The sequence below is a fragment of the Pezoporus occidentalis genome, unplaced genomic scaffold (assembly GCF_034315485.1).
Source record: "Pezoporus occidentalis ecotype Australia unplaced genomic scaffold, CSIRO_AGI_Poc_V1 ctg205, whole genome shotgun sequence".
In the NCBI taxonomy this organism is placed as follows: Eukaryota; Metazoa; Chordata; class Aves; order Psittaciformes; family Psittacidae; genus Pezoporus; species Pezoporus occidentalis.
In genome coordinates this window covers 4,111-290,244 of record NW_026913911.1, presented here as the reverse complement: position 1 = coordinate 290,244, position 286,134 = coordinate 4,111, and the positions used below count along the sequence as shown (strand labels likewise).

At 51.2% G+C, this 286,134-nt stretch overlaps 2 protein-coding genes and 1 long non-coding RNA gene across 16 annotated transcripts; all 3 read right to left on the bottom strand.

Annotated features, from left to right (window-relative positions):
• Positions 1-143,460: 143,460 nt before the first annotated feature.
• DYSF (dysferlin) lies at positions 143,461-232,014 on the bottom strand. 12 transcript variants are annotated; one of them, XM_062618870.1, is made up of 57 exons: positions 231,894-232,014; positions 225,799-225,854; positions 224,880-224,971; positions 222,324-222,429; positions 220,815-220,929; positions 219,899-220,092; positions 219,642-219,770; positions 219,326-219,388; positions 218,969-219,019; positions 218,844-218,874; positions 217,158-217,273; positions 216,848-216,974; positions 216,106-216,209; positions 215,304-215,372; positions 215,184-215,227; positions 214,992-215,074; positions 213,213-213,254; positions 212,375-212,490; positions 211,962-212,075; positions 210,447-210,624; positions 209,670-209,794; positions 209,038-209,144; positions 208,279-208,471; positions 207,158-207,313; positions 206,013-206,144; positions 205,478-205,644; positions 204,883-204,997; positions 204,668-204,773; positions 203,897-204,039; positions 202,557-202,730; positions 200,388-200,481; positions 199,838-199,915; positions 194,988-195,169; positions 194,134-194,274; positions 193,010-193,039; positions 192,431-192,457; positions 191,589-191,630; positions 188,756-188,857; positions 188,118-188,279; positions 187,262-187,427; positions 186,877-186,950; positions 183,457-183,519; positions 178,307-178,405; positions 177,594-177,722; positions 176,768-176,923; positions 174,809-174,900; positions 173,731-173,901; positions 172,962-173,104; positions 170,360-170,499; positions 169,497-169,585; positions 169,070-169,165; positions 164,623-164,764; positions 155,868-155,967; positions 154,361-154,539; positions 153,546-153,655; positions 152,951-153,098; positions 143,461-145,921 (listed from the first exon to the last, which is right to left on the bottom strand). In XM_062618870.1, exons 1-57 carry the CDS (start codon positions 231,979-231,981, stop codon positions 145,883-145,885), a joined length of 6,330 nt encoding a protein of 2,109 aa, XP_062474854.1. In that variant the 5' UTR covers positions 231,982-232,014; the 3' UTR covers positions 143,461-145,882. The 12 variants fall into 12 exon arrangements, with proteins under 12 accessions (XP_062474854.1, XP_062474853.1, XP_062474857.1 ...); XM_062618869.1 differs by lacking the exon at positions 231,894-232,014 and adding an exon at positions 228,483-228,688; XM_062618873.1 differs by lacking the exon at positions 191,589-191,630.
• Positions 232,015-233,992: 1,978 nt separating this feature from the next.
• Positions 233,993-276,204, bottom strand: ZNF638 (zinc finger protein 638). The gene is made up of 27 exons (XM_062618868.1): positions 276,197-276,204; positions 273,474-273,767; positions 271,234-272,851; positions 264,811-264,872; positions 264,526-264,564; positions 262,167-262,465; positions 261,065-261,396; positions 259,188-259,334; positions 257,393-257,524; positions 256,983-257,041; positions 256,774-256,811; positions 256,049-256,120; positions 255,682-255,849; positions 255,518-255,589; positions 254,154-254,206; positions 253,287-253,418; positions 253,014-253,142; positions 252,670-252,711; positions 251,489-251,629; positions 250,438-250,560; positions 247,699-247,745; positions 242,666-244,058; positions 242,031-242,096; positions 239,814-240,765; positions 238,636-238,728; positions 235,212-235,330; positions 233,993-234,090 (listed from the first exon to the last, which is right to left on the bottom strand). The coding sequence occupies exons 1-27, from the start codon at positions 276,202-276,204 to the stop codon at positions 234,043-234,045; spliced, it is 6,678 nt and encodes a 2,225-aa protein (XP_062474852.1). The 3' UTR covers positions 233,993-234,042.
• Positions 276,205-281,797: 5,593 nt separating this feature from the next.
• LOC134163744 (uncharacterized) lies at positions 281,798-284,986 on the bottom strand. 3 transcript variants are annotated; one of them, XR_009964824.1, is made up of 3 exons: positions 283,632-284,965; positions 282,473-282,650; positions 281,798-282,339 (listed from the first exon to the last, which is right to left on the bottom strand). It is a non-coding gene; the product is annotated as an uncharacterized LOC134163744 (long non-coding RNA). The 3 variants fall into 3 exon arrangements; XR_009964823.1 differs by having other exon boundaries at positions 281,798-282,650; positions 283,632-284,986; XR_009964825.1 differs by having other exon boundaries at positions 281,798-282,592; positions 283,632-284,986.
• Between the last annotated feature and the right edge of the window lie 1,148 nt (positions 284,987-286,134).

Here is a 286,134-nt window from a genome sequence, read left to right as displayed (position 1 = left end):
TCACCACGCGCACCCAAAGCTTGTGCTTACCCAGTCACTGCTGCAGTTAGCAGCTTCAGCAGAGAGGCAAAGTAGTGAATGGGCTAAGTGAATTGTCTGTCTGTGACTGTGTGGCTTCGGGGACATCCAAGGAGCAAGCAAACCAAGCATCAAGGAGCAATCTGAACCAGTGCTGCTGTGAACAAACCTCTTCTAGAGCTGACCTGATGTACCCACTTGAACCAGACCCTTACTCAGAGCATATCCATATTGTTGGCACAAAGTGATACCCTAGGATGAGTTTTAACCCTTGGATAGTGCTTGTGTTTCATCTCAGAAGGACCTGATGTGAATGCATTGATGAGATTTAGGGAGATACAACCTATGCACAACACCTGAGGTGGGCTGACTGACAGAGTAGGTATTCCCTCTTTTCCTAGGCCAAATGGGAATACCCTTGGAAACAGGGGAAGAGAAACATTTGCATCATGGCATCTGTACTGTCTGGAGGTAGTCAGATATCTCCACATCCTCAGACACCTTTCATCTAAGACATCAAAGTCAATGCTAATAAATAGACAATAATAATGATGCAATAAATGGAGGCATCTCAGTCCAAACGCCGAAGAGAATATTGCTGTGTGCTATCTCACTGGTTGGTACTATCAATGAATGATTTAACTTGACAGGTCACCCTCTAATGACCTGCTCTCCCATGGCTCTCCAAAACCCATATGTTAAGCAGGAACAACTTCTGGGCCAGTGCCCATTTAGCTTAAGAAATCTCCTTTGCTTGATTCCGTGTGGTGAAACGGAGTTAAATTGGGACCCATGCTGGGGAGCTGCCTAAGCACATCTCTAATAAGGAAGAACTGATTGTGAACCATGTTCCCATTGTGCTGGAGATGCTGTGGCATTGAGAGAGGTAAAATACCCTTTTGCTAACTCCACACCTATCTGAGACCTCATGGTAGGAGGTTTCTGGTTTCGGGGGGTTCCTGGCATGGTCAGAAATGGTGGCAGAGATGCACATTGTGAAGCCACCCTTGAGTAACATGCTAAGGACCCCTGAAGGAGCACTTGCTCCTCGGTGACTCTCTCTGACATCAGTTAAGAAGGAGGAAATGATAGATTATTAACTGGAATTCCACAAGCTGGAGGTCAGTTGTGGTTCAGTCCATGGCGGGCTGTGGATATCATAGGGCCGGTTTTCTCTCCTGCTTGCTCACTTCTGATGTGCATGTTTACTATTGAAACAAATGATGGTGGCTGAACCTTGACCCTTCATTATCCGATGGCTGAATCAGGACCTTGAGGAAAAGCCATTAGGACAGTAAAGTCTCTGAAGTCTCCTGCCATCCTCAGCTGAAATCATCAAAAAGGGAGAGATTTAAAGGGGGTTGAAGTTTGTGGTATGGGTGTTAACCATTTTCAATGCAAAGATCTAAAATACCTCCGAAAGAGCCTGAGCTACAGGGAATACTCAGGGAAAGCATCATCAAATGCTTGCCCTGCTTTTGTATTCCTTCCTAGGCATCTGCTATGGGCCACCAATAGCGAGAAGACATTGAGATGGACCATGGGTCTGAGCAGTCCAGTGTTGTTCTTATGATCAGTGAAGAGTGGAATGAGATTTCCAAACAAGCTCTTAAAAAACCATTGAGAACCAAATTCCAATTCCTTCCAGTAGCTGTTGTTTCACCGTGCTGGATGTGCTCCACTGGTCAGAACAAATGCTGGACCCCGAAAGTCCTCTGCAGCCCTTCTGATCCCTGGGCTGATGTGTGAAGTGATATGATTTGCAAACATGAAGATTAGATCATGCTCTGATATCTTTCAAGTGTACAGAAAAGCCAGCATTTCTCACCATCAGAAAGGGAGGGAGAAAGATCAAGGGAAAATAAGGCAAGAAAAGGCATCTCATGCAAAAGCCCAATAACAGGAATGTTCCCAACAGCTCATTTGCAGGGCTTTGCTCACCCTGATCCCGTCTTTTTCTCTCCAGACTGCTCCATAGCCTTAGAGAATTCATTGGAAAGTCTTGTTTCCTGAAATTCCTTCCCTGGTGCTCACCCTAAATTAGCTCTTTTCTCAATTGTCTCCCATTCCTTTTTTCCCCTTTCTCTCAGTCCTGATCCACTTCTTCTCTGCTGCCAACTCTTGCAATAGTGCCGTAAGTCTTGCAATATTTAGTGTTTTACTGTAATCCGCAGCATCTGGAAGCAAGTGGTTGTGCAAGGATTCCAGCTTTCATTAAAGCAGTCTTTAGCCCTTGGAGTTGCTTAGAAAAGCTTGAAAACTATGACCTGAGTGTAGTGTAAAGAGAAAAAATACAAAGGAGAAAGATAAAATCACCCCAAAAAGCCAAACTAGAAGGAAATGTATATACAGGAGTGAAAATAAAGAGGAGATTAATTTCAGGTTGAAGAGTAATTCACAAATGGGGATATATGGGATTGATGGTATTGGTGTTTGAAAAGAAGCCTATAGGGATATATTCCAGTCCACAACACAGAGAAACCAGACTGTTTTCCATATTCAGTGAGGGCAGAAGGAAAAGGCACCAGTCTAAATGGCATTAGACAGGTGAAATACAAGGTAAAACATCTTGTAACCATCAGAAAGGTTAAAACATTGGGAGTCTGGTCTGAGAGAGGGGGGACTTCCCTTCTCGGGAGATCCTTAAGAGCTGGTAGATACACCTCATAGAATCATAGAATAGTTAGGGTTGGAAAAGACCTTAAGATCATCAAGTTCCAACCCCCCTGCCGTGGGCAGGGACACCTCACACTAAACCATGGCACCCATAAGAGAACCTTAGGTGGATCAAGCTAGGAGCTGAGGGAAGATGGGAGAGCAGTGGCAGCATGAGCCCTGAAGGCCACTACCAGCCCTCTGCACTAGGATATTCCACTCTCCTCCCATCCACCTTTTTACGTAGCCTCTAACTTCACCCTCACCATGATGAACAGCCAGGGATGGGGAGGTGAGGCGGCGTGGTTGCAGAGATGCACTTAACTTCCAGACTCCTTCTAAGGACAAAGTCTCATGGCTTGAAGCCTGTATTGCTCACTGCTAACAACGACAATGATCCCTGGGCTCCTGGAATCCTGGCAAGAGAAAATAGATTCCATAGGGGAAGCAGAAGCTTCATGCAGGGATTCAAGTCAGCACATAGGTTTATAAAGGTCTGAAAGACTGAATGAGGTCCTGTCGTATTCTGAGAGCATCCAGAAACTCTCCAGTAGGGAAGTCAATGGGTACCTGCAGTCCGTGAACAAATAGGGTTACTGCTGTATTTACCTGTTTCTGCTGTAACTAAGATTTGGGAGGTGGGGTAGGGAGGATCTGTCCCAGGCCAGTGAATCTACCCCTTTATTTTGCAGAACCCTGTATCATGAAGTGATTTATAACAAACATGGGTTGCTCGCCCTTCACTCTACCCCAGCACGGAGGCTTTCAGCATCTCACCTCACTAGCACTTTAACCGTCTGATTTCCAGTGTGATTTTATCTGTGGCCAGTTTCCCATCCCTTTGTTCCTGTGCCAACACTGGCCTTTAGCTTTAATAGCTGTCTCCCCACGTTGGTCTATTACTCCCAGATGTATTTCTAGTCACCAGTTACATCACTTCTTAGCCTTGCTTTGCTAAGCTAACCAGGCCACGCAGCTCTAGATCCCTCTCATTGCACCAGCTCTCTGCTCCCTGGTTACCTCAGCAGCCTTTTTCTGCACCAGCTTCAGGAGCTGTCTCAGCAGCATTAGTTCCCTTGCTGCAGACATCAGGAATGAAACTATGATCTTGACTTTCTCCTCTGCATTGGGCTGTATCTTTCCTCTGACTGCAGTGGGAGCAGCTCAGTAATCCTCACATCTCAAAAGGACGTATTGTAGAAGTCCTAAGCAACAACAAAGACCATAAACTGAGTGTGCAAAGCCTGTCATCTTGACGGTGACTTCCATTTAAATAGGGCTCTTAAATGCTGCATATCTTAAGAGATGAGTTGTGTGATAATAGAGACTTGTATATTCATAGAATTATAGAACCCCAGACTGGTTTGGGTGGGAAGGGACCTTAAACTCATCCAGCTCCAACCCCTTGCCATGGGGAGGGACCCCTTTTCCACTAGAGCAGCTTGCTCCAAGCCCCTGTGTCCAGCCTGGCCTTGAGCACTGCCAGGGATGGGGCAGCCACAGTTTCTCTGGGCACCCTGTGCCATATTGTAATTAATCAGGAGCCACTTGAGTGCTGATACCATTCACCTAACTGTATCCATCCAACTGTTACTGATATTGTATAAACTAGTCATCTGCTGCCCCCAAAAGACACTGGAAAGAGGATGGCATCTCCAGAGAGTGGGTCAAAAAGATGATTTTCAACAGTATTTTAGAACAGGAGGAATCGCACCCTAAAGAGACAATCCTTTCTCCCTGGCTTCACAGGAGCTTGGGTGACCAGACACAACTCAACACCTCATTCTCCAGGGAGCTACCAAGCCTTAAGATAAATTCTGCCTTAAATCGTGATGGAGGGTTGGAGCCCTAAACTGGTATTGGATATTCTTGACTGCTGTTCACTAAATGTCTACTGAAACCTGGCAGGAAAAGCCAGCTGCAGATGTCGCAGGGTTTCATATTGCCTCTGGATGGGAGAAGCATCTTGGAAGTTCACAAAAGGATGCATTTCGGGGTCTGGTTTATAAGACTGAAATGAAACCAAGTAAAGTGAGCAATTAAGTAAAAGGTTTTAACAGTGTGTACTGTGTGTACTGACTTAAGTTTGTGTTTAAATGGGTCCTGGTCTACATCTAAGACTTCTTGGGGATATTAGGTAAAAACAGTTAATGAATGAATATGTATAGAATATGGACAAAGTTCTCTTGTGTCTTGTAAACTCTAGCTTCTGATTGACACAGTAGGTATTTTGTTACTAATTTCTATACTCTGCTTTCCCATAAAAGACAATGGCCACAGAGGAAAGCCCGCAACAATGACGACAACCCCCTAAAACTCTAAGAGGAGATGGGATTGTGCTGCTCTGCTCACAGGGATTAGCGGGTAAGGGAATTCTCTGGCCCTGACTTCATGCCAAGTAGTTCAGGACCTTTTTATCCACCTCATTGGATTATCCACAGGACGTCTTCTGACTCATTAACTCCATTGAGAAGGTCAAATAGGATTTGCAGCAACCTTAACCTCCTCTCAGCAAGCGGTTATGGGCTGCAGAGATCGCCTTGATTTCTGTCGCATCCAACAATCTCTGAAAAGACACTGGAAAACTCTCTGTTTTTACTTCATTTTATGAGTGCTTATCACAAAATGGCCAGTGAAGATAAGGACACAGAGGCCTGTGGATTTCCATCCTTTTTCAGGGATATTTTAGGACTCCAATGGCTCTTTCACTTTGAGCTCCAGTGTGACTTTACCTAGCGTGCGACTGTCAGGAGCATGGGAAACATGACTGAGATCTGGTCATAAGTCTGTAAAGAAAGGTGGGAGAGGTCAGGTTAAGAGAAGCACCTCAAAGAGTCAGAGATCCCTTTAAATCTGAGTAGGTCTAATTCATTTCCTTCATTTAATGAAAACGACTTAGCTTGAAGGATAAAGCTTCTGATCTATGCCTAGGGGAGCCTGGTAGTACTGCTGTTGCCTGCTGTAGGGGTAAGACCATAACCTGTGAGAAAATAGAGATAGAAACCCAGGTTAACCTTGAGGGTTGGGCTACAGCTGAGAAATGGGTCTGCTGAGATGGGCATGTCTGAGTGGTTGAGATGGGTAGAACCCCAGGACTCAGAGGAGACAGCAGCAGGATCTACATAAGGAGGAAAGGGCACTGGAAGGGAGCTCTTGTCCAGCTGAGCACTGTCAGACTGTGGACCGAGGAAGAAATGTCATTAACCCAATGGGTGGGTTCAGACCTGTGTCTGGGGCAGGCTTTGGACAATATGGTTATGTGTGAAGGGGTTTGATGGGAGCTCTGACTGCCCTGATCTATGATCATACATAAACTGGGAGATCGTAGAATCACAGAGCCATAGATTGCAGGTTGGCAGGGACCCCAAGGACCATCTGGTCCAACCTTTCCAGGCAAAACATGAGCTAGACTGGATGTCATAGAATCTTCATAGACTCCTAGAATGGTTTGGGTTGGGAGGGACCTCAAAGCTCCTCCAGCTCCAACCCCTGCCATGGGCAGGGACCCCTTCCACTGCAGCAGCTTGCTCCAAGCCCTTGTGTCCAACCTGGCCTTGAACACTGCCAGGGATGGGGCAGCCACAGCTTCTCTGGGCACCCTGTGCCAGCGCCTCAGCACCCTCACAGGGAAGAGCTTCTGCCTAAGAAAGAGCTCATCTCAGTCTCCCCTCGGGCAGGTTCAAGCCATTCCCCTTTTCCTGTCCCTACATCCCTTGTCCCAAGCCCCTCTCCAGCTTTCCTGCAGCCCCTTCAGGCACTGGAGCTGCTCTCAGGTCTCCCCTTCAGGAGCCTTCTCTTCTCCAAGTGGAATCAGCCCTGCTCTCTCAGCCTGAGAGAGATGTCTGTGTCCCAACACCCTGTCCAGCCAAATCCTAGCAGTGTCCAGCCCTGGGGAATCCACCGCATCCCTGCGGAGACTGTTCCAGCATCTGATTGTTCTTAGCGTGAAAAACTTTCCCCTTGTGTCCGGTTGGAATCTCCCCAAGCTGTAACGTGTGCCCATCACCCCAGACTCTGGCCTAAGCCCAGGACAGGCAGCGGACCAAAACTGCACAGCGTGGCCAGCACCCAGGCCCTGTTCTGGCTATGAGCGTGGCTGTAGCCCATGTGTGGGGGGCAGAAGGACACCCATCCTCTCCCCGATGAGCTTCTAAAGAGCTCAAGGAGCAGAGAAGGAGCATTTAGACCCAGTAACATCTTAAGCAGCTGTGGTTTGTTACTTGTTTCTGCGCTGTCTGGTTTGCGTTCACACCTTGGGAATTAGTGCCTATTTGCTGGTTCACATCAGACTGGGGAGCTTGAGCTCCACTATCACTTCATCAGATGTTTTGGTATCAGGTTCCTGCTAACCTTAAAGGAACATGGGGGTTGAGGATGGATTTTATGGTACTTCTGTGCTGTGGAAATCACCTTCTTAGCACCATGCTGCAGCTTAAGGGACAGTTCACAGAACACCCTTTGCATGCAGATGACCTTCAATATGTTCATTTAATGGAGCTTGGGAATTGCTTCAGCTCTGCTTTCAGTTAAGTCCTTTATGAATTGAGTTTAGTAGCAGCTTATACATAGAGAGAAGTTCATGAAGTGAGTCTCTGCCTACCAAAGGAGGAAAAAGGCTTCATGAGACCTATGAGGATATAAGCACAGCAGCAGCAAAGAAAAAGATGGTGCTTTACTTTATACCATATCAGTAATAAACACTAATGTTGTTGTGGTGATGTTTTAGAAGAGAAATGGGAGTGAGTGAGCATGCTAAAAACACCATGAGGGCAATTGAATCAGAAGAAACCCACCTTCAAAGGCAGAGACACAGACAGCTCATGCTGTGGTATCAAAAGGAAGGTGGGGGTGTTGTGCAAGATGCTTCCTATGAGGAAAATACAGGCATGGAAATGTTCTGTAACCTGGAAGGAAGAGGCAGGAGACACAAAACAGGGCACCTGAACTGGAAAAACTGTGAGAAGTGACAGCAGTTCCCTGTGGGAGCACTTTGCCAAAGGACAGGGATGGCATCTCTCTCTTGACACTATCCTGTCCTGCTCATTGAATCTGGATGTCTTTTTGCAGGGGAGTTCAGCTGTGCACACAGCTTGATGCAGGGGTATTGGGGTGAAACTGAGAGCAGAGGTCCATCTAAGTGATTAAATTGATCCTTTTTATCTTATTTCTAGCACTTTCTGTCTGTATGTAGCACCTTCATTGCGGAGGTGCTTGAATGCAAAGCCAGAGCCCAGAGGAGTCAGATGTGAGCTTATCTCTGGGGAAAGAGATCCTGAAGGCAGGAAAAGGTGTGTTTAAATGGACTTATTGATCAGTGCCCCTCTTCTCCTATGAGGGATTTATTTATCACTCCCTAGGGGATTAAGCTGATTGTTCTGACTATCCATATATGCCACCAAAACATGAAGTGAGGGATTCAGATGATGCAGAAGTTGCAGGAAAAGCATGGATGGGAACACAGCTCAAAGTACAGCAGCTAAACCCAGGCTGAAGATGCAAGAGCATCCTTGCTGGGTGGCAGGAGCCATCTGTGGCCAAGAACCAGGGGCCAGGAAGGGTCCATGCAAGCATCTGGCCACGGAGCAGGGACTTTGCAGGGGACTGCAATGAGTTTGAGGTTTGGATAAAAGAAAGGAGCTGTGTGGTCTTCCCAGGGGGTCTCTGTGGTAGCCGGCACACTGTAAACCTGCACTAACTCAGTGGTACCCTATGCAGAGACCTGAATAAAACCCAGATCAAAATGCGCCCAGGGAAGGCCTGTATTTAGCAGCATTTATCAGGCTTCTGCTTTTACTGAATTAAAAAGACAAATCAGTAATAGCCTCTGTTGGTTTTTGCATAACAAACTGGGGGAAATCTATGGCTTGAGCTGGAGGGACAAAACCCTGCTGCAGATAGAGAGCTGATGTCAGCTGTCATCCTCCTTTAGAAATACCCCACAATGGCTCTGAATTAGGACAAGCCTGAAAGACATCCCAGCCCTGGGAGCTTGGGTGTCCTGCCTGAAAGGGCCCGAGGGCCAGTTATTATCTGCAAAGTGAGGTCTCCTTTGTCAACCCTGTCACCACTCCTCCACCCACAGCGCCCGGCCCTATTCCTGGTGGCCAAGGAAACAAAACCCTCTCCGGGCGCACTGGGAGGAGAGCAAGGCAAGAAAAGATCATCTCAAATGCGCTATCAGATAAGGACTGTTGAAATAAGCCTTTTTTCCCTATTTTTCCCCCCCCTTTATTCTTTCCATAGCTCCCTCTGCAAGCAGCAGCAATGGGAGGAAATAGATAATTAAAGGGCCTTTTCAAATGGCCCCACTGTTGTCCCAGGGCTGAGAAGGTGCGCTGGCAGGACAAGTGAGATACCCAGCGAGCAGACCTTTATCTCTTCCTAATGACTCGCAATGAAAAGGGGTTTTTTTGTTCCTCAGGCCCTGGGCTCAGCCTCCTACCCTGGGAAGATTCCATTCTCAAGGCCAGGAGAATAAGTCCTCTTGTCCACTTGCAGGCTGCGGATAAATGGGCAGCACTGTTGTGCTTCCACCGCCCTGAACGTCCCCGAATGAAAGGGGAGAAGCTGGAGGAATTGATCTCGGATGTGAACACTTCCTCCTTTCACCTGCCCTGCACTTCCCACCCTGGCTTTGGAAGATTTCTCTCTCTTTTGGTTCTTGTGAAGCAAAGGGGTCCCAATCTTTTGCCCTCTCTGTCGTTGCTGCGGGGTGACCAGGGGTGTTCCCCAATCCCAACCAACCTTGGCATAGCTGAAGTGGGGTGCACCCAGTCCTACATCAGAACAGGTTCATACCTCATTGCTTGGCTCAGGTAATCAGAAACATCTCTGTCCACGCCACCCATTCCCTCCTGCACCCTGGACAAGTCGTTCTCCCCGTGACCCTCCGTGCTTGTTTCCTCAGTCATAGAAGGGGGGATAACTTCTTACCATAGAATCATAGAATCAATCCTAGAATGGTTTGGGTTGGAAAGGACCTTAAAATCATCCAGTTCTAACCCCCTGCCATGGGCAGGGACACCTCACACTGTCCTAAAGGCCTGTCCAGCCTAGCCCCTTGCCTGACCGCCATGGGGTGGTTTGATGCCCTGAGACAGAGCCAATGAGTAAAGTCTTCCTTTTCAGCCATTAAATAGCAGAAACCTGGGAAGGAATTCAGCTGTTCCCACCAGCAGGGACAGCCCATACCCCATGAAGGAGATGTCACCAACACTGCATCACAACGCACAGTGCTGGCTCCGCATGCAGAGCTCCACACACCTCGAAGCAGATGGGGTCTCAATTTACGGTGTAAATGAAACAACAGAGTCAGCTCTTTATGAGAGCACAGGTACGATTTTATCCCCCTATTGGCAGGGGCAGAGCTTCTTACTCTTGGGTTTTAATATCATTTCCTTGTTTTATTGGATAGTTGAGTGACTTCTGAAGGAGGACCAGCAGGCAGGCTGTCCTGCATTGCACTGCTACCTGGAGAAGAGGTGGGAAGTAGAAGCAGTTCTTATCTTTCTGCCAGGAATATTTTCTAGTGTTACAGATATTTTGCTGCTGCTGTTGTACTTACTAGGGGTTTGCTTCAGCCCAGGCACTGGTCAGGAGCTGATCCCTGAATTCATTTGCCAGCTTCATGGAAATGTCACCATGAAATGTTTGCAATGGTTTCTGCTGGTGGTTCTCTTGCTGCTCTGCATTAGGTCCTGCAGCAGCCTGACAGCCACAGGTTAAGCAACACCATGCTGGACTTCGCTTGCCAGTCACCCTGAAGTCCACAGCATCTGCAAACACTGCACCCCATCCCAAAGGATGTGCCAGGCAGCAAACAGGCTCTGATGAGAAACCTGGAGAGGGGCTTGGGACAGGGGCCTGGAGGGCCAGGCCAAGGGGAATGGCTTGAACCTGCCAGAGGGGAGACTGAGATGAGCTCTTAGGCAGAAGCTCTTCCCTGTGAGGGTGCTGAGGCGCTGGCACAGGGTGCCCAGAGAAGCTGTGGCTGCCCCATCCCTGGCAGTGTTCAAGGCCAGGTTGGACACAGGGGCTTGGAGCAAGCTGCTCCAGTGGAAGGGGTCCCTGCCTGTGGCAGGGGTTGGAGCTGGAGGAGCTTTAAGGTCCCTTCTAACACAAACCAGTCTGGATTCTGTGGTTCCATTCCTCATCCCACCTGTGCAAGTCTCTGCACAGCTTCCCCTTTCTCTTTGCCTGCGGTTTCTGCTCTGCCGTGGGGTGAAGTGAGAGCCCTACCTGAGCAAACAGGGTGTTAGCTTCATGGAAACAGCCTGTGCCTGGTGCAGCCTTTGGTGCCCTCATAAAGTGCCAGGAGGTTCCAGTGGCAAGTGCAGCACCTCTCCTTGCCCTGAGGTCAGTGATGTGAGCAGGGTCAGCACGGACTGAAGCATCTCTCAGTGGGAAGCCTCTGAAGACACTGAGGCAGAAAACAGGAAGGAGAAACAGGCAGAGAATGGGAAGAGAGCTCCTGAATCCTGCCAAACGTGAGGTAGAGCAGGGAAAGGATGAAGGGAATAAAGGGCAGTGTTGTCTAAGACTCTAATGAATGTAAAATCACAGTTCACTTGGGCAAAGACAGATCTTTTTACTGAGTGGAGACAGTTTTTATCTGCCCTTTGCAGCTCCGGCTATTCATCCCCTTGGCATCTGGTTACCTATTTAGCACACTGGTGTGTGCACACACTCACTCCCATCCCAGAGCCCAGCCTGCTGAAGGGAGCTGTGGGTTTGCTATGGTGTTAATTACCCTGCTCACAATGTCCAGTAGTTTCCTGGACGCCCTCAGGAGCCCCTGCACAGCAGCATTTCGTTTGCTAAAGCATCATCTGAAAATGGAGATAGACGTGGTAGCTTTGAGTTTGCATTCTGGATTATGTAGTCAGTGCTGCCCCGAACACCAGCAAGGCATGAGGGAGCTCAGAAGCAGGTTATGAATGAGGGAAGATGATCCTTAAGGCTCCTTCCAACCCAAATCATTGTGATTCTATGATATAAAGTCATAGAGTCATGGAACGGTTTGGGTTGGAAGGGACTTAAAACCCATCCAGCTCCAACCCCTGCCATGGGCAGGGACCCCTTCCACTGGAGCAGCTTGCTCCAAGCCCCTGTGTCCAACCTGGCCTTGAACACTGCCAGGGATGGGGCAGCCACAGCTTCTCTGGGCACCCTGTGCCAGCGCCTCAGCACCCTCACAGAGAAGAACTTCTTCCTTATCTCCAACCCAAACTTCCCCTGTTTCAGTTTGAACCCATCACCCCTTGTCCTGTCACTACAGCCCCTGATGAAGAGTCTGTCTCCAGCATCCCTGTAGCCTCCTTCCCATACTGGAAGGCTGCTATGATGTGATATGAAGAGATTATTTTCAGGCTCATTTAGTTTTAATGATTGGATTCAGTTGCCCAAGCAGAGAATTAACAGCAGAAGGCCACAGATCTCCTGCATATAGTTTATGTTGGTCCCATGCAAATCTCCCAGCTAACCCAGAGCATCTAAAACTAGACACCTTCATTTAGGCTTTTGCATTGCAGGATACATCTCTCAGAGGGGACAATCACCCCTCAGATTTCCTTTTTATTCCCTTAAAACCAAAGGGATTCCAAAGACTCCGCTGATCCGGTTACTTCAGCCTCATCCCGTGGGTCATTTTCAGCTCTGTGTGTCCTCTTTGATGGGCAGAGCATCACCGAACAGCTGATGTCTATCTCAGACATGTCCCACCGCAGCCTCAGTGCTGGGTGGTTTTGGAGGCTGGCTCAGGATGGTTTCTCCCCTATTACTGGTGGGTCCCTTGTGCTCTTGGATCACAAGTGAAGCCCTTTTGGTGGGCTCCATACTGCAGTTGTACCATTTTTGCCAGGCACAGGTATAAAATGAAAACTCCCTTCAAAACCTCCATATCTATTTATCATGAAGCAAAGCTGCAAAACTACCTGCAGATGCCTGTTCTACAGATTATCATTTTTCTTTTGCAAACCTCCCCATGTTCAGCTTGAATTGCCTTGTGTCTTGCTTCTCCTTACATGATCATCCTTTTATCACTTAATGCACTTCCTACCAAGCAAGGACCAGTCATCTTCTTTCTCTGTACCATTCTACTTAAAGTCAGAGGAGTTCTTCTCACCTTAGGTTTGCTTTTGAAGTTTACTGCTCCTGTTCCACACTGGAAACAGGATACAACTCAGGATTGACCTGCAAGCTCCTCACTGTCTTTCCAGTTGTTCCAGCTGTTCAAGCAGGAGTCACCTCCGCCTTCAGACTTTCCTTTGCCTCTATGAGTGAAGTGTGTGTGAAAGATGCTTTGCAGAAGGTCTGGGTTCTTCTGGACAGTGCATCAAGTGAAAACTTGTGTTTCAAGCAGTTCCTCTGAGCCTGGACCACTGTGTGATGCATGGAAATCCCATCCCATCCCATCCCATCCCTTCCCATCCCATCCCATCCCATCCCATCCCATCCCATCCCATCCCATTTCTTCTCTGCCCACACCTCCAGTTCTGTATATTCATCTTTTGTTAATCCCAGCTGCATGCCCTGATTCACACTGATGCTGACCATGGCTGGAGACTCAGGTTTACCATTGCGATTACAACAGGTAGTAGCTGATACTCCTTATATGTACCATGCATAGTGAGCAGGAAAGAATAGCAGTGCAGGAGGAATCTTTGTGTTGTATATGAAACTAAATCAGACACCCAAAATCTTCATGTTCACTACCTGCTTCTGTATTTGTTTCAGGCTCAGCAAATATAATGGCCACAACAGCAAATAAGTTGTCATCTGCATGGCTAGACAAGGTCAGGGGCACGTTATTGAAATGTTCTTCTCAGTCTTCTTTTTATTGCCATCAAAATGACTAAAAATAAGTGGAATGACATCCACACCGTTTTTATTTAGATGTAAATCACTGAAACACATGGATAAGAGCTCTGTGTTTTATTTCCTTTCATGTGGAATTCACTCTGCTTTCCAAACACAAAAAAAGTTGTGTGTGTGTATGTGTGTGTCTGAATATGCAACAGGCATATTTATATTCTGTGTTTTAGTTATTAAAAGCAAAGTTTCAGTCGAAACAAAACATGTGCTGGGCCAGCCAGTAATGGTTATTTATTCAGCCAGATGTCACCTCCTGGCGAATAGCTCTGTGCTTTGGGGTTTAGTCATAAAAATAATGCATTAAAACTGTGGAATGTTCCCCAAAGTGGAAACTCTGGATGGATGGACACTGCTGAGGAAGGGGGGCCAGGGAGGCTGCTCGAGCCCTGCATCCCTCCCTGTCCGTGCTGCTTCACCCGCGCCTCGCTGGCTTGGCTTCGGACCACCCCAACTTGCTCCCTTGGCGATGTGGGTTTGGGGATAACCCAGTCCTGTTACCCCACCCCATAGCCTGTAAGGGTGAGATTGCACCCAGATGGGCACTGATCACTCCGCGCACTGCTCCAAACCTGGTCTGGAAGGGTTTGCATCCTCAAACAGGCTTGCAACACACACGTCCATGCTATACCTGCATCGGATTGTAGCAGAGTTCACATTATCTCAGACACTTTGAATGGAAAAAAACCACATTAAATATGAGTCTGTGGTGGGGGGACTAAGAGGAGAGTCAGGTCTGCTGCTACCTGATGGAGATGTGGTCAACCTTCCTTTAGAGAGGACCAGAGCTGTGCAGCATGGATGCCAGCCTGCTGTGCCTCTTGGTCCTTGCTTTGTTTTGCTCTGCACTCATACCTTGAGTTGCTGCCCAGCTCTGTTCAATCCACTTGAACTTCTGCATCAGAAGATAAGTAACTCATTTGGTTGATGGAAGGCGGGGAAGTTTCTTCTCCCTTCTTTGTCCATCCCAAGGTCCCCTCAGTCATCTTTGGGGCTAGCGAGAGGGAGCCATAGAATCCTAGAATCAACCAGGTTGGGAAAGCCCTTTAAGCTCATCCAGTCCACCCCCAGCCCTGCCAAGGCCACCACTGCCCCATGGCACTGAGGCCTCATCTCCACGCTGTGTGAACACTTGGAGGGCCGGTGCCTGCAGCCCTGCCCTGGGCAGCCTGTTCCAATGCCTGAGCACCCTCTGGGGCAGGAATTGTTCCTCAGCTCCATCTAAACCTGCCCTGGGGCAGCTTGAGGCCGGTTCCTCTTGTCCCATCCCTTGTTCCTTAGGAGCAGAGACCAGCCCTCACCTAGCTACAACCTCCTTTCATGCAGGTAAAGAGCAATAAAGTCTTCCTATAAAGTATTCCATCTTCAGTCAGGAGCTGCACATACCTCTGGGTGAGGGTGGGGAATGGCAATAATGTGCAGGTACCCCTTAAATCTGAGAGGCCCTTACAGCTGAGAAGCTGAAAACAGCACGGGGATGCTCAGGACCAGATGTGAGCTCTGTCTGCAAAGGCCTGATGGGATGGGGCTTTTTTCCATCCCAACCGGTTTCCAGCTCAGAACTGATTATTTGGTTTAACCAAAGCTTTAAACAAAGTTCCTGCTTTATGTAGCAAATCTCAGTGGAAAAAACAAATCACGGTGCTAAAAACCATCCTTTTAGCTAAAACTGCTATAAAACTGAGGAAACCTTGATTTGGGGCAGAGATTTTGATAAATTCTTGAGAGACTGAAATTATGCACAGAACTGATTGGACCAAAGGAAAAAAAAAAATCTATATATTTCATTTTTAAATTCCTTTCATATATGCTGTATTGTTTGCTCCAATGTTCATTCATCAAGTTAAAGAAAAAGCCATGTTTTAAAACCTTGGAGTTTAAGACTTCAGTATAGTCATAGACAAGGTCTTTTCTTCCCGTTCCCATTTGTGATGCTACCTGTAAGGACGCTTCATGCAGCCCAATGCCTTCATAGCCTGGAAATCATGGTCTTGGCAATCATGTATTTGACTAAATCTGAAATCTCAGCTTCCACCTGAGAACTCTTCAACTTTGAGGCCCTGCCTGTTGTTAGATGCTTCTAAAGCCTCGCTAAGGACCTCCCTTTCTGTTGGAGGATATACCCTAAACCAGGCAAATCCTAAAGATTCTGACTCCCAGGAAAGCCTCATTGGGATTCCCAGATTGGGGTCTCAGCAGAGTTGCTGGTGGGGCTTCAGAGGAGAGGTAGGATGCTCTAACAGAAACCTGCAGTTCTTCCTGGTCCCATCTGCACTGTTGCAGGAGCTCTGGTGCTTACTGAACTCTCAGAAAACCACTGACCTTTCTTTTCTGGTTTAGTTCTGTGCCAAAGAAAGGAGCCAGAACAGGGGTTCAAAGAGTGCCAGAGTCAATGTGAGGGCAGGAGCAGGACCATGTGGCAAGGAGCCCTTCAGCAGCTGCGAGCCCAACCATCTCGTAAAGCCTCCCCTCCAACATGTCCCAGGAGCACCTCCCTGGGCTTCCACATGTCCCAACCACAGAAACCCTCTCACTATACCTACAAAGCCTGCAGTTAGAGTACAAATGCGTTTGACTCACCACCACCAGCATAACCCAGCCATTGACCTTTAAGACAGCCTGGACCAGCTTTTCACCACATGTTTAAGCTCTCTCACTTTGAATTAAGTATTTCAGCATTCATTGCTCGAAGGATGGGGACCCAGGCATGTGACACTTAGTCACAATGAATAGGAGACTAAGTCCCAAGCTAGGAACCGGGCTCCCAGTGCAGATCACAGCTCTGTTCTGCTCCAAATTACATTCGTCTGCTACTGTGGCATTAAAGAAAGCATCCAGAGGGGAGCAGGGAGATGATGTCTGCGAGAGCAGAGCTGGAGGTTGTACACGAACTTGGACGGGTCCCAAGGAATTTCACCAGCCTATTAAGGATGCATTTACATCAACCACAAGTTGCTTAATGTTTACTATGTCAAATAATCCAAATTCCACGGAACTCTTTGTTCCTATGCATTCAGGGAAGGGGGGAAAGCGATACCTATAAGCAGCACTCTCCAAGCTCTAATAGCTTTGGCCCTGTTTGCTCCCTGTGTTCTGGTGGCTTTTGTGCAGTTACCCCCCAAAGCATTGCTCCTTGCAAAGCACGCACCCCTGGGGAGACAGGTTGTGCTTTGGGATGCCAGACCACCGTGCCAGGACCCTTGTGGACCCGCCGAGGTGAGAGTGAAGCCTCTTTGCCTGAGAAGTGATGCTATCAGCTGTTTCTCTCAGAGAAACCCCATTATGCCTGAACAGAGCTGGAGCAGAGAGGAATATAAGCAAAGAGATGATAATGATTCCTCTTTTTTTTTTTGAAGCAACATAAAAGAGAGACAGGACTTCAGCAAGAAACCTGAGGAGCTAAGAGGCAGCGCTGAGGTCTCAATGGAGATGGGGTATTCTTCTTCCCCTCTCTGAGCCCTGGAGGTATTTTGGAGTGGTCAGAGCCAGAGGGGAGTTAGCAATTTGCCTGCTTGATAAAGGGATCATTGACTCTGGAAGGTGAGCATGGGAGGAGGGGTTTCACATTGGATTTGGGCCAGGGCCGATGGACTTAATCAGCTTGGCTCCCAGGCTGGCTCCCGGTAGCTCCATATCCTGCCCTTGTGGTGCTGGGAAAACATGAGTGAGGTCGGCAGGAACCCTCGTGGATGGAGGGATTTTCTGCTGGAGCCTGAAAAGAAGAGAGGGGGGATTCAAAGCCCCACGTCTCAGATGCCTTGGCTGGGCTGGAAGGCAAGCAGGGCTTTTCCTGCTGGCTCAGCATGATGGGGCTCAACCCATGAGGCCCTTCGTGCTCTTCTCCACTAGACAGAATGCCCTGCAATGACCCTCCCATGGGATAAACAAACCAGGGGCTTAGGGACAGGGCAGGATTAGCACAATGGCCTCTGTCTTCTTCACAACATTCCACATCCAGTCCCGTGGGTGATCCCGCTGGTTGGAGCTATGCAAAACACATAGATATGCCCCAGTGCTTCTCCAGCACTTGCACCATCCTGCCTATTGGAGATCTGGTATGGTGCCCAGACATAAGGCAATGGCAAAAAAGGATCTTCAAGCCCTTGGGCTCTGACAAGGTTTTTCCTCTGGTTTGGTGGCAGAGCACATGACAGCCCTTGTGTTGTGGGATCCAGATTTACAGCTGTGGTGGAAGCGGTTTCAGATTAGTACCCAAGTGACTCCACCAAGAAGCCTTCACATGGCAAACAACTCCTGCTGAAAATGGGGGAGAAGGAGGACAGGAAGTTCCCAAAGAGGTTAAGAAAGTCCTGTGTGGCTAGAGGAAAGAAAAGAAAGGCTCGGGGAGAAGGCAGGTGGATGAGGAAGGGACAGCAATCCTGCCTCTTGTGTGATCTTCACAGCTGGGTACCACCTCACAAGCTCCTTCTGTGTTCTCAGCTGTGGGCTTGCAGAGTTTCTATCTATAAAGGTGATGATGAAATGGATGTTGGTAATACTCAGTGATGAGAAGATTGGGCTGAGAACACTGGGGCTGTTCAGCCTGGAGAAGAGAAGCTGCATGGAGACCACAGAGCAGCTTCCAGTGTGTGAAAGGGGCTACAAGGATGCTGGGGAGGGACTCTTCATCACAGGCTGTAATGATAGGACAAGGGGGATAGTTCAAACTTAAACAGGGGAAGTTCAGGTTGGAGATAAGGCAGAAGTTCTCCCCTGTGAGGGTGCTGAGGCGCTGGCACAGGGTGCCCAGAGAAGCTGTGGCTGCCCCATCCCTGGCAGTGTTCAAGGCCAGGTTGGATACAGGGGCTTGGAGCAAGCTGCTCTAATGGAAGGCATCCCTCCCTGTGGCAGGGGGTTGGAACTGGATGATCTTAAGGTCGTTTCCAACCCAAACCATTCTACGATTCTGTATGTGTGGGACAAGTCTACTGGATGCACCAGGACATTGCTGAGGGATTGGGATATGTATGTTTGGAAATGCAGGAGAGCAAAAGGCTGAGTCATTGGAGCACTTCTTTACAAACACATGTCCTTGGTCAAGAGCAATGCAGGAAACATCTGATGAAGCATCAGAACAATGATCTGAGTCAAGAGCTTCCAGGAGATGTCTGCACTTCTGAAACCACGGGCAGAGCACGCAGGCTCTGCTTGAGTTTTTCTTCCAGCCCAGTTGGAGCAGCTTCTCTTGGGCTGGATGCTTCCCAGGCTCTCATGACAAGATCATACACCGTGCTTCACTTCCCATCTCATGCCTTGGGAATGAAAGGATGAAGCAATGCACATGTGCTTTGTCACCAAGGTTGTTAGTGCTGGCCCTCCAGAACGCGTTTTGTACATGTGGCAAGGCAAATCCACACTGCTTTCTTCCCTCTTTGATTTTTAAACAACAGCGACAACAAAAGGTCTGTTTAGCATTAATTAAACAGCTATGAGAACTATTCACTTAGGACAGCCCATGCTGTTTCAGGCAGCCATCGGGTCACAGTTGTCAACTGAAGTGAACATTAATTGCCTACATGTTCTTGTCTAATGAGCTGTCGGCTTCATTCTGAGCTGTGGTCGTCATGGAGTGATTATTGTGAGCCTTGAGTTCCAGTATGTTTGAGATGTGCACTTGAGGCACTGGCACAGGCTGCCCAAGGAAACTGTGCCTGCCCCATCCCTGGCAGTGCTCAAGGCCAGGTTGGACACAGGGGCTTGGAGCAAGCTGCTCCAGTGGAAGGGGTCCCTGCCCGTGGCAGGGGTTGGGGCTGGAGGAGCTTTAAGGTCCCTTCCAACCCAAATCAGGCTGTGAATCTATGATCACCAGTCCAGCATCCTTTGGTCCACATCTCCTCTGAGATAAGGTGAAATGATGACAAAGATCTATTAAGGCAGCATTCTCTAGTGTTTGGTGATGCCTGAATCTCAGCGCTGTGCTCTCATCACAGCCCTGCAGCTAAGAAACAAGACTGGTTTGCTGTAAGTAGGGTTAAACCTTCACTTTCCTCTTTCTGAGGCAGAACCATGAAACGGAGAAGGGCAAGGCATAGCTTCATCTATTCTGCCTTTGCTAGACCTACATTATTAAGGAAAACAAGCAAATCCTCATACCCTGATCTCAAAGTCTAAAGGCAAAGCACAGGTCGTGTACTCACTTCAGGAGACTCCCTGCCCCTCATCCTCCCTTCAGAGGGGTACAGAAAGGCACTTTGAGCTGAAAGTCTCCTAGGATTAAAGCGAAAGGAAGCTCAGCTCACCAGAGTTTGCCTTTTGGATCTGTCTGACAAGCAGCGTGACAGAAATACGACGCAGTCTCTCCTTTTTCATATCATGCTCAGCTTAGATTGCTTCAAGGGGAGTGCACAAGCATCCACGGCATGGAAAGGAGACGTAAATCATGGCTGTAAATCACACCCAGGCTGCCTGTACTAGGAAAGAGAGGCAAGATTGCAGCAGGTGCATAGATTAGATCCCATATTTTATTGCTCCCATCACCGCACCTTCTTCTGACTTAGCAAACAGTTCGTGGAGGGAAGAGTCATTTTCTTCCTTACCACTTGTGTCTGGAGTTTGATGCAGAAGCACAGGCCCAGCCAATGGGTCTGTGGGTCTGGGAGCATGGTTTTAAGTGAGAGCTGCATCTTCTAACACGTAAAGAGCTGCTGGCTGACGGGGAGGTCAACAGGGATCACAGGATCACCTGGTTGGAAGGCTTCCCTAACACTGTGTGAAGTCACATTATTTCTCCTGGCTTCAGGCTAAGTACACTGTTGATCCAAATGTTATATCCATTCAAGCTTGCTTTCCACCAGAACGGGGAGACTGAGCACTCTCCTTTGGGGTTCAGGCCAAACTTCTTTCCTCTCAAATAAATTTGTCTTTAATTTCTCTTTTGCTTATTTTTGGCTTCTGCATTGCCTCGACATGCTCATCTCTGCTGGCCAGGATGCTCTGTCATCACCCAGGCTCTGTAGAAACATCATACCTCTGCCACAATGCCAGCCAGGCAGCTTTCTTCTGCCTTTACAGACTTCAGCTCTCTAACCCACCTCAGAGAGCATTGATCTCACATCATCTTTAGGCATCAGGAGTCAGGAAAGGTGAACCCCAGCTTCATTAAAAGACATTTCCAACCAATACTCTGATTCTGGCACCGCATCTGAAGTTTGTCGGTCCTTTAAGCGCACTGTCTCGCCAGCCCTGTGCTCTCTGCTCTGAGCCATTGCTTTTAAGGATGCCATTAATCTGGGCTGTGATTTGGTTGCAACAGGAGCTTGTGTTGTGCTTCCAATCCTCTCTGAGCCTTCAATCCTCTAAAGAGCTGCTCTTTTCTTGGTCTGTCATTCCCTGGTTGTGGCCATCTTGCCTGTCTTACACTATACATGTGTGACTGCATCAGCACAGCAAGAAAATGCATTTTATTAACTCAGGCTCTGTTTGGTTGCCCAGTCCTCATCATGGCTTGACTTTATTTGTTCACTGAAGCTTTACCTGTAACTTTTTCAGGGTTTTTTTGGTATGTATTTGTAAATCCACATTCAAAACATTGAACAACAGCAGGAATTACATCTCTGCAAACTTCCTTTCAGAAATCCCTCAGCTTACAAATGATTTTCCAGTGATGTACGTGCCCTGAGACCTGTCAATCATTCTGCTCTTGGTACCATAAATACAGCATTATGGATCTCATTAGTTTAATAGGAACAAAAGGGAAAACCTTCAGCCATCAAGGAGCAGGATGTCTGCAAAGGTGCCTCCATCAACCATTCATAGCAACTCCATTAATATTTGAGCTGCTTTATTTTGCTCTGGGATTCACTTTTTCTCCCCTATTCCTTCTCTTGTACGCAGTTCTGATGCACAGGCAGGTCCCAGTACAGCAAAGGGGAAATTAATACAGTTTATAAAAGGATAAAGCAAATCTTGACTATAAAATGCTGAAGTAGTAGTGCCATTTCATGTACCCTTTGCTACTGACTGCACATAAAGGAAAGGCAGCTTCCTTTCATTCCTATGGCTGTCAAAAAGCCTTTGACTGTGTTTCCTCATCGCAGCATTCATGGAATTCTCTGAGACATGGCTCCCTTGGGAAGCTTTGGTATACGAGACAGTTGGGAGCAGCGAAGTGGGGACCTCTGAGCATTACACTGCAGGTCCTTTGAGGGTCAGAGAAATTCATCTTGTGGAGAAGGAGAAATTTCAGTGCGAGCCGGAAAGGTTAAGTTAAAGCCAGGATACTGTAATGGAGAATATTGTCATGACCTGGATTAAAGATCCGAGAGGCAGACCCTCAAAAATCCCTTTGTTACGTGTTACACAAGTGCATTTCTAAAAGGCAATTGAAAAAGAGCTATTTCGTCGAAACTGACCTTTCCCAAGAGCTGCATTTCCTCAGGATCAGCCTCTGGTGTAAGTTAAAGTCATCAGGATGAAGATTTATCCAGCAGCGAAAGAAATGCTCTGGCTCAAGCATGCATTTCTTGTTGTAGCGGAGGGCCATAGGGGGAAAAGACACCAAGAGGACTCTTGCTTGTTGTAGGCGATGCAAAGGGATGATGTACAGCAAGAATCCCCTGCCCTACCAGGACCTCTGATGGATAAGCTCCTCTTTGTGTGGATATTTTCAAGGTGTTCACATATTCAAGGCTAATGTGTTGGGCCACCCCCCTGGCTTCCGTATTTCATGGAAACATGGGAGCAGGAATGTTGTCCTGCATTTGAGTCTAGTAGAAGGATGATTTCCTGGGTAGCAGCACATTTCCAAAGGTCCCAGCTCCTGGCTGGTATTGTGGATTGCCTACGTGGTCTTTGCCAACCCATTTAGACCTGATCACCCCGAAGTAGCTGGAGCCTGAAATTAGAGGCTTTCTGTCTCTGAAGATGTGGTCGCAGTGTCTCGGTTCCTCTCAGCTGAGCGTGAAGAGCCTTTATCCAGTTATTTAAACCTGAATATTTCAAAGCTTGACAGGGACTGCAGTCCTGAAGTCCAGTCACTGTCTCCTTCACAAAACCAACCACACACAACCCTTCATGGGCAGACAAGTGTCCTTGTGTTGTCCCTGTGTTTCCTAATGAGAGGCTATTCCAGAGCTCCATTGCTGCAGTGATTGGTTCATGGCCAGTCAACCCCAGGTGTCCTTTTGTCTTTTAACCTGACACCTATCCTCCCGCTGAGGCTGCTCTCAGCAGTCACGTATAGAATAGATCACCTTCCTTCTTAGACTTGTTTGAACATTTAAACAAAGCTACTTTCTTCTCTTCTTTTGTGGCCAAGTCTCCACTTCCCAACCTCCCTCCTTACCTGCCCAGAGCTGGTTTTAAACACCAGGTTCAAGAGTCTATACACATTCTAGAGATGCCACCAGTGCTTTTTCTCAATGGCACTAAATCCCCCACTAAATGTGAAGTTTCCCTCTTGTGTCTCAGGTGTTTTCAGATCCTCTCAATGAAGAAGCGGTTCAGTCCAGCAAGAGACGTACACAAACTAGATGAGCCCTTTTGCCTTTGAAGGAAGCAGTAAAACACCTTTTGTGTAACTTGGAAGAAAAGATGAGGGTCCAGAAGGCTGCCATTTCTACCTCTTCAGTATGAAGTTGGCAGAAGGTCACCCCTGCAATCACAGGCTTACGACTACTGCCAGATGCTGACATATACATTATATGACATATGCATTAGACCTTAGGCAGAAGCTCTTCCCTGTGAGGGTGCTGAGGCGCTGGCACAGGGTGCCCAGAGAAGCTGTGGCTGCCCCATCCCTGGCAGTGCTCAAGGCCAGGTTGGACACAGGGGCTTGGAGCAAGCTGCTCTAGTGGAAGGGGTCCCTGCCCGTGGCAGGGGTTGGAGCTGGATGAGCTTTAAGGTCTCTTCCAACCTAAACCATTCTATGACTCTATATCATAGCTGGAGGCCTGACCTGTTATTTTATAGATTAGGATGAGCCAAAGCTCATGTTTGTTTTGTGGATCCCCAGACTCCTGCCTTATCCAAGAAAGTGTGGGAAGGACAAGGAAGAATCTCTTTAAAGTCAGCCTGAGGAGCTGCTGCAAGGTTGTTGGCTTTGCCTCTCTCCTTCCTTAGGTGAATTTCAATGAGGTGACCGCCTGCCTCGCGCGAGCTGCAGCTGCTGTAAATCCCAGCTCCAAATGTCAGAGTCGTAAACTATTTTGATGAAATGCCATCAAAGAAATCATATTTATCGGGATGATTTGTTGATACTGAATATCCAAACAGTTTGGAGTGCAGTAAAGTTCAGGGGGATGCAGGGATTTATGGCTCTCTGTTGCTGAGGTTGTTAATAACATTTCAGGAGACTAAACAAGAACGTTCCAGGGACGTGGATGGCTCAGGCAGGGGAGGGATGAAGAGTTTCTTAGTTCTGAAAAGAGCAAAGAGGTCACCGGTGTGTTTACAGAGGCAGATTATAGCTCCATTACGTTAGGAAGCTCTCTGGACCTGAGGAGTTACTCATCATGACCTTCATTTGGGGCTTTTTCGGTTCTTCTCGAAATCTGGTGCCTTGAGGTGGGTTATTGTGTTGGGAAATGCAGTCCAGCCTTCCCACATTCCCTGAGCAGTGGAGGGCAAGGACCTGTTACCTGTCCTCTGTTGCACTGAGCGCCATTTGACTTCATTTCTAAAGGAGTTTGGTCCTTCCAGAGCACTGGATTTCTTGTTGCTCGTGTGAGCACCCTCCCCATCCTGCTCTCCACCTGTGTACCCTCTCAGTTCCAGAGACAAGCATTCACTCTGAGTTGCACTGAGCAATTATATCATATTGAATGCAAGTAATTCCCTTCCCTATGTCCCTTTTATTGACTGACGTTTTCCCCCTTGCCACAAGGGAATAGTTTCTAGATGCCTTTCTCTACATCACTCATTATTTCATATTGCGCATCCTATTCTTCACCCACTCCGATCAGTGATGCCATTGAGTGCATGTCCATCAGGAAGGCCCACTGTAGTCTTGAACAGGTGATGTGTCATGTCTCAGCAGGACCTGACATGGCGTGGAGCATGGAGGAGGGAAGCAGGTTTGTCCCAAGGAGTAAATGTGATTTCCTGCCCAACTACTCAAGCCCTTAGCCACAAATAGGCAACACTGGGGCATGAAGGTGATGAGAAAGCTGAGATTTACCCCGGTATAAATGCTGTGAACTTCCAAATCATGGATTTGACCACGTGAGGAAACTCTTGAAAGCTTTTGCAGGAATGGAGGGCATTTTCCACTCAGCTTGAGCACTGGTTGCCCTTTTTATCCCTGTCTCCAAGGGGTGGTCACCAACAAACACAGAGGGAACCTATGTTATATTTGATCACAGGTTCTCAGGAAGGGGTCAATGGCCTCATTAAACATAGTAAATACGTTGGGGGAGCGTTAAGTTGATCACGTTTCCCATTCGATATGTTAATAGGTTCAAACAGAATGGGTTGTCTCATGGAATCAGGCAGTTTGTTGGCTCCCTTGTGTCTCATGGTGGGAAAACACAGTGTTGCTGTCAGAAAAACAAAAGCTTTCCTCTCCTTTCCTGACAGGTTTTGAACAACAAAGAGCTGAGGTTGTACAAGGGCAAAGACAAGACGCAGACACTTTCCAGCCAGCTGTAGCCTCCATTAGTGGTAGATGACAACGGGATTTCATGATGCTGATGGGAAAAGAATCCCCAAAGTTTTAATTTTATTTCTTTCCTTCTTTTTTGCCTTTCTTTCTTGTATTATTTCTCTCTTTTTCTAGTTTACAGTGAGACCTTCGTGGGTGGAAACAGTTGAAAGCCACTCAGCTAGATGAATTCTGAGAAACATCTGCCTTGGAATACTGGCTGCTCTTGTAAAAGGGAAATATTGACCATGGTTTTGGGGTGGTTTTTTGGATTTTTGGTTTTTAATAAATCCAAATAAGTGGCTATTAACAGGATACTGTCATTGCGCAAGAACAGGCAGCTGAACAGGGTTTTACTCCAAGAGTTTCTAATCCAGGATATAATAATTAAAGCAACATCGCATGGCTACTGTAAACCCTGAGGATACTTAGATGAGTAGGCTTAGTAGATCTAAAGCAGGACTCGTATACACCAGTGACAATCTGGGAGGGAGAGCCTGCAATTCAGCCGAGTGCAGGGATCATCTTTGCTCACGTCTGCAATGATAAAAGCAAAAGCTGGAGAAGCATTTACAGTAGGAACCAGGATGGTTTGGGTTGGAAGAGACCTTAAGATCATCCAGTCCCAACCCCTGCCACAGGCAGGGACCCCTTCCACTGGAGCAGCTTGCTCCAAGCCCCTGTGTCCAACCTGGCCTTGAGCACTGCCAGGGATGGGGCAGCCACAGCTTCTCTGGGCACCCTGTGCCAGTGCCTCAGCACCCTCACAGGGAAGAGCTCCTGCTTTATACCTAACCTGAACTTCCCTGTTTAAGTTTAAATGGCAAGGCCAAGGTCATGCAGTAGCTTGGAAGAAAATGGAAGAAATCACAGCTCTGGAATTTGGATCCAGTCTGCAGCATCCCCATTTGGGCTGGATATAAAATCTTACAGCATACACAGATTGTCTTTGCCACAAAAACCGATGCTGTTGGTGCGGTCTGGACCATGGTGTGTACATGGTGGGGCTGCTGTTTCTGTTGTTCCTTATGTGGTTTGGTTCTGGTTTGCATGGTGGGGTGGCCAGAGCAGGGCTGAGCAGACCCAAGGGTTACCTGCATTCCTCACTGGAGGAAACAGCAAGTCCTGGAACCGCTGGGGCCAGCTCATGGGAATAACCTGGACCATTGGTGTTCCACTATCACACTGGGAATGCCAGGATCTGTCACCTTCATCTGCCCAGGACCCTCATACCATCAACTCACCAGGGCTCCACTGTGTCCTAGTGCCATCTGAGGATGGTGGCATCTGGTTCATAATAAGATCAGGACTTTCCATCAAGGATTTCAGGGAAAAGCCACATAACAAAGGTAAAGATGGATTAGCGTTCATGGGGTCTGTGTGTGGTAAGGGAGATGGCAAAAATGAAGTGTGTAAGAGCATATTGGCTTCTTGACATTGATGTAAAGACATCAGCCCAGGAGGATCACTAAAAATTGCTAAACACTCTGGGAACATCGGGATAGAAATATGGTATAAAACAGAGGGAAATAAAGTTTGGATCTATTAGAACCACGTGAACCTGGCTTAGGATGCCAAATCTAGGCTGAAAAGTTTATTAAAGGATTTAATGGACCCAAGTATCTTTAGCATCCTGCAGGGATGCAGAGTTGATGTGAACGTACTGCTGTGTGTATGTGTATGTTATGTCTCTATCCCGGCCCTTAGTGACATGGTTTAGTGATGGGCTTGGCAGTGCTGGGGTAAGAGTTGGACTTGATCTTAAAGGTCTTTTCCAAGCTGGCTGATTCTATTATTCTATGATTGATTCTTCTCCGGCCTCATTCAGCTTTTTAGGGTGTCTCCAGGGCATGCTGATCATGTAAGCGTCATGAAAATCAGCCGTAAGTCAGGATAAAGATAACTTACTGCATCAGCTAATGGAAAAGGTTAAAACTTACTCTTTATGAAGCCTCAGAGAATCTAGACAAGATAAGTTCTGTTTTAAACCAGGCTGGGCACACAGGTGTTCTTTAACAGGCCTTCAGGCCCTGCTCAGCTCTCATGGAGGGACCTGGGCTCATAAACCCCAGCTCTGAGCAAAGGAAGTGTCCATGCTCCAGCTCATGAGTTACTCAAAGCCTCCTCCAGCCTGAATGCACAAAGCTGTATTAGTGGCAATGACAATGGGACTTGGCTTATCTCTGACTGCTGAGAAACTCCCTCCCCATCCAAAAGAAGTCACCCAGGGAGGACAGCTACAGACAGCCAATACCATTTGATAGGCTTCCTATTCAGGATCTAACAGCACTTTAATGGAAAACATCCTTTGGGGACCAATAAATCACTGTTTATCACTCTGGAGCCCCCCCCACCAGTCCCTGAGATAATGCACCAGTGTTATAACATTGATGGATGGGTATCTCCTCCCCGCCCTCAGCTCTATCAAGCAGGCTGCTCTCTCTTGCGTGTCAGGAATGAAATACCTTGGCACAGAAGATGGACTTTGGAAGCTGTCCATTCACAAGCTCTCAGCAAGTTGTCTGTTTTTAACCTGATTTTCAGAAGGTAATTTCCTGAGGAGTAATGCTTTTTTTTTCCCTGCCAGGCTCCTAATTGCACACAAACAATAAATAAAGGGCTTTGTTTGGGGCTTTTAACATTTTTATTTTATGAGGTTTTTATATGACTTCAGGACTGCTTCAGATGAGGCTGTAATCCTTGCTACCAGAGCCAGGACTGGATTAAGTATCTCCTGTAAGCATAGGCATGGTTCTCAGCTCCAGAATATCAAAGTCTTTCACATATTTCTTCTGCAAGGCAGAGAAATACCCACTTGCAAAAGGAAGCAGCAGCAAAAGAGGATAAGGAGCTTCACCATCATCACCCATCTAACACTGGGGTTTTCAACCACCGCCCTGGGCAAATTGAGGTGAATTCATCAGACCCCTGGAAGCACTTTGTTATTTCTGCCTTATTTTCCCAAATGGTGGGTGAGTTGAAATCACAGAATAGTTAGGGTTGGAAAGGACCTGAAGATCATCCAGTTCCAGCCCCCCTGCCATGGGCAGGGACACCTCACACTAAACCATGGCACCCAAGGCTCTGTCCAACCTGGCCTTGAACACTGCCAGGGATGGAGCATTCACAGCTTCCCTGGGCAACCCATTCCAGTGCCTCACCACCCTCACAGGAAAGAACTTCTTCCTTGTATCCAATCTAAACTTCCCCTGTTTCAGTTTGAACCCGTTACCCTTGTCCTGTCACTGCAGTCCCTAATGAAGAGTCCCTCCCCAGCATCCCTATAGGCCCCCTTCAGATACTGGAAACATGGGGAAGTGAACTGGCATGGTCAACAGCACTACAGCAAAGGAGCTGCTGCATTCCAGGGATCAGGAGCATCCAAAACCTGAGCAAACTTTGAGCTCTCCAAGCTTCCTCATAGGCATAAACAGCAAAACCAGTTTCCTTGGCCCTATGGATCTGACCCATACCCTTTCCTTCTGATGCAGTTTTTAAGTCCCTGCTAGTTCCTACGTCTCCTTCAAAGGACTCAGTGCAGACCCCTTGAGGACTTGGATGCTTTAACTCTCAGTAACAAGGCCCTACTTGGCACTGGTCTAGGAGCAGCTTCACTCACCAGCACATGGGGTTTGAGTTCCTAATCCACTGTGTGATTTACCCCAGTGGAAGGGTGGGCACCACTTTTGGGAGAGGCAGACAGAGCCATTCAGGAGCAGCAGCAACAAAACCCCCTCCCTTGGACTGATCTGGTGTTGGGCAAGTGTGGGTTTTGGGATGCGGAGCTTGCAGGACTGTCCGTCAGCTCCGTATTTAATGCTCTAAACTCACACATAAAATGCTTGGCTCGTTTTGAAGAGAACTGAAATCTGTGCAATTGCTTTGAAAAATGCTGGACACTGACATTTTACACCTGTAATTATGATAAAAGCTCTCAGCACAAGCACGTGCCTGTTCCCAGCACATAAATCATCCTAACCCCTTGCTTTTAGGAACGTAGGGATCAGCCCTGGGCTATAAATTAGCAGCAAGTGATAATAGCTCTGTTCACAGCTGCCGTCTCACGCTTTGGAGATGAAACACACCACGGAGGAAGTCCCACTGCTCCTGCTGTAAAGTTCACTCACATGAGCACAACTACTCCTAAACTACATCCGTGTCTGCAGCAGTGGGCATCTCCAGCTACATCATTGGAGTATCCAGTCCATTTTCAGTGTGCATTTGAAGGGCAGTAAAACTCTAATACCTGGATCATATTCTTAGAATCATGGAATGGTTTGGGTTGAAGGGACCTTAAAGCACACCCAGTTCCAGCCCCTGCCATGGGCAGGGATGCCTTCCACTAGAGCAGCTCGCTTCAAGCCCCATCCAACCTGGTACAGATGACACTACAAATGACACTATGTGCTTTGAATGTAGATGGATCCCATGTTCAGAGCCCCCCAACTTTACTAATTTTTACTATTATTTATTAGTTTAAATTATGTAGTTATTTAATGTTAGCATTATATTTATTATGAGTTATTTTATTTTCTACTGTTGTTGTCATCGTTGCTGTTGTTATTATTACTATGGGTTGCCCAGGGAGGCTGTGAATGCTCCATCCCTGGCAGTGTTCAAGACCAGGTTGGATGAGGTCTTGGGTGATACGGTTTAGTGTGAGGTGTCCCTGCCCATGGCAGGGGGTTGGGACTGGATGATCTTGAGGTCCTTTCCAACCCTAACTATCCTATGATTCTATGATTCTACTATTATTATTACTATTAGTGTTATTACCACCCACAAGAACAAACATTTTTCAAGAGCTCTGTGCACTGTCCACCCGCTGAAGCTGACATGTATGGGGCCATGTGGTGAGCCCCACTCTTGCACTGTTACCAGTGGGCTCGTGTCTGGTTGGGTCTGCAAAGCGGGGTTTGAAGCAGAGGAGAAGGACAAATAAAGTGAAATGAAGGATTCAGGGTGAGCACCAAGAGAGGAGGCCAGCCCTGGGCTCTCGATGAAGTGTGAGTAGCAGCATGGACAGGAGATGTGGGCACTGCAAGAAGATGGGATTTTGGTGTTGGGAACTGAGAAGCTTTTCACTAGTTCCTGCTGAGATGATGAGGAGAAGGGTGGGATCTCCCTGACCTCACTTGTCCAGAGCATGAACTCCTCAAGGAGATCCATTTGATCTCAGTGATGGAGAAGGCAATGCAATACCCCTCGGATAACACAGAAAACAAACCCTGCATGGTGCTTACCTCTGAGAGAAACCTCTCTGCTGTAGGTGTAAATGGGTGCTCAGACAAACTCTCCACTGATTAGGCTTCAAGTCCAAGCTGGGATCTTGTGGAGGAGCCTAGAAAACCAGTATGGATGAGCACCCGAATTTTCAAGGGCTAAAACCAGGAAGGTCAATCCCACGTGAAGGGTGGAGGCCAGGTCCTGGTGCTCTGATTTCTGGGGTTGGAAGTCCAGAGCTGCTGTCTCTGTTAAACCTACAGCACCCAGACCCGCAGCACAGTGCCTGTAGGACACCTTGTGGTCACTTTGGGACCAGGATGAAGGAAGGTGAAGATGCCCTTGGCTGCCTGGGGAAAAGACTGATTCCTTCAACATCCTCCCCAAATCTGGTAGGTGGGATCCGGTCCTGTTTCTCCTTTGGCAATTTGTGCATTTTGCTTTTGGGGGGCAGGAAAATGGGAACTTGAGGCTCCCTATCCCCACTGAAACACGGATGCTTGAGAATGATGGCATAGCAGGGGGAGAGGAATTCCCTCCCTTGTGAGTGGACTGAGAAGAGAGCCAGGAAAACGAGAACAGATGGCATTAAACTGTATGAAATAAGAGCCACATTGATGATTGAACAAGTTCCCACCCCATGCCAGCTTCTGCATGACATAAACCTGGTCAAACCCAGGCTGATAGCCAAAGGGAGAGGAGAAGGAGGCAGAAGACACATGGGAATGTGGTGATAGATGCAGGAGAGGGAAGGAGGAGAGCCACACACTTACCCTGGCCGGGGAGAAACCCCAGTGTACCAGAGTGATGGGATTCCCATGGAATGTGCTCCTGCCAGGATAATGTTCTGGGCTGTGTTTGTGCACAGTATTTGGAGCCATCTGACACCAGCGAGTGCTTAATAGTGGGTTAGCAGAATCCCAGACTCTTTGCGGTGCCAGGAGGTGGCAGGGGGAGATGGGGACCAGCGTCACGAGTTCCTTTAATCACAGGGAAGCAGCTTTTTCCTTGCAAAAGAAATTACCCCGGAGGACAAAGATCGATCTCAGGGAGGTTTTTTTGTTTCATTGGCTTTGAGGTTCACTTCAAGTTGGTTTTCATTGCCTGCAGTAAGTCAGAACCGCAAGGCACGGCAGGTAAGAGGCACATCATCCCATAGAGCTGAAAGAGGTTTAGTGATCAGAGCAAGAGAGTCTTCAGCTGGAAGAGTGAACAGTCCGTGTTGATAGAGCAGGGGATGAATTGACTTCCTGAGTGCCCTGAACACCGAACTCATCCTCTCTTAGTCTCACCTGAGATGGCAATGGTTACATCTCTCTCATAAACTCCATGAGGATGGAGCTCATAGAGCAGCAGCATTTCACTTGCTTCCCCCGTATGAAACTTCATTATTATAAAGTTTCCCATTCCCATTGGGAAAACGAGCAGAGGGAAACCAGGCAGCAAATTCACTTCCTCAACCCTGTGAAGTGCGTTGGTGGCTTTTCATCTTTTTGTTGTCCACAGCTTTAGAACTGTTTTCTGCTGGTGGCAGCTGAGCAAGGCAGAATATGGTGGAGGAAAAAAGTGTGATTTTTAAAGTGAATGATGACTTCCCTCCACTCAAAACACAATTTAATTACATTTTATACATTTCTGTAAAGCACAGCACAGATTTATTTTCCTTCCCTTTTAAAGGGAAAGGAGTTTTCGTCAGAAGCCAATTCCACACACTCTGCTTTTGACGCTGAATTCCACATCTGTAGTAGAATCATAGAATAGTCAGGGTTGGAAAGGACCTTAAGATCATCCAGTTCCAACCCCCCTGCCATGGGCAGGGACACCTCACACTAAACCATGGCACCCAAGGCTCTGTCCAACCTGGCCTTGAACACTGCCAGGGATGGAGCATTCATAACCTCCCTGGGCAACCCATTCCAGTGCCTCAGCACCCTCACAGTAAAGAACCTCTTCCTTATATCCAATCTAAACTTCCCCTGTTTCAGTTTGAGCCCGTTACCCCTTGTCCTGTCACTGCAGTCCCTAATGAAGAGTCCCTCCCCAGCATCCCTATAGGCCCCCTTCAGATACTGGAAGATGCTCTGAGGTCTCCACGCAGCTTCTCTTCTCCAGGCTGAACAGCCCCAACTTCCTCAGCCTGTCTCCATACAGGAGGTGCTCCAGTCCCTGACCATCCTTGTAGCCCTCATCCCAGCACATCCCTTCCTTCTTGTTCCCCAGAACAGCACCTGAGGAGAGGCACAGGCACTGGAATAACATCATCCCTCCATGAGGTGCTCCCTGAAGTTATTTTATCCTGTCTTGGCATAGTTGTAGTTTCCATAACAAGTAAATAATGGGAAAAAGTTCCCCCAAGAACAGACTGATGCATAACATGGTCCATACCACGTGGATGGGTGGTCATGGCTCTAACAGAATCCCAAGGTCGCAGCCCAGGGCTTTCCCCCCTACCTTGTGCAGAGCTGGCAGCTGAGGACCTGCCACCCCATAGACCTGCATTAGCACCAGACTGCCTTGTGGAACAGGGCAGAAATTCACCCAAACAGACGAATTTGGCCTTCAACGAATGAGGGCAGTGAGTGGAAAGCTGGAGGACAGCAGGCAGGCAGACAGATAAGTCCCCCCTCTCCCATTCTAGCTCTGGCTGAAGGTTTACAGCAGAGGAGGTGTGCTATTATGTTAACAGGACGAGTTTGCCAAATCCTAATTACAACCTGCTCTATTGACTCAAGCTAACACGTTAATTCACTGCTTTTTGTGGCTTTGGTACACCACAAGCCTAACTGTCCTCTTAGGTAATGCAAGAGTGGGTGTGATAAAGGAGTAGAGCCAGGGCTGCAAAGTCATTCCAGGGAATTTGGGGCTGGAGAGATTTTCACCACCTTTTCTGCCCCAGATCGACTGCCAAGTAAGTGTCAATAGCGTTAAGTCTGGTTGGGAAACAGTAAATTCCATCTAGATTTAAATAATAATAGGGAAAGCCATATTGCCCTGCAAGGAGCAGCAAGGCAGAACTGGAGCCTCTTTGCTGTGATATTGGGAAATATTGCATTAATACTTTACAGCATTACTTTTGCCCTGGATTCGGAGCTGGCTGCAGGTTTCCTTGCCCAAATCTCAGCACTCTGCAAGCTGTCCCCATCATCTCAGTCACTGCAGTGGGAGCATCCTGATGTTGCAAAGTAGTTGCTAAAGGGAAGTTTAAGCCTCTGAGAGTCTGTGATATAACCTGAAAAAGTCAAGGCTTGATAAGAGCACAGCAATTCAAGATGCTTTATATATAGCATAGAATAGTTTGGGTTGGAAAGGACCTTAAGATCATCCAGTTCCAATCCCCCTGCCATGGGCAGGGACACCTCACACTCAACCACGTCACCCATATCTACATATATACACATACATATTCATATACACACACACATATATATACAGGCATTTAACTCCAAGGCTGAAGGCAACAGGCAACCTGGGGTGCTCAGCCACGGTTATGTTCAGGCACTGGCACAGGGAGGTAATGGCTCTGAGGGGTCTGAGCAGTGGCTGTACACGCATGGCCACACTGTGCCATCCACCCCATTGCTCCATGAAGCAGTGTTACTTCTAGGCTAAGAAAAGGATGGCTTGTTTATTTATTAAGGCATTTGATGCCTTCTTGCTGCCTACAATCTCTTGATAACAGAAAACCACCAAAGGCTCTGAGAAACAGGCAGTGTCTGTAGGAGAGCGAACGTCTTCTGAGCGTCTAATACATAAATTGATGCCTAATATGAAGTAGGGTAAAGGCAGAGGTTCCTGTTTGGTGGGAAAGTCTTCAAGTTAAGAGCCTGATCGAAAGCAACGTAAACCAAGTGCACCTGCATTTTAGAAGCAACTAATTCCAGCAGGGATTCATGTTGCTGTGGATACAGAGGGAAGAACAGCTCAAAGATACTGGCAAAGCAGGGAGGGATTAGAGTCTCTAGGGAAATAAGTAAAAGGTATTGGGGTTTCATTGCACAGCTTTAGAGGAAAGCTACAAAAAGGGTTTAAACACCCTTGTCCTTGAAATAAAATGGCACAGGGTGCCCAGAGGAGCTGTGGCTGCCCCATCCCTGGCAGTGCTCAAGGCCAGGTTGGACACAGGGCTTGGAGCAAGCTGCTCCAGTGGAAGGGGTCCCTGCCCGTGGCAGGGGTTGGAGCTGGAGGAGCTTTAAGCTCCCTTCAACCCAAACCAGGCTGGGATTCTGTGAGTCTACGTAGCTCAAAGCATGCTTTGAAGGAGGTCACTGTCATCAGGCAGGGAAGTGGTTTCCCCAGGGGCTCCCAGCAAACCAAGGAAACCAGAATGGCCACACTGGGATGAACTAAGGGGTTTGCACAGCTGGGTACTTCTTCTCAAGCTCTGGTAAAGTCTAGTCTATTGCAGAAGCCTTCCTTACATCAACATGAGTGCATTAAATGATCCAGGTTGGATGCCACACATGAAATTGATGTCCACCCCAAGAGGCTGGCTGTGATAACTCCCAGTGGGAGCAGACCGTGGCTTTGGGTATCTCCTGACCTCAACCTGCTTTTCTTTTGATGGTGTTTGTTTGCTTGAGTCAAAACCATGGAGCATGCTGATACGTGGATAATTATGGGACAGTGCTCAGAGCCCTCTATAGACACCACCACTGCTCCTTGTGGCCCCTCATAAACCCAGCAGAAGGCAGTTATGAGAGGGAGGAAAGGACTGGGGATCCAACTCCTACCCTGTGCTATTGCAGTGTTTCACTCATTCAACCACACACCAGGGGATGCTGACTTTAAATCCTCAGTTCTGGGGCACCTGACTCCTACTGGAACCCATCCCGTTGAGCCATGTCCCTGCATACCCCATACCCCAGCAGCTCTCCTGCACCACGGGGCCTTCCAGCCCCACAGGTATTCCAAGGTCGAAAGGGGTGCAGAGCAGCCAGAGAACCATTCCACACCCGGAACCACTCACCTACAGCAGAGGGGCAGCAGAGCAACCCCTCAGAGGAGGTCCCCCCACGTTCCTGTGGCTTCCAGGAACACCCAGGCACACACACACCCCCCCAAACACATGCATCCCCCCCATCCCGCTGCCCTTTGGCACGAGGCATCGGGGCTGCAGCCCTCAGAGGCAGTGGAGACAGAGAGCAGGCTGTTTACAGGGAAACAATCCAGCCTTGTCTCCGGTCACGTTTGGCTCCGGCACACGGGTCTCCACGCGATGCCTGGGGAAGGTCACGGCGGAGGGGGGCAGACAGGAATATGCTGTGTTCTTCCAGCCAGGCTGGAGCAATGGGATGGCGGTGACCCCTCAAAGCTCAGTTTTAGCTTTACGAGAAACAGGTCATCAAGAGAGACCGCACAGCCCCGTGGAGGGCTGAAGGAAAGAGTTTCTTTGCTTGGCTTTCCCAGCATCAGTCCCAAACAAGTCTCTCCATCGCTGACTACCTCAGTGCAAAACAACCTGCAAAGCACAGGGGAGGAAGAGATGGGACTTTTGTGAGCCTAAGTGCACATGAAAGGGGACAGAACCCAGGGATTTGGCCTAGGTCTTGTAGCTGCTGTTAGCTCTGATTTTCTTCTTGATGCTATGGGAGCCTAAAAAGTGCTAAACCCTTCCTTAGGGCCAGGTCTCAGGCAGGAGCCTCAGAAATCAGTCCCTGGGTCTGATCAGGGGATGCAGATGTTTGCATCTGCACTGCTGGGGACAAGCATGGGGAGCTCCTGTCTGTGCTCTGCAAGATCCAGCCACAATTCCTGCAGAAAGAACGTTGTGTGTGTGGTGGCCATAAGATTTTCATGCACATGGACACCCCAATTCCCAGAGTACTTTACCTGCTGCATGTGTTAGATACCTCTTTGGCTACGTGCACCAAAATTAAGGGCAAACATAGCAGCATAGAATCATAGAATCACAGAATCGTTAGGGTTGGAAAGGACCTTAAGATCATCTAGTTCCAACCTATTTCTTAGTGCACACTGGGCAGCTTAACCAGCACAGAGGAGTTAGAGCAGAAGATTCAGTTGCTGAAAGCAGCAGTCTGCACTTGGCCAGGACTCATGCTAAAGCCATTCCTGTGGTTGCAGTGTGTGCTGGGAGACCTCTGATAGCGTTGATGAGAGCGGCAGGGGTGGGTAGTGGGAGAATGCAGCCTTTAGCTGCAGGATGGGTTAGGAAGGGGATATCCCTGTGCCTGGTGCACACAGACACAAGAGCTGGCAGAGCATCTTGCTTCAGTTAATATCAGGCCTGGTTTTCATCCCTGTGAATCTTAACCTTGCCCTGAGAGCATCCTTGTGGTGTGCTCGGTACCTCACATCTGCTGCTTCTGCGGCTATAGCACAAGCCAGGGGTTTGCAGTTGCTTCTGCCATAAACCCAGCTTGAACACATGTCCTGTGGACCAGGGGTGTGCACAGATCCTGCTGCTCTGCCCCACTGCACCTGCACACTGTCTATGGGGCACTGTGGGCATGGAGAGGGCCACCAGCCTTCCACTGAGGCTGTTAGACAGAAATCACTGCTTCTCCTATTCATTTACTGGCCACCAGGACTGGCAGGGGACGTGATTTCATCCACCCGTTCCTGCCCTTCCCTTTCCAAAGAGCCTTTCCAAGCCTCCATCCAGTTCCTTTTGTGAGATCCCATGGGCTCCCTGTGCATTTGCCTGTTCCCTCTTAAAATCCAAAACGCATCTTTTCTCATCAGGGACTTATGGCTGGAATTACTTAAGTTAATTGAGCAGTTAAGTAAGACAGTTCTGGCTGCACTATCCACAGGAAGGGCATGTTTTACTACCCTGGAGACACAGAATACAGTAGTGGCTTTCAGACCCTCAGACTCCTTCCTTGTACGTGGCTAAGAAAATCAGAGCAAGCCTGGTATCCTCCGATTTGTCTGTCCCAAAGCCTCAGCCGAGGTTTGATGCTGCCATCAGGGACTTCGGTCTCCCCAGCCAGCAGTGACAAAGGCACACGACAATACAGTGGCCAGGCAGGAATGTCAAGAGATCAGTTTGAGCAGAGCCCATTGCAGAACACGTGAGCTCTGGGAAGTCGCATTACCCCATCAGTCCTGCGTGGAAAACTGGGGAAAGCAGGAACTCTGCTAAGACAAAACAGATGCTGCTTCTGAGCAGGCTGCTCCCGGGGGCAGGGAGAGGTGTGGTGTCTGGGCCGTGGTACCATGGCTGTGGGGTGTTTTCAGAAGGGAAAACTACTATAGAGGGTACCTGGGTGTCAGCAGCAGAAAGGCTTGTGCTGGGCTGAAGGAATGGGCCAGCAGCATACCTGTGAGGAGATGGCAGTTTCTGAGCTGCAGGTGGTTCTATCATCAATTGAGCAGGGATGGATCATAGAATCACAGAGTGTTTGTGCTAGAAGGGACCTTAAAGCTCATCCAGTTCCACCCCTTCCAACACCTTCCACTAGGGCAGGTTGCTCCAAGCCCCATCCAACCTGGCCTTGATGAGGGGGCTCATCCTGAGTCCAGCCTATGTACTTAAGACCTGTTGTCTGAACTTCACAGGACCCATGAAGGTTCCTCCTCTCCCTTTTGCTCACAAGAAGAATGAAAGAGTTGAAAAAAGAGAGCCTTTTTATCTTTTCCATGCAGCAGTAAAACCCCATCTCTAGATTCAAATCCATTGGTAAAGGATGACTGTTTTCTCTGAGGAATCTGTTTAGATACTGATCCTCCTGGGCTGAAGGGTGCCTCTCTTTCCATCCCCATCCCTCAGTGTTTCTCAGCGGCCACCTGCAGATATGGTCCAGAGGCAGTTGGAGCGACCAGCTTGGATTCTGTGAGCAGTACCAGGCTGTGGTGGATCAGGTCTGGGCACTGTAACAGTCAGTAGGAGGACATCCCAAAAGGCTGGGAAGCATTCTGAGGCCCACCAGCGTGCATTTGCCATGTTAAGGACAGTGTTATCCTTTCAGCAGCATCCTGACTCTGCTCTCCTTGTTGCTTGTCTTTGTCCTAAGTGCAGAGAGGGAGCAGTGCAAGGTCCCAGCATGCAGGACACCCTAGAATCATAGAATCAGCTAGGTTGGCAAAGACCTTTAAGATCATCAAGTCTCACCTTTATATCAAGCAGTGCCTTTTCTTCTCTTTTCTTCTATGCTCTTAAGTTCAGCAATGATGACAGCACTGCATGGAGCCTCCCACCACATTGAGCTCCCATTGCACAGGGTCTTTGACAGGGCTTTTGCACTAGATTGTGTAGTATCTTGGCTCAAACAGGTAGACCTCCACTAGAGCACTGGTCAGCAGCAAGTCTGCCATGGTCTTCAGGACCATGGGCATCCAAACCAGCGTGGCCAAGTCACATAAAATAGACTCCAGAAAGGACCAGAGTAAGATGAAAGATCAATACCTTGATAAAATCAGATTCTTCCAGTCCCGAGTGTGTGCAGCACGATGCAGCCCAGGATGCTTTCAGATTTATAAGGTGTTGAATTGCTCCTGATTCCCAACATACTGATAATTCATAAAATACACTGAGACAACAAGGGAATAATGCAGTCTTCCCATATTGCTGCAGGCCAGATGGTTTCAGTGAAATACAAAGGTCTGTATGAAGACAAGAAGTTTTGTTCTGGATGGCGTTGCAGTGTCTGAGATGTGGTTTGGATACAAATAGGGGAAGAAAATAGAGACTTCTATAAATGCTTGCAAAGACAGGGGGGAAAAAAGGAAGATAAAAAACATGGGTTTGATTTGAGTGTTTTAAATGACCCATTTTCTTATTACTTCTTTTTGTAGGCCATGCATTTTAGATGTGGATCTAGATATCTAACGTCACAAAAATAGAATGTTTCTAAAGCTAAAATTAATAAATCCTATTCAGAAAACATGGGCAGGGGATGTTTCAGCATGGCCCGATCTTTCCTTAAGATGTTCTTCCAAAATGAAGTGTCTGTGAAACACATCTCAGTGCAAAGCCCTCCGGTTCCAGCAGCCTGCATCCTCATGGACTCTGCTTCTCTTGCAGCCTCTCCACCACTCTGCCATATGACTCCAACCATGGTGTGATGGCTTGCACTGCTCCAGCTCCAGGCTAAACAAAAGGCTTCCTGATATCCCAGTTCACTGGAGAAACTAAACCTCAGCTTTCTATTATGAGGTCTTGGAATGGACATGGAATGGATGAAGATGTTTCAGCCTAGGAAAGCGATGACTGGTCTGGGATAGAGATCTGTATATCCTGGCTGCAGCAGGGCAAGGAAAAGCTGTTTCTCCCACAAAGGTTTGGGGGTATGTAAGAAGCTGGGCATGAGGTTCATACAGACAGAAGAGAGCACCAAGCTAGGTCAGTCCTGGGGGTCAGAATCGTAGAATCATGGAATCCCAGCCTGGTTTGGGTTGGAGGGGACCTTAAAGCTCCTTCAGTTCCAACCCCTGCCATGGGCAGGGACCCCTTCCACTGGAGCAGCTTGCTCCAAGCCCCTGTGTCCAACCTGGCCTTGAGCACTGCCAGGGATGGGGCAGCCACAGCTTCTCTGGGCAATGTGTTCAGTGCCTCCATATCTCATCAGAGTGCCAATGTACCTCACCAGATTTCTTTCTTCTCCTCTCTGTTTTCCTCTCCTCTCCCCTCCAGCATTCCCCACTCCTTTTAAACCTTGATTTAAATGTGAGGTCAACCTGAAACTACTGCTCAGGTAGCCAGGCCTTTGCTGTTCTCCACGCAGGAGAAGCTCCAGTGACCCTCCCACTGTAGCCAGGTCCGGGACAAAGTCACTCCTGTGTTGGAAAAGCCCTTGTTCATACAAAGAAAAGCTCGTTTGCACATTATTAATCAGCTTTGACGTTGATGTTTATCCTCCTGCTTCACAGAGCAGCCAGAAAACCGCTTTGCTGAGCCCCGAGCAGCAATGCGGTGTTTAGTTTTGTGGGAGGTTGTCCTATGTTATTACCTAATGTAGGGTCTGGCTGCATTGCTTCTGACAGGGCAGGACTCCCAGGATACCTATGGCCCTGGTTCAGAAAAGCAGTTAAGCACATACCTAACCAGAACATGAGTCAGGGGAGGACATGCGTGTGTCCCATTGACGTATGTGGGAATTAGGCATGTGTTTAAGTGCTTTTCTGGCACACAGTAAGGTTAGGGATGCGATAGTATGACATGGGCTCCTGCACAAGCCAAGACATTCCTTCCAACCCTATATTCCTGACACATATCAGACAGGGATTTCCAAGCATGGGCTACCAAACATAGTTCTCCAAATTATTATGTTTAATCTCTAAGTAAATGTGATATAGTTGTTTAAGGGTGCTGAGTATGGGAAGATCCTTTTCACTTCAGTGTGGCAAGGACAGATGGGGGTACACCACCTCTGAAGATTAGACTGCATCTGTCTTGGGGCTGCAATACGGCTGTACAAGATCCTGGCTTTTTTCCCACAAAGCCTTTGACTTTGCCTACTGCTCTGAAATTCCCTGGAAGACCCAGGAAACTGTGCAGTGAATGAGGATGGGCGATGGATAGCAAAGTACTGGAAGACATTTTTCCCTTAAAACAGTTTAATTCCATCTGCCTGTGGGTTAAAAGGAAAAGTTCTCTGCTGAGTAATCCTGGACTGGGTTTCATCCTTCTCCTTCTCCAGTGGCATAGTGAGCCGTGGTAAGGGATCTGCCACTTGCAGGCAGTCATTCCCTTTTGGTTGCCAGTATGTTCAGAATGATGAGTGGCTTTAGAGTAGCTAGAGAAAGATGAAGACTTGAAAGAGCAGAAATGCATGCAGACATGCAAAGGTGAAGGGATAGATGCACGGGCATCAGGCAAATCAGCAGAGATGGGTAAACTGGGTCTGAGCAAGGTATGTGTTCCTCTATTTGGGCAGAGAAACATCAAGGTAAGAGGAGAGCAAAAAGTGGCTGCGTTGAGCTGCAGCACATAACCCAGTGCCTCATGCCCAGCAGTGACTCGCTTTGTGTCATAAAATCATAGAATCCTAGAATCAGTTGGGGTTGGAAGGGAAATTCAAATCTCATCCAGTCCAACCTTCCTGCAATGAGCAGGGACACCTTCAGCTGGACCAGGTTGCCCAGAACCACATGAGCCTGGCCTCGGATGTCCCCAAGGATGGTAACCCATCACCCGTCTGGGCAACCTGTACCATTGTTTCACCCTCCTCATTGTAAAGAGTTTTCCTCACATCCAGCCTGAATCTCCCCTCTTTTAGTTTAAAACCATCACCTCTCGTTGTGTCCTGTTAGTTATCACTGGGGTGACATCCTCCCTACGAGGGGCTCAGGGAGAACTGTGTTCATTGCACTTTTCTGCTCTCCATGCCCAGATGTTCTGCAGAACCCTTGCAGTAATGCTCACCAGCTTCCGCTTTTTACCTTCCCAGTGAATTATGGCCCCGTGATTTTTGCTCTATAAAGGCTGAAACCTCAGAGTTCACGGGGAGTTTAGTGTCTCCATACAGTGACATGCCATGGCAAATGCATTTGGCTTCAGCTGCGCTTATCGCACAAGGCAGGCTCAGTGCTGAGCTGAATCAAGTTAGCTCCTCAGGACAGAGAGCAATTTCTTCTGCAAAGAAGAAAGCAGAGCAACACCCAACACTAGGGCCATGCTTGCCTTTTTCCTCTTGGAATGATCATAAACTTCTGGCAGATCCCTCAGCTCCATGCAACACGATCAGAGCTAACCAGAAAAAAACAGCTCAGTCAATGGGGAAATAGTCCTCAAAGGGTTTCCTGGGGGTTTCAAATGCAGCAACTACATTTTCTTCTGTGCAGTTTGCACTTTGCTTTCAAGGTGGAAAAGCCACAGGTTTGGGGTGTCTGTGTGCGGGAGTGTGCATGGGCTTGGGAAAGGAAAATGCAGGATGGATCAGCCATGGGATGGTCCCACACAGTCCTTCCAAGATACTCTGGGGGGTCAAACACTTCTGAGATCTGTTTAACCTCAGTATCTCTTCTTTTAGTGCTGTTGGTTTCCAAGAGATGCCCAGTGGTTGAAATGCAGTCTCAGATCTCAAGGATGCTCAGGTACCTGATTCTCTACTTGTTTCCATGGGCAGTCCAGAAAGCAAGTATCTTTGAGCTCCTGGGAATCACTGTTGGCAGAAGAGCAGTATTGCTTCCCAGCAGGAGAGGTGCTAACCCCAGGATGCATTCCCCAGAAATCCGGGCTAGGATATCCTGGATTGGATACCTCTGATGGGTAGTGTGAGAACTGGAAATTAAACCACCAAGGCTGGTTTGAGGTGTGGACAAAGAGGCAGACAAATGACACTGTTTCTGCATGGATTTCCTATAGAAAAGCAATGAAAAGCTGTGATTTGTCTTCCTGTAGAGTCCTTAAAGCCCGTCTGAGAAGGGAACTAAGCAGACAAGAAGTGTGTGCCCAGTGGAGCAGCCACTCTCCAGAACACAAACCAAGCACACAAGAGGGTTCAGTAAAACCCACCCAAGCTTGAACCTCCCACTGTCTGATGGAAAACTACCACAGAGAAATAGAAATATCTTCTGCAAATTGAATGTGAGAGTTTAGGTTTGGGTTTTTTTATGTGAACATGGTCGTTGTGCATCACTATTATTTTACTGCAGTTGATTCAGACCCGCAGTTCTGGGACCAGGACAAACACAGAGCAAAATGAAATCCCCTGACCAAGAGTCACATTTCCCTGCCCACCTTCCCCCTTTACCTTGTGCATTAGCCTAATCTAAAGAAGAAGCCCTGAGGTTTTCTCTGTGACAGAGAAAATCAAAGACAGCAAATGCCTGACATGCATTGCTGGAAGGGCATTCCTCAACAACTTGGGGCTCAGGATTTCAGTAGCCTAAATTATTTTAAATATTTGTAAGGGAAAAGAGAATTTTTTTTTTCTCCAAAAGTTAAACCTGAGGTTAAAAAATTAAAACAAAAATATTAAACCTTCCAGCAAAAATTAAACCTGAGATTTTTGCATAATTGCATCACTCCAGCAATTGTGATTATAACCCCCCCATCCCGAAAACAAAGTGTGAGGTCATGCAGGAGCTGACTTGGCATTCAGCTTTCTCAGCTCTTCCACTGGCATCTCAGATCTTACTTTGGTTTTGTCTGCATCTCGATTGAAATTTCACTCACCAATAGACAACAGTTGAACTGTTGAACTGAAAAGGGAGTCACCAGCAAGGCGTAGCAAACTGTTCTCTCTTATCATGGTGGAAATCAAGACTAACTTCATTTGAATAACAGATAATAAAGCTGATGTATGGGAAAGAATTAGATGCTGGAGTTGTTTAATCCTTCTATAGACAACCTGATCCAAAGCCGGGGAGCTCTGGCCTTCTGATGCATTTGCACACTATACCTGGCATTCAGGAGCTGTGACTGGCAGGGATATTTCCCCCAGGAACAGGCATGTGACTGAGACAGAGATTGGTTTAGCCAACCTTGGGTATATAATAGGCACAGAATAGTCTGTTCCACTTTCAGCCCTTCCCCTTCTGCCGCCAGCAGAGAGAGGAACCCTTGCAGAAAGCCAATGATTCACCAAAAGCAGGAGGAATGACTCATTGCCAAGGATGCAGTGTGTCCTCATTGCATCTTAAGATCATCCAGTTCCATCCCCATTGTCATGGGCAGGGACACCTTCCACTAGACCAGGTTGCCCAAGGCAATGAGCAAATGCCCTTTTGTGCCTCAGTTTCCCTTCCCTTTCAGAAGAAGACTTGCACCGTTTCCCTTTGAACACTACAAGAAGACAAGGGACTTTGCTTTGGCAGAGCATGCTCATGTGGGTTTAACTTCTACTGTTCCCCCAAACCTCTTTGAGGTCCACATGAATTAAGTAGCCCTCAACCAACAACTCATTCATTCATGCTAAAAAAGTCCTCTGACAACCTGATGCATGTCCTCAAAGCCCAGGGCATCACTGCTCCTTCTGCATGTAAGGTGATTGATGGTGGCTCTGCTGATAGGGAATGGTTCCATCAGCCAGCACTGGCCACAAGGTCACAGACCAGAAGCTGGGCAATGAGCTCCTCTTGGTCTACCATCATTCCTCCAGAGCTGCAGTGTCCCAATGGGTTGCAGAGGATGGGGTGGGTCTCCAAAGGAGGTGAAGCTAATTCACGTCCACTCCCTCAGAACACACTGCTCTGGTGTTTGCAAACTCCCTCTGTTCTTTACTTACCCTTTGGGATCTCAGGGGATGCCCCATGACAAATTGGAGCTCCCTGGTGAACCGATTGCTTTTTTCTTCCTTTTTTGTTTTTTTCACTGCTAAAGATGAAAGATTTAAAATGCAATAATGTTTTGTCTAAATTCTTGTGGAAATAGCTTCTGACCTTTCATAGAGAAATGTGGTTTCAGCTTTCCGGTAAGAGAGCTCCCAGCTAATGATTTAGCTCTATTTTCTAATAAATAGTTGGCAAGAGACGACCACTCTTATACCCTTTGTCATTAGGGACCTATTATTTATGACTCAGAAATGAATCATTAGGCTTGGCAAACAGCAATTTCTTTGTGGCCAATGTATTTTTCCACTCGGTAGCAGAGTGTGCTTGTAAATTCTTCCTCAAAATTACCCTTAAAGTATCTCCAAACAGGCTCTCCCCCACACTGCCATAAATTCTCTCCACTTTGGTGACTATTGGTGGTCTTCCCACCTCGGGAAAAAGGCTTTCTTTTTTGTTCTTAACGCCTTTCACATTTCCTCCCAGCTAATTACACTTTTATTTAATCAGGTAAATGCATTCTGTTTTCCTTATGGTCCCCCCTCCCTTTTCAGGATGAAACGTTTCCTTCTGACGGAGCCTTCCTGTCTTCTGTATCCTGGCTAACTCAAGGCCTCCAAGCAATTAGAGCTGGAGAAGAGCTTTGCACTTACACTCACTTGGTAAAGTCCCCTTGCCATCGGCTCCAAAGAGTCCTTTTCATGGGAAGGCATCATGACACGTGCTGGACATGAGCCATCCGAGGGGAAAATATCCCCAAATTCGAAAAGCCTGCAGGAGAAATGGCAAGCCAGCAACTCATTTGCTCTCTCCCTCTCTTAAATCATTATTCACCTAGTTGAGAGACTTCTTGAATCCGTTCCTTCCTTGTGCTGTGAGCGTGACTCAGAGGACATAGAATGTACCAGCTAATCAGGGCAAGGGAATTTAAAACAACATTGAGGGGTATGCTTCAGGCTTCGTTCTGCATGCAGATTCTACCAGTCACTCACTCGTGTCCCAACCCAGGAGACTGCTTTTTGTTGAAGAATCAGCCTGATTGTAAGGATTTGATCCCAATCCCAACTTTTCGGACATTTGGGAAACTGCAGATCACAGGTGGGGCATCAGGTTATGGGGGATTTCCAAGCAGAAAGCAGAAGACAAGAAGATTTGAGACAAATCAGGGGGAAAAGTGCAACTGGAGGCTTGTGAGTGTTGCAACCCTGCAGTGACTATCCAGAACGGTGGAATAAACCACGTGTGTTTAGACTCACAGATTTTAACCACCAGATCACTTAATCTGACCTCCTCCAGAGTGATTTAATCTGTAGGTTGGGATCCCCTTAGTGTGTCTTGCTTACCTGTAACATCAAGCAAAGCCTTCTTTGCCTTGGCTATCAAGCAAAAGGAAGTTTTGGGGTAGGGGGCAAAGGAATGTTAAAGCTTGCCAGTGTAAAACACAAAATAATCACTGCGAATAGGTTTTGCTGGCCAACAGCAGCAGACCAGCTTGGTCCTGGCCCAAATAGAGAATAATGCTCTTTTCCCAGTCCGAATAGCAATTCTTACTTTAAATACGTTCAATTTAGTTTGTCTTCTTATTCATTTCCATTCATGGAAGGCCTGCAGGTAAAACATACATAATGTAAAGAAAAAATACCTTTTAACTGAAGCTTGCCTCTTGGCTTGTTAGGTTGGGGTTTGAGTTTGGTTTGGAAATAGAGCAGCATTTCATTCTTAAAAGGTGACTAAAAGTTAGTCCATAAGTCAAGTGAGAAAAGAGGGAAGTGAGGAGTAGAGCACTGAAACCTTTGGGGAATAGAAGAAGGAGCAAAAGGCTTGGATGAACCAAACAGACTTAGATTGTAACAGAGAAAACTATAAATTTTAGCATCAGAAATCTTTTACAAAGTAATTAAAATTGAAACACAGGTCTGAAAAGTGTAGACATGAGCATAGAAACACCTTAGATGCCTCCTGGATTTGTTGGAAAAGGAGAAGGGGTAGCTGAAGGTTGTCACTGGAATATCTTTGAGCTGGAATACAGAGAAAACAAGACACACACCCAAAAAATCAGTTTCTTTCTGAAATCTGGGATTTCATTTAAAAAAATACCACAAAGTTCTGGAATCTCCTGATTTTGATTTTTATTTTTAAAGATGAAAAAAAACAACCTCTTTCAATAAAAATCTGGACAAAAATAACTTATTGTGGTCCAGGATGTGTCTGAGCATCTGTCATATGGAGAAGATCACTGTGTTCCCTGTCGGATCAGATCAGAGAGTCATCTCATGGGACCGTCTGCTTGCAGAGATGCCCTGAGCAGACACTTTAAAGGCGGCTATGAAAACTTCTCCCCAGAAAATTACAGTTTCACCTGTTTATGGAGAACATTCCCATTTATTCCTTCTTCCCTCTCTCCCAGTTTCAATCACATGTCAGGGTGGTGCTCCAAGTTAAAAGGATTCTGCTTTCTTCCTAAACTGTTTCGTTTTTCTTTTGATGCTTAATGCTGGTTTTGTCTGGAATAGAGCTCATTTTCTTCCCAGTAGCTGGTATGGGGCTGTGATTTGGATTTGTGCTGCAGTCTTGATAACACAGGGGTGGTTTAGTTATCAATGAGCAGAGCTTACACAGAGCCAAGGCTTTTTCTGCTCCTCATCCCACCAGCGAGGAGGCTTGGGGAGGACACAGCCAGGACCCAAGGGATATCCCAGACCATCTTGTGCCACCCTCAGGATATAAAGCTGGGGGAGGAAGAAAGAAGGGGGGACATTGGGAGTGATGGGGTTTGTCTTCCCAATTCCCCTTACATGTGGTGGATCCCTGATGTCCTGAAGATGGGTGAAGTGATAACCTGACCACAATGGGAAGTAGTGAATGAATCCTTTGCTTTGCTTGTGTGAGCAGCTTTTGCTTTACCTGTTAAACTGACTTCATCTCAACCCATACGATTTCTTACTTTTACCCTTCCCGTTCTCTCCTCAGTGGGGGGGGACTGAGCAAGAGGCTGCATGGGGCTCAGTTGCCACTTGGGGTTAAACCATGACAGTCCTTTAACTCAATACCTTTCCTCCCCATATAGGTAACTAAGCTTTTGTTGACTCTTGCTGAGCTCTTCAGCCGTGGAGTAGTCTTCCAGAACCAGAAAGCTTTCTCCAGGTTGAGAACACAATCACCAGTGTCAGAACGATACCTTTGTGAACCACATCCAGCCCCTTCACAGCAGAATGCATCCAGAAGAGCCAAGGTTTTTCACTATAGAAGAAGCAGCATCTCTCTGCCAGACTCCAACCCTGGCAGTGTTCAAGGCCAGGTTGAACAACCTGGTCTAGTGGAAGGTGTCCCTGCCCATGGTAGGGGGTTGGAAATGGACGATCTTAAGGTCTTTTCCAACCCAAACCACTCTATGATCCTATGACTTGCATATAACGTGAAGTGAACCCATACTGAACCTTATTTGAGGTTTGTAAAAGTTTGAATAACCTTTTTCTGCTCAATATTTTCTTTGTGCCTCAATGTTTTCCAGTTCAGGACAGCATTGAGAGCATCTGTGCCAAAATTCAGGAGAATAAAACAAGGAAAGAAACCCAACCAAAAAAGAAACCACCCACAGAAGAGCCCTCTTCTCTCCTGGGCATTCCTGGACCAGCTGGAAGCTGAAAACACTGGCAATTTCACAGGGAATGAAAATCTACAGACCCAGGAGGTTAAATAAACAGCATCCAGGTTCTTGTTTGTCAAGTTGTTTGCCAAAGCCCAGAAAGAAATACAATGGAGGAGTTCATCTTTCCTTCTTTTTCTATCTGTTTACCTAAGTTTAATCCCGCTAAATTGTCCTTGTTCCTGGAAATATGTTATTTTGCTACATATTTAGTAAGAGTGAGCATGGATCTGGCTTGTAAGGAAAGACTCACCTTAGGGACCATGGCTGCTGATAAGGTGGGCATCTTGTCTAAGCCGTTTGTCTGGGCCTGTTAGTGGGAAAAGGTCACCTCCAAAGGGTGGTATTTCTAATGCATGGGTGCCCAGGTAGATGAGGTCAGAGAAGTTCATAGAATCATGGATTCATAGGATGGTTTGTGTTGGTGAGAACCTTAAGATCATCTGGTTCCAATCCCCTTGCCATAACCAGGGACATCTCCCACTAGATCAGGTTGCTCAAGGCCATGTCCAACCTGGCCTTGAATATCCAACCTACTGGACATACTGCAACTGGCCTTGAAGTTATCTGTAGATAAATTGGAAATTGCTATGGAGAGCAGCTTCCTTGATAGAGACAATGTTGGTGACATGACCCAAGAGCTTGTAAGATCAAGATCAGGTCCTCCCTATTTCAGGCATGAAACACACTGCTTAACATCTGATGGGTGTCCTTGGTGCACCGCAATTCATCCATGGCCAAAGCGTTGAATGCAGAGTTCAGTGCTAGGAGGAGCTCCTCAGAGAAGGAAATCCGGTGTGTGAACGATGCAGCAAACAGGGCAAAAGCTTCTAGTGACAGGCACAAGCAGGACAGCACCTTGGCAGTGACAAGCCACCCCACACTTGTCTTGAGAGCAGCAACTTCATGATGTCTTGGACTGGGTCAAGTATTGCCCAGTGTGCTGCTGCCATTCATAGAATCCCAGCATGGTTTGGGTTGGAAAGGACCTTAAAGCTCCTCCAGCCCCAACCCCTGCCACAGGCAGGGACCCCTTCCACTGGAGCAGCTTGCTCCAAGCCCCTGTGTCCAACCTGGCCTTGAGCACTGCCAGGGATGGGGCAGCCACAGCTTCTCTGGGCACCCTGTGCCAGCGCCTCAGCACCCTCACAGGGAAGAGCTTCTGCCTCAGAGCTCATCTCAGTCTCCCCTCTGGCAGGTTAAAGCCATCACCCCTTTCAAAGACACATCCTGCTCCTCCAGAAGTGGTGCTGGAGGCAGAAGGCCACTTTTTTTCCCCATATCCGACCACTTTCTAGTTTATGTTTCTTTTTCTTTCTCTTAATATGGCTTCCTTTGTTATTTTCCACCCATGTTTGTCTTCCCCCTGAGGAACAGCACCGCCTCTTCCCTACCCTGAAACACAGGCAAATTGGACACGCTGTTCCACAGCAAGCCCCCCAGGGGCAGTGGGACATTATTTTAGTCCTGTTTACACTTGCGATCATCAGGCCCAGCAAACACCCACAGGCTGGAAACCCATCCTGATTGTTGTGAGTTGTTCTGGGCTTTTTCCCCTGGTGGAAAAAGTCTGTTAGTGATTAATCATCACCAAAGCCTTGGTTTTCAGCAGCGCTGAGATGTCTATATTGCATCCAGGGAGTCACAGACAGTGTGAGAAGAGGCTGTATCACGGGGATGCAACGGAGAACCTGGCTCCAAGAGCTATTTAAGTAACTCAGCTTCTTAAAGTGCCCTGCCACGCAATCTCAATAGATAAAGTCACTCCTGGCCATAATGGTCCCAATGGGGATATTTGCTTCAAACGTTCCAACCCTCCAGAAAATTCCGAATTAGCATCTCCTCATCCTGCCAAAATCCAGTAAAACAAAGGTATTATTTATAACACAATATAAACTGGAGACTAAGTAATAAAGCATTACTCTAGCCTTTGATGCACTCAGATTCTGTCATCCTTTCTCATGAATGCCCCATCCCTGGCAGTGCTCAAGGCCAGGTTGGACACAGGGGCTTGGAGCAAGCTGCTCCAGTGGAAGGGGTCCCTGCTCGTGGCAGGGGGCTGGAACTGGATAATCTTAAGGTCCTTTCAATCCAAACCATTCTGTGATTCTATTTATCCCTTTATCTATTTATTCATCCATTTCTGTACACACATTATCTGTTATCATTGCGTATTTATCAGTCCAGGGCCATACATGGAAATGCACACACTGTTTATGTGTGTTCTGCCAGCCTTTGGAACAGCAATAGACCTCATTTGGTTCAATGCCATCTATCCCCACTGGAAATAACCAACAATGAAGAAAACAGTTGTTACACACTGACAGCACTGCCCAGGCTGCCTTGCTGTAGCATCTATGGAAAAGTGTAAGGATGTGGGACCTACGGTTGTTTTAAAGGCATCTCTAAATCACTGAACTGCAGAAGAAGCTGGTTTTCAGAAGGAGCTGCAGAAATAGTCTGCTCCTCCAGCTGCACAACTGGGCAAGCAGGGAAGGGAGGAAGATGCATTTAGTCCTAAGGACACACAAAGCCAGCACCAATGTATAGTCCTGAAGAGCTGAAGAACAGAGTATTGCTGGTGTGGGAAATGAGCTGTGGAGGTCACTTCAACAACCAATGGGTACAGCTGCTACCTGTGACCAGCAGCCTGCAAAGCAAGAGTGAACGCCCCATCCCCAGCAGTGTTCAAGGCCAGGGGCTTAGAGCAACCTGCTCCAATGGAAGATGTCCCTGTTCATGGCAGGGAGGGTGGAACTGTATGATCTTAAGGTCTTTTCCAACATAAACCATTCTATGATTCTGTGATCTGCAAAATATGCCTGCGTCCATCCTTGAATCATTTAAAAAAGCCATTCCTCCCTGTGGAGTACAAGTGGCCACTCTCTGGTGCTTCCAGCAGACACATCCTATCATCCTGAAGGGCCTCCAGCTGAAATATAGCTCTGTGTCTGAAAAAGGGCCCAAAGCCACACAGCTCTGTGCACTAAGCCCTGACACATTGCTGGAAAGGTCCCCCTCGCTACTCTTCCAAGAATAACAAACCTTTGCAATGTACTCTCATATATCATCAACAGTTAAGGACAGTAACAACCCAAACAGCCATCTCTCCAGGGATGGAGGGAGGGAAAGACAACTTATTAGGCCCTCGAAGAAATGTAAACCCAGCACCGTGCTGGCCTTGGAGCTTCTGCCTGGTTTTGAGAGGCTTTGTGTGATTGGGACTCCTGGTCTCCTCAGTGGCAGTGTGGCTTGAAGGGGATGGATGGTGCGCCCCAAAGCTGCCAAGAACGTCGCCTCCTTGGAGAGAGATGCTGAGACCCAAGTCTGTGGCACCTCATGCTTCCTCCCCTTCTATTTCTTGGACCTCAGGAGGCATTGATCTCCATCCAGCCCGTGTTGTGGACAAGGTGCAATCCGTGCACTAGGCAGCGGCATGGGGCTCTTTGGTGCACCCGCCTGTTGGGCTGCTCTTCCCAAAGCCCACGAGCCAGATTCAGGGGCCAAGCACGTCGTGCAATTACTTAAAAGCAGCTAATTGTGCCCCAGGACAGCTGAATGGGTGCAACAATGGTTTTCCAAGGCCTTGCCAGCCCTGCTGTCCTGTGATGTGGTTTAACGGGAACAAGAAGCCTACTGGGAACAGCTCTGTGGTGTTGGCCCATGGGCACTCCAGGAACGGAGCAGACAGACAGGCTCTAGTTTTCAGCCACGCCTGACGATCAGTCAGCTGCAAACAGGGCTGTCTGGATGGGGTTTTGGGTGGAATTGCTCCCATGGTTCTCCTGGAACAAGTGTTAAGTCCCCACTGCAGGGGCTGCAGCTTGCTCTCCTCCCTGTCCTAAGGACGGCTTGGCTGCTGCCATGTCATGTGTGAAGACATGGGACATCAGGGCCATAGCCTGAGGGGTGTGAGAACAGTGTCACACCTCCAAATCAGCCCTTCCATGTGGAAGTAAGTGCAGAAAGCTCATAGGAATGTCTTTTCCCATCCGGTGCCCCTGCTCCTTCTCCCTTCCCAAGCACCTTGGGGACTTTTCTGATCTACTTATAAGTCTTCAGAGCAAAGGTAAGTGTTGGAGGTGGTTGCTCTGCTCTTTCATGAGCCTATTAACCTACCCAGGCTCATGAGCTGGGAAATGTTTCACAACCCTTTCTTAATCTCCAAGGAAAACCATTGGATTTGGACCTCAAACACATAGGATAGAGCTCTGCTAAAGGCTAAACACCCACCACTTCAAGCAGCTCCCTAGATGAACCCTTTACCCATGTACCCTATTGCTCCAAGGTATGTTTTTGTTCATTATTGCACAAATCCTGCCCCATGCTGTGCTGTTGTGTGCCGTGGGACCATACCCACCATGATCACATCCATCAGGTAGTTGCTCGCCAACCCCAGCTTTGCAGCTCTGCTCCGCAATAAGCACTTGGGAAGAACAACCTCTGTTAACTTTGTGCTTTTTGGCACGGGTTGGTGGACCAAGTGGTTCCATATTAATCACACGTCTCTCTTAGGTCCCCGTTGGGCTTCCACGTGAGGCCAGGATCAGGCCCCAGGTTTCTTAAACCTGGCTCCTCGCCTACACGCGCTGCTGGGCCAAGGCACGTTCTGAGCTGGCCTGGTGGAACATTTTGGATGGGACAATTTTCCATTGGCAAAGGCTGCCTCAATGAAACCCAAATATTTTGCGGGTGTAGCTTAATTTCCATGAAATTCTTGACAAAAATTCCCCAACCCCTTTTCCCCCTCGCTCACCCCATCGCTGCAACTTTGAATTTGCCATTTCCACTTTCTCCTTTACTTTCTGGTTGCCAACGTGCTTCATCTGATAAGGCAAAGCCCGCTGTGCGCAGACATCGGCGCTTTGGAGGGCTTTGTTTTGACTTCTAGAAACTGCTTTTGGTAACAGCTTTACTATTTCATGGCACGCTGCGATTTTGATGTAAAGCATTTTTGTCTTGTTGAAACGAAATCTGCCACGATGTCAAAATGAGGCGGTCGTGTGCTATCAAATAGAAACAGCCCAACGATGCTGAAATGCAATGAGTCGATGCCATTGACAAGAAGCATTTTGGTATTTCCAACCAGAGCGTTTTTGGAAGTGCCATTTCACAAGAAGTTTCAGATTTTCACTTCAGTGTTCCAGTTTGGAACAGAAACAAAATATCAAAAAACTGGCATTTCCCTTGGGAAGGAAATTTGATTTTCCAAAAAGTTTTAGTAATAACCTGGGTTCGAGAGAGACATTTTAAAACCTGTTATTAAAAAATGATTGTTCAGCCAGTAAAAATGGTGTGAAAGGAATGGATTCAAATATAGATTTGCAGGTTTTTTATGTTTCCCCTCCGTAACTAACATATCTTTTTATAGCTATATTTCACCTTCCTAGCACTCCTTCTTTGTTACAAGTACCAGGCATTTTCACCCTTAGATTCTCCGACTGACCTGATCAACAACTGTGAATAATTGTTCTTATACTTTCATTTCCCTGAGACAATTGCAGCTTTGATTTCAAAACTGAAAAGGAATTTGTGTGTGAAAGCTTTGTATTTTCAAAATACACCATTAGATTCAATCAGAAGCATTACCTCTTCCTCCAAGCCTTGCATAATTGTTAATGCAAAACAACTGATGCAAGAAAAATGCCTGTTGTTCCCAGTGTGCGCAGAAGTTATGCTGAGGTTGCATCACGTCCAGCTACAGCACCGGTCTGACACCACGAGAACAGCCGCACCAAGTCAAACTGAGGGCTTACCCCATCTCTGACAGTGACCAGCCCCACATCCATAGGAAAAGTGCCTAAAGAAGAAAGTGAGATTAGAGCAATCCTCTGGGATTGTGCTACCCCAGGAGTAGGGAGTCAATGATTTTGGAATTTACCAAGATTAAATTTACATCTGGACTATCATGTTTAATAGCCACGGATGGATTTATTCCCCCTAATTTATCTGAGATATTTTCAATTCAGTGGACTGGGGTATGTTAAAATAATTCAATCTGAATTATAATTCCTGGTTCTTTTTGTTTTAAAAGTTCATGGGGGAAAATGTTGCTCACAGTCTCATTTTAACTTTTTCATATTTTAAATTACTTTCCTTTTATCCCTTCTATCACAGTCCAGTGAGCTGCATTTTATACCAGACAAGACTGTATATCCCATTTAGATAGACAGCTAATATTTGGATGCTTCTTTTAACTCTTTAATGCTTCATAATTGAGCTGGAAAGACCTCTTAGAGGCAGATGTTTTTTGGTCAGAATGCTGTTGTTTCTAACTCCCCTCAAATAATAGACTTTATTCACTTTGTATGCCATAAAAGTGTTTGGGGGGGGAATCCATTTTGGAGGAGCAATTTTCTATTACACTGATGTAGTGCACCTATCGCATCCTCCCTCATCAATATAGATAATGATGCAGGGAAGACAGCATGGAAAATACATTATGTCTTTATGGATAAATTGCTCTGTTATTATGTGTAGTCATAGGTAAGGCTGCAAATTTAGGTTCCCAATCCTAACTAAGGTGCTTAATTGAGAAGAGACCTGTTGGAAAGGAGACCAGGAAAAGTTTCATTGAAGAGATGAAGATAAGAAGCTGGTGGAGGGATTCTTGGTGAGGAAGTGGTATCTAATTCGTAATCCCATGAAACCTAAAGCAAAAAACTCCCATGAACTGCAATTTAGATGAAATTATTTTAGCATGTTACAGGCAGCCCCTGATGTTTTTCTCTCCTGTTCATAAAATCAAGAGCAGTCACCATAAAATATGGGGACGGCTCTTTATTAACTATATGTGAAAATGAGTGCACGTAATCTCTAAGGGAAACTCCTGAGTCTGGGCTAGCAGTCAAGCCTGGACCCTTAAATCTTAATAAACTAAGACATGACTTCTTCTGGACGGGGATCAGGAGGAATCAAAGCCAATTGCCTTCTTCCTGGCTTGGATCTTAAACACAGAGCCAGCCTTTGCTTGGGGTTAGCAAGCTGATCGTCAAGCCTTAAGTAAAATAACCCATAAAGTTAACCCTGCAACACGTACTCGTGTTGAGGGGAGGAGCAGGTTAATCGGCACCTTTGTTTGTTTGCTTCTTTTTAATGCAGACAGCCCCAGTAAGCCAAATGCATTCCAGATGTTGCTCAGTTGACCCCAGAGGGGTTATTTTGCATCGACTTTGATAGAGTCATGCTGGGGTGAATTCATTTGCAGACCTGCCACCTTCCATGAAACGCTTGCCAAGCCTCCCTGCCACAGGGAAATCTCCCTGCTTCGCTGGGCTGCCTGGCCCTTCCCACTGCTGCCTCCTCCCAGAAAGGCAACTTGTTCAAAGGCTCTCTGTGCTCCTGCACTCATGGAGTATCTCTACACAAACATGGGCTGCACCCCATCCCATGTCCATGCTCCTGCATGGCTCACACACAAGGTCACACTCGGGTCTGGAGCAGGTCCAAACACTCAGGAGAGGCAGAGACTGACCATGCTTGGAATAAAGCAGTGATTCTGAGTCCTGGACAGATCATGCATGAGCATCTCTTCGCACAGAGGTTAGACTACCTGGTTGTGTCTACACTAGTAAACAAGGAGCAATCAGGGTACAGTCTTGGGCACTAGCATATGAGACTCCAGACATCTTTTTTCATGCTCCCTCGTCACCACCGCTTTTCCAGGCATTCCCATGCACAGCTAAGAGGATAGTAATGTGTTAGAGAGTTCCTAACACATAGAATCACAGAATCATCTATGGCGGAAAAGATCCCTAAGATCCTTGATACCAACCATAAACCTAATGCTGCAAAGCCCATTACTAAATCATGTCCCTAAGTGCCACATCTACACATCATTTAAACACCTCCAGGGATGGTGACTCCACCACTTCCCTGGGCAACCTGTTCCCATGCTTGATGGGATGGATGAGGTCACCATTTTTGGAGGAACAGGAGTTTAGCCATGAGGACCTAATCCTGGCTGAGCAATTGCTTTGCACTGGAACCAAAAAGCCCAAAAGATTTTGTGTCTTGGTATCTCTATAGCTTTGGGACTGTGGCACCACCAAACTAGCAGCCTGGGCAGACATTCCATGGATGTGGGGCTCAGCACAGTTTGGTCTGACCTTGAACTTGCTCTTTCACCTGCAGTGTTGATATCTCCATGCACCCACTGGATGAGGAGTCAAGCTGGGAGTCATTCTCATAGAGTAAGAGAATACTCTATCTTTAAGGAGATAAAAGGTTTTCCGAAGCTGGACAGCTATTGCAGTCAGTGTGGGGCTGGGTGTAGTTGCATCCAGTCTGGGTTCAGATCCAGTTCAACCCATCACACAGATAAAACAAATGTTTCGTTACCAGAACAAACCAGTCAGGACCAACACCCATCAAACTCCAGCCTCGGTTCAAAACGGAGCGATGAAATGCAAAATTAAAGCTATTGTTTTGTGACCATTCGTTTATTTTCTGACTTTAACACCAAAAATTTCCCCAGTGCTTCTTTTTGTGTGTGTTGTCAAATAAACACAGGTTTTTTTAGGAGCACTTTGTTTGGTGAAATAAAGCAACATCTAATACATCCTCTGTCACGCTGCGTGTCTGCAACAGAATGATGAATGCGAGGGCTGAAAACGCTCTTTCAGCACACACTTGTGTTGCTGGAGCTGCCAGAACAACTTTTGCTCGTTGACACGGCTCTGGCATGGCATTTTTATGCTATTCCCAGTAGATTAATATGTCTTTTTTTCCCTCATTGAGACATAGCTCATCTGCAAATGAATCAAAACTTGGCCCAGTCCTTTGGGGAGCTTTCCTTCTTTCCTATATCTCTTCTCATTTAGAGATCTCACGAGCTCTAAGAAGACATTCCAGACCTTCATCTGATCTTTCAACTATAGACACAGTCAACACCAGTTCTGTGACGCTGTCTTCTGCTTCTGTGTGAAGTATTTCCATCTGCCTACTGATATTGAAAAAGATTTATGTAAAAGAGAGGTTTTTTTTCCCTTTTTTTTCCTCCTTGGTTGTAAGTAATTTTTCAAAGGCAAGCAGAAAAGTTTCACGTTTCCCATTGATACAAGAAAGCACCCAGCACAAAAGTCAGCTTTCAACAGCCTTCAGACACTGAAAAATGTTTGTTTTCACCTTGGTCTTTCCAAAAGCTTGTGACACATCTAACACATCCTTATCCTCTTCTGGCAGACAAAAGAGATGGTTTGAGACATCCATCAGCAGCCAAAGCTCCCGAGCTCCAGGGGTCATGCAAATGTGTCATTAGTAGGGTGGAAGCTCTATGAGAAATAAAGGCAATACTATTAAGAAGGAGGGAAATTGCAGCATATGAGAAGGGAAGATGAGGCAAGTGAACCAAATTAATTGGTGGCAATGACAAAGGTGGGCACAAGCATTTCTTAATGCTCTGCCAATGGAGCAGAGGTTGCATAGGCAGACACCAGCTTCTCCTGGACTGTGCCATGCTGCCTGGAGGCCTCTAAACCAAGTCCTGTGCTAATAGGGCTCTTTCCTGTAATTCCATTGGGAAAAGACTGTATGTTTTAGGAAGAGAAGAAAGAAAAAATTATGTACTCCCCTCGATGTCAGTGCTGGGGCTTAAGTGTGCCAATATAAATGCATTTGGGCAACAGAGGCTTTATTGTTCCCATGGCCCTGCTATTTTCTTAAGTGAGTGAATGTATGCTTTGGAGAGGAAGGTTTTGACAGTGCTGGTTAAAGACATCATACGTTAAAGGGAGTTTGGATGTTACCTCCTTACTCACCCCACCTGTCACTAGGTCACCCTGCTATTCGTCAAGAGGGAAAAGTCTGTGTTTGCTAGGAAGCGGTCATGAGTTTGAGAGAACTCCTGCAAAACTGCTGTTTTGTTTTAACAGGGGGAAAAAGAGGAGCTGTAGTCACTGTTATGTCATCAACAGGACCCTGCCGCCTCACAAAACCTGCTGGAACTTGCTCAAGACATACAATCACAGTGAGCCTTTCAAGAAGTGATCATCTGGTAGAATTTAGGGCAGCTTCCAGGGGTCTGGTTTCAGGGGAAGTGCTGTCTGGGTGCAAACAGGGAAGAGGGAGCCTGTACAGATAGAAAGCAAGCTCCTAAATATCCCTTCCTGGGAGACATGGGGCTAGCTTCAGCCTCTTCCTCACTATAAACCCGGAGGCTTCATCCTTTGAGCATGCACTTTGAGATGCTGCAAGCATGCAATCAGAGGATTGATCAGAGAGGGTGAAATTCCCTTTGAAAGGTGACATGACCCAAACTTCAGACCACACAAGAGTGGCATTTCCACTGTCCTTCATGTTTGTGCCAGCTCCTTGGAATTCCTCTCAGTGGTGGCTGGACGTGCTGGGATACAGATGTGGTTCCCATAGGCACAGCAGCCTGCCAGCCATGTGCCACACCAGATGGTGACTGCTCTTCATGTTAACACATCACTTCAGAGACCTCCACAGCCTCTGCAAAGAGGGAGGACAGAAATGCAAAGGGAATGGTGCTGCAGTCACGACCTTCCCTTTGACAGATGTGCAGCTGCTTCTTCTCCATTGCAGACGATTCCCTTCATCTCTGCAGGAAAGAAGAAATGTGTCAACCCATTTGAAGGTGTCAGCCAAGGAAAATAGCATACAACCTGGCTCCTAATTCAACTGCACATGAAAGTGGATGGGCTGCTCTACCTTGTCTGGGCGATGGTATACTGTAAAGATGCATACTGCATCTGTAAAGATGCATAATGCATACAGTATGCATACTGTAAAGATGTAAAACATAAACCTGATCTGTCCAGGCCTGGTCTGAACTGGTCCTCAGTTAGTCATGAAGGAATATTTGTTATCTCAAGAAGCAAGAAGAACTAACGTAAATCAATTGTAACAATGATGTGCTCTTGCAGGGTTTGAAGCAAACCAGTGTTCTGTGTATCTAGGAACACAGTGGAATCTGTTAACTATTAACATCTATTAGGAAAATTCACATCTCTGCCCCAGTAAAGTAAGGATACTCTGGAGAAGATGCATACAAGCTTCTTGAGCACTGCAGAGATCAAAGGTAGGACACATTGTCCAGGATCCTTCTATCTACCTACAATGGTAGCGTTACACATCTAACACTTGTTCCTATGTTCTTGCCTCCTTGTACACAGCAGAGTGATATCACCTTTCTATTTACTTATTCAGCTGAAAGCCAAGGGGGATATCAAACTTATAACACGTGTCTGGAGGTGAGCAGGATACTTGACCTCCTTTTCTGGTCAATGAATATCAACAATATGATTCCTTTGCTTGGATGCCGGTGTCTTAGTGTTGAGGTTTTCTGGTGTGTTCAAGAGACCTGTATGGATTTCCTGGAGTGTCTCAAATGGGAATAAATGATTATGTTTAGCCCTTGACAACTTGCTTACATAAAGACTCTTTAATTTTTATCTCTTAATCTGCATGCAGAACAGTACCTTGGCACTTAATCATACATAGCCATTTAAACAGAGCCATGAGCCTGCAGACAGCCTCATCCACCTCTGATACAGATACCTGCAGATGGGATAAAGCACATTCTGTAACTACCAACTTCTATCGACCAGAGACAGATCCAAGACGTTTGTCTCAGAATAGACAACTGGCTGAAATCAGATAAATTGATATCCAGCTTGGTTAGATTTAGATGAAACTCCATTCTCCATCTGCATATCAGCATCTCCGTGTCAGGAAAGGCAGCAATATGTTATTTGTAGCATTTGCTTTGGAATTTGGTGTGAAGAAATGTCCCTTTTGAAGCTGAATTGGCACAAGAAACCCTTCCAGGAAAAAAAAGGCATGCAATTCCAGTGGGACTGATAAGTGTCAGAAATCCCCATCAGGAACATGACATCAGTAGCAAAGGCCGTGACAAAGTCCTGATAGTGGCATTTCTGAGAGGCAGCGTGTACAACTTAAAAGCACAGGAAAGTAGCCAAGCAACACAAGACAACAGTACTAGCTTAGAAATATCTCCAGAAAGGGATGTTTTGGACAGAATCCAAGGGGAATGCATACAACTCCCATAAAACTGCCAGATTAGAGAAGGGTCTTTCACATCTAAGGCCTCGATGGGAACAGAGACAGAAAACAGCAAGTTACCCTGGGAGTGCTCCTTGGATGGGACCTTTGGAAGCAGAAAACACTGCTCAGGCCTCAAAGCAAAAGCAAAATGTGGGGTGAAGAACAGAGATAACAGCGGGAGGTGCTCAGTGTGCAGAATGGGAAAGAGCAAAGGCACAAGGCAAGGTTCAGACAGATACGCAGGTAGTATGTCAGGACACAAAGGAGTACACGGAGGAGTTCAGCTTCTTCCAGAGCAGCACTTAAGGATGGAAGGAAATCACTGGCCTTTGCCACCAGACACCAGCGATTTCATCATAACACAGAAATGGCTGCGCCGCAGACCTGAAACCGATCCCAAATTCACACCTCTGATGTCTGAGCTGTTGAGACTGCAGTGTTTGACCTTACTGCCTCTTGGGGAACATTGGCAGGGAAAACACCAGGAAAACCTCCCAGCAATTCCTCCCTTGCGCAGTGCCAAAGTGCAAAGCCGCGGGAAGACCCACAGGAATGTGCTATCGCTGTTACCAGCATCAGTAAATCCTTTATCAGAAATGAGCTCTGCGATGATACAGCCAGTCCTTCGTTTCACTTACTTCTTTTCCTGAAGAAACAACAAAGTCCCAGCGATCTGCATAAAACCACAAGTTCCGCTGGCACTTGGAGGAGGCTGGAAGGGAACGAATCCCAGGGCTGCAGTACAGTATCAGCTGCGCTAAAAGGGGACTGAGCAGCGCGTCCAAGGAATGTACAGCCAGAAGTTCTGAGAAAGAGTCAGATGTGCTATGAGAGGGATGGGAGGAAGCGTAATTTATCAGCTTGAGTAAACCTGCAGGTTGAAGCCATGGTCTGGATTGCTGCGTAGAGGCATAGAATGGTTTGGGTTGGAAAGGCCCTTAAGTTCATCCCGGTTCCAGCCCCCTGCCACGGGCAGGGACACCTTCCACTAGAGCAGGTTGCTCGAGGCTCTGTCCACCCTGGCCTTGAGCACTGCCAGCAGATACTCCCCAAGGTCAGTGAAGATGGAAATCTTGCCTATCTGAACGGACAGGTTGGTGGGCTGCAGGACACCAAAACCCTTGGAGGTTTCATGGCACCATGAAGGAATCAAGCCCAGGAAATGCCAGTGTGAGGCATCTGTGCTGCCACTGCAAACCAGCGGACACATCCCAGGAGGAGTAACACAGGATGGACATTACTTAGGGGAAATCATCAGCACCCAAGGAGCACTACTTGATGAGGTTGTGTCCACTCTTGGTGATACCTGTATTTAAAAGAAGCATCCAGCACTCCACATGGACTGCAGGCATGAAGCCTGGATAAACCTTCTTAGTGCTGCTTGAAAGCATTTTTAACTTGCCTTTTCCTTACCACCTTTTATCACACGAGGGTTTGCAGAGGGTGATACTCTGTGATGGGTGCAATCAACTCACCTCCCATCTACCCCAGAACCAAGGTCCTCATGCAATGCCTTGACCATCGATTGCTGACAGGCAGAAGTTGCCATGCAGAGCTTCAGAGCATCACAGATACCTTGGGGTCAAGAAATAACATCAAGAAATAACTATGCTAAAAGGAAAGTTGACCCCAGCAGGCAACAATGGGAGCTCTCCTCCCATTTCCAGGCTCTCTCCATACTCAAGCAAGGTGGTGTTCCCTTTCCTTTCCCTTTCTCTTTTTCTATGCAGCAAGGTCACCAGCTGCTCCCCCCAGTCTGACCAGTCCTGCCCTGCACAGACACTGATGTGGTTGTAGAAATTGAAGGTGTGAGAGATGCCAGAGTTGAAAGAAAACACAGAGGGCCCTGGGTTTGCCTATTTATAGCAGACAGTTCAGAGCCTGCCACTTAAATATACATTCCTGATAAGTGAATAATCTCTGGCAGGGCATAAAAATAGCTCTGTGGCTCCAACCATAATTACACGGTTATGGTTCAGCAACCTGGCCTGTATCAAATAGACTACAACTGTAGCTGATGGGAAAGGACAGAAGCAGTGAGGAGAAGGAGGACAAATTAAAGTTCAGGGTAAAATATAGTGCTGGAAAAGCTAAATATATGACTATAAAGCTGCAAGGACTGCGCTGAGGAATGCTGCAAGAAGTCCTCTCGATTTGGGGACTAAGCAGAGACAGAAAGAGGCTGCACACTTTGCATCCTGCTGGGAGGAAGATAACCTGTTTCTATCCCCATATAAAACACTGAGCCTTCTTGACCTCTGATGGTTTAGGGACAGTTGGTGGAGGCATCAAATTCATCTCCTGACAGCCCTGACTGGGAAGACAGGAAGGAGGTGTCAAGACAGGCTAGTCCCAAGGTCCAATCTGCCCAATATCCTGCCTCTGATAGCTGTAGAACCTTCGTGTTTTCTGAGGATGGTGTGGGAAATCCAGAGAAGAGAGATGTGGAGCATCAGCCTTTTTTGGCTTGGTTTTCTCTTTCACTGGGGAACTGCCACAGGAGCTGGATGAGCCGTGCACCCACTGCTTGTTATTACAGTGTCTCCCAGCTTCTCACCCATCACTGCTCAACCCCACTGACATATATTACCAAGAGAAACTCTATAAACTAAGAGAAGAAGAGAGCTGAGCTCTACTTGGTGCTCTTTCAAACCACAGCATCTGAAGTGGCACAGGGCAACATCTTAGATGTCAAATCATTGGACCACATGGTTTATATTAATCACTTGATTACACAGAAAACCTCTTTGCTTGCTTCCAAACTGTGCTTTAACACAGAGCTTTGCAAAGTCTAAGTTTAGGGAGGTGTCTGGTAGGAGGCAGCTTCTATTTTCCTTCCCTGAAGAAGTCCAGAGCCAAATCAAATATTCCACATGCACTTTGGTTGGGATGTTTGATATTCTTAGGATTGTGTGACTTGGTGTGATCACTGAGATCCCAAATGGCACTGCAAATGGGTGAAGTGCTGCACACTCCCTGTCACTGACTGCTAAGTGAGTTCATTGCTTGCTTTGCAATGAACAGTGAACCTTAAATGTCTCCTTCTTGCCCCATTTAAGCATTTTGGTTTAGAGCACAGACATTCACAGCTGATCTCCCATGAAACGTGTCTGTTCCTCCATCACTCAGCCTCTCCTGGAGGTTGTAAATCAGACCATGAATATCACAGCTTGAGTCCTTCTATGGGTGGATCTGAATCATCCAAATGATGCCAAAGGCTCTTTGTGTCCCTATTCTCACCCTACATCCAAGCAGAGTAAAGATGCTCTAAAGCAACCATTGCCTGCTGGCCCTAGCTGAGGCCTGACCCAACCTCAACAACTCTGAGCTCTCCCTGAGGGTATCTGAATGTCATTTTCCCCCCATGGACCAGGTATATAAAGCTTATGGGACCCCATGGACCATGTATCCAAAGCTTATGGGACTCTTCTTTGAAGAGGGCGAAGGGATGGTTTGCAACCTTTCCACCATGGAACAATAGGGCAGATGTTACCACTCACTGACCATTGTGAGACACTTTGATTGAAAAGCTCTGTAGGATAATAATGTATTTGAAGAGTTTAAAAGTCCAGAGACTCAGCTGGTGCTTGGAAACACTATCAGAGCCAATGCTTGACCAGCCACTCACAGTTTATTAAAGGAAAAGCCTTTTATACTCGACTCCATCCTGCCTTAAGTAAGTACTGCTCTGGTTGTGCCGCACTACAAAATCTTTACTCACATCCTCGTGCCTCACCCCAAAGACACCACTTGTGCTGTGCATGGACACACGTAGACATTTGGCATAGACACCTGCTTACCCAGTCAGTCGAGCTCCAGCACTGCCACCTCTTGGCAAGGCCCTTGAGATCCGGCTACCACTGGACCTGGCAAACAGCTATTTCAAGAGAAAAGTGCCAACATTACAACTGGAAAGAAGGCATTAAAGCAATGCTCTCTATAAGCTGATGGTATGAGCCCCCTGCCCCACAGCTTGAAGGAAAGCCACAATCGCCCATGTCCCCCCTTTTCACACGCAAACAAACCTCTCCCGCTTGTTCGCCGGCTCCTCTTCGGGGTTGCATCGACGTCGGCACTGGGGAATGTGTTTGTGTTTGTTTTGACTTTTGCCCTGAGCCACCACAAATCCTCAGGGCCAGATTTCAACTCGACCCTGTTCTGGGGAAGGCAGCCTGTCATCAAGGCCTTTATTTTCTAGGAGGGGAAACTTGTACTTAGCATTAGCCCCGGAGGAGGAGGGAGAGGAACTGCTGCTCTTTTTTGCCTTTCAGTTTGGGGCCCTTTGCTCTGTCCTTGGCCTCCTTGTTTCCAGGTTCCTCCTGGACGTGTCTCCTCTTTGCCCTCCCTCTGGAGTCAGAGCTGCTGGAGGCTGCTCCCAAGTCCCCCACCTATGGAGGAAATCACAGCACCATGTACCCTGCCCAGATCCACGGACGGCAGCATCCCAAGGTCAAGCATCTCCTCCAATACTTCTTGCTGTGCTCAGCCCAGGAACAGCCATCAACCAGGTTGCTCTCTTTCCCATGAAAAGGGGTTTTGTCTGTATTGATTAACTTGATTTCTTTCTTTTAAGATGATATTTTTTCTTTTCTCACTGCCAAAGCCACTGGAAGGGGTTTTGATTTGCCGACCTCCATGCCAGGCAGGAAGCATGAAGTCCGTTGAGCCTGAGCCCATGCATAGCCCATGTACTCCCACTCCAGGACCCAAGTGCCCAACCCAACACAATGGATCTAAAGCTTGGCTCTGCAGAACGAACGCAGGCTGAGGTGCCAAGCGTTTCTTGTCTTACTCTGAGCTCATTTAGTCTATAGCAAATAAAAGGCAGTTGGCAGATGAAGGTTTGTTTGCTTTTTCTCCTCCCTTACATCCAATGACACAGTCTTGACCTGCCAGCCAAAAACTGGAGAGAGCTCACTGTTGGCATGGCCAAGATGGCAAAGGAGAGCATCCTCAGTGACCCAGCTCAACACCCCATGACCCTGAGCACTGTGCTCCTCCTTTTAGCAGCACTGTGCAAGGCTAACAAAGAACAGAGCCTGGCCTTGGACCTTCTTGCTTCTAGATTGCCAGTTTGTCTGTATTCAGCAGAGAGCTCTTTAATTCAGCAGACAACAGCTTAACAAGCTCCAATGGCTGGAAACCGAAGCCAGACAAATTCAATCTGGAATAAAGCACACTTCTTTCTCTTTCAATACGATAATTAACTACAGGAACAACTTACCTAAGGCTGGTGTGGGTTCTCCCTTTGAAATCAAGACAGGATGTCTTTCTCAAACACATGCATGAAGTCCCCTGTGAGTTATAGTGCAGGAACTCTGGGGCAGGCAGCGGGATTTATGTGGGAGGTCAGGGATCTTTCCTTGTCTTACATTCAATGAATCTACCATTTGCTACAGGAGTGGGATCCTTTTCCCCTCTGAAAGGCTGCATTTCAGGTGATTGATGTCCAGCAAGATTCCTTTAGTCTATCAATCCAGTTCAGGTTTTCTTTTCTTTATTCTAAGCTTTATCCTCATAGGTAGAGGACACCACCAGTGACTTCAGTGCCAGCTCAACGTCCTTTTCACCACACTGCTTTGTAACTGCTGCTTTGTCTTGGAGTAATCATGTTACATTTCTCTCTTTGAAGAACTAATGATGCTTTGGTCTCTTTTTCTGTTGTACCCTCTGAAGCATCCATCAACATGGAAGGAAGTGCTTTGGCTCCTCTTACAATGGTGCGTGTAGTGAGATGTCTGCCACACATACTCCTTTTGGCAGAACCACCAACTTCCACATGATCCTTAGCTGCAGGAGCTCAGTGCCTGCCTTTATTCTTCCAGAGCAGCTAGGAATTCCTGCTCAGCTGCAGGCACGTATGGATTTCAGCAAGCCTGCAAGAGCAGAGCTAATGTTTTATCCTTGACAGTGAGATCTATACATTGGTTTGGGGCCATTCCTTAGTTCTGGGGTGCTGTAAATCTAAACTCCAATGCCTCACTTCGTTTCCAGCTAAATTAAGTCTCAAACAGAGAGGTGGGAGCAGCAAAAGTGTTTATAAGACATTTCCTTATTATTTTAATTATTAGTCCTGAACCTCTATTATTCCAGAGGTTGGCCCATACATCCCTGCTATGGGATAAAGCCAAGCCACGGTGTGGGTAAAGCTCTGAGTGCTCCCTGCCCCAGCTCCATATGTCCATACTGTTTCTGAGAGGCAGCCTGCAGCTCCAGCTACCAATATTCATAGTATTTAAGTGATCACACTGTTTAAAGACTGGATTCAGGCTGCCTAGAGATTATATCTGTCATTTCAGTAGGAAACATCTGGGCTTGCCTAGGGATGGCCTCAGGCATCTCATCTGCCTGGGGCTGGGGTACCTGGTGGGACAAGGCTGGTTACAAGTCATGGTCCCACTCTTGGAGACTGCTCTGTCTAGCCAGAGAGCTTAAAAACCTTCTCCTAGCAAACCAACCTGCCTTCTGACTCCATAGAGAAAGAAAATAGCATGGGTGTTTGTGGGTTCATCATCTGATACTCCACAGCAGGCACCCTCATGCCAGAATCTTACCGGCAGGATCATAGACATAGTTTGTGTTGAAGGGACCTCAAAGCTCCTCCAGCTCCAACCCCAACACCTTCCACTGGAGCAGCTTGCTCCAAGCCCCTGTGTCCAACCTGGCCTTGAGCACTGCCAGGGATGGGGCAGCCACAGCTTCTCTGGGCACCCTGTGCCAGCGCCTCAGCACCCTCCCAGGGAAGAGCTTCTGCCTAAGAGCTCATCTCAGTCTCCCCTCTGGCAGGTTCAAGCCATTCCCCTTGGCCTGGCCCTACAGGCCCTCGTCCAAAGTAAAAAGAAACCCCAGACCTGCTCCCTGTCCTGGCACAGGGCAGGTTCCTGCATTCTCCAAATCAAGCATGTGCCAGGCAAGAAGGTAGCCCAAGAGGCTGCAGCCAGAACACACACACACACACAGTGCCAGGCTGTGCACCCCCAACACTGCAGCTCTGCCAGCCAGCAAACTGCCCCTTGGCTTCAAGGGTAGGGAAGAAACACCAAAACTGGGTTGGGGAGGAGGAGCAAGGACCCAGGACCCAGCTGGGTGAGTCTCTCACATCAAGCACATGATGTGGCTGAAACTCAGGAGCTTCCACCCACACCAGAGCTGTGCTGAAAGGCTGAATCCTGGGATAAGCCCAAACTGGTAGCAAAAGATTTTAGGCCATTAAGGTCTTTTGCTGTCTCCTCTGTGCCCAGCACTCCCAAATGCCCTGTGTTCCTCTCCATTCCCCTCCTTAGCCATGCGTCTCTGCCACCAGCACTGACTCCATAAGCCGCAGCCAAGGATGGGAGGAGGAGCTGGGGAGCAGCAGAAAAGGGGTATCAGTAGGAACCCTACAAGCAGAGAGCTGCAGTGAGTCCCCAGGCAGGAGGGGAGAGGGAAGGTGTTCTTCATCGTGAGTGATCACCCCAGGCTGGCCTGAAAGTAGGACAAGCTCTTGGATAGAAGTGGGAATGTCACAGGGATGGGCCAGCCAGTCACAAGATGCCATGAAAACAGCCTTTCCTGGCATGGACTTCAGTGATTCCAGCCAGAACGGGGAAGCACAGAGACACAAAAAAACAGTGGAGGAAGAGGAGAGAAGCAACCAAAGCACCTACAAAGGCAGGTCAGGGCAGGAGGAGACGTGGCCTGAAGCACGGGGCCACCTCAGAACGTCCCCCACCTCCCTCCTGTCCGTGCCCAAGGGACAAGGGGGACGTGCAGACTGCGAGGATCCAGCGCCTCGCTCAGCTTTGATGAAGGGGTTTTGCTGAGAGCCAGCTCCCGACCGCAGGTTTTAGCTGTTAGAACCTTCCTCCCTCCCCTCCCCAATGTTCCCACTCACATCTTCACATCCCCGGGCCCATGGCGGCTGCCACCCAAACCACAGCCTAATTTGATGTGTCAACATGTCCCGCAGAGGCGCATCCGCCTGATGGAAGTGGTTATAAAAAGAAATGTTCCTACTATAAATGCCTTGGGATGAAATAAGGTTGTAAGAGGAGAGGGGATGAGAAGGCCACATTCTCCTTTTCGGGGAGTGCCTGGCATCTCACTGCAGAAACCATTCAGGATTAGGGTTTCAGAGCTTCACCCAGCCTTCATCCAGCACTTTAGCCATTGCAGTGGCTATGAGGGGTCCATAACTCACCCTGTGATGTGTCTCCTGGAGATGTAGCATCCTTTGGGCTGCTCAGTTATGTTCAGCAACAAGGATGAAATCCTGGGGATGGAAAACATATGCCTATGTAAACACATATGGAATATGGATCCCTGCTGGTTTAACACAGCAGCTGGCCACAGATCCCCTGCTCTCCCACTTGCCTCATGCAATGCAAACTTGTCTCTGACAGCTGGTTCAGACTTAGGAGCCTACCAGCAGCCAACCCTCAGGTCCCACAGCCTCTCCAGTTGCTGGGCTGTGACCCTTGGTGCCACTGGTACCTGGTCCTCTGACACCTTTCTCATAGGCTCACAGACTGGTTTGGGTCGGAAGGGACCTTAAAGCTCATCCAATTCCAGCCCCTGCCACAGGCAGGGACACCTTCCACTAAGAGCAGGTTGCTCCAAGCCCCATCCAACCTAGCCTTGGTTTTATATGCAGCCAGACCCTTTCATCCCCTTATCCTTCTGTTTTCCCCACGCTTGCTCATCCCCAAACCACCTTGATCCCTGTCATTGACCATCTTTGGTTTCTCCCTCAAAAGTCACATTATACGTTAAACTTACCACAATAAGTCTTATACAATCCTGAAATGCATTTCCTCTGAATTCACTTGGTCTGAGAGGTGCTCTGGAGACCACGTCGTCTTGACTAATAGTGATGGATGTTACCCCATCCATCTGGCCCCCTTGGACAGCCACACCTGGGTTGTCCTTCGCCTTTGTGGAGATGAGCCCTTTTTCACATAATCTAACACCCACAGCCTCTTCTTTACCAAGGAAACCCCATTCTCCTGCAGTTTCCAAGAGGCACATACTTGGGAATTCAGCCTGCAAATCTTCTGCAGGCAAGTGCCAGAGCATGTATGCAGCATCAGCACCACATTTCAGCCCATCTCTGCATGGGGACATCCATGGAGCAGCCAGGTATGCTGAAGAAAACCTTCTCCTGATGCTGTCTCCTCTTTCTTATGATAGACTTTATAACTACAGATACCATTCCCTCCTTGCCAGTGCTTTGCACTCTCCAGCATCTTTCAACCCTAAAGCTCTCATGGCACTTGAATGATTTCTTTGCTGCTTAGGTACCTAATCCAGCCCTAAGGGCTGCAATCAGTGGGACAAACTGCTATCAATCACAGCTGTCATATGATAGGAGCCTCTGACCACTTGCACCACAGCCGAGTTACAGCACACTCAAAGCACTGAATGTCTTTTTGGCATGGTAAAAAGAGGATTCTTGAATCAAGAAGCTTGCCTAGGCTTTAATCATCAGGCAGCAAAAGCTGGGGCGGAAAGAGGCACCATCCCGAGCCTTCTGTCTCCATGGTCCAAACCCCAGAGCAGCTCCAGGACACCCCTAAGCAATCAGGAGTGCAGCACCCTGTGCTGGACCCATCATTTGTGTGCCTCGGGGTTTGCAGCCCTTTCACTGCACAGCCCTCCCTCGTCCCAGCGCCCTGGAAGCCAGGGTGCAGAGAGCAGTGAATATCACCTCAGCTGGAATACACCAATTTGCTCGTACTCGGAGCATATTCCTTTTCACTAAAGCCTTTCTGTGGTTTTGGCTGGGTGCCGGCCCCGAGCCCCAGAAGCTGGCAGGCCCAGCACACGCACAGACACACACACTTGAAGCGGTCCCAGCGCGAGGCTGCTGGATGACAGCAAGGAGCTTGTGAATTTACTGGCTAATTAGGAGACGGGCACATTTGGAAAGGGAGGTGGGAGGTGGCGGCAGTGACTCAAGGGGTGGCAGGTTTCCATCTCCTGATGGACCATCCTCGCTGTACTAGAGCGCGCTGAGCCGGCGAGGAGAAGACAGAAAAAGGCTTTGTCCCAGCTCGGGCGTTCAGGAGCTTCCCTGTGCTTTGCTTTGGTTTTCTTTCCAGGGGGAAGGTGTTAACCTCCTCCTCCTCTTCATCCCTCCTGGAAGCTTTCCCACTAGGGTAAAGTACGCTGCCGTCCCTGCTCCCTCATCCTCTTGTGGCATCTCCACTCTACAGAGCACATCACATACCTTATCATCATTGTCACCCTGCCCATGAAGGTGCTCAAAGCTGGAAGTACCTCCTGCTTAATGGGTTGGACTTGATGATCTTAAAGGTCTTTTCCAACCTGGTTGATCCTATGATTCTTAATAACTTGTGTCTGTTCTCAACCCTGAACATCTCACCTCTACAAGTCAAGAGGCACTTCCTTGCTCACAGATCATAGAATCATAGAATAGTCAGGGTTGGAAAGGACCTTAAGATCATCAAGTTCCAACCCCCCTGCCATAGGCAGGGACATCTCATATTAAACCATGGCACCCAAGGCTTCTTCGAATCTGGCCTTGAACACTGCCAGGGATGGAGCATTCACAACCTCCCTGGGCAACCCATTCCAGTGCCTCACCACCCTCACAGGAAAGAACTTCTTACCTATATCCAATCTAAACTTCCCCTGTTTCAGTTTTAACCCGTTACCCCTTGTCCTGTCACTACAGTCCCTAATGAAGAGTCCCTCCCCAGCACCCCTATAGCCCCCCTTCAGATACTGGAAGGCTGCTCTGAGGTCTCCACGCAGCTTCTCTTCTCCAGGCTGAACAGCCCCGACTTCCTCAGCCTATTTGATGCATAAGGGATGCCAGTCTGTAATCAGAAACTAAACCATTCTCAGCTCACATTTGCAGGTCATAGAGATCATGAGTCTAGCTCCTCAGACAGGCTACAGCAGTCCCAGGAAGCCCCACAGTCACAGCGCTCCTCTCATGTTCTCTAGCAGCTCAGATATTCAAGAGCTGTGATGCCCACATTCAAGAAAAAAAGGGATTAACCTCCAAATTCTGACTCTTAGAGGGCACAGAGGTAATATTTCTATTTGGGAATGGTCACCTTTCACAAATTTGGGTTGGTTTTGGGTTTTTGTTTAGTTTGGATCAAAACAATTTGTTTCAGTTGAAACAGCCCAACCTGGGCTCAAAACATGAAGGTTTTTTTTCCCTTTTCCTAGGAATGTTCATTTTGCAATGTAAATTGTTGCTGGTGGTCACTTTGTTGCCAGAAGACTAATTCTAGGCCTGAAATCTGTGCTTCTCACTCTCCAAACACTCTTAGCCATAGGCTGTTAAAGGGAGCAAAGCCACTGCAGCAGCAATTCAGGGATGATCTCCAAGGAAGCTGTGAACAACACAACTCTTCAGTGTTAGAGCTGTGAAATTGGCATTGAGAGGAAGGAATGGACTTATTCACAGTAGAACTCTCCATGGAGCCTTTTCCAGGATGCACAAGGCCTTAAGTAAACCCAGGAGTTAACCCTCTTGGAGATATCTGTTTGGCAAGTCTCAATAGTGACCAGACTATGGGGCAACGTCTCATCTGCCTGGGTTTGCAATTCAAAATCCTGCTTCAGGACTCTCAGAACAATGAGCATTGAGGAATGCTTCTAACATTTTCTCCCTTTTAAAATGCTGATTTAGGCAGCACTATGTCTCCCAAAGGACTGGCAGACAGTGATGTTTAATGACCTGACAAAGATCCCAATAGGAAGGATGTGGAGGAATAGGGACTTCAGTCTGACTGGTAGCAAACAAGTGCCATGGAATCACAGATTAGTTTGGGCTGAAGGAACCTTAAAGCTCCTCCAGCTCCAACCCCTGCCACGGGCAGGGACACCTTCCACTAGAGCAGCTTGCTCCAAGCCCCTGTGTCCAACCTGGCCTTGAGCACTGCCAGGGATGGGGCAGCCACAGCTTCTCTGGGCACCCTGTGCCAGCGCCTCAGCACCCTCACAGGGAAGAGCTTCTGCCTAAGAGCTCATCTCAGTCTCCCCTCGGGCAGGTTAAAGCCATTCCCCTTGGCTGTCCCTACATCCCTTGTCCCCAGCCCCTCTCCAGGTTTCCTGCAGCCCCTTTAGGCACTGGAGCTGCTCTCAGGTCTCCCCTTAAGAAGACTGTTCTCCAGAGCTGAACAAGCCCAGCTTTCAGCCTGTGTTCTGGCTGTTGAACCCTCAAGTCCCTTTCATGGTTGACCAGCATACATAGGCAAAAGCCAAATCATGACAGCTACCTGTAAGAGCTTGTTTTCTTTATAATCACGAGGATAGGTCAGACAGGAGAGATAGCTTAAGGGTTGTGGTAGAAGCAAGAGAGACCAGAACAGTGCTATATTCAACCAGCAGCCCTAACTTGCCTGACAGCCTAGCACTGACCAGAGAAGCAACTTCCAAGCCTCCTTCCTTGGCTCTGAAATTCCAGGCAAGAAGAATAATAATGCACTTGCAAAGTGCAGTTATCTAATGTGCGGAGGAAGAGGTGATCAATGCATGACTGGGGAGTCAATGGAGATCCCATAGGTCTCTCAATCGTACACACTGAAGGGAAGATGTTGTTTCCTGATGTGCTACCATGCAATGCTCATCACCAGAGCTGGGTGCAGGCTCTGGATGCAGCCTAACAAGCGCTGTTCAGAGGTGGGTAACTGCTTTCCCTAAGCTCCTGGCTGTGCTGGTGCCAGCACAGCCCAAGATACTGTTTATCACCAGGACCACCAGATGCTCTTCAGCAAACCTCCTCCCCAGGCAGACACCTCCCAGCCCCAGTTTTCCCCTAGTCCATTCTTTCATAAGGAACCTTTAAGGCTCTTAAAGCATAAAGACTCTTCTAAAAGAACCTCACTGGTTCTCTACCGATGAATGACATGGCAACTTCCGCACCACATCTACCTTCCTCAGTTGGGATGATTGGAAATCCCATTTATCACATGGCACTTGGGGTGGTTGGGTTTTGTTGGTATTTTTTTGCCCAAAATGGTCCTGGATCTCATAACTTTGACTCTTCTGCCCCAAATTCACCATGATTAAAATCAGTGACCAGGTATCAAAGTTCAATAGAAACACTTAATCAGGTAGAAGGATGTGTACACAAGGCATGGCCACTTAAGCTTAATTTCTTTAGGTGGTCAGGCCTAAAACTCAAACTGCATGTAATCCCTTGGAAAGGGAGCAACAGAACACTGGATTTTGGTTAATTGGGATTTTGAGATGTGGGGTAGCCTGGAGGAAGATGCATTTGCTTGCAAAGCATGCCTAGTATGTGGTGCTGCTCAGCAAAGGAGACGTAGCTGGATCTGAAGCATAGAGTACTGTGCAGCTCTTGCTTTTAACCAGTTCCCCTCCTTTTGGGCATGTCTCCAATGAGTTTAAACAGCCAATGGCTCTATCACAGGTATATAGCAAGTGCAGGAGCCCCTGAAGTTCTCCTTGTGACAGAGTGAGGCTCCATAGCTCTTGGGACAGAGCTCAGCCGCTGCAGGGTCAGGGATGAGCTCTCAGCCTCCCAAACGCACGTCCACATAATTCTCAGGGCAAGGGCTGAGCAGTGCTTCTGTTTCTGATCTTTTTTTCTCTGCTGGCTGCGAGGGAATTTGTCTCTGGGCCAAGCCATGTTAGAGAGCAAGAGTGGCAGGGGCAGGAAAAAGGCGGATTTGGCATCGCGCTTTCGAGACTGCTCATTAGGTAGAGCGCAGACATTGGATAACGTTCATGGAGCCTCGACATATCATCCAATTTCCTCCTCCTGCCCCTGGATGTGAACACTTCATGGAGAAAGACTGGGAATTCAGGCAACGGCTGACAGGGAAAAGGTCTCATTTCAGAAAGCAAAGGGCAAGGACAGCTCTTTTCCCCCCTGTCTTGGTACATTCAGAGCTTTCAGTCTCCCCTAATTAATGCTGATTTAAATTGCACTGAAAGACACACCCTGTGCTGTAAAACACAACCCTCAGGAGGTGGAACAGCAGCCCCTTTCTGACAAGCATCTGGAAGGTAGAAGAGGTTGTGTCAAATTCTGGGCCCTTGAAGTGCGCAAGCTGGAATAAATCCGTTCAAAAGGATAGTTCTCGGAATGGAAAATCGTGGGAAATTAAAGAACAAAACACTCCTTGGATGTAATTCTCATGAAGCTTGAGAGGTTTTCATCAGCATGAATCCGAGTGCTGTGAGACCCTGGGAAAAGTCACCCACCTGGCAAGCCAGGCTTTGTCATTAAGCCCCATTTGGAAGAGGGGAAAGCCACCATCTACAAGGTCATGTAAGGGACTCCTAATTAATGTCGATGGAGGATATAATGTCTCCCAGCTGAGACACATGATTTGGTTTCAATTCTGACAACTCCAAACACATGGAACCTACAATTATTTCCACGCTACCTTTCCTCAGTATCTCCATACACAAAAATCACTGTTTGCAGAAGACCTGCCTATAAACAGCGTTGGGGATTGTTTACACCCCTCTTTTGGTCTCTGGAAAGAGATTAAAGAGTCACAGATTGGTTTGTTTTGGAAGGGAGCTTAAAGCTCCTCCAGCTCCAACCCCTGCCACGGGCAGGGACCCCTTCCACTGGAGCAGCTTGCTCCAAGCCCCTGTGTCCAACCTGGCCTTGAGCACTGCCAGGGATGGGGCAGCCACAGCTTCTCTGGGCACCCTGTGCCAGCGCCTCAGCACCCTCACAGAGAAGAGCTTCTGCCTAAGAGCTCATCTCAGTCTCCCCTCGGGCAGGTTAAAGCCATTCCCCTTGGCCTGGCCCTATAGGCCCTTGTCCCAAGCCCTTCTCCAGCTTTCCTGCAGCCCCTTTAGGCACTGGAGCTGCTCTAAGGTCTCCCTATCCTGCATAGAAAGGCTTTCATAAGAAGTCTGGAAAGAAAAGAAACTCAAAAGCTGAAAACAGACTCTCCCTTTAACCACAGTCTTCCCAAACATCATTACCTTCATCTTTACAGTCAAAAAATCAGTGGAAATCTACAGCAAATATTTCAGCTGGAGCAAAATAGAGGTGAAATTCCCCACAACTCTTCTCAGTTGCTTCTTAAGACACTGTTTCCCAAATGTTCTCTGCATGGCATTTGCCTCTAGCTTGAGAGTACCTACATTACCTTCATATAGCTGCCCACATTTTCTTTGGAAGAAGCTCGGAAGAAAATGCAGTATTTCATTTGTATCTCAGTCAAGCCAGGGTAAAACATCACATGGGCAAAGAAAAAGTTCCTTTTAGCCTCATGACTATGCTGGCGTATCAAAGGATTGCTACACATAAGAGACCCCCAAATTTCACAAGTCAGTCTACCAGGTTTTACCATCACCTCTCACCTACACAGGGTAATACAGTCTTCAGGAGGACTCTGCTGTCTTCTTCTATTTAGAGAAAGCAGATGGCAAGCTGCTCCTCTGTTCAAGTTCTCAGCAGTTAAACTCAAAATGAATTACAACTGAAGAAGTCATCCCCTCCACACATGGACTTACTTGAAGCATTAACAGACAGCGGAACTAATCACCATGACAGTTGCAAAGGACAAGAATACAGAAAGATCCAAAAAGTTAGCTGGATGCCAGATATATGAGCTAAAGGAATATCAAGACCGGATGGAGATGCTAAGTGTTGCAGATGGTTTAATTGCCTGTTCGGAATAGGTCTGGAAAGGGTTAAAATCTCAGAAGCCATGCCACATCACTAATAACCTATTACTTTACAAATTAACCTGCACTGGCTTTGTTGACATATTTTCTGTATTGCTATTTGAAGCTTTCTCTTTGGGTCACCAGCACAGAAAGGACACACAGCTGAGCCTGGGAATAGCCTACAACCATCATTCCCTTATGAAGGGAAAACCCAGTGATCATCATCTCCAAGGAGCAGGTGATGAAGATAAGGTTGAGAAAGCTGGGGCTGCTCAGCCTGGAGAAGAGAAGCTGCATGGACACCTCAGAGCAGCCTTGCAGTGTTTGAAGGGGCCTACAAGGATGCTGGAGGGGGACTTTTCATCAGGGACTGTAGCAATAGGACAAGGAGCAATGGGTTCAAACTTAAACAGGAGGAAGTTCAGGTTAGATAAGGAAGAAGTTCTTTGTTGTGAGGGTGTTGTGGCTCTGGCACAGGTTGCCCAGAGAAGTGGCAAATGCTCCATCTCTGGCAGTGTTCAAGGCCAGGTTGGACAGAGCCTTGGGTGACAGGGTCTAGTGTGAGGCATCCCTGCCCGTAGCAGGGTGTTGGAACTGGATGATCTTAAGGTCTTTTCCAACCCAAGCCATTCTATGACTCTAAGATGGAGCTGGGCTCCCAGGCCCCAGCACTTTCATCCCTGGAAACGTTATTAGCTTTGGCTCATTGACTTCGTATTCATGACTTTCCAAGTCCTCCTACCCACCTCTTCCTCCAGGGACAGCCCCACCCTGGCGATGGCTTTTACTGCCGCCTGGCCCAGTGAGTGACAGAGTAAGTGAGAATCCAGGAGGGAGGAAACACTGGAGCCGAAGACATCTCCTCAACCAGAGCAGACACCGCTGACTCAAGAACCTCTGAGCGTAAGCCAGCCGCAGTCAAGGCTGGATGCGCTTGCGACACTTCCTAGCTCAACCCGAAGTGCCGGATAACCCAGGGAAGGGAGGGAAAGATGGAGTAAAAGAGTGAAAAAAGGGGATCTGGGGGGAAAATAGCTCACTGCTCAGCATGAACTAGTTTGTGTGACACGCTGTGAGGTGCTGCTGGGAAGCTACTTCATGCTCCCATCCCTGTAGCAGCATCTCTGCCCCAGCGTACGCAACGGGCCGGTCAGCAGCTCTTCCCAAGAGCTGCAGATGCTTAATGCATCTTGAGAGACAGCCAGTCCTGGGATGGGGAGCAGCACTAAGGAAACCATCTCTCGATACATAAACCCTTCAACGCCACAGGGAAGGAGGGGCAAGCCAGTAGGAACAAGAAGATCTCTTCAAGAAAGCCCTTCTGTATTTATCTTGTGACATTCACCTTACCTGACTTCCAATCTCCGTGTCAGTCATCCAACCTAAGCTCACAGCCTGCGCTTCCTCTGCCAGGAGAAAGTAACACATCCCAAGGGTTGTTCATCCCACCCCAAGCTGGATGTTGAGGAGGATGTCCTCAGAAGTATGGCTTTGTTTCCAATGACAAGGGCATCCCATGTAACTGCTTTATACCAGTACATCTAACAAAAGTTATTTCCAATCCTCTGCCAAACCTTGCACTGCCCATATCCTTAAAGCCGTTGTGGAAATCCAAGGATATTACTTGTTAGACTAGAAAACTCACAGATATTTAATTTAGGCCAAGTAGGGATGATGGAATCCATGACATCATTAAGCTTCATCTCTGCATGAATAACCAGACCTTTTAAAGCTAACAAAGTATTCTGACAGAAAGAAAGGAAACGTTAGGTCTGATTTGTTTCTCCATAGTATCTCTAGGACACAAAAGCTAAAGAGACAGTTAAGTTTCTATCATTTGTCATAATATCTAACAAAAATCAAAAGCCTTAAGAGAAAATAGACAACAGTTGATTGGAAAGTCAATTCCAACTTTTCTGATATCAAAACTTAAATCCTGTATGAAACTGATTTCTAAGATAGAAGTGCACTTTCTGAGAAGAGAGTCTGCCTGTTACAGCATTTCTGAGTAACTCGATTATGTATAAATCCAGAGAAAACAACAGCTCCAGCAACACTTCCCTGCCAAAAGGGCTCCTTGCCTACCTCCATCAAGCCACTAGCATCCTCACCATGTCTGTTGAAATGGGGTTGAATGGCAACACAAAGCTCAAAGGCCAAAGGGAAGTTGAAATGTTTGTATTCTTTGTCATTATCCAGATCACCTTCCAGGTTGCCTTTGCAGTGATGGTCCAGCCACATGGTGGGAGCAGCAAGACTTTGCTGTTAACAGGGTCTGCATCACATCCCTGCTTGAAACACCTTCACTGTTCTGAGATCATGCATTTAAACAGGTCAGGACCCCACAGATCTCTCAGTCAATGCCTCTAGAACTAAGAGAGAGGAATCCTACCCTGTGAATACATTATTTAAGTCAGTCTGGAACAGATTAAGACAACCTTCCCCCATTTAGTACAAGTTCATCAATGAGCAATATGGCTTTGTTGTATTTCTGGACCTTCCCCAAACAACAGTTCAGAATCAGGATCACTTGCTCCAAAACCCCTCTGGTTTTGATTTTGTGGGGGAAAGGATTGACTGATAGTTACAAAACCAAACCAAGCCCAGTTTTCCCATTCTGCTCTCCGCAGGCCCAGTGGTTCTGCTGAAATAGCCATCCCTGCAATGCCCCACTCTTCTGCTTTTGATCTCAGCTGGAGCCAGGAAACACCAAAGAAGCCACAAAACAGGATGGGGAAGGGAGGAATGGGGAAGACTGAGCAAGAGAAGTTAATTGGACTTTTCTGAACCACAGAAAATGTTCATGGGATGATCTCATTTTATGGGTCTATAATCTATGCGCCAGTCCCTCAATCATCTTTAAGGGCTGAAATACATCAACAGTTTTCTGTGGAATTTGGCAAATAAGGGAAGAGACCATGAAGTAGCGGGAGAAATATACCTTCCATGCATTCAGGGCTGCAGAAGCTTCCAAGACCAAAGCACCATCCAGGAGTCTCTCCATCAGTGGTCTATTTGCTACTTCTGACACTGCCAGCGGTCTCCAAGAAGAGATATTTCCTGCTTACTAAAAGAACCCAGGATTATTTTAAGCACAATTTTCTATGGACAAGGTAGGCTTAAAGTTTTTCCAGCTCCTCCATTACCTGCTTCCTAGCTGTCCTGTGTTCAGCATGGCTTTTAAGTCTGGATTCAACATCATATCAGGGCTTACTCAGTGTTGAGGTGCTTCAGAACAAAGGTTTCACTTCACAGCCATTGTCAGCATCTGCAGACCATGCAACTTTTGTGTTGGAAGCCTGTGAAGGAGGATGGACTTTCAGGGTTGCAGGATCATCAACCGCTGCTGGTGCCAGCTGCCACAGTAAAAAAGGTTTTTATTGCTCATAGACTGGTTTGTGTTGGAAGGAACCTTAAAGCTCCTCCAGTCCCAACCCCTGCCACGGGCAGGGACCCCTTCCACTAGAGCAGCTTGCTCCAAGCCCCTGTGTCCAACCTGGCCTTGAACACTGCCAGGGATGGGGCAGCCACAGCTTCTCTGGGCACCCTGTGCCAGCGCCTCAGCACCCTCCCAGGGAAGAGCTTCTGCCCAAGAGCTCATCTCAGTCTCCCCTCTGGCAGGTTCAAGCCATTCCCCTTGGCCTGGCCCTACATCCCTTGTCCCAAGCCCCTCTCCAGGATCCCTGCAGCCCCTTTAGGCACTGGAGCTGCTCTCAGGTCTCCCCAGAGCACAGCAGAGGGGCAGGATCCCCTCCCTGAGCTGCTGCTCATGCTCTGGGGGTGCAGCCCAGCACACGGAGGGGTTCTGACTCAAGCACACACTGAAGCCAGGTCATGGGGACCTTCTCATCACCCACCCTGGAGCAGAAGCTGCAGAAGGTGGTACAAGAGCAGGTACCTCACCTGCAGGGAAGAAACAAATAGAGCCAGGGGACACACACTGAGCTCTGCAGGGAGTGCAGGGAGAGCTGGAAGAGCTATAGTAACGACACTCCTGGAATTGCATGGTACAGTGATGCATCCAGAGCTGACCTGGGCACAAATTCAACTACCCAACTACCCATAAATCCAGACCAATTCCATCAACTTCCCATCCAGATGACACCAGATTATTCCCAATTTAACCTTGCAAACCATCACTGGGTGCTGACAGAACTCACCCTATATATCATACAGCAGTATTTGCTTTGAGAGTTTTCTTCAGCTTAGCATGATGTAAAAGAAAGCTTCCTAAGGGGAACCCCAGCTGTGTATCTTTTCAATGACTGTTCACTGCCTAGTTCCTGAGCCTCATTTCTTCCCTCGCCACTGAGAAAACAAAAGGAGAAGAAAGGAAGAGAAAAATGAGCCTTACAAGCCAGCAATGGAAGTGATAGTCATTGATTTTTCGCAGTTGTTACTCAAAGGCCAGGATTACAAGTTCATGGGGAGGCCACTGGCACTAACCCCAGTCTGCAGTTAATGCGTTCCATCCAGAGACTCCCTTACAAAAGCCATCCAGCTCCTCTGGATCTCCGTGATAAGTTGAAGCTACTCCTGCAGATAATGGGAAAAACATGTTCAAAATGCAATGCACCTGCCTGATTACACAAAGACTTTCCCAAAAGAAGAGGGATGCAGAATGTATGGGTGCATAACCACTCACTGGATCCAACTGTCCCACCACATGAAGCTATCTCTCTGACCTTGGCACCAGAGGGCTTTCAGGAAAGAGTTAGGGTCCTTTCGGTTGTGATTATTTCCCCACCAGAAGGAAGGAGATGCTTTAGTCTGGAATGTACGAGGAGCTGACACATATTGTGGGCTTTTTTCTTCCCCCTCCAGTGGATGGTGCCAAAATCAAAGGTTAGTTGTTTCAATTGCACTCATCACCCAAAAACGTGCTTGTTTTGTATTGGAATTGTCTCCAACGTTTACACCTGATAAAGGGGGGGGGAAGCAAAAATAAGACGAATTTCCAGTGGCCTGGTTTGGAAAGCTGCAGAATAAGATTCCCACCAATTGTCTGCAGTAACTCCCTGCTTTAAAAGTAACTAAGTAAGACCAAACACCTATTGGATCACCCCTTCCATCTCTCAGCTAACGTGGATTCCTGCCCCTGGTCACATTGTCCATTTTAATACTAAAATCTGCAGCCAACGTGGCTCACACACGCACACCACCCACCTCCCCAAGGACAACTCCAAGCCAAATAGATTTCACTGATGGCCTAAGTGATCATCTTCATCTCATCCTATTGCCTCATCATTATAACCTCATCAGACCACACTAAGCAATACATTACCCTCCACGGTGTTGACCTCTTCACTTTTGTTAAGCTATTATCATGTCCCAGATTTAGCTTGGATCTCCTTTCCAGCTCACATTCATCACAGACCCCGGGTCCAGTGCAGGATGTTGCACTTTAAATCTTTCTTCTTAAGAAGAGCCCCGCCAGCTCTTCAGTGATAGCTGCTTCTCTCAACTCTCTCCAATTTGTCCACGTGTTTCTGGGCACATGTTGCACAGAAGTAAACACAGCAAGTCAGATTTACTGAAGTATTCACCCTGGGTTAGGCCAAGGCAGCTTCAAGGTGCCAAACTCTCGCCAGGAGACCAAGGAGCAGATGGAACATCTGGTTTCTCCGAGCGAGAGCCCATCTCCCTTCACCTAGCTCGGTTGGAACAACATGTGGAGGTAAGGCATGAGCCCTAAGGTCATTCAACAAGCCATTCAACAGAGCAGCTGATGGGCAACAGCAAGTCCAAAAGTGGGACCCATCTGCTCAACTTCATGTTGCCTCCTTGACTGAGTTGCAGTTTTCATGGCTTTGCAGTAAAACCCCATTCATTTCCTGCTTATTGCAGGGGGGGTCCTGCTCATTGCTGGGGGGTTGGATCAGACGACCTTTGAAGGTCCCTTCCAACCCAAACTATTCTATGATTCACATGGGGCAGCATGATCGAGGGATGAGGTCTTGTATGTATCTAGTAATAAGAGATCATACTGCTTCCATCCAAATGAGATTTAGGCCAGCTGATGAGAACATACACATACAACTCACAGGTATATATAGATGTGTATCATGGGTACAGAGCCAGAGAAGGGGGAAAGTCCCGTGAGGATCAGCTACAGCCTCAGAAGGATTTCTGTAGGAACTGGTATGACCAAGCCAGAAACGTGTCTTTACTTCACTGATACAACCCAGACAAATCTGTTCACTTGGCTCTGCCAATCACTGCAGACAATGGTTTTGCTTTGCTGTCAATGTACAATCATCTCAGGTTGGCCCAAAATACTTGACTCTTACCAAGTTATTTTGCCCTTTCTTTCTTTTTGTTTTCAAATCTTAAAAAGCCACTTGCCCATGGACAAGATAAAGGGCTTCAACTCCAATTTTCTCTTTCCCCTCCCCTAGCTCTCATTTCCACCTGAAATAATTCCACTGAGTTCCAAAGCAGCATTTTTCCGGATGGATTTAACTCTCCCCAGAATTATTGCCCAGCTTTATTCTTCTGAAGCTGTGGTTTTAGGCAACCTTGAAAACATTTAAATATGTAATTATCATAATTTACAATTCCCTCAACTACCCCCTAGACAGCAATTGCTGCACAATAGCCTTTCCCCTTTCTCCTACTATTCCCTAGCCCCTCTGCAAGAGCAGGGGAGAACAGCATACTGCACAGCATAAATCATAATATCTAACAGATTTCTGGACCACAAGTCTTGTCAGACCTGTAGAAATATATCATATTAATTACATCTAATAGCAACTATTGCCTATTAGATAACATTTTATGTGTACACACGCTAGTCTTTTATAGAACCACAAAGAGGACTGGAAGCCAACAGTACTGAAGTTAAACCTTTGCCTGAAGAGCTCTTTTGCACGCATGTCACTCTGATTGAAAACAAACAACACTACCAGTGCAGCGAGCTCTCCCCCACCGTAATTGCAATGGGGAAGCAATTATACCATATACACATGCCTCTGCTGTGATCTCCAAAGGGAATCTGCTCTTGATCTAACATAGCTCAACATTTTTACCACTGATGTAAAAGAACATATGAAATAATTGCTGTTAAAGATGACACAAAAGGGAGTGAAAAAATATATTGCGTTACTCTCCTGGCATTTTCCACATAAATCAGACAAAAGAATGTCTCCCATCACTTAATATCCAGTTTATAAGTCTAAGGCGGTGGGTGCTGCTCCATTCTCACCTTCTCTGTCACATATGTGTGTTCTGGGGTCACCCTTTCATGCAGCCAACAGACAAGGGAGTATATGAGATTAATACCAGTTAGGCTTGAAGGCACCTCGAGAGGTTCATGGCTGCCCCAAATCAGAAACATGCATACCAGACCCGTATGAATAACTCAGTGATGAGACCCCAGAGGGCTTGGCTGGGCTTTCTGCAGCAGCCTCTGGGTCACATCAAGCTGCCATTTTCTGCCCCAACCACGGGCTGGCTTTTGCTTTCTACAGGGCTGTGATTCCAGAAACAAGGAAAGGTCACATTCAGCAAGCACATTCCCAGAGAGTCTGAAATCCCAAGACACGGCTTGAGGTCACAGATGATGAGATGGGACCCAAAGTCCACCTCTGGGTGCATACGCAAACAGTGAGCAGGAACGTGGCATGTCCTTTATGTACGGCGTTCATGAGACGTGACTGGAGAGACTGTCACATTCTGGTGTCCACATTCCAAAAAGGACATTGGGGTGGGGAAATAATAATTGGAAAAGGTTCAGGAAAGAGCTATAAGTGCAGTTTGAGGTCTGGGAAACCTGCCATAAGTACCTCAAGCTAATAGCATATCCAGGAGAAGGTTAAGAGGTGACTTGATCACAGCCCACAAGTACCTGCACAGGGAAGAGATTTCTGATAGCAGACAGCTCTTTAATCAGCCAGCTGATGACTACATAATGAAAACCAAGAGTCAGAAGCCAAAAGGAGGCAAATTCAGGCCTGAAATGCAATTGAAATGTTCTGACAATGGGGGGAATTAACTTATGGAAGTGTCTCCCTCAAGATGCCCTGGGCTTTTGGTTGCTTGGGGCTTTAAATCAAACCACTTATCTGTCAAAACACTGGGGGGGATCCGCATTACCTCTTTCTTTCTGCAGCTGCTAAGGAGGAGTCCAAGTATTTGGTTTAGTGACCCCCAGAGAGGGGAAATTCCAGATGACAATTTGCCCCCTGCTTTTTACCTTTTCCTTCTTTTAGAAAGAAGTATCTATCAGTGTTTTCCCCTCCTCGAAGTTGCATTAGCATAGGGAGATATCAACAGCTCTTTCCACCTCTCGGGAGGCACCAGGCAGGTCATGGCATGCTCTATGGCAAATACATGGATTTACTCCTGAGAGCTGCTCATCCGTTTGGTCCTATGTCAAATGCAAGGCCTTTAACCCGAGTGGCTCACGGGGCCAACTGCGTGTCCACACTGATCGGTTATGCTTGGGTTGGAGGCTACAGCTCCACTAAGCTTCCTGCCTTGCGTCGCTATGCCTCACTGAAGACAACCTAGAAGGGCTGAAGAACAAGAGCTCCAGACGTGTACGTAAGTACAGGAGCACTCCTTCCCCGCTCCAGCACAAAGGCAGCCTGGAAAACCGAAATCACTGCTGCTCGCTCTGGGAATTTCCACATGGTTTGCAATCCAAACTCCATTTACGGGAAAGCTCAAGCAATGGCAGCATCCAACTCCTCGAAGACCTGCGAGCACACTCGCCAGGGGAAGGCAGGAGTCTTCAGTAGTTGGGATCATTTCCAAGCAAGGGTTGAAGCTTGGATACAACCAGCAGCTCAATGAACAGCATAAGCATCCCTTGGGTGGAACCAGCATTCGTCTACCGTAGCCGACGGCTCCGCACGGTTGCTGGAGGATTCATTCCTTTAATTAGTGTTTGAGAGACGCTCAAAGACGGCAGCACGAGGGCTGTAACAGCAGACAGATGAACGCTTGGAAGTGTTGGTAAACGGTGTCAGGAGAACAAAACCCTGCCCTTTCCTGCTGAGCTCCTGGCTTTGCAAGTTTAGCCAGAGCAAGACAGTCTCCGCAGGCAGAGCCTGGGGTTGTTACAAACCAAACTGCAAAGGGAGACCATAAACTTGACTCCCTTTCATCTCCCTCACCCCAAATAAATCTTGGCCATTTGCATTTAGTAGCCAGTGAGCTATTAGGAGACAGTAGACTTTCCAGGGCATGTTTCTGAACTGCAACAGCAGACAGAGCAATTGTTGCTTGGGGACTCGTAAGGGTTTTTACAGTTTCCATAGAAAACTGTGAGGGTTTGTGGGCCTTTAAGTTTGCTTTTTAGCTGAATTCCAGCCCGGTGTCTGTTCAGACCTGCCTCCAACATCTCTCCTTCCTCCTTTTTACTGTGCACTAACTTTCAGACAACCCAAGCTCACCGCTTGCTCAAATCTGTCTCATTCTCACAAATTGCCTCTAAACTGCTTGATCTGGCAACAGCTCGCAGCTCCAGAGCAGGCACGTGTGTGCTGGCCACAGCTCAGCTCCCTGGCCAAGTAAGGTTTGAGCACTCACAGCTCTCCCCATTTGCTTATTGGTATTAGTAGGGACGAGGAGGGATAAGAGGGAGAAGTTTGCAGCCACCTCTGGTCAGTGTGGCTGGGGAATTGCTGCAGTAAAAACCCATCCCAGGGGGTTCTAAGGGCTTGGAACAGCACCAGAAGGTGTAAGGAAATTGGGGGATTACGCAAAACTATAGCAACCTATGTAAGCAACAGTTCCCGTGGGCTTTAGGAGAGCAAATCAGACTGGTTTGGAAACCCTGGGGTGCTTAAGCAATAGTCTAAAACACCATCGTGTAAGATGGCCAAATGACTCAGTTTCTGGTGATTTCTCACAGCCACGTCCATCAGAAACAGAACCCAATTTTCCTGCTGCATGTTCACCCTATAAAGCTGGAGAGGTGGGATCAAACCACTCCTCAAACATGCAAAACCCCAAGACTCCTGGACTGTGGAGGTTTGAATTGGACTCCGAGTTACGGGACTGGACCCCAATCCAGTTACAACATCAATCTACCAAAGAGCTCGTGTTTGGAGCATCTTTCACAAAGCAAAGTCCAACTCAAGACAGCAACTCAAGTGACCTTTCTGGTTGCTGGATCAGACCCTGTCTTGTACCATGCAGGAAGAGTTGCTGTCTCCAGAGGCAGAGATGCGGTAGATGCCGATGCTAGACAAGAGCAGCCTTTGGTTTTGCCATGATCCTGCTGGCGCTGAGCAGAGCAGCCAGTGCTGCTGTTTTCTGCAGATCTGAGAAACTGGAAAAGAGATTTGCTTCAGGTCAGACCAAAGCAGAACTACTTCAAGATCTTCAGCAAATCAAAGAGCTGTAAAAGTGTCACTGCGGGGTCACACGCAGCCCATCACCAGGCTCGGAATGAAATAGCTTGTTTCCTCCTTGAGCTTATTAAAAGCTTTTATTAAAAATATAAACGAACATAATTTTTTACAGAAAATGTCACTTTAAATCTAAAGTTGAAAGTTTTTGGTTAAAAAGACTGAAATCATAGAATTGTTTAGGTTGGAAAAGGCCTTTAAGACAATCGAGCCCAGCCATTAACCCAGCGCAGCCAAGGCCACCACTAAACCATGTCCCTGTTTGCTGCATCTACATGTCTTTTAAATACTTCCAGGGATGGTGACTCCAGCCCTGCCCTGGGCAGCCTGTTCCAATACCTGAACACCCTCTGGGGAAGGAATTGCCCCTAATCTCGTCTAAACTCCCCCTGGTGCAGCTTGAGCCCATTTCCTCTTGTCATAGAATCATAGAATGGTTTGAGTTCAAAAGGACCTTAAGATCTTCCAGCTCCAACCCCTGCCACAGCCAGGGACCCCTTCCACTGGAGCAGCTTGCTCCAAGCCCCTGTGTCCAACCTGGCCTTGAACACTGCCAGGGATGGGGCAGCCACAGCTTCTCTGGGCACCCTGTGCCAGCGCCTCAGCACCCTCCCAGGGAAGAGCTTCTGCCTAAGAGCTCAGCTCAGTCTCCCCTCGGGCAGGTTCAAGCCATTCCCCTTGGCCTGGCCCTACATCCCTTGTCCCAAGCCCCTCTGCAGGTTTTTGCAGCATCAAAGCCGCAATCATCAGAGCATTGGAAGGCATAGGAACACCCCTCACACCCATGGTCAAAGAGCAGAGGTTTTGTCCATAAGCAGAGCGTGCATACAAGCTGTGGCATGAAGTTGCATTAACACAGTGTAATGACTCCCTGATATGGCACACAACTGTCAGCCCCATCTCAGGCTGTGGAATTATAGCAGAGGAGAAACGCTGCACCAGTAGCACCCAGTCCAGCAACCACTGCCAGAGGGACAGCTGCTGCCCTGAGCTTCAGCCATGCTCACTCTGAGGCCATGTCACTGCATCAGCACAGGGAACAAGGAAAGTTCTCTGAATCTCCCCCCAAAACCACTTTGGAGCAAAGCACAGTTAATGGGACTTGTGCTCCAGAGTCAGCTGGGGACAGTTTAACATCGCTCCTTCTGCCTAGGTGACGGACTCGGTCTCTGTTACAAAGCCAACATGCTAAATTTAAGAAACACTGATCCCCCCCCCACCTTTGAGCAAATCCCTTGCAGCAGGATATTGTGGAAGCCAGACAGGGGCCACTCTTAAAATGAAATGCCACGAGCACAGAGGATAGTGCTTACAGCAGAGAGCCCGGGCGGCTCCATCCATTCTCCTACGCTATCTGTACGCACACATTCTATAACTTTCCAAGTGCTCTGATTCTCTGCCAGCCGCTGTAAATTTCACCTGGAGAAGGGGATCAAGTCCAGGCCTCATTAGGTTTTTATATCCTTTCTGATTGCTTTTGCAGGCCTCCAAACCTGCCTCCGAGGGACCCCAGGGTTCAAAGATCAAATAAATTGTCTGGCAGATTTATCAGGTCTCATGGTAGGTAGCCATGTAGTAAGCTTCCTTTGCCTCTCTCCCCTTCCCCCTCTATGCAACAGCATAAAACACAAGGGACATTAAGAAGATGATGGGATGGCATCACCTACTTTGTCACCTCTCTGGTTGTAGGATGCCGAGCGCCCGATGCCTTCTGTGCAGCTTTCGCTGGCAGAGAGCAGTAGCAGCACAGGAGGAGAGCAGGCAACAGCAGCAGAGTGAAACAAGCCCGAAATAAAGCTGTTAGACTGAACATTAAGGATAAAACCCCCAAAAGGCATTTGCAAACCCATCCCACTCTTTCTCACGGAGCTTTCCTCTGGGTCCGCACCCTGGAGTAGCCCTGCAGAGGCTGTTGCAAAGCAAGGTGCGAATCAGCGCTGCCAGATGCCTGGAAGCTGCTCTGATCCCAGCAGATCGTTAGCTCCAAGAGCTGCTTTTACCCTCGTTACACAGCTTCCACCCCTGTGCTGGCATGCAGCTGGCCAGGAGGAGAACAGGCAGCACAGCCCCGTGTCTGCCTCCAAAAGGCCATGTACACACAGGGCTTGGGCTCTCCCTCCCCACTGCACTCCTGTAGCTAAGGCAGAGGAACAAGTTTCCTTTGTTCCCAGTTTTCAGTGATCAGCCAAAAATCAAGAGCAGGCAGAACTGCTCTTAGGTTCTCTTTGAAGAACTTTCAAGTTGCACACTCTCAGCCTGGAGCGGAGTCATTCCCGTTCCTGGGGGATGGCACAGCCCAAAGGTCCTGGTTAGGAAGAACAAGCCTGAGAACCCGGGACAACACAGGGCTCCCAGGCAGTGAATAGCAAAAGCAAATGAGGAAAAGCAGGCGGGTTTGAGGAGCAGCAGTGGGGTTTCAGCTGTGATGGGCTGAGGATACAGCAGAGGCAGTGCTCATATGTGATCAGTGATGTGGCAAGGCAAGTGGTATTGATCAGGAAGAGAAACCCTTAAGGCTTAAAACACAGGCAAAGCCAAGGGGACATGGCTTTGAAGGCTGTCACTATGGAGAAAGAGGCTTCCTACCACAACAGACACTTGACTGTCCTGCCATTAGACTGCATGAGATTTTTGGGTGTCAGGAAAGCAACATACATTCATATTTATATCTGCACTTCCCCATCACCCTTTATGCTTAACAGCATCTTCTGCCAGCCAGCATGGGGTCATCTATGCAGACATCACCCTCAGCATTGCCTCCCCTCTGCTCTTCACCCTAGAGCAGCAATACAGGGTTGAGCATCACCTCTTGACACCAGCAGGGAAGGATGTGTCAAGAGGCATGGGGTTTGCACACGGAAGAGAGCAGCTGCAGTATTTAACATGAGGGTAAGCAGGTTGTAAAAGCAGATGAAAACTGTTCTGAAGCACAAACCTGAGCAGCTCACAAGACCCAGGGATGTTCTTGCATCAAGCTTTGACTGGTCAGTGTTGTGATTTCCAGATTTATTGCTGTAGTTAAGGGGATGAATGCACAGGACCAGCATTAGAGACGTTCTTGTGCTAACAGAAACCAGGGGGGGAAATGCATCCAAGCATTTTATTTAGATATTGAGAGAGGTTTTGTACCACAGGGCTCCCAAAGCAGACTGATGCTCTCTTGACCAGTTTATTCACAAGATGAGCCAGGAAAGAAAAGCTTTCACACAGCAGCTGAGCCAGGAGCAGAAACAGGGTGGAAATGAGTAGAAACACAGGACTGGGCAAGACCAACTGCCCTTTTTTCCAAGGAAAAATGGATTCAAGGGGGTCACTAAGTCCCCAATTCATCCTCCCACCCCATTTACCTACTGGGGTAGCAGGCCATAAATATGGGAACTCCCAAAGCTCCACTGATGCTTGCTCAAAGCCAAAAGTGACTCCCTAGTATTGTCTCCATCCTCAGACTCCAAGCAGAGTTATATCTGCATGGTGGCTAGTAAAGACATCCTAAGATGACTCAATTTGAGGAACACCTTGGTCCCTAGCCAACATATGCAGAAGACAACACCAGAAGACCTCAAAAAGGAGCATTGACTCCTCCACAGGGCTGTCTTCTCCCTGATGCAGCAGCTCCAAAGCCGCATGCAGTGACCTCCTACCCATCTGCTCAGCTCTGTGCAATACAGAGTCTCCTGGAAGACCATCAGGGTCACCCACAACTGCCAGGCCATGGAGACTGTGCCAGCTTTGGCCTCAGCACTGCATAAAGTAGTCTGTGGTCAGCCAGAGCCAGCTGGACCAGGCTTTGTCCTCATCTAAGCCCTCAGATGGTAACCCTGAACCCAGTTAATCAACTGTAGCCTTCTGCCCCAGAGCTGCTGTTCTTAGGGGAGGAGGGAAATGATTACTATATATAGGTCAGTGAGCACGCTGGGAATGGAAGATTCTTTATGAAAAGCCCTCTTCGACATAGACAGCATCAGCTGTGCTTTCCAGGAGAGGTTTGGGGGTTTTCTTCTCCCCCTTTTCAAATGATTTTTCCATGCACCAGCTGATCTGGAGTTATCGAAATGAATTTCCACAGGCATAAAGCTTAATCTGCTCTCCTTGCTGACTTCCATATATTTTTAATATGTCAAGCAGTGGAAATTTCTCAGAGCGAGTCAAGGGAGCTGTGAGGTTTATACTGCTCTGCAAGATCAGAAATAGCTTATCCATCTAGCAGACTTGCATAGGAAAGCAGTGCATTTGAAATGGGATGTTTGAAAACAAGCAGGAGGCACAGAGCAGTCACCGAGACGGAGCTCCATTGTGATGTCCATGCAAAATTGGGATTAAAGCAGGCAGAACATTTTCCATTGATTTTTTGTAGTGTTTTCCCCCCTGCTTTAGTAGGGACTTGCACTAAAATACTAATCTGTTCTGATGAAAACAGAATTTAAGTCCTAAATTGAAAGCTTCTTTTTTCCCCAGCGAGCAGCCCGTATTTCATCCTTCCATCCAGATTTTACATTGATGGTTGCTCATTTCCTGGCAATACCACTTGTGTTAAACGTTGTGCACAGGTCTCATAGAGCAATAGCTCCTGCCTGAACAGGCTCCAGAAAGCAGGGAAATGCTCAGGGAAAGATGAGGTGATGCATAAGGCACACAAGAATTAGGGGTTTCTTCTGGGCTTGCCGGTCCCACCCACTATAGATCAGGTATGTCAGGCCCTGTGTTAGGACCTAGGTTTTCCCCACATGCCATCCCCACACCAAGAGCATCCTTGCATAAGGCCATAGAGGTGTCAAAAAGCCATACCTTAAAAAGGGTGGGACCATCTCGCATGCCCATTACTGAGCCAAATGAGGATGCAGACCACTGCCTTGTGAGATGCAAGTGAACAAGAAGGTCCCACAGAGTCAAGTTCGTAGAGACTATAAGGTGCCATGGCAGAGCTCATTCTCTTCTGCTATGAACAGCTCAAGTTTGGGTCCTAGAGTAGGTTACCAGACACCTCTTGTGCAAATCAGTAGACTGCTGTAATGAAAAGGAGCTCAACTGTGCACCTTCATCTTCATTTCTACCATGCCTGGTGACCCTCTTCCATGGGGGCCTCTACCACTGCACCAATGCACTCCACAGCTTGCAGGTCACTCTGCATTCAGGAGATCTGATGAAGACTAGATACCCATGACATTAATGGCGAGAGTCTACTAAAACCTAATAAAACATTGCCTTTTCTTAAACCTGGAGGAGAAAAAAAAAAACTTCTATTCCCTCAAAGCTTGTAGAACATAGCGTTCTCCTTGTCTAGTCATTACAATCTTAAGTACAACTGTCTCCACTTCAGGTTGGAGGTCCAATTTTATCTTCTTCACAATATTTCTTAAATAATCAATGGAAAGAATCACCTCCAGAGTGAGATATATCTCATAAAGAAGAATCCCACCCTAAATCCTTTGGAACCTCTTTTACCTTATGAAATCCTAGTGAAACAGCCCCCAAGTTATTAGGGAGGGTGACAAAGAGACACTGTAATTGCATTAGACTTTCTGGCTAAGAAAACCCACCACAGAAAACAGGAGGGTGGAGTTTCTCTTCCACTGCCCAGGCCAATTTCAACACAGAGAAATCCCACCCATGCTCTTTTGCTGACACAGAAGGCTTGCAGTATCCCTGCTGCCTCTCCAGGAAGGAAAGTGGGTGGAAAAATTACATCATGATTCAGTTTCTGCCCCCATTACCCTTTTATGTAGACACTTAATGCTAGAAAGTGGCTTTTACCCTTTTATTTAAGGGGGTCTAATGCTAGAAAGTGGAAGGAGCAGCCAGCATCATGGTTACAGGCAGCAAGGAGGACTCCATCCAGACAACATTCAGTTGCTCCATTGTGCCTCCCATAACAAAGATTCAGGGGGGACCTCATCACAGTTTTCCAATACCCAAAGGGCAACTAGAAGGAGGATGGAGGTTCTCTCTTCACAAGGAGCCTCATGAGGGGACTAGGGGTGACAAGAACAAGTCACACCTCAAGAGGGTTTGATGTAAGAAATAGAACGGACAAAAATGAAGCCTTCCTTAAAATGAGAGCCGAATTCAGCTTAAAGTTTCCTTCACAGCTTCCCTGAAGACACAGAATCATAAAATAGTCTGGGTTGGAAGGGACCTTTTAGGATCATCTAGTCCAAACCCCCTGCATGGGCAGGGACCCCTTCCACTGGAGCAGCTTGCTCCAAGCCCTGTGTCCAACCTGGCCTTGAACACTGCCAGGGATGGGGCAGCCACAGCTTCTCTGGGCACCCTGTGCCAGCGCCTCAGCACCCTCACAGCAAAGAGCTTCTGCCTAAGAGCTCATCTCAGTCTCCCCTCTGGCAGGTTAAAGCCATTCCCCTTGGCCTGTCCCTACATCCCTTGTCCCAAGCCCCTCTCCAGCTTTCCTGCAGCCCCTTCAGGCACTGGAGCTGCTCTCAGGTCTCCCCTTCAGGAGCCTTCTCTTGTCCAGGCTGCCCCAGCCCAGCTCTCTCAGCCTGGCTCCAGAGCAGAGCTGCTCCAGCCCTGGATTAACACCTGGACCTCATCGTTAGGGTGCTCCTCAGGCAGCATTTCCTTTTCCCAGTCTTTTCCCTGTTCGTCTCCTCATTTTTGGACTGCCAACCTAATGAATTCCTACCTCCCAGTATCACCCTGGTATCTGCCTGCTCTTCCTCCAAGCTGGTGGGCATCCACCTCCAAACCTCACAAGCATACAAGCAAGCCTGCTAACAAATTAAGCTTCCCATCGTTCCTCCAGCCCAGCAATCAGAAGGAAAACACAATGTTTTCTGCATCAGGCACTTGAAAGAGCACAGATCACCTACAAGTATTTTTATTGAGGGAGTTTTGTTCTTGTTCCGAACTGTAAATACTTTATGTCTTCCAGGTGTTGGCTCCTCAGCTGGGGATGGAGTGCATTTCAGCAGCACATCTGGAATATGCAGGTGTGTGCAACTGGCAGCCAGCATGAAGCTAAACAGCTGTTGGACTGGGGGAAACTGGAAGTCATTCTCAGTCCTAATGAAGATGGTTCCTTATTAAACTCAGAGCCATGGCATGGAGTTGCACAGGCCTGGAGCACATTTGCATCTAAGAGCAATTCCCTCACAAACACTTTTGGAGGCTTAAGTAATGGAAGACAGCAAACGGTTGGGGGTAGAGAGGTGACAGAAAGCAGCACTGGAGAGCTTTTGCATGGTCAACACACACCAGCTTTCAGACACAACACAAAGCTGCTCTATGGATGGTGAGGGACTGGGAGGTCTCTTCAAGGGCAGCACAACACATTAAGCAGCACAAGACCAGCACGGTCAAATCAGGATGAGGAAGGGAGAAAACTGTACCCACCTGTAATTTTAAGAGGTATTTAGAGGAGCAGAAGTGTTCACTTGGGTTTGCAAAGAGGCCAGATGCTAAATCACATAAAAGCACAGGATCAAACAGCCCACCCAGATGGTCAATTCCTCCTCCCGTAGAACAGTTTGAGTTGGAAGGGACCTTCAAAGCTCATCTAATCCAACCCCTCCGCAATGAACAGGGGTATCTTCATCTAGATCAGGTTGCCCAGAACCACATCCAGCCTGGCCTTCAATGTCTTCTACACTTAGTGATCTCTCACTGTAGTTTAAATGCAGTCTTAAGACACAGGATATCTACAGGATGAAAAGACATCAGTTATCCTAGAAGGAAGAATAATCTCCCCAGGGAAGTGATGATTCCCTACTGTTGGGCACTGTTAAGACTGGGCTGGACAGGGTTTTGTGCCATCTAGCCTAGGTCATGCTTTGCCTAGAAAGGTTTGACCAAGGTGATCATTGAGGTCCCTTCCAGTTGGGAATCTGTGATTCAATGAAGGCAGCTCTAAGGTGCTCTGCCCACAAGCACCAGGGCCAGCCAGGAGCATGTGGCGGATATGGGGCCGGGTCAGATCAGATACATCAGAATTAGGCCAGAGAAGTTTAAGAGCTGATAGCAGAGGAGCAGAAAACCCCGATTTGCCTTTAGCGTTCCTTATAACCAAGTGGAAATTTGGCACCTAATTCTTCTCAGCCAGCAGCAAATGCCTTTTCCCCAGCTCCATATACAGTGCAAGTCAACTGGGCGGCACTGCCACAGAAAGGCACAGTTCTGGTTTCCCACCACCCCAGGGGTATTCCCAGGGCCACTTTCATCTCAGGTCAGTTCTCCAGACAGGTTCACCACCCAGTGTCAGATCTTTGTGCCATTAACAAGGATCCAGTGGGACTGGTTTGATCACTAGGTTACCTTACAGCCCAGGCCTTTCTTGGTACTGAAAATGAATCAATTCAAATTGCATGTAGAAATCTGAATACGGAAGAGCCAACAGCAAACTTCCTTGCTGCGCAGAGAGGAGAGGCAGATCCTTTTCAACTGGACCATTTGGTGAATGGGTCTTTGAAGCATGAGTTCATTTCCTAAGGAATGAATAATCACTCATTGCCCATGGGCAACTATCAGCTTAGAAGCTCTTTGCTGTGCATCTTAATCCTCCAATCCATAGGTAAAGAGTGCTGAGCCTGTCCCTAGCAAAGCTAGAATGAAATCAGTTTTAATCAGGTTTAATCACCTTCCAATAAAGACCTTTTTTTTGCTTTTGAAAGGGAAATTGCTTCTAAGAAAAGCCCAATCTGCTCGGTTTAAGAACGTGTGAAAACAAACCCTTGGCCTTAATCTTCAAATTTCCTGAACTTTAGGACTTTTTGCAGTGCTCTTAATTAAAATTGGTTGGGTTTATGTATATACATTGCAGCAATAAACCAAGCCTTAGGTGCCTCCTCTGTAGTGGAAAATGGGCTGTGGTAGAGAGGGAACATCTGCAGCCCCTGGAGTCATCCAAGGCCTGGCTGCACGCGGTTATAAAGATGTCAGCCTTAAAAACCAGAGAACAGGTTAATTCCCAGAATTATCCCTCTAACGTTGGGCAGATCTGGACCATCTGAAAACAGAGGAGTTATCACATTGTTCTCCCTCCCTGTGATGGCTCCCACCAGCTCCATGATGGATGGAGTGTGGATTTCACCACTCCATACATCACCACCTAGCAGGTACACGGGGAAGGGTTCAGCTTTCGTGCTTTGCAGTACATCATGTCCTGGCTTGACACTGTTTTACTGTAGGCTACAGGCTGGTTTTCCATCAGACTTGGAGGTTTTCACTAAAACCCCATCTCTCTATTTAAAATAAGGTCATATTTTCCACAAGAAATAGTGGCTTACTAGTAAAAGGACTCTAAAATGCTCTGAGCCAACTACCAACCGCTCAAGTTTGTGGTTCTCTTTGCTAATCAGCTCAGTAGCAGCTCAATCTCCCAAAGTTCATTATATAAGGAGAGACCCCAAAGGGAGACAAACCTGTTGTGAGAAGGGCATAACCCTTCCTGGGAAATGCAGTCTGACCTCAGAAGACAACCTACAGATAGACAGGACTGGAGAAGATGCCTGACAGATTGAAGCAGCAGCAGCAGCTACTGCATCATCTTGTACCTCCAGCACAGGGTCCATCTCCATGCGTGCACATGGCCTACATCAACAGGCCATTTCCACTCCATACCACAGTAGATAACTCGGAGTATCAAATCCATAGTCAGGACTCTGCTGTAACAGGCTTCTGCTTTAACTGACGGGCAAAACTAGCTTAAAATAAAACCTACATCATGCTGACGCTAGCAAACATATGGTGTTGTTATAAATTGTTATAAATATTATTCATTGCTATAAATAATATACTGTTATAAATAATATATTAATTATAACATATCGATATAAATAATATTTATAACAATTATAAATATTATTTATTGTTATAAATATTGTTAAGATATTGCTATAAAGCTAAGGTCTCCATCTTGTGCATCAAGTCATTACTAAGCTTTAATTAAACATGCACATCCCACAGAGCAATGAATTCTCAGTTGGGTCACACTGCAGTCTTAAACTCCAAAGATCCAACTTAACACATAGCTTACCATCAGGACCCATGTTAGAAGTCTAATGAGTGGAGAGGAGCTAGTGTTACTGAAGGATAACCCAGGGGACCTCAGTGAAGTGCTTTGCCTCTTCCCAGCAACCCCACAGTGCTCTGGACTCCTGAAGGTACATTCAAGCCTCCAGAATGGGTGGTTCGAGCACCAAGACCAAGGGTTTGCCTGCACGGGCACCTCAGCCAAGCTTGCACTGGTGAGGTTCACCTAAAAGCTGGGATAAAGCTCTCGGAGCACCAAGCGTTACTGCTGGTGGTGTCCAAAGGACAGCAACCATCATTCCTTTTGCAACCATGGGAGACCCAGACACAGGACATTTCTAGGCTCAGAGGTTAAACCCCATCGTGCCAGCTCCCAGACACAAGGAGGAACATCATAGCCATAAGCTTCCTGGGGCAGGAGCTGTTTCTTTATTACACACTTGAATATCACCCACATAGGGGCTCCAATCCCCAGGTTTGGTTCTGGATGTAAAGTCATTTCCCACAGAGCTGTGCCTGCCAAGAGGCTTGTTCCAGACCATGCTTACCTCATACATGAAATGGGATCATAGCAGCACAGGCTGCTGTCTTAGATGGGTCACAACAGCTTGAAAAGAAGACATTTCAAGTGCATCCTTTGCCAAGTACACAGGGCCAAGTTAGAAAGACCAGTCCTGAATTGTTTGAGCACATTATAATATAGAGAAGAAGGAAAAAAGTGTTTCGTTTTGCCACATTCATATTGAATGCTTAGGCAGATCTTTTCCTTCTATTTAACCTAATGGGCTAAAGTCTTTCAAAAAGCCCTTACCATCTGATAATGGAGGCAAACAGTTCTTCAGCAGAGAGGAGACTTGTCCTGGAGGTCAGGCTCTAAAGGTACTTTGTATTTCTTCTTGTTCCTCACCAGGCCAAGAGGAAAGCTCTATCACTTGCAGTTTTCTCCTTGCAGGTCATGGTTTCTGATGATTGAATACCCTGGGCAATTCCTTACATTTTAAGCAGCATTTTAACAATGGACTGAGAGCAGTTCTAGACCTCAAAGCATGTTTCCAATATTCATCCTCTTCATTTAGGGTAATAACCGTCATAAATTTGAGCTCAACTTAAGGAGAAATTATTCCATTTTATGAAGGTAGTGATGGATGATTCCAACATACTTCTATGAGGATTCTGCTATTCAATAGACTAGCTGACTTAGACCTAAGGCAGCAGAGCTAAATTTAACCTTCCTCCAGGCATTTTAAGCTGAGTTGGAAAACTCTTACCCCAGAATCACTCAGGGAACCTCACCAGGCTTCCCTTAGTGCTAAGGAAGCAGAAGCCTACTGGGGCCAGGGGATACAGCACAACTCACAAGCAGTATCTGGCTCTGGGTAAGAGCTATTGGACATCTCTGCCTGTTCCTCTGCAGACCACAGCTTCATCCACAATAAACCATTTCACACCACACATCATCCCCACAACATCTGCATGAAGGTTTGTTGAGACACTGAAGGAACTGGATGCTGACCCTTAAGGTGTCCCTTAAAAACACTGAGCAGCTTCCTCTTCCATCACCTCCCACAGGGATTTGTACAACCTGAGGAGCCACTCTCCCTGCCAAAGCATGAGATGGTGAAAGGACAATGAGCTACAGAGAGCTGGTATCATCCTCCCTACAGGGCTCAGGGCTGCAGGTGGACGGAGGACAGACACTAAGAAAAGAAGGCAACCAAGGAAGCAACATCACAGCACAGCAGCATCAAAGGAACCAGATTCCAGAAATGAAGGACTAAAAAAGGCAGACAAAGGTTTAGAAGCCACTACTAGATGGTAGGGCAGCTGGGTCCCCTTACTACTGCAAGCCAGCTATTGTCACCACAAGGTACCAATAACCCCCCCTTAGAAAAGAGAATCGGTGTAAGATTCTACTCCAGACAGCCAAAAAGTAGACACATACACCTAAGGCAGCCATCACAGACATTAACTCAACAGTGTTAGAGACAACTTCACAATGCAGCTAAGGTTTAAAACCCAATCAACAAGCTATTGACCCAAAACCCACCATGAACCCATCAGAGAAAAAGCCTCTCACCTTCCCACTACTCCTCAGAGCTCTTTTACTACCTCCCTCCCAGTACCCACCCTTTTTATAAGCTATAATGATCAGCCCTGCCCTATACAGCCCCCCCAGCCCTCCTATTTCCAGTCAAACCTGGCACCATCAGGAGCTCATAGGGGTCAGCTGCTGAAGAAGGGGTATTTCCTCTCTCTTTGCAAGCTGTTCTTTTTTGCTCTTCCCCTTTGGTTTTTAGAGGTGTTAATACTTTAATGACCTTGAAGGTATTTTAGCAGATGCAAGACTGCCCCTTGAAACCCCCTTTCTCATCCCAACATGCTCTTAATAGTGCTTTGGTGCTTAAATACCATAGTGAAAATTGATCCCAAAGGCAGGTCAGCCTATGCTATCAATTGCATGCCTTCAGCTGAAGCAAAGGGATGTTGCACAGAACCAGAGCAGGGTTCAGTTTTGCATGGGCGTGCTGAGAAGCATTCTCCTTCCAATTGGAAATCCCAGGATTTTCCACTTGTTTTCATCCAGGGTCAAAATAAAAAGTTGAAATATAAAATATCCTCCTGCAGTCATGTTGAAGGGCTACTGTGGTCTGTTCCAGGAACCTTTCCTTGCTGATGTGAAGGAGGAACTGGAGATTTCTAGAGCACGAGCAGCACCTTAAAGTACTACTGGGAGGTGAGGACATAGGAATTAACATGTGCTATTAAAAATTGCTTCTGCTCATAACAGTGTGCTCGAAATGGTTGGTATTCCATTTTGGACCAACCTGCCTTTACCTTTGTAGCGAATAAAAGAGGGAGAAAAGTACTGTGATAGTGGTAGTAAATGACTATTTAATTTTAAAGCCATCTCTAACTGTCCTTCTTCTGAGCCACTGCAGCTTGGCTGCTGGCATGGGCAGAATGGGATGATGCTTAAATGGCAGTGTGTAGTGGATTGGAAGGGACATGGGAGCTGTTCCCTGAAAATGGATTATTAATGCAGGATTAGGAGGGAATTGGAGGCAGGGATTTGACATTGAAATGCAGGGGGAAGCAGCAACAGAAGGGGTCAGCATGTGATGCTTCCCATGGGAGGAAGGGACAGGAGTGAAGGAGTCATTCCATGTTGGGTGACTCTGGTTGACTCAAGGGGAAAGAGAGGTACTCTGCCATAGGAGAGCCAGGAAAAAGCTTGAGGGTGGTTGAAAGAATCAATGACCAAATGAGCTGAAAGGAAGGAAGAGAGCATGGCTGAAAGGATGTGGGGTTGATGGAGGAGCAGGAGCTGGGCTAAATGAGAGAGGCAGCAATTAGAGCTGAAAGAGCAGAATGAAGGAGCCTCTTATGGTGCTTGAAGTCCTCCCACTGACTTCCTCAGATCCCCTTGAAAAGCAGCCTGTGGGTAGGTGAGGTGATGCAATTGAAAAAGTAATTGAAAAGTCTGCAAGCAGTCTGTGTTTTGTGCCTGGTTAAGAGCTCAGCACCATGTCTTTAGCCCAGAAGATCCCAGGTTAAAGATTTAGGGATGCTTCTGGAAAGTGTCACCTATTTCAGTGCCTAAAGGGATGTAGAGGAAACCTGGAGAGGGGCTTTGGCCAAAGGCTTGTAGGGCCAGGCCAAGGGGAATGGGTTTAACCTGCCCGAGGGGAGACCTAGATGAGCTCTTAGGCAGAAGCTCTTCCCTGGGAGGGTGCTGAGGCGCTGGCACAGGGTGCCCAGAGAAGCTGTGGCTGCCCCATCCCTGGCAGTGCTCAAGGCCAGGTTGGACACAGGGGCTTGGAGCAAGCTGCTCCAGTGGAAGGGGTCCCTGCCCGTGGCAGGGTTGGAGCTGGAGGAGCTTTAAGGTCCCTTCCAACCCAAACCAGGCTGGGATTCTAGGATTTGATTTAACCAGGCCACCTTGGCACCTAGATCTCGCTGGGCTTTAAGGAGGGATCACAAACGTGGGAAGATCATGGTGCCAGGGCAGTTTTTCAGTGAGAGCAGCGCGTCCACAGGTATTCAGGAAGGAAGTGGCAGGGCTGAAATGCTAAAGGAGAGTTGAATTCCAGCAGAAAGATTTCCAGGCTGTCTCGGGTAACTTCCCCACCCATAAGTTGGTATTTCAATTATCAAAGACAGTGATGGGCATGGGGGCAAGTTGGATTGATGCTTACTTCCTTCAGGAGATTACTCCAAAGGGAACTTCACAAGTAGGATCTGGTCCCTGCAGTCCATCCATGTCCCCGTACCTGTCCCCACACCATACTCAGGTGTAGCACAGAGTGGGATGGAGATGGCAGAAAGCCACCAGGTATTCCTTGCCCAGTCACCACAGTGACTCTTCCTCTTGGCTGCTGTTGGGAAAGGCTGTGTGCACTGTGGAGACCTCCCCAGAGGCTGGGATCATAGATGCTACCGTGTGGCATTTGGACAGCTCCAGCTTCTGCAGTGCCCTTTTTGAGGAGATAAATGTGCTGGCTTCCCTCCTGCCTCCCTCGATTTCCAGGAATTCCTCTGCCTTCCATTGAGTTCCCACTCGCACACTCCCTTTCTCTGCCAACCCAATAAATAACCTGAATTGCTCCCCAAAAATACGCAGCGTTTCATCTGGCATTAAAAGAAGTGATGCGCAAGAGGCTAGAAATGACTTTAGATGCTGAAACTCTAGGTGTTAATGGGGAACACGCAGGCTGGCCAGCTGGGCTTGAAGGCAGGTAGACCTATGAATGTGGTTTTTATCAACTCATCTAATTTCCTTGACAGATGTGGGGGGAAATAAAATCCCTCTTTGATTTCTGCCTCTGAGCCAGACCTGAGGGATGAGAAATCTCGAGCTTTCAATAAATGTTTAACATGGATAAAAACTCTATTTTGGGTTCTGCTGTGTAAAAACAAAAGAAAATGAAGAACATTGTCCCTGCTGGAGTCGAGCTTTGTTTCTCCTCTTGAATTCTTTTTCCTTTCCATGCTGTGAAGGGAGCACGCCAGGGGTCAGGCACAGTTCAGGAATACATACAGTCCAGGCAGGGGTTTATGATTCCCCTCTGCAGGAAGATTGGTTCTTCCCCGACTCCCAGATCCACAAATGAAATGAATTTCTTCCTTAATAACGAAATCTGGCCCGTTCCAACACAGAAATGGCACCAGTACAAGGTAGAAATGAGTCCAAAGAAGATGGTCTTGAAATATCTGCTACTGCTTGTTCTTCGATTTCCTGCAAGAGCTACAATCTTCCATTAGGAGTTTTATATCAAGGAACGGCTTCGCCAGCAGTTGCTTGACTGGAGCACAGTGAAATGCTCTAACCTGGCTTGCTTTCCCCTAATCCCCTAAAAGGGGATTAAAACAGATGAGTGAGCTCCTATAATGCTGAATAACTGTGAACAAAACAGCCTATGGAGGAATAGAGCAGCCCATGCGATGTGCAGGAGCACAGGGGGAAAGACAAACAAGTCTCAGTTTCATTATTCATGCCTCTCCAATTCATTGTTTCTATTCAGCCACCCGTAGGAGACAGTGCAACAGCATCATCTAGACCTCAGGAGTAGAGAAGAGCCCCAGTGAGCTTGGAGGAGAAGCATCTGGACACAGGGATGTACCAGGAGAGCTGTTGGCAGTGTGGTAATGGAAGAAATCATAGAATCTATGAATCCCATGTTAGAAGGGACCTCAAGGATCATCTGGGCCAATTTTTCTAGGCAAAGCATCACCTGGACAGCCCAGCACCCTGTGCAGCCCAACCTCAACAGTGTCCAACGCTGGGGAGTCACCACTTCCCTGGAGAGATTATTCCAGTGGTTGGTTGTTCTCATTGGGAAAGATTTTCCTCTTGTGCCCAGTTGGGATCTCCCCAGCAGTAACTTGCGCCCGTCACCCCTTGGCTTTCCCATGGGACTCCTTGTACAGAGGGAGTCTCCATGTTCTTTGCAGCCACCCTTTAAACACTGGCACATGGTGACAAAGTCTCCCCTGAGCCTTCTCTTCTCCAGCTGAACAGTCCCAGCTCTCTCAGCCTTTCCTCACACACTTCCCAGCCCTTGGATCACCTTTGTGGCCCTTCTCTGGACCCTCTTCAGCCTGTCCATATCTTTTTTTATATGGTGGGGTATCTCCTTTTCCACCTCTGGATGGGAATGGAAAGAAATACCCCCTCCAGAATACCCATTTCTGACAAGAATGGCTCTGTGCTGGCCACAGCTGGTTGAGGTTGGAAGAAGACCCCTGGGCAGCCTCAGTACTTCCCTTTGTGCATGGCCCACACTCTGCTTGCTGTGGACGTTGGAGACCAATCCCTCTCTCATTCCCCATTCTACATCACCCCATTTTTGGGGGTTATGTTGGTACTAGCTCTACCCCACTAACCTCCCTGCCCTGTTGTCCCCCCTTACCTCATGGAACAGGTACTGCTTGCACAGCCTGAAAGCATCCCAACAAAGTAGATGCAGCAGCAAGGAAATAGGATAATCCAGGCAACCAGCAATCCAGGACTGAGCCATGGCCCACCTATAGACTCCGCACTGTCCAGCATCCAGCCTTGGATCTCCTTCCAGCTGATACCATACACAGGCAGCCTATTCAAGAGCTTGCCTTTGGATAGAGCCTGCTGGAATCTGTGCTGTTTTTACTACTTCTTCAGGCCAGTTTTTTCTCAGTCTTGGCCAGCTCTCCTGATTTCCAGCCTCATATCACACTCTGGTATCGTTCCATTTTATTCTCAGCAGCTGCTTGAGCTTCCAGGCGGGATAGACAGGAACTGAGTCTGTTCTTGGAGAAGCCTCTCGCTTCAGGGGTGGGTGATGGTTGTGCAGCCAGCCTGAGATCCATCAGTAACAAAGAAACTAAAACCTCACACCAAGCTCTGCATCACTTCATCCCCGAGAAAGCCACCTGATGGGAAACCAGGGGGAAACGTGGTCTGCTGAAGGTCTTTCCTTACTCTCTCCTCACTGCCTTATTTTCCTACCTTGACCAAGCTGTTATCCCTCCCTTTGCTGCTAGTCCATGGGGCTCTGAGAGGGGATGTTGGTACCACATTAAGGAGCTGGCAGGGCTGTGTGTGCTGGGCATGATGCCTGCACCTCCTGTTGGAACCCTGCTGCTCATAAGCCCTGCTGCTGCTTCAGTCCTCAGCTGGCAGCAGCACGAGCATCCCTGCTTGTGCTCCATTTCCTAATGTCACCACACCTTGAGTGTGCACTCTTCATGTGACAGCACTCCTATGAACCATGCGGAAGCATTGTGTCAGAACAAGATTCATCCTCTCCCAGTGAAGCTCAGACTCCTTTATCCAGCCATTTCCTTGCTCACTTGCCCAGCAATGGGTTTGTGTGCAAGCAAAGAGAGACAGGAGACTGAGATGAGCTCTTAGGCAGAAGCTCTTCCCTGGGAGGGTGCTGAGGCGCTGGCACAGGGTGCCCAGAGAAGCTGTGGCTGCCCCATCCCTGGCAGTGTTCAAGGCCAGGTTGGACACAGGGAGATATGGAAGGTGTGCTCCAGCAGTGCTGGGCTCTGTGCATCTACAGGAGAGCTCTGATCTTGGAAGGGAGAAAGGAAAAATGTCTCAGTGACTGTTTGATAGAGAGACCACCCTTCCTGCAAGACACAAAAACACAGGATGCCTTGGGAATCTTCTCATTAACCTGCACTGGGAGATGCCTTCTGCACAGCAGAGAAAAGAAACCCCAGATCCAGTTGCATCTGAAGGGGAATTGGGTGCTTGGAGGATAAATACCCATTTTCATTTTGGAAAGCAGACCAGGTCACTCACAGGCTCTGGCAGAAGCTCATTGGGAGCCGGGAAGGGGGTCAAGGCTTTGGTTTCACCTCTCATTGGAAATAGGGCACTCGCCCCTCATTCCTTCCCCTGGCAACAGTTTGCTTCATGCTGGCTTGGGGGAATGTCCCCTTCCAGGCCAGCCCCTGTTTTCCTGCAGGGTTGCAGGTTCTCCAGGTTGGCTGCCCAAGAAGAGGCCAAATCTCTGCAGGGGCTGCTGAGAACACAGCTGGAGGTGGCAAGCCTTGCAGAGAGAAAGAGCTTGCTGACAGTGTTCAGCTAGGGAGGGTTTATTTGGCTTCTTTTTGGGTGGCTCTTCCAGGCCTAAGGAACTCCCTGTTCCTTGCACTCCAGAAGCTTCTGGCATCATAAAACATGGAGCCGAAAGCCATGCATGGGAGCTGGGAAACAGAGGAACGGAGAATCAGGTGGGGTCCTGCAGGTCTATTCCTTTACCTTCTGGAGACTCCATGTAAGGTCCTTGAGGGAGTTGCGGATGGCTGGGCCTGAAGACAAGGCTGAGACACCATTAGCAGCTTTTTGCTGCTGGGAGAATGAACCTTTTCCCTCAATCTGCTGCCATGAGCTATTCCCATCGTGGCTGAGCTGGACAAGGCAGTCTGGAAGCAGGAGAAACCTGGAGTCATTGTTCCTGGAGCACATCCTCGCCTGAGATGTGCTCCAGCAGCCTTGGATCAAGCTTGCTGTGCTTCAGCTGCCACTGTGGATCAGGTTTTTGTGGTCAGGTCACACATTTTCGTCTCCAAACACCTCTTGCTTCTATATAATCTACTGAAGTGCAGGGGGATGGTGCCATAAAGGAGTGATGTGTAACCCTTGCTATCAACAGGCTCCATAGCTGTGCATACGAGCTGAAAGCCAGATGCCTTAGACCTGCCTCTGTCTCCCGAGGACTCCTGCAGACCAATGCCTTCAGGAAGGCATGGAGACCAACTCGCCATGCCCAAAGCTTCATTCCCCACAGCAAAGCATTGCTGGAAAGGATTCCGTGTTATTTTACCTCCCAAGCCAAAGGCTTTAACACGTCACACAGTAAAACTTCAAGCTGGTGCCTTGTCTAAGTGCAGAGGGTGGAGGGTCTTATGAGGAAGATTTCATGATTGGTTTCCATTTGTTTCATTGTTTTTCCAGGTTGGACAGAGCCTTGCGTGACATGGTCCAGTGTGAGGTGTCCCTGCCCATGGCACGGAGGTGGAACTGGATGATCTTAAGGTCCTTTCTAACCCAAACCATTCTATGATTCTAAATTCTCAGGTTATTTATGGATGTGGCATGAGTCTATTCTGTCATTCACCTTTCCCAGGTCCCCTCTGGGTCCAGTCTGAGAGCACTTTGTGCATCCCAATTTGTTCTCTTAAAATCTTAATCTAAATTCCATTGCACATGTATTAATATGGATGATTTCAGAGCAGACCTGGAAAAAAAATGGAATTGCAACTTTTTATTGTCACACCCCTTATTATTATCACATATAAATAGCACTTCCTTTGGGTCCTATGAAGGTCGCCATTCTAATTTGGGTAATAATGTTCAACCCCAAAACTGGGTGTTGAGCTTTCTTGCCTATGACTTCACTTCTTCACCTTTTTTTGCCTTTTCACTTGCTGAGAATTCCCAGGAAATCCAGTCATTCAAATTTCCTTATAAAAAATCCACAAAAGATGTTTGCTGACAAAGCCATTTATCTCCCAGCAAATGAAACCTGACCTAGCCCAGCCTGACGTGAAAGCAGCCTTTGACTCCATAATGAAGACTAAAAGGGCTTTTGTTTAAAGAGCTGCTTTTTCAAAGTGGTCTCGAAGGCTCATATATCAGTAGATTGGCCTGAAAATCGCTGCAGTGCCTTTGTAGCTGAGGTGGGTCTCGTGGTGCAAATCTGGAGTCACTGTCTCTGGTGGGTTGGGACAGATCCTTCCCCAGTCTACGTATTTGGCATTTCTGGCCTCCAGATTTTACTGGTTCTTCTCTCAAGCTGTAGACAAAACAAAACAGGTGGGACTTGACCCAAAAAATGAGCTCATTGTCCTCCTTGGAGCCAGGGAACGGCATGGAGAGCATTCCCTGCTCGTGGCAGTGTGAGAGTTCCCTTCTGGTCCCTTCAGGCTGCTGCTGTGTCCAACATCTGGCATGCAGCAATGGAGATGTCTGAGCAGTCAAGGTTCAGGTCTCTTCTAAGCTATTTCAAAGCCGTACAGCCAGAGAAGCTGAAGTTTTCTCTATAGCTGGCATTAGCACCCATCCACGAGGTCTGGGTAGGACTCATTTGTGTCCCATGTTCATAGGGAAAGAGAAGCAATGGAGAATATCTGCTTGTCCCTTGCGGGGTGAAGTCCTCCCTCCAGGACTGGGTTTCAACATGCCAGATCCCCAGAGGCTGGGGAGGAAACCTCAGACAACGGTGTCCAGGCATTGAGCCAGACCCTGAAGAGCCCAGTTGTCTCCTCGAGAAGGCCTCCATCACAACTGAGATAATCTAATCTAATCTAATGTGGTTTTGTGACAGGAGGGGACTCCTGGATTCAGGACACAAATGCCTCCTGAGACCTTCTCCAGAGAGGAAAGCTTTAGTTTAAATGATGATCCTTTAGGAGTGGGAACGGGCAACAAGCCAGCCCCCGGTTGAAACCAGTAGAGAGCACTATAGGCCACCATTCTCCCACTCTGTCCCAAGACAAAACCAAATACAGAAGGACAGAAACATCGATCTTGTCCTCCAGCAGAGATTGAGCCACCAGGATGCTGGGCCACGATGGGGACAGGGACACCGCTCAGCTCCAGGGAAGCCCATTTACCAGCAGCAAGGTGTGCGTCTGCTTCTCAAGCACCGAGTAGCTTTGGCAGGATCTCCACTCCTGACGGCTTTAAACAGAGCACAAAGGAAAGGCTGTTTAGGGGAAAAAAAAAAATAAAAGAAAAGAAAGAAGAAAAAAGTCCTTATTTTAAAAAAAGCAAGAAGAAAAAAATTGTTCACATTTAAAACTCTTTTTATTGCCCTCATTGCTTAAGATAGCGTTACCATAAATCGACTCGACCATAACAGTATTTGGAAACCAAAAGGATTACCACATCTATTAGAATATTTAAACCATATGTGTGGGGCTGGGAGCTCCCAGTCCCACAGAGCATGCACACACCGGCCAGCAAGGCTTCTGCTCCTGTTGGCAAGGAGCTCCTCACAGAGGGGAGGACTCTGTCCCTCTCTTGATGTGGCAAATTGGGCATTTCTTTGTTCTTTGAAGGCAGCATTTAGCCAGGGGCCACGATGGAATTCATCGATAAGGTCAAAGCCACACAACTCCCGCATCCTATTAGAGCCTGCTGCATCCTGCAAGGTGAGTGACTCCAAATGAGCAGGGAGAGATCACATAAATTCACCTGGTTCCTTTAGGCTCCAGAGCAGACCTGAGGTGGAGCATTGTCAATGACCCCACTTGGAGCATTGTGTACAGTTCTGGTGTCCCAACATAATGGAGCTACTGGAGCAAGCCCAGAGGAGGCCATAAGGATGATCAGGGGCTGGAGCACCTCCCATATGAAGACAGGCTGAGAACATTGGGGCTGTTCAGTCTGCAGAAGAGAAGCTGCGTGGAGACCTCAGAGCAGCCTTCCAGTAACTGAAGGGGGCTACGAGGATGCAGAGAGGGACTCTTCATCAGGGCCTGTAGCAATGGGACAAGGGGTAGGGGGTTAAAACTTAAACAGAGGAAGTTTAGATTGGATATAAGGAGGAAATTCTCTCCTGTGAGGGTGCTGAGGCACTGGAATGGGTTGCCCAGGGAGGTTGTGAATGCTCCATCCCTGGCAGTGTTCAAGGCCAGGTTGGAGAGAGCCTTGGGTGCCATGGTTTAGTGTGAGGTGTCCTTGCCTGTGGCAGGGGATTGGAACTGGATGAGCTTTAAGGTCCCTTCGAAACCATTCTGAGATTCTGTGTCTGTCTTTAGGACTCCAAGTTATGGAGTCTTACGGGGACACCAAATTGGTTATGAGTAGGAAGCACGCAGATGTTTCAATGCAAGATTCCCCATGGACAACATTTGTTTTTTGCCAGAGTCAGCAGCAACCCCCAAAACACCTCACCTTTCTCCCTCCTTGGATTATTATAGGCTGGCTTGAGACCATGGTTGTACAAACACCTTCATTGGCATATTGGGATGGGAAGAGCAAGGATGGAGCCTCTGCAGCAGGCACAGGTCCTCCCTAGCCAGGCTTGGTGAGGAAGGATTTGTGTCATGGCATCCAGGCATGAAGTCCAAACCATGTGAAATGAAGCATTGTGTAGGATTCATGTTACGATGATGTTCAGCAGCACCTGGAGTGAAGATGACACCACCAGAAAGCGTGTGGGCTGTGGGAAGACAGTGAAATACCTGATTAGATAGCCTGTAATTATCTATAAGCACTGTACCACCATCTAAATGGGGTGAGTTGTCCCATCTCTTTTTGAGGCTCTGTTTCAATAGCTGATGAACCTGTCCGTCTCCAGCCCTCTGGTCTGACCGTTCTCCCATCGTGGCTACCTAAAGCAGCATTTTTCTAGTCAAGTTCCAGCAAAAAGGGCTCTACCATTTCTGAAAATGGCATTCATTAAAACTAAACCATTTCACACCCCAGGGAATAGAAGAGCTTACAGCAGTTTCCCCAGGAAATTCCAGCTGGAACGAAACTTGAAGCCAGGTTTACCCCATTCATAGACGCTCCTGCTCTCCCAGTTCAAAAGTAACTCAGGATGGACAAGTTATAGATCTCCCATTCACTCCTGCTCTCCTACAAGGAGAATGCTCCAAATCATGGCCATCACAGCCTGCAGGGCTTCCCCAGGCAGGGGTCCCCTGACTAATGTGGTTCCTGAGGTCAGGAAAGACCATTTGCTTTCCCAGTGCCAAGGATGAACAGGTCGAGGGAGGGCAGCTGGGTCTGAGGAGGGATGAAGCAGGAGAGGAATAGGGTTTGGAAGATAAAACCTGGGACACTTGGAGAGGCTGGGAAAGGACCCTGGGACAGGGAACAGGAGAAGGGCATTAGAACAAGGGCAGATGGTGCTTTCAGGCACACGATGAGAAGGGTTTGGAGGGGAGATCTTGGGATGGTCTCAAGGTGAAGACAATTGGATATCACCCATGAAAAACAGATTTGTCTGATGGAAGAGATGGGTCCGCATGTGCTATAACAAACCTGTTTGGAGGGCTTGGCATGTTTTAAACCTTCACTGAGTAAGGATATAACACCATAGTGAAGACAAGGGGGACTGGCCAGGTACCCCTCATCCTCCCTTCCCAAAGATGCTCTTTAAAAACATTTTAGAAAAGGCCATTAAATGGTCCCCAATGCTTGAACATGTGGGAAAATTGACTCCATCCCACTCTGTCCAGGTCCCAAAGTAGAACATGGGCATCTTCTCTCCTTTCTCATTTAGATCTGTCTTCAGTTAGCATCTTGGAGGCAAACCAGTCTCATCTGCAAATACAAGTATCTGGATGTCTGTGCAAAGAGGCCCAGAAAGGGAATCCCTGGAGAAGCTCTGAGAGGACAAAGACGTCTGCATTCAACAGGGTCACACTCAAATGCCTGTCCAGCACCCGTGAGCTGTCCTCGGCCCTAATGTGGCATCTTCAAGGGTGGCCGCACATCCAGATCTCAATAGGGGATGAGAAATTGTGCATCAGAGTCCTCCTGGCTCCACATCTCACCCTGGGAGGGTATTTTCCAGGATTAACTGGAGGGGGTCTTCTCTCCAATCAGCCTCCAAGCCTTTTTCCAGTGTTCCCTCCAGCCTGGCAAGCAAACTGAGAGTGTCCTGGTGAGGTGGAAACTGCCTTGAGGGGGGGAATGGAGAGGAGATGCTTGAACAGGCTGAGGTGGAAGGATTTTTCCAGCCAGGATATAAACTGGGGGTGGGGATAACGTTATATCAGAGGCTCCTCGTCCTCAGGAACTTGGTGTCAGGCTGATCTGTCCAGCTCGTGTCCAAGGGACAGTTAATAGAGATAGCCCTGGATGGGGCTGGGGGGTCCCTGTCCCAGTTCACACAGGCTGGGAAGAGCTGGAAGGTGAGACCAGGGCTGCAGACACTGAGGTTTAGCCTCCAGCTCCAGCCCGAGCCTGGTTCCTGCCTCATCCGCAATGGAAGGGCTCCCTCTGGTGCAACCAGGAATCCTCTCTGCCTCCCTGCTTTCCTCCTTTTCCTTTTCCTTCCCCAGGAAAGGCACCTTTGCTGCCATGTAAGTGTCTGGAGGGAAGAACAGGGCTCACTCAGCGCATCCTCTTCTTCAGAGGCAAGAAAACCCAATTCCTTGTTCCCCCATGCTCCACTGGAATATCCTGCCCATCCATGCCCGCCCTAGGAGAGACCATACCCCAAGAAACCTTCCCCAGGGGCACAGGGCACCCTAACCCTAACCCAAAGCCTCATAGCCCTCTGCTTTAAATCCAGTTACTTGTGGTTGTGTCCAGTGAGATGTGAGCCCAGGTTAAGAAATATCCCAGTGCCTGGGTACCAAACCCAGCTCCCTGCATTGCTCCCACCTCTTTCCTTTATCTGACTGGAGCTGGACCCCTGAAAGAGAAGTGGGAGAAAAACTCCTGAGAGGAGCTTTGGGATGGGGCACTCATTACCCACGAGAGCTCCACCAAGGGCAATCTGCAGCTCGAGGTGTTGCTTGCCCTCTGAATGAGCAATTCTCCTGGGTTTAAACAGGCTGGAAGGACAAGAGGTACTTAAGGACATGGTGCTGTTGGAGCAGGTCCAGAGGAGGGCCATGAGGATGATCAGGGGCTTGGAGCAAGCTGCCCTAGTGGAAGGTGTCCCTGCCCATGGCAGGGCTTGGAGCTGGAGGAGCTTTAAGGCCCCTTCCAACCCAAACCATTCCGTGATCCTCAGAGAAGGGTCTGAGCTCTGCTCCCCTGGACCTGCCAGAAGGTCATCAAACAGACATGTCCAGAAGATGCCACAGGACAAGAACCAGGAACAGGCTCTCATCTCCACCAGCTCCACACTGCTGCCTATCACCACCCTCCTTATCTGCTCCCAGACACCACGCCAGGCAGGCATCAGCCCTCAAACCCTTCACCCATCTGAGGGCTCAGTGCGCCCAGTGCAGAGCCAGACCCTTGCCTGCAGGTTTCCATCCATACAGGGTTTAAGTCATTCCCTCCTGCTCACAGGCCCTCCCTTCCCCGGGAATCACTGCACTGCTTTGCCATAGCCAGAGGTGGCTGGAGAGTGGTGCTGGGCAAAACACACCCTCATGAAATAGCAGGGAAAGGGGCCTGCGAGGCAACAGGGATCAAAGGTGCGCTGCAATATAGCAGCTGCTGTCACGGATGTCTTACAGATGTGGAGGGGCACGGCTCCATCCAGGGCTAATTCATGTTTCCCTCACAGAACCGATCTGGCAGGGGAGGATTTGAAAGTTCCCACATGATTTTTGTTGTTTGTTTCATCTTTTTCTCCTGGTTGGTTTTTTTTCCCCCCCCTTTTAATTAAGTTTCTCCTGATTGCAAAACCAAATGCAAGAACTCGCGAGGCTGGATGGCCCCAGGGAAATGAGCTCTTGACAGAATTAGAATTCCTGCCTCGCTGGTGCACTGAGGGAATGTGCTGGATGTGAAGGAGTTGAGTGTATTAATTATGGCCATAGATGGCACTGGGATTTAAAAGGACAGGAAAGGGATAATTGCCTTTAATGTCATTGGAATGGAGCAAAGGGGTCGGAGGTGGAGCCCAGCGCAGTCACAAGAGGAAGAAAGCTTGTATAACCTTAATAATATTTAATAACTGTTTAATGAATTATTTAGTGATTGTACATAGAATCACAGATTTTTTCTTGAAGGGACCTTAAGATCATCCAGCCCCAACCCCTGCCACGGGCAGGGACCCCTTCCACCAGAGCAGCTTGCTCCAAGCCCCTGTGTCCAGCCTGGCCTTGAACACTGCCAGGGATGGGGCAGCCACAGCTTCTCTGGGCACCCTGTGCCAGCGCCTCAGCACCCTCCCAGGGAAGAGCTTCTGCCTAATACCCAACCTACGAGCGTATTTTAACCTGATTTTCTAAGGAGATCAATCTCATGCTGCAGCTTTAGGCTAATTTTGCATTAGCTGGCTTATTGCTGCATAGGTAGGGGTGTGCACATACTGATTTCCCTATAGGCATTAAGGTAGATGCTGTTTCAACCTAAGGGAAAGGAAAAAAAGCCAGTCCAAGAGCCCTGCTGTGATGGAGCTCGTCCTGGGAAGGACCTGGAGGGGCAAAGCAACCAGGGCTGGTGCCAGACTGAGGATGAGGATGCCTGGGACACGTTTTTATCTAAGAAAGCAGCAACTGGGATGAACCAGAGGACCAAGGGCATTTTTAGTGGTACCCTCCACACCCCAGCCAATCTCTGCATTGGGATGAACCTCATGGTCTCCTTTCAGCAGAAGGACAAGCAAATAACTCCAGCGTGGGGTGTCAGCTTGTCCCCTGTATCCCCACTCTCCCCACTGCATCCTAGCTCCATGCCTCCATGTCTTCTCCTGGTCTGCACTCACTGTTCCCCTTGTTTCTAACCTTGGCAGGAAGAGCAGAGCTTGGCTGGGCCATGGTGCATGAACCTCCTTATGGCTTGAATCCACCTCTCCAAAGCTACATGGGAAGGAAGCTGTGCTGGGAGACCTGAATGGGCGCTTGCTGTTCTCTGGCCAAGGGGAGAGCTCCAGTTTGGCAGAGCTGCCAAATCCATAACCAAATGCATTGAAAAACAGCAGCAGTGAAAGGCCCAAAGCTCCCTCCGGCTTCTGAAGCTCCTTTCTTGGCAGTATCCAGGCAGCTCAGCATCCTTCCTGGGGAAATGGGCTTTACATTCCAGCCACGCATCTCTGGACTTAGGGTTTTCAGACAGAGCTGTGCCTCTCCTGCTCTATGCAGCCCTTTCCTCCTACCCCTTCCCTGTCAGACCTTCCTCTTGCTGGAAAGGCCAATTTGCTGCAGGGAATGCAAACAGAAGCTCACCACAGAGGTGGGTGATGTGTTACACAGGGGCTTTGATGTTGCTTTTATTTCCTTTAACTATGGAAAACCACCCCCAAAGATGTCATAACATGTGCCAGGATTCAGTGTGGGACAGGCAATGGAATAAGATATAAAATATGGAAAATATGAGTGTGTTCAGAGAAAGAAAGAGGGAGAGGGAGATACAGAATTAGAAAAAAATAGTGAAAGAATAAAAAAGAGAGAAAAAGGGACAAAGGAAAAGGGAAAAATAAAGAGAAAGAGAAAAGGAAAGGGAAAAAGAAAAAGGAAAACAGAGAAAGAGAGAAGGAAAATAGAAATAGAAACAGAAACAGAAACAGAAACAGAAACAGAAACAGAAATAGAAATAGAAATAGAAATAGAAATAGAAATAGAAATAGAAATAGAGGAAGGGGAAAGAAAAAAGGAAAAGGTCAGCAGCAGAGAGTGAAAAAGCTGCCTGGGTTCTTCTGGTTTGCATCTTGCAAAGGTTGCTCCTTCTTTTCATTGCAGGGATTGGGTGTTTATTGTGAGACATGAACATCAAGATGCGTCATCAGATCCCACATCCCAGCACACCAAAGAGGGCACTTCGCACACCTAAAGGACTTTGCACACCTAAGGGACTTTGCACACAGAAGGGAATTAGCTTTACAGTTCTCAGACCTGGTCTCAGCTCTTCAAGTCAAACCAGGGTAAAGTCATACCCAGGTCCTCAGATGTGTTGGTCTCTGCACCCAGACAGCGATGCTCCACTGAATGATGCACTCTGACCAGCAGTGATCTAGAGGCCACCAAACAAACAGGTTCTACCTGAATCAGATCCTCTGCCCTTGGGATTTATTTGATGCAAATGTCCAGAACTGGCTTTGTTAAAAAGAGAAAAGAAAACAAATATAGATCCCAAGGTTCCAAGTCTCAAGCTTTGGCTCTTGATTTCTGTGGCAATTCAGGAGTTAAGCTCAGTCTATGGGGCAGGCAGGACCTTAAAGTATTATTCCCTGCACCGTGCACCTGGAATCATCTCCCATCACAAGTTTTACAGCTGACAGACCACTGGATTAACCTTTCTAAGGCAGCCAATAGCCCCCTGGAGACCTTGCACTCTGCAAGGCATATCCGCCAGGAAGGCTTCCAGTTGGACCAAGCACAGGATACGACCACGGTCCTCAGAGCATCATGTTCTAATAGCTAATTGCTGTCGCCACTGGAGGAATGAAAAGTGCTTTATTTCCACACCAGGTCTGTGGTGGGTGCTTGTGACCAGACCGATGCAGCCGTGGCATGCTTCTTCTCTTATTTATCTCTTTCACACTCGCTTTGAGCAACTTCATCTGGGCTGGGGCCCCACTGTGGTAGGCAGGCTATAAATCCAGCCCTCCACTGCTTCAAGCCATGGCTAACCACCCACCAGCCTGCATGGAAACTCCATGACCCGCTCCCTCACACCTGTGAAATTCCTCTGGCTCCGGAGCAGGCCATCCTGATTCCAAACGGCCACAGGGACATCACTTCAAACAGGGGGACACCTAAACCTTACATCCAACACCGTCCGTGAAGAGGGGTGTCCTGTGAAGGAATAGGTGAAGAAGGAGGAGGAAGACTGAGTCAGGTCAGCGAACAAAGCCGTGGTTCCTCCACACTTAGCAGTTTTGCTCCATGTATTTCATTTATGGCTTGCTTTATTGACCAAAGGAAGCCCTGGAAACCTTGCTTTCCTTTGCGCCGCGGTAGCAGCAGCCCGGTGAGACGTGGGACTGACCACAGGCACATCTGAGCGTAATTCACTACAAATTCCAGTCAGTGTTTTCCTAGTGTGAAAACTAATAGTAAGTAAGCAAACCCCCTCCTCCCGGGAGCAGCTAACCTCGCTGTTACCCGAGAACATCCTGCTCAGCTCCACCAGCTACTCGGCCTCTCCGGTGGCACCTCTGGGCTTTGCTGGATTCAGGTTGTTGTTGGCGCAGCGATAGGATGAGGGGTGATGGGTTTGAACTGAGATTTAGGGTGGATCTAAGGAAAAAGCTCTTCCCTGGGAGGGTGCTGAGGTGCTGGCACAGGGTGCCCAGAGAAGCTGTGGCTGCCCCATCCCTGGCAGTGTTCAAGGCCAGGTTGGACACAGGGGCTTGGAGCAAGCTGCTCCAGTGGAAGGGGTCCCTGCCCGTGGCAGGGGTTGGAGCTGGAGGAGCTTTAAGGTCCCTTCCAACCCAAGCCATTCCATGATGCTATGATGTTTAGTTTCTCCACCGCCTCCCTGTAAGTGTGGGACTTGCTGGCTGCTGCTGGAGACAGGGAGGACTTTGGGGAGCAGCCCCGCACCTTGGAGCTGGTGTCACCATGGGTTTGTGGTGACCACGCTGAGTTGCCACCCTGGGTCAGTTGAAGCCATGTGGCTGTGGAGAAAGGGAAACCTGCAGAGCTGGAGGAAAGAGGGAAGAGAGAGGCCAGAGCTGAGCGGACCATAGGAGATAGGAGAAGATGCTGAGGGTGGGATGCTCCTGCTCTGCTTTCATGGAACTTCCTAACAGGCATCACAGCAACCCTGTGGAAGGGAAACAGAGGCAAAGAGGCCTCCAAGACCGTGCCTACAGTCAATGAAACCTCACACAGAGCTGGGGCTGGGTGCAGCCCCTTCAGCAGGACCTGTCCATCCCACTCCAGCCCAAGCTGGTAGGAATGCAGCAGGGACTCTCTGCCTGTTGGGCAGTTTATCAGCAGACACAAGGACTCAGCAAGGCATCCTCAGCATCACTTCTGCCCTGCAAGGCAGGAGCCATCCCTGGGCAGCAGGGACCATTCAGAGGGGTAAGTAGGTGGATTCAGACACACTCAAGAGAGAGTTCCCAATGAGCTGCCCTTGCTCATTTGGTTCAAAATAAATGCTGACAGCACTATCAAAAGGCTCTCAGGAACTCAGAGGTGCTTGAGCCCTGTCGAAGCTTTCTGGAAATAGCTTCCTTTCTGTCTAATTAAACTAAGAATTAAAATAGGGCAAGAAACAGCTCTTAAACAAAACCTACTGGTGATGGAAGCATCATGCTGTAGAGCATCCAAGCCTCTGACAAAATATCACTCAGTGGCAGCTTCTTCCCTTGTTTTCCCTCTTGATCCATATAAAAAGCATCTCCTGTTTCTTGTTTGCCAACGCATCAGGAAGGGAACGAGTACAAAGCCTTTTGAAATGGTTTAGTAATAAGGGTCATCTTGTTATAGCAGAGAATTCATTCAGAAGATGCGTCCTCCACGAGGCTCTTGAACTCATTTTGCTTAGCAAGGTGAGTCAGTTTGCAGGAAGGATGTACCCTCTCCTGTGGCGTCTTCCAGCATGGGATGGATCCGGCAGCATCCTCTCCAAGGCAATGGCCCAGTCAACACTATTGCAACTGCAGGGCTACAGAAATCTGTCCATCAACATCTTCCAGCTTTCAAAGTTGCTCCCACTTTACCAGCTCTAAACTGAACCCATCTCAATGGTTTTAGATGAATTTGTATCCGAAGCCTTCTTCAGAAACTAAAGATTTCAGAAGTAGTTTCAGAGCAGAAAATGTGGGAATGCTCTGGTTTGAAAAGTCCTGAACAAATAAGATTTCAGCAATAACATTTCTTCTCTATGAGGTATAATTCTTCAGAGAAAAGGGAAAATGCTCTTTTCTTCCCCTTGAGAAAAGATAAACCCTTGCTTCAAAACAGCTGAACTTTAGTCTATGTAGTGCTTTGCCATTTTGCCATCAGTAAGGAAGCAGTAGAAGAGAAGGGAAGTCAATTGAGTTCCTCTATCATACTTTTCCTCATCAGAAGGCAGAAACCATCACTCATTTTGGGGAAAAGGTAAACCAAGGCAGGCAATGGAAATGTTTGCAAACCAAGGTCTATTAGGAAAGAGAAAATTGCCATGAAGCTTTTGGTTTTGATAGTTCTAGTAGGGTTTTTATTTGCTTAGAACCTCCCCTCAAAAAGAAAAGAGAAATATCTCCTTTTTTTCCCCCATTTTTCCTCTCATGAGGAGAAACATCTTTGTTAAGAATAGGCAGAATAAAGTCATTAAATCAGGGAGATTTATCACTGTTTATTACAGAGATGAAGCAATGTCAAAGTTTCTGAGCAAGGTCTAGGACTGCGTGAGCACGATGCAAAAAGATGGGCTCCTGCATCAGAAAGCTTAAAATAAGAGGGATTGAGGAGTGGGAAATGGAGGTGGAGAGTGGGAATTGTGCTCACGGACAAGTTGGGAATGGGAAGAATGAAAAGTGAAAAGAGGAGAGGAAGAGAATGAAGGGTGGGTGGGATTCAAGGACTGGGACATGGAAAAAGCAGAGACCGGGCTCACACCAGCTATCACAGCAGGCAGCATCTGTGCTGGGTGTTTCCAGCAGTGGGAAAGGACAAAGCTTCTTTTCCTAAAGCAAGAAATGAAATCCAGCAGCACGTTCTGCCTCCTGGAGCTGTTGAACTCCTCCAAATTCAACCCAATTTGCTGGAAGGGCGAAAGTCTCAAAACCAGCTTTGTTTTGGAAAAGCTGACACAAATCAGTACCTGGGTAGAGGAGGAAAAGAGCCAAAGGGTGGTCCCAGCGAGGGAAGGATGAGGAAAGCACTTCCATGCCAGGAAAGGGGAGCAGGAAGGACGTTCACGCTGGGTGGGAGCCCTCTCAGGCAGCATCTTCCTCCCTTTTGCATCCTTGCCGTGCATCCCCAATGTCTGGTTTGTGTTGTGCCACAGAAGCAGGGAGCATCTCGGGGAGGGTTTGCTGTGTGTGCACAGCTCCGTGGGTGTGTGTTTTCATGTTCTTTCTCCATTCTAGAGGGGGGAAAGGTTAAAGCAGCTGTTTCTGCAGAAAGGAGAATCCTGGATTAAGTAATGGTCAGGAGGCAAAAACTTGAGGTCCTGTGATTTGTTCTTCTGGTTCTGTAGCTCAGGACATTGCACAGTAACTGCTTGGACATTTGTGTCCTTCCCCATGTATTTGTGCAGAAGCTGTGGCTGCCCCATCCCTGGCAGTGCTCAAGGCCAGGTTGGACACAGGGGCTTGGAGCAAGCTGCTCCAGTGGAAGGGGTCCCTGCCCATGGCAGGAGTTTGGAATTGGAGGAGCTTTAAGGTCCCTTCCAACCCAAACCAGTCTGGGATTCCATGATTCTATGTGTGTTGTGTATGGACATGTGTTTCCCATGTGTTTATAGAGCACAAGACCCATGGTAAAACACAACAGGGGGGCTGGTGGGCTGCAAAACCCTTTCATGTTGTGGGCAATAGTATTTCATATGTTCTATTTCCCCCCCCAAAAAAAAGGATGATAAACCAGGAGTTGCTTCTAGTGATGGGACCTGGCACTAGGAAAATCATAGAATCAACTAGGTTTTAAATGACCTTTAAGATCATCAAGTCCACTTTGCCTTGTTGAACCTCATACCAATGAGGTTCAATACAGGAGGGTCAACACAGAGCCATAGTACCCACCTGTAAGAGCCAAACCAGACCCTGACTGGAGGGGTCCATACACCAGAGACACAGACCTTTTTCCCTCAGATGGCAAGGAGAAATCAGGGAGCTGTGGTAAGAACTGAGTGCAAGCCAAGGAAGAGCAGCAAACATCTGGCAGATGTTGGCATCTCCCTCAATGTGGGTTTCAAACTCCTGACTTTAAAGCAGAGATCCAAGACCCACACGCTAAGAGAGTCACTGTTGTAGGACACCCAGCCTCAATCCTCATCCTTCTGGGTGTTCTTCTGGCTTCCATCACGTTGGGTGGGAGTTGTTGTGTCCCGTTGGACATCCTCATGTTAGCAGAGAGAACTGATCAGTGACATTGGCTGCGGCCACAGCCCAGATGCATCCAAACCCCTGGATTTTGGAAAGGCTCCTGTGGACAGGAGAAATCCCCCACAGCCGTGAGTCACTGGCCAGCAGCAGGGGACGTTGCCAGACATCTGAAGTCCACATGAACCTCTGATGATGGCATGCAAGCTCACTTAAAAGCAGATGCAGGCAAAGGCAAAGAGAGATGGAGCCAAATGTCCGCTTCCCCACAGGGAGTGAACACATTCAACCTGGCCAGCGTAGCGGGTGACAGCTCAGCCTCTCCATGCTCCTTCCCAGATGAATCTGGGATCATGACTGGAGCATCCCTGAATTCCTGGGTGAGACGAGACTCAGTATGTGTCCATTGCCCTGTGGGGGGGCAGGTTGTGGCACACAGAACACCAGCAGCTTGAAGGAGGATCAGAGGAGATGGGAAATGGGAGTGGTGAAATCAACTGGTTTTCCTTGATTAAGAGCTTAATCAAAGCCTTAACGATGTAAGGAGTACAGTCTGGGGTTGATGCCGTGATCAGCAGAGGGGTAGGAACATCCCTAGACTCAAGTTTTCCCTAGGCACTGAGAGGTGAGGTTTCACCAGCCGCAGGAGGTTGCCCCTTGGGGACTCTCCACTTAGGGCTTGCTGAAGCCAGTGACCACAATCCTAATAGACCCCTCAGCACCAGAGTGCATCCCATACTTGGGTCTCCATGGATTCTTGGGGCTCTAAGCTAAGGCAGTTTGGATGATGCAGGTCCCCAGACAGAACCTAAAAGGCATCATAAGATCAAGCTTCACTGAAGCTGAGCAGCAATGTGGTGAGATGCTGCAAGCAGAGCTTTATATGGTCGGAAAGGCTGAAGAGCCTTTGATTTAAGGCTATGATTGCTCATCTTGGCCACAACCAACCAACCCAACACCAAGCCTACTGCTGTGTTGTGAAGGCAAGATCTCACTGAGGGACACCCTGCTTTCTATGAGACTTTTAAATGGAAAACTGAGTTCCACCCAAAGTCGTGGAAGGGATAAATCAGTGGAGAGCTGAGGCTCTGGTTGCTCCCAAGACATAAGATCTCTTGCATTAGACAAGAGCAGCTCTCTGGGCGGGTTGGCACATTCCCAATGCAGATGACCTTTATATGGAGGGTCTTTAGAGGTCCTGTCCAACCCAAACTGTGAGTCTATGATGATTCTATACACAGTGGATATTCATATGCATCACCATGTAGGAAAACTCAGGTCTCCCTGGAGCCACCTCTTCTTTTATGGTTGATTTTTCTTTCCCTCTTTAGATTTCCCTATGCAGACGGATGGGAGCTGAGGTGGGTTGGGAAGGCGAGGAAGAGGGAAGCTGACTTTTGTTATCCAAGAAAACGTGTGTAAAAGGGGATATTAACCAAGTTATAAATACAGAAATGAAAGCAAAAGTGTCACCTCCCTGAACAATGGGGGCATTTATGGGATAAAGTTACCGCAAATTAAGGGCTGGCACGAGCTGACTTGGGATCATAATTTATAGCGTAGCCTAAATCCTGGCTCGCAGACAAGTGGGATAAAGTTGAGTTCATTGTGAAGCTTCTATTTCCATAGCACAGGCAGGGTGAGCCCAGAGAGCGGTGGAAGAGATGACTTGAGGGACCTGGGGGAGGCTCTGCCTACTTTGTGGTATTTATTAGTCCTACCCAGAACCTTCCTTGTAAAGAGGGAAGCCCCAGGTTGGACTGAGGCTGCGTGACCTCCCCGACCAGCTGGTAGAGCTGGGATCTGAGGAATGGGGAGTACCTCCATGCATTGGTTTTAACCCAATGAAGTGCATTTAATAGCAAGGAACTTCTTCCCTATGCTATCCAGTGGGACAAATCTTCCCAGGCACATTCATAGAACAGAATTAGAGAATGGTTTGGGTTGGAAGGGACCTTAAAGCTCCTCCAGCCCCAACCCCTGCCACGGGCAGGGACCCCTTCCACTGGAGCAGCTTGCTCCAAGCCCCTGTGTCCAACCTGGCCTTGAACACTGCCAGGGATGGGGCAGCCACAGCTTCTCTGGGCACCCTGTGCCAGCGCCTCAGCACCCTCACAGTAAAGCACTTCTTCCTTGTCTCCAACCTGAACGCATCACCCCTTGTCCTATCACTACAGTCCTTGATGAAGAGCCCCTCTCCATCATCATGGCATCATGCCCCATCCAGCATTATGGTGACATTCTCCACTAAGGAAGGGATGGAAAAGGGGCTGGAAGCTCAGCTCAACGGTGTTGAATGGATGTTCAGCAATAAATAAGAAATTGCTATTTGAGGTGGGAATTCACTCAGCCCAAATTCCACCAGGACAAGTGGAGATGAGGGCAGGATTGCTTGGCAAACACTGGACCAGGGGAACTAAATGAACAAAACTTCTCCAGGTGCCAATGTGAGATGATGGACAGGCTAAAGGAGGTCATGGTCATGGATGAGGCCCCATTGTGCTTGGTGCCATAGAAAAGCTCTGCCCTGAGGAATGCTGAGTCTATAATTGAGACAAGAGGTTTCAGAAAGGAAAGCAAAAACTATGGCGAAACAAGGAAAGTACATTAGCCAGCAGGAACAGCAGTGGCCCAGCAACCCATGGGCTTCCATAGGAAACACAAGGTTTGCAGAGGGATTTCAGGGCGTGAACTAGAGGAATTTTTAGAGCCCCACCTCTGGGAAAGCTCCTCACTCTCTCCTGTGTCCTCAATGGAGAACATGACCATCTCCACCACTGGTTTGCTCAGTCCTTTGGTTTAGAGATGGGTGCCCACTTGCTAAGTCTGCATCACTTGGTAGCAGAGGTGGGCCATCACCTCTTTGAGGTGTAATGGGATTTCAGCCCATTTCAGCTGTATTAGGATTTCAGGGCTGTAGCAATAAAGAACCTCGGTAGTAGGAACATCAGTGCCTCTTCATGTCCCCTCCCCATCCAAGGTACTGCCTTTGCCTCAGTTTCTCCTGCCTCTGACAAGAGAAGAGGAAGGTAAGTACAGAGTCTTCTATGGCAGGTTTGGATACAGGTGCAAAGAGCTCTCCATCATGGTTCACAGTTATTGCCTTTACCCTCCAGAATAAATATGAGCAAAGGTTTTTATATCATATAAACCATAAAGCACTAATCAGAGCAATTTTGTGGCTTTGCTTTTCTTTTTTATAATGCAAAGGTAAAATCTTAGCGCAGATTTGTAGCAGCCAGATGTGTGTGTGCAGGGCTTTTATGTAGCTTCAAATCAAGGCTGATTGAAGCATGGCCACTTGCCAGCGGTATTAAAAACTCCCAAAGCCAAGCTCAGCTACTGGGCTCTAAAAATAGCATTTACTGATAAATTCCAAGCTTAATAGTAGCCTCCGAGGGGCTGTTTCTAGGCTGCTGTCTGCCTTGGGACGGGGTGTATGGGGTTACCAGGCTGGTGAGGTGATGTCTCATGGTGTAAGCTTCTTGCTGAGCTCAAACGGCAACTTCAACAGTGGGTCTGGATGTGGCTCCTGAGGGTGTCAGACACAACTCCTTCTGTTCACAACAGCAGAAGGCAGGGTTGAGTTACAGTAAGTACCACGTGCCCCCAGGGATGGTGGAGAAGGAGAAAAAGGGGATTGTGTCTGGAATCCAACGTCACAGAGCAATTATGGTTTGTCAAACATCATGGATGTCCACTGCAGAGATAATGAGGCTGGAGGGTTCTGTGGGAGCTGGGATTCTTAGGGAAACACTCCATCAGTTTCATCTCTTAATACTGCTTCAGGTTAGTATTTAAACAGGCTTGAAGGTCCCATGCTCCTGGACAGATTGTCCAGGCATTGCCGGTCAGGGCAGAGGAGGAAGAAAGAAGAGATGTTACCTTCTGAAGACCTTCCCTTGCTTGCTTTGCTAGCATAAGATCAGAGCTTTAATGTTTTGGACCAAATGTTCACCTACCCCAGCATCCCCTTTCTTGCAGGGTCCAGAACAGATGCAAGCAGAGGGAATCTTAGAAGGTGGCACACATTGCATGGGTCTTCTTCTGGTTACATCCTCCACTAACCTGGCCCTCAGCAGGGGAGGGATGAAGCAAGAGTTTCCATTTAGACCATGGTCTTGTTGCCATCTTCATTACATACAGAAAACAGGCAAGTTGACTGTTGGAAGTAGGAGGAAACTCAAAGTAAACCAAGGAAGTGGCCCTTTATATACGGTAGAGCCAAGAGACAGAGTGGAACTCTGAAAACCAGAAGGTTACCTGGCTTCTGGGGATGACAGGATGAGATCATGGGGACAAAAAGCCATCAGGGTCTGTTGAATACAAAGCTTCAATCTCTCTCATAGGAATTCCGTGATTTTCAAATCACTGGAGTCAAGGAAACTATCTTGCAGGAATATTCCTCTATGTTACCTTGTTATTACCCTCATACTGGTTGGTCCAACCTAATACAGTTGCACTTTTGTCCATAGGAAATGCCATTGAGCTTGGCAAATCAGCCCTCCCAATGTCTCATTCCCCATGTGTCAACTCGGAGCTGTAACACTTCCCTGCCCAGGAGCAGTGATTTATTGGAGACTCCAGAGCAGGGCAGTGACTCAAGGCTTGAGGAATGCACCTTGCATGGCCAGGAAATCAAACACCCAACCCCTTTCATTTAGTCAAGATGACTGGTGACTTTTCCTCTAGTCTTAAGGATCAAACCTAGTCCACATTAGGTGCCTGGCCTCCATCTATGGTCAGTGGGAGAGATCAGCAGCTCCAGAGGGCAAGGGCTTAAGCTAGATCTGCAGCTTTTGTTCCTACAGCTTCCAGACAAGAGGAACCAAGCGTTGCATTGGGATGGCTCAGAGCCTGGTGCAGGTCAGTCCTCTCCTCCTGAGGTTTCCTATGCCAAGCATATCCCTTTTGCAACAGACCCTTTCGAAATGATTTCAGGGCTGACAACTTGAGGCTTCGTTTTGGGTCTGCAAACTAAATCAAGGATTTCAAGCAGGGTTAGTCCCAGAGTCTGAAAAGAAAAGGGAACTTTTGGTTTCAAGTCAAACCCAAATTTGCTACATTACACACACACACATACACACAGGCTTTCTTTTTCTGACTTGCTTTGTTTTCCACACCAAAAAGTCTTTGTTTTCCACACCAGAAAAACACATTTCCTCACTTACTCCAGCCCCCACGTTTTCAGGTCATTTGCTGAAGAGAAAGATCTGTTGTTCACCTGTCTCTGGGCACCATAAATGAACTCCACCATTGCTTGGAAGAACATGAACAGGCTCCAACTGCTTCAGATTTGGGCATTTGCAGAAACTCTTGCACACAACCTCTGTCCGTGGCTGATTCCTCCATGGATTCCTCCCCAGGAAGGCTGATTTTCCCCACTGTTGCTTGATCTGCACGCAGGATGCTCCAAGCCGGACCAGGCTCTCCTGTTACTAGGAGTGCTCAGGCTCATTGAACACAGCAGAAGAGAGAAGCCCCAACTGCAGAGATCTAACCTGGGAGCACTATGAATGCCTCTTGCTCTAGATTGGGTGTGAGCCCCCCCCCCCCCCCCAGGACTGTGGTACCTGGATGGAGTGGGAAGGAATGGTGGGAAACCACTGGAATGGGAAGCAGGGACCAAGGGATGGGAGAAGATGCAGGGTTAGAAGCTGAGAGCTACAAATACATGAAAGGTGGGCATAAAGGAAGGGGGGAACAGCTCAGAAAATGCTTTCAACAGCACATGACAATCAAGTATTTGAAAAGAGAATAAAACTGAGAAAAGAATAAGGAATTAGAGGTTTGGCTGTTCTGTAATGTCAAATTTTGCCCTTTATCTCTATTCAAAGCCCCCATTGAGGTCAGGGCTGCTGTTCTGGCTGTCTGGAACCTCCAAGGCAATAAAGTTGGATAAACTCCTCAGCCAAACTCCCTGGCTGGTAAACCAGAACTTAAACAGCAAATAAAGAGGCAGAGGAGAAGGGAAAATGTTATTGGCATTTTCTCAGCTGAAAAAAAACAAGGTACAATGAGCAGGAATGGCAAAATTTGGGGCTAATTTTGGCAGTCTGAAAGGTGGGCAGTTATATCCATTGGCTTTCAAGGAAACCCATCCTAGATCCCATCAGTTACCTGGAGTCTGCTGGGATCCAGCATCCAGAACCTTTTCCCATGGAGGTGGATCCCCACCCTGCAGCTTCCCATGGGCAACTGGGAACTGGAGTCTTCCCTTTGCTCCCAAGTTGAGCTTGCTTTTTGCATTCCTCACTTCTTCAGTTGCTCAAAGAGGTGGTGGATGCACCATCCCTGGAGACATCCAAAGCTAGGCTAGATGTGATTCTGACCTACTTGAAGCTATCCCTGCTCACTGTAGGGGTGTTGGACCAGAAGGCTTGTAATGGTCCCTTCAAACTCAAACCAGTCTGTGATTCCCAAAAGCAGACCTAAACTCTGGGATCATCGATCCCATGGGGACAGGGTTATTTCAAGCACCACTGGACCCATCCTGTTGGGGTCCCCTGGGGAATTAAGTCTTCCCAGCTCCTTCCTCCTGCAAAAGTGGTGGGGACCATCTGAACCTGGCTCAGCATCCTTGTTCCATACCTCTGTGACAATGCGAGGGGCTCAGCAGACGAACACCACGGTCATCGAGCCGTGGTACCTGCGATGCATTCCTGCTTGCAGTGACACGTTTCCCATGGTGGCACTCAGCCTTGTGCACAGCCGATTACCTTCATCACTGCATTGCAGCAGCCAGAGTCCAAACTGCTGTGGAGCTCATGCCAAACCCTCCAGAAAGGTCAGAAATCATGCACAGATGAAATGTGAAAAAGGCTGTGGTTAGACGGGAGATTCTTGGACGTATCAGTCACTCCAAAAAACCTATTCAAGATGCTGTAACAGCAGCAAATGATGGATTTTTCCTTCTTTTTTTTTCTCCCCCCCTCCCTTTCCTTAATCATAGTATTGAAAATTCCCTGCCTGAAAGCTTTCTGATGGCAGCATGACGGGAGCTGAACGTGCTCTTTATGTGACAATAATGACTGTATTTCCACTGGATTAAGTGGCATTAAACTGGCTTATCCAGCCTTTTTTGTTTAGCTGCAATGAACCTAAACAGTATGTTCCTTGCACGGTAGGTCAGGAAAAGAACAGCGATGGCAGAGCCAAGAGCTGAACCTAGCTCCCATTGAGGACAACCCGGAGCCTCTGTGATTTTGGATGATGGAAAACACCCTTCCAGTCTAAACTCTAGTGCAAAAGGAGAAGAGCCTTAGTGCCTGGAAGAAAGATTCCATGGGAAAAGCAGAGAAGGAGTGGGACACAGATGGGAATTCATGCCTTTAAGCCAGGCTGGTTATCACCTACAACAGGTAGGAGATGAGGTTGTCCTGGCGGCACAGCACATCCCAGGCTCATCGCTCTCACACCAGCAAGGGCACAGAGCTCATCAAGCAAATTAACCCCCAAATGTGGAGACTTTGCCCCAAAATAACCCTTCTTTTCCTTCCATTCACAAGCGCACACCTTGCCTGCGTGCAGCACCAGCAAAGCAGGGATTGGAAGCGGTTTGGCATCCACATCCCTTCCACATGGCCACGGGACATGAGGCAAACAGAAGCCAGGCTCGGAGGTAAAGACTAAACCAGAGAGGGGGCCTGTGGCCTATATGGCAACAACTGTTATTTGTTTACCTTCCCTGGCCATAAAACCCCACCATGGAAATAACGGCTGGAGCTGGCAAATTGGGCTCCAGAAATCACTTCACTCATAAAAAAATTATGAGCCCAGAAACAGAGGTTTGGAGGGGGAAAAGGTGAAAAAAGCCAGAGGAGCTCTTGTCTTCAGACAAACTGCAATTAATGGGGGTCGTGTCAGGGCATGGAAACCATATAAAACAGAGCAGAGAGGGGAAAACTCTGACGGAGGAAGCCAAGATGAAGTGAAGTTGGATTTGGGTCAAGTAAGCATTAAAACACTGTCAAGAAACCTGCTTTTTTAGCCAAAAAATCAAATTCCAGATAGAAGCTCAGATAGAAAAAGGTTCTGCTTTTTTAAAGGCAACATCCAGCACGAACAGACGATCCCCAACCATGGCTGTGCTATTGCAGGGCTATAAATAGCTTCCTTGTTAAACCCATCTCAGATCTGGAGCTTTAAGCATTGCAAGACTGTTCATACCAAAGATCCTTAAGGAGAGACTCACCTTTGCTCTGCTCCTCTGTGTCTATTGTCCTAAGTGATTTGGGGGCATAATCTCTATTTTTAAACTCAATTTACATGCATGAGCACCTTAAGGGCATGGGATTGAAGATGGGGCATGGCATTGAGCACTGTTGGACTTCACTTCCCGGGTGGCGAAGTCAGGTCCTGAAGTGGGATGCGGATTTGTAACTCATGAAGGGAGATGTGAAACACTGACTGCCTTCATGAAGGAAAGAGGTAGAATCATAGGATCACAGAATACTGGAATCATGGGATGGATTGTGTTGGAAGGCACCTTAGAGATCACCCAGTTCTAACCCCCCCACCATGCACAGGAACGCCTTCCACTAGAGCAGGCTGATTTCCAGCACTTCCATTTCATTTATTCTTCAGGATTTGGGTTTTCTTTTAAGGCAAGGACAGTACAGGGTGAGGTATTAATACAGGAACACACAGACCTCAAATCCATCCTAAGCTCCATCAGTGATGAAGGCAGCCCTGAGCAAGCCTGTTAATTATGATGGTTCTGTGATGATTTAATATTTCACTCACTTTATTAGGAGAAAAGCTGGGGTTTCTCTCTATTATTCTCTTCCTTTTTTCCTTTTTCTTCCTTTTATTTCCTCTTTCTTCTTCCCAGAGGTTATCCTCAGGGCATAGGAAACAGCTGGAAGGTGGGAATCATCTCAACCTGCCTCTTGAGCAACTTTATCCCATAATTTACCTTGCAACAGGTACTTATGGAGCAGCAGGGAATGGCACCCAGGCTCCAAAGTGGGCCAGATTCCCATGGTATCCAACTGTGAGTATTCACAAGCTACAACCCTCCAGGGGAGAAAAGGAACAGGAGAAAAGGGAAAAGGAACGCATTTAGAACTCCATTACCATACACAATTAAAGCTACCCCTTGCCACAGGTTGTCTGGCCTGGATCTGGCCTTTCACATGAAATCACTATTACTTTGAGAGCACATTCTTCTCTTTCTCAGAGGGGATGGAGGGGGGGTAAAATTTCAAGCAGGCCTCCAAAGCTTGCTGCACCTCGAGCCTGTTTTGAAACTTAAACCCTCTACACCAGCGGCTGCCTACTGTACCCAGAGGCGCAGATGCCTTGCGGCTGTGATTTAAATCAAAGCCAGGCACTGCTTTTCATTCCCATCTTCAAGCCCCTGCTGCAAATTGACAAACAATGGCCTTTGCCAACAGCTGCTAACAATGCTGCTAATGAGCATTCATCAGGAAGGAATAAACAGAGGGACATGAAAAAGCTTTGGGAGGGGAGAGAAGGGAGAGAGGGTATTTTCTCAGTTGCCTCTTGGCATCATTAGAGCCCATCATTTTAACTCCCAATCAGCAGCTCCCCTTCGCAAGAGCAAACTGGACAGAAAGGGTGGCTGTGTTGAGAAGTCCTGTGGGCACCCAGGAGCCTTAAACTCTGGCGACCACCGGGATAATGCCACCTTGCAGAGGCTTCAGGTGGCTGTAAGGGGTTTGCTGGGTCCCCTCTGCTCTTGTGAGACCCCACTTGCAGCACTGTGAACAGTTCTGGTGTCCTTAACAGAAGGACATGGACCAGAGGAGGCCACAAGGATGCTCGGGGGCTGGAGCACTTCCTGTATGGAGCCAGGCTGAGAACACTGGGGCTGTTCAGCCTGGCAAAGAGAAGCTGCGTGGAGACCTCAGAGCAGCTTCCAGTGTCTGAAGGGGGCTACAAGGATGCTGGAGAGGGACTCTTCATCAGGACAAGGAGTGGTGGGTTCAGACTGAAACAGGGGAAGTTCAGGTGCTTTTAGAAAATGAAAAAACTGAGGCAGTCCATGTAGTTGGATCAATATTCCAAAAGAATCCCGAGTACCTGAAGTCTCTTTTCTGGACACCAGGATCTGAAGCACCATAAAGGTAAGTGTGGAATGTCTTTTAGCCCAGTGTTTCCCCTTTCACTGTGACCAAAAGCAGATTGTATGACCAGGGCTGTGTAAGTGATGCCCCTGAGCAGACTGGAGGCCAGGCTGCCATGAATTCCCTCCAGGAGCACCCTTAAAAAGCGGCTCTGGATCTGCCCAGTTCATGGGGAAGTCACAGGGATGATGTGAAGCAGAGGATGGTCATGGATCCCTTCCAGAAGAAATCCCTGTGTTATCCACTGGGATTTGATCAAAGCATTCTGTGCACTGAATTTAAAGGCATTCTACAAAGCGTGAAAGCTTGTTCATGCACCTGAAGACTGTTGTGAGATTTAGGCCATCAGATCCATGTTAGATCTGGTGAAAGCAGCCCAGACAAACCCAGTGAATGTCCCAGAGAAACAGCAATGGAAGGACACTGCTCTCAGAAGGACTGGTCCCTGCTATTTCAAGTACCACATCACAAAACCCTATTCCAGATGCATCAACCGCTGGCTTTATAGATCCAACCCGTGATGCTTTGTGTGTCCTTTAAAGGGTCTTCATTCAGGTGGTGTGGGCAGGTGAGGACCTGGAGGACCAAGAATCACAACTCAAAGACTGTGACAAGACAGAACCAGCTCTTATCAATCTTATGATGCCTGAAAACACCTTCAGAGGGCCCACGGCAGATGATCTCTCTCAGAAGATGCTATCACACGGGAGGTCATTTGTTCAGAAGCTCTGAGAGGGATTGCCCCAAAGCCTGAAGAGCTGAAAGGAGTCCCTGGGTGAAACCCAGCTGGCAACAAGCAGACAGAGCTGGTTTTGTCGCTATGGTGCGTTCCACACTGGGGGCTGAGCTTTACTGGGACTCCCAGTGAGTTACCAGCAAACCCATGAGCCTCGCCTGGGACGTCTGCTCCTACAGCTCCTGCCTGTTCCACTCTGGTGAAATCCATCTCTGATCTTCTCTCGGGAGAGGAGGATTTCTCTCTCTGTGCCATTTTTCCCATTCCTCTGGCAGTACCTACCAAGCCACAGACCTTAAATGCTGGCCGGGCTCTTGTGCTCGCTTCCAGAGCACTGAGATTTACAAGGAGCCCTGAAGAACCGGTAATATCTCATCTGGGATGATAGGGGTTTGAAGGGACGTTTCTCTTGTGCTGTCTCCAGCAGCCACGCAGCTCTCAGCCCTTGGGGGAATGTCGGTCAGAGACTTTCTGCACGGTTTGGTTTGCATTCCAGTATCTATATCAAATCCACTTACTGAGGATGATTTTGCATTCCCCCTCCATGGGTGAATGTGTTGGCAGGAACAGTTGAAGAACAGCTACTGGGGAGGCTTGTCTGCAATGGAATTTCTGAGTTTTCAATGTATTCCACCTAATCGTGTTACAACCCCCTCGCTAGAGAATGGATCTGTGTCCCCCTTGTGTCATGGTGATGAGCTTCACTTGCTGTATAACCCATAAACCAGAACACTGAAGGACTTGGGCCCATAGAACTCGTGCCACAGAACTTGGGAAATAGGGAATATCTGAGCCTGGAAGGGCCCTCAGTCATGTGTCACACTCTTGGTCTGGAAACTCTCTGTTCCTGACCTGCACACAAGCTTGTCCTGACCATCCTGATCCATCTTCAAGACCATAAGCTGGGGTATGGAGAACAGCATCATCACAGAAGCAGCAGCAGGGGCTCCGAAAGGTGCTTAGGACCACACAGAGGAATTGCACAGGGTCACCAGGTAGAATCTGGGTTGGGCAACCCCTGGTATCAACACAGGCTGTTGGATGAAGGGATTGAGAGGAGGACTTGGGGGTGTTGGGTCAGGAGAAGCTCCCCATGACCTGCTTCAGTGTGTGCTCGAGCCCAGAACCCCCCCTGCAGCCCTGATCCAGCTCTGGGGCAACAACACAAGAGGGACATGGAGCTGCTGGAGCAAGTCCAGTCCCCCTGCTCCTAAAATGCTACCCCTATGGGTATGGGTATGACCTGGAGGGTTGTTCCTGCTGTTAAAGTGATGCTCAGGGCTTGCTGATGCTATGGAGCTGCTGAGCTTCACGTGATGGTAACTGAACTCTTCAGAACCACATCAGGGGGCATCACCTCTCCACCGGCTGGAGGAGGAGCCCAGGAGCATCACATGGGGCCATCTGCCCTGTAGATGTTTGAGGCTGGGTGAAACGACCTACTTTTTGGTGCTAAGGAGTCTGTGCCATGAGAAACCCGAGCAGTTTGAATCTTACAAATCAGCTATTTTGACATAAACCGAGTCTGGCTGCAGAAACTGAGCTCCTTTTCTGTATCTGGGCCATGTTCTGCTTGGCCACCTCTCTGCTTTTGGGTGCCTGTCTCCCAGCTGTTGTACCAAGGAACCGCCAGCACCGCTCGAGCTGGCAGCGATGGGGTTTACATGGGTAAGCACAGTCTGTTCCCACCTCTTTCCCGCAGTGAATTCTCCCATTCCTTGCTCCAAGAAGAGCAGATTTCCCTTCCTTCCCTTCAGCAAAGCCCTTGGAAGAGCCGCGTGCGGCTCTTTTTACAGCGTCTATTTTTAAGCCTCCTGGGGACCAGGCTGTGTAAGGAATCGAAGCCCAGCTGTAAGGGGAAACCAGGAGAGAAGGTGCCAAGCAGACTTTGGTCTCAAATGCATGCAGAAGAATCCCTCAGAAATTGGTTCCAGATAAGGGGTGACCCTACCGGCTTTGACGGCTGCGCCTCACCCAGCTGCCACTGCACCAGCCCCAAGTGCATCCAGATGTGCCACCACCGCCCCCCTGCACACTGGGGCCAGAGCTATGAGACTTTCCAGCCTTGCCGTGCTCCCCAGCACCAGGAGGAGCTGGGCCGAGGCGTGCTGACATGATGGATGGTTTGCTGCCCCATCCCAGCCTCTGGAGAGGTGGTATTTTTGGGTGTTGGGAATGCTCCGACAGCTCGGTTCTCATTGTCACGGTGTTACAGTCAGCGATCTGATTGCTGCAGAGGGAAACAGACCAGGCAGTCACAAGACTTGCCCCATCTTTGCTGCTAACTGTGCTGAATGACCGCTGACAAGCCCCCTTGCTCCTTATTGCCTTGGTTCATCTCCATCTGTCTCCTCTGAGTGGACCTGCAAGCTCTTTGAGGTCCGGACTTTTGTACCTACACCTGGGAGAGCTCGGATTTAGGTTAGAGCATATAAGTAGAATAACATGAATGAGCTCAACTGGTAGATAACTACCACACAGCAGCTGAAATGAGCCTGTGTTTAGGACATGACAAATATATTTGTGGTTAAAAATCAAATAAACACACCATAAAAGACAGCCCATCGAAGAGTCATTGCTGGAGGTTTCTGCCATCTGAGAAACGCTGCGTCTTTCCTGAGATTTATTTCGTTGTGAATTGTATGAATTAAATGTATTGCCTTCAGGGCCACCCAGCACCAAATGTCACTAGAGCAAGAGCCGGTACAGGTTTGGAGATGGAGTTACTCTGCCCCAAATTGCAGAATCAACGGGCAAAGCATCTGAGTGGAGGAACTGCAGTTTTAAGGGTAGCAGATACCAAAGTGAAGGCCACAGCTTCCAGCAAAGTAATCTAGGTATCAAAACCTTTGGCTTACAAACAGCAGTTTTCCTGATGCACGTTCTCAAGCCATTTCTACTCACATTCCAACCTGGCCTTGAGCACTGCCAGGGATGGGGCAGCCACAGCTTCTCTGGGCACCCTGTGCCAGCGCCTCAGCACCCTCACAGGGAAGAGCTTCTGCCTAAGAGCTCATCTCAGTCTCCCCTCTGGCAGGTTAAAGCCATTCCCCTTGGCCTGTCCCTACATCCCTTGTCCCAAGCCCCTCTCCAGCTTTCCTGCAGCCCCTTCAGGCACTGGAGCTGCTCTCAGGTCTCCCCTTCAGGAGCCTTCTCTTGTCCAGGCTCACCCAGCCCAGCTCTCTCAGCCTGGCTCTAGAGCAGAGCTGCTCCAGCCCTCGCAGCATCTTCCTATATGAAGGTAACTCCCATTTCCCTACCCAGTGAGTGAACTGAGAACATTTAACTCTGTAGAGAGCCTCTGAGGACTTTCACACACCTTAGAACTTCGTTGCCCACGGATTGTGCCACTTCCCGTGTTTCTTGCCCTCACGGTTGCAAACGTACCTGGATAATGCGAGCTGATGATCGTAAGCAGAGGGTGCAGCAGCCCAGAAACAGGGGTTTCAGAGGGGTAAATGAACCCAGTGAAGGCTGTTCACAGCTTGCTCGTACCCACTTTGTTATTGGTAGCTGGAGCTGAGAAGTCCAGCTCATGCGCTTCCCATGAGATCTCAGGCTCTCTCCCACACCTTCTCAAGGGCCAAAGCACACACCTCTTCCCAACCTTCCAATATTCACACAGCATTCCAAATTAAAACCCAGAGCCCGCGGCACGTTCCAGAACAGTGTGTGAAATATGCTGACTTCAATATCACACTCACTAATACAGGGGCTGCTGGGCTGGGTCCTCCCATTTATAATCTACCTGTGGCAGGTGCAGAACTGAATTTCCCCTTGAGCATCCCCAGGGACCTCAGGGAGGACATTGGCTCCCACATCCGAGAGGGAAAGCAATGAATGTGTATGCGTGTGAGTGTGTGTATGTGTGACCCTGCATGGAAGGAGTTGGAATCGGATTCATTGAGGTTGGAAGAGAGCTTAAAGATGATCAAGTGCAACCATTCCCAGCACTGCCAAGGCCACCACTGCCCCATGGCACTGAGGGCCACATCCATATGTCTATTAAACACATTCAGGGACGGTGCCTGCAGCCCTGCCCTGGGCAGCCTGTTCCAATGCCTGAGCACCCTCTGGGGCAGGAATTGTTCCTCAGCTCCATCTAAACCTGCCCTGGGGCAGCTTGAGGCCGGTTCCTCTTGTCCCATCCCTTGTTCCTTGGGAGCAGAGCCCAGCCCCTCCTGGCTCCATCCTCCTGTCAGGTCACCCCATTACAGGGCTCCCATCGAAGCTGCTGGGGAACGCCAAGGAAACATTCCCTAATGTGCTATATGGTTCCAATGAATTTGGAACATCCTCACAGGCCAAGGCCAATGTCCCAGAACCATCAGCATGATGGTGATCATTATTATTCTGAGTTACTGAATGGGATGGAAATGATTATCACGTTTTTAAAGTTCTCAGGATCCCAATATTATTATTATTATTAATAATAATAATAATAATAATATTATTATTGTCATCGTTATCATTATGATTATGATTGTTATATAAGGAGGCAGGGTAGCAGAATTGAATCCCCCCATATTTCAGGTGACACAGCTTGACCTCAGGGGTTCTATTCACCCCAAAAGAGCTGAAGAGCAAGACGCGCCAAGCAGCCTGGTGAGGACAGCAGGGCAATGCCTCACCTCCGAGCTTAATCCATGGATCAAACCCATGTATTCCCAGCTGATGCATTTAACAAGGATTTTGACAACATGAGCTCAAGTCCCAGCTCTGACAGTCACTGCATGAATTGATTCATGTCCCTGGCCCCTGTTTTCCCACAGGGACAACCAGGCAAGTCAAACAAATAATGAATTTTCCAGTTCAGCAGCAGCTCTAAACCCCCCCTCTTTCAAATGAATTCTCCTCGAAATGAAATGTTTTCCTTTCAATCTCAGGACAGCTTTTTCTTCATTTCTTCTTTTTTTTTTTTTTTTTTTTTGTGCTTAAAATAACTTGGAGGAAATTTCAAAACAGGGACTTGCTTCACATCGGGACAGCAAAATGTTTTGTTCCCAAAAAGGTCGAAGCAAAGTAATTCCACATTTTCAACTGGGCTTCTTTGTCTTTTCTTGGCTTATTTTGAAGCAGTCTGGTGGCACAAAACCCTAGTCACAAAAAGTCCATAGTTTACCAAATTTTCACCAAACTTGCCACCAAAAAAAGAAAGAAGAATCCAGGCAAATCCCAGTGTTTTGCCTGGCACTGGCTGAGATTTACACTCCAGGAGGGATGGGGGGAATTCATCAGTCATGAGCCTGAGCTGCTCCAAGGAGCCATAAAGGAGTTCAGACTCTGAGGCTCTTGTGCAAGCTGCCATCTACTCTTTGACCCCTCCAGTGACGATTTCCATGTGCTCCCAGTGTGTTTGCAGTGGGAAACAGTGGGAATGCCTTTCCCACTTGTAGTGCTTGGGCTCAGCACCACAGCCCAGCCCATGTGGGTACCACACACAGGAGCATGGGGATGGCTGGACCGTGCCAATGAGGTACGTTCCCATCATGGTCAAGCCAACAAGGGTGTTTTGTCATCTGTAGTGATGGATTCTGTGCTTCCATTTACATGCTCTATATTTGGGGTCAAGTCAAATCTGCTTTCAGAGGTATTTAAGAGCTGCAGACCAGACAGGGTGAGCTGCCTCCCTGTCAGACCCTGCCAGCTCCTGGTGATGAGCAGCTGAGAAGCTGCTGAGCTGGGTTTTGGCAGAACAGAAGGTAGCAGAGAGCCCTGGCATCACACAGCAGCCAAGCTGTGATGATCGCCCCGGGGATGAAGTGTTTTGGTGCAGACCTGACAGACAGAACACCAACCCAGGTGGTAAAACGGGCACGGGGCATTCAGCAGTGGTGCACCCACTCCAGACCAGCTCCCTGCTGAAGAGGGGACCGTGGTAGATGTGCAAAACAAAGCCAGTGGCCTGGCGAGGGTCCTGGGATTACCCTCTCTGGCATGACAACACATTGGCTCCATCCCCTGGATGAATAAGAGAATCATAGAACGGTTTGGGTTGGAAAGGACCTGAAGATCGTCCAGTTCCAACCCCTGCCATGGCAAGGACACCTCACCCTACACCATGTCACCCAAGGCTCTGTCCAAGCCGGCCTTGAACACTGGAAGCAATGAAGAGAAGCAACAAGGCGAAGGGAAGAAGCCACCATTGACAATCAGTGGTGCTGCAGTGCTGGGAAAGGTGGAGGAGTGGCAGAAACAGCTTCAGCACATCACCAAAGCTGTGGTCCTTGTGCAATCACAAGGCTCTGGGAGCTTGAAAGAGTGCTTTGATCTGCAGAGCCTGACCCTCTGCTTATGATGTTCTCCTTGAGTCTGGTCATCCATCCTGGTTCCCCCAGACTGACCCAGGGCTGTTCGCTTTGGGCTATGGATGCTGGGAGAGGGTCTTTAAGAAGAGGGTAAGAAGAAAGGAAAAAGGAAAAGGAAGGTGAAAGGGAAAGGGAAAAAGAAAGGAAAAGCAAAAAAAGGGGGATGGAAGGGGAAAGGTAAAGAGCAGGAAAGGGAAATGGGAAGGAAAGGGAAAAGAAGGAGAAAGGGAAAAGATGGAGAAAGAGAAGGGGAAGGGGAAAGGGAAAGAGGGGAAGGGGAAAGGGAAAGAGGGGAAGGGGAAAGGGAAAGAGGGGAAGGGAAAAGGGAAGGAGGGGAAAGGGAAAGGGAAGGAGGGGAAGGGAAAAGGAAGGGAAAGGGGAGAAGAGAAAGAAAAGAAAGAATATTTTTGTTGGAAATTAAACCACACAGAAATGGATTTGTTCTTATTAGACCACAGAGCAGCTAATGAGAACCAGACATCCCACCTCTCGAATCATTTTGGACTGGGGATGGGAGCCCTGAGCCAGGGCTTGTTCCTGCCCCAGGTGAGCATCCCTGGGGTCCCCTCTCCCTCCTTCTGCTGTCTCCTGTTGTTTCTGCATCTCAGGTCTCTGATATCCCCCTCCCAAGCAAAGCTCTGACACCAGAGAGGCCCAGGCCACCTCTTGCCCCAGTGGGAAGCACCATAAGGCTTTGCCAAGGCTGCAATCACTATCTGCAGCAGCAGGGTCTGTCCTGGGTGGTGTCTGCCCCCATTTATCTTCCTCCAGCAACATTTTGCTCCTCTTCACAGCAGCTTTTTGCTACCAGGGATCGAAACCCTTCTCTCCATCAGCCCCTCAATGCTTTCCCTCTTCTAGGTCCTCCTCTAGGAGCCACCAAGATGTGTGTTCGTGGCTTTCACGTTGATCAAAGCCATGGGTATCCGTTTTCTTTTCTTCATTTGGGGGTTTTATTGTTCCTGTAAAACACTCCAGGGTTCAGGCCCCCCCTGCTCTCCTTTTGGAGGTCCGGGTGCTGGTGGTGTTGGCAGGCCATCAGCAGGATCATGGACCTCATAAAGGAGCTCAGCGTAGAACTTCAGTCATGCATTAACTTGGCACCCCATCCACGTAAACGCAGACCCGACTTCCATTACCCCAAATCCCAGCTGGAGCAACTGGACTCCTATCGTGGCAATTAGTCTTTTGTCCAAGTTGGCAACTCTCTTCCCGTCAAGGTTTGGATGATTTACTGCGCTGGAATGGGCTGGTGAGGAGCTGCTGGGAAGGTCTCAACTGTTTAACTCTGTTGGCAATAAATCTCCGCTTTCCTTGCCCATCCTCATCCCCTCTTCGCCTTGTTCTCATTCTCTTGCTGCCAACATAGACCAGGCTTTTCCCTTGCCACTGAGTCCACTGGGTGGTTCTGGCAGGGAGGTCCACAGCGAGCCCATGCCTTCCTGCTCCGTCAGGATCATAGGATGGGGACAAAAGGACGCCCTGAGCTGGAGTTGAAGAGCAGATGAGCAGCAAGTCAAGGGAGGGGATTGTCCCCTTGTGTCCAGCTCTGGGGCAGCAGCACAAGAGGGATGTGGAGCTGTTGGAGCGAGGCCAGAGGAGGCCATGGAGCTGCTGCGAGGGCTGGAGCAGCTCTGCTCTGGAGCCAGGCTGAGAGAGCTGGGCTGGGGCAGCCTGGACAAGAGAAGGCTCCTGAAGGGGAGACCTGAGAGCAGCTCCAGTGCCTGAAGGGGCTGCAGGAAAGCTGGAGAGGGGCTTGGGACAAGGGATGTAGGGACAGGCCAAGGGGAATGGCTTTAACCTGCCAGAGGGGAGACTGAGATGAGCTCTTAGGCAGAAGCTCTTCCCTGTGAGGGTGCTGAGGCGCTGGCACAGGGTGCCCAGAGAAGCTGTGTAGGCTTCCCCTTGGCACCGAGGTGCTGCAGCATCATCCCATCGGTGCTGGATCCTCAGGCATTACCCTAAATAATGTAGCCTGTCACAGCTTTGGCAAATGGCACCAGGGAAAGTCAAAATATTTTAACAAAACTGAAACCTTCAACCATTTCCTTTTGTTTCAGAACTTGCCTGTGAACAATTTGTAAAGGGGTTTGAAATGTTTTGCTTTGAACATTAACGTTTTGAGTTATCCCTGTTAAAGTTTATGATGGTTTAAAGAAGTTTAATCAAGTTTAGCTGTGATTTTATTAAGTGGGGGTTTATCTTATTGTTATTTATTCATTTTCCAGCCAATCTGAATCTCAGGTATTTGGGGGGTTTTCAGTCTTCTTTTTCACTTCACTGAGAGAAACATTGAGTTTCCAACTTGGCCAATGTGAAGAGGGCTTTAAAGTTCGTATCCTTTGTTTCATCAAGGCAGAAAAACAATCTCAGCTGTAGCCGGAAAAACTGATCAAGTGCCATACAAAAAGCAAGGACTACCTGGGCAAGAGAGGGGCTTGGTCTGATTGCTTTATCCTCATTTTTCAGAGGGAAAAGATAGGAAAGAAGGTCAGTAATAACTGCACTAATAATCACAACAATGATATTATAACAATAATATTATAGCAATAGTATTGCACTAATAATCACAACAATGATATTATAACAATAATATTATAACAATAGTATTGCACTGATAATCACAACAATGATAATAGCAATAATAATAATAATGCCCCTAGCATGTTTGATTTGGCTAAAACAAGAATAGCTGCAAACAGTGCTCGCTCAGTTGCACGTTTTCATGTTGAGTTCTACTGTTTCTACCACAAAAGACAAGGAGTGACATAAAACCAGCAGTTTGGGCTGGGAGCTTTGGGGCTGTTCAGCCTGGAGAAGAGAAGCTGCGTGGAGACCTCAGAGCAGCTTCCAGTATCTGAAGGGGGCTACAAGGATGCTGGAGAGGGACTCTTCATCAGGGACTGCAGTGATAGGACAAGGAGTTTAAGCTGGTTTAAATCTAAGCTTAAACAGGGGAAGTTTAGATTGGATCTAAGGAGGAAATTCTTTACTGTGAGGGTGGTGAGGCACTGGAATGGGTTGCCCAGGGGGGTTGTGAATGCTCCATCCCTGGCAGTGTTCAAGACCCGGTTGGACGAGGCCTTGGGTGCCATGGTTTAGTGTGAGGTGTCCCTGCCCATGGCAGGGGGTTGGAACTGGATGATCTTAAGGTCCTTTCCAACCCAAACCAGTCTATGATTCTATGGTCACTGTGGTTTCCTCTGGTCGAGCCATGGGGAGGATACCAGCTGTCTCCATCACCCATTAGAGTTGTGTCTTCTGGGATTTCTTAACAAAGCTGGTGCTGGAGTTGAAGGAAATGTCACAATGGTAAACCTCATGCAAAAATATTTATATTTTTAGGGTTTTTTACTGAAAATAAAATCTTGGAATTTCAAATCCCTGCTTACTCAGGCAGCCAGGAAAGGAAAGGAAAAAAAAAAAAATCAGCTTTTATGTTGTTCTCTTTTCTTTTCTCCAGATTGCATAATTCCTAAAAAAGCAATGGTTCTGAGGGGCTGGGTCCGGATTGCTCAGAGTCCCTGCGGGGACCAAGAAGGGATGAGCAGCACCAGACCTGGCCTTGGTGGCATCTCGCCCAGCTTCCAGCACTGAAGAGGTAGACCACAAAGCCACACCAATGACCTTCCTTGTCCCTCCAGAGCCATGGGGCAGCTCCACATCCCAGGACAGACCCATCCCACCACTCTGAGCCATGTCTTCAGCTGCGGTGACTCATCCCCACAGGTGCCAATTGTTCTCTGTTGACTATAGAGGAAGACAATCAATTCAGGCTTTGTTTTCCAGCCTACAGCCATCTACATTGCAAGCAGATGACTCTCCCCACTGTGTTTTCATTGGCAAACAGCAGTCGTAAATCTCTTGCTTGTTCAAGAGGGGTTTTTTTTCCCCTTTTCCATATCCACCAAATCCTATTTGTCTTTATTTGCTTCAGAGAGAAGCACAACCTTGAGCCTGCTCCAAAGGACAAAGCAAAAGGGGATAAAGAGGCTGCTGCCTCCTCCAGCACTGCAAAGCCAGGCACCGGATCCAGTTTAAGTGCCCTGGCTTCATGCTTTTCATAAACACGGGATTTGCTGTTTCCAGAGAAAACCACCAAAAGGTCCCATTATCAGGAGGCAGGAGAAGAGACGAATTCCTTTTACACATGCTCTGAGGAGAAGGACAAAGAGGGAGGCTGGCTTTGGAAGAGCTGGGTCTTTCCTAAGCGGTGAGGCTGTAATTCTCCATTCCTCCTGGGCTGGCAGTCTTTGGGGACAGGTCTGGGCACAGTCTGATGGCAAACTACAAGTGGGAATGGAGGAGAAGGTGTAGGAAAGAGCCAGGAATGACCAAAGAGTGAGGGAAAGAAAAGGGAAGGTAAAGTCTGGTTGCACATGGCTTAGGGGAATGCTTTGAGACCTCACTTGCAGCACTGTGTGCAGTTTTGGTGTCCTCAACGTAAAAAGGACGTGGAACTGTTGGAACAAGTCCAGAGGAGGCCACGAGGATGATCAGGGGCTGGAGCACCTCCTGTATGGAGACAGGCTGAGGAAGTTGGGGCTGTTCAGCCTGGAGAAGAGAAGCTGCGTGGAGACCTCAGAGCAGCTTCCAGTGTCTGAAGGGGGCCTATAGGGGTGCTGGGGAGGGACTCTTCATTAGGGACTGCAGTGAAAGGACAAGGGGTAATGGGTTAAAACTGAAACAAGGGAAGTTTAGATTGGATATAAAGAGGAAATTCTTTCCTGTGAGGGTGGTGAGGCACTGGAATGGGTTGCCCAGGGAGGTTGTGAATGCTCCATCCCTGGCAGTGTTCAAGGCCAGGTTGGACACAGGGGCTTGGAGCAAGCTGCTCCAGTGGAAGGGGTCCCTGCCCGTGGCAGGGGTTGGAGCCGGAGGAGCTTTAAGGTCCCTTCCAACACAAACCAGCCTGTGTTCTATTATCTATGATTCTATGAGACACTGACTTTGCTTGGATAATACCTAATACCAAGAAATTAATTTGAGGTACCCAGTGATCACCTCAAGCAGTTCTGATCCAGGTCTTTCCATCAGAAAAGCTGGTTAAGGTTCACTTCCTATCAGGGGCTTGTACAGGACCCAAAGGTTTCGGTAGAAACAGTCTCTCACAGCCTAAAATTGATGCCAGGGCAGAGTTAATCCATTCACAGCAGAAGAGATGCCTGCTGTCACCTAGTGCCAAGGAGCTGAGCAGCCTGGGGATCCCCCTGAAGTCAGCCCAAAGGCCAAAGCAGAGATCAAGATGCACTCAAAGGCAGAAGAGTTTGCTCTGCAGCAAAGTGTGTTTAAAGCATTGGTTATTTGAGGAGGCTGGGATGTGAATGGGAAAAGCAGATGGGGAAAGGAAAGCTCGTTTTCCTTCTGGAAGCTCATGCATGGTGGAGACGAGGACACAGTAGTTTCACGCCCCATTGCTTGGGTGTCTCCATCCTCAGTGCAGAGCAGAGCCATGCACTGATCAGCTCAAATCACCCCTAACTCCATGGAGTTTGGCTTGTCTGGGAGGAAGAGAGGCTGCAGCAACAGGGATGAGGCTGGTGGCTGTCCTGGCAGTGATGGCACGGGGCTATCCATGGAGGAGCTGATAGGAAGCTCGGGCTATCAGGCCAGGAGCTCCAGAGCCAACGGAGCAGCCTTTATACTCATCATAACCCTCTGTACCAGCGAGGCCATTCCAGCAATCACCATTCTGAGTCTGGGAGTGTTTTAAAGGGTCAGACCTCTAGTGAAGACTGAAATGAGCTGTGTCACTTGCGGCCAAGCCTGTCCCCACCCTCCCATAGGAAGATTGATGGACCTGGGGGCCAGGAGGCCACAGTGTCCTTCTTTACAGCCCATCCCATTGTGTCAGCGCCATGGACCAGGCGTGTTCCCCTCCTGTCAGCAGGCAATGAGCAAAACCAACCGCAGGCCCCCTCCGCAGGGGTTAAACCAACAGCCACAGCTCCAAGTGGCTCCACAAAGCAGGTTTATGGCAGTGCCTTGACCCCGTTCCCACCCTCACCCTGCGCCACCTCCCTCCCCTTGAGCCACTTCATTGCAAGCCACCCTTTTGGGTGGAAACCTCTCGCTTCTGAGCAAATGAATAGAAAACGGTTGTTATTGAAGAGGAAAACCAGGTCAGCTCCCTTTGCTGGGCTTTGTTTTGTGCGAGGTTAAGGGAGTTCAGCCCCTCTGTGCGGTGGCAGCGTTCCAGCTCCTCATCTCGCTGCCCTCCGGCTTGCGGGGCTGAGCCCAGGCGACGTGAAACACAACGGGGTGTTGTCAGGGTGTCCCCAGAGGAGCTCCCACACTCCATAACTAACCCCAGCCTGGAGTCACACACAGCATCGAGCTCGGAGGCTGGGAACCAACAGGAAAACCATCGCAGGGGTGCTGGAGCAGGGGAACGTTTTGCAATCGACTTCAGTGCATCCCCATGCACAGGCAAGCCCTGTCCCCTCATCCCATCTGCCTCTTCCTCCTCAACAAGGACCATCTTTATCATGCCTTCATGATATGGCTGGTCCCCCTCTGGGACTCCCCATTGATATGTGGGTATGAGAGGCTGCAGTGGGGCTGGGCAGGCTAGGGTTGGACAATGCCAGCTCAGGGTGCATGCTTGAACCCTCAGATGAAGCCTAGGACACTCAGGTCCCCTCATTCCCTGTGTCCCGATGGCAGGCACCATCCCAAAACGTGATGCAGTGGAGGGGGTCTCCTGTGATGAAGCAATGGAAAGGCATTTGAAGATCCAGGCACAAACAGCCCCAATCCCACCAGCAAATCTCTCTGCATAACTGGAGCATCTCCTGGACACAGCCTCTTGGTGCTGAACAGCTCCAAAAAGGTGTCAGAGAATTAATCCTCGGCTCACTCTGGGTGATGGGTCCTTCTGTCCAGGGAGGAAACAGACCCAAACCCAAAGGGATTTGCTGCTCTTTGAGCCAAGTCCAGAAACCATAGGACCACTGAATCAACCGGGCTGGAAAAGCCCTTTAAGCTCATCCAGTCCAACCGTTCCCAGCACTAACCCATGGCACTGAGGGCCTCATCTGCATGGTTTGTGAGGAACAGAGACAAGCAGGGGAAGTGCCTTTCCTTGGGTTGGGAGCTACTGGGGCTGCATCTGGATATTCACATTCCAGCAGCTCAGGGATGTGTGCACACGCACAGAGCAGAGGGATGGGGTGAACTCCTTCTGCCCTCCCCGCTGCAGCAGGAGGGTGAAACCTATGGGATTCTTTTACCCTGTCCCATTCCCATTCCCTCACCTCCTCTCCAGCCACCCCTGGCTTCCCATGGGTGCATTTTGGGTGCTCAGGTTTACAGACAAAATGGGTGTCAGCTTCTTCCAGGAAGATGCTGGAGGTTGGCTCCCAAATACAAAGGCAGCACAAGCTTCCCATGGCTCCTTCACCCACCCCGCTCACATGCTCGTGTCTCCTCCCAACTTAAAGGATGCTCCAGGTCACAGATGAGCCTTGTGAGCCACCAAACGTGGTCAACCAGCTCATGGGACGAGTTGTGGGACTCCACATAAATCCTGCGCCGTGTCCCAGGCCAGGGCAGCACTCACGAAGAGGGAAGGTGCTGGAATTCCATGCACACAATAAAGCGCAGCAGAGAAGAGAAGGTTTCAGAGCATTTCATTTGTAACCACAGTGCATTTTGCATTACTGCATATAAGGCAGAGAGAGGTGATACAAACATCTTTGAGCCATTCCAAACCCTACAACAACAGAGAGCCATAGGGAATACTTCACCCAGGTCCTGCCTCCTGGTTGGCTTTGGTGGAGAGACATAACCGAGCTACAGAGGGCCCACAGTCTGGCAAAGAGATGGATGTGGCTGTTCAATGCCAATGGGATCAAGTTGGTGTTTCCAGCCTGCTTTTACCCACCACAGTCCCATGGAGTCTTCTTGGCCTTGACTGGGAGCACAGAGGATTGCATCGCATTTGGACTATGACCTTTGAAGGTCCCTTCCATCCCAAACTATTCTATTCTATGCAGGGATGTAACCCTTTCATTATCCTTATGGAGTTGGGTCCCCTGGATCCTGCTCTCCCATCGTCAATGACCCATTCTGGTTTGTCAGGGGAAAGCTGTTGGGGAATAAAATATGGTTTCTCACTGGGAGAGGCTTGGGGAGGTAACACACAGATGTGTTTTGGTAGGGTTGCTTGTCTCAGCTGGCGTAGAGGGTGGTTGCTGTGATAGGACGGGTGATGAGCATCCAGATATAAGCAGTGTTGTGCATTGGGGCACTCACCTCTTTGGGGCTCTTGGCACAGGATTTTGTTCCTGAAATAGGATGGGGTCCCAGAGCAATAATGCCATGGTGGGAAATGTCACAGTCACTGCAAACCAAAGCAAGGAGTGGAATCATGGGCCTGACCTCCCCCTGTGGATAGGAGAGCAAGGGATGCCCGTGCTCGCCAGCAGAGCTGGTCCTGCTGGGATTGGTGCCAGGATCAACCACACCAAGGTGCCAACACAGGCAACCTTTGTCCTCAGCTCACCAGGCCCTCAGGGGGAAAGCATATGGGAAAGCTCTACCAAGACCTGGTAGCTTGATAGTGGTTAATAAACAGATGGGAATGAGGTTGGGAATGAAGCATGTAACTGCACAACAAAGGGGACGCCCTCCCTGGGATGTGCAAGCCCAGCGCCATCCGCACCGCTCAAGCTCTTGGGATAGGGATGCTGGATCAGCCAGGCCTCAGCAGCAAGGACAGGTCTCTATAGCTGCACATTGTCCATGGCAAAGACACCGTGTGCTGGCACGGCTGTGAGCTGCCCCGTGCAAGCCGGGTGCTGTTACAGTACTGAGTAACGAGGGATTTAATGCTCGACGCAGGACATCCCAATCCAGCAAAGCAATTAGGCGTGTGCCTGGCTTTTCTCCCTGCCTTCCACTAAGCCCAGGCTTAAGTGCCTCGCTGGAGCAGGGCAGGAGCTGACATTAGCACAGTTTGTCCTGAGAAACTCTGATCCCTCGGGATCACTTCCCAGTGCTACTGCTCTCACGTCACGCTGAGCAGCGACAGCTCCGGGGGCAAATGAAACCAAGGGAGACTCCTCTCATCCTGCAGAAGGATGGGAGGGAAAGACCTCGAGGAAGAAATCCTTCCCTGGGAGGGTGCTGAGGCGCTGGCACAGGGTGCCCAGAGAAGCTGTGGCTGCCCCATCCCTGGCAGTGTTCAAGGCCAGGTTGGACACAGGGGCTTGGAGCAAGCTGCTCCAGTGGAAGGGGTCCCTGCCCCTGGCAGGGGTTGGAGCTGGAGGAGCTTTAAGGTGCCTCCCAACCCAAACCATGCCATGATTCCATGATGCCAGCAGAGGTGAGGGATCAGAGGGAAACAAGCCCCAAACCCCATGAGCCAGACTGCGAGGTCCTTCCTGAGCACAGAATTCAATGGGAGCTCTGATTTAGCGATTCCCATCGGCTCCTGCCTGCGTTTCGTGTCTCAGCCTTTTCCCTGGGCCCTGTATCCACGGTGTTTGCTCTCCCTTTGGAAAGGCAACGTGGCAGCCCAGGCTTTCAGGCCGTGCAGCACATCTTGTCTTCAGTAGGCTTCACACATCCATAAACCAGGCAATACACAGTGCACGGGGAAGGAAAAGAGAAGCGTGCTCAGACGTTGAGAGGGTCTGGCTTGCACGTGCTGCCCACACCAGCAGCCCGCACCTCCTCTAAGCTCTGTAACACAGCTCCATGCAGGCTGCACGTGAAAAGGCCCTTTTGTCCCCCACCCCCTTCAGTTCTGCTTAACCAAAAACAACCCCAAAGAGAGGACAGACAAGGAAGGAAAACAAGAGGTGTTTGAGGGTAGGTATGGTTGGGATGCGCTTCCGAGGCGGGTGCTGGGGGTGGGATTCCTCGTGTTGCACCAGTGTCAGTGGGATCTTCATTTGGGCAGCAGCTTAGGGCATGAGTGAAGCTGTTCCTTCTCCACCTCCATCTGCAGATGGGATCCAATGCAGAGCCACGGAGTCCTTCCAAAGCCCCCAGGCAGGCACCGGACCGTCCAGGCTCTTCCCAGCACAGCTTCAGTTGAAAGGCTTCACCAGTTTCATAGCAGCATAGTTCTGCAGGGATGGAAGAACAAGGGAGAGAACTGAGCTGCAGCAGGTACAGCAGGGCGGCTGTGGAGGTTAAAGCATCTCTGGGGGCACAGAAGTGCAGATGGAGCTGCCTTCAGGGCAGGAGTGCTGCCGAGCTCCCAGCCCAGAGACAAGCAAGCAGCAGTGCATTCCTATGAGCAAGGATGGTAAAAAGGGTAATACATGGCAGAAAACAGGTCTTGCCTTCTTCTAACAGAGACTCCCAGTCACAAGCCCCAAGCAGCAAGCACCGGGAGTCACTCCTGGGGTTTCTTTGCTCCTTCCACAAGTTTTGAAGATAAATTCCCCCTCTTCATCCCCCCATAAGGAATTTGGCATGTCCCCATCAGCTCCATCCCACTGAGCACACAGGTGAGGAGACAACACCCAGCTCTTTGCTGTGCTGTTCCTGGTGCCCCTTTGCTTCCAATGTCTCCTTGCGCAGCTCCCCCAAACCCCAAGGTTCTCTATCCAAGCCCTGGCCTCACATCCTTATGGCTCCATCTCCCCACAATCACCCCAAACCCTTGGGCAGGTTAAAGCCATTCCCCTTGGCCTGCCCCTACAGGCCCTTGTCCAAAGCAAAGATGTTCTCTGCAGGGTGCTGCTTCCCACGAGCCAAATCCTGCCCCCAGGATCCCACCAGCTGGGGCGGAACAACAAGAGGATGGTTCTCAATCCCTGCCCCATCCTGGAGCAGTACAGCCCCAGCCCGCAGGTCCATGGACTATCTCCAAAGCAGGCAACCAAGAACAGCAAACCTATTGCTGAACCCTTGTTCTCTGCCTTGCCTGCATCCCTCAGTGCCTCAAGCACCTCCTTCTGCAGCAGCATTGGGTGTGGGGTTTGTTCCTCAGAGCAGACCCTGCAGCAAGACCTTGCTGTGCCTGTGTTCTGCAATCTACTGTCTCTGTTAGTGCCCAGTGAACGATGGGGCTCATGGAAAATGAGGTGTCACAGCATTTTAGCCTATGGGACCTGCAATTCCTTCCTTGAGAGGAGATGACAGCCCTGGGATAAAGAATAAGCTGCGTAAACTCTGCTTATCAAGACCACAATGAAATACAAAGCCTCCTGCTTAGGTCATTTGGAAAGAGCTCTATTTGAAGCAGCTCTGATTCAAAGCCCCACAAGCACAACCCAGCCAGTTTGGAAGTCCCTCCTCAGCACATTGAGTTTAATTGGTACAGGATGTTCTAGCACCCTGTCACTTGAAAGCAAAACAGCTTTGGAAACAGCACATCGTGCTTGTTACCCACAAGATCTTTGGAGGAACAGGGGGGAAACAGAAGGGAAAAAGCCCCCAAAACACAACAAAAGTCAAGCCTGACCATAGGCATCTTGATAAATTACAACGTGCAGCAAATGAGGAGGCAGTTTGCCAATGAGGACTTCTAGTAACGCCATAAATCAAGCAAGCAGCGTTAGGGCACTGTACCAGAAGGCATTAAAAAGGCCTCCAGTGACACATAACCTTCAAATTCATTATCCATCCATTTGTCTCGCAGAGCCTATCCACCAAAGCACTCCTCGTTGGATGCTGTCACTGGTGGTATAATGGAGGGCAGCAAGTTTGTGTCCAGCTTGGGCTCTGTGTTAACAATGTGCTGAAGGACATGGAACTGTTGGAACAAGTCCAGAGGAGGCCTCGAGGATGATCAGGGGCTGCAGCATCTCCTGTATGGAGACAGGCTGAGGAAGTTGGGGCTGTTCAGCCTGGAGAAGAGAAGCTGCGTGGAGACCTCATAGCAGCTTCCAGTATCTGAAGGGGGCTATAGGGATGGTGGGGAGGGACTCTTCATTAGGGACTGTAGTGACAGGACAAGGGGTAACGGGTTCAAACTGAAACAGAGGAAGTTCAGATTGGATCTAAGGAGGAAATTCTTTCCTGTGAGGGTGCTGAGGCACTGGAATGGGTTGCCCAGGGAAGCTGTGAATGCTCCATCCCTGGCAGTGTTCAAGACCAGGTTGGACAGAGCCTTGGGTGCCATGGTTTAGTGTGAGGTGTCCCTGCCCATGGCAGGGGGTTAGAACTGGATGATCTTAATGTCCTTTCCAACCCGAACGATTCTATGATTCTATGAAAGCCAAGCAGGATTATCCATCAGCACAGGGCAAGGACTGTCAGTGGAACTGATGGCAATGGAAGCAGGGCTGGGCCTGCAGAACACAAACAGAGCTTTCAAAGGCAGTAAACACGTGAATGGTGCTGCAAGGCAGAGCTGGCTCCAGCTGGAAGGAGCAGTACCTATCCCTGTGGTCACAGCCACCGACATCCTTACAGTAAGCACTGCTCTGGGGACAAGACTTTGCTGTTGTATTCCCTGCATGTTACAGAGGCAGAAACTGCTCAACGAGGGCAGATTTAGGTGGGATATAAGGACAAGCTCACCCCTGTGAGGGTGCTGAGGCTGGCACAGGGTGCCCAGAGAAGCTGTGGCTGCCCCATCCCTGGCAGTGTTCAAGGCCAAGTTGGACACAGGGGCTTGGAGCAAGCTGCTCCAGTGGAAGGGGTCCCTGCCCATGGCAGGGGTTGGGGCTGGAGGAGCTTTAAGCTCCCTTCAACCCAAACCATTCCATGGTTCCATGATTCCAAACCCAGGAGTTTTACAACCTTTTCTTCTGACCTTGTGCAGCCCAAGGCTTTGACTCAACCATCCCCACAGCAGAAGGCAAAGCTTTTCTGAGCTATAGCAATGATGGATGAAAGGTCCATCAAATCCATTGGCCCTCCCAAAAAGCCTGCAGTGCGCCATAAATGAGCACTGCGGAGCAGGAGCATGGGGTGGAATTGGACCGTATCTTGGAGGAGGACATTCAATCTCCATCCATGGATGCCTCAAGCAACAATGAATTAACCACAGCCTTCAGCACATTGTTCCAATGGTTCATTAACCTTCATCTGCCAAATTAGCATCCTATTTCCACTGGAAGAGTTCCCCTCACTTCACCATCCAGCTACTGGAGCTCATTCGACATTCATCTGTTGGTTAAGGAGTGTTCTGAGCTCAAGTTAAACCTAAGGATAAGGAAATCATATAGGAAATACCCAGGGATCACTGCTCCCAGAGTCCTAGATTGTGTAGACCAGAATGACAACCACTCTGCAAAGCAGACCAGGAGTAACCTGACACTAAGACTGGGTGGAAGAGCTCAAGTGAAACTATGAGGAACCTCAGAATATCCAATTTTCATCATTTTTTCCCATTTTTCACAGAAGCAGACAACTTTTTTAATGGGAATTTGCAATACCAAGCAGTTTTCCACCCAAACCCAAAGGTTTTTCCAGTTGGAAATGGCCTCTCAGCCACTCAAGGGAGTTGCTCTGTAAACAGTTGTGCTAATGATGACTGATTTCTTATGGACTTGTGCCTGAGTTTCCCATACCGCTGCACTCCCAGCTCCCCACGGATCCTGATCACCTCCTCTTCCTCCCAAAGCCCTCCCAGACCCTTCCCCACTCCTGCAGGTCTCCCCCTGCTCCTTCTGGATCCCACCAACGCAGCCAATGCACATTCCCTGGCTGGAAAACAACTGCTGCTTGCACAAAGCTCCCCTGGGAAAGAGGCTTTGGGGAGGAGCTGGGATGAGGAATGGGAAGATCTTTATTCCAGCCCATGATCCAGCACACGTACTCTGTGTCCTGAGGACAGCAGAAGCCCAAAGGCACCACATCTTCAGAGGTTTCTAGTTCCATGTAAAGGCTATTTGCGGAATAACCTGGAATACAGCCTTTAGGAAGTACTCCCCTGGGGTGTAAAGCATCTCTTGATGGGTATTTGAACAAGACCAAGGCATCAGCTCCATCATGCACTGAAAAGCCTGAGCTTTTGAAGGGAATAGGTGGTTTGGAGAACCACAGCAGCCCTTTGCCATTCCGGGTGGAAGCACACAACTTCCAAATGGGACATTTGCTCTTACGCCCTGACCACAAAGCTGGGACTGTGGTTGGAAGCTTTCAGCACTGCATGGGGAATAGGAATGAATAATAAGAAAATCCCATTTTTATACTAAGAGCCAACGAAAATGCCCTGTGTTTGTGTTCAGGGGAGATCCCATCTGCTTGGGATGGAGGTGACCTAGCCAGATTTGGGACACAGTGGTCCAAGGAGAGGTTGCAGGCAGGGAGGGATTTGATCTGCAGCAGGGATTCAATCTGCAGGCATGGATTCAATCTGCAGGCAGGGATTCAATCTGCAGGCAGGGATTCAATGTGCAGCAGGGATTCAACAGGACAAGATTTGGAGCAGGCAGGGATTTGCAGGACACAGTGGGCAGGGATTCAATCAAGGAGGAGAGGCTGTAATCTGCAGCAGCAGGGACAGGGATTCAATCTGCAGCAGGGATTCAATCTGCAGGCAGGGATTCAATCTGCAGGCAGGGATTCAATCTGCAGCAGGGATTCAATCTGCAGCAGGGATTCAATCTGCAGGCAGGGATTCAATCTGCAGCAGGGATTCAATCTGCAGCAGGGATTCAATCTGCAGCAGGGATTCAATGTGCAGGCAGGGATTCAATGTGCAGCAGGGATTCAATGTGCAGGCAGGGATTCAATGTGCAGCAGGGATTGAATGTGCAGCAGGGATTCAATGTGCAGCAGGGATTCAATGTGCAGGAATGACCATGGAGGTCCTAGTGAAGGTCCCAACAAGCAGAAAGCTGTGGAAGAGCTCTTCATGCAAGGCCACAGCAAAAAGGGCAATAGAAGCAGGAGAAGAGTAACTCCACTTCTGTATATGCCCCTTAGCATCCCTGTATCCCTGTTCCTTGCCCTCTGCCTGCTCATACTGATGGTCCACGTGTCCTAACAGGATTCCCTTGAGGTTTCCCTCCCATCACCCACCCCTTTGTCAGGATGAGAGGGGCAGGATACACACAGAACCCTCTACCTGCAGTGTGGGACCTCAAAACTGCACGTAAAGTGGCAGGATTACATCTACAGTGTCTAAAGCAGCGAGGTCCTTACTTTAAACAGGACCTGATGGTGCTCCCACGACACAGATCAGAACAGAAGTGAGGAGGGCTTGGTTTTCCATGCATTTAATCAGGGATGTGACAGTGAGCCCTGCCAAAGGTCAGGATGCCAGGGGCATCCTCATAGCAAACCATCACCAGCGCGACAGCTGAACTTAGCGCCTGATGGAGCAGGAAAGGAACCAAATCTCCAAGTCGATGCAGAACCAGTGACCTCAAAAATCCAGGGGAAGCAGCCAAATAGACATAAACGCAGGGAAATTCCATGAAGCACGGCCTGACTTTGTCAAACACAACTAAAACCTGACCCGACCAAACTGAAACTGAATACAGCAACAGTGAGCTGGAAAGAGGGACCCTTCCCAAGCGATAATGAGTGTAAATCAGTATGCAGAGTTTGCAAAGTTTTCTCCTCTTGACGTTGGTTTTATATGATCCCACTGGAATGGCTGCAAAGCCACTTGCATCTGCAGGGAAACACTGAGTGCTGGGTCAAAAAGGCTTGGTTTCTGCCACTTGACATGGAGGGAGTCTCTAGGAATGGCTCCAAGCACAGTGCACGCACAATTATTTCCTCCTTTGTACTCTTTAGCACCTCCAAAACCCATTTCTCCAGTAGAATTACCCCAGCTTTCCCCATGGATACAAGGATAGAGAGGTAGGGAAAGCCTTGATCTAATCCCAACCCCTATTTTCTCAATGGGAACAACGGAACATACACGACTTCAGATCATCTGAAAGTGATTATGATGGTGAGCAGAAATTCCACACCTCGCTCTTTGCTTGCACATTGCAAGCGCACAAAGGCATCTGCAAGAGGCAGCCACGTTCTCTCACATGAAGTTATAAATTACCCCAATGAGCTCCTTTAGATATATATATATACATATATATATACACATAAAGAAATCCTAAACAAGGAGGAGAATTTGTTAAGTGCTGGAAGGGGAGAAACGGGTTGTTTTTCTTATCAGTCTGAGAGGAGGGGAAATGGCATCCAAGAGCCAGCATGAATTATTCCATTGTGGTTGAAACAGAGGAGGATACAAACCCCCATCCATGGCCAAAGTGGAAGGCAAAGGGCTCTGTTATTTATCTATTTCGGTTTGCCAGTTTCAGCAAGGCAAGAAAAAGCCACTTTAGTGATGAATGAGGTGAAAACTCTTCCCCTTGTTTCAGACATTGCATTGGTGCAATGTGCTCCAAGCCTTGAGAGTGAGAGACGGGGTTGCCCCAACATCTACAGACTTTCAGATCTTTAAACCTGCATCTTTAAGCTCTTACAGACCAATGTGGGGTTTGCCACTGCTCAGCCCTGTCAAATGCTCAGTTTCATTCCTAATGCATAAAAATAGCAATAAAACCTGAAAATGCAATATCCAAAGGGGCTACAGGAAACCTGCAGAGGGGCTTTGGACAAGGGCCTAGAGGGGCAGGCCAAGGGGAATGGCTTTAACCTGCCTGAGGGGAGACTGAGATGAGCTCTTAGGCAGAAGCTCTTCCCTGTGAGGGTGCTGAGGCGCTGGCACAGGGTGCCCAGAGAAGCTGTGGCTGCCCCATCCCTGGCAGTGCTCAAGGCCAGGTTGGATACAGGGGCTTGGAGCAAGCTGCTCCAGTGGAAGGGGTCCCTGCCCATGGCAGGGGTTGGGGCTGGAGGAGCTTTAAGCTCCCTTCAACCCAAACCAGGCTGGGATTCTACGATTCTAATGAGGAATTTGCTTCATTCTTAACTAGGCTGTGTGTTTGTCAGGGATTTTCCCACCAACCTGCAGCACCTCCACTATCAGCTGCTGGAACCTCATTGAAGACCATCAATTAAACCTCAGCATCGTTACACATGAATTGAAACACGGGCACAAAGAGGTTAGCACCTTGCAGTGAGTCTGCAGCAGAGCCCAGAACACAAGCTCTCTTTCTGACCCACCACGTTGTCCATCAGAGACCACCATGGCACTTTGCAGCCACCTGCGCTGGGACCATCTCTGTCACCACAGAGCCAACCTTGGTCACCCCCCCTGTCCTCTCCCACCCGTATCGTACCGGGAAGGCGTAGATGAAGATTCCCAGGAAGAGCAGCAAGATGAAGAGCACGATGGCCAGGATAACCACCCACTTGTACCGCCGCCACAGGATGTACTTCAGGGTCTTGTATGGGGAGGTGAACCAGAGGAAGGAGGTTTCTGGGCGCCTGGAACCAAACAAAGTTGAGGTCACTTCCGAGCCTCACAGTGGTTTCACCCTCCTGGACCCCCAACCCCATGAGCATGACCTGTTGTAACGTGCTGGCTGCTCATCCTGCAAACCCACATCCAAGGCCAGGCTGGACACAGGGGCTTGGAGCAAGCTGCTCCAGTGGAAGGGGTCCCTGCCCGTGGCAGGGGTTGGAACTGGAGGAGCTTTAAGCTCCCTTCCAACCCAAACCAGTCTGGGATCCCTTTGGGTGGACTACGTCAAATCTCCACTCCCAGCCACCCTGGATGGTCTCAGCTCACAGAGTCTGAGCATCACCAGCTCAGCATTGGAGCCTACACAGGAGCAAACCCATTGCAGACTCCAAACTGGGAACCCAGGTTTTCAATTGCTCCTTGGGAACTCTGAGCCCTGGTGGTTACTTTTCCATTCAAGCTGCTCTTACTTGGGGTCCTCCAGCTTGGGGTTCATATTCGGCTCATCCCGACCCATGCCAGCCGGCCGCTCCTCGTGCTCTTGTTCTGCCACGATTTCCAAAGTCATTTCCAATTTGCCCTGTGTGGGTTAAACAAAAACCAAACTCATAAACGAAACCAAACCAGGAAGAAAAGGGAGAGGTGAGAAATGACCAAAGTACGATGCAAAACACTCACTGGAGAAAGAAAAACTGCCTTGAGCATAACCCAACCACTACCGACGAGGACCACGAGGAGCCCAGTAAAGCAGCTTTCATACAGAACCTCCACTGCTCACTACAACATTCTCAGATACTCCAGGACATCTCAAATGTCACCAACACCCAAGTTCATGTAACCAAGTCCATGATCTTACGTTGAATGACTGAACTCACTGCCTGGACCCCCTTACCTGCATTGAACACTTGCCAAAGACTTGAACGGGAGCCCAGATACTTGCACTTAAATAGATCAGCTTGCTAGCTGGAACCTTTCCATGCTACATGTCACAACACAATATCATTAAGAATAGACGAGGTACGGAGTCAAATTAGGTGGCAAGTTCCAAAAGCCACAGCAAAAAAACCCACAGAAGAAATCATTTCTTCTGATGCTTTTGCACGGTGCAGGACAAGTCCTGGAGAACATCCAAGTGGCAAAAGCTGGTCCAGTCTGTAAAAGGTGCAGCCCATCACTGTGTTTCTTGCCCTGGCCGTGGCATCCTGCACGTGCTTGGCCTGGCTGCATCCCTTCTCAATGCTTTGAGTGAGTGCCCCTAGGAGAACATGTCAAGAGGCCACCTTACCGCCAGGATCTTCTTCTGATCCTGCTCAGCAACACAGGGCCACCATCCCTTGACTGTTTTCTGCTCAAAGAGCGACACAAAGCGGCTTGAAGGCCAGGTGTCATCTACTAGGTCCAAGGAGCACTTCTCAGCAGTCTTGGCAGGTTTGGGCATCCTGTTGAGATCCATCTGAATGGAGCCTGCAAGGAGCAATGTTACTGGGTAGACATCTTGGTGCAACGAGTCCTTAAAATGTGGATTCCTTCCCAAAAGAATTATTCCCTGTGGCACCCTCCTGACCTCAGGGAGCTTGGGAAGATGCCCACATAGCAAGGGGGAGAGAAGGATTAAGTGTGGCTCTATTTCCAAGCATAGGGTTAGTTCTATCCAGTGCCTATTCCTAGGAATTGAGCACTTGGCATTTCCATGGCAAGCTGGGCTTGTTCAGCCTGGGCAAGAGAAGGCCCCTGAAGGGGAGACCTGAGAGCAGCTCCAGTTCCTGAAGGGGCTGCAGGAAACCTGGAGAGGGGCTTTGGACAAGGGCCTGTAGGCACAGGCCAAGGGGAATGGCTTTAACCTGCCTGAGGGGAGACTGAGATGAGCTCTTAGGCAGAAGCTCTTCCCTGGGAGGGTGCTGAGGCGCTGGCACAGGGTGCCCAGAGAAGCTGTGGCTGCCCCACCCCTGGCAGTGTTCAAGGCCAGGGTGGGCACAGGGGCTTGGAGCAAGCTGCTCCAGTGGAAGGGGTCCCTGCCCGTGGGACTGGAGGAACTTTAAGGTCCCTTCAACCCAAACCATTCTGTGGTTCTATGTCAGAGCCAGAATGGGAAACACACCTTGGAGAGGTTATTTCAGTGCTCAGCCCAGGTAATTCACCAAGGGCAGGATTTGAAAGGACCGTGATCACTTCCTTCCTCTGTGAAGCCTTTGATGTTTGAAGGATTTCAGTGGCAAAAAGAATGGTAGAACAAGATCCAACCAAAACCCACTCATAAGGCAGGAGCCTGCAGGTTCCACACAGATAATGTGCTGCATGGCTCTATGTCCTTGCTATTAGAGGGGTTTGGTTTCTCCTCTCCTTGACCTAAACCTAGATCTCTTAAGTTTACCAGCACTGAAAGAGGCAAGCGTTGGACTGAGTTGTGTTCATGTCTGAACATCCAGGTCAATGATCCTCAAATCAGGTCAATGGCCTCAGCCCACATACATGTAGCCCTCTTGAGCCCATTTCAGCACACATTCAGACAGGTCATGGAGAATGAGGGTGTTCCTGGAAGGTGATGGCTCTGTTGGATTCAGTGATGCTCTCAACATTATGTCAGCCCAGGAACAAGGTGCTGCAGGCTGAGACTGGAAATCTGCCTAATACAAACCACTTATCATCAGTCCTGAATGCATCCCAACACTGAATCCTCTTCAGGGGCTTAAACTCGTCTTGTTACACTTCCTTCATATCCTGAGAGAACTCCATAGTTACTTCATCCCTGTCTGCATCAATGGGGATGGAGACAAAAAATTCTCCCAACTTACCCAAATAGTCATCAAAAGAGAACTTGTCGTTGTCCCAGATCTGGAAGATGAGCTGTGGTGGAATCTTGTTTTCTGTCTTGTCCAAGCTCCAGAAGTGCTCCTAAAATCACACCAGACAAGAAAACAAGGACAAACAAAAGGCTCATAAATAGAAGTGGGCAGAGCCTGGTTATTCCCATCCCACAGCAGTAGAAGTCCTGTGGGATAATGCTCTCGTGTGTCCTGCTATGTTTCTGCAGGGCCAGAGCCACACGGGGGAACAAGGGGGGGGCTCTGGCCAGTTCTTGGACAAGGCTGCTCAGTGGAAAACCCAAGATGCTTCTGGAGGTGAGTGGGCATCAATTTGTGCCTTAATATAGTGACAATACTTGGGCAAACAGGCACCATGAGCTTGCAAATAGGAGCTTTCAGAGTGAGAGCATCGTATCAGATAAGGGTGACTCTCTAAGGTAAAGAGAGCAATGGGTGTTGAGTGATAACGCTGCCCAACTTCACCTTCCTCTGGGAAATATAGGAAGACCACTCAAATTAGCACTTGTAGCAAGCAATTCAAACACATCCCTTCCCCTCCTGCCCATCTCGCAGCCCAGCTCTGCCAGCCAGAGCCCTACACAAGTCCGGATCCATCTCCGGTCTGATCACTGTCAGGTCTGTTGTAAGTGGTTTGTGCGCAGTTGGCCAACTCCAGCCCAACAAACACCTCTACTACTTGTAGTACCTGTGGTTCCAAGTTTAGCTACTAAACATGAATACATAACAAAAGAGAGCAGGGCTTTCAAGGCCAGGTTGGACACAGGGGCTTGGAGCAAGCTGCTCTAGTGGAAGGGGTCCCTGCCCGTGGCAGGGGTTGGGACTGGATGTGCTTTAAGCTTCCTTCCAACCCAAACCATTCCATGGTCCTATGGTTCCTCAGTGCTCAAATGACTTTGTTCATCTTTTCTGCACATCCCCCAGGTTTTCACCCTCAGGACAGGTGAATGCTGGAGCTGGACATGACATCCCAGTTAATCTGCTGTTAGCATTACCTGGGTGCTGCCGAGCGACACGCACTTGTTATAGTTCCTACCACATCTAAGTTCAAGAAAGGAGAGATTCAGAGCACAGGAGAGTCATGACTCTGGTGCAACGGATGAAGCAGTGGCACTGTGACACCTGATTTCAGTCCTCCTCACCCTGTGAGATCTGTCACTGTCTCTATATCCTTCTCATTCCTGTTAAATGGGCAATGGTTTGTCTATCATCCCTGCCACCAGAGCTGCTGTGGCAGCCCATGGAAAGGTTTTGGAGCAGCTCCACGAGCCTATTGGCGAAGCACCTGGAATGAAAATTACACCATGAGCATCCCCTCTGATTGTCATCATTGACCTGGCCCTTGCGCAGTGCAGGAGCCATCACACATCCATCCCTTCTGCAACCCTGCCACAGTACTAAGGAATTATTATTATATAGGAATTATTATAATATATTATCATTATATATGAAGAACTCTTATTCTTTAGTAGTAGTAGTAGCAGTATTAACTGCTTGGGAGACAGCACCCATGTGGGAGCTCAGCAATGGGATGAGGTAGCATTTTCTGCTTCCTGGGATGGAGATGATTTACAAAGCACCCATGAGAAGTCTGCAACTGCAGTGGCCAGGTTACTACAGTGAGTAGGTGAACAGCAAAGCAGATGCTCTGCCTTCGGGACGGTCACACCAACATCCCTCAAAAGCCAGTTAGGGGGGATTAAAAGTTAAACGTGGATTTAAATCAGATGTATCTCAAAAGGAAGGTTTGAATCCCATCACTGTGACCATGATCTTGTGGTCCCATCATTGTAACCTGCGGTGGATTCGTGCCGCTGCCCCAGAACTTGCTATTTCTGTGGCTGCAGGCAGTGATATTTCCCACCAGGATCTAACACCACTTTGGGATGCCACAAGATGCCTTAGAGTTAGGGCCTAAGGGGTGTGAGGACAGAAGGAGAGAGTCGCAGAAAGCCAAGGTCTTGTTATTCCTGGCTCGAGCCCAGGCTTGCAAAGAGGAGGCAGAGGCACGACCCGTGTGTCCTGGCACAGCTCAGAGGTGTGTCCTGTGCTCCACGGGTCCTGCCACACGGCACCATCATAAATGGAGCAGGTTTCATTAAACCCAGGAAATGCAGCATTATCCACCACACATTTGGAGCTCCATAAATTCACCAAGGTGGCTGCAGGACCCGGACTCATTCTATAGTCAATAAAAACCAGGGGGGGAAAGACTGGGTCGCACTCCATAGGAACATAAATACCCAGGCAGAGAGACTGGGAACTTAAAGCCCATTGAGGCTGTAGGCACTTAAAGCCTCTTGAGACTGGGTTCACTTGAAGAGATCGCTCTGGGTGGCTGTATTTCAGTCCAGCTCCATTCCCTGCCCTGCTCTGGGACAACGTGCCAGCATTCTTGCAACAGAGCGTTTTATTTATGCATTTTAGCTACAGAAAGAAAATCAAGTCAATGGAAACTTCCATCGCTCCCCCTCTGCCCATTGCAGTGCATTAGAGTGTGTGTTTATGCAAAGGGGGGGGAGATTTCCCAGGTAATAAGTCATTCTAAATTAAAAGTGCTAAAACGAGAAAGAGCTTGTGGTGATGGCTGGGTCCTGCACTGCAGAAGGGTTGCTAGTCATCCAGAGGAGAAAAACCCTGGAACCTTGTGCCAGGTTGATGATCCTACCACGGGTTATCATAGAATCCCAGCCTGGTTTGGGTTGGAAGGGACCTTAAAGCTCCTCCAGTCCCATACCCCTGCCATAGGCCTTGAACACCGCAACGGATGGAGCAGGATGGGGCTTGGAGCACCCTGCTCTAGTGGAAGGGGTCCCTGCCCATGGCAGTGGTTGGAGCTGGAGGAGCTTTAAGGTCCCTTCAACTCAAACCATTCCACGTGACTATGAAGGACATGCCCGCACTCCAAGCAAACAAACCCCATACCTTGGCCAAGGAGATGCTCACTGCATCCCCTGGCTTCCCCAGCACCGCTGCTACCCCTGGAGCAACGACCCCTTAGCTGGGGACTCCCTGGCTGATGAAGGATGACTCAGGCAGGATTCGACCCTTTCCAGGTGGCAACGTGGAACTTGTTGGCCTTCCCTGTGGAAAACCCCTGTGCATGTGGTTTGGCTGGTGGTGAAGCTCCCTCCTCGGAGGCCCGGGGAGCTGGGGACCAGGCAGAGCTGGAAGGGCAGGCAGGGAAGGAGGAATTCGATGCTGAGCTAAGTTTATGGGTCCGTTTCAGGCAGTGAAAGTGGCCTAAGGATTAAATCCACCTACAAGAGTTCGCTGTAAAAACAGCCCAGGGCAAGGAATTAATTTCCCAGCCTTTAGCACCGAATGGGAAGGACAGGGCTTGAGTTATTGTTTGGGGGTTTGCTTGGCAGGGCTGGGGGGAGAGGGGAGGCTGGTGGGTATTTTATGGGTGTGAATAATGCAGCAGGGGAGGCAGGGAAGAAACAAGCTCACAGCACCAGGATGTGCTGACAGCACCTCATTTCCTCTGGAATGCCATGGAATACAAAAGTAAGGAGGAACTTGGAGGTGGGGAGACCCCAGCGTGTTCACATCCAAGGAAGCTGGTCCCATCCCATGGGCATGTGGGAGAGCATAAGGTCCCTCATCCCACAGCAGCTGGGGAGCCCAAACCATACAGGAGACCCCCTTCATAGGATGGCGAAGAAGAGCTTCTTATCCTGCCAGAGCCAGGACAATCCTGCAGGGCCATTCCTTCGAAGTGCTGAGAAACTGCTCCTCTGACCCTCATCAAGTTGGGATACTTCATGTACTCATTGCAAGCAGACAGCCCATAGCACTCATTATTGCACTCCTACTGCACTAACTCATCTCTTTGACCTCCCTGTGGTTGTTAACTCCAACAATGGCATCACAGGTCTCATGGCACTTGGCTTTCTGCATCCTCCCATCATCAGGATGGCAGATCCCAAGTGTCCAGCACATGCTGAACATCCAGGCACATTGGCAATAGCTGCAGGAAGACTCCAGGCATCATCACAACCCAGTGTGAAATACCCATAATATTCACCTCGGGGCACAGTCTCATTTCAGCCCCTAGAATCACTCACTGCAATGCTATTTTCTCAGCCTCCCATGCCTTCCTTCTGGCAGGTTATCAGGCTTTGCCAGGAACATAGAATCATGGAATGGTTTGGGCTGGAAGGGACCTTAAAGCTCCTCCAGCTCCAACCCCTGCCACGGGCAGGGACCCCTTCCACTGGAGCAGCTTGCTCCAAGCCCCTGTGTCCAACCTGGCCTTGAGCACTGCCAGGGATGGGGCAGCCACAGCTCCTCTGGGCAATCCCATTGCCAAGCAGGAAGCTCCAGGCTCCCAGTCCTGGCCAGTTTGTGACCCACACTGTTGCACCTTCAGCTCTAGACAGAGCCAGGCTTTGCTCACCCCTTTCCATACATCCGTTGGAAAGCAACGTTCACAGCAGTAGCTCCTGCCTGAATATCAGAGGCTGCTGGTGCATCCCAGCTCACAACTGCTGCCCCTGTCCTATTACAGAAGGCACAGTCTGCTTGCTGCAGTGCCATTAAAATACAGAATGCGTGACAGCCATGTCCAACTCTGCCTTCCTCTGGAAAAAAAAACACTCAAAGCCCATTCAAAATACTGCATTTTGGGTAAAAGAGGAAGCAAAGGAACACTTTGTGTTTCACTTTGCTTTCTGGTGTCACCAAGGAAAACAGGGATAAAGGACAGGGCACAGGAGAGGGAGAAGTCCAGCACTGAAAGACAATAACCTTTTCTTTTTGCTTTCTGACCCCAAAGAGAACGAATATTTCAATCTAATGGAATATGAACTGTTTCTAACAAAAAATCAGTGCTTAATACTCAAGATTTCAAACTAAAAGCAACCGGAGCACAGAGATTGCCTCGTCCACCCCGGCCCGCTGCAGGTCAGAACTGTCAGTACCAGGAAGATGTCAGGACACTGGAAGGATTCTGCAGACAGGGTAACCAGGATAGATGGAAGCAGATGGAGCTGGGAAAGCCTCAGTGCCAGGAAGGGGGGGATTTATTCTCCACTCAGCAGCAGAACAAAACAAGCTCTGAGTTACAGCCCCTTGTCTTCCCTCATTAAATGCCTTTACACTTTTCCCTCTAGGTGGGTTTAAGACCCCAAACGTTCCTCTTTCTCATACCAAGACCTATCTCTAGTATGATTCAGAAGTGGTGAATGCTCCATCCCTGGCAGTGTTCAAGGCAGGTGGGACAGAGCCTTGGGCAATATAGTCTAGTGTGAGGTGACCCTGCCCATGGCAGGGGTTGGAACTGGATGATCTTAAGGTTCTTTCCAACCCAAACCATTCTGTGGTTTCTGAAATGCCATCAGCTGATCAGTTATAGAAAAACCCCTTGCACATGTCAGGTTTGCTGTTACATTCAATGCCCAAACCAGCAAACTTGGAGACTTCAGCTGCACCTTGCAGAAAGAGGGGCTCAGTTATTCAAAGAGATATGTGCAAGCATCACTATGGTATCTCACTGCCACATTCCAGGGGTTAACCTATAGAACCACCTACTTCTAGCCATGCCAAATGCCAGCTATCCAAAGGGCTCCAACTCAAAGACAGTGTGGGTTTGTGCCCTGATAGGTTGCAATTCATCTGCTTGAAACACCGATGGGCCCCTTTAGTTGAGAGCACGAAGTGGAAGAAATGGAATGATTGTACGAGCTCCTTGGAGAGCCTCACCACAACCACCCCAACCTTCCCACTGAATAAAGCAGGCAGGTTCTTCTACAGCAGTGGGATGGGTCCTCTTCCAACAGCTCTCTGTCTCCACAAACCAGAGTATTTTGTGTGCTGGCATCACTACTTCATTTTCTTGTTGACACCTAACACCATAGTCTTAGCAGTGGAACAAGCACGAAGACAACAGCTCTGTTCCTTGGTCTGGTTTCTGCCACTGCCATGGCATGACATGGATTTGCAGTTGCCAACAAAGCTCCCATTCACACTCATTATGTTCATCTCTTGCAATTTCTTTTAGGCAGCACTTCTCAGATGCTATCATACGAACAACCCGGCCAGGTCTTGGAAGCTCCAACCTAGTGGTTTATTGCCAGCTCTGTCCAAGCACCACTGGTGTTTAACTTGTCCATTGAAATCCTACCCTGAATGTTCATTATGGCATTTGTTCAGACACCCGGTGTTAGGCTTTTTCTGCCCCTCAGGACAGCCAGAAGGAAGCTTTGGCAGCTCCATCCAGCTACTGCTGCAACGGGCACTTGAAGCTGAACATTGCAAATGCAATGTCATGCATTTTGCCCCTACAAAGTGCCCATGCGATGGTCCCCGGTTGGACCATGACCATCTGATAATGCTGTCTGCACATCAACACCTGCCAGGCTTAGACCTGGGGATCTCAAGTTTAAACCCTGCTTGCATTCACCAGGGCCCTGGACCCGCCTGTTCTTCCCCTATTTAAGTCAACGCACAGTGTCATGCAGCCCATGACGTACCCAGCTCCCCCTGTGAACGAAGAGCACTCCAACATGCAATGGGGATTGACCCTTTCCCCAAAGTGACTGTGATTTGCAACCTAAGGACTGCCTTCTTGGAGGACTTGGCGAGCTACAAGGGTGCTGTGGCCACACAAATGACATGGCTTGACTTGGCCACGGCTGCTGGAGAAAGGTGGCACAAGAAGAAGTGAGAACAGAGGGAGGAATAAATGCTGGGAGGGGGTGGTAGAGAATCACAGAATCATCATGGAATGGTTTGGGGTGAAGGGACCTTAAAGCTCCTCCAGCTCCATCCCCTGCCATGGACAGGGACACCTTCCACTAGAGCAGCTTGCTCATCTAAACCAGGGGCATCCTCACTCTTTGGGGAGCGCGTCTGCAGCCTGGGTTGGGGTGACCCTTTCCTGCAGTGCTAAAGGGAGCTCCCCTGGGCGAGGAGTGAGCGGAGCAAACAAAGGAGAGCAAATGGGAGCTGCTGCAGGGAACTCCACCGGGTGCAGGTGGCTTTTAGCAGCTCAGCCTTTGCCATCGGAGCGGTTTGATTTAAGCCCCACTTTCCCTCGCCTGCGTTTCAAGTCGGGCGCATGGGCTTTTACAGCAGCAGTAATGAACCTGGAGTTCAAACAGCACATGGCGAGATCAAATATTGCGAGCAAGGAATGCGTCCCACAAACACAGAGCATGGCTTTCCCATTCATTAGTTTTGCCTTTACAGAGAGCTTTTACAAGCTGTTTATTTTCTGGTACAGTGTTGGCAGACATGTGGTCGGAGGAGAAGCAATATCAGCACAGTGGGATGGAGTTTCCGAAGCGGTTTATAGGGGGGTCTCTGCTTTTTCAAAGGGGGATAATTGAATGTAGTACACACTGTACTTTTGATTTGTTTAACATGAAGCGTGAAATGGGCCCAGCTCGGATCCTGTCCATCACTTTAACTACCCAGCCAGCCAGTTGGAAGCTCGCAGGGATCGTCTGGCTCCAGGGATGGGGGATTTGCTCGGCATCTTCCCTGCAAACACCCCAGCTCCAGCCCAGGCCATGCTGGGACCTTGCTGGCCCCACAGAACAAGCTGGGATGGGGGGGCCCGGGTGTGGCTGCAGATGGTGCCACTGCAATGGGGTGTCTTTGGGCACCCTGTGTTCAGTGAACACTGAATGTTCATGGTCGTGTTCCCAGCAGCAAGGCAGGGAGAAGGGATGAAGAGTGAAGGTGGCTGAAGGGGGCTGAGCTTGCAGGGAGGTGTCACAGAACAAACTGTCCCTGCTGTCCACACAGACACAGAAATACTCCTCTGAATCTCCACACGATGAGCAGGAAATGTAAGTGAACAGATCTCCTTCCCCTACAGCATCCCGAGAGACAGTTTTCACCAGCGTTGTCCCATGTATGTACCCAACTCCATCCCCATTTCCTTCCCTCTGTGCAACTCCCAGTCCACATTTGATCATCACATGCACTAACTTGTCTAAGGACACCACAAGCAATAGCAAGCTACAGATGTAGGAATGAAGGGGTCAATATCACCCCCACTTTTAACTCCCCAGCTGAGCATACAGCTCTCTTTAGACCGAGAGCATCTTCACCTTGAATCATAGAATCATAGAATCATAGAATCATAGAATCATAGAATAGTTAGGGTTGGAAAGGACCCCAAGATCATCCAGTTCCAGCCCCCTGCCATGGGCAGGGACACCTCACATTAAACCATGCCACCCAAGGCCTCGTCCAACCTAGTCTTGAACACTGCCAGGGATGGGGCATTTACCACCTGAACAACCTGCTCCAGCACCTCACCACCCTCATAGTAAAGAACTTCTTCCTTTCACCCTCTTCAGCCCTTCTGTGAAGCCATTGTACAGCACAATGTCCATTATGCCATGCTGGAGACCAGAGGTGCACACCCCACCATCCCCATATAGATGCCACCTCCACCTTTGGAGTAACCCTGTTGTTGAGTAGGCATCTTGGAAGTCCCATGCACCAGCCCTCAACTGCCTCCAGTTCAGAGGAGTCTTTCATTGCGGGGTCAGTCTCCAGTCTCGACCCAAAGCCACCTCTCATTCTGACCCCACAAAGGTTGCATTCAAAACGTGGACCCATTTCCCCATCAATCCACAACTCCGTGTTTCAAATAACACAACGGCAATGCTGAGCCTTGCACAGCTCCAGCAGCTGGGCAGGTCTTGGACCATGCAGCACGTTTCACTCTATGAGAAGACAGGAACATCTCTCCAGGGCCACTCACCTTTTTGGCAATGTAACACATCTGCTCAGCAGGGAGGTAGTCAAAGGGGAAGACAAACCTCCAGTTGAAGTTGCCCTCTCCTCCCATTGACCTGTAGTGCACATCTGTCTTCTGCTTGTTCTCCTCGTGGCCAACCAGCCAGCTGCAAAGGGCAAACACATTGCATCAAGGGCCAGAACCACACCAAGGGGTTTGGAGCTCGCTCAACGTCACAGAAGCCATGAGTGGGCAATGAAACATTTCTTATCCCTGTTGCTGTTATCTGCAGGGGGAATCTGGGGCCTGTAGGAGACTTGAAAGGGGACACGATAGTCCCTGCAGTGCTGGGAGGTGAACCAAAGCTGGCAATAGCAGCCCAAGGAGCTCTGCAATGTCTTCTGCCCCTTCCCCTGAGCTTTAGGGATGGTTTAAAGACTCAACACTGCCTTAAGCTCTGCCCAAAGGTGTCATTTACCCATTCATAAGCCCACATCAGCTTCTAACCTGCCTGCTGGGAGCTCCCTTGCCCTGTGCAGCCACAAACCAAGCTGATCTTGTAGTGACCCCTAAAGCCAGCCCTGCTGGTGAGGATGCAGCCACGTTAAGGCACCAAAGAGCCATTTGCCCAGCTGATTTCCCAAAGATTGTTCTTTGAAAGTCCTAAATGGCCAAGAAGTTGTTCCCAAGCAACTCCCAGAGCGGCCAGAGCCTGATGTGGCCATGGAGGTCCCCAGCCGCTCCCATTGGAGACAGCTCCTCACGGCACAGCTCCCCTCCTGGTGTATAGGAACTTGCTGTGATCGATCCACGACCATCCCAGGGGCAAGCTGAGACCTTTCCATAACAACTCCTTTTTCCCAGCTGTGAGTTTCGCAGCTGCCAGGGTTTCACTCTACCCCATTCCCCTGTCCAGGGTGTTTCAGTGTTCAGCAATCAGCAAAACTAAACCCCAGAACACATCCCCTTGTGTATTTAGAGCATTTCTGGAGGCAAGCCAGGAGATCCAGAGAGAAACTCTACTGAAAACCATTACCTTGCTCGATTGCTTGCCACTGACATTGAAAATAAAGGGGGTTTTCCCAGCTCTATAAATGATTCCCTCCTCTCCAGCGCTTGAGAGGAGCAAATGTGTCATGGGGAACGGGGAAGGGAGGTGTACTCGAGTTCATCCTAACGGGATGCATCCCATGCACATGTGCTGCACAGACTTGGTGGCGGTGGGAACTGTGTGAGGAGGTTACACTGATCCTTCAGTTGTGGCTGGATTGTGTGATGGGATGTGATAGGATGCGAATGGGAGGGCTGTGCTCATCCACACCCCTCCAAGCACGATAAGAACCCTTGGAGGACGCGGTGTGAGCGCCCTCTCCTTGCAGCAAACACAGGGACAAAGAAATGCTTTGATTGAGAATCATGGAATCAACCGGGTTGGAAAAGAGCTTCAAGATCCTCAAGTCCAACCGTTCCCAGCACTGCCAAGGCCACCACTGCCCCATGGCACTGATGCCTCGTCTCCATGCTGTGTGAACACTCATAGGAACAGTGCCTGCAGCCCTGCCCTGGGCAGCCTGTTCCAATGCCTGAGCACCCTCTGGGGCAGGAATTGTTCCTCAGCTCCATCTAAACCTGCCCTGGGGCAGCTTGAGGCCGGTTCCTCTTGTCCCATCCCTTGTTCCTTGGGAGCAGAGCCCAGCCCCTCCTGGCTCCATCCTCCTGTCAGGCACTTGTAGGGAGCCATCAGGTCCCCCCTGAGCCTTCTCTTCTCCACACTGAACCCCCCAGGTCCCTCAGCCCTTCCCCATCACCCCTGTGCTCCAGGCCCTGCACCAGCTCCATTCCCTCCTCTGCCCCACTCCAGCACATTTGGAGGCCTCTTTGGCATGCGTTGGGTTCTGATTGCAGAATTTGCTGCACCCTCCCCACTGCAGGAAGGAGATGCAGAAATCAAAAGTATTCAAGTCATGGTGCCCCAGAATTAAAAGCCTAACATAGGGATGACCACGGGGACCAACCAAAGACCCTTCTTGCCCAGCATTCTGCCTCTGAGCAGGGCCATCAGCAGACATCCAGGTAAGAGTATGGGACTGGGGCAAACACACCCTGATACCTTCCCAACACGCTTCTCCAGCCTCCAATAATTCACAGCTCAGACATTCCCTGAACTGTAGACAATAGTTTTGTGCTTAACTGATGTCCATCATCCATCAAGAACTGGATGGATTTTTAGCCCAGCACTTCATCCATTCTTTTCCAAATCCTCGTGGCTTAAGCTATGTGTAATGTTCGAAGGCAACGTCTTGAATCTAAGGTGCGACTTTGTTCTCAAAACTCACATACCTCCCTCTCTGCTCAGCACATTGGAAGGTGTTGGAGGACCTGGGTCATCCTTTTGCTTAGGAATCCAAAAGAGGATGCAGGTGACTTTAAAGATGCCTCATAAAATCACATGGATCTTAGTAGTGATGGTTGGTTGGAAGGGGGATCTGGAGACTTGCTCTGGAACCAGGCTGAGAGAGCTGGGCTGGGGCAGCCTGGACAAGAGAAGGCTCCTGAAGGGGAGACCTGAGAGCAGCTCCAGTGCCTGAAGGGGCTGCAGGAAAGCTGGAGAGGGGCTTGGGACAAGGGATGTAGGGCCAGGACAAGGGGAATGGCTTTAACCTGCCCAAGGGGAGACTGAGATGAGCTCTTGGGCAGAAGCTCTTCCCTGGGAGGGTGCTGAGGCGCTGGCACAGGGTGCCCAGAGAAGCTGTGGCTGCCCCATCCCTGGCAGTGCTCAAGGCCAGGTTGGACACAGGGGCTTGGAGCAAGCTGCTCTAGTGGAAGGGGTCCCTGCCCGTGGCAGGGGCTGGAACTGGATGGGATTTAAGGTCCCTTCCAACACAAACCATTCCATGTGACTATGATTCTATAACTGAGTTCTGCCTCAGGCTTAACAGAAAAGCTCCTATTCCATTTCCCTGCCTGCCTGATTCAATGATAATTCACATATAATGTAGAAGATGATGTCCAAGAGATTCCAGCCCTGGCCTTCTCTGATGGGTGGAGGATAAACTGGCAATAGCCTCAGAGAAGCACTTCTGAAGGGCAGCCAAAAGTAGAAGCTCCATTAGGAACTGAGTTCACTCTAAAGCAGGCTCCAGCCCTTGCTCAGGAGGCAGCAGTGGATGGAAGTGGTCCCCACTAAAGCAGCACCACACCATGGTGATGAAGGCCACTTTGCCCACTGGATCCCATCTGTAGGCCAGATGCTTAAACACAAAAAGGACCATTGCCTCCTTCCCAATAGGATTATTGAAGCCTTATCCAGGGATGCTGATGATGCAGTCATTTGGGGGGGAAGGTGAGGAAGGTGAGCAAGGTCTTTAACTCATTTCCAGCAGTGTGAGGTTTGCTTGGTCACTGGGGATGCTGAGAGCCAGGAGAAGGACATCAGTGAGGGCTGGATGCTCTTGCTTTCCCCATAACAGCCTGCAAGCACTATTTCAGAGCCCTGAAGTGCACAGAGCAGCTGAGCTGGGGCTGATAACAATGCACTTGATGGGAATAGCAGGTAAGCAGCGCGCATGCTGGATTTACAGGAGGAAAATTGGGATTGTAAAAGAGGGATTTACAGTCTGTTTCCAAATCCTACCTCTTCCTGTCCATAAATCCAAGGGACACACAAAATCAGTAATTCCCTTGGCTGGGATCGCACCATTTTACACAAGATAAAACACAAATGGAGGCAGCAGAGAAGGGAACGTGCCAGAGGAGGTACTGCTGCTTGCCACGTTTTTGTGTGTTTCAAGGAATAAAAGGGAATTCCAAAGAAAGGAGCTATGCAAACCAGCCAACCTCTACGTATGGAATGAGCCCACGGCTCTTCTGGGAGAGGAGGTGGGAAGGAGATGGCACTGGAGATGCAGACTGTGCGCTCCTCTCTCCAGTGGCTCTGCTGCTTCCCCACATCTTATCTCTCTAACTGTGAACACCATCCTGTGAGCATCCTAGAGATGCAGATCAAAACGACATGAAGCAGTTCAGCCCAGCAGAGACATGTCTGCCTGCATGCTGGATGCACAGTGGAGAGGTGTGAAAGGCCCCTTGATCCCAGGGAGGGTCATGTAGGACCAGGGGTGATGGGTTTAAACTGAAACAGGGGAAGTTCAGGTTGGAGATAAGGAAGAGGTTCTTTGCTGTGAGGGTGCTGAGGCGCTGGCACAGGGTGCCCAGAGAAGCTGTGGCTGCCCCATCCCTGGCAGTGTTCAAGGCCAGGTTGGACACAGGGGCTTGGAGCAAGCTGCTCCAGTGGAAGGGGTCCCTGCCCATGGTTGGAGCTGGAGGAGCTTTAAGCTCCCTTCCAACACAAACCATTCCATGGTTCTACGTCTACAACAGCAATGTTGATGCAGGGGCCATGTTAACTGCCTCACTCCTGCTCTGGCACCTTCGGGCTATGGTACCAGGAGGTACAGAAGAGGTGGCTCACCCTTTGACGTAGATGTCACTCATCTTCTCCCCGGTGATGCTGAGGTCATCGAGGATGACATCCTTGGTGTTCCAGATGATGCAGCGCAAGTAGAACCTGGACATAAGAAGGTGGAAACCTTGGTCTGGAGCTCCCATAGACAACTGCTACTCCGCTGTTCAGCTGAGCGAGCTAAGACATGGGGCTTGGAGCAAGCTGCTCTAGGGGAAGGTGTCCCTACCCATGGCAGGGGGTTGGAACCGGAGGAGCTTTAAGGTCCCTCCACAACCCAAACCATTCAATGAGCTGTCTTTCTCTGAAGATGAGCCCACAGAGATGGTTCTCAGGTGAATCCCTCCCCATCTGACATCTCCAAGCCCTCTCCTCTCCCCTCCCAAACAGTGGTGCAGGAACCAGCACTGCAGTGAGTAAGAAATGAGCACGTTACCTCTTGGCTTTGCGTGGTGTGACATTGAACGGGGGGCCAGGCTGACCCAGGGATTTGGGAAACAGGTCCACCCACATCTGCAGCTTCCCCTGTATGGAAAGAGACACATGAAGCTGATGAGTCTCGTACTAGGGTTAGTAAGTAAGACCAAAGAGTGGAGAGAGACAATACCGAGTTCTTCAGTGTTCCTTAGCTGAAAATTAAGGTTTCCTTAATGGAAAAGTGCCATTAAATGTTATATTCAAACTATTTTAGTGATAGGTGGTTGGACGTTCATGGCTTCCCATATATAAGCAGTTGGTCTGGATGAGCTGAAGGTGCAACCAGCTTTACTTTCCATGGCTGACTGCCTTTATATAGGGACAGAGTAAAGACTGGGTCCATGGCAGGTGTTGGCAAAGCCAACAGCTCACTTGTTTTCCACGCTGGCACCAGCTGCGATGCTGATTTATGGCTTTCTGAGCATGGGACTGGAGGATGGGATGAGGAGAGGGGAGTGTAATCCCTCCAAGGGCAGGTTCATGCTGCAGAAATCACGCTGCTGCTTTGCCAAAGCAGCCCATGGTGTCGTTACCACTATAGGGGAACTCTGCATCAAGGCTTCAGATCAGAAGTGGCTTTTTAGCCCCTCAATAAGAAAAAGAAATAAAAGATTGTGAGCAAATGCTGCTGAAAATGAGCCCAGGAGGCTGGAACTGAATCAACTCCCCCCCCCCCAACACCCTGAGCTGGCCATGGAGCTGTATGTGATGGCCAGTGCTCCGTCCCGTACGATGACTCCCTTCCATGGGAGAAGCCCATCCCCAGGGCAGGTTAGGGGTGCATCAAGAGGAGGTGATGCTCTCAGCCATGCCCCCACTCACCTGCTCGATCTCCGGCTGCAGAGGGCTGTAGAGAGGCCTGGTCTCCACGTGCTCGGGCACCAGCCCCTGCTTGCGCAGCACGAACAGCGCGAGCCGCTCCTCCACCGGCCCCAGGTGAGGGTTTGGGGCTTTGCCATCCTCTGCACAGAGCACAGGGCGCTGTTAGACCGTGCCATGGGTGTGAGGGGCTGGAGCCCACCACCCCATGGGAGCAAACACGAGCCCACCGCTTCCATCTGCAAATCCACCATGGCCACAAACCCTCCTGGGCACAGGGCAGCCCAGCGTGGGATGTGGGGGCAAAGCATTGCACAAAGAGACAATCCCCGTGCAAGTTCTCCCCCATATCATAGAACCATGGAATGGTTTGGGTTGGAAAGGGTCTTAGGAGCATCCAGCTCCAACCCCTGCCACGGGCAGGGACACCTCACACTAAACCATGGCACCCAAGGCTCCATCCAACCTGGCCTTGAACACTGCCAGGGATGAAGCATTCACAGCTTCCCTGAGCAACCCATTCCAGTGCCTCAGCACCCTCACAGGAAAGAACTTCTTCCTTAGATCCAATCTAAACTTCCCCTGTTTCAGTTTGACCCCATCACCTCTGGTCCTTTTATACCCAGTGGGAGCAGTGAGAGAAGCTGTGGCTGCCCCATCCCTGGCAGTGCTCAAGGCCAGGTTGGACACAGGGGCTTGGAGCAAGCTGCTCCAGTGGAAGGGGTCCCTGTCCATGGCAGGGGTTGGAGCTGGAGGAGCTTTGAGGTCCCTTCAACCCAAACCAGGCTGGGATGCTAGGATTCTACTTGCGGTACATGATCAGAACAGGCCAGCACAGAGCACCCCCAGCAAACACTGAGCCACCCATGAGCAATCCCCACCCGCTCCACACCAAACCCCAATCCCATTATCAATAATGGACATTTCTGCCTTCTCTGCCCCAGCATTTGGGATCCCTTACGTCCATCCAGGTACAGATCATGGCCAACTCAGCCTTAGCTGAGCCTGCTCCTCCTCCCCACCCCAGGTGCCATGCTGGGACCGGTGGAGGGCATCACCCCCGAGACAAGCACAGCATTTCAGGCCGTGTACCCCCAAGGACCTCGGAAACACGATGTGCTCCACAAAGGCTATCACAGCGCGGCAGCGTTCAGCCCAGCTCCCTCCTTGGCTGTACCTTGAAGTGGTTAACTTCAGCCACATGGGCTATTTCCCAAGTGGAAACCTGGCTCTGCTGTGTGGGTTTATGTGCAGGAAGAAGCAAGAGCCCCTCTCGGAACACAACAAATGTGGGGGTTATGGAACAAGGGCCAGGTGCAGGGCTTGTAAAAGCCCTGCTCTCGTGTTTAACGGCTCCGCTTTATGTGGCCAGGTTCAGATCTGAGGCTGCTCTGCGAAGCAGCTGCTTTCCAGATCCTGCAGGTCGAGCATCAGGCTTTGGTCTGGGTTTGAGCTGATTGCCATGAAAGCAGAGGAAGGTGAGAGGCAGGGCTGGCAGAGGGGGGAGCACCCCGCTCGCCTTCACACCTTGCAGCCCTTTTCCCATAGCGAGAGGCTGCAAGGAGCTGTTGCTTCCCCATCCTCCTCCTCCTCCTCCCCAGGGGAGAACCATGACTTTGTGCCTTGATTCCCAGGGAGAATCCAGGCTCAAATCGAAGCCAAGCCCCAGGGATTTGATTCCCAACACCTCAATTCCCAGGCAGAGGGATCAGTCCTAGGTTGCACCATGGGTGCTCCTCCATGGCTCTGCAATGGTGTGGTCCCCTTAATCAAGGCCATGGGGCAGGGGGTTCATCTCCCCCTTGCACCAAACCACCCCTCCCCTGCTTTAACGCAGAGTCGTCTCTAAAAGGCAGCTCCTGCCCTAGGGATGTCAGATGGGCCCGAGCTGATGCCCTGGCTACTGCAGGTGGGTTCTGTGCGAACCCGAACGTGGCTCCCAGCACTGAGGGATGTTCCCTCCTCGCTGGCAGAGGCTGATTTGGGGTTTCCAGCTGGAAAGCATCTCACCGCCCTCCCGAGCCTGGGCACCTTGTGCATGGTATTGTCTCCCTCTAGTGACTCCAGCCCCACAACGCAGAGATGCAAACACCAGTGCTCCTCCAGCAGCTGGAACATCAGCATGGAGCCTCTCAGCTGCGATGGACCCTGCTGCTCCCAGCCTGCGTGGATCTCATGGAACCATGGAATGGGTTGGGTTGGAAGGGACCTTAAAGCTCCTCCAGCTCCAACCCCTGCCACGGGCAGGGACCCCTTCCACTGGAGCAGCTTGCTCCAAGCCCCTGTGTCCAACCTGGCCTTGAGCACTCCCTTTTCTTCCATCCTTACAGATGCTGGATCTCCATCTCCATCTTGACCCCTGCTTGTGCTGAAACAGAGCCCCCTACATCTAATCCCAGTTTGTCTGCGAGACCTAAGTCCTATTGACATGTGAAGGCTGAGCAGCAGGTATTCCTCTTCCTTATCTCCGCTTTCCCTGGTCCCTTTAGTGCTTCCAGCTCGGATGGACACCCTTGTTTGAAAACAACGTTGTCTTCTGCCTTTTGTCACCTTTGTGGCCCTACTTAGAGCCAAACACTCAACCCAAAGCAGCCCCATCCCTTACCCAGCTCAGAGAGGACGTATTCCTGCTCCCTGAAGATGACCCGGTCGGACTTGTAGGTGGGAGCCTTGTAGTTGTGCTGCAGGGAGAAGAGGTGGAGCAGCTGGGAAGGACGGAGCTGGTCCCGCCACTGGTTGGGTCCAGAGCTGAAACCGAACAGGAGGGAAACAGCAGCTCAGCACGTGGTGAAGCATCCTCCAGCCTCAACAAGGGGCAGCACCAGCGCTGGGGCTTGGAGCAACCTGCTCTAGTGGAAGGTATCCCTGCCTGTGGCAGGGGTTGGAGCTGGATGGTCCTTAGGGTATCTTCCAACCCACGTTGGGATCCTATGATACACTAAAAGGGGTGACGGTGAAGGAGCAGCTCACGCTGGGTCTGTGTTCACTGGTGAATGGGGCTCTATGTGGGGGACACAGCCTCAGCTTGCAGGGCTGCGGTGCCCTGATATCCCCACTAGACCCACCACATCACCTTCCAGCTGGCCCTGTGCATGGGGGTGTCCTCACCATGGTGTGCCCAAGAGGCATCAGGGATGTAACAGGGTCTTCCCGAGGACATTAATGCCACTTGAAGCATTTCATGCTTCTGGATGAGACCCAGGGCTCAGGGAAGGTCCCCAAATGAGGGGCTTCTCTGCTGTGAATCTATCTCAAGGCACTGGTTTGGTCCCCTTGGGACAGCCCTGGGACAGCAGAGCAGACACCCCTGATCCCATGGCCATGTCAGCCCCACAGAGCAGTGCCAGAGCCCCCAAGCCCCCAGAGGTACCCACACGCAGTAGGTTTGGGGGAGGCCACAGCGCGCCCCGTATTTGGACAGGAAGCGGTTCTCCAGGTCTATGATGGTCTCCCCGATCTTCTCATCCTTTGAGAGGAGGTCGTAGTCGTAGAGCGTGATCTTCAGGTCCTTCTCGAGGGGCAGAGTGCAGCTCAGCTCGAACATCCTGCAAACGGGAGAGCAGAGACACCCAGGAGGTGGAGGTTGATGGTGCCGAGAGCCCCATGGGAAGCAGGCACATACCCCATCCCAGTGTGCACACACTGCACATCGCTGTCACACTGGTCCAGTACTACCAGTGCTGTTGTACTGGCTTAGCCTGAGGATGTGCAAAGCCTCCCTAAAGCAATAATCATAGGATCTTGGCATGGTTTGGGTTGGAAGGGACCTTAAAGCTCATCCAGTCCCAACCCCTGCCACGGGCAGGGACCCCTTCCACTGGAGCAGCTTGCTCCAAGCCCCTGTGTCCAACCTGGCCTTGAGCACTGCCAGGGATGGGGCAGCCACAGCTTCTCTGGGCACCCTGTGCCAGCGCCTCAGCACCCTCACAGGGAAGAGCTTCTGCCTAAGAGCTCATCTCAGTCTCCCCTCTGGCAGGTTAAAGCCATTCCCCTTGGCCTGGCCATACAGGCCCTTAGCCCAAGCCCCTCTCCAGGTTTCTTGTAGGCAAAGGTCCAAATCAGGACCCAAGCCTGCCTGGGTCCAGCCTGTGGTCAGAGATTGACCCCTGAAGCCTCCTTATCCTCCCCTCAGAAGGGGAGTATTAGGCCTTGTCTAATGCACACTGTCCTCTAAGGTCTCACCAGTATCACCCTCACCATCCTTCTTCCTTTCCCTCCATCCCTGCAGACCATAGAATGATAGAAGAGTTTGGGCTGGAAGGGACCTTCAAAGCTCATCCAGTTCCACCCCCCTGCCATGAGCAGGGACATCTTCAACTAAGTCAGGTCACTCCAAGCCCATCCAACCTGGCCGTGAATCTAGGCTGGAATGGGAAGCTCTGGCTGGCCCATCCCTACTCCCTCAACATAACATGAAGAATCACAGGGACTCCGAACCGAATCCAAACTCACTTCCCAAAGACAGGCTCCAGCGTACAGGGCAGGTAATTTTCTTGGTCATTTATGGATTTCTTCCCCACTGAAATCTTCACGTAGGGATCACACTAAAGACGGGCAGGAAAACAAATGTAAGAGTCACTGCACGGCAATACTGGTGACAAAGGTATAACTCTGCTTCTCCTTGTCCCAGCAAGCAGCATCTTCCACCCTTCAAGGAAGGCTAATGCCTGCTTTCAAGAGCAGGACCATTCTGACCATTAACTACAAATCTGTGACCACCACTAAGATCTATCTGCTTTACAACTCCCTTTTGAGGATGACCAAAGGACCAGTTAGCAGTGTGGGACAAAAGTCCAAGCTCATCTGAGCTCAATGGGATGGAAAAGGAATAAAAGAGCATGAATAGAACCCTATTCATAGCTTCTCTGATGGATGAGCTTGCTCAGGATGTTCCTGTTCTCATGTGAGTCACTCATCTGGAGGTTCCATTGAGGTCATCATTTATTCAAGTGTGAGGTCTACTCAAAAATAGATGCAGGGGCCTAAAATATCAAAGGAAAACCATTTTGGTTCCAGAAGCGTGGCTCAAACCCATTTACTGCCAAGAGGCTGCAGGAAATTAATGGAAAACTAATGGCAGCAGCGTCACATAAAGCCTCGTTGTGCATTTAAACCCTCTATCAGATACTTTCACCTATTAAGTCGTTTTTTAAGCTTCCCTCTCCCAAGTAAACCTCTCCTGGGAGAGCTGCCTTAACCTGGGACGTGGTGGGATTCACTCGAGTCAGCATTTTTACTAGGGGAAGAAAAGAACGACTTCACCTAAAAGATGCCACCCAGCTTGAAGCCCGTGCCACCCCGCAGCATCTGAAAAGGCAAAGATGCTGGCCAGAAACCCCCAGGGCAAGCTCCTCATCACTGTTCCTTCACCTGCAGATCCTTTTAAGAAGCAAAGGATCACAGAATGATGGGATCAGCCACGTTGGGAAAGCCCTTTAAGCTCATCCGGTCCAACCATTACCCATCACTGCCAAGGCCACCTCTGCCCCATGGCACCGAGGCCTCGTCTCCACAAGTGTGAACACTTGGAGGGCCGGTGCCTGCAGCCCTGCCCTGGGCAGCCTGTTCCAATGCCTGAGCACCCTCTGGGGCAGGAATTGTTCCTCAGCTCCATCTAAACCTGCCCTGGGGCAGCTTGAGGCCGGTTCCTCTTGTCCCATCCCTTGTTCCTTGGGAGCAGAGCCCAGCCCCTCCTGGCTCCATCCTCCTGGCAGGCACTTGTAGGGAGCCATCAGGTCCCCCCTGAGCCTTATGTTCTTCAAAGGAAGGATGGAAAAGCAGTGCTTGGGGAAGGTCTCCAGCGTGAGGATGAATGGGGCATCCAGGCCTTTTGCTTCCCCTTGACTGAGATGAGCTTCAGGAGACACCACAGCCTAAGGGCACAGACTGTAGAGTCAAGCTTGGATCCTTGGTTTTGGTTTTTAGTGTGAAAAAAGCCTTTTTCTACTCCTCTCGTTTGCTACTCAGGGGTTTTCTATAGGAGATTTCTAAGACATTGAAAACTTTCATCCCAAACCCATTGCCAAACCCAGGGGAGATTAAAAAGCAGGTTTGGTTTGTCCATGTCCAATTAAAATGAACATTTTTCCTTCTGAACTGACACAGTTTTCTTTTTTTGCCCTGATTTTTCCTTCCTGACAGGCAAAGCCTTGCAAAAAACCATGCGGAAGACCTGATTTTGTCTCCTTGAGCACCAAAATGAATCAAAGCCCTCTCGTTTCGCTACTTTAACTACAGAAAAATCCCTTGGGATGGAGGAAGAGTCGGCTCCTGGGATTCCCAGATGGGTGACGGAGGCAGAAAGACGACTTCCTCCTTTCTGCTGTCACCATGATCTCTAATTGATGGCTCAGGGCTGACCTGCCCAAGGAGCCCACCCCGAGCCAGCACTGAGCATCCCCAGCAGGATACCTTCCCATTGGTGTCCTTGGGCTGCAGGCCGAAGGCTCGGATGATGTAGACCCGGACGAGGCATTCCTGGGGTCCCCTGGCCGGCAGCTGGTGGAACTGCCGCGGGGGCATCGGGACCCGCGGGTCATCCGGGAGAGGGTAGATCTTGAATGAACCCTGCCAAGGACACCAAGCGTTGGGCTGTGAATGGGTGGTTGCATAGAACCATGGCATGGTTTGGGGTGAAGGGACCTTAAAGCTCCTCCAGCTCCTGACTGTACAGGCCCTTGTCCCAAGCCCCTCTCCAGGTTCCCTGCAGCCCCTTTAGGCACTGGAGCTGCTCTAAGGGCACGTTCCTCCCCAGCACTGGACAGACATCTCCAAAGGGAGAGCTCAGCACCAGTGTGGTGTGACCACGAGTACTCACACATGCTCCCACTACCACCCCGGACAAAGAAAATGCTCCACTGCTTACATCCAGCCTTGGTTTCTGATGGGTTTTGCTCCAGGATGACAGCACAACCTAGGCTAGCTTTGATGTATCTGGGAATACAGCAGCCAGACCCGCACAGGCAGGTTCATGCAATGGTTTGGGTTGAAAGGACCTTAAATCTCCTCCAGCTCCAACCCCTGCCACAGGCAGGGACCCCTTCCACTAGAGCAGCTTGCTCCAAGCCCCTGTGTCCAACCTGCCCTTGAGCACTGCTATGGATGGAGGAATCAATCTGTTCAGGCTGGGGCCAGTGTTCTCCTTCTATGGCCCATTTCTCTCTGGACTCCTACCCAAAACGATGGGTTGGCATCACCCCGTTCAGCATCAAGACCTTCCACCTAGAGCCCATCTCACCTTGAACTCCCCCACGACCGAGGGGTCATCGTTTGAGTCCTGTGAGCGGCCACGATAGAGCTTGAAGGTGTGGCAGAAGTCAGAGAGATGCTCAAAGTCCTCCACGTTCTCCAGCTCCGTCTCATAGACCTGGGGAGGGAGGGACGGGAGGGGAGGGCAGGGACCAGCACCGGGTCCCCACCAATGCAGGACATGACCTGACCCAAGTTCCTTGGTCCTGGTGAAACACAACCCACAAGGATGGAGACTGGGCTCTGTCACCCTTGTTTCCCCCTTCGGACGGATGAAGAGCAGCCCTTCCTGCTGGGAATGTATTCATTAAGACCAGGCAAGGTCTTCCCCATTTTAGTCCTATTTGGCCTCTGTGTTAATTTAGCACTTGCAGTAAGAGGGTACCTAAATCTCCCCCTTCCCTAAGGAATCGGGTTTTCCTTGTTGTTCCCAAACACTTTCCAATTCCTCATCTCTGCCTCTTCAGTGACAAATCCTGAAGGCTGCAGAGTGGGAAGTTACCAGAAAGGGTTTTGTAAAGAAAACTGAGTTTCAAAAATTGTTCTTTTTAAACACAAGGATCCGATTTCTGGGGAAAATTATGGGTTACTTTTTACCTGGAAGGAAAAACAGCTTCAACATGCAAAAAACTATCAAAGCTTGTGGAAAAGCATCGTGGAGAGTGTGGGTCCAATGAGGCAGGACCAACCAACACCACTTACCTTGAGGGTGTCGAAGCCCTTCTCCAAATAGCAGCCACATTTCTCCCTCTCTCCTGTGGAAGCATAGAACTTGCTCCACCAGTCAATGAACTCCTCCTCCTGCAGCAGCAGATACCAGAGTTACACATCCCCATGAGCAAACCCCAGTGATCAACCACAGCAGCATCTCCCATAACCTGCTAGAGGTGAACTCCAGCCCTGGGCACCGTCCCCATGGGTTTGGTGGGGGATGAAGCTATCGTGAGCCCAACCTGCAGCTCCTCACTCCCTGGTTGCAAAGCGGTTTGGGGATGCTTCCACCCAAATCCAGCTATTCCAGCCACAGCAACCCCATAGACCTGGACCCATCAGCAGAGAGGAGGATGCTACACGGGAGGATGAGGTAGAGCTCACAGGAGAGCAGGCCAGAGGCAGATTTTGGCCATATGGGTGATGGTCTTTTGAGGACCTCAGTGCAGGACCCCAGAGGGGTGAGACAATTTAACCCTTGTGCTCAGATGGTCCTCGCAGCCTGGAATACAGGGAGGATTTGGGGCTGCTCTTAAACGCATTCCCTGCTTTAGGCTTCACCTGGAGGGTTTGGGGTCTCTGGGATGGGGATTGACTTTGTGGTTTGTGTTCCAGCATCATCCAACCTCCCCACCCAAACAAAGCCCATGGGGAACGAATGAATACATTAAATGCATGAATTCCCACTAAAAATGAGGTCCTCAGGTGCTGCCCCTCTCTCAGAGCCCTCTTCTCCTGGATGTTAGACAAAGAAAGGGGCAAATCTCACACAACCTCACAATGCCCCAGTGCCACTGAGGAGCATTTGCCTCATCTCCTAGTCAGACTGCACTTCCTGGGTGCTGGGAGTAGCTCCAAAGATGCTATTCCAAGAGGAAAGCCAGAGGCTGGACTCAGCAAATGCATGTATATTATAAGAGCCCCAGTTCTGACACTGATACAAGGGAGGATGAAGGGGCTTTGATTGTGATCCACGAAGCATTCCTGACAAATAATGATGTCTTATTTTAGAAGGCCACAGAATTCCATCACACTGATCTCATGGAGGAACCATAACAGGGGCTTATGGGGTTTCTGTTCTAAGCCAAGGGTGCAGCTTTAAATTGCTGTCTTGAACAGACATTGGCTTGAACAGGACAGGAATTCACAGGGAGGCCTCTGCTGCCTCCTTGTTTCTTGAGGAAAACGGGAATCAAAGTTGCCTTTCATCACTTCCCTTGTGTTAGTGGGTCAGAAGCTGCTCTCTGCCCAGTGTGGTTCCATTAGGACATTCCACAGGTACTGAGTTACAAGGGAAGGATTGAAACTGAGCCGACGACTTACCCACAGGCTCTTCTGCAGCCCCAAGACAAAGGATTTGGTTAGATTTTACTGATTTCTACTGGTGTTACCAAAACAAAGGGGGATTAAAACAGGAGGAGGCAACGGAGAAGCAGCTGGAATGTTAATAGCGAAGGACATGAATCCATTTGCCTGGAAATGGGAAAGCCAGCACCTGGATTCAGGGGTTTCATTCTGCAATCAGGCAATAGAGCAAATCACCTCCAGGGTTTTCTCTTGGGCATGGAAAGGAGGGTTCTCAGTTAGGACATCCTTCAGCCCTGCCCTGGGTGGCTAGAGGACCTCCAGCATCCTGCATGTCCTCTTCAACCTTCTGCATGGACCCTATGGAGCTCCAATGGGACACGCACCCCTGGGTGAGCATCACTTGTGGATAAACTCAACGTCAAGTGAATGGAGCCTCCAATTTCAGCTTGGAGAGAAACCTACCCATGGTTATCAGGTTATCCACATGACAGAGCTGCTGGCATGGCTATCAGAAGGTTTGTCATGGGTACCAGAAGGTTTGCTGTCTTGCCATCACCATTCATCCCTCTTCCCTCAATCACCACTCCCATAGAGCAGGGACCACTGTAATGTGAGCTGGAACCACATTCATGGAGGCCTTTTACCCAGGGCTATCCACTTGCTGTTGAGGGTATTGAGATTCTTCCCTTCCCCGGATCCCAGCATCCAGGCCTGTGCCACCCCAGAAGCTCTCAAGACGTTTCCAATCCCATTTTGCTTTACCCAGAGGGAATACATTGGTTTTAACCTCATTTTTACCAGGGAGGCTGAGCCAGAGCAAGGTTTTCCCCATTACCCAGGGTTTCCTGTGACTGCAAACCCATCCCATTGGATGCATTCCCATATGGGGATAGCAGGAGTCTGGGCTTGTCCATATGTCAAATGGTCATTTCCATCTGGAGCAAAAGGTGTGGAAAGCTGAGGAATTCCCATGCAACAGCTATATCAGCTTCTGGTGGAACTTAGTCCTTGTCATCACCTTTGAGGTGGGGGAAACTGAGGCACGGACAGACAGCAAAGCCAGGAGCAGAGCAGGCGATAACTGGAGTCTGAATGCTTCTGCTTGCTCTCCTTGTGATCACACACCATTCCCTGGGGGAATATGGGTACTAAATCCTGCCTCTAAAGAAGCTGAGCTGCTCAGTCCCAGGTGGACCCACACCTCACATCTGGGAGGCAGATTTCCTGCTGTGGGGAAGCTCTGCAGCTGGGATGAGAAGATCCCCCTGGATACAGCTTGGACATTCATAGACATGAGTGCTTGTTGAGGAGATGACAGCCCTGCATCTCCTGGAGAGGGTGGTGTGAGCATCCTCTGCTCCAGTCAGAGGCAGCCTGGGCAGCTCAGCTCAACACCCGACCAAAGTAACCCAGCCCAGCCCTGTCCTCCTGACGGGGCAGAAAACTCCATGGAGAATCCATAGCAAGCAGCTGGGAACACAAAAAGGGCTTTAAACAGCACAGCCGAGCTCCTTGGGCTTTTCCAACCACATCCTAAACCCCTCTGCGGCTCCGTCTACATTGCTCCAAAGGTCAGCAAGCCCAGGCAGGAAACGGAGCTTGGTTTGGGGTGGTTTGGGATGGTTCTGCAATGGAATGGCTGTGACGAAGGCCATCAGCCACCCAGCACCCAAGCAAGGCTATCCACACAGGGGGAGCGTGGCACCCTTGGGTGCAGGTGGGAATGGCTTTAACCTGCCCGAGGGGAGACTGAGATGAGCTCTTAGGCAGAAGCTCTTCCCTGGGAGGGTGCTGAGGCGCTGGCACAGGGTGCCCAGAGAAGCTGTGGCTGCCCCATCCCTGGCAGTGCTCAAGGCCAGGTTGGACACAGGGGCTTGGAGCAAGCTGCTCCAGTGGAAGGGGTCCCTGCCCGTGGCAGGGGTTGGAGCTGGAGGAGCTTTAAGGTCCCTTCAACCCAAACCAGGCTGGGATTCCATGAAAACCACTTGCATCCACACAGGGAGACTGCAAGAGGACTTCCTTATCCTTCCCTTAACCCTCAAGTGTGAACCCTCAGATGTTCATAAAGGCAAATCACCCATTTATGGCTGTTTCACCCTTTTTTCCCCACCGTACTGGGAATTCTGCTTAGAAGAGGACAAAACTGTTTGGGTTTAGTGGGGTTTTGTCCCTCCTGTTTAATCAGCCTCCCTGTAGCCAAAGGCAGCCCCCAGGCACCTTCCTGCCACTGGTTTTCCTCTATCACAGAATCACAGAATCAACCACGCTGGAAAAGACCTTTCAGATCAAGTCCAACCCTTACCCCAGCACTGCCAAGGCCACCACTAACCCATGGCAATGAGGGCCTTGGCTTCAAATGGGGTTTTTTCCCCGTAAACCTGTTGGGAAGCCAGCTTGCCATGCAGGCTGCTCTAGGAGGGCTTCCCCCCATCACCCATGGCAGTGCCATGGAGACCATTCCTCAAACAGGGCTTAAACACCGGGAGAAAACAAGGCATGGGGAGCACACCGGGGGCAATGCTGGGCTGCGGGGTGGCTTGGCCACCGTGTCAGCAGGAGATATCCAACACCCAGAGCTCTTCCAGCTCACAGTAACGGGATAAGCCGTGAAATCCGCACTCTGATTTGGAAGCAGCAAACACAGCAAACAACCAATTACTCCAAATGGTTCCCAGATTGTGACCTCTTGCTTTTGGCCTGGGTCAGCTCCTCTCACTTGTCACTTGATGGGTTGTTTGTACTCCCTACAACCAAAGCAGAGCCAGGCAAACTAACGGTGTGAGTGAATAGAAAGCACCTCACAGTGCTCCTCAGGGGAGAAGGGAAGCTTCTCACTGCACTTTCATAGCTCAGAGGTGTCTGAGAGCTCCTCACAAGCTTCTCTCCTCTGGGAGACGCTCCCGAGGAGCATCCGGAGGAGGTCTTTCCGTGCCATTTCACATCTGGGAATGCAGGAGCTGCTTGGGCATTGACCTGCCAAGGGACAGCTCCCCTAAAACCTGGGTCCCTCCGCTCCCGCCCTGGGTTTCTAAAGCCAGGTTTTCACTCACCAGGACTCGAAAGCTCATTTGGGCTTCTCAAAGGAGCCTGTCTGCCCCTTCCATCCTGAGCCCGCAGGAGGAGACACGGACAAGGATGCGCTGCCAAAGGGGATGAGGGACCTCAAAGGCCCTCAGTGGCACACTGGGGCTTTGCAAAATGCACTGTACCATGGAATCAACCAGGGTGGAAAAGCCCTTCAAGCTCACCCAGTCCAACCGTTCCCAGCCCTGCCAAGGCCATCACTGACCCATGGCACTGAGGGTGTGTGAGCACTTCCAGGGCCGGTGCCTGCAGCCCTGCCCTGGGCAGCCTGTTCCAATGCCTGAGCACCCTCTGGGGCAGGAATTGTTCCTCAGCTCCATCTAAACCTGCCCTGGGGCAGCTTGAGGCCGGTTCCTCTTGTCCCATCCCTTGTTCCTTGGGAGCAGAGCCCAGCCCCTCCTGGCTCCATCCTCCTCTCAGGCACTTGTAGGGAGCTGCATGCACAGAGAAGCCAGAACCTCTCGGAAGACATCTGGCCTGGAGCACATGTCTAATTCTGCCAGCTCCACAAGCACAAGAGGGAGGAAACGTCCTCATCCCCATCCCAAAACCCACCTCATGGCTTTGGCATGAAGGCAAAGCAATGGCTGCAGTGCACATGGACCTGAGCAAGAGGAAATGGCCATTTTCAAGGGGACCTTTCACAAAACACCTCTATTTTAACACACTTTTAAATATATATATATATGTACATCAACCATTCATAAACACCATTAAGCAAGTAAGTTAGAACATAAAGCAATACATACATGAGGTTGGGCCCAAGAAGCTGGTGTGTTAATTAAAGCTGAGCTGGTCAGACCTTCTGCAAGCTACAAATTCAAATGAGGGTTAGAGAAACAAGGATTAAACATCAGTAAAAGCCCAGTTTAGGAGCAATCGAATGAAGGAACCTGAGTGGTGCCACCTTCCCCCTCCCCCTGGCTGTAAGGTTGAGGTCTCCTTGAGAATGGGAGCTGGGTTCTTATTGATGCTCATCGAGTGGGACAGGGTTTGAAGGGGTGCAGAGGATAAATGGGGTGTTAAAGGGAAACTGGAGTAAAATCAGTGTTACAGAAGAGCTGTTAAATAGACTGAGATGAGCTCTTAGGCAGAAGCTCTTCCCTGTGAGGGTGCTGAGGCGCTGGCACAGGGTGCCCAGAGAAGCTGTGGCTGCCCCATCCCTGGCAGTGCTCAAGGCCAGGTTGGACACAGGGGCTTGGAGCAAGCTGCTCCAGTGGAAGGGGTCCCTGCCCTCCAGAACACCCCTGTCACTCCTGGAGTCCGATGGAGACAGCTCCTCTGTGAGTGCTTTATCATGGAGCAGAAGGAACAAATATCTGCTCATCCCTTGGGCTGCACGTGGTTTTCCTTCCTCAACTGCTTCCCATGGGGATGAGGACCCAGGAAAGGCTTCAGAGAACAAGGGGAGGCTACGGGATATAAGGAACAAGAACTGATCCAGCAGCCACTTGCTTGTGCAAAACCCCACTCCATGGGCATCTCCCAGAGAAGCAAACAAGAAGGGCTTGGGCAGGAGACCTTGCTGTAGGAAAAATGCCTTTCTATAAGTCCTAGGAGCTTCTTTCCTCCACATTCAGCACCCATGACGCTTCCACGGCCCACGTGCACGTGGACTGGTTTCAAGCAGACCTCAGGCTGAACTTCTCACCCCACTTGGCCGCGATGGACAACACTCAGCAAGCTCAGAGCAGGGGGGGTCGTGTTTGCTTTCCCTGTTTCGGATGAGGACAACAAAGTGATCCTTTGTTCCAGGCATCCATCGGGGAGGGAGCCAAGCCAGGCTTGGCAAGGAGGGAGAAAGGCTTTGGAGCCACGCAATGAAACACACCCATGCGAACACGCAGGGCAGGAACAATCCTGGCTCCTGCTTCCAAGGTCACCACTGGAAGAGCGCGCGGTGCAGAGGCTGCAGCCCTGGGCATGGGCTCCTGGCCCTGCATCTGCCTCCTTCCCAAGGAGAAGGAATAAGACGGCCTCTGGAGACTGGAACTCCTCCTTCACCCTCAAATCTGGCCCCAAAGAGGAGCAGAGAGGGATGGAGGGACCCCCACTAAGCAAAGCCCACCCCAACCCGTGTCCATCACCAGGAGAGGGTGGGCATGGGAGGACCAGCACTGAGCCAGGATGGAGAGGTTAGGGAGGGAGATGATGGGAATGGTGCTCTGGCTTTCCAGGAACACGTTCCCTCCTCCTCTGCTCCACACACAAAGCCCAAAAGAGAAAGGCAAACAAACAGAGAGGGATGGATCTGGGCTCAGAGTGGAGAATTCCATCCACTGCAGCGTGCTCTGTTGCTGTCAAGAAATGGCCAAGTCTTTCCCTGTGGAACCTCTGCTGCAGGGCTCTGGCTCTGCCACTTCCCTCTCCCCCTTCCCACCTCCCATTTAAACTCTTCCCCAGGTTTAATCCAAGGTTTGGAGGTGCAAACTGAGGGTCCCACCAGCCCCACAGAGTGTGAACATCCAGCGCAGCCTTGGCCAGGCACCTTCAGCATCGGATCACAGAGGACCCCATCTCCACATCAACCCCAAACCGGGGTCTCACAGTGGCCACATCCCCCTCTGCCCCAGGCAGAACCTTCACTTGTGTGGCCTTTATAAAGGGAATTCATGGCAGGACATTTTCCTCTTCTCACCTCCCCAAAGAGCATCCCATGAATTGCTTTTATAAACCCCCGTGTTCCCAAAGGGAATTGCATTTCCCTCTTGTCACCTCCACCAAAGTCATTCAAGGAGCAGGAGCAACCCTGGAGCAGACATAGAAACATCAGGGGTGGGAAATGGTGCTGGAAGAGGAAGGCTGGAGGGAAGGAATTGGCTTGGAAAATCCGTTGTGTTTAACACAGGGGTTTGCCACCAGAAAAGGCAGGAGAGGAACTCATGGAGATGGTCATTCTGGTGCTCTCAAAGAGCAACACTGCACCTTGGAAGTGCTGCAGGTTGGTATATGGCTGCAAAACAGCAGCTTTACTGAAAATCGACCCAAAAAAGCAGAAAGGGGGAGAATTTAAAGTGTAACTTGAGGCTTGGAGCAAGCTGCTCTAGTGGAAGGTGCCCATGGCAGGGGTTGGAGCTGGATGAGCTTTAAGGTCCCTTCCAACCCAAACCATTCCATGATGATTCTATGAACATGCCCCCCAAAATATAGTCAAATCAAGTGAAAGCTGGGTAGGTTCTTCTATTAACACATAAGAAATGATGCCCAATGCAGCCCTGGGAGAGGCTCTGGGTGCCACCAGCTTCCTGGGTGCAGCAAAGGGACATCACCTGCAGCAGCATCACGGAGCTCATCAGAGGTAAAGGCAGGTCCTGCATCCCATCCCTCCTGTGCACATTATTCCATGTCTCCCTCTCTTTTCTCTACACTAGACTGGGAAAAGGGCTTTTCCTTACTTGCAGAAGTGAAGGTGCCTGTTCCAAGCCTGGTTTCGGTGTGGGTTTTAGACATGCTCCAGTTACTTCACTGACAGAACCTGAAGCACTATGGTAAACCACGAAGACAAATGCCAAGGTAACAGGAAGCCAAGTGGGTTGCCAGGAGGGGTTTGTTCCTGGAGCTGCTTCTTCCTTCCAATGCCACTTGGGCCAAGGTTTTCCAGTTCCTATTGGATCCTGAAGCCTCCCAGACAAGATGCCAGGGAGCTGAGCTGGACATCCCACTTCTTGGCTGGTGGGGAACCTGAGAAGCCAGCCCATTCCATGTGCCTCACCATGGGGTGACCTTGCCTGGGAGCACCAACCTGGATCTCATCAGTGCTTGGGATAGGGAGGCACGAGCAGGCCCAGCTGCAGTCAAGCCCACAACAGGCTGAGTCCCACAGCCACAGCTCTGGCTGAGAACTGCCCAAAACCCTGGCTCTTCCTTAACCTAAAGCCTGAAAGCCTTGAGCTGGGCAGAGGCTCCAGCATCCAATACACACAGTGTGTGTGTGAAGGGGAGAGCCTGGCATGGAGAGTCTGTTGAGCCAAGACATCTCATACTAAGGGTAGAGGTAGAGGATGAGTTTGTGGTTGGTTGTTGTGGCATGGTGGAGGAGAAGGGATGGAAACAGAGGTGGAAGCTGCAAAGGGAAGGTTACAACCAGACATGGCCTCACATCTGCACGAGTTCCTCCTCATCACATGAAATAAGGAACCCATTTCCTATTGATGGGATATTCTCCATACCTGGACAGGAATAAGAGGCTCTTTGTCATCGATGTCAATGAGGACGTCATCCCTGGGCGTGAGGCTCACATCATCTGCAACCAGAGCGAGTACGAGCATGACCAGGACATCCAGCTGACAGACACCCCAAATCACTGCATCAGCCTTGCCCGGAGCCTTCACCCCACCCAAAGCTCATGTTAATGCACATTGAGCAGCTTGGCCAAGGGACACCGAGCCCATCTCACAACCAACCCAGTGCTGAACTCCTCCTTGGCATTGATTTGGCTTTCAGAACCAGAACGCAGCTGGAGTGAGTGAAAAGCATCCCCGCACAGCGACCCCCAGCTCCTCCTGGATGGTTCCACGGGTGGGGAACCAGCGTGGTCCCATTGCCAGCACGTACCTGTGTGCTCCTGGGGGCTGTGGCTGTCCTCCTGGTAGGGGTCACAGTAGAAGTCCCCCAGGGCACGGATGCTGCACTGCCCCACCACGGGCCGGCGGCCGAACGGGCGGTTGTCGATGATCTTGACCACGATGGGGGGGCTGTAGAGGCTCTCCTTGGGCAGACGCTGTGGGCAGAGGGCAGGAAACGTCACTGCACAGGACGGGGACAGCAGCTGCTCTGCACATCACCAAAGGGATCCCAGGCTGGGCAGGGCACAATCGGCTTCACCATAGGAACAACCGGGTTGGAAAAGCCCTTTAAGCTCACCCAGTCCAACCATTCCCAGCACTGCCAAGGCCACTGCTGACCCATGGCACTGAGGCCTCTTCTACACGGATGGTGCCTGCAGCCCTGCCCTGGGCAGCCTGTTCCAATGCCTGAGCACCCTCTGGGGCAGGAATTGCTCCTCAGCTCCATCTAAACCTGCCCTGGGGCAGCTTGAGGCCGGTTCCTCTTGTCCCATCCCTTGTTCCTTGGGAGCAGAGCCCAGCCCCTCCTGGCTCCATCCTCCTGGCAGGCACTTGTAGGGAGCCATCAGGTCCCCCCTGAGCCTTCTCTTCTCCACACTGAACCCCCCAGGTCCCTCAGCCCTTCCCCATCACCCCTGTGCTCCAGGCCCTGCACCAGCTCCATTCCCTTCTCTGCCCCACTCCAGCCCCTCAAGGTCTCTCTTGCAGTGAGGGGCCCAGAACTGAACACAGGATTCAAGGTGCATCTCACAAGCGTATGTTCACCACGAGATGCATTTGCTATGGGCCCTCAGAGGTCCTTCCCAAGCAGCTCTGCTGTGACCCCACCACCGCAGGGCACTCACCACTTCCATGAAGAGCACGGAGACATCGAAGTTGGGGTTCTTCTTGACGTTCTTGATGACACAGGACTGCACGAACTGGCCCCCGCACTCCACCAGCAGGCTGGGTGAGGTGACACTGGCCAGCTGGTAGCTCTTGAGGTTCCTCAGCCCCCAGGCCAGGATCTGAGGGGAACAGACAGCAATGACTGAGCCAAGGATCCAGCTCCAGGTCCCTCAGGGAGCTCCTCAGCAATGGAGGTAAACCCAACCATGAAGGAGAGGGGAATCAATCGTGTAGGACAGCGGTGCTGGGAGGAACCAGGTCACACAGCAAGCGTTCCTGTGCTTGCAGCAATACAACAGGTCCACAACTGCTCATCTCTTAATGGAGCATGTCTGCCTTGGGCAAGTATCACCCTGGTGTGAGCCAGCCTGTCCTGAAGAGCAAGTGTGGTCCAGGCTGTAGGACTTGACTGCTTGGTGAGACATCTCCCCAGTGAGATAACACTATTCTGACAGACAAGCCATGAGCAGAACCAGCTCCCAGCTCTGGTGGCACTCTGTATCCACAGGGTCCAGCCTGGATCCCACCTCCCCATCAGGGACACACGTCTGGGGGTTATTCCACGAGGGGATGAGCTGCGCTCCCCATCACTCACCTCAACGGCCGTGCGCTGCAGGACCGGTTTGATGCCTTGGGGGACCATGTAGATGTTGGGTTCTCGCTGGGGTGGGGGGTACGGCAGGTCCGAGTCCTCAGACTGCAGGAGCAGAGAGGCAAAGGACACATCAGGGCATGCCAGGGGACACCAACCCCTCCCGATGATGGGTGCCACCACTCTCCTTCCATGCAGAACTCATCTTCCCCCAGCAGTCCAGTGGGACAGGGGGAGCTGAGGGTTGGGGCATGAATGTGCTTCAAACGGCTTCTCTCTGTTGAATGTGACCCTGGAAATATCAAACACCTACTGCTGGGAGCGATCCCTGAGCATTCCCAGGGGACTAAGAGGATCTGCCCTCCATTGGGGTTCAGCTCCTCTAGAGGAGGAAGGGGTGGAACAACATCAATCCCACACCAGGACCATGGTGAGACAGGGACCAGGGGATGAGGAGAGGGGAGGAAGCAGCAGCAGGGGGTCATTAGTGGAATACAGCTCCTTGAGTTGGGCACAGTGAGATGCTGCGACCAGCTCCCCAAAAGCAGTGATTTAGCATGGGCAGCACCATGGGATGGAGGTGGGCATTGCCTGTGGATGCAGGAGGGGCCGTTGTTCGTACCACAGCTCAGCTATGAACCATAACTGGCATCCACCAAGATGATGGGCACAGGAGAGGCCTTGGATGAAGAATCATGGAATGGTTTGGGTTGGAAGGGACCATGAAGCCCATCCAGCTCCAACCCCTGCCACAGGCAGGGACCCCTTCCACTGGAGCAGCTTGCTCCAAGCCCCTGTGTCCAACCTGGCCTTGAGCACTGCCAGGGATGGGGCAGCCACAGCTTCTCTGGGCACCCTGTGCCAGCGCCTCAGCACCCTCCCAGGGAAGAGCTTCTGCCTAAGAGCTCATCTCAGTCTCCCCTTGGGCAGGTTCAAGCCATTCCCCTTGTCCTGTCCCTACATCCCTTGTCCCAAGCCCCTCTCCAGCTTTCCTGCAGCCCCTTTAGGCACTGGAGCTGCTCTCAGGTCTCCCCTTCAGGAGCCTTCTCTTCTCCAGGCTGCACAAAGCACACCTATGCACACACATGCAGATTTCCTTCAGGGTGAGCCCGAAGCTGAGGGGTTCACACTTCACCTTCACCTTGATCTGCATCTTCAAGTTCAGGCTCACCAAAAAGGCAGGACTGAAAGCAAAACCTCTAAGAATGCAGCACCCAACCAAGGGCAGTTGGAACCAGTTTAGGAACCAGCATTCTTTGCATTATTGCATTCAATCCAGTGTGTATACATCCCAACTATGGGAATGGCTCAGGTTTGTGTCTGTACACATACAATGCTCTACAAAGGGATGTCTCATGGTGGCATGTTAGATATGCCAGATGCTCAGCTTAGATTTGCATTGGCAGTGGCTGGTGGCTGCTGAATTGAGGTGCTTGGTAGCTGTAGTCGGTAACTCCATTTCAGGGCAGGTATCTGGGTTGCCACATAGGGAAGATGGTAAATCTGGGGCAGGGAATCCTCCCTCCCATGGTCCACATGCTCACAGGAATGGTTAGTGCCAGCAGGGAAAGGGCAATGCGGGAAGTGAGCACCTAAGGAGAAGGGATTGGTGCAGAGCATCCCCAGCATCACTTGGGCGCTCAGCACTCCTGGTGTCCCAGCTGCTTACCCAGAGCCCTTATTTCAGGCTGCTCAGACACTGCACCACCAACACTGATGCTTCCTTGGGGTAGAGGAACAGACCTAACAGCCCTTGAAGAGCTTTTGCTTGTGGCCCATAGCACTTAGAGCACATCAAGCACAGACTGAACCAAGAGGAGCCTCAGTTTCTCCTTGTACAGTGACTGATCTTCATTTCTCACTTTAAACGTGCTGAAGTCGTCTTTAAGTTGCATAATAGAGATCATAGAACCATGGCATGGTTTGGGGTGAAGGGACCTTAAAGCTCCTCCAGCCCCAAGCCCTGCCACGGGCAGGGACCCCTTCCACTGGAGCAGCTTGCTCCAAGCCCTGTGTCCAACCTGGCCTTGGACACTGCCACTTCTAAACCCTTCCCACTCCCTGCTGCTCCCCTCTTGCTTTGCCAACAACAGGAGTCGTTCCTCTGGGCCTGAGCTGAATGCTCCAGCATTGAGTACTCCACCAGATGGGAGAGGAACGAGCAGTGAGGCCCGGGATGAGGCAGGGGCAGGGGGGTTCAGGGTGATAGAAGGGAACAAGCAATGCCCAGACACAGCAGGTTGGATGGAGCAGCCATCCATGGAAAGGGTCTGCTGCAGCTGGGATGGTTGGAACAAGGACATGCCAGAGGGAATGAGGGGGGAATGAGGGAGCTCTGGGGATCATCTAATCCAACCCTGCCCCTGATACAGGGTTGGAAGAGAGAGGAGCAAAGTCAGCAGAGACCAGCCCAGTCAAAACAGGCTGGAAGCATCTCCCAGGGTGAGTATGGAGCTGGGCCATGTTGTTTCAAAAGGGACTCAAATCCCAGTGCTTGGAGGGGATGCAGCCCCAAAAGGCTGCTCCTGCTTGTACCAAAGAGAAAGGCAGGAGCAGGAGGTCTGGTGCCAGCCTGTTCAGATGTATCATGAGCCCAAATGATGTATTTAGGAACCAGATTCTCCATGAGGCTTCTTATTTACTGCTGAGGGCCTGGAGAGCTCAGGCTGGCATCATTGCTTGGGATGCAGCCTTGGCGAGTTGGTGTAGATGGGGCTCCTGCAGGAAAGGTGGGTTTGAAGGAGCTCGGGAGGCTCTGTCGGGACTTTGCTTGGTCTGTGGGCAAGGGCAGAGGAGGAGAGGAGAGGAGAGGGGAGTGTTTGGACATGGAAGGTACCCATTGGAGGAGCCCCTCGGAGAACAAGGCAGGGGTGCAGAGCTGTGCAGGGCCCCATCCGGAAATGGCAGTGACAAGCAACGGAGGAGAAAGAGCAGAGAGATGGTTATGATTACCTGAGCTCATCCACCTCAGCCCATAGGGAACACAGAGGTGAGCCCCACAGCATCAGGAAATGCTGCTTGGGTGGAAGAAACCCGTCCTGCCGAAGCGTGGTTATCCCACCCAGCTCCCCATGGAATTGTGGCCAGGCTCTGTGCATGCCTCACATCCCTCCCTGCTCATCTCCCACACCCTGGGGCTAACTGGATCCTAGGAGCAAGCCAACACTCACATAGATGTACCCCTAGTTCAGTTCCCAGCTTACCCAGACACGGCTTGGTTCAGCCCATGACCTGCTCTATGGGATGCACAAGGTCTGGGAAGCAGCTCTGACAGGTTGCCCAAGCAGTGTCTCATGATGCTGATGGGAGCATTTCCTTCAGAGCAGCTGGAACAGTCCCACAGATGCCCCAATTCCTGGTGAATTCCCCATGGAAAGCCACAAACTTCAACTGGGATTTTGTCTGGGGTCCAGCCAAAGGCCAGCCCGGCACTTTGGCTCTTGCATGCTTGGTTTGGAAGGGTTGAACACCAGGAAACCTCATGCACACGCGTCCCACAGAGGTTAAATGCTCCTGGGCTGGGCATGGAGCCCACCTGCCCTGTTCTGCTGGTGATCACTCATGCTACTAAAGCCTCATGCTCTTGGCTTGACTCATGTGAAAAGCAGAGGCTGCCCCATGGAGACACAATCCCAACAAGCTCAGAGCAGAAGAGACAAGTAAAGCTTGTAGACTCACCTCATCCAGGGTGGAGGAGAGCTCATTCTGGAGAGGAGAAGCAGAGTAAAGCATTAGAGCAGCTGCTATCCACACTGCATCCTAAGGCCTGTAACTGTAGCTGATAACTGAATACCAAAGGATGCTTTCCAAGCTCCTGCACACCAAACACCCTGAGGTTTGAGAAGAAACCAGTGCAGGTGGCTTAAACCCATTTACAGCCCAGCATCAGTTCATGCCTGTGCTCAGACACACGCTGGAGCTGTTGGGAAGCACAGCCCTTGTGATGGGAATGCTGACATGATCCCAGGGTGGGAAGGCAGTTGTGTGTTGACACCTAAGGAGTTATATCTGGGGTGGGACACATTTACCCTGTCTCATGGGTCAGAAGAGAGCTGCCCCCTCACTGCAGCTCTCTACCATCACCTGAAGGAAACTGGCATCTCTACATGGGAATTCCTTCATCCCAAGGGAAGTCCCTAAGACAGGATGGATGGATGAGGGCTGCAAACAGAGAACTGATGGAGCTGGGACCCGGCAGGGGCAGGGGAGGGTATGGGTTGAGGGGTGCAGAGCCTGCAGACAGGAGATGGGCATTACCTCGAAGCCAGGGATGTGGTGCACAGCCGGCTGTGGAGAGAAAACACAGGGTTTCCATTCACACACGGGGTGACTCAGCTCTGTCCGACATGGAAACATCAGCTCTCCCAGCCTCGTTTGGGTTGGAAGGGACCTTAAAGCTCCTCCAGCCCCAACCCCTGCCATGGGCAGGGACCCCTTCCACTGGAGCAGCTTGCTCCAAGCCCCTGTGTCCAACCTGGCCTTGAGCACTGCCAGGGATGGGGCAGCCACAGCTTCTCTGGGCACCCTGTGCCAGCGCCTCAGCACCCTCCCAGGGAAGAGCTTCTGCCTAAGAGCTCAGCTCAGTCTCCCCTTGGGCAGGTTCAAGCCATTCCCCTTGTCCTGTCCCTACATCCCTTGTCCCAAGCCCCTCTGCAGCTTTCCTGTAGGCAGAATGAAATGAAATCCACCCGGGTGCCTTCTGCCCGGATCAGATACAGCCCTTAGAGGACCCCCAAGGTCTTCCCCACCCAGTTCAGTATCTTCTGAGGGGTAAGGAGGAAGAAGAGGCCTCTTGCAGATGATTCTGTGCCCCACCCCACAGCAGACACCCCCCGATGCCCATCCAGCAGCCCCTCAGTGGTGCATCAAGGCTTCAAGCCAGCACATCCACCCCTGCAGATGCAGCAGCATCATGCACAGCATCCCTCCAGCAGCAGAGCTGCGACATCAGAGAGACCAAGGAGGGAGCTGTGGGACCCTCATTCCCAATTAACACCTCCCTGGGAGGGAGGAATGGGACAGGGAGTTTAGCATCCCAATGTATCCCTTTTCCCTGGCACAGAGGCACATCTGGGCTGCAGCCAGGCACTGTGCCCAGTGGAAAGGTGGAGATCGAAGAGGCAAAGGGCTGGTGCATGCAGGTGGCAGGGAGGTGGGGAAGCACATGAGAGCACACGAGGCATGATGAGGAGTCTCCCCCACCCAGGCTGGCTCGGAAGAGCATCCTCCTCCGTGTCTCCTTACGTGGATGGCCAGCACTGCGCGCTGCAAGAGCAACGACCCGCTGCGGCTCCCAAACCCCCTGCAGGCACCAACGGTGAGCAAAGGGCAGCCGCAGGCACTGGGTGCTGCAAAGTGGGTGCCGGTGGATGGGAGCTCACCTTCTCCCTCTGAATCAGCTCGAAGGCAGCCAGCAGCTCCCCGACGTTCCTGTTCGCCTTGAGGACAGGGTACCAGGAGAGGCGCGGGGAGCGGGAGGTGCTGGGCTGGCAAATGCAGCGCCCCATGAACTCATCTGCGCCCTGGAAGGAAGCAGGCACAGGAGGCTGCTGAGAGCCATGGGTTGGGGTGGAAGGGACCTGAAGATCATCCAGTCCCAAACCCCTGGCAGCTTAAAGCCATTCCCCTTTTCCTGTCCCTACATCCCTTGTCCCAAGCCCCTCTCCAGCTTTCCTGCAGCCCCTTCAGGCACTGGAGCTGCTCTCAGGTCTCCCCTTCAGGAGCCTTCTCTTGTCCAGGCTGCCCCAGCCCAGCTCTCTCAGCCTGGCTCCAGAGCAGAGCTGCTCCAGCCCTCTGGATGCTCCTCTGGCCTCGCTCCAGCAGCTCCACGTCCCTCTTGTGTTGGGAACACCAGAACTGCACACACCACTGCATGTGGGGTTATCTTGGCACCCCCCAGATGCCATCACTACGAGGCACTTTGGATACCTTTGGGCAGCTGAGCAAACCACAGTGCCTGGTCCCCTACTTGCATGACTGCTTTACACCTCATCCCAAGCTTCTCCCACAAGGAAACATGGTCAGTTTGGCCACTCTGCATAGATGCAGCTTCGGTGACTAAAGCAAGGCCACCAAGGACATCACTAGCAGAGACGTCTTTTGAGTGTCCAGCTCGGTGCCTGAGCCACCCAGAGGTGCTACACTGCATCCCAGAGGGCAGGAATGGTGCCACGTTTGTCCCATCCACCCCAGCGCACTCACACCGTGAAGGTCCAGCTCATGCCAACACACTTACGTAGGTGTCTTGGTCATAAAGTTCCACCACGATGTTGGGAGGGGACTCAGCCACGTTCTGGGGGTCCCCAAAGATCTCGATCTCATAGAAGATGAGAGTCTGGTCCCAGGTGGGGTTCAAGGTGTTCTTGATCACCACTGTCTTCTGGCTTTGGTGGAGGAAGGAGACAATGGCATAAGGATCTGCAAGGGATGTAGGACAAGAGGCAAAGGATGAACTGGAGCCACCAGGGAGGAGAAAGCAATCTGTGGTCATCGAAGGGCTGAGAACAGGATCTGGGGGTCTCCTAGGGACAGCAATGACATTCCCATCATGGCCCAGGCAACTCCAACTGAGAAGGGGATGAGGCCAAGTTCTCCAACACTTATCCCTACACATCAGGTATTCCCAGCTCCGGTACTTCCCAAGCTGGATGTGATGTCTCTATGGACCCCTCCAGGGGGTGTCTTCCGTGGCCTTCTCCTGCCTGAACCCACTGCATCCCCTGGTGAGGTCTCAGATCTGTGTGAAGGACCAGCCCCTCATGGAGCTCTGCGGTACCCAGCTCCCTCCATCATCACTCCCTGAGCACCCCCAGTTCTTGCATTAGGGGAGGAGGCGCAGTCCCCCCCTGCCCACCTGCGCTCACACTTGGGGTTCTGCAGGTTCCACCAAGCCAACCATAAAACTGAAGCTGAAGAGTCTCATCCTATGGAATTACCCCTCACAAGGGGCCAAGGCTGGGTGAGGTGTTTGAAACATGCCATGGGATCACGTTGTAAGGCCCCATTGAGACTGGACACCCTTCATAACCTGATAGCACCTACAGGTCCTTGGCAGGGATGAGACCTCCACAACTGCAGCATCCCACCCGACTGGTCCAGGGGAACCCCTGAGCTCTGGTTGCCTGCAAAGCCCAACCTCCACAATGAATGGAGGCATCATTGGCCTTTATGGAAGGACACAGGCAGCACGTGGCACCCAACACGACACACGGATACCCCAAACCAGTGTTTGGGGTCCAGCAGCATCCAGATGGGTACCACCCAGCCCAACCCAACCCAAAACCAGTTCCAAGAGCCCTGCCGGTGGCCAGGAGCATTGCAGACCCTACACATGCAACCCTTGGAGCTCCAAGCCCCATCCAACCCGGCCTGGAGGTGTCCAAGGGCAGGTTGGACACAGGGGCTTGGAGCAAGTTGCTCCAGTGGAAGGGGTCCCTGCCCGTGGCAGGGGTTGGGGCTGGAGGAGCTTTAAGGTCCTTTCAGCCCAAACCAATTTGGGATGCTGGCTGAGCAGGGATGCATCCCATGCGCATCCCTCCCCTCTCCCCAGGATAAAGGAGATCCAGGGGGATGTATTCCCTTCCTGGGCATCTGGCCCTGCAGCAGATGTGTTTCAGGAGGCTGATGCTCCAGGTGGGGGCTGCAGGGAGCACTGTTCACACTGGGAAGAACCTTCCCCACTGACACGCGTCCTTCCAGGCAGAGCAAAGCAAAACGCAATACAATAAACAAGAAAAGCAGGGATTTGGATGAGGAATTTTTGCCTTCCCCCCCCCTTCTCGTTTTAAAGGAGGCCTCCATAAAGCCTCTTTGTTCAGCCCCTGCCGTGCACAGAAGGTTTGTTTGTAGAACTGTGTAGAGCCCCCTTAATGAACTCCTTTATGCTTTGTTAAGGCACCGGAGATCACAATTCCACATTGTGGCACCGTGTTGCTCGTGTTGTCCTTGGCTGGCTTGTTCCAAGGGAAGGGACTCCCCTCCCTGCTCCACTGATCGCAGCCGTGGGATCACCCCAGTCCCACCGCTCCCAACAACCAGCCCTTTGTGGAGGTGCAGAGGGGACGGGGCACAGACACTGGGGAGTGCTGGGGTGCTCTGCACCTCCCCAGGGCATTTCTGACCACCCCAAGGCCCTCTCCTTCAATGGGAAGCAGGAGCTCCTTGGGACTGCGGTGCTGGTGCCCAGCAGGGTGATGCCCAATGGTCCCCATGGGCTATTCTTCACTGTGGGTCCCCACACTGTCCCTGTATCCCGTTTGAGATCCATCACTGGTGCCCACTCCCAGTGCAAATCCTCATGCAGATGGTCAGGGACACCTTGGAGGGAAGCTGGATGCATCACTGCAGAGGAGGATGGATGCTCCATGGATACCTGCCCTAGGACCTGCTCACATCAGAGACATGGCCCCATCACAGAGCAAGGCCAGCTTGGACAGAGCCTTGGGTGACATGGGCTAGTGTGAGGTGTCCCTGCTCATGGCCAGGGGCTGGAATTGAATGACCTTAAGGTCCTTTCCAACCCAAACCATTCCATGATTCTATGATGGGGTCTTTCTGCACTGCCCCAGCTCCAGCACCAGCTCAGAGGTAGACAACAACACCCCCACTGTCCTGCTTTCCCACCTCAAAAGGACATCCCAGACCACTAATGGGGACCACTGAGTGGGATGGGGAAGGGATGTGGGACCCTCCGGCTCAAACACAAAGGGACCATTCCCGGCACATCCACAGCCACGCTCCAGCCTCTGCTGAAACAGGATGATCCCAAACCCACCCCCCCGACACCCAAACACCTCCCAGCACCCCGAGAGCTGCCCAACAGATAAACCCCATCTTACTGTGACCTCAGTTCCTAAGCCAGAACCCACGAGCACAGCACATCCCGAGCACAGCAGCTCAGGGATTGCAGGTCCAGAAGTGCCTGAAGCTGTGCTGGGGACGTGCTGAGCAGCAGCACATGGAAAGCTGCCCCACAGAAAGCCCAAAGAACACCCAGGACGTCCTCTTCTCCACCTGTGACCGTGCTTTTATCCATGAAGGGGCATTTCTTACAGCCCAGTCTGAAGGATGCCCCGTTTTCCATCAAGGAAACCCCCCAGCCCCATTGCAACATTCCCAGGATGGAGAGCAGAGGAGCAGCAGCTCCATTGAATGTTCAGCCATGCAAACAAGCCCAAACTGGTTTATGGATCAGCCACCATCGGGTACCCTCCTTCCCAACTGCATTTTCAATCAGTTCTTTCATTCCTAATAAAAGGGGGTTCTCTTCTCCAGCCTGCCCCAAACCACAGGACAAATCCCATCTGCATCCCCCACACCCAGGAGGCTGCTGTCCCCATTCCCTGCAAGGATTCAAGCACCCGGATGCTGAGGGCACATAAATCCAACCACAAACATCAGGAGGATGCTGGAGAAGAAGGTGCCCGTCTGCTCCGAGGTCCCAATTCCCACCTCTGAGCACATCTCATGGAGGTTTCTCCCTGTGCTCCATCACCTTGACCCCAGCCCAGAGCCCTCCCTGTGATGCTGCTGCATACGGAGGTGGTCTGGGGCAATGTGCCACTATAAACACCACTGCCCTCTGCTCTGGAGCTGTCTGTTACCCAACTGTGCCACCCAGCATCACCTCCTGCCACCCAGCATCACCTCCTGCCACCCAGCATCACCTCCTGCCACCCAGCGTCACCTCCTGCCACCCAGCATCACCTCCTGCCATCCAGCGTCACCTCCTGCCACCCAGCTTCACCTCCTGCTACCCAGCATCACCTCCTGCCACCCAGCATCACCTCCTGCCACCCAGCATCACCTCCTGCCACCCAGCTTCACCTCCTGCCACCCAGCATCACCTCCTGCCACCCAGCATTACCTCCTGCTACCCAGCGTCACCTCCTGCCACCCAGCTTCACCTCCTGCCACCCAGCGTCACCTCCTGCCACCCAGAGTCACCTCCTGCTACCCAGCATCACCTCCTGCCACCCAGCGTCACCTCCTGCCACCCAGCATCACCTCCTGCCACCCAGCGTCACCTCCTGTCACCCAGCATCACCTCCTGCCACCCAGCTTCACCTCCTGCCACGCAGCTTCAACTCCTGCCACCCAGCGTCACCTCCTGCCAGCCAGCATCACCTCCTGCCACCCAGCATCACCTCCTGCCACCCAGCTTCACCTCCTGCCACCCAGCGTCACCTCCTGTCACCCAGCATCACCTCCTGCCACCCAGCATCACCTCCTGCCACCCAGCATCACCTCCTGCTACCCAGCATCACCTCCTGCCACCCAGCGTCACCTCCTGCCACCCAGCGTCACCTCCTGCCACCCAGCATCACCTCCTGCCACCCAGCATCACCTCCTGCCACCCAGCTTCACCTCCTGCCACCCAGCATCACCTCCTGCCACCCAGCATCACCTCCTGCCACCCAGCATCACCTCCTGCTACCCAGCATCACCTCCTGCTATCCAGCATCACCTCCTGCCACTCAGCTTCAACTCCTGCCACTCAGCTTCAACTCCTGCCACCCAGCATCACCTCCTGCCACCCAGCATCACCTCCTGCCACCCAGCATCACCTTAGGTCAGGGAGAAGAAGCGATGAGCAAAGCAAGCAGCTCTGCCTCAGGCCTGCCCTGGGTAACTGTTGGGTTCTGTTGGCCTCTCAGGTGAGAGCTCTTGAAACTGATGTGTTTTGGCTGATGGGAATTCAAGCTCCCAGGCTTGGGAAAGCCTCGTGCCAACGTCCTCTGCTGCTTGGCTGCGGAGCACCGCTCCTTACACATCAGTGCATCATAGGAACAGAGTGGTTTGGGGTGGAAGGGACCTTAAAGCTCCTCCAGCTCCAACCCCTACCACGGGCAGGGACCCCTTCCACTGGAGCAGCTTGCTCCAAGCCCCTGTGTCCAACCTGGCCTTGAACACTGCCAGGGATGGGGCAGCCACAGCTTCTCTGGGCACCCTGTGCCAGCGCCTCAGCACCCTCACAGAGAAGAGCTTCTGCCTAAGAGCTCATCTCAGTCTCCCCTCTGGCACCCCCAGCGTTCGTTACCACACTCATTACAAGCACAATCAGTGGAGGGCAGCATCTGGGCTTACCCGAGAAGCTGTCCTTGTCCATGGCGATCAGGTCCCGTGCCTGGTACATGTAGCAGCGGAGGTGGTACCTGTTCCCACCTGCAGAGACGAAGGAGAAGCACCTCAGACATGCATTTTGTTCCCATGTCCGGTTCCCTATGGAGCAATGCAGGGCACCAGGGGAATAGAACCCCAGAATGGGTTGGGTTGGAAAGGACCTTAAGCTCATCCGGTTCCAGCCCCCTGCCACGGGCAGGGAGGTTTCACACTAAACCAGGTCACCCAAGGCTCTGTCCAACCTGGCCTTGAACAGCACCAGGGATGGAGCCTTCACCAGTGGGCTCTAACCAGCCCCAGGCTCATGTCTGAGCTTGGCTTAATCCTCCCTATGGCTTCCCAAGGGAGCACCAAGCCCTGAGCATGCTGATGCTCCCAGCGAGACAAACCATGCCCCATCCTTCCCCACCCTCCCGCACTCGAGGTGGCTGAGAGGAAGCGGATGGGAACACTGAGCTATGGGGACCTCAGCGCAGGGGAACATCGCCCTGCCCTCCATCCCCTGGGGCCTTACAGTCAAATATGCAGGAAATGGTGGGTCTGTTGACTCCGAAACTGAGGGTGGAGATGGATTTGCCATCATCGCTCTTGTCGTCTGTCACTCCCCCCTGCAGGAGGAAACAAGGCACGGTCAGCGATGGGTACTCCGGGGTAGCATCCGCAGGGGTGTCCAAGAGGACGTGGGTCTCCCGGTGCCTCCTGGAAGCCCATCGGGGGACCCTCAGGCTCTTCAGCCCCAGGAAAGCAGAGAGGAACCAAGAGGTCCAACCGTTCCCATCACTGCCAAGGCCACCACTAGCCCATGGCGCTGAGGCCTCATCTCAGTGGCTCACCAGTGACACCAGGAGATGTTCAAAGCAACCAGGACCCCCCCGGCACCACATTGGCAAAGCACCGGTGCCACATGGCTTTAATGGGGCTTGTCCTCCTCTTCCCCTTTGCTTCAGCTTCTGCCCCACACATAGGGAAGGGATTTCCCTCCCTTGGGTCTCCCCCACATCCCCTGGTACCCCCAGCACATGGCGGACCCCGGATGGGTCCATCAGCATCCAACCCACAGGCCCGTTTTGCAGGTGAAGTGTGTGATCAAGCAGAGACCAAACAGCTCCATCAGACACCCTGCATCCAATTCCAGAGCCAGGGATGGGCATGGAGGGACCCAGCACCGCCCCATGGATGTGCATGGACACACACCCCACGTTATAGGGTTTTCCAGCTAAATCCTCCCTGATATTCCCTGCTGAGATGCAAAGGGAGGAAGCATCTGGCTGAAGATCCCATCAACGGACCCCAGGGGGAAAGGGGAGAAGATGGGATCCCACTGACAGCCCTGGGGGTGGGCAGCTGCTGGGACCCCCATCTATGGGGCAAGCACAAGCTGAGGGCTGATGCCTGTGAACACCATGGAGCTGCTTGTGTCCCAGAGGAGCTGCTGGGCTCAAACACTGGACAGGGTTGAAAGGCAGAGCAGAGGAGGAGGAAATAAAGCCAATGGAGGTGCGGGGGGGGATAAGAAATCCCATAATAGGGGCTTTGTGCTATGGTTGATTCGCATTTAGTTATTGGAAAAGGCAAAGGATTATGAAATCCAGGGAATTAAGAAAGCCAGAATATTGGCTAAGCAAAGAGCGGCGCAGGCAGCAGATAGCAATGGGCAGACAATGGGCTTTGGGGTCCCTGGGAACCATCTTATCTGGGATCCCTGGGACCATCCCATATGGGCTCCCTGGGGGACCATGCCCTCCAGGTGTCCCTGGTGAACATCTTATCAGGGCCCTCCGGGGGACCATCCCATCCAAAATCCCTGGGGACCATCCCATCCGAGTATCCCTGGGGACCATTGTGTCAGCAGTCCCTGGGGACCATCCCATCCCAGTATCCCTGGGGACCATTGTGTCAGCAGTCCCTGGGGAGCATCCCATCCGGGTATCCCTGGGGACCATTGTATCAGCAGTCCCTGGGGACCATCCCATCCCAGTATCCCTGGGGACCATTGTGTCAGCAGTCCCTGGGGACCATCCCATCCCAGTATCCCTGGGGACCATTGTACCAGCAGTCCCTGGGGACCATCCCATCCCAGTATCCCTGGGGACCATTGTGTCAGCAGTCCCTGGGGACCATCCCATCCCAGTATCCCTGGGTACCATTGTACCAGCAGTCCCTGGGGACCATCCCATCCCAGTATCCCTGGGTACCATTGTGTCAGCAGTCCCTGGGGAGCATCCCATCCCAGTATCCCTGGGGACCATTGTGTCAGCAGTCCCTGGGGAGCATCCCATCCCAGTATCCCTGGGGACCATTGTGTCAGCAGTCCCTGGGGACCATCCCATCCCAGTATCCCTGGGTACCATTGTACCAGCAGTCCCTGGGGACCATCCCATCCTATCCCAGTATCCCTGGGGACCATTGTACCAGCAGTCCCTGGGGACCATCCCATCCCAGTATCCCTGGGTACCATTGTACCAGCAGTCCCTGGGGACCATCCCATCCCAGTATCCCTGGGTACCATTGTACCAGCAGTCCCTGGGGACCATCCCATCCCAGTATCCCTGGGTACCATTGTGTCAGCAGTCCCTGGGGACCATCCCATCCCATCCCAGTATCCCTGGGGACCATCCCATCCGGGCATCCCTGGGGCCCACCCCATCCCATCCGCAGGAGCTGGGGAGAGGTGGGTACACACCAGGGCCCCCTCCAAGGCGAAGACGGCGGCAGCCCCGGTGCGCTCCAGGGGCTCCATCCTGCGCCTCCAGCGGCGGCGGCGGAAGGTGTCGGTGCGGCGCTGCTTGAGGTGGAAGCGCCAGCCGAAGAGCGAGGCGTATTCCCAGCCCTCGCCCTCCAGCTCCTCCTGCTTGTGCTGCCGGGAACAGGGTGGGAATCAGCGCAGGGATCAGCCCCACCTGCCCACAGCCCCCCTGCGCTCACAGCGCTGAGACCCCGGCACAGCCAAAGGGCAAAGGCACTTGAGCACGGGGCTCTCCAAGGGTAAGACTGAGCCCACCCAAACCTGGCGCAGCCTCTTCAAGCTGTTGCCTGCTAGGGATGTCCCACTCCCTGTCCTCCTTCTGTGTCTCCATCTTAGAACCATTCTGCTTGGAAAAGAACCATTTAGGTTGGAAAAGACCCTTAATGCAGAGTCCTGGAATGGTTTGGGTTGAAGGGACCTTAAAGCTCCTCCAGCTCCAACCCCTGCCACGGGCAGGGACCCCTTCCACTGGAGCAGCTTGCTCCAAGCCCCTGTGTCCAACCTGGCCTTGAACACTGCCAGGGATGGGGCAGCCACAGCTTCTCTGGGCACCCTGTGCCAGCGCCTCAGCACCCTCACAGGGAAGAGCTTCTGCCTAAGAGCTCAGCTCAGTCTCCTCTCGCGCAGGTTAAAGCCATTCCCCTTTTCCTGTCCCTACATCCCTTGTCCCAAGCCCCTCTCCAGCTTTCCTGCAGCCCCTTCAGGCACTGGAGCTGCTCTAAGGTCTCCCTGGAGCCTTCTCTTCTGATCTTTCCCACCTCTGATCCCCCCCAGGGCCACCGAGGGACATCCATCACAAGCCCATAGAGGCTTTATCTCCTCAGAGCTGTGTCAGCTCCCTGGGACACCTGCACCCCTTGGGCAAACGGGCTGGCAGGGGCTCCCGGTGCTTCCCAGCCTCTGTTGTATGGAAAAGCCACTGGAAAGGGAACCAGCGTCCTGGGAAATGGTTTTGGGGGGGAATATCCCAACTCTGCGGCGGCATTTACAGCCCAATTGCACCACCTAGAGGGAAGCAGGACCGGCACCAGGGACACACTGGGGATCTCTCCCTGCTCCTACACTGGTGGAGGTCCCCATCCCACCCCACAGCCCAAGCAAGCACCGCTGGAGGGGGCTCCACCTCTTGGAGGTGCTGACCCCCATGGTGGACACCGGAGGCTGCTGCCTGCTAGGGCAGGGAGACCCCGGCCACCCAGAGCCCAGCAGGGCCCTGCAGAAGGCCAAGCAGCTCCGTACGGACACGGCCCTGACTCATTCCCATGGCCCCATCCCACCTTCCTCATGGTGTCCATGTGCGCCAGGTCCCGGCGGCGCAGGCGCACCCAGCGCCGGCGCCGGTTGGTGTGGTACATCTTCTCTGCCGGCACCCAGGCCTTGGGCTTGCGGTCCGGAGGGATGGTGATGCCGTATTCCCAGCCTGGGGGAGAAGGAAGCAGCTGGTGAAGGTGAGAGAAGAGCCCCAGAGCCTTCCTGCAATCAGGAACCTTCCTCACACATGGAACGGGTTGGGATGGAAGGGACTCATCCCGTTCCAATCCTCTGCCACGGGCAGGGACATCTGGACACATCCCGACTGGAATAACTTCGATAGCAAAGGTTTGTCCAGATGCAGCCCACGTTCCCAGTTTGACAACAGACTGCTTGTGCTGCTGCTCAATGCAGGTGTGCCTCTGGGGATGCCCGGATGATGGGTTCATGGTGTCCCACCAGCCCTTGGCTCTAAGCCACAGCTTGGGGACTTTCCTCTGTGCCTTTCCTTCCTCAAGCAGCCCCAGCCCTTGTGCCCACGCTCGGATGCTCTCTGACTGATGCTTTCCATTCCTCTTTCACCCAAAGCCAGGTGAGATGCCTGGACCCCAGCAACTGCCCACCCCATAGCCCCAGAATGAGCCAGAGCGAGGGGGAGATGACTGCTCCTGAAGCCATCAGGGCAGCCACAGATGGGATGCTACCATCCCCTGGTGCTGGATGGGACCGTGGAAGGAAACACCACAACAGGCAAAGAGGGTGAAACCAGGAGGGGTGCCCAGAACTGATCCTGATACCTTTCTCATCCACAGCTCTGTTGAGGTCCGTGTCCCACTCCACATCTTCCCATTTCCAGCCCGGAGGACACTCGATCTCATCCTTATGCAGGACCTTCTCCCCGTTCTGTGGGATACAGGGATGTTTTCCATCAAGCAACGCCCTGATCCCATGGGGGTTCCTACCACTGCACCCCGCATTGCTGACCCCCCCGAGCTGCCCACTTCACCCTTACCACATCAGTGTAGGCATCGGTCATGTGGATCCATTGGCCTCCAGGCAGCCGGAGCTGGTTCTCGAACACCTCCTCCACGAAGCTCAGGTGCCCGGCATCCACATCATGCAGCAACCTGCACCCCGGGGAGATGCACAGCGTCAGGAGCTCCCTTCCTGCCCCACAGGGACCCTGGGTCCGAGCCCCTGTTGCATCCTGAACCTCTTCTACCCCAAGCAGAGCTCCCATGGAACCTCATCCCCTCAGCTCAGTGAATCCCACCACTAGATCCAATGCAAGAAGCTCGCAGAGCTGTGCTGAGCACCCACATCAGTGCCCCACAGGGATCCCACCTCCAAAGCTCTTCAATGTGGGGTTTGCACAGGCACCCCAGTGAGCTGGGGCAACCGTGACCATGAGTGCCATGGTCACTCAGCAATGATCCATCCTGCACTAATGCTGCTGCCTCCCAAGGATGGGGTAAGGCAACGAGGAACCCCCACAGCACCCCAAGCCTCCATGCAGCTTTGTGGGTGACCTCACACAGCTCAGCATCACTTTGGGGTGCCCAGGCCAGCCCGCCAGGCTCTGCTCCTCACAGAACACCATCACTCACGTCTTCTCCGGGCAGATGAACCAGTCCCCAGCCCAGGTCCAGCCTGTGGAGGGGCGGAAGCTGTCCTTGGGCAGCTTGATCTTGCCGGTGACATCGGAGTACTTGGGGTAGGTGAGGCCAGTGGTGCCCCAGCTCCCCACCAGCGCCAGCTTGGTCTGGTTCTCGTACTGGGGGAGCAAAGGCAGAAGATGGTGCCACATCGGAGGCACAAAGCCCCATCCCATGAGCAATCCCTTCCTTCCTGCAGAGCCCAACCTGAGGACAGACCTCTTGGGAAGAGCCTCACCCCCCCACCAGCCCCCTGACCCTATGGGCACCCTCAGGTTACCCCTCAAAGCATATTGAAGGAGATGTGAAGCCACCAACCTCTCCCCAGCCTTTTGGCTCTTTCTTCTCCCCACGGTAGGGACTGATGCGACCCTCACTTAGCAGTGGCATCACCCACGGTCCAGCCCACCCCATCCCCTCATGATGATGACGATGCTCCCACCAAGGAGAAGAAAACCCTTCCTCGTGGTCCCCATTGGATGCTCACTGTTTCGGCAAAGACGGAGAGCTTGCCCTCGGCGAACTGGTTAAACTCCTTCTCATCCACCGAGAGCCCGAACCAGAGCTGCACCCGGATCTGCGCCGGGATCTTCGGGCCCATCACCTCCTCCTGGGGGTACTGCCAAAGGCAGAGCCACATCAGTGCCCCCGAGGAGGGTATTAACAGGGGATGCTCGGGATGTGAGGCTCAAGTAAAGCCCCCATAGCCCCGGAACGGGGACAACATCAACAGCATGAAGAGTGCTTTGGGGAGGAGCTTCAAAGCTCCTCAGGGTGAGGACACCGAGCCCAACAACGTACTTAGAATCACAGAACGGCTGGAAAGGACCTTGAGATCACCCAGTTCCAACCTTCAGCAAGAACAGACAGAATAAAGAGGGAGATGTCTCGCTGCCCTGTTTTCTGTCACTATTTTCCCCCTCCAAGTGATGCTGGTTTTCCATCCAGAGCTAAAGGACAGAAGAAAACCCAATGTATTTTGATTCTTTTGCTGCCAGCGCGAGGTTTGGGGGTTTACTTCACTGATTTCACTTCACTTTGGGTTTTCAGAGCTGGCTCAGCACTGATTGCCTGCTCCCAAACTGGCACAGAGGGAAAGGGCAAAGAACCATCGCTTGAGATGCGAGAAGCTGGGTAAGAGCCTGGCAGAGGAGGCCTCAGCTTGGAATCCCTGGGCTGGCAGAGGGGCAGGAATGTGCAAAGACATCAAAAAACATTAAAAAGTTAAAAATTAAACTAGGTTTTGTCTCAAAAAGCACCATCTGGGACAAAGAGCACCTGTGTTCGATGCTTGGAACATGCAGAAAATCTGGGGGTTGGAACTTGATGATCTTCAGGTCCTTTCCAACCCAAACCATTCTGGTTCTATGATACGGAGATATCCACAGGGATCTGCTGCACGGCCATGGCAGAGGAGCTGGACTCTGCCAGAAGCACCACCAGGATTTACCATGCAGGAACCTCCTTTCAGAGGGTCAGAACCGGGTCTAGGGCTTCCTTGAAGCCCCACACTCTCACGGGTTGATGCTGAGCTGGGATTTCAGGCCTCCCTGCTTGGCTTTCCCTCCCGTTTTAGGGACGGACGGGTTCCATCCATCACTGGTGCGCACACCCCAAGAGCCCTGAGGGTACCTTCAGGAAGATGGTCTGCAGCTTCCCGCAGTTCTTGCCGCAGCAGTTGGAGATGTTCCTGGAGAAGAGGACCTCATGGGCAGGCACGCGGGCGTACGCCACGCGCTTGTCCCCCTGCAGCATCCAGATGACGATGTCGGGGAGGCTGTTCTGGGGCTGGAAGACACAGAGGCCATCGTGTCCAAGTGGGGCTCTGATCTAAGGCTCTGATCTGATCGGGCTAAGAAAGCTGGGGCTGTTCAGCCTGGAGAAGAGAAGCTGCGTGGAGACCTCAGAGCAGCTTCCAGTGTCTGAAGGGGGCTATAGGGGTGCTGGGGAGGGACTCTTCATTAGGGACTGTAGTGATAGCATAAGGGGTAACGGGTTAAAACTGAAACAGGGGAAGTTTAGGTTGGATCTAAGGAGGAAATTCTTTCCTGTGAGGGTGGTGAGGCACTGGAATGGGTTGCTCAGGGAGGTTGTGAATGCTCCATCCCTGGCAGTGTTCAAGGCCAGGTTGGACGAGGCCTTAGGTGCCATGGTTTAGTGTGAGGTGTCCCTGGCCATGGCAGAGGGGTTGGATCTTGATGATCTTAAGGTCCTTTCCAACCCTAATGATTCTATGATTCTATGATCTAGAGCACCAGGCATGGGGGCATGAGGGAGGCCCCGAGTCCTGCTGCCAACCCAAGCCCATGGAGTGAGACCTGCCCACCCAAACCCCAGCTCAGCAGCTCCAGATCCCATCTGGGTCTGGCCAGGGATGAGCAGCCTCCTGTTCCCCCAAGCCCTGGCCTCCACTAAAGCATTCGTTGAGGGTTTGCTGGCCATGCTGTAAAGATGTGCCATGAACAAGGTTAAACCTCAATGATTGGGGGCCAAACGTGTTGCCTGTTGTGTTCACACCACATCACTTGCCTTGGCTCACATAGAAACATAGAATCCCAAACTGGTTTGAGTTGGAAGGGACCCAAAGGACCATCCAGCTCCAACTCCTGCCACAGGCAGGGACACCTTGCACTAGAGCAGCTTGCTCCAAGCCCATCCAACCTGCCCTTCCACCATGGTGATGGAGGGCTTGGGAAGACCATGACCCTCCGCAAGGTGCAAAGCAGCTCCTGCCACCACCACAGCAGCGTTACCTCCTCCGCCATGGCCTTCAGCCTGGAGAGCCAGTCCTCTGCCTGCTCCAGGGCTGCCGAGAGGCTCGAGTCCTCGTGCTTGAGCTTCAGCGCGGTCTTCACCATCTGCTCCAGGTTGCTGCTGCGGAACCGGTACAGGTTCTGGTCCAGGTGGGTGCTGGCTGGCTTAGCCAGGACGTCCGGCAGGGTCAGGCTGTGGCGATCGGCACAGATCACAGAATACAGAAGGGTTTGGGTTGGGTTGGGTTGGAAGGGGCCTAAGAGCTCATCTCAGTCTCCCCTCTGGCAGGTTAAAGCCATTCCCCTTGGCCTGGCCCTACATCCCTTGTTCCAAGCCCCTCTCCAGCTTTCCTGGAGCCCCTTTAGGCACTGGAGCTGCTCTCAGGTCTCTCCTTAAGGAGTTTTCTCTTCTCCAGGCTGAACATCCCCATCTCCTGCTCCAGCCATCAGACACACAGCACCCATGAACAGCCAAACACCCCTCTGCGTGGGTGCCTCCTGTGCAGGGCACACAGGACTCAACCAGAAAGCCCCATCAGTGCTCCTCACCCCACCACCCCTCTGGCTGGGCTCCTGCCCCACACCGTGCTGCTCGAATGTCACCATTTCAACTCCATGACTTGGCTCAGCAGCTTTTGAAGCCAACATTGGCCAGTGACCCACAGTTTTCCGAGAGGAAGAAAGACCTTGTCCCTTCCTAGATAGCCAAGCGCAGTAAATGCCACGCTAAGGCTGACGCTGAAACGGGGCAGCACGTACCTGCAGTCAGCGATGGTGTCATCCAGCAGCTGGGCACACAGGGCATCCAGCTCACTCGGTGAGCGGTTGGCCTTGAGAGCCAGGTGGACCTTCTCCAGGTTTGCTTCCTGCGTGATAGGGAGGGAAGAGGAGGAACTAAGGAACCCCCCATCCCTGCTCCACCTTGAGCAGGTTGTCCAGGACCACATCCAGTTGGGTGCTACCTCCAAGGATGGAGGCTCCACAGTCTCCATGGACCCTCCCAGTGAGTGCCTGGAGCTGCTGCTGTGATTGGAAACCCCAGGCTGGGTCCCACCAGGGCTCTGCACCTCTGGTTTTGCTCCTGTTGGAGCTCCAGAGGGAAACAACAGCAAGAAACCCCACCAAGAGCTCAGGAGCTGAAGGAAGGTCTTTGCCTCCTGCACCTACATCAGCAGGCAAAGCACTGTGCTCACACCCCAGTGCAGACAAGGGTGGTCCCTTCCCCTCCATCACTCCATGGGCAGAGCACAGCACCCAGGACACCAACAGATTCCCCCTCCACAGCACAGCAGTCATCAAACCCAGCCCTGACCCAGCCTGGGGATGGCCTCAGCCCCTCAAGAAGGATGGAGAATGGAGGTGATGATGCTCCCTGCTACCACAGCACTCACCAGCCTGTCTGCTGCGTAGTGGAGCAGGTTCTGGGCATCGGTCCGATAGCTGATGTCCTCCCAGTAGGATGACAGCACCACCACGGGCTTCACGTTGCCCCAGGGCAGGTAGTAATACTGACAGCCTGGGGGAGACAGCACATCAGTGAGCTCCTCGTGCTGGGGTGATGGGCTCCCCACCCATCACCATCTATCATGGATAGAAGCCCATCTTTGGCGCTCTTTTGGAGCAAGAGGATGGGAATTGTGCTCCCCAAAGCAACCCAAGGTCCAAATTGATCTGCATCAACCTCCATGGCTACAGCAGCTCCTGCAGAGCAGCAAGGCCAGAAACCAACAAAACAACCCCAATGCAGTGGGGACATCTCAGTCCAGACCAAGAGTCCCACAGGAGCCAGGGAAAGTCCACCCCAGAGCAGCTCTTCCTTAGAGAGAAATGGGCACTGTTAGTGCCTGAATGCTGCCCAAGAACCACTTCAAGAACTGAGAGAAGTAATCCTGGATTCCCCACTCCTCCCCAGCCACATATTCCCCCATCACAGCACGGCTGAGGTGGGTAAGAGACCATCCCATCCAACCCATGCTCAGGCAGGATCACCTTGAGCAGGGTGTCCAGGATCACACAGAACCACAGAAGGGTTTGAGCTGGAAAGGACCTTGACACCATCCAGTTCCAACCCCCGCCATCCAGTTGGGTGTTGAGTATCTCCAAGGATGGAGCCTCCAAACCCTCCCTGCGCATCCCACCCATCACTTGGTGACCCCGGAGCTGCTCACCATCGAAGACAGCCCGGCTGTACTGCGTGGTGGAGGCCAGGGGCAGGCACGTGGTGTCAAACTTGTTGCCGTAGTTGCCGATGCTGACCTCGAACTGGATGGCATCATCCACGTCCTGCAGCATGGTGGCCGAGTAGAAGGCGGCGAACAGGGAGTACTTCCGGCGGCGCAGGTACTTCTGCAACAGGCAAAGGACGTGGCCATAGGAGACACCACCGGGCTCCCCAGCACACGCAGCCTCTGCTGTCCCAGTGCACAGCAGCTCGGTGAGGCCTCCGAGGTGGAAACGTTTATGGGAAGGAAGGAAAACAGAGGTTGGAGAAAGGGAATTTGGGGTGAGATGTTCAGGAGGAAGCCGACAGAGGAGAAGGGTAGAACTTCCCCTGGGAAATGCAGCTTAAAGGTGAAGAAACATGGGCAAAAGGAGCAAGATATCTGTGATAGAGCCTGAGCTGAGACACACAGAATCACAGAATAGTTTGGGTTGGAAAGGACTTTAAGATCATCAAGTTCCAACCCCCCTGCCATGGGCAGGGACACCTCACACTAAACCATGGCACCCAAGGCTCTGTCCAACCTGGCCTTGAACACTGCCAGGGATGGAGCATTCACAGCTTCCCTGAGCAACCCATTCCAGTGCCTCAGCACCCTCACAGGAAAGAACTTCCTCCTTAGATCCAGTCTAAACTTCCCCTGTTTCAGTTTGAACCCGTTACCCCTCGTCCTGTCACTACAGTCCCTAATGAAGAGTCCCTCCCCAGCATCCTTATAGCCCCCCTTCAGATACTGGAAACTGCTCTGATGTCTCCATGCAGCTTCTCTTCTCCAGGCTGAACAGCCCCAACATCTCCAACCCCTCCATGGTAGTCAGAGAATCATGGAATGGTTTGGGTTGGAAGGGACCTTAAAGCTCCTCCAGCCCCAGCCCCTGCCACAGGCAGGGACCCCTTCCACTGGAGCAGCTTGCTCCAAGCCCCTGTGTCCAACCTGGCCTTGAACACTGCCAGGGATGGGGCAGCCACAGCTTCTCTGGGCACCCTCTGCCAGCGCCTCAGCACCCTCACAGGGAAGAACTTCTGCCTTATCTCCAACCTGAACTTCCCCTGTTTCAGTTTGAACCCATCACCCCTTGTCCTGTCCCTACAGTCGCTAATGAAGAGTCCCTCTCCAGCATCCTTGTAGCCCCCTTCAGACACTGGAAGCTGCTCTGAGGTCTCTCTCAGCTTCTCCAGGCTGAACAGCCCCGACTTTCTCAGCCTGTCTCCATACAGGAGCTGCTCCAGCCCCTGATCACCCTCGTGGCCTCTGGACTTGTTCCAACAGCTCCACGTCCTCCTTATGCTGAGGCCACGATGCTGCTCACCACGGTCTGCTCGCTATCATGCAGCAGCTCAGGTGGAAACACAGCAGGAGAACCCCTCCAGGAGCCCACCAGGACATCACCCACCAAACCAGCACCTTCCACACCGTGCTGCTGGGGGGCTGGCCCCAGACACCCCATAGGGGCCCCGTTACCTCCACGCGCAGGATGTCATCCGCAGAGATGTCCTCCACCTTCTGCTCCACGTGCTCCACCAGCTTGGTCTCCAGCTCCACCAGCATCCTGCCGCGATACGCAACGCCCTCGCCCTTGGGGTAGACCAGGGACAAGGCGTCAGGAGCCCGGTGTCCCCGGCCCATGGGCGAGCTCTGCCTTTGCCTTCAATGGGCTTCACCGCAGAGGAGCAAGACCAGGGAAGGTGCTGCTGCAAGAGCTTCCGAGGCGGAGCTGGGGCAATGGCAGGAGGTGTTTGGAGAGCGGGAAGAGGCAGGGCAGGAACCGCAGCGCAGGCTCCTCATGACAAAGCCAGTCCGGGTTAGAAGCGGCTGCCTTGGGCAAGCAGGAGCAGAGGTTTAGTTGAGGTGGTGCTGGGAGAAGCCGGGGTCACCTTGCCCAGGTTGAGCGGCTCATACGGGTCAGGGAAGCCGGTGAACTCCCGGGGGCTGCCGTAGAGGTTGATGTAGCAGGGACCAAACGTTGGCAGGAACCCGAGGCCGTCGTCCACTGCGGGGAAAGAGATGTTAGAGAGTCCTGAGCACCGCGGGGATGAGTCCCTGGGGCTGCGCTGCACGGGGACCGCGTGCATGAGCCTGGAGGCCACCAGAACCATGGAGCTGCTGCGAGGGCTGGAGCAGCTCTGCTCTGGAGCCAGGCTGAGAGAGCTGGGCTGGGGCAGCCTGGACAAGAGAAGGCTCCTGAAGAGCAGCTCCAGTGCCTGAAGGGGCTGCAGGAAAGCTGGAGAGGGGCTTGGGACAAGGGATGTAGGGATGGGATGAGGAGTTTGGGCTTCCAGCTGGAAGAGGGAAGAGCTGGATGGGATACAAAGAAGTTCTCCCCTATGAGGGTGATGGGACACTGGAATGGGTTGAATGGAGAAGCTGTGGCTGCCCCATCCCTGGCAGTGTTCAAGGCCAGGTTGGACACAGGGGCTTGGAGCAAGCTGCTCCAGTGGAAGGGGTCCCTGCCTGCGGCAGGGGTTGGAGCTGGAGGAGCTTTAAGGTCCCTTCAACCCAGACCAGACTGGGATTCTAGGGAAGAGCAGTGGAGCCCTTTCCATGCTCCCACAGAGCAGAAGGAGGCTGAGCTGGAGCTGTCCACTCATCCCATTCGTGTGCCCAGACACAACACAGCTGATGCTCCACTAACTCCATCCAGAGCCTTGGTGGCACCTGAACCAAAGCCATTACCGAGCTCTACTGCAAACCCAGAGGCTAAGGGGGACGTACGGTCTGAGGCTTTCAGAGGCTTCGCGAGAGCAGGAAACTCATCTGAGGCACAAAGAAAGGGAGAGAGGTCAGGAAAGGCAGCAGAGGAGCATGGAGGAGGGATGGAGGGGTATGGGAGATGAGGGTGGATGTTCTCATGGGCTTTGGTGCCAACAGAGACAGACAGAGAGAGGAAGGGGAGGTTGGTACAAAGCCCTGTGACCCTTCCAGAGCTAGAGGGCTGGTGTGAAACAGGAGGAGTTGAGCATCCCTGAAGGATGCTCCATGTGTTGCAAAGGCCGGATGCAGCCGCAGCTCCCCAGCCCATCCCGGGTACCAAGCAGGTCTCAGTGGTAGGATGGGATGTGCTGGTCCTGGGTAGACCCCTCAGAACCTCCTCTTCCTCCCTCCTGGCCTCTCTGTCTCTCTCAAGATCAGCCCAGGAGCTGCATTGAAACTGGGAAGAGTGGGGCTGGACACACAAGAACCGTGCTGCACCCAGCTCCATGCCTGCATGCGCAGCCATCAGTGGGACCCGTGGCTGCAGCTTCACCCCATGCTTGTGTCTTGGCTCATGCCCCCTGCAGAGTGGGGATGCTCGTGATGGGACAGGGCTTTGCAGGGTCTCAGAGATGCCCAAAGCAAAGGGAGCAGAGTGAGAGGAGTCCCAGTGAGGTGGCAGATGCCAGCAGGTTGTTAGCAGCAAGAGATGCTCATGCAGGTTAGTGCCTCTGTGCTGGTCCTTCACTTCAGAAAGCCCCTGGACTGGAAACAACCCCCTCAGCACAAGCTGGACCTGAGCCCTCACCCCACCCTCTGACAGCCCCTAAATGTCACCTAAGGAGGAGCCACAAGTGGGGGCACACACAGGTGGGATGTGGCATCTTCAGGCATCCTGTATCAGCACCAGTGCGGCAGCAGGGCCAGGGCAGGGATTGTGCCCCTGCACTGGGCACTGGGGAGGCTGCACCTCGAACCCTGTGTTCAGCTCTGAGCCCCTCACTACAAGAGAGACCTTGAGGGGCTGGAGAGGGGCCAGAGAAGGGCACTGGAGCTGGTGCAGGGCCTGGAGCACAGGGGTGATGGGGAAGGGCTGAGGGACCTGGGGGGTTCAGTGTGGAGAAGAGAAGGCTCAGGGGGGACCTGATGGCTCCCTACAAGTGCCTGAGAGGAGGATGGAGCCAGGAGAGGCTGGGCTCTGCTCCCATGGGATGGGACAAGAGGAAACGGCCTCAAGCTGCCCCAGGGCAGGTTTAGATGGAGCTGAGGAACAATTCCTGCCCCAGAGGGTGCTCAGGCATTGGAACAGGCTGCCCAGGGCAGGGCTGCAGGCACCGGCCCTCCAAGTGTTCACACCCCGTGGAGCCGAGGCCTCAGTGCCATGGGTCAGTGGTGGCCTTGGCAGTGCTGGGAACGGTTGGACTGGATGAGCTTTAGGGGCTTTCCCAACCCAGTTGTGATTCTATGATCTCTGGCACTGGTGACTCCAGCACCTGTCACAACCCCACAGGGGAGCGCAGCCACATTCACACCTCAAAGCAAAGAGGAAGCAAACCCCCCCACACCGTGGTCCTGCACCCCCCCGCCTCCCAGCACCACTGGCAGGACCTGAACATCTTCAGAACCACAAACCAGGAGGGGCCAGGTCCATGCAGAAAACACAGCAGCAACCCCCAGCACCACTAAGAGGGCAGGGAGCATCGCGTTGGGACGTCCTCCAAGCCAACACCGCCAGCCACGAGCATGCAGTGCTCCTCCATGGCCATGCATCCAAACCCCCTCCTTCTGCCGCCCCCTTACCCTCCAGCTCCCCTCCTGGGGCCGAGATCTTGGACATGCAGAGGTGTGCAGTGCCGATGACATCGTTGTGCGTCAGACGGTCCCTGCAACGCAACCGGTGATGCCATCGCACCGCGGACCAGGAGGGGCTGCCCGTGGGGGCTCCCATTGCCCATCCCGCTCCTCCAGCTCGGTTTTCCTATCCCCGCTCACCAGTCGGTCACCCGGATCCTCATCTTCTCACACATGGAAGGGAACTGGGGGAAGAGGGAGAGGAGCAGTGAGCGGTGGTGGGGCCGGGTGGGTAGGGACCATAGGGACACCCGCGCTCACCATTGCCGGTAGTGTCAGGCACTGGTTCCACTGCGGGTTGGCGTTCTTCTCCAGGATCCTCGAGTAGAGCTGGGGGTGGAGATGGGGATGGGAGGTCAGTGCTGCTCATGGATGTGTGCGTGCCAGGAGCTGCAATGTCCCCAGTGCCCCAAACCCCCGGCTCCATTCAATGGGGGGCCTCAGGGGGCTCTGCATCGCGTGGGGAAGCCCCGCTGTGCAGCCACAGAGGATGCTGTGGACCTCAGGAACCCACACCCTTCCCACTGTGGTTGCTCAGGGCAATGTCCCAAGGCTCTGTCCATCCCCGGGCACTGTCACCAGGGGAAGGTCTTTGGGCAGAGGAGACTTTCAGCCTTCAGTGAGGTTCAAAAGACAAGCGGTGGCTCATGGACGTGTTGCTTAGTGAAGGTCACAGCAGCAAAGGAGTGGGATGGGGCTCTACAAAGCCACCAGAGCCACCTCCACAGCCTGGCTGGTCATGGGGGAACATTTGGTGGCACGGGACCAGCCCTTCACTCACTTCAGACAGCACCAAGCAGCAGCAGCACCCTCTGCTGCTGCTCTCTCCCCTTCCCAGCAGCTCAGCTCCTCCATCCCCATTCTTAATGCAACAACACCTCTATGAGCCCGGTGAAGAAACGACTCCAACACAGCCCAGCACACCCTGTCCACCGCCACCACTCGGCTCCAAGCGTGCCACAGACATGGGGACATCAGCAAAGCAAATGACCCAAATTTCCCCATGCCGAGACCAAGTTTCCCTATGGAAAGCTGCCATCCCAGCCCCGCTCCAGCCTCTCACCGTCTTGCCTGCGAAGCTGACTTCCACAAAGGGATCCACCAGGTTCTTCTTGTTGCTCTCGAAGCCAAAGATCTGCCTGATGTTGTCCATGACAGCATCATCCACTGGGGGGGAAGGAGATGCTGAAAGCTGATGGGAGCGCACGGGATCCCCATGGCCCCGGCTTTCTGGGCAGGGTGTCCCACCAGGGGCTGTGCTGCTCCATTGAGCCAGGTGGGCAAAACCAGCGTGCACCAGTAAAAGGGAGGGCTCTGGGGAGACCTTAGGGCAGTTCCAGTGCCTAAAAGGGCTGCAGGAAAGCTGGAGAGGGACTTGGGACAAGGGACGTAGGGACAAGCCAAGGGGAATGGCTTGAACCTGCCACAGGGGAGATGGATGGGACACAAGGAAGGTGGGGGAACATCGGAAGGGGTTGAATGGAGAAGCTGTGGCTGCCCCATCCCTGGCAGTGCTCAAGGCCAGGTTGGACACAGGGGCTTGGAGCAAGCTGCTCCAGTGGAAGGGGTCCCTGCCCATGGCAGGGGTTGGAGCTGGAGGAGCTTGAAGGTCCCTTCAACCTAAACCATCTGGGATGCCATGAGTCATCCCCCAGTACGTTACAGACCGGTATCTACCAGGTCTTTGGACCAAGGCCATGGATAAGGTGTCCGTATCTGTGCCCTTATTCCTCTCCAGAACACTGCAACCCGCTGCAAGGAAAAGCCCGGATCTGGGATGCTCCAGCCCGGGAGGATTCTCTTACTCTGGGGCAAATCCTCAGCTTTGAAGATCTTGAGGCAGAAGTGGGCCCCTCGCAGGGTGACCCCGGTGGGGCGCAGGAGGTTGCCCTCGATGTCCTCCTTGTCTTCAGAGACCTCCTTCTTCTCCAGCTGCGGGGCAAGAGGAAAACGCAACCAAGCTTCCCAGATGTCCCAAAATGAGGGGCAACGGCCAACAACCAGCACCACAACGGAGGGAGACCAAAGCTGGGAACAGGCCGGGGTTGGACGGAGCAGGACGGTGGAATTCCACGGCTGGAATCACCTCCATCGCTGTGGGTGCCCAGTACTCACCGGAGCTTCATCTCCAGGCCCCAGCACGAAGAGGCTGACCTTCAGGTAGCCCTTGGCCCCCGCGGAGAAGTCCTCTGGGTCAGAGAGCAGCAGCCACTTCCTGAGGAAAGCGTGTTCTAGGGGAGGAAAGAGCCTGGGATCCATGGGCTGCCCCTCAGACAGGCAGGGACACGGCTTCAAGGGCGCTCTTGGGTACGGGGTTGTGATAAATGCTGCTTCCCTTTAGATAGGATGGATTAGAATAGGGCTGGAAATGGAGAGGGGAATGAGAAGGGGGAAAGAGAAGGGGAAAGAGAAGAGGGAAAGAGAAGGGGAAAGAGAAGGGGGAAAGAGAAGGGGGAAAGAGAAGGGGGGAAGAGAAGGGGAAAGAGAAGGGGGAAAGAGAAGGGGAAAGAGAAGGGGAAAAGAGAAGGGGGAAAGAGAAGGGGGAAATCAAAAGGGGAAAGAGAAGGGGGGAAGAGAAGGGGGAAAAGAGAAGGGGGGAAGAGAAGGGGGAAAAGAGAAGGGGGAAGGAGAAGGGGAAAGAGAAGGGGAAAGAGAAGGGGAAAGAGAAGGGGAAAAGAGAAGAGGGAAAGAGAAGGGGGAATCAAAAGGGGAAAGAAAGGGGGGAAAGAGAAGGGGAAAGGGGGGGGAAAGAGAAGGGGGAAAGAGAAGGGGGAAGGAGAAGGGGAAAGAGAAGGGGAAAGAGAAGGGGAAAAGAGAAGAGGGAAAGAGAAGGGGGAATTCAAAAGGGGAAAGAAAAGGGGGGAAAGAGAAGGGGGAAAAAGGGGGGAAAGAGAAGGGGGAAAGAGAAGGGGGAAGAGAAGGGAGGAAAGAGAAGGGGGAAGGAGAAGGGGGAAAGAGAAGGGGGAAAGAAAGGGGGGAAGAGAAGGGGGAAGGAGAAGGGGGAAAGAGAAGGGGAAAGAGAAGGGGAAAGAGAAAGGGGAAAGAGAAGGGGGAAAGAGAAGGGGGGAAAGAGAAGGGGAAAGGGAAGGGGGGAAAGAGAAGGGGAAAGAGAAGGGGGAAAGAGAAGGGGGAAAGAGAAGGGGGAAAGAGAAGGGGGAAGGAGAAGGGGGAAAGAGAAGGGGAAAGAGAAGGGGAAAGAGAAGAGGGAAATAGAAGGGGAAAGAGAAGGGGGAAAGAGAAGAGGGAAATAGAAAGGGGAAAGAAAAGGGGGGAAAGAGAAGGGGTGAAAGAGAAAGGGGGAAAGAGAAGGGGGAAAAAAGACTTCAATTGGAAGGGACCACCAATGATCATCCAGTCCAACTGCCTGACCTCTTTGGGGCTGACCAAAAGCTCAAGCACGTTATCAAGGGATCTGCCTTACAATTCTTAACTCTTTACAGCCAAAATCACCACATTCTCTGCAGTGCTTAGGGCAGGAAGATCTTTATCAGCATCATTTTACCTTCTCTGGCATAAATTGATAGATAAAGAGAAAATAATGACCCAGATTCGAGACAAAATGCAACGAGCTGGGCTGTGCTGATTGAGCTTTCTATCAGCCAGATGGCGGCACGATGACCTGAAAGCCTCAGTGATGCTCATCTTGGGAAAGGGAGGAGGAATGGGTGGTGATGGTGGACACAAGGACACATCCGGGTTCAGGTATGGGAGAGCTTTGGGGTGTGTGTGCATTGCGCTGATGTTTAACCCCAAAAGAGGGTTCCTAAAGCAGGAGGTGACCCTGGCCTGGATCTGACTCACTTGGCTCGGAGTAAACGGTCTCGATGTCCATCTGTGCAACAGAGCAGAGAAGAAACGTCAGTGTCCGGCCATGGGTCAGTGTGGAACAGGCAGGAACAGGGGCACAGGACACAGCACGGCCTTACCCGGAACTCCCCAATCACCGAATCCGTCCGGAACGACCGAGAGTCCACAACCTGCAGGTGAAAATGGGGAGAAAGAGTGAATCCAGCCCAAATCCAGCAGGATGGAGCACCCGCCGCGTGCCCAGGGGGGAATAGGGTGTGATTCCCTGGGTGCTGCAGGGAAAGGGACAGGGTGATGGCTCCAGGTTGGACCCAGGGGCTTGGAGCAAGCTGCTCCAGTGGAAGGGGTCCCTGCCCGTGGCAGGGGTTGGAGCTGGAGGAGCTTTGAGGTCCCTTCCAACCCAACCCATTCCATGGTTCCATGGTTCTGTTACCCCAGCCTCACGCAGAGCAGGAGCAAGGAGTGCTGGAGCTCACCGTGATGAAGATGGGTGCATCAAACAGCTCGGATGGTGACTCGAAGACATTGAAGAAGAAGGTCTGCAGGAAGCAAGGGTGAGGGTGCAAGTGAAGGTCTGCCCCAGCCTCTCCCATGCCCCCAGCTCCATAGGCTCCTTCCCTCCCATCAGGTGAGACCCAAGCCCATGAGAAGCAACATCCTTCCAACGGGGCTGTGCAATCCCCATGGCCACATCCCAGCCTCTGGACTTGCCCAGGATTTCCAGCACTCAGGACCCCGACCCACGACATTCCCAGCCCTTTCCTGGTGCTCGGAGCAGGGTCCCCCCCTCACCTCATCAAAGAAGGGGCTGTTTCCTTTGCGGATCCGCGTCCTCTTGGTCTGCCCCACGGCCGTCACCTTCACCACGGGCCTGATGTTGACCCCCGGGAGCTGCCGGGCCTCGATGACCCTCACCCTGATCTGGGATGAGAGGGAGAACAGGGCAGAGGGTGACCGGGTTGGTCCTAGCACGGGATGGGCACCTCTGAGGTGATGAACCCCACACTGGATGTGCTGGGGGTCCAGAGGAGCAGCTCATGCCCACCAACCTGGAAGTCCTGCGGCTTGTTGGACAGAGGCTTTTTGGGTGAGCTCCTCCTCCTCTTCACCCCCTGGACATGGTGCACTGGGGGCTTGTGGGGCAGGGAGGGGGGCTCAGAGCCGGGTGCCCCCGAGGATAAGGAGGGCTCCATCTCATCCCCTGTAGCTCCTTGATCCTCTGTCTCCTCCTCTCCGGCAGTCTCTGGATGGGGTAAGGAAGGAGATGGAGAACGGGATTGATGGAGATGAGCATCCCAGCCTGCCTCAGCACCAGCGCAGCAACAGGGCCAGGGCAGGGATTGTGCCCCTGCACTGGGCACTGGGGAGGCTACACCTCAAATCCTGTGTTCAGCTCTGGGCCCCTCACTACAAGAGAGACCTTGAGGGGCTGGAGCGGGGCCAGAGAAGGGAATGGAGCTGGTGCAGGGCCTGGAGCACAACTGTGATGGGGAAGGGCTGAGGGACCTGGGGGGTTCAGTGTGGAGAAGAGAAGGCTCAGGGGGGACCTGATGGCTCCCTACAAGTGCCTGACAGGAGGATGGAGCCAGGAGGGGCTGGGCTCTGCTCCCAAGGAACAAGGGATGGGACAAGAGGAACCGGCCTCAAGCTGCCCCAGGGCAGGTTTAGATGGAGCTGAGGAACAATTCCTGCCCCAGAGTGTGCTCAGGCATTGGAACAGGCTGCCCAGGGCAGGGCTGCGGTCACCGGCCCTCCAAGTGTTCACACCCCATGGAGCCGAGGCCTCAGTGCCATGGGGCAGAGGTGGCCTTGGCAGTGCTGGGAATGGTTGGACTGGGTGAGCTTTAAGGGCTGTCCCAGCCTGGCTGGTTCTAAGCTGGGAGCACAGGGTGAGGGGTCCAAGGGGGAAGGACGTGATCCATGGGGCACATCCCGACCCCAGCAGCACAGAAGGGTTCTGGTTACCAGGGACAGAGTCGGGCTCAGCAGCAGCCGGCGCTGGCTCGGGGGGAGCCGGAGGAGGAAACAGGGGGGGAGCTCCTGGAGGGGGGATGTAGGAGACCTGCAGGAGGAGGAAAGCCTGGAAGAAAGGAAACAGCATTAAAGGGGTGTCAGGAACTCACTGGGATCCAACTGGGATGTGCAATGGGCAGGGTGCTGCTCACACTGGGCTCTAACTGGGATGTGCAATGGGCAGGGCACCGCTCACACTGGGCTCTAACTGGGATGTGCAATGGGCAGGGCACCGCTCACACTGGCTCTAACTGGGATGTGCAATGGGCAGGGCACCGCTCACACTGGCTCTAACTGGGATGTGCAATGGGCAGGGTGCTGCTCACACTGGGCTCTAACTGGGATGTGCAATGGGCAGGCACCGCTCACACTGGCTCTAACTGGGATGTGCAATGGGCAGGGCGCTGCTCACACTGGGCTCTAACTGGGATGTGCAATGGGCAGGGCGCTGCTCACACTGGCTCTAACTGGGATGTGCAATGGGCAGGGTGCTGCTCACACTGGCTCTAACTGGGATGTGCAATGGGCAGGGCACTGCTCACACTGGCTCTAACTGGAACATGCAATGGGCAGGGTGCTGCTCACACTGGGCTCTAACTGGGATGTGCAATGGGCAGGGCGCTGCTCACACTGGGCTCTAACTGGGATGTGCACTGGGCAGGGTGCTGCTCACACTGGCTCTAACTGGGATGTGCAATGGGCAGGGCACCGCTCACACTGGCTCTAACTGGGATGTGCAATGGGCAGGGCACCGCTCACACTGGCTCTAACTGGGATGTGCAATGGGCAGGGTGCTGCTCACACTGGGCTCTAACTGGGATGTGCAATGGGCAGGGTGCTGCTCACACTGGCTCTAACTGGGATGTGCAATGCGCAGGGCACTGCTCACACTGGGCTCTAACTGGGATGTGCAATGGGCAGGGCGCTGCTCACACTGGCTCTAACTGGGATGTGCAATGGGCAGGGCACTGCTCACACTGGCTCTAACTGGAACATGCAATGGGCAGGGTGCTGCTCACACTGGCTCTAACTGGAACATGCAATGGGCAGGGTGCTGCTCACACTGGCTCTAACTGGGATGTGCAATGGGCAGGGTGCTGCTCACACTGGGATCCAACTGGGATGTGCAATGGGCAGGGTGCTGCTCACACTGGGATCCAACTGGGATGTGCAATGGGCAGGGTGCTGCTCACACTGGGATCCAACTGGGATGTGCAATGGGCAGGGCACCGCTCACACTGGGCTCTAACTGGGATGTGCAATGGGCAGGGCGCTGCTCACACTGGGATCCAACTGGGATGTGCAATGGGCAGGGCACTGCTCACACTGGGCTCTAACTGGGATGTGCAATGGGCAGGGCACTGCTCACACTGGGATCCAACTGGGATGTGCAATGGGCAGGGCACCGCTCACACTGGCTCTAACTGGGACGTGCACTGGGAACGCCGCCGCTGCACTCACCCCTGTTGCCTGTTTCTTGGTGTCCATGAGGGGCAGGTTGTAGGATGCGGCCAGGCTGGGCGAGCTGAGCACATCCCGCAGCGGCACCCGGGCTTCCCCCAGGAACCTGCGGGAGGAGCAGGAGGGGCTGAACCGGGGCTGAGCAACAAACCCAGCCCCAGGGCCCCATCCATGGGCAGGGACACACTGGGGACACCCCCAGCACCCCCCATGGGCATCGGGTGAGACCCAGCCCCGGTGGGAGAACCCCAACCAGCATCCCCGGGGCTTTATCCCTTCCTCCTCAAGGGGATGCACGTCAAGGTCCACGCTGAGGGACCAGCGGCCCCAGAGCCAGGTGCTGATGGAGACAACCAAGACACAAGGGGTTGGGTAGCACTGGAGGTGGGAAGAGCAGCTCCATGTCCATGTGCCACCATCCAGGAGGACTTCACACCATGGATTCTCCCCTCAGCATCACAGCCTCCGGATAAACCCTTCCTGCCCCAGCCAGCAGCAGCGGCTGCCCCATGGACCAGGTCCAGGGCTGCTGCCCCAAGCCTGGAAAGCCCTCAGGCTGCTTAGTGCTGCCCTAACAGCAGGATGGGATCATGGAGCAGATTCCCCTGGAAGACACGGTGAACACAGGGAATGCAGGGAGGTGACAGAGACCCAACGTGCCTTTGGGAGAGAAACAGCACTGATTTCACATACCAGGGATGGGGCTTTGCAGTACTGGGATGGGGCTCAGCCCCTAGGGGAACGTAACAAAGGGTTTCAGATACCACGACCTAGACATGCTCTGGTTAAAGGCAGCATCACCTCTGGGTGAGGGACACGCTCTGTGGTTACAAAGGATGCTCTCTTTGGACAGGCTATGACACTGAGCGGGTGCAGGATGGTGCTGGAGTTAACCAGGGAGCTGGGGCCCTCTATGATGGATCGACTGCACCGGTGGGAAGGGGAGAGGCAGAGATGCTCTCCACCTGGGGTCTTCAACAGCATTTCTGACTCGGAATGGAAGAGGAAGGGGGGTGATGGATGGGCTCTGGCATAAGGAATTGGCTGCGTGGTCCAAAGAGCTTGAGCCAAAGAAGAGAAGGCTCCTGAAGGAGAGACCCGAGAGCAGCTCCAGTGCCTAAAGGGGCTGCAGGAAACCTGGAGAGGGGCTGGGGACAAGGGATGTAGGGACAGGCCAAGGGGAATGGCTTGAACCTGCCCGAGGGGAGACTGAGATGGGATCCTAAGGTCCCTTCAACCCAAACCGTTCCATGATTCCCAATGGCAGCAGCAGCCAGACAGGGCATTAACCACCAGCCACGGCTCAATCCCCACTTTGGGTGGGCTGGGATCTTCTCCCAAGGGAAGGAGAAGCCAAACTCCCCCATCCTTGTGCCAGCGACGGGACAAGGCCCGGTCCCTGTGGGTCACAGTGGAGCCCTCAAACCTCCCGCACTGGGATCCGGTCCCTTTTCCCCATCCTCTCCTCTCTATTTATAGAGCCTCCCGACGGCACCGAGCTGGAATCAACCCAAATTCCATCGCCTTTGGCTTCCAGCCCAGGAGCGAACCCAGCGCCAGCTCCAGGCATGGCAATGGGATCCTTCACACCGGAGCAGGACAGCGAATCCCACCCTCCTCCGGCTTCCTGCTGTTCCCTCCCTGTGGAAGCAGCCATCCCGGTCCAAGGCGCACGGCACGGAACAGGGGATGCTGCGCGTGGTCCCGGGGCATCACCATCAGCTCCCGGGCTCTTCCCAATGCACCCACTGCCAAGAGGGAGACCCCACGGAGGGTGCCTGATCCCACGGGCAACCCGTGAGGGGCTGCGGTGACAAAGGAAGCAGCCCGGAGCTGTTTGCTGCGCGAACGCCGCCCTTCCCGGCGCTGGGAATGAGCCTGGAGCCGCCTCACCCCTCCGGAGCCGAGCGCCCATCACCGGGGCCTCGCGGCGCCGGTGCTCCCGTGGCGGCACAGGACACAAGGGTCCTTGTGCTCCTGCCCTCCTGCCCCGGGTTCCCTGGCCATGGAGCCTGGGAATGCAGCTCCAGCCTGGCTGGGAAGGAACACGGGGAAACCGGGAAGAGGCTGAGCCCTCCTTGTGTGGCTCTGAGGATGATGGCAGGGTTTGGGTTAAAGGGACCTTAAATCCCATCCAGCCCCAACCCCTGCCACAGGCAGGGACCCCTTCCACTGGAGCAGCTTGCTCCAAGCCCCTGTGTCCAACCTGGCCTTGAGCACTGCCAGGGATGGGGCAGCCACAGCTTCAACCCCTTCCCATGTCCCACCGCCCTCATAGGGAAGAACTTCCTTGTATCCCACCCAGCTCTTCCCTCTTCCACTTGGAAGCCCAAACTCCTCATCCCATCCCTGCATCCCTTGTCCCAAGCCCCTCTCCAGCTTTCCTGCAGCCCCTTCAGGCACTGGAGCTGCTCTCAGGTCTCCCCTTCAGGAGCCTTCTCTTGTCCAGGCTGCCCCAGCCCAGCTCTCTCAGCCTGGCTCAGAGCAGAGCTGCTCCAGCCCTCGCAGCATCCCCACAGCCTCTTGCTCACACCCCACACTTGACGCTGCTCCCACCTGTTTCTCCCCACAGTCTCATGGTCTTTCACAACGATGGTGAGCTCAGCACCAGGGTCCAGGGGAGCTCCCTTCAGGTCCCACTCGAAGCCCTGGAAGGAAGGAAGGAGGAAAGAGCCACAATGAGCGCGCAGGCAGAGCCGTGATGCTCACATCAAGCAGCTCCGGTACCACAGGGGGGGCTCTTGGAGGTGAGGAGCCCCAAACCCACATCTCCAGTGCTAAACCACCAGCACAGGGTGCCCAGAGAAGCTGTGGCTGCCCCATCGCTGGCAGTGCTCAAGGCCGGGTTGGACACAGGGGCTTGGAGCAAGCTGCTCCAGTGGAAGGGGTTGGGGTTGGAGCTGGATGAGCTCTAAGGTCCCTTCCACCCAACCCACGCCATGGCTCCACCACAGGGATTAAAGCTGAAGGAGCTGCCAGGCACCAGTTGGGCACCAAAACGGTGCCCGTTTGCTCCTCAAACCCCCTTTTCCTCCAGTTCTGCCCCAGGGAAGCAGAGGTCAGGGCTGGGAGGAAGAAGGTGCCGGAAGAACCCCCCCGTTCCCCGCGCTGGGGTGATGGGTAAAACACTTGTTTTCCATGGAGCCGAGCTGTGTTTAAACAGCTTCTCCCAACGGGTGTGCTCAGCCCTGATAACATCTTGATGGAAGGGGAAGGGGCGGGAGCAAAGGGCTGGAGCTGGCTCCATCCCATCCATGGCTGCTGCTGGAGCTGCCCATAACGGGATCAGCCTCAGACCCTCCACGGGTGCAGCCCTCGGGCATCACCTTGGCCTTGGGGCACCTCGTTGGGTGCGCACCACGGCCCACAGCATCCCCCGGGATCGGGCTGCTCCCTATGGGAACGGGAAAGGGATGGGAATAGGACAGGGACCAGGATGGGGATGGGATGGGGATGGGGATGGGGACACACTCACCTCGTTCCATACGGGGTTCACATTGTTCTTGATGACCTTAGTCCTCTTCTTGACGCCTGCAGGGAACAGCACACATGGCTCAGACCCCAAAGCTGAGCTCTGTCCCCCATGGGAAGGGGTTGGGAGCCTCCAGTGGCATCCCCAGCTCCAGGAGCAGGATCAGGCCCTGCTCCTCACACATAGGATGGGTCATGGTGTGCACAGACGGGTCCCAGGACCCTGCTGGAAACCCCCAGACAAGGCACCTCAATGGGTCAGGCCTCAGTTTCCCCATGAGCAGGGCACAGAAGAGGCCCCCAAAGGCTCTGGGGTGGGTTTTCAGGGTGGGAGGTGCAATGGGGGACCCAGACATCCCCCTCCCTCCACCCAAACCTCAGTACAGCCCCAAGGGGAACCCAGAGCCCCTGTGATCATCAGTTGGGTGCTTCAACATGGGGCTGGCCAATGGACACCCCAATGGATGTGGACGGGGATGCAGGGACGGGGATGCAGGGACGGGGATGCAGGGACGGGGATGCAGGGATGGGGATGCAGAGATGGGGAAGCAGGGACGGGGATGCAGGGATGGGGATGCAGGGACGAGGATGCAAGGTGGGAGATGCAGGGACGGGGATGCAGGGATGGGGATGCAGGGACAGGGATGCAGGGACAGGGATGCAAGGACGGGGATGCAAGGATGGGGATGCAGGGATGGGGATGCAGGGATGGGGATGTAGGGACAGGGATGCAAGGATGGGGATGCAGGGATGGGGATGCAGGGACGGGGATGCATGGAGGGGGATGTAGGGACGGGGATGCAAGGATGGGGATGCAGGGACGGGGATGCAGAGATGGGGATGCAGGGACAGGGATGAAGGGAGGGGGATGCAAGGATGGGGATGCAGGGACGTGGATGCAGGGATGGGGGTGCAGCCTCATCCCTGGTTGCAGCCCAAAGCCAAAGCTCTGCAGCGCTGGGGGGACCCCAGGATCCCCTCACAGCAGCAGCCCGAAGCCACGACCCTCAGGTCACACCGAGCTCTGGCCATGAGCCCGCCGGGGCCACGTCACAGGAGGGACCGGGGGGGAAGAGGAAGAGGAAGAGGTGAACAATAGCGGTGACTCAGAGCCCAGGGCCAGCGGAGCCCAGCCGGGCCATGGCGGGATGCAGGAGACAGGGAGACGGATACAGGGAGAGGAGATGGGGACACGAGATGAGATAGAGAGATGATTGATATGATACGATATGATATATGATACGATATATGATATGATATGATATGATGGGGTGTGATATCATATCATAACTAGAGATCATAGAATCCCAGATTGGTTTAGGTTGGAAAGAACCTTAAAGCTCCTCCAGCTCCAACCCCTGCCACAGCCAGGGACCCCTTCCACTGGAGCAGCTTGCTCCAAGCCCTGTGTCCAACCTGGCCTTGAGCACTGCCAGGGATGGGGCAGGGAGATGAGATGATACAGAGATAGAGAGGACACAGAGAGACACCATCAAGAAGAGCTATGATCAATTGACATGCTGGATACAGAGAGATGGATAGAGAGGGATAGGGAAGGGGATATACGGGTGCCCCAGGGTGTGGATATGGCACCCGGGGTGACAGGAGCCCAAGCTGCCCGCTGACAGCATCCTCCTCTCTCTGTTCACTTCAGCATCACTAAATCCCCCTTGCCCCATTCCAGTTTTAAGGAATCTGCCAAACCTCCCAAGCTGAAGCAGCAGGAGCAGGGCTGGAGCTGGCCGGAGGCAGAGCTGCCATTGCCTGGGTACAGCACCCCTGACAGTGGCACTGAGCCCGAGGGCAGCAACCCCCGGGCCAGGGTGTGCTCCCTGCTTGTGGCTCATCGCCATGGGATGCAGAGCCATGGAATTTGGGTGATGAGAGCTGCTTTCTGCCTTGGCTGGGGATGGAGGGATGGACGGAGGGAGGGATGGATGGATGGATGGAGGATGAGGGGTGGATGGGAGGGAGGGAGGGAGGGAGGATGGAGGGAGGGAGGAGAGGGAGGGATGGATGAGGGAGGGAGGGGGAGGGAGGGATGGAGTGGATGGAGGGAGGGATGGATAGAGGGAGGGATGGAGGGAGGGATGGGTGGATGGAGGGATGGAGGGAGGGATGGATAGAGGGAGGGATGGAGGGATGGATGGAGGGAGGGAGGCAGCCACCCTGGGCAAGCACGCAGCACCACAACAGGATGGACCCACAAGAGATCCCGGTGCTACAGCAGCACCATTCCCACAGCTCGCAGCACAGGAAAAGCCCAGTCAGGAGCCACTCATCCCTTTCCTTCCCTTCCTTTTATCCCTTGGGCTAAAAATGGCCATTTCCCACCACCAGCAAAGCACTGCCCCATCCCTGGCAGTGCTCAAGGCCAGGCTGGACACAGGGGCTTGGAGCAAGCTGCTCCAGTGGAAGGGGTCCCTGCCTGTGGCAGGGGTTGGAGCTGGAGGAGCTTTAAGGTCCCTTCCAACCCAACCCATTCCATGATCCTATGAAAGGATTTTGTATGGATTTACTATAAGGATGGAGCTTAGCAAAGCCTGGATTCTGTGGGGTGTCCGGCCAGGACGTATGTCCTGGCCGGACACCCCACAGAATCCAGGCTTTGCCGGTTAGGGGAGCAGGCAAACCCCCTTCCAAAGCCCTATTCCTGCCCATTCCACCCCAAATCTGGGCTCTCCTCACCTCGGAATGTCAAGCTGGCCACGGGATCGCTTTGCTTGTCCCCCTTCTCCAAGTTGGGGAGATGGGTGGCACGTTGGAGCAAGCAACGCAGCATGGCTGGGCGATGGGAGCTAGGGCGAAGGGGAGGCTAAAGAGGGCAGGATGTGGTCCCCATTGACACCTCCCCATATCCCGGTCCATCCCACATCCCCCCCCCCCCTTCTCTGCTTCCCAAGGAGGAAGGAGGAGCCGATGGGGAAGAGGCAGGAAGCGCCTCGATGCGGCTGCTGTTAGGGATGCAAGGTTGGGATGCTGGAAGTCCTGGGAAGGGGGTGAAGGATCGGGATCAGGGATGCTGGGAGGTGTCGGGATGGTGAATTAAAGCAGTGGGATACAGGGATGCTGGGAGATGCCGGGGTGGGCAATAAAGCAGGTAGGACTAGGGATGCTGTGAGCTCTGGGGATGCCCTAACAGTGGGATCCAGGGATGCTGTGAGCTCTGGGGATGCCCTAACAGTGGGATCCAGGGATGCTGCAAGCACCAGAGATGCTGTGAGCCCCAAAGCTCAAGGATGTCCCAGCACCTGGAGTGGGAATGCTGCGAGCCCCAGGGATGGGAAACTAAATCACCCAGACCTAGGGATGCTGTGAGCTCTGGGGATGCCCTAACAGTGGGATGCAGGGATGCTGTGAGCCCCAGGGATGGGAAACTAATGGGGACCCATTAGGGTCACATTAGGGATGGGATTGGGACCCAGGAATGCTGTAAAGCTCAAGGATGTCCCAGCACCTGGAGTGGGAATGCTGCGAGCCCCAGGGATGGGAAACTAAATCACCCAGACCTAGGGATGCTGTGAGCTCTGGGGATGCCCTAACAGTGGGATCCAGGGATGCTGTGAGCCCCAGGGATGGGAAACTAAGTCATTGGGACCCAGGAATGCTGTAAAGCTCAAGGATGTTCCAACACTGGGATCTGGGGATGCTGTGAGCCCCAGGGATGGGAAACTAAATCACCCAGACCTAGGGATGCTGTGAGCTCTGGGGATACTCAAGCACTGGGATCCAGGGATGCTGCGAGCCCCAGGGCTGCTCTAAGTCCCAGGGATGGTAAATAAAGCACCAGGATATGGCAATGCTGTGAGCTCTGGGGATGCTCAGGCACCAGGATCCAGGGATGCTTCAAGTCCCAGAATGATAAACTAAATCACTGGGACTCAGGGATGCTGTGAGCTCTGGGAATGCCCAAGAACCGGGATGCAGGGATGGTGCCAGCCCCAGGGATGGGAAATTAAATCACTTGGACCTGGGGATGCTGTGAGCTCTGGGGATTTCCAAACACTGGGATCCAGGGATGCTGCAAGCCCCACGGATAAGAAATAAAACCACTGGAACCTATGAATGCTACAAAGGATGTCCCAGCATCAGGATGTGGGAATGCTGCAAGCCCCAGGGGTGGTAAATTAAATCATTTGGATCTGGGGATGCTGCGAGCTCTGAGGATGCCCAAACACTGGGATTCAGGGATGCTGCAAGCTCCAGGGATGGGAAATTCAATCGTCAGGACCAAGGGATGCTGCAAACCTCCAGGATGCCCAAGAACCAGGATCCGGAGCGTCTGTGAACCCCAGGGATGCTCTAAGCTTGGGGACAGTGAATGTATCACCTGGATCTGGGGATGCTCAGGCACCAGGATCCAGGGATGCTGCAAGCACCAGGGATGGGAAATTAAGTCATCAGGATGGGAAATTAAGTGGTAAATTAAGTCATCAGGATGGGAAATTAGGTGGTAAATTAAGTCATCAGGATGGGAAATTAAGCCATCAGAGGGATGCTGTGAACCCCCAGGGACGCCCAAGCACCAGGATCCAGGGATGCTGCAAGCCTCCAGGATGATAAATTAAATCATCAGGACAAAGGGATGCCGCAGGCTCTGAGGATGCCCCAAGCACCTGGATCTGGAGATACTCAAGCCCTAGGGATGGGAAATTAAATCACATGGACCTGGGGATGCTGCAAGCTCTGGGGATGCCCAAACACTGGGATCCTGGGATGCTGCGAGCACCAGGGATGGGAAATTCAATCATCAGGATTCAGGGATGCTGTGAAGTCCAAGGATGCCCAAGAGCCGGAACCTGGGGATGCTGCAAGCCCCAAGGGTACCAAAGGACCGGGATCCAGGGGTGCTCTAAATAGAGCCCTGGGATGCTGCAGGCTCCAAGGCTGCCCAAGCCCCAGCACCATAAATAACTCACTGGGATTTGGGGATGCTGCAGGCCCTGGGAATGATGACTAAATCACTGGGATGCAGGAATGCTGTGAACCTTGAGGATGCCCCAGCACTGGGGTCTGGGGGTGCTGCAGGCCCTGGGAATGATGACTAAATCACTGGGATGCAGGAATGCTGTGAACCTCGAGGATGCCCCAGCACCGGGATCTGGGGATGCTGCAAGCCTCAGGGATGGTAAATTAAATCATCAGGATGCAGGGATGATGCAAACCCTGAGGATCAGAGGGGTCAAACCCTGGGGTGCTCCAGCACCAGGATCCAGGGATCAAGCTCTGGTATGGTAAATACATCACCCGGATCTGGGAATGCTCCAGGGATGGTGAATCAGCAGGAACAGGGATGCTGTGACTTTGGGATGCCCGAGCACAGGGCCCAGGGATGCAGCAACCCCCGGGGATGGAAATCACCCGGAATCAGGGACGCTGCAGACCCCAGGGGTGCAGGACCACGAGCACCGGGGATGCTGTGAGCTGGGGGTGACACCCCCCCCCCCCGAGATGGGATCCCCAGACCCGGGGATGCTGCACCAATGGGGACACAACAGCACTGGGGGGGGGGGGGGGGGTGAGCACCCACCAGCACCCACCCAGACCTCAGGTTGGCCTCACTGTGAACCCTCCATGGGGTCAGGAGCAGTCTGGGGGATACCGGGGGGGGGGCACACACACGTTGGTACCAAAGGGGTCCCCATTGCCCATCACCACCATACGGGGGACACTTGTCCTGGGGGGACAGAAGGGGGGGATCCGTGGTACCAGGGGGGTCCCCATTGGCCATCACCACCATACGGGGGACACTTGTCCTGGGGGGACACTGAAGGGGGGGATCCGGACCCCAACACGTTCCCCCTCAATGGGGACGGGGGGGGTGTTACAGGGATAGGGGTGGCAGCGTCTCGCCCCCCCCAGCACGGAGCAGGGCCACAAATAGGCTGGCAGCGGCGGTCACCGCTCAGCTATGCCCGTGTTCACGCTATGTGCCCCCCCCAGCCCCGGTGAGGCCGGAACCGGCACCGGGGAACAACGGGACCCACGGAGCTGGAACTACACGGACACCCCCCCCCCCCCCGCGGTACCCTCTATGGCACCCCCAGAACTGAACCCCCCCCCCCCGCTTCCCCCCTATGGACCCCCCCGTGCTCTCACCCCCGAGCGCGGCGGAGCAATACGCGTCGCTGATGTCCGCGTCCGCCGTGCGGACGTTCTCGGCCCGGAGGATGAAGACCCGGAGCATCGCCCCGGCCCGGCCGCCACCGCCCCACGGACCCCCCCACACAACCCCCGGCCCGGCCCCGCCTCCCTTAAAGGGGAACGGCCCCGGGGCGGTGCGGAGCTGGAGGCTTCCCCCCAAATACAGCGGCGGGGGGTGAATGCGTGGCCCCCTATGGGGAGGGGGGGACCGGTCCGCGCCACAGCCCCGCTGCACCCCGAGATGCGCTTTGCCGCAGGCAGAAAGGTGCAGGGAGCCCCGGGTCAGCCCCAGCCCATCACCGTGCAGCCAGGGCTGCGCTGGGGGGTGGGACGCTGCTGTAGGGTGGGATAACGGGTTTTTGGGGGGGGTGAGCTATGTGCACAACGTGGGGTCACCCCCCAAGCGCCCCAACGCGGGGTCCAGCCCCACGTCCTCCCCCTGCCTCAGTGTCATTCCCCCCAACCCCTCTCCGGGATGCGGCATCTCCCGTTTCGGCCGCACGGTGACAGCTGGGAATGAGGGACACGGCCCCGGCTATTCCTGGGATGTTATTTTTATCCCTGGGTTTCCCAGCAATCAGCTCCTTCCATGAGCCCGGCCAGGACCCACCACCCCACGGTCCCCATCCCGTTCCTTTCACCCCCTTTGCCTTTATCCAAACCCACCTCATAGAGTGATGGAGCTCCAGGAAACCTGGAGCGGGGCTTGGGACAAGGGATGCAGGGCCAGGCCAAGGGGAATGGCTTTAACCTGCCCCAGGGGAGGCTGAGATGAGCTCTTAGGCAGAAGCTCTTCCCTGGGAGGGTGCTCAGAGCAGCTGTGGCTGCCCCATCCCTGCAATGGAGCCAGGTTGGATGCACCAAGATCCAGCTAGGAGCTGGTGCTCCCAACTCTCTTCTACACGAACTGCCAGGAACCCAGCAGTAACCGGTAAGTGGAGGAGCAGGGATTCAGTGGTTAAATAAGGAACCCATTCCCCTGGGATGACAGTGCCACCTATCAGGGAAGAGGAAGCTGGCCCTGGCCTCCAGCCCGTTCTTCCCCTGAGTCATCCTCCCTGGCTTGCCAGGAATGCGCTGGCCCAAATCCCACCCTCCCAGGGCCTAAACGGGAGGCAAGAAACCCGGAGAGGGGATGATGCTTCAGCACAGGAAACACTGCCCTCCATGGGAGATGATCCTAAGAAGTCCCTGGGATGCAGAGGAAGTTGCTTTAGGTACCCATCCATCACCTGATGGCTGCTGTGCAAGGGCAGATAGAGCTGGCTCAGAAGGCTCCAGAGAACCTGGCTTTGGGCTCCCCACACAGCTGGTGGCCAAGAGGTTACAGAGCTTCATCTGCTGACAGAGAACCCCAGAGTGGCTCATCCAGCCCCTTTGGTTCATCACTGCCCTTGGCCTGTCCCTGCATCCCTTGTCCCAAGCCCCTCTCCAGCTTTCCTGCAGCCCCTTCAGGCACTGGAGCTGCTCTCAGGTCTCTCCTTCAGGAGCCTTCTCTTGTCCAGGCTGCCCCAGCCCAGCTCTCTCAGCCTGGCTCCAGGGCAGAGCTGCTCCAGCCCCTGCAGCAGCCCCACGACTGCTCCACGTCCCTCTTGTGCTGCTGCCCCAGAGCTGGATCAGGGCTGCAGGGGGCTCTCCCCAGAGCACAGCAGAGGGGCAGGATCCCCTCCCTGAGCTGCTGCTCACGCTCTGGGGGTGCAGGCCAGGACCCCAAGCCCCAGTCAGTGCTCTGGAGCAGCAGATGCAGCACAAGGAATCCCATGCACAGAGAGCTCCATGAAGCAGCACCACAGAGATCTCTCACTGGGTTCCTTCCTGCGCTGCGGCGTTAGCAGCAGACAACAAAGGACACCAGGTGCAGCCACGGCGTGAACTATACAGTAAGAACATTTAATTCAGGTTGCCACCGTGGAAGCCTCGCTCCAGGGGGTGAGCTGATGGCAAACACGAGCCACCAGCCACGCTCGTGGTTTAGCCTCTACTGAGCTCAGATTTGTACAGCTGAGGGCTGCTGAAAGGAAAATACAGATCAAACCAGAGCAAAATACACACAGTTCACTGGACCCTAAGGTTTGTTCACCAAAAGAGCTCCTCTTGCCTCTGATCACCTCCAGCTCCTCTGCTCCTGCCCAGGCTGCTTGGCCATGAATTTCTGTGGAGATAAGGGGGAAACAGTGAGAAGGAATCATGGTATTCCTCAGTGCACAAGGAGATCATCTCAGGAATGCATTGGCCAAAGGTCACCCTGCTTCTCACACTGGCAGCGCATGATCCACACCAAAACCTGCTGCAAAGCGTTGCTCCAGGCTGGGACACACGCACATAGGGGCAGCGAGTGGGGAAGGGGGGACATGGAGGTGATGGAGCGAGGCCATGGAGCTGCTGCGAGGGCTGGAGCAGCTCTGCTCTGGAGCCAGGCTGAGAGAGCTGGGCTGGGGCAGCCTGGACAAGAGAAGGCTCCTGAAGGGGAGACCTGAGAGCAGCTCCAGTGCCTGAAGGGGCTGCAGGAAAGCTGGAGAGGGGCTTGGGACAAGGGATGTAGGGACAGGCCAAGGGCACTGAGGAACCAAGGGAGCTGAAGGGGAGACCTTATCACATGGGTCAGTGTTTAAAGGGTGGCTACGGAGCAGATGGAGACTCCCTTTGGGCAAGGAATCCCATGGGAAAGCCAAGGGGTGATGGGCACAAGTTACGGCTGGGGAGATACCAACTGGACACAAGAGGAAAACCTTTCACACTGGGAACAGCCAGAGACTGGAATGATCTCCGCAGGGAAGTGGTGACTCCCCAGCGTTGGACACTTAAGACTGGGCTGCACAGGGTGCTGGGCCATCCATCATGTTGGCCAAGGAAGGTTGGACCAGATGATCCTTCAGGTCATTTCCACTGGGATTCATGGATTTTGGGATGCAAACAGGTTGGGATGCAGGAGCCTGGAAGGGGGCTGCCCAGAGAGCTTGGTTCTGCCTAATGTGGTGCTTGGCAACAGAACCTGGGCTAGAGGAGGAGCAGCAGCGTGGGTTTGACTTCCAAGGCCTTGGCTTTTGAGCCTGGCTGAGCATCCCCATGCTGTGGGAGGAGGTCGGTGCTTGTCCTTTTGCCTTGCTCATGGGTTGTGATTTAACAGTGCCTGCAGCTGGGTTTCAAGCTAAAAACCCCAGAAGTCTTAACAGGAGCTCCCTTTGCCGTTAGGATGTTACAGCCCTGGTTAAAACAAACTGGTCAGAAGCAGATTCCTCGCCTCCCGCTGTGCCCCAGCAGCCCCAGCTTTACCTCCAGGTTCTGCCTGTGAAGTGGGGTCTTGCAGTGGTTTTTCACAGAGGTTTCTTTCGCGTAGAACAAGGAGCAGATCTGACAGAAGAAGCCAGCCTTGGGCACCAGGTAATCCAGATCTGAGGAGAGAGCACGCAGCAGTCACAGATCACAGCTCCAGAGCACCCAACAGTCACAGATCACAGCTCCAGAGCACCCAACAGTCACAGATCACAGGTCCAGAACATCCCAGTCACAGATCACAGCTCCAGAGCACCCCAGTCACAGATCACAGCTCCAGAGCATCCCAGTCAGAGATCACAGCTCCAGAGCATCCCAGTCACAGATCACAGCTCCAGAGCATCCCAGTCACAGATCACGGCTCCAGAGCACCCAACAGTCACAGATCACAGCTCCAGAGCACCCAACAGTCACAGATCCCAGCTCCAGAGCATCCCAGTCACAGATCACAGCTCCAGAGCACCCAACAGTCACAGATCACAGCTCCAGAGCACCCCAGTCACAGATCACAGCTCCAGAGCACCCAACAGTCACAGATCACAGTTCCAGAACATCCCAGTCACAGATCACAGCTCCAGAGCATCCCAGTCACAGATCACAGCTCCAGAGCATCCCAGTCACAGATCACAGCTCCAGAACATCCCAGTCACAGATCACAGCTCAGATCACAGCTCCAGAGCATCCCAGTCACAGATCACAGCTCCAGAGCATCCCAGTCACAGATCACAGCTCCAGAGCACCCAACAGTCACAGATCACAGCTCCAGAGCATCCAACAGTCACAGATCACAGCTCCAGAGCACCCCAGTCACAGATCCCAGCTCCAGAGCATCCCAGTCACAGATCACAGCTCCAGAGCATCCCAGTCACAGATCACAGCTCCAGAGCACCCAACAGTCACAAATCACAGCTCCAGAGCATCCAACAGTCAGAGATCACAGCTCCAGAGCACCCAACAGTCACAGATCACAGCTCCAGAGCACCCAACAGTCAGAGATCACAGCTCCAGAGCATCCCAGTCACAGATCACAGCTCCAGAGCACCCAACAGTCACAGATCCCAGCTCCAGAGCACCCAACAGTCACAGATCACAGCTCCAGAGCACCCCAGTCACAGATCCCAGCTCCAGAGCACCCAACAGTCACAGATCACAGCTCCAGAGCACCCAACAGTCACAGATCACAGCTCCAGAGCACCCAACAGTCACAGATCACAGCTCCAGAGCACCCAACAGTCACAGATCACAGCTCCAGAGCACCCCAGTCACAGATCACAGCTCCAGAGCACCCAACAGTCAGAGATCACAGCTCCAGAGCATCCCAGTCACAGATCACAGCTCCAGAGCATCCAACAGTCACAGATCACAGCTCCAGAGCACCCCAGTCACAGATCACAGCTCCAGAGCACCCCAGTCACAGATCACAGCTCCAGAGCATCCCAGTCACAGATCACAGCTCCAGAGCATCCCAGTCACAGATCACAGCTCCAGAGCATCCAACAGTCACAAATCCCAGCTCCAGAGCACCCAACAGTCACAGATCACAGCTCCAGAGCATCCCAGTCACAGATCACAGCCAGAGCATCCCAGTCACAAATCACAGCTCCAGAGCACCCCAGTGACAGATCACAGCTCCAGAGCACCCCAGTCACAGATCACAGCTCCAGAGCATCCAACAGTCAGAGATCACAGCTCCAGAGCACCCCAGTCACAGATCACAGCTCCAGAGCATCCAACAGTCACAAATCACAGCTCCAGAGCACCCCAGTCACAGATCACAGCTCCAGAGCATCCAACAGTCACAGATCACAGCTCCAGAGCACCCCAGTCACAGATCACAGCTCCAGAGCACCCAACAGTCAGAGATCACAGCTCCAGAGCATCCCAGTCACAGATCACAGCTCCAGAGCATCCCAGCTACACACCACAGCTTTACAAATGACTCAAAATCACATCACATGGAGCCAAATCTGTGCAATTTGATCTCACTGGAATTCCTTCAGTTCTAGTTTATCAGTATTCAAAAAGTGAGGTTTCTAATCCAAGCTGCTCCCCTGCCCTGGATCAGTGAGCAGAGGAGGGGAGGGAACTGATGGGAACAGAGGATCTGACCCTCCTGGATCTGAGGCTCTCTGCAACCCCCTCAGCACCTTCTGGCCTTAAAAGCATTGCCCATGGACAGGGGGATGAGAACCCTCAGCAGGCTGCTGATGACACGGAGCTGTGCGGTGTGACCCACACGCTGGAGGGAAGGGATGGGATCCAGAGGGACCCGGACACGCTGGAGAGGTGGAACCTCATGGAGTTCAACAAGGCCAAGGGCAAGGTCCTGCACATGGGTGGGGACAATCCCAGCACAAACACAGGCTGGGGAAGAGTGAACGGAGCAGCCTGAGGAGAGCTTAGAGCGGCTCCAGTACCTAAAGGGGCTCCAGGAAACCTGGAGAGGGGCCTGGGACAAGGGCCTGTAGGGCCAGGCCAAGGGGAATGGCTTTAACCTGCCACAGGGGAGATGGATGGGACACAAGGAAGGTGGGGGAACACTGGAAGGGGTTGAATGGAGAAGCTGTGGCTGCCCCATCCCTGGCAGTGCTCAAGGCCAGGTTGGACACAGGGGCTTGGAGCAAGCTGCTCCAGTGGAAGAGGTCCCTGCCCGTGGTAGGGGTTGGAGCTGGATGAGCTTTAAGGTCCCTTCAACCCAAACCATTCCATGATTCCATGTTTCTATGGAACACAACTCATTTGCTATGTTGAACCCCTGTCCTGCTGGGTGTTACACAAGCTTTGTGGAATGTGACTGTTACACAAGGCACCGAGCAAGAATCCACGTCTTCCTCGAAACCTCTGTTACAGTTCCAGTGTTATCAGTAGCTTTATGGGAAGGTAATTTTAGAGGAAGATTTGGGGGGAAAAAACATATATATACACATAGAACCTTCTAAACCAGTGTTAGCAGTTCCCTCTCCATATTGAAGCTGGTAATACAGCACTGACAGGGTTAGAAGAGTGGGAATTATGCAGCATTGTGAAGTATTATAAATTAGATATATTTATATACATAAATATGTAAGCTATATATATTTATAGAGAGAAATTATCAATGTGTATTCATTAGGAATGAATTAATCTGTATTTGGAAACTATAGGGGGGAAAAGACCTTTTCACTTTGCTGCTGCTATTAAGCCAACAGCAGAGACTTTAACTTGGAGTTGAACCGGATGAGCTTCCAAGTCCCTTCCAGCACAAACCAGCCTGGGGTTCTGTGAAACACCCCTCTGTAGGAGCCAAGGTGAAAACACAGATTATGGGCCACGACCTTGGAACTGAATGTGGCAATGGGGCAAGGGAGGTGTTTCCAAATGGGCAAGCAGCCGTCTCGCAGCGGGAGCAGCATGGAGCATGTGGGGTGTGTGGATGTGGGGATACCTTTTGGAGCACTCTGCGCCTTTGATACACCTGATGAAGGCAGTTTCTTCTTCTTAGACTTCAGGTCCTTCCGTGCTGATCCCAGGTGACCTACTGGGGGCAGAGACACAGTTAAACACAGGCATTGCCTCACAGTTACAGGTATCCTACACCCAGCTGCAACAAGCTCGGTGCTGCTCGACACCAACACCATCCACACGGCCTCACTACTGTCTGCATGAGTCAGTTTGGTCTCTCCAGAGAGGAACCTTCCAGAACTCCCAGCACCAATCCTGCAGGTGGGACAGCCTGGGCCACATACGGCGCCAGTGCTGCAGTGATGTAAGATAGAAATAAGGAAGTTCTTCCCTGCGAGGGTGCTGAGGCCCTGGCACAGGGTGCCCAGAGAAGCTGTGGCTGCCCCATCCCTGGCAGTGCTCAAGGCCAGGTTGGACACAGGGGCTTGGAGCAAGCTGCTCCAGTGGAAGGGGTCCCTGCCCGTGGCAGGGGCTGGAGCTGGAGGAGCTTTAAGGTCCCTTCCAACCCAAACCACTCTGGGATTGGATGCTTCTATGATGTTTAAACCCCTTTGGTTTAACAAGACCCCGGATGCTTCTGGAGCTCCTCCATCCCTGCACTACTCAGCCTGCCCTGCTCTGTGGGGATGGTGGATGGGAGAAAAGCTCCTCCAGAGCAGGAGGACGGAAGGTGCTGGGTCAGTCAGAGCTGGCTTCCAGCAGCAGGGACAGAAAGGACACGTCACAGCAGTGGGCTGCACTGTGCATGGCCTGCACCCACGCCTCGGCCAAGCCCTTTTCTAGAGCTCTCCCTACATTAGGCTTCCTTAACCCTTTGCTAACTCCAGGCTAAAGAGGATGCTCTACGCTTCACCCTCCAGATCCAGCTTGGAGGCGGTTACATCCCTGTATCCCTGTGTCTAATTCACCTCACTCCCCTGTCCTAATGCAACTTGGCTCTGGAACTGAAGACTGTCAATAATCTGCACAGCGTTAGGTGCTTCGCCAAGCCCAAAGGCAAGAAAGGAAATGATCTTCCCCAGTTTTAGCCACCGTAAGCACACCGTGAAGACTTCAACACACAGCTTAGTTTTACACATCAAAGGAAGATGCTTTGTGAAGTGCATTAGTAACAATGACAAGCATCTTCTTTCCCCTCTAGAACTGCAGGAGGTTCCTCACCTTTGGACTTTGAGACTGCAGTAATTTCTTTTTCTGCAGTCCTATCTCCTTGGATCTCCATTTCTTCTGGTCCTGCAACAGCAACACTGTCCTTCTCCTCTGGTCCTGCAACAGCAACGACATCTTCATTGCCTGCATCCTGAGTTTTCCCTGGGAAAGAGTTTTCTTCCTCCTCGTCCTCCTCTCCGACTTCATCCACTGTGACGAAGTTCAGTTCCTCTTTCAGGCGATTGAAATCAGCCAGAAAATCATCCTCATCCTCGTTCACTTCATCCAAAGTCACCAGAGGGTTGTCCTCATTGTCCTCCTGTATCTCATCGACCGTCACCAGCGCGCTGGGATCATCAGGCACCGGAGGGGAAGCGCCATCCCTGGCGTCCTCGGCAGCCACCTCATCGTCCTCCCTGGGCACATCCTCAAGGCTCAGGTCCGTCGGCTCGTTCAGAGGCAGCTCCTCCACTTCCCCGATCTCATCCACAGTGACCAAGGGTTCTGCCTTCAAATCCTGCTCCTCAAAATCCAACCTCGCCGCGTCCTTCTGGGAACCAAGATCCTCCTGCTCCGAGATCTCATCCAAAGTAACAAGCGACTGCGGATCCTTCACTGCCTCCGAGAGCTCCTCCTCCTCCATCACTTCATCCACTACAACCAGGCCCTGAGGGTCACCGAGGGCTTCTAAGGTAGCAACTGCCATGAGTGGGGCTGAGCCCTCCTCTTCCTCCCCAATCTCATCCAGGGTGACAAAGGAGAGCTCGCTCTCAGCGATGTGGGCCATGGATCTCTTCCCTTTCCTCCTCTTGGAGCTCGGCGCGGCGGCGGAGTTGCCTTTAGCTCCTGCTTTTCTCTTCGCCCTCGCTGGTTTTCGCCGTGCTTTAACAGGAGGCTCGACTTCCTCGACCACCTCATCCACGGTAACAAACTCATCCAGGTTAAACGGGAACAGCTCTTCCTCCTGGGAAGCAGAAGGATGCGAACACAGCAAAGCTTAGCACTCACCCAGCGACACCAACGCCTCTCCAGCAGCATCCCCAGGTACCTGCTCAAAAACCTGCATGCTGAACGTGGCTGAAAGGGGGGGAAATGGCACTTCTCAGGCCTTGAATCCCAACTGGAAGAGTTTTCATTACCAGCATTTGTGTGGTGCAGCAGCTTTAATTCAGGCACCCCAAGTGGTTTTCAAACACACACCGGATGAATAGACACAAATTGTGGCTATTAAAAGAACTGGGCTGGTGCCATGGATACTGCTCTGTGTTTCTGCCCTCACTTGCAGGAAGACAGCAAATATCTGAGAGTCTCCAGAGGATCCCCAGGCTGGGGAGGGGGGGGACTGGATGCAGCAGCCCTGAGGAGAAGGACTTGGGGGTGTTAGGAGACCTGATGGAGCGAGGCCAGAGGAGGCCATGGAGCTGCTGCGAGGGCTGGAGCAGCTCTGCCCTGGAGCCAGGCTGAGAGAGCTGGGCTGGGGCAGCCTGGACAAGAGAAGGCTCCTGAAGGGGAGACCTGAGAGCAGCTCCAGTGCCTGAAGGGGCTGCAGGAAAGCTGGAGAGGGGCTTGGGACAAGGGATGTAGGGACAGGCCAAGGGGAATGGCTTTAACCTGCCCGAGGGGAGACTGAGATGAGCTCTTTGGCATTTGACCCCATAATGCTCTTTCTAGACTCACCAAGATGGACTTTTATTCCTATTAACTACTTTCTGCTTTTCTTCCCCAAAGCCCAGCTTATGTAAGAGGGAGAACTGGATACATCTTTTCAGTGCAGACTTTTCAGCCCACAGGCTCCCAAGCCTGTCCTCAAACCACCACTGCACCAAACTGTCCCATAACCCATCCTTGCTCTGCAGAGCCCACAGGCAGCATCTCTGCATGGAAGAAGTACCTGGATGGGGATGGGTTTTGTCCCTCCTGTTAGGCAAAAGCATCTCTAAAGAGCTGGAAGACATCAGCCTGCCTTCCCCTTCTCGCAGAGATCTCACACAGAGAGAATTAATACTCTCTTTCTCCAAGAAATAACATCCAAGACCCAAAAATAACTCCTTTTAACACACTTCTTAGATACAGCTTCTCTTCCAAACGACTCAACCCTACAGCTCTATGCCCACCATCTGTAACAAGAAATTCCCCATGGAAGGATGCTAAAGGTGCTTGGTACACACACACAAACCCATGCTCTCAAATGAGCCTGGACTCCGAGCCCAACTGTGGTTGTGTCCTTACCTCCTTTGGTTTCGCACTGCTGGCTGTGCCACTTTTCGAGGGGTTAGCATCTCCATCACCAGAAACCTGCAAGATCAGACAGAAGCTGCCATAAAACCAGCTCAGCCAAGCAGCCTGCCCACAAGAGAAGAGTTACAAAGACACTCAGCTAGGGCTCTGCTCCCTTAAGGAGCTTTGAGTTGTCCAGATTGCTGCTCCTGATCCCATTCTTGGCAAATACACCACTAAGCCAACCATCAGCGGTAGATCCAGGCACCAAGTCACAGGTTAACAGCCTCTTTGCAGTAAGCAGGGTCTGTGCAGGGCTTGACAAAGCAAATACCAGCTCACAGAAGGACACACAGCTCATTAATTCCCATTAATCCAAGAACATAAAGTTATGACACTCAATGAAGGCTCATTCCAAAACCTCCTTCCTCAACTTCTATCCAAGTAGCGTTCTCAAAGCAGTTACGTACCTGCGTTGCTCACATGGCATCTAAAGGTTGGCCACCATCTCGCTATTCCAGCTGGGCTGCTGGCCCACACCAGCTCGCTTATGGATAAGGGATGGGGAACATAACCTCATGGTCCCAGACTGAGCATGGAGTTAGTTACTCATGAGGCAATGGAACCGGCCTTCCTGCCCTCCTCACCTTAGTGCTGCTGTTGTCTTTCTTCATGCTGGAGGGTCTACTCTCTCCCTCTTGAGTCTGTTTTGAACTAGCCCTAGATTCCACTTGGGACTCCTCTTGCTGAGATGAATTCCTCCCATTGCCTCCCTTGCCATCAACAACAGAGCTCCTGCTCGCTTCAGTGCTGCTGCCATCTCCCAGGCTTGGTCTGCTGCCATCAGGTTTGGGGGCATCACCTTCTTTCGACGTTATCTTCTTCACCACCATTGGGCTTTGGGGCTCAGGCTTCGAGGGGGTTTTCTGCTCCCCTCCTTTACATGGCGAAGGCTCATTTCTCCACACTGCAACCCTTGACTTGGCTATGTCTGGAAGAGACAGCACTGCCCTCAGGATCGTTTTAGCAGCAGAGGAACATTCTTTGACACACGCAGGGGAGCTCAACGTAAGAGCTTTGGGGGCTTCATCAGCTCTTGATGCTCCTGCCCCTTTATTTGGATGGGTTTCGACCAAACTTCCCTCATTCTTCTCACTGGCAGCACTTGCAACCTTCACCGTAACAGCCCCAGCCTTGGCCATGGGCTGCTCCTGTTTCTTCTGTGTCTCTGCCCCAGCCCTGACCGAAAGCTTTCTGGGGTTCTCCTCCACAGCTCTTCCAGCTCGGAGTGCAGACTCTTCTGCTCGCACCTCTCTGCCTGCTCCAGCTCCAGCCACCTTCTTCTCTGCAGCTGCCCAAGCTTTAAGCCCAGGTTTCTTCTCTGCTACCACAGTTATAGACGGTCCAACTTTGAGTTTCAACCCATGAAAACCAGGTTTCTTTACAGGAGCAACACATGACACCACCTGCACTGGTGCCAGGCCAGAGCTGGGGGGCATCACCTTGGGGACAGCCGCCCCTGAATTCCCTCCTGCTGGGGTCACAGCACAACCTGATGGCACATCTTCAGCCTTGCCCACATGGGACAGTTCTTCTGGTGGCTCAGCAGCAGGAGGGGACAACTCTTCACCTTTCTCTTTAACCTCCTTCTTTGGTGCAGACACAACAGCAGGTTCAGGCAGCACCGGTTTGGTATCACCTTGAGCTGCCTCCTCTTCCTCCACGCTGGGTGGTGGTGGTGGTGGTGGTGACATCTCCTCCAGCTTCACTTGGGGTGGCTCAGTACCAGCGGGTTTGATGGATGCTGCAGTCACTCCAGTGCCCACCTTCTCCACCGGCGCCTCCATCAGTCTCGCAGCAAGGTCCCTTCCTGCTCCTTCAAGGTGGGACTCAGAGGGCTCTACGAGTCCTGCTGACTCCTCTTCTTTGACATGAGAGATGGCAATGGCTCCTTCCTTTGCCACACTGGGCTCTACTGGAGGATTAGCAGCTGCTCTTTGCACCACTCCTGATCCCTCTGGATATATTTTCAAGCCAGAGCTAAATGCATTTAAAAGAAACAGAAGAAATCAAACCAGGTTGGAGAATTCTACAGTTACCAGCAAGCTCTTGACGCCAATGGTGGGGGGTTCCTGATGCATTTAGGGCTTGGAAATCTCCCCTCTGAGTGTTACAACGCTTACAAACCTGGAGGTGAATGGCTCATTGGGTTTATGCTTTGGTTTCATTCACCTCAAAGCCTCTGTCCCTGTGCTACCTGCAGTCGGACCCCTCGAGGCACCTAAACCTTAGATGCCCTGATGCAGGCAGGCTGGGAAAGCAGATCTACAGGGAAAATAAAGCTGCATCCTCCCTGTTTCAGGAATTACTGGGGTTTTGGTGTGTTCGAGGACAGCAAATTCTGCAGACAACATCCCAGAGAACAACTCCAGGTGCTATAAAAGCCTCACAGTTTTAAGCTCAGGTTTAGGGGAAGGAAGGGGCTGCTTTGGTTTTAACTGCATTAACTTCATCCAAAACATGCCCAGAGGCTCCTTTTGGCCAGGCTCTGGTTGACTCCATAATCCCACCAGCAGCTCCTGGGATAATAAAGCCCAAGATGACAGCACAAGGATAGAGCTTTCCAGCAGCATCAGTTAGTCAGTGCTGTATTCTTCTCTGCAAGAAAGAACCCTCCATAGATGATACTGAGAAGCACTGGGATTAGAGATGTCTGTGGACCTTTCCCTACAGAGCTCAAGAAAACGAGCATCCCAGCACCTCACACATCCCCAGGTGGAAAAGAGCTGCAATGCCAGTGTTGACAATCCCCTTAAGTGCTGAAACAAAAGCAGCAAAGCCACTGTTCATCAGTGGTTACGCACTTGGAGCTGCTGAGCTGGGGCTTCTCAGAACCCATGGGGATGAATAAAGGCTGCACTTGGGATAACGCCTCCTGACAACAGAACTACAGCAGAGAAGCCTGACACTGGGTGATACTCCCACCCAGCAGGATGCCAGTGAGACAACGGGAGGCCAGATCAACTGGAGCTCAGTGAGGATGAAGATGTCCTCAAGTGGCCAGATGGGGGATGAAGACCCAACACATGGGGTCAATGGAGGGATGAGAACAGGCAAACTCAGTTAACACCTCTGCTACAACCCAAACCCAAGCTCCAAGGTTTCCTCTGGACCAAGGGCACTGTCCCCTGTGGTACAAAATGTAAGAGGAGAAAGAAGGGATGTGAATTCTGCCTCAAAACCTCTTGAGACACCATTTAATGCTGGCAGATGTACTACACCATGACTAGATGCCCAATGGACTCACACAGAGAGCACGATTCAAGGGCACTCCTGCACTAGGAAGTGGCATCCTGCAGCTTGGCTGGAGTGTGTGTGCTCCAAAAACTGCTGGGAACATCCCCTACAGCCACTCACAGGAACTGGAATCTTGGGAAGTAAAAGCAGCCTCACCCATTCCAGCATCCAGCTCATCCCAAAAGGGCTCCTTGGACCTGGAATCAATCTAAACCCTCATAGGCAGAAGCTCTTCCCTGTGAGGGTGCTGAGGGTGCCCAGAGAAGCTGTGGCTGCCCCATCCCTGGCAGTGCTCAAGTCCAGGTTGGACACAGGGGCTTGGAGCAAGCTGCTCCAGTGGAAGGGGTCCCTGCCTGTGGCAGGGGTTGGAGCTGGAGGAGCTTTAAGGTCCCTTCCAACCCAAACCATTCCACGGATCTACGTTAGCCTCTGAATCCTCAGGACTTCACATCTCCTTCCATGCCAACACCTACCCTGTGCCTCCCACAAAGCCCTGCTCAGCCCCAAAATACACGGGGAGATTCAAACCCGGGTGAGAAGTGGCTGAAGAAGAGCTCTGCAGGGATGGCAATGTGCAGAGATGAGGGTGACCGAGGAGCCTGAGCAAGCATCAAGGTGCTTGGCACTTAAAAGACCTGCCAGGCATCAGGAAAGCAGCAGCACGGAGACCTGCAAGACACGTTTGCTGCACAGGAGTTAGTGCAAAGGGGAAAGCAGGAGTACCTGGGCTTGATTCCTGCACAGGATGCCCTGCACCAGCTGCTGTACACAGCTATGGAGTTCGCAAGGGAAAGGCTTGGGATCAGCCCTGGAACCACCAGGGGCTGTGCCACAGGAGGGACACAACCTGCTTCCTACTCACGACTGGAAGGAGCAGTGGGATGCTCCTGGAGTCTTCACCTGGCTGGGAAAGCCTCAGCTGAGGAGAAGAGATCCCATCCTTGACAAGAGCAAATGATTCCACATGAGCACATCAGTGACCTCAGCCCCAAGGCTGGATGAGCTCCCTGCTGGGCTGGACAACACCCGAGCTCCCAGCAGCATTCCAAGGTTTTTAAGCTCATCTCCTTATCCCGGACAAGCAGGAGGGCAGCTCCTTCTGCTCCCGGGATTCACTATTCCTTCCCTCCTCAGAAACCTAGGACAAGGTCTTCATAGCTATACTGAAGGTATTTTCTGCTTCTTATTAAATGTAACTAAGGTTCAAAGGGTCACAAGGAGAAGAGTTGCCTCAGACAAGGAGGCTGGGTGTAGGGATATTTGTATGGAAAACTCTTGGATCACCCTGCTCCTCAACAGCCACTGCAGGATGCAGGGAAGCAGCTGGGATTCATGGAAGAGTTGCTTGTTTGGATGAATCCCAGCACTAGCTAAAGCCTAAGCCTGGGATCAAAGAGGTTACCTGCACTTACGCCCACCTGCGAGTCGGAGACAGCTCTGATACTAAATGCTTCCAACTGGAGCTGAGGAGAGGTTTCCTGAAGTTAGGAATGCTTTAACTCTGCTTTCACAAAGAACAGGGTTTGGGGATAAAACAACGACCCATGACAGTAGAATGGCATCACTGGAAATGCAACTTCAGGATCATTATTACACACTTTGGGTTTGATGCAACTTAGCCAGAAATAAGGATTTGAGTCACAGAAAGTGTCTGAAGTCATATTCATTAATAAAACCTCTCATAATCATCTATCCAGTCATTAAAAACACATAATCCAGGCTCTGAACCCAACAAATATCCCACAATTCGGGATTCTGCTACCAGCAGTATCCGTAAAACAGTTGGCAATGGAGCATACCAATCCCACCATTCCCCATGTGTAGGTTCTGATGTTAACACAGCACCTAAACATTGGTTCTAGATCAGCTCAGGACCTGTACCACAGCACGGAGTGAAGGTTAATCAGTTAAACAAGGAAGTTCCAGTTTATTTTTAGCATTTGGAAACAGCAACAGGAGAGCCAGATGCTCTGACAGAGGAAAGCGCTGGAGGATAAAACAAGCAAGTGCTTTTTGGTTCAATACAACAAAAGCGGAGCTTCCCAACACGTACATCCCAACATAGCTCCCAGGAGCTGGGGTAAAACCCTGGCCAAATGAGGAGAACAATAATAACTCCAGGGATTTACAGAGAAAAGAGGGTTTCAGCCCGTGGTCTCCCAAAGGCATCACAAACACGACAGCTCTGCAGCAGCGCACGCCACGTCCCACGCACAGAACACAGGGAGCTCCAAGCAGTGACACAGGGAACAGCCGATGGACCTCGGAGCAGGATTTTCATCCAGCTTAGCTAGAGATGGCTCAGGAAGTGCTTCCCCCTCCATAGATAACCACCACCAATATAGATACATTGACAGACAGCATAGACAGGGGAAAGGCGTACCTGCCCAGGCTCGGCTCCTCCTTCACTTCTTTCTTCACAGCTTCAGCCTGAAAGGCAGAAATCAAGGTCAGCTCCTGTGGCTTTCAAAAGCATCAGCAGAGAACTTGAATAACCCAGCAAATAACAGAGCTCCCCATGAGCCATCAGTGAGTGCTCACAGTCCAGAACCCCCCCATGTGCTGGGTGCATCCCCAGTGTGAGTAGCAGCTCAGGGAGGGGATCCTGCCCCTCTGCTGTGTGAAGGGGAGAACCCCCCTGCAGCCCTGATCCAGCTCTGGGGCAGCAGCACAAGAGGGACATGGAGCTGATGGAGCGAGGCCAGAGGAGGCCATGGAGATGCTGCGAGGGCTGGAGCAGCTCTGCTCTGGAGCCAGGCTGAGAGAGCTGGGCTGGGGCAGCCTGGACAAGAGAAGGCTCCTGAAGGGGAGACCTGAGAGCAGCTCCAGTGCCTGAAGGGGCTGCAGGAAAGCTGGAGAGGGGCTTGGGACAAGGGATGTAGGGACAGGCCAAGGGGAATGGCTTGAACCTGCCAGAGGGGAGACTGAGATGAGCTCTTAGGCAGAAGCTCTTCCCTGGGAGGGTGCTGAGGCGCAGGCACAGGGTGCCCAGAGAAGTGAAGTACCTCAGTCTTTCCCTCATCCTCAGTCACCAGGCTCCCCCTGGTATCCAGCAGAGGATGGAGTTTCTCCTTGGCTTTCCTGTTACCTCTAATAGACTTGACAAAGTACTTTCTGTTATCTCTGATGGCAGTGGCCAGATGTAGTTCCATTTGTGCCTTTGCCTTTCTAGCCTTCTCTCTATATAACCTAACAAATGCCCCATCCCTGGCAGCGTTTAAGCCCAGGCTGGTCAGAGCCGTGGGTGACATGGTGGAGTGTGAGGCATCCCTGCTCATGGCAGGGCTTGGAACTGGATGAGCTTAAGGTCCTTTCCAACCCAAACCTTTCCATGATTCTATGCTCTTCCACAAGTGACAGATTCTCCTTCTTTCCCCAGGTTCCAGCACTATTTCCCTGTTCAGCCAAGCTGGTCTCTTCCCTGCACATAGGGACCACCGGCTCCTTCACCTTAAGGCTTTCATTCCTGAAGAGCATCCAGCCTTCCTGGACCCCTTTGTCCTTCAGTAATGCTTTCCCAAGGAATTCTGCCAACCAGCCCCCTACCCAGGCCAAAGGCAGCCCTCTGCAAGCCTAAGGTGGAGGTTTTGCTGACCTTCTTCCCGACTGCTCCAAGGATGGATAATTCAGTCATATTGAATATTGAATCATATGGGGCTCACCCTGTCCCAGACAGCCTCCACCCATCACATCACCCACCAGCCTTCCCCCTGTGAGCAGCAAACCCAGGCAGGCAGCTCTCCTAGAGCTGCTGTGCTGGACCTCAGCTCATTTCCAAGAACCCAGGTTATAGCTGTGTGAGATGATGCCAGATGCAGGTTTGGGTACATCTTTTATTAGGCTGAACAAAACAGCCACATCTTCATACTTCCAAGCTCTTCCTCAAGTCTAGACCATAGGAAAAAGCTCCCTTAGCACTGAAAAAATTAACTAAACGGCATGAAAGTGCTTGTGCTAAGGAATGCCTGTCAAGGATTCATTGTGGGAGCACTGTGACTCAAACCTGCTCTTTATAGCAGTTCCCTGTATCTGCTGTAGCAAGAGAACAACGTGTCTTTGTCACTATAAGCATTGCATCAGGGTTCAAAGCAACAGAACAATGGCATCCTCACTCTGGCTCCCCAACAGTGTTTCTTCCCAGCAGTACACAGTGGGTGACACAGGGTGCTGCTCTGGTCCAGGGGCTGAGCAGCCTGACAGGGGTCAGAGGGGTACAGTGACAGTGGTAACATCAGTGCTCCCTTAACCCCATCCTTGTTTGGTTTCTGTAATAGTGCTGAAAACGTCCAAATTGAGTACTGCTGAAGAGAGAAAAGGATCTTAAGGTCCTTTCCAACCCTAACTATTCTAGGATTCTATGAAATAAGGAGGATGTGCAAATGGAACACAGAATTAGCTGCAAGTGGTGGTGTTCCCACCTCTGTCAATGTGACTGCCACAGCTTCTGCGCAAGACGTGGGATCCCAGACTGGTTTGGGTTGGAAGGGACCTTAAAGCTCCTCCAGCTCCAACCCCTGCCACAGGCAGGGACCCCTTCCACTGGAGCAGCTTGCTCCAAGCCCCTGTGTCCAGCCTGGCCTTGAGCACTGCCAGGGATGGGGCAGCCACAGCTTCTCTGGGCACCCTGTGCCAGCGCCTCAGCACCCTCCCAGGGAAGAGCTTCTGCCTGAGAGCTCATCTCAGTCTCCCCTCTGGCAGGTTCAAGCCATTCCCCTTGGCCTGGCCCTACAGGCCCTTGGCCAAGGCCCCTCTCCAGCATCAAGAGGAATAAAGCAGATGAATCAGCCTAGATCAGATGAACTCTAAACTCACTCATCGCACCTCTTCTAACCTGTATTAAATCACTGCTTTCTTCCTTTCTCTTTTCATCCTTCATCAAGAGGTACTTTCCTCCATGGAAAGAGGTTCCACACATGTATGTAAAATACAGAGAGACAAAGGCAGACAAACAGCCCCCATCCTCCCTCCCTGTGCCACATCCCACAGGAGACAAGTTAACCCAGTTCCCACTATGACCCAGGTCTCACTCTCCTCCACAGTGACAGCAACCACTGCAGGAGCTGCTCTCCATGGGAAGATGGCTCTATTCCACAAGAACAAGGTAGCATTGAAGGAATCTCACCTCAGCCTCTCCCCTGGGTGACAGCATGCAGGTCAGGGTGTGCTCACCCATGCTGTATGGGTACTGCCTCAGGAAGTTGTACATGGATCTGGCTGAGCTGGGACTATCCAGCTGCAGGATTGCCTAGAAGGAAAAGCAGCACAAGCTTCAGCTCACTGGTACATCAGCTGTTTCTGCACTGCAGGACAAGTCTAGCACATGGAGTGGGTACAGCATGTGATACCCAGTGTTCCTGAAAGGTTTCGCCTCCTCCACTTGAAATTCATTTGAAGTGAGCAGCATTTTTGGATGGAATCCTGTTCTGGGTACAGACAACACCAGACTTCTTCCTGAGAGGCTGAAATCTCTCCATCTGGAATTATCTTTAGAACTATAGCAGGAACTACATCACAAGCCAGTGGAGCTTGGAGCATCCACAAGGGCATCCCCAGCAGGGATGAAGGTGTCACTGTCCCGCTCTGCTCAGCACTGGTCAGGCCACACTGGGAATACTGGGTGTAGGTTTGGTCCCTGCTGTACAGAAAAGATGCGGATGGGCTGGGAGGGGTCCAGGGAAGGGGCACAAAGATGATCCAAGGGCTGGGAAGTGTGTGAGGAAAGGCTGAGAGAGCTGGGACTGTTCAGCAAAGGCTTGGGGAAACCTAGTCACCATGTGCCAGTGTTTAAAGGGTGGCTACAAAGATGATGGAAGTTCCCTTTGGGCAAGGAATCCCATGGGAAAGCCGAGGGGTGATGGGCACAAGTTACTGCTGGGGAGATTCCAACTGGACACAAGAGGAAAACCTTTTCCAGTGAGAACAGCCAGAGACTGGAATGATCTCCCCAGGGAAGTGGTGACTCCCCAGCGTTGGACACTTAAGACTGGGCTGCACAGGGTGCTGGGCCATCCAGTCTAGGTCACGCTGTGCTTAAAAGGTTGGAACAGAGGATCCCCAAGCTCCTTCCCAACACAGAAATCATGGGCAGCATGGGATTTTCTGGTTCAGGATGAGTGGGAACCAGTTTGTTCTCTCAATAAGGGAACCTTCTTGGCACTGGGAGGTGACTTTACCTTGTTCTTGTTCTTCAGCACAACGTAATGATCCACTTTCCCAAAGCGAAGCCCCACACACACTACTTCGAGCTCTCTGTAGCCAGCATCCGGCAGGTTCCCCAGATGCACAAACTGGCTGTGAACGGTTTCAGTATCCACCTAAAGAGAAGCAATGACAAAACTTGCTTTAACTTTATATCAGCACTGAACTGGGGTAGAAAAACCCCGCAGGAAATGCCGTCATCACTCAGATCTGATGGAAAGGAGCATTCACACACGTCCAACGTTCCCCCTTCCACATTCACTCCAGATTTAAGGCCCCTTCCAAACCAAACCATTCTGGTGCTGTGATTTTCCATTTCCTATGCTGTATGTCAAAAGAACCAGCTGTGCTTCCCACGAATTGAGAGCAAACCTGACAGGATCAAGTTGTTCTATTTTAAAGGAACACTGCAAGATCAGAGTCACAGAACCCTGGAATGGTTTGGGTTGAAGGAACCTTAAATCCCATCCAGCTCCAACCCCTGCCACGGGCAGGGACCCCTTCCACTGGAGCAGCTTGCTCCAAGCCCCTGTGTCCAACCTGCCCTTGAGCACTGCCAGGGATGGGGCAGCCACAGCTTCTCTGGGCACCCTGTGCCAGCGCCTCAGCACCCTCCCAGGGAAGAGCTTCTGCCTAAGAGCTCATCTCAGTCTCCCCTGGGGCAGGTTAAAGCCATTCCCCTTGGTCTGGCCCTACAGGCCCTTGTCCCAAGCCCCTCTCCAGGTTTCTTGTCAGCCCTTAGTGCAGTGCAGGAGCAGAGGGCCAAGAAGGGAGCCTCACTGCATTGAACAAAGCACAGAGGTGGGTTTGATGCTTTAACCATAATAGCTGGCTAGAAAACCCACAGGGAGAATGGCTGGTGTTACAAACAGGTCAACACCGTGCATTGGCTGAGCTGCAGGTGCTATCAGAGCATGAAAATGACCTAACAGAAGGGGATGTTCTCCCAAGACTCCTGTTAATGTTTAATTCCTTGGGCTTTATGCATGATAGAGTTAAACTAAGTGAACGCTTACTCCTTCTAATCCCTGCCCATCCACCCATGAAAGCATAAAGCAACATTTAATTCCTGAGGTAAATGCTAGTATTTCAGCATGAAGGATAGGAATTCCCATTTAAAACCCAGGATTTGGGTAGCAGCAGGAGTCACACTTACCTTGGGGTCAGAATCTTTAATGAGAGCAGTGAATAGTGCTTCCTGCAACAGAAAACAGCAAAGAAAGAGACATGATCTGATGTGTAAAACACAGCTTCAGCAGCAGCACACTACCGTGACCAATTCCTTTATCAACAAAGCCAACAGCATCAGCACTCCTGATGTCTGTGCTCCTCCTGGGTCAGAAAGGCAGGACCCAAGGAGGCAGTTACCAGCATCACTTCAATAGGAGACACCAGCACAATGCATAAAGCAGCGTATAAAAGTCGGCTCCAATATAAAATCCTGCTCCTCATCCGAATGCTATCCCATCTGCTGGAATTCCAACACATTTGCTGACTTACTTCATCTTTGACACTCTGATACTGGGGCAGCATGGTGATGCAGAGCTGGTTTCCATCCAGAGACATGGGAAAGCAGGTGTAGAATTTCACCATGGAATCTGCACATTTTCTACTGATTTCAAGATATGCCTTTTAAAACAGAGAAAATGGATATTATTAAACACTTTAACCACACACTGGTGCTTCCTGAGCTACAGCATCACACCTGTGTGTGTCAGAAACACATTTACCGCTTCTTTAGGTGCAATCACTACTAAATACCACTTAAAATACCTTCTTATGAGATGAGAGGATGAGCACATCCCTCAGTCCCCCGAAAGGCTTTGCGAGGTTGGAAACGTCCTCCACAGAGAATCCTTTCTCCGGCAGGTTTGAAATGAGGACCACACAAGAATCATCCATTTCCTGACACAAAATGAAGGGAGTGTTACCAGTATTCCAAACTGATGGAGTTCTGAAGAGTGTTGGGTCTTACTACCTAAACCCACTGCAGCTGGGGCTCCAGACTCTTGTACCAAGAGATAAGGTTCACTAGTAAGTAAATGCAAACTGATAATGACAAGAAAATGAATGGATGTTTCTCTGTCCATCCTCTATTATAATCACTCCAGTTTCATCCCAAACAGTCCATATGGAGCAAGCTGCTCTAGTAGAAGGTGTCCCTGCCCGTGGCAGGGTCTTGGAACTGAATGAGCTTTAAGGTGCCTTCGAACCCAAACCATTCCATGACTCTATGATTCCCTTTAACTGTGGATGTATCTACCTAAGGGAATTCTGACACTCCCTCATGTCAACTCATCAAAAACTCAAACCAATCCCCTATATGTATGCCATCACTTTATAGCATGACATGTCCACACATCAGACACTGCAGGACTGGATGTGCAAAGGCTGCATCCAGAGAAGGAACCCGCAGCAGGGCAGTGCTGATGTTCAGAGCACAGAGGAGCTCTGGGGTCACTAACGACAGCCCCAGAGGGAGCTGGTGGATGCCTGTGAAGCCACAATCATTAAGGGGAAAATAAACCCACTATTCCTCAAGGAGCTTAACAGGTTGGGGATGTAAATGGGAGGTTTTAATGCAGCACATGGGAATGGCACCACTGTCCTTAGAGCTTCCAGAGTCACCTTTACACTGACCTGGACTCCTGGGTCTGTGGGTTCTTCACTCTTTATTGTCGTTACGGTGGCTTCTAGAACACAAAGGTGGGAGCAGTTTAGTACCTGAGGTTTCCTGGCGCACTGCAGAGCTTTAAGAGCCTCTATCATTACATTCTAGCCCCACTGCTGTTGTGACAGACTCAATATTCCTCCATGGAACTTACAGCGACAAATGACACCAGTGAGACACAGCCAGTGTGTGGTAAATGCCTCCAGGAATACCAGCTTTAAGTGGAGATACAAAATGAACAGATATCCCTGGATCCATACACACACACTCTGCTGACATTGAGACCTTATCAATTCACAACTGAGGCCTTACCAGTTCAATCAGTCACAAGCACAACACCTTGCTGTGGGCACACGAGGGACTGCGTACGTGCCCAGCATGTCCCCACATCACCTTTTCCTTCTTTTTCCTGGGACAAGTCCAAAGGGATATGTGAAAGGCTCCAAAGAATAGGTGGGAAAAGCGCTGTCGCTCAGCAATTGGTGTTGAGACTGAGCCAGGCCAAGGGGAATGGCTTTAACCTGCCCGAGGGGAGACTGAGCTGAGCTCTTAGGCAGAAGCTCTTCCCTGGGAGGGTGCTGAGGCGCTGGCACAGGGTGCCCAGAGAAGCTGTGGCTGCCCCATCCCTGGCAGTGCTCAAGGCCAGGTTGGACACAGGGGCTTGGAGCAAGCTGCTCTAATGGAAGGGGTCTCTGCCCGTGGCAGGGGTTGGAACTGGATGAACTTTAAGCTCTTTTCCAGCCCAAACCAGTCTGGGATCCTGTGAAACAGGGTAACATCAATCATATGGGATAAGCAAGTGCAGGTAAAGGAGAATCACTTTGTAAAGTGTTTGTCTCTACCCCTAACAAGTCCAGAAACTGCAACCTTGCCCCATCTCCACTATCACACTCGTAGTGTAACTGAAAATTAACACATTCCTGCTATGTATAAAACAAAGTCTGTTACAAATCAGTTATAAACTATGGGGAAAACAGCATCTATGGAACCAGCTCTAGGTGGCAACGGGCAGCAAAGAGAACAAAAGCATCAGTGGGGGAAGCTGCAAACAGGACCTACAGAAAGCCTGGACCCTTTGCTCTCATGAGCTGTAAACAGAAGTCCCCATGTAGCTCCAAGTAAAAACACCGTGTCTGCTGAAAGATGGAAATCGTGGGGGTTTTAGGCCCCTCCATGGTCACCTGAGCTCTTGGTCTGTGTTTCAGTCAGTGAACCTTGAGGAACAGATCTTTCCCTGGGTCACTTGAGTTTCCTGGCCTCAGAAGCATTCTCTTTTAGCTCACAAGATCACGGGGCTTTAGGACAGATTAAACCCTGTCCATGTACAGCTTACCTTGATCAATTAAAGCTTTATTTAACTCATTCAAGTCCACTGCTGCCACCTGAGGTATCTGGGAGAGTTTGTCTAAGAAAGGGAGGAAGAAGACATCACCACATTAAAGTCCACATCACTCACAACGAGGTCAGTCAAAACCAGCATGATCATCTCAGAATTACCCAGCAGAGCTACAGGACTGGTGGCTCCTTTGGCCTGAGTCTCTGCTGGCTTCCCAGGCTCTGGATCTCCATCCCCTTCTGTGATGGTCTTTGGCTCTGACAGCTTTGTCTCCTCAGCTTCCATTTCAGCTTCCACTGGGAGCTGGACATCTTCCTCTAGAGATTTGGCTGGTGGGTAACAGCAGGAAGAAGCATCAGCCAAGCCACAAGAAAGGTGTCTAACATCTCCTGCAGTGGCCAGTACAGTGAGAGGTGGGGGAAGCTCAGGCTACAACCTCAAATACCTGCTCTGGAAAGGGGAGCAGGGAGGTGGAAAGGAACCAGCCCATGTTTTCCAGTAAAGAATAAGAGTTCTCACTTATCTTACCTGCAGTGTTTGAGGTTTTCTTGGTTTTACTCTCTCCTGTCAATGCTGATTTCTTAGCCTTTTCTTTTTTACCTGCATAAAATAACCAAGTGTCAGAAGAAATGCTTATTGCAGAATCACTTACAAAGAATATAAAGATACACACAAAAACAGGTTAACTTGCAGCAATTCAACTGATATTTTTACTACTGACTTTTGATAAGGGCCTGTAGGGCCAGGCCAAGGGGAATGGCTTGAACCTGCCTGAGGGGAGACTGAGATGAGCTCTTAGGCAGAAGCTCTTCCCTGGGAGGGTGCTGAGGCGCTGGCACAGGGTGCCCAGAGAAGCTGTGGCTGCCCCATCCCTGGCAGTGCTCAAGGCCACGTTGGACACAGGGGCTTGGAGCAAGCTGCTCCAGTGGAAGGGGTCCCTGCAGGTGGCAGGGGTTGGGACTGGATGAGATATAAAGTCCCTTTGATCCATACCAGTCTTCCACTAGAGCAGGATGCTCAAGGCAAGATGATTTTATTGCTATTTGAGGGTTGGGGTTTGTGGTGTTCTCTAAAGACAGGAACATGAGGCTGCATGAAAAAGGCAACATTTCAAAGGGTGAACCAGGCATTTCCCAGCAGCTCCTGGACTTGCTCAGTCCCTGTGATGAAAAACACTCACGTAAAAGAAATGGGAATAAAGAGGGAAGGGAATAACAGAGGCATCGCCAGATGGAAGGTAACCACAACCTCACCTGCAATTAATTTCTTTGTGGTGGAGTTCGGATCTTTCCTATTACAGAGGGGGGAAAAAGAAAGAAAAATCAGTTTTAAAGATAATTAATGCATATAAAAGAGCTGAAAGAGCTCAAACCCAGTGCGACACAAGAAACCAAACCAGGAGCATCCTATTTGGTTCCCAGTTGTTGTCACTAACACTGATGTGAGTAACAGCAACACTTACTTGGTGCCTGGTGCTGCTTTCTTAACGTTCTGAGCCCGTTTCTTTATAATCTTTTTGGCCTGAAAGGGGCAGAGAGAAGAACTTTTAGTGCATCATTTGTATTTCATATATAAATGTGTGTATATACATATATAAAATATATATAAAATAGTACTGATAATCATTAATAGTAATTAATTATATATATTAATGCAGGTTGCACCTTTCCCTGTTTGTTAAATGGGTACTACTCACAAACACCAAATATAACCACAAAAAGGGAAATGTGGAGGTTTAGGTTCCTCTGCACGATCGTTCAGCCTGTTCCTTATGGAAAGGACATAAAAACCCCATTTAAAAGCACTAAAGCCATTCTCCCGGAGCCCCTCCAGTGATGGAGCAGTGTGCTGCTCCGTGCCCATGGCACTCACCTGCCCGGGAGGAGCTCTGGGTTTCTCTGCTATGCTGATCTTCACCCTCTTGCCATTCACCAGCACTGGCACCGTTTCCCCGTATTTCACCGCCGCGATCACAGCCTCTTTGTAGTTCATCTCCAGGAAGGCCTGAAACCAACGGAGAGGTCAGTGCTTATCTTACACACACAACAGGCCATCCACTGCAGGCCCTCCTTAGGCAATCTGCTCGTGACAGAGCTCCACATCCATCCATAAATGAGCTCACAGGGAGTCTGATGAAGTCCGGTTTCTGCATCATAAATTCCCTTAGGTTGGAAAAGACCTTTAGGATCAAGTCCAGCTGTTAACCCAGCACTGGTTAAAACACAGAATCCCAGCCTGGTTTGTGTTGGAAGGGACTTAAAGCTCCTTGTCGTGGTTTACACCCAGCCAGACGGCTTGTTCACTCACACCCCCCCTTCTTGCCCTCCCCCTGCTCCCAGAGGGACAGAGAGGAGAACCGAGAAGAATGCAACTCCCCCGGGCTGAGATAAGAACAGTTTAGTAACTAAGGTATAACACAGATCACTCCTGCTGCCACCAATGATAACAATGATAAAGGAAATAACAAGGGAACAGAATACAGCTCCTCAGCACCAGCCAACCGATAACTCGCCCCCCCCAGCCCAACCAAGCACTGACCGATACCTCCCTCCAACCCCGCGGTGCACCAGCCCTTCTGGGTAACTCTCTGTTACTTCCTGGGCATGACGTGCTGTGGTATGGAATACTTCTTGGGCCAGTTTGGGTCAGGTGTCCTGTCTCTGCTTCCTCCCGGCTTCCCCTCCTCCCTGGCAGAGCATGAGGCTCACAAAGTCCTTGGCCAAACCTAAACATCCTTGTTATCAGCTCTGTTCCCAGGCCCAAAGTCAAAACACAGCACTGCAGCAGCTACCAAGAAGGAGAAAAATGACTGCTACTGCTGAACCCAGGACACTCCTCCAGTTCCAACCCCTGCCGTAGGCAGGGACCCCTTCCACTGGAGCAGCTTGCTCCAAGCCCCTGTGTCCAACCTGGCCTTGAGCACTGCCAGGGATGGGGCAGCCACAGCTTCTCTGGGCACCCTGTGCCAGCGCCTCAGCACCCTCACAGGGAAGAGCTTCTGCCTAAGAGCTCATCTCAGTCTCCCCTCTGGCAGGTTCAAGCCATTCCCCTTGGCCTGTCCCTACAGGCCCTTGGCCCAAGCCCCTCTCCAGCTTTCCTGCAGCCCCTTCAGGCACTGGAGCTGCTCTCAGGTCTCCCCTTCAGGAGCCTTCTCTTGTCCAGGCTGCCCCAGCCCAGCTCTCTCAGCCTGGCTCCAGAGCAGAGCTGCTCCAGCCCTCGCAGCATCTCCATGGCCTCCTCTGGCCTCACTCCAACAGCTCATCCCCCTTGTGCTGCTGCCCCAGAGCTGGATGCAGGATGTCCTATTTACATGTACGTCAAAACTCTCCAGGGACAGTGCCTCCACCACTGCTCCGGGCAGCCTGTTGCAGTGCTTGATAACAGTCTTGATGAAGAATACCTCCTAATATCCAATCTAAATCTCCCAAAGACATCCTACTTTCTCTATCAGTTACTAACTTGGGTAGCAAGATGAATGGAATTTATAAAATTAACACTTCCAGCTATTCCAAGACTCTGGATGTGATCATTAATGATGAAACACCAGGAAGCCTTACCCTATATTCACCTGCAGACCCAAACAGGACACGTTTTCATTGCTAGAATGGGGGGGTTTTGCCACTGTGACCCAAAGCCACTGCGGGGGGTGGGGGGGGGGGAATCTCACCTCGTTCCTGGAGCGAAGCACAATGAGGTCACTGACTTTGCCAAAAGGCTGCACGATCTTTTTAATGTCCTGATCAGAAAAGCCATCATCCGGTAAATCCGAGATCTGCAGCACGGTCCCGCAGGTGAGCAGCTCCTCCCTCAGCAGCTGCACACAGGAAACAGAACACAGAAGCACTTGCCATGTGGTTCTTACCTCCTGTATGGAGCCAGGCTGAGAACTCTGGGGCTGGTCAGCCTGGAGAAGAGAAACTGCGTGGAGACCTCAGAGCAGTTTCCAGTGTCTGAAGGGGGCTGCAAGGATGCTGGGGAGGGACTCTTCATTAGGGACTGCAGTGACAGGACAAGGGGTGATGGGCTCAAACTGGAACAGGGGAAGTTTAGATTGGATCTAAGGAGGAAATTCTTTACTGTGAGGGTGCTGAGGCACTGGAATGGGCTGCCTAAGGAAGTTGTGAATGCTCCATCCCTGTTCATGGATAGGCTGGATGGAGCCATGGGTGCCATGGTTTAGTGTGAGGTGTCCCTGCCCATGGCAGGAGCATTAAAACTGGATGATCTTAAGATGCCTTCCAGCCCTAAGTATTCTATGATCTATGCCAGGCACAGTGAAAGGAATAAAACAGGATCTGGCATGAAGATGATTCTAATGTAGATGTCTGGTTCACTGAGGTGCTGTCGTGGAATCCTAAGATAGTATGGGTTGGAAGGGACCTTAAAGCTCTGTCGTGGTTAAACCCAACTGGCAACTGAAGTACCATGCAGCAGCTTCCTCACCTCTCCTTCCTATGCCAGGCAGGATGGGAGGAGAATGTAAAAGCCACACGTTGAGATAAGAACAGTTTAATAACTGAAGTTCAGTACAACATAATGCTAATGATAGTAATAAGGGAAATAATGTGACATATATGAAACTAAAAGGGGAATGGGAACAAAACTCCAGTGAACAGCAGTGATGCACAACCCAGTTCTCACCACAGCTGAGCACTGCCTGGCCCCAGCAGCAATGAGGGGCTCTGTCCAAGTCCCCCCAGTTTCTCTCCTGAGCCTGATGTGCTGTGGGATGGGATGGGATGGAATGGAATATCCCTTGAACTGGCTGGGCTTCAGGTCTCCTGTCTCTGCTCTGCTCCCTCCCAGCTTCTTGTGTCCCTCCTCACTGGCATAGCATGGGACTGAGCAGTCCTTGATCAGGGCAAGTGCTGCTGAGCAACAACTGAACACCGGGGCGTTATCAGCGTTGTTCTCAGAGGGAAGCCAAAACAGCCTTGGGGCAGTGAGCAGGGAGAATTAACTCCATCCCAGCTGGAACCAGCACCATCAGAGCATCCCAAGGGTCACAGACTGGTTTGGGTTTAACAGGACTTTAACGCTCATCCAGCTCCAAACCCTGCCACAGCAGGGACACCTTCCACTACATCAGGATGCTCCTTTCAATACCATCCATCAGCTACCCACAGCTCCAGGCAGCGTTCCCTCTGCTTGTCATCTAGAGGATAGAAACCACCAAGGACTTGCATCTCCAATAACCAAACACTATCTGGTTTATAGATGGTGTTCCCAAGAGACCCAAATGATCAGTAGGATGGCCATTGGCTTAAGAGCCTTCCCACAGCAGCAGTAAACATCTCTGCTGCAAACAGAGCCCATCACTCACCCCTCATCCAAACCACGGTAGGAAAGCACCAGAGAGGTTTTGCTTCCCTTTCTGAAAGACCCTTGCCATAGAGATGACCACACGTACCTGCAGCCAGCAACTCTTTGCATTAAGCTGGCACCATCTATTGCATGGAATCAGCAACCAGGATGGTTCTTCTCTCCACATGATCCCCCCAACCAAATTCCTAACATCCCAGATTAAACCAGGAAGGGACTCACCCTGTTGTAAGAAGGTGGACGAGGTGCACTGGTTCCTGGGGGTAAACCTTCCTCCCCCCCCTCCTCCATCCCTTCACTCTGGGGCAAATCATCAGCTTCAGCAGGTGAAGAGCTTGACCCAGCTCCATCTTTGGAGGCCTTTGAAGAAACACTTGCTTTCAGGAGCTTCTTCAGGCTTCCAGGCACCTTCCCCAGGAGTCCTTGAGAGCTTGAGGACTTTCCTGATCCTGAAGATCCTTGTCCAGCAGCTTGAAGTGATTTATGTTTATTGAATGCTGCTACAAAGCCAGGCCCCAGAGTTTTCATGACCGCCTCCAGGGCTGCCTTTCTGTCTGTGGGAGAAGGGAGACACCAGCCTGGTGGGTTTGCTTTGAAAAGAGAACTTACAGTAAGTTGATGACGAGTTACAGTAAGATAAATTGGAGATGCAGGGATTTGATGGATGGACCACTCGGTGGACAAGGAATTGGTTGGATGGTTACACTCGGAGAGCTGTGGTCAATGGCTCAAGGACCAAGTAGAGGACCAGTGAGGAGTGGTGCTCCTCAGCAGGAACTGGGGATGTCCAGCATCTCTGCAAGTGACATGGACAGGGGGATGAGAACCCTCAGCAGGCTGCTGATGACACGGAGCTGTGCGGTGTGAGCCACACGCTGGAGGGAAGGGATGGGATCCAGAGGGACCCGGACACGCTGGAGAGGTGGAACCTCATGGAGTTCAACAAGGCCAAGGGCAAGGTCCTGCACATGGGTGGGGACAATCCCAGCACAAACACAGGCTGGGGAAGAGTGAACGGAGCAGCCTGAGGAGACCTTAGAGCAGCTCCAGTACCTAAAGGGGGCTACAGGAAGCCTGGAGAGAGGCTTTGGACAAGGGATGTAGGGACAGGCCAAGGGGAATGGCTTGAACCTGCCACAGGGGAGACTGAGATGAGCTCTTAGGCAGAAGCTCTTCCCTGTGAGTGGAAGGTGTGGAAGGTGTCCCTGCCCGTGGCAGGGGGATGGAACTGGAAGAGCTTTCAGGTCCTTGAACACTTGAACCAGTGTCTGTTTTGCTGGGATCAAAGGCAGTTTCCCTCTGGCCGTGTGCACCCGGCCCTTACCCTGGTACCGGCTTGACCTCCTCGATGACCAGTCATAGCTGGAAGATCTCTGGGGCCGTGAGCTGGTTCTCAGGGGGTTTCTCGAGCGCTGTGGGGACCTGGATCTGTGCCTGGGGCTGAGGCGCCGCATCTGCCGCGGGCTCCGGCTTCTGGGCCTTGACCTGAAGCGTCCGGAGCTCCGGGATCGGGATCGGCGTGGAACATAGCTGGAGCCGGAGGCCCGCGAGCGCCTGGGGCTGGGGCTGGAGGAGCTGGAGCGGCGCTTGGGCGTCTGGTTCTCTTTCCTGTCACCAGCATTCCTAAAGGAACACAGGCACCGATGGGATTTGACAAGGTGGAAAAGAAGAGTTAACCCCAGGCTGCTGTTCAAAGAGCTTTAGCGCAAATACAGAACCAAAACTGGCAATGTTTAGGGCCTCATTTGTTATCAAACATAGGGGTAGCATGTTTGTTACGTGGATTTAGGATACACAGAACTGAAAAGAAGCAAGTAGGAGAGAACAACCTACACGGAACAAAACGGAGGAATTTAGGATGGACAGAACTGAAAAGAAGGAAATAGGAGAGAAAGAAGTAAGAAACAGCAAAGGGAACTGAAGTTAGAAGCTGCAGTGCTGTGAAGCAATAATGGGAAGAGGGAAAGGATCCACGATGAGTAATGAAATAAGACACTTTAGAATCATAGAACGGTTTGGGTTGGAAAGGACCTTAAATCCCATTATTCCTGTGCCAAATAAAAACATGGATGCATTAACGCACCAGGGCACTTTATAGAAGGCAGAGCCTGCGAGGTGATGCACCAAGGAGGCAGCAGCACACAGGAAGCTCAGTGACCCTACCCAGGACACGTGTGGTCACCATGAGCCTGCAGCTCCATCCTCACCCTCCCAGCTGGAGCAGTGCTGTCAGTGGCAAGGACTGAAGAGAGCACCACCCTACAGAGCAGCTCTGGCTCCATCAGCAAGCCCAGAGATCCCTCACACACAACACGAAACACTTCCCCAGTAGATCCAGCCAAGAGCAGTTTCCTCGCCTGGTTCTACATGACATCCCCAGCCCCGAAGAGCAACTTCACTTTGAGGGTTTAAGATATGCTGCTTCTTCTGAGAAGTTTATTTGCTCTATTTCTCTCTTTAAAGTCTTATTTCTCCCTGTTTGTAACATGGGGAGATCTCAGATGCACCCCACAAATAAACCTGACTCACATTTCCCTTGAGCTTTGCAATACTGCTTTTGTAAATGAATTTGGTTTGAACTCATGTCAAACTGATTACTGCAGAGTCACAGGACAAGCCAGCACAATCCCAGTCCTCTCATTCCTATTAGGGCACACATTGGAATACATAGAGATGTTGAAGCAGTAAAATGATCCAGTCTTAGAATCACAGAACCATGGAATGGGTTGGAAGGGACCGTAAAGCTCCTCCAGCTCCAACCCCTGCCATGGGCAGGGACCCCTTCCACTGGAGCAGCTTGCTCCAAGCCCCTGTGTCCAACCTGGCCTTGAACACTGCCAGGGATGGGTTAAAGATCAAGATCTTGCTGAGATTTAAGCAGCATCAGCTCACAGGGTGTGTTTCAAAACACAGAATACTAAAGGGCATCATTTTATAGGGCAGAAGAGCCACGATGAGCTCATGGATTCCAGTTTTCTCAGCTTGGGATCACGCAGCTCCCCAAGGGACCTGTGCACTGCAAAGGATGGGAAAGCAGAGCCAGCGCTGGCTCCTCAAACAGGTTTCCAGTTGAAAACAAGAGTGGCTCGACTGGAAAAGAGATGTGTAAAAAAGTGTAAAAGTCTGGAATCAGGGTTTAATCAGTGACCCGAGACTGGTCAGACCCGATCGGTCACTTCTGTCACTTATGGCTTGAGTATGGGGAGAAGAAAGGCTTCAAGGTGAGGCTGCCAACAGGATCAGTGCTCAGGATTTAGTTTATCCTCATCCTTGTGGAGGAATTTCAGGTGTTTTGCCACTTACTAACAGGATCATTGCATCAGGAATGGTTTGGGTTCAAGGGACCTTATATCTCATCCAGTCCCAACCCCTGCCATGGGCAGGGACCCCGTCCACTGGAGCAGCTTGCTCCAAGCCCCTGTGTCCAACCTGGCCTTGAACACTGCCAGGGATGGGGCAGCCACAGCTTCTCTGGGCACCCTGTGCCAGCGCCTCAGCACCCTCATAGTGAAGTTTCTGCCTTAGATCTAAATGAACTCAGGATAAAACCCACTGAAACACCCCAAAGAATTCCATAACCAAACATGACACCATTGTAGATAGCAGAGCAAGAAAATAACCACATCAATAACATATTTATAGCAGGAACACATCAAATGAAGCTGTAACCAAAATGCAGTTACCTCTTTGAAGAGTGAGACTCGGGGTTCCAGTCAGGGTATCTGTCAAACATGAAGAACACACCATCAGTGAAGCAGCCCCACCTGCCCCTCAAGACAAGGCTGTGCTTACATGCAGTTTACAGACCCATGTTCCCATTCAGGACTCCAGAAGCACCCAGTGTCAGTTCAGCTTTGACCCTGATGGGCTAAGATCAGGATAGCACTTGGATAAGGAAAGCCAAGGCGCTTCCCCAGACCATGTGTGCACAGCCAACACCAAGGGAACTTTGGGAAGGGATTCCTTACTGTTGACGTAACTGGCGGCAGCTCTCGATGTGAGAAGGGGTGTTCTGATGGAGAATCCAGTCCTAGGTGGAGAGAAGACATCCAGAGAGGTTTGGTTAGCACATAAAGCGGTGGCACTGGACCTCAGCTGGTGGTTACATGTTGTGGTATTTCACCTTCCATCACGTTTTACCTTCCATCACGTTCTACCTTCCAACTGATCTTCTGTCAAAGTCAGGTTTCTCACTTAGGATGAACACTCTTACAGGCAAAGGACTAAAATACTGCTTGATTATCAAAAGCTGGTGCAGAACTCAAAGGAATCGAAGGGGAAGGGGAACCAAGTGCATCGTGTGAAATGAATCTGTGACTTCCAGTGACACGCTGGGAGTTGTAAGCACATCGGTAACACAAGAGGGTGACCCAACAGCCAGACAACTATTAGAGGTCTCCATGGGTTGGCAGGCTGGTGAACCCATACACAGCAAAATGAGCTGAACAAATCAGAGAACCTGACACCAGGTGGTATCTTTAAGCACTGTTTGTACAGAGGAATGACTGTGCATGCCTTCAGCTCTAGAATCCCAGGATGGTTTGGGGTGGAAGGGACCTTAAAGCTGATCCAGCTCCAACCCCTGCCGCAGGCAGGGACCCCTTCCACTGGAGCAGCTTGCTCCAAGCCCCTGCGTCCAACCTGGCCTTGAACACTGCCAGGGATGGGGCAGCCACAGCTTCTTGGGGCACCCTGTGCCAGTGCCTCAGCATACAAATCAGAGAATGGTTATATAGAAATAAATTCATATAAACACATCGAAATTCATATAGAAATATAGAAGACTTCAAATACATACATTGAAATAAATATAAAAACCAATAAAGGCATGTAAATTCATATAAATAAATACAAAACAGGCAATGATGGCAGAATAATGCAGCTGACAGCAAAGCTTCACAACATAACCTGCGGTTGTGACATTCCCTATTGCTCTTCCTAAGCACAAGCTGGTTTCCAACACAGGAGATGGCAGAACGCCAGCACCAAGCCCTCTGCTTGTTGCTCCAAATGCTGAACCTGTGGTTAGAAGCAAAGCTCGTGATGGTTTAACTCACAGCCTGTGAGGTGGATGAGTTACTGTGAGCAGCACACGGTTAGTTTTGGGTGGTTTGGAAGCACACGGGGGTGAAAGCAGCAGTTCCCCACACCCTACAACGTGCTAGAGACACCTCCTCAACCTTCCTTACTCCACCTATAAACCCAGAGCTACAACACAGTTTAAGCTCAAAACTGACTGTGATTTCCTCAAGACACAGATAACAATGATCAAACCAAGCTCGGAAAGGCACCGACTGATTTTATAGCTGAGCTCATGGAATTCTGCACATTCCAGCTGCTCCAGTAACACAGTCCTTGGAAGACCCTCTGCGTTAGTCCCATTAGTTGAACCAAAGCACGTCAGGAGTTGTGGAAGAGGCTGATAAAACACCTTGAAGCTGTGGAGCCGTGTGTCCCATGAATATACAGCAAGGGAAGAGAAAGGAATTCACTGGTACACACTGGTGTTACTGAGGAATGTTGTTGAACGCTGGGTTTCTAGTCTTAAAGTTAGGCAGGAAAACGGAAGGCTATTGCCCAAGGGCTAAAACAAAAGGGAACTGGGCTTTGAGCATCCCCTTCCATGGTCCCGGTGATGGAAGCGCCAGCAGGGCTGGGAGAGCCCGTTTTGCTTCCCAGTGTCTTCAGCCACTGGTCCAAGGAGTGTTAATGGGCCCAGCAGGATACAAAGAGACATTCTCCTCCCTCACAAACACAACATTCTTCTCTTCTTCAAGCCTCCATTATGCCAGTGTCCTCTTGGGTTTCCTAGTACAACAGGAGGCTCCATTCACGCGCATTCCTCCTCCGGGATTAACTCCTTGTCCTTCCCAGTCTTCAGGAATACTCCATTCCCTCCGGGGACTCTGTCCCCAAGGATGGATCCTTCTCCCCAACGGAGACCATCCTCTCCCAGGCACAAGGAGAGGATCTCCCATCACATTCCAAGGAGAGACGAGACCTCCCAGCAGCAGCACTGCTGCTCCATGGCCGGACCCACTGGGATGAGCTCCTCCATCGCCGCGTTGGCCAATTCCAATGGCAAACCTCTTGTTACTCATGGATCACCACCAAGGTGTCTACAGTCACCAACTCACCTCTTCTGCCAACAGGACAATAACAGGACACCAGGACAGCACCCAGCACTTGTCTGTGCTGGGTTTGTGTGTAACAAGCAGGAGTAAAATGGAGTAGACCTCATGCTGTCCCCCTCAGCAAAGGAATCCAAGTGCAATTTGCCACGGAAAACACCGAGTCTCCAAGACTTCACACAAGTGAAAGCCCAAGGATGACCCTCACTGTAAATCCACTCAAGCTAGAAAACAGAACTTGTCATACACTGCAAGTCTGATCCCTCAGGGTGACAGTACTGCAAACCCACTTGATTCCCAAAGAGACACACGGTTGAAGACACAGGAATCCATTATCCCAGTAAAGCCACAATTTCAAGTGGAAATGAAGCTGTTCTGTGAAGTATCCATAGAATCCCCCAGTACATTGGGGGGGTGGAAATAAACTCGAAGGAGACCACACCAGGGTGAGATTCCATCCAACCAGGGGCAAAACTGGGTGCTACCCCCTAAAGATACACTGCAGGACGTGCATGCACAGGTGTCTGAAGACACCTCCTGGATCAAAAAGCCCCCTCAGCAGCCATTAAGTTTCCACATTCACTTTGTAGAGCTCAAAAGCCCACCTACCTCCACCTACAACACAATACTGCAACCAGCCACCTCCAACAAACCTTTCCAACACAAGGTAGAAGCACAAACCTTTCACATTCCGTAACACTGCTCCAACAGCACCAATGAGACCTCCAGTCCATGGCAACCACCATTTAGAACCCCAGACTGGTCTGAGTTGGAAGGGAGCTTGAAGCTCCTCCAGTTCCATCACCTGCCCCAGGCAGGGACACCTTCCACTGGAGCAGCTTGCTCCAAGCCCCGTCCCTTTACTATAAACCCGTGTTTTGGACATGGAAGCGGCCTGTTGGAGCTGCTGGCCTGCAGCGTGTCACTGCACACAGGAACAGCCACAGGCCTGTCAGCAAAGGGCCAAAGTTGAATGAAATGAGGTCTTTTCCATGGACAACATCAGGCCACAGAGATGAGAAATCCTGTAGCTTCTGACCAGTGTAACAGCAAAACACCACCTTCCAGTGTATGCAAATGGTTCTGTAGGAGAGACCTTCAGAACCCTTCCGAGATCACAAATGGAATACGTTTACTTGCTCCTCCATATGACACTAAGAGCTCTGATTTAGGAATACTGCAGGTATCTCAAGGGCTTTCTCAGCTGGCATTCCATCAGACCTCATTAATCCAGCAACCTGAGTACTTCAGAGGGACCTGCAGGGAGAGCTGAAGGGATGCCCTGGGGAACAGCAGGAGCATTCTTCACTCCAAGCCAGTGTTTCACCACACCGATGAGAGATCCAGGCTGAGGAGACAGGGCAGATGATGCAGTTTCAGCAACTGACAGTCACTGCAGCTCCAGAGGCAGCTGATTGCTCAGGACCATGAGCTGGGTCCCACATCCAGCTGGAATCCTGACCTTTTCATGTCCCAACGCTAGAACACACTTCAATTCTCTTCCAGTTGGCAAAGCAGCTTCAGCCACAGCCAGGACACAAATCCCAGAAGAGTTGGCACCTTGGTACAAGGCTGGATTAAGTCTATGACAAAAGACAGCTTGCTGAAACTCTGGTTTTCAGATATCCAGGATCTTCAAGCATTGATTAAAGAGCAGTTTTTCTTCATTCAGCATCCTTCATCATCATCCATTCTTGTCTCATGTTATCCACTCTGCTTCCCTGTTTCCTTTCCAGTCTGCCATGTTCCAAAGACATCTGCTCACAGCACAGCACTGGTAACCTGCTGTTACACGAAGGAAGGGACCTTAAAGCTCATCCAGTCCCAGCCCCTGCCACAGGCAGGGACCCCTTCCACTGGAGCAGCTTGCTCCAACCTGTGTCCAACCTGGCCTTGAACACTGCCAGGGATGGGGCAGCCACAGCTTCTCTGGGCACCCTGTGCCAGCGCCTCAGCACCCTCCCAGGGAAGAGCTTCTGCCTAAGAGCTCATCTCAGTCTCCCCTCGGGCAGGTTAAAGCCATTCCCCTTGGCCTGTCCCTACATCCCTTGTCCCAAGCCCCTCTCCAGCTTTCCTGCAGCCCCTTTAGGCACTGGAGCTGCTCTCAGGTCTCCCCTTCAGGAGCCTTCTCTTGTCCAGGCTGCCCCAGCCCAGCTCTCTCAGCCTGGCTCCAGAGCAGAGCTGCTCCAGCATCTCCACAGCCTCCTCTGGCCTCACTCCAACAGCTCCACGTCCCTCTTGTGCTCCATCCCAGTGCCCACATCCCTGACAGATGTTGAACAGCACCAGTCCCAACATCACCCCTGAGTCATCACCAGCCTCTGCCTGGACCTTGAGCTGTTGACCACAATTCTTTGAGCACGACCCTCCAGCCAATTCCTTATCCATGGGGTGCTTTATCCATCAAATCCACGTCTCTCCAGTTCACACACACGGATGTCACGTGGGATAACGTCAATCGCCTTGCTACTACACACCAGAAATCACATCCAATCACTTCAGCCTAAAAACCCCTCTGAGGCTCCAGTCCACCTGCAGCCGTGCTGGGCAGACCAAAGGTCCATCCAGCTCACCCAGCACCTCCTCTCCCATGGCAGAGAGGAGCCCAGCACCACAGAGCTGCTTCCCCAGAGCACACCTCCAGCTTGCTGCCCACCGTGCCTCTCTCTGCAGGATTTCTGGAGCATCTTCTTCCATCAACTCGTCATTTTTCAGCCAACATTTCACAGCACTGCAGCAAACGTTACCTCTGCAACAACCACCTCCAGTGCAGGTCACACCACACACACCTATTCCTGCTGTTCCATCTCCCATTACTTCCAGTCTGAAGGTTGCACATGCTTCCTCCCTAACGCTTCGCACAACTGAACATCTGGGTCCCCTCTAACCACGAGAACTGGGACAAAGACAACTCCATTTGGAAACCCAATGGTAAAGCTGAAAGAGGAGGAATTCTTCACGCTTTGGAGTTCACAAATACACCAGGGTAGCGTTTCTTGTGCAAGCTTTTATTTTCTGCAGCAAGGAAAAGAAACCAACTCACTCACGTGGTTATTTGGCAATGCTGTTGTCTAAACAGGGCTTTTCCCATGGGCTCAAACCAGACGGAGCTGCCCACACAGCAGCAGCTCTGTACAAAAGATACTACACAAAGTAACACACACCCAAGGCAGGAGCAGCACAACAGGGAGGGAAGGCTCTGGAGAACATGGACTGTGCTTGGAGCCCTCAGGACAAGGGACAACCTTGAATCTCCCCAGCAAACATCACCGCTGATTCCTCAGTGCTTTTAGTAACAACATTCACTACATGTGTAAAAGCCCTGTGAGCATCCTGCAGAATAACCCACATCCCTGTGGATGACACGGCCCCACAGTGCTTTTTGTTTATTACCTCACATGTACCACCCTGCTCAGTTGTCCCAGACCTGCCCAGCTCAGCCTTCAGGTGCAGAACCACTTAAAACCTCCACTTTACTCCAAAGCTCTGGCACCATCTCAACTGCTCACCCTGGTTTTAACACACAGCACAAACCAGGCCAAGGAATCCTGCACATAAACCCCTTCAGCCTTCCCCAGGCTTGTTGAAGGCTTCTTCATACCTCTAACATCAAACTAAAACTGAACGCTTGAGTTTGCTCTGTGACAGACCAAGCCTAAAGCTTCCAGATCAATCCACAGCTTTCCGAAGGCTTTGCTCTCTCCCAGTATTCACCAGTTCCTTTTCTTCCTTCGGGAGCTGGAAGCGTTATTTGCTTCAGAGCTGAAGGCTCAGCTGAATGAGAGCGGTTTGTGTGTCCCTCAGAGCTGATCTGCAGCCTCTGGAGCAGTCCCTGGCCCACAGAGCACATCTGGAGCTCCCACTCTGGCAGATGAATGGGCTGCTTTGTTTTGCAAGGGTTGGGGAACACACAACATCTCAACTACCCCTTTGGATACACACATTTTACTCACCCCACTGGCGTTAGTGCTTTCCTCCACTGAGAACAGGGGTTGGCATTCGAAACCCACAACAGAAGCCACAGATAAGTGAGAAATGGTTTAGAAACTCAACGGTCACGGCAACTCAGAGATGCCATTCGGAACCGAGCGGCTTACAATGACCTCCCAGCAGCGCTTCGGAGCGTGTGGGACTACTCCAAGGGGAGAAGAGTAGCCCCACAACTCACACACCGCACAGGGAGAACATTAGTGCCTACAACAGGGCAGCAGGGAAGATGGCGAGTACAAGTTTAGGCAAGAATCTGTGAAAGCCACTCACCTTCATATGAGTGCATTCAACGTTACACAGAGAACACATATGTGGGAATATTCTCGGAGATGTGGCATAGTAGTCATTCATCATTGATGGAGTGGGCAACCTTTTTATCTTCTGGGAATCAGACTGCGGGAACACCGGGAGCCACGAAGCCTTCACAATCCCAAAAGGAGACTTAATAGGCCCCTCGAGCTGTGCCTGGAAAGGCTTTTGTCCCACTCCTGAGCTGCTCTGGGCACTGGATGAGCTTGTCCCGGGGTCGTGCTGGGTTCTTTCATGCCGGCTGATGGCTGCGAGGAGCTCAGGAGAGAAGGGTGGCTGGGTCATGGGTGGCATCACGTGCTGCGGGATGGTCTGCTGCACCATGGGAGGCATCACCGGCTGCATCATGGGCTGAGCCATGGGCGGCATCAGAGGTGGCATCATGGGCGGCATGACCGGCGGGATGGCAGGCTGGGATACAGGTTTCACCACGGGGAGCCCGGCGGGTGGCGGGCACAACCCGGGCACCTTTCCCGCGGTCTCAGCTGGAAAAAAGGAGCGAGGATTTGAGGGCTCGTTCTGGAATCCCGTCAGCTTTATTAAATCTTCAACCGGGAACACCTGGTTACACATCACGTTGGCCGGCGGGATGCCCATGGGCGCGCTCTGCGGCATGTTCTGCTCTCGGGGGAAGTCTTCCCGGTTCTCTCCGCTCGATGCTTCGGGATTATAGACACGTGCTTCCAGGGGATCTTCAGGGAGCACTTCGGGATTGAACGCACGCACATCGAGAGGATCCTCGATGTAACCGTATTTACTGGCATGGCCATAATCAATCACTTTACTCTTGACACCAACCGCGTCTTCCCCTCGGCTCTGCGCGCGCAACCCGGGCATGGAGGGACTCATCTTACGAACCCGGATTTCCCTCAGGATCCGTGGCATGTTCTCGGGAGTTAACTGATCGTCGGGATAGCGGCTGAGCTCCTCCAGGTCTTCATTAGAGAGCCCGAAACTCGCCAGGATGCTGGAGGCGCTCTCGGGTGTGTAGCGGGTTTGGGCATTGGAATTGTGCTCCGAGACCTGTGCGGCGGCCGGTGCCTTCTGTCCCGTTCTCCTGGCTGAGCAGGCGGGGTTCTCCCAGCGGCTTGTGCGGGGCTCTGCCTTCTGCTCCTGGTGCAGGTTTGTCTTCTCCTTCACCTTCCTCGGATCAGCCCTGTGCAGGGTTACCCGGACGTTGATCCTCTGCGATCCCGTCCACTGAAGCGTTTCCTGTCCCGAGAATCTCGGCGGCGTTCCCGTCCCTTGCGGCGCTCCAGGAGCGGGCTTCCGGGGGTGACCTGCGGCACCTCCTCCCCGGAGGGATCCCGGAGGCTTTTTCCCAGATGGATTAGGTCCTCTCGGCCTCTGAGGTAAAGTTCCTCTGGGGCTAAACATGGTGCTTTTCGGAACTGCCTGGTTTAACCAAGCATAAGGAGGTGCCGAAGGGTTGGGAGCAACTGAGGTCAATTGCTGAAGAGCCAAGTGGGTCTTAATGTGAGCAAGCTGTAAAGGAGGAGGGCCCAACACAAGTGGGCTCCCAATGCCAAGGTTCAAGGAATTCACAAGTGGTGCGAAACTTTCCAAGAACAACACAAAGCTGAAAGTTAAAAGACAAGGATTAGATTAGGGGATCTTTACACCTCCCTTACACAGCGCCTTCTAGAACCGGGGAGAAAACAACAACTGGAGCCACCAGACAGGAGTGGAAGCACAGTTTAAATGGGAGTTGGGAGCTTGAACAACATTTGCGTTCACTGCATAGGATCTTAATACGCAGTGAAGAGAGAACACGATTAAATGAGCTTTACCCAAGGAGTTCAGCGTCACAGACAACATTCCCAGTGATGACAATGCAAACACTTCAGATCTTTATGACAACACAGTTTGGATTCAGTTACAATTAGAGCTGTGTTATGAGCAATAAACCAAAGCATCAAACCTCTCTGCGGGTATTTATGAGGTGTGAATTGTGACAGCAATAGGCAGAGAATTCAAAGTGGTTACAACTCCATGTGAAGTCGCTGTGGGGTTGGGGTGAGGCCAGAACCAGCTTCAGGAGGACACTGCTGCACCCCAAAAGCATTCAGAGGCTGTGGCAGTATTTGAATCCTGCAGTTAGAAACTTTCTGCGTCCCAGATGTTAAAGGCAAGTTCTCATCTTGAAACAGCTTTAAACAGAAAGGGGTAAGATCAGACCGAAACTGCAACCACCTACGAACGAGCATAAAAAGCACAATGGGAACGGGAACTGGAACCTCTGATTTCGGCTGACACCACCGAGAACTCCAGCCTGTAAAGCAGTAAGAGAACGTACGAATAGAGGCAGAATGAGACAAAGTGGGTAAATAGCACAGTCCTGGGGATGTTCCTGTAGGACACTGCTGTGGTTGAACCCCAACCGGGAACTCGGCACCGGCAGCCAATCGCTCACTGCCTCCCTTTCCCCCCCACTCCCAGCGGAACGGGGAGGAGAATGGAAGGGATGTAAATCCCATGGGTTGAGATCAGAGCAGTCCAATAACTAAAGTATAACACAAAACGACTACTACTAAGGGAAATAATAAGGGCAGAGAATGTAAGACTAAAAGGGGAAGGAAATAAAACACTAACCAGCAGTGATGGCCAATGCAATTGCTCAGCAGCCGCCAACCGAAACCCAGCCCGACCCAGCAGCAATCTGCCCTTTTGGGTGGCTCCCCCCAGTTCACTTACTGGACATGACGTGCTGTGGGATGGAATACCCCTTTGGCTAGGATGGGTCAGGTGTCCTTTCTCTGCTCCCTCCCAGCTTCTTCTGCCCCTCCTCACTGGCAGAGCATGAGACTGGAAAGACCTTGATCAGGGTAAGCATTACTTAGCAAGAACGAAACCATCGCTGTGTTATCAGCGCTTCTCACAGACTAAAGCCCAAACACAGCCCTGCACCAGCTACAGGAAAGGAGAAAAGTGACTGCTACAGCTGAACCCAGGACACACACACAGAGCAAAGGCCTCATCCCCCCCCGCACTCCTGCAGGGTTCAACACTGCAGCAATGAAGAACCAGGCAGCCCCAGTCTCGCACGGCCCTGCCGGAGGGATGAGGAGGAGCTTTGGGAGAGGGAAAACCCACCAGAGGGATAAGAACAGGTTGATAATGGAAATAAAGTCAAAAATAGTAACAGTAAAGAAAAGGGAAAAAGAAAGAGAGGAATAAAGCCCAAGAGGGACAGGAGATGGACACAGTTCTCACCACCGCTGAGCACTGCCTGGCCCAGCCCCAGCAGCGATCGAGGGCTCCCAGCCAATTCCCCCAGTTCCTCTCCTGAGCCTGACGTGCTGTGGGATGGGATGGGATGGTCAGGAATATCTCTTGGTCTGGTTGGGGTTCAGGTCTCCTGTCTCTGCTCCCTCCCGGCTTCTTGTGCCCCTTCACTGAGCACGAGGCTGAGCAGTCCTTGATCAGGGCAAGTGCTGCTGAGCTACAACTGAACACCGGGGCGTTATCAGCATTGTTCTCAGAGCGAAGCCAAAACAGCCTTGGAGCAGTGAGCAGGGAGAATTAACTCCATCCCAGCTGGAACCAGCACCATCAGAGCACCCCAAGAACCACAGAATCCCAGCTTGCTTTGTGTTGGAAGGGACCTTAAAGCTCCTCCAATCCCAACCCCTGCCACGGGCAGGGACACCTTCCACTAGAGCAGCTTGCTCCAAGCCTTATGGAAGTGGTTCAGGATGCTGCTGTGGCACGTACCTGGTCACAGCACTGGTGCAGAAGGGTTCATGCTGCCTGGAGATTTAACTGAATCATAAAAGTTCTCCCTAGGGCAGTTGGGGTTTGATCCAGAGCACATCCCTGGGAGATTCCTAATCCACTGAGCTGAGGTTCAGTTCCAAACCAGCACGTTTGGTTTAAAATGAGCTCTATAGGTATGTTCATACTTGCTCCCCGTGGCTTTGATGCTGTTCTCTCTCCAGCTACTCCCCAAATGAACATGCTGAGAGGCTCTTTTGCCCTCCAGAGAGGAGAGCTCCAGAGAACAGCAGAATTAGGTGGCAAGGGGCTGGAACTGGATGAACTTTAAGGTCCCTTCCACCCCAAACCATGCCATGGTTCTAGAATGAAGCCACCTGCTTCTACAAACCTCCTATCAGAGGTCACACACCATCAGCCTCCACAGAGATGGGGATCCAGGAGTCAGCAGGGAGAAGATCCCCCCAGAACCTTGCTTGTTCAGCCTGGATCACAGCACCACAATGAGCTGTTTGCTGGCTCAGTGATTTTTAAAGCTATTGCTCCCTCAGACTCCTAAGGAACATGATCACGTTCAACAGGGAATATCGCCACATCGCCCCAGTGTGTGCTACAGGAATCATCTATCTAGAAGTAAAACAGATTGAATTAATCTTGCTTTTCAGTGCTGGGACACCGGCACAGGGTGCCCAGAGAAGCTGTGGCTGCCCCATCCCTGGCAGTGCTCAAGGCCAGGTTGGACACAGGGACTTGGAGCAAGCTGCTCCAGTGGAAGGGGTCCCTGCCCGTGGCAGGGGTTGGAGTTGGAGGAGCTTTAAGGTCCCTCCCAAAACAAACCAGTCTCTGATTCCATAACTTCTTCCCTCCTTTGTGCTGGTTTGGCTGGGGCAGAGTTAACTTCCTCCACAGCAGCAGCTCTGGAGCTGGGCTGGAAACCGTGTTGATAACAGAGATGTTTTCCTTATCGCTGCGCTGTGCCTACACACAGTCAAGGCCTTCACTGCCCCTCATCTCTTCTCTCTGGAACCACAAGGATTCTGGGGGGACACAATCAGGACACCCAAGTGACCAGGGGATACCCCAGACCATGGGGTATCATGCTCAGCATGCAAAGCTGGGTGAAGAAGGAGGAAAGGGAGGATCCTTGGAGTGGTTTTTCTTCCCAAGTCACCACTAAGCCCTGCTGCCCTGGGGATGGCTCAACACCCACCTGACCATGGCTGTGGTGAATGAATTCCTTGTTCTGCTTTACCTCTTACACTGGCTTTATCCCAACCCATGTGTTTTCCCACTTTAACCCTTTCCATTCTCTCCCCATCCCACCAAGCAGGAATGAATGAGTGGCTTGAGTGGGGCTCAGCAGCTGCCTGGGCTTAAACCACAACAGGCTCAGCCACAAGACACCATAAAGACTCAAAACCATCTATTTTTGATACTAAAGCCATAAAACAGCCTTACTCAGGAGAACAGAGCTCCAACCTCCTGTACCCACCAGTAACTAACAACTGATGCTACAGACATTGCTGCAGGTTCATGTACTTTCTCCTAAGTCCTGAGGCCACAAGCCTCAGAAGCAACAGGACCACCAGAGCCACCTGCTCAGGCACTGCAATGTTGTTAGACACACACCAAACCCAATCTCTCCAGTTGAATGCGGCAGAGACGCGGCACCAGTGTTTCAAACCACCCTCCTGGATCAGGAGAACTGAGAACAAGAATTCCTCTCAAGCTAAAGGTGTAGGACCTCTATCAGTATTAATAACTGAAGAAATCCCTAAGACAGATTTGTGATTTCTATGAACAAAAGGCTGGATCCTGCAGGAATTCCAAACACAAGTACAAAGCAGCCTTGAGGAGAAGGTCTTAAGGCACCCACCCTGCACTGTACAGGCCTTCACAATTCCAAACCCATCAGCAGTGAAACCCTGAGGACTTCACTCAGCCCCACCACAACACAAATGTACTGAGCGTATCTAAGGCTTTAGTTTCCTCCTAGCCTGGCCCCAACTGCATCTGAAGTCACAGGAAACAGAGACCAAACTGCATGAATCCCCATGGAAGTTGTGTGATCTCAGTACTCTCCTGACATCCATCCCGTGAAGCCTTCACCAGCTCAGGGCTGACCTTTGCAGAAGAAAGGCTGGAAGTGACACCTGAAAGGGGAACAATGCTCGGGATGTTCCAGGCCAGGCTCTCGCCTTCCTCTTCAGCAGAGGCTTTGTTTGGGGTGGGCCTGGGATCCTTCAAGCTGCTCTTCCTGCTGCACTGAAGCTGCCTCCTCCTGCAGCAGGGACCCAGCACTTGCTGATGCTTCATTGGATGAGAATGAAAACCAGGGAATTCCCAGACAGGGCTGTGCTGACACCACCTCTGGAAACAGCAGTCTTGAACCTTCAGAGGATCCCAGAAAGGCCAAACAATGCACTTGTTGCTTCCCTTCAACTCCATCAGTCTGTTTTCCCAAGCTTCCCAATAGAGATGGATAAAGAAGGATGTGGAGCTGTTTGAGTGAGGCCATGGAGCTGCTGCAAGGGCTGGAGCAGCTCTGCTCTGGAGCCAGGCTGAGAGAGCTGGGCTGGGGCAGCCTGGACAAGAGAAGGCTCCTGAAGGGGACACCTGAGAGCAGCTCCAGTGCCTGAAGGGGCTGCAGGAAAGCTGGAGAGGAGCTTGGGACAAGGGCCTGTAAGGACAGAACAAGAGGGCTGGAGCTGGATCAGCTTTAAGGTGCCTTCAACCAAAACCACTCTGTGATGGTTCTATGAAATGAAAAGTTCTGGCACCTGCTCACACACTGGAAAGCCCCAACAACTGCATCTACTCACACTGGGAGTACAGGATGGTGCTGCTCATTCCCTGGTTTAAGGATACAGCTGGAATACGCTTTCACCCTCTCCTTTTAACCATCCTAGAATCATAGAATCATTAGGGTTGGAAAGGACCTTAAGATCATCTAGTTCCACCCCCCCTGCCGTGGGCAGGGACACCTAACACTAAATCATATCACCCAAGGCCTCGTCCAACCTGGCCTTGAACACCACCAGGGATGGAGCATTCACAACTTCCCTGGGCAACCCATTCCAGTGCCTCACCACCCTCACAGGAAATAATTCCCTCCTTATATCCAACCTGAACTTCCCCTTTTTAAGTTTTAACCTGACTTTTAATCCTCCCTTCCCAGGGGCCCAGCTGCCTGTAGCTGAAGGATCCAACATAACCGTGTTCCACAGCTAGGCTGCTATGGAACAGCAAGAGCTGCAGGGAACAGCTGTGGAGGCTGCAGAGTTAAACCCAGGGCAGGGGTGGGAGGATGATGAGCAGGGATGTGCCATTTGCTGCTCAAGGATTCAATGGGAGAAAACCCAACTGAGAATGGTAAAAAAAGAACCCTGAAGAGTACAGAACACAAGGAGGAGGTGTTGACGGATGGTGACAGGATGCTCTCCTGGGTTCAGCAGCAGCAGTCATTTTTTTCTCCTCCTTAGTAGCTGGTGCAGTGCTGTGGTTTTGACTTTCAGTCTGGGAACAGTGCTGATAACACCGATGGTTTTAGCTGCTGCTCAGTAACGTTTAGCCTGACCAAGGACTTTGTGAGCCTTGTGCTCTGCCAGGGAGGAGGGGAAGCCAGGAGGAAGCAGAGACAGGACACCTGACCCAAACTGACCAAAGGGGTATTCCATACCACAGCACGTCATGCCCAGGATATAAACTGGGGGCAGTTACCCGGAAGGGTTAGATCACTGCTCGGGTCGGGCTGGGTATCGGTTGGCAGGTGGCAAGCGGTTGTATTCTCTTCCCTTGTTATTTCCCTTATCATTATTATTATTATTGGTGGTAGCAGCAGTGGTTTGTGTTATACCTTAGTTACTGGGCTGTTCTGATCTCAACACGTGGGGGTTACGTTCTTTCCATTCTCCTCCTCATCCCTCTGGGAGACTGGGGGGGGTGAGCCAGCGGCTGTGTGGTCCCGAGTTACAACCACGACACAAGCTGACAGCACTGAGGAGCTGTGTCAGGGAGCAGCAAGGCCAAGAAACAGAAGTTGAAAGCTCCTCGCTCCTGGGAGTCCCGGATGTGACAGTCACAGGCAGCAGAGCTGAAGCAAACACAAGAAGTTCTGCAAGGAGAGAGAGGAAACGCAGCTCTGACCTGCAACAGCAGCGAGTTCTTAGTGGTGAAGGGGAAAGAAACAGGCACCTCCATCCCGAGGCCAGCTCAGTGCTTGTCTATCAGCAGCACCTCCACGTCAGCAGAGTAATAGGGAAATCAGTTAAAAACACACAAAATGGGGCTTAAGGCCCAGGTTTGGCACACAGAGCTGGTGGGAATGCGGAAGCTGCTTCCGCAGTCACAAGGGAAGCCTTTATCTGCAGAGAGTCTGGCACGGCCACTGAAAGGACCATTTTCTGCTGGCTTGAGCCTAGAAATGGCACTGAATTTTGAGGCCATGTGCTAATCACAGAGCATTCAGCCTGCATTTCAGTCTAGCACACTGGGAACCCAGAATCATGGAATCCCAGACTGGTTTGGGGTGGAAGGGGCCTTAACGCTCCTCCAGCTCCAACCCCTGCCACGGGCAGGGACCCCTTCCACTGGAGCAGCTTGCTCCAAGCCCTGTGTCCAACCTGGCCCTGAGCACTGCCAGGGATGGGGCAGCCACAGCTTCTCTGGGCACCCTGTGCCAGCGCCTCAGCACCCTCACAGGGAAGAGCTTCTGCCCAAGAGCTCATCTCAGTCTCCTCTCGGGCAGGTTAAAGCCATTCCCCTTGGCCTGTCCCTACATCCCTTGTCCCCAGCCCCTCTCCAGCTTTCCTGAAGCCCCTTCAGGCACTGGAGCTGCTCTCAGGTCTCCCCTTCAGGAGCCTTCTCTTCTCCAGGCTGCCCCAGCCCAGTTCTCTCAGCCTGGCTCCAGAGCAGAGCTGCTCCAGCCCTCGCAGCAGCTCGTGGCCTTGCTCTGACTCACTGTTATCAACGTTACTGTCAGACTGGAGCCAAACCACAGCCCTGCACTGGTGACTGGGGACAACATTAACTCTGTCCCAGGTAAAACCAGGACATCAACAGAGCAGATTCAAAACCAGGACCGCAGGGAGCTCAAGTGCTGCCTGGAACTCACTCCTGCTGATTTTCCTCTTAGGCAAAAGCAAGAAAGAGATTCCTGGAGCTGCAGCAGACCCCTGGTAGAAGGAGGCTGTTAAATCACATGTGGATCAGTGCCTGGCTACAAAACTCAATGCTCACCCTCCTTGCACCCAGCTGGACTTGCTGTCAGTGCCCAGGCTCTGGGTACAAGCATCTGTGAAGTGATTTCCACACACCTCATGCACCAAATGAGCAGCTCTGTGCTAATGTTATCAAGCCTGAGTGAGACACAGACAGAAACCATTCCTCTGTCCCAAAGAGGAAAGCACCAAGAAAAATTACCAGGAGCTTCCCAGGTGTAATAAACCAGGATCTGCATCCATGTGGTGGCTGATGGAGCATTCACACAGCCCCTGCTCGCTCCTCTGTGTTGCCAGACAGGGAGAGACAAGGAAGAGCAGGAAAACACAGAGTTTAACCTAAAGACAGTTACAACAGCTCCTTCAACCACTCCCACGTAAGAGCATGAAGCAACCACGAGCAAGGCAAGGACAAGCACCGACCTCCTCCCACAGCATGGGGATGCTCAACCAGGCTCAAAAGCCAAGGCCTTGGAAGTCAAACCCACGCTGCTGCTGCTCCTCTAGCCCAGGTTCTGTTGCCAAGCACCACATTAGGCAGAACCAAGCTCTCTGGGCAGCCCCCTCCCAGGCTCCTGCATCCCAACCTGTTTGCATCCCAAAATCCATGAATCCCAGTGGAAATGACCTGAAGGATCATCTGGTCCAACCTTTCTTGGCCAACATGATGGATGGCCCAGCACCCTGTGCAGCCCAGTCTTAAGTGTCCAACGCTGGGGAGTCACCACTTCCCTGCGGAGATTATTCCATCTCTGGCTGTTCCCAGTAGGAAAGATTTTCCTCTTGTGTCCAGTTGGAATCTCCCCAGCAGTAACTTGCGCCCGTCACCCCTTGGCTTTCCCATGGGACTCCTTGTACAGAGGGAGTCTCCGTGTTCTTTGCAGCCACCCTTTAAACACTGGCACATGGTGACAAAGTCTCCCCTGAGCCTTCTCTTCTCCAGGCTGAACAGTCCCAGCTCTCTCAGCCTTTCCTCACACACTTCCCAGCCCTTGGATCACCTTTGTGGCCCTTCTCCAGCCCCTCTCCAGCCCCTCTCCAGCCCATCCACATCTTTGTACAGCAGGGACCAAAATTGAACCCAGCATTCCCAGTGTGGCCTGACCAGTGCTGAGCAGAGTGGGACAATGGCATCTTCATCCCTGCTGGTGATGCCCTTGTTCATGCTCCCAAGCATCCTGTTGGCTTTCATTGCTGCAGCCACACACTGGTCACTCCTATGGAGCTTGTGTCCACCACATCCCTTTCCACAGCTGCTCCCATCTAGGCATATCCCAGCCTGTGCTGCACTCTGGGATTCTGCTTATCAAGGGGCAAGACCTGACACTTGTCCTGCTTGAACTACGTAAGTTTCTCATCAACCCATACTTCCACTTGCTTAGGGGCACAGGGATAAAGCCCTGATGATGCCCAAGCCCTGTCCACCAAGAGCCAGCCCATCAGTGCTTACCTACACCAATGCTTCCTCCCAGCTGGAGCCAGCACCACAAAGCAACACAATCCACTGAAGCATTCCCAAAGGCCTCAGGTCTCCCCAGGGTTTTACTGCTCAAGGCTTCTAGTTCACATTCCTCAAAGACCCACACACCAGGGAAGCAGCAATTCCTTTACTGTCAGCTGCTGAGGACACGGATGTGATATTATGGACCCTATCCACGGGGATGTGCTGATGTCCATCTTTCCACTTCAGCCCAAAGAACTGGATGTCTTCTGCAAGTCCCTTTGCTTTGCTTTACAACCAGCCTTTAGAATGATTTACTCCCTTCCTTTCTCAAACACTTTCTACTCCTGGTTGGAACATTCCTTATGCAATTCCTGCCACAGCAGATCTTCATTTGAAGGAGGAGGAGAAGCATCCTCAGCACTTCTGCTGCATATGGAGAATCACTTGACAGCTCCGGAGCAGGACCCCTCCTAGTGGGACTTTTTTGGGTGCTGGACATTACCCAGATCTCTGCAGGTTGCTGTTGACCTCCATCACTTCCTGCAGATGACAGGCAAGGTGCTTCACCTTCCACCAGTCAACCAGGCCCTGCCCGAGGGGACACCCGCCTTCAACAGGAAATGCCTGCGCTGAGTCACTGGTTTAGCCAGGGTGTCATCCTCAGATCCAGCTCCTTTGAGGAACACAGGCCTGGAAAGCACAGGACAGATGACAACACGGCACAAGACCTGAGTGTGGATGAGGTGGCAGCATGTGCAGGGTGCGGTGGCAGAGGAACACTTGTGACCATTACAGAGGCTCAAAACCAAACCCAGTTTCACACTGTTGGTTACTCCAGGACGCTGGAGACACCGAGGAACCATCACAACAGGCTTGGCAGGTGAATCCCAGGGGAAAGTGTAGTTGCTGATGGTCTCCACGGGGTGGTTCCTGGAGGTCTGGGCTATGGAATGAAGATGCCAAACAGCAGAGCAGGCTTAAAGCACCACTTTTATCACAGGCTCCCCAGGGAACACAACCCAGCAGAGGCTGAAAGCTGCTGCTTCAGAGGAGTAAGTTCAATCTGGCACTCTGCAACCAAACCTGTCCCATCACAACCCTCTCACTAAGAAAAGCAAGGACCAAGGTGTGCTGACCACAGAGCCATTAGCTCAGCCCACTGCCCAGCCAAGCAGGACAGGGGGGAAAGGGAGCACAAAGGCAAGAAAACACATGGGTCATGATAAGACAATCCAGTACATGAAGGAAACAGGAGAAAACAACTCCAGCAAAGCAAAAGTGATTGTTACTGACCTATCCCACAGGCAAACCAGTGCCCAGCAAAGCAACAACCACCTTAGAAGCCAAAGCCACCTTTTGCTTCTTCCTCCATGTCAGTTCTCACCCCCAAACAGGATGGAACATCCCTTTAGCTGGTCCAGGTCTGAGGACCCTTCCAGCCTCCTGCCCACTCTCAGGGTACAACTGAGGTTGTGCAAGCCCTGCTCAGCAAGAGCCAAGGATGCTGGTGGTGACCACCCCAAGCCCACAGAGCACTAACTCCATGCCAGGCAGAGCCACCCTTGGTCACATCCTCCATGGGACACTCCAAAAAGCCTTTGTTCTGTTCTAGCATCCACAGGGTTCAATGCATCAGGGTTAGAGAGGCCCACAAAGAGAAATCACGCATCTTTCAGCAAGTCAGTCCTAAAAAGTGCCCAAAAAGGGCATTTTAGCACGTTCAAAAGGACATTTTGGTGCCTTCATGGCATGACAACAGCAGAAATCTAGTGGCCTTCCTCCGTTTTCACTTCCCACGTCACATCTAGAACAGGCCACATCCTGTCTGCTGTTTCACAAGCACATTTATACCCCTCACGCCTCTGAGCACATCGCAGACAAAGCAAATAGGAGTATTTTCCCCTAAAACTCCCTAAAACCACCCAAACTCCATTCAGAACATTTAACTTGATGGCAAACAAAGAAGAAACCATTTTATTTACCTTCAGAAGTGAACCACTGAACAAAAAGCTCCCAGTGTTCTGTTTCATACAGCTCCTCATCTGGTGAGGACTGACACCAGCTCAGCCCCAACCCAAACTGCAGGATACTTGGGAAGCAGGAAGGGAAGGAATCCAGTGTGGAACAGGGAGCAGCGAGTCTTGGAAGCACTGGGGAACCCCACCCTGGGATAAACAGGCCTCAGCTGCATCAGTTGTCATAGAAGTTGGAGATGAAACTCAGTGCAGTTCCTTCCATCCTCCACCCTTCAGTGGAATTGTGCTGCCAACAGATTTATTTCTTTTAAATGGAGGAAAAAAATGCAATTAAAGATATTTCTTGTGCCTGAAAAGTGTCTTTTTTATAGGGAAAATAATGACCTCACTCTTATATCCACCCTCTTGAAGATCTCACTGTTACATCCACCCTCCTCAAGACCTCACATCACAGATATAACCTTTTAAATGCCTACTGAACAGTCATATACCAGTGAGACAAACACAACCCAAAAGTGAACGCATGTTTCCACATCAGTTCTGAGCTGGAAACCAGGAGGGACGGTTAGGTTTGGGGTTGGTTTTTGGTTGTTTAGTAGGGTTCAACAGACACGATGTGTTTTAAGTAGCTCAGTACTGTTGAATAAGCCTAGAGACAAAGAAAACATTAACAACTTACCAACCCACATTGCATTACTGCGTTAAAATCACCACAACTGAGCCAATGCACTACAGCAGCACGTGTCTGAGCTGCAGTAAGAGGTCACATCACACACAGGAGGTCCATGGGTGACCACCACGACCCGGATCATGCTCCAGCACTAAACCCTTAGCCTTGACAAGGGATTCTTGGTGCTGTTTCAGTCACTTGGACCATCTCAGCTCAATCACGCCCATCTCCCAAGCCAACACATGGGGAAACCCTCTCTTCAACCCGACCCATGAGCTGCGGTGCCGGGAAATGAGTCCCATCCGGAGCCCCTCAGGGATGCCGAGGTGAAAAGGAACCTTTACAGCGGACATAGGTGACTATAACTGCGTCCAACAGCCGATTTTAAACCCCAAACCTCTATTTCCACACCAGCAAGTAGCTGCGTTTAGGGGAATGTGGTACATTTACGTGTTTATTAGCCTGAGCTCCCACCGCGACGCAGCCAGGCCGAGGCAGGGCGCGGGCAGGCCCCAAGCAGCCTTTCCTTATCTCCCCCACCACATAAAAGCCGAGATTGAGCAAACACACGCCGCCTTATCAGCCCATTAACACCGCAACGAGCCAAGGCTCGGGCCGCACCGCCAACAACAGCCCGCTGCTAACCCCGCACCGGGACGACCCCAACCCGCTTCCCCACCGCCCGCGGGGCTGAGGGAAGGCGCCGGCCCCGGGCGCCCTCCGCCGCCATTACGCGCGTCCCCTCAGCACCGCAGCGTGACCGGGGACCGGCACCGAGCCCCTACCTCCGGCGGGGCGCAGCCGGGCCGCCATCGGCCTCGCTCCCTCCGCTGCTCGCTCGCTCCCTCCCGGCCGCTGCCTCCGCCGCCACCGGCCCGGCCTGCAGGGGGGACGCCGCGGCCCTCACTGAGGGGACGCGAGTGACGGACGGCGCATGCGCACTGAGCACCCCCCTCCCGGCGCTGACGGGTGCGGGCACGGTGCCCTGCGCCGGCTTCAGGGGTGGCGTGTGCGCATGCGCAAGGGGCTGCCCCGCGCTTGCCGCCATGCGCGGTGCGAGGCGCTCCTCTCCACACAGGCGCCGCCATGATGGCGGCGGGGGGCTGAGGGGGGGCTGCCGCGTTACCTCCGTTGTGCCCGGGATTTGTGGTGTTACTGCGGTATCCTGCTGCTTGTTGTCTCGTTATTGTGCTGCTGGCTGTCACGGGCATCCTCAGAGATCCTCCAGCCCCAACCCCTGCCACGGGCAGGGACCCCTTCCACTGGAGCAGCTTGCTCCAAGCCCCTGTGTCCAACCTGGCCTTGAGCACTGCCAGGGATGGGGCAGCCACAGCTTCTCTGTGCCAGCACCGTTCACCTCACAGCTACACTGAAGGCAATGGCTCCGCTTCATGTTCCTGTGTGTTCGCCCTTCAGCCCCAGCTAAAGGTACGGCGCCCTCTGCTCGCCTCCTTCCCCAGGGTATCCCGCCTTTGACCAGGAGCCTGTGGCTGCTCCCGGTTTATCCACTGAAAACCAGCACGGAGCAGGAGTGCTGTGAGGCAGTGACTGAGGGGTTGTCCGTGCACTGCCTGGGAGGATGCTTCAGAGCAGCAGTGTTGGTACTGGTACCTCAACCAGGCTGAGTGCACTGGGCCCCCAAATACAGGCTTCACCTCAGGTGGCCCTGCGGGGTCCCAGCACTGCCAAGGCCACCACTGCCCCATGGCACTGAGGCCTCGGCTCCACACTGTGTGAACACTTGCAGGGACAGTGCCTGCAGCCCTGCCCTGGGCAGCCTGTTCCAATGCCTGAGCACCCTCTGGGGCAGGAATTGTTCCTCAGCTCCATCTAAACCTG

Coding starts and splice junctions, on each gene's coding strand:
- DYSF (XM_062618869.1), bottom strand. CDS start 228,576: ATGCTGCGTTGCTTGCTCCAACGTGCCACCCATCTCCCCAACTTGGAG. Junction 219,389..219,641: donor ACAGCCCCTTCTTTGATGAG/GTGAGGGGGGGA, acceptor TGCTTCCTGCAG/ACCTTCTTCTTCAATGTCTT. Junction 215,075..215,183: donor AGGATCCGGGTGACCGACTG/GTGAGCGGGGAT, acceptor GTTGCGTTGCAG/GGACCGTCTGACGCACAACG.
- ZNF638 (XM_062618868.1), bottom strand. Junction 257,042..257,392: donor CCAGAGCTCCTCCCGGGCAG/GTGAGTGCCATG, acceptor TGCCCCTTTCAG/GCCAAAAAGATTATAAAGAA. Junction 253,419..254,153: donor CCACAGACCCAGGAGTCCAG/GTCAGTGTAAAG, acceptor ATTTTGTGTCAG/GAAATGGATGATTCTTGTGT.